Raw genomic sequence first — 288,358 nt, forward strand, 5'->3', positions numbered from 1 at the left:
GTAATGAGGATGGAACCAGGGGCATTCTACCTCCGAGCTACACTCTCAGCTTTATTTTTTATTCTTTGTTTTGAAACAGGGTCTCACTGATTTGCAAAGGGCCTCACTAAGGAGCTGAGGCTGTCCGTGAACCTCAATCTTCTTGTCCAACTTCCTAAATGCTGGAATTACAAGCTTGCGCCACCATGCACACGTAGAATAGTTTTTAAAATAATAGCTTTATACTTTATTAGTGCACTGTAATTATATATTATAGTGAGATTCAACATGATACACACGTGTGTGGAACAAAGCACTTGGCTGGTTGACAGAGAACACATATGTACAGAGTCAACTATAAATGAATCCTTGCTCTGTGTGCTTGCTCTGTAGGTATGGTCAGCAAAAATACTGTCATTGTATGCAAGACTAGCAGACTCTTGACTCAGTTTAGGATCACTAAATTAGAATTTACATTTTACCATGTTTCACAAATAACTCAAATACACATTAATTTTTAGAAAGCACTAGTTTAAAGAAGGAGGATGCATTAAAGCATAATTTTACTATCTCCTCCTGACCAAAACTCGGGGAACATATGTAATATTCTTTAATAGGAGAGCAAAAATTTAGTTTCCTTTTTAAATGGTTATTAAGTTTTTATTCTATAATATTTACGCATAATTGTGATTGATTGTCATAGTTTGGGGCATAAGAACAGAGATGCTCACATTTGTAATATTTGGCTATAGTCTTTATGTTTGTTCTAAATATATCATCTAGTTCAAATACTTTCTTGTTCTGTTATATCCCCTAAGACTTGAATTATAGAACACTTACAGCAATTGCAAATAATTTTATCAACCTTTTTAAAGTTAACCAGAGGATATATAAACTCTGGATGATGACTAAATGGTATGTAGATAATCTACAGAATTGAGCCTTATTGTAAAACTGTCTGTGGGAGAAAATTATAACCTTCAAATGATATAGAATATTATGCTTTCCAATGATAACTTATTTTTATTATGCTACTTAAATGTATGCAAATATAAAAGCAGATATAAGCTGGGCATGGTGGCGCATGCTTGTAATCCCTGCACTTGGGAGGCTGAGACAGGAGGATCACACAGGTTCACAGCCAGCCTCAGCTACTTAGTGAGGCTCGCAGCAACTTAGTGAGACCATTTCCAAATAAAGTATAAAAAAGGTCTGAGAGTATAGCCTGGAGGTAGAAAAGCCCTGGGTTCCACCCCCAGTACCATAAGCAAGCAAACAAACAAATAAATGAATAAAACCAGATATAAAATCCTTATAGCAAGCTGGGCATGGTGGCACAAGCTTGTAATCCCAGCATTTGGGAGGCTGAGACAAGAGGATCAAGGTTCTCGGATAGCCTCAGATACTTAGTGAGGGCCTTTGCAACTCATTGAGACCGTTTTAAATTAAAGAATCAGAAGTAGAATGCCCCTGGGTTCCATCCCCAGTACCCCCCCCCCCACAAATCCTTATAGCAGCTATACAACTATAAGACCAAAATAAATACAACAAAGCTACAAAACCAAAAAAATTCAAAATAATAACACTAAATAATATGAAGAAATCCTTTTGCTTTAAATCAATCATTGCTTGCTATATGAATCCTGTTCTGAGAGCTTCAAAACCCTGCTTTACTTTGTTCATGCTTGCACCACTACATGCAATCTCAGCCTTTTCTGTTTGAAAGAATCTTATCTATAACATTACCTGGTTGATGCTAGTGAGGCTTACTATGTGCAAATACAACATGTGTATAACAAAAGTGCCTCTATTATAATCAACAGACTGAAACAATTCAAGTTATACTATTTAACACCAAAGCTATGCTAGACATAGAGATACTAAAATTGATAGGCAGACGTTAAAAAGATCCAAAATGTTTTCACTAAATCCCTTTCAAATAAAAATTAACCCCCTCAAAACAATTACATTTTCATAGAACACTTAAAAACACCCAAAAGTATGTTCAGGCTAAGAACCACTATATGCCAAACTAAAGACAAGATTCAAAGACAGAAAATGCGTTGCCAAAGAAGCAGGACTGGGAATAGAAGGGGTGTGTGTTCTTCTGATCACACTATCACATCTTTCATTTAAACTGAATTTATACAATGTGTCCTTTACAAAACACCTTAATAGGAAGGAGCAAAATTTCACTGACTAGAAGAAACACAATTATTCTTTTTTTATCAAACAAAACAGAGGAACATTTTTTAAAAAGTGGCAATGAACATCAGTATGCATCATAGTTGAGAACAAGCCCACCCACAGACTCCTTCTGCATATGATTTATGCCAAGATATGCAAAAGTTTATCCCTCCCTTATTCCTCAGTCTTCCATCTCCAGGCATCCTCTTTTCTCTGGATATATATTTCCAAATACTGCCTAGTTATCTCTTTTTTGATGTCCCTATGAAAAAACTCAAGACCAAAAAGCCCTAAAGTCATTTTTCCCCTCTAAAACCTGGCTCTTTATTTTTTAGGTAACAGCTCCATCAAATAGCCAAGCTAGAAATAATGGAATCTTTTTTTGTCCTTCCAATCTTACCATACCTAATTTGTTAAATACATAATTTAGTCAGTTTGTTGAATTCTCAGTGGAACTTTTGACAAAAAACTATTAATATATGCCTTAATATTTAGAAAATACTGAAAAATAATCTTCTAAAATTTTTCTACAAATTTATATTCTTTATCTTCACAAACACCAAGAAAACAACTTTTTAATTATTGCATTAATCTGTAAGACATGCCATAATTTATTGAGCATTCCCCTAATGCAGGGCATTTTCCTCACTTTCAGATTTTACTATAATAAGTAAAAGTGGGATAAGCTTTCATTATATAAAAAAAATCTTTGATCAAGTTTCCGAATACTTTCTGAATATGAAAAACTCAGGGCCTTTGAAACATTTATTTACAAATTACATCCCACAAAATTATACAATTTTTCTTCTCACCGCACATGAAGATACTTCACTACTTTCTGCTCAGTATTTACTGCCAATGAGGCTCTGGACAGGTTAACTTCTCGGTGCCTCAATTCCCTCATTTTTACAACAAGGATAACACCACCACATACTTCAAGGGGTTTGATGGAAAGGTTAAAATGATTAGTATATGTATAGTTTTTAGAAAAGTCCCAGATACATAATAGATGTACAAAAAATACTATTATAACTGACAGCAACACTGAATGTTGGCGATACAGTTGGTGGCACGCTCATTTTAAAGTGAGAACAGTGTCTGGAGGGAAGATCAGGGAGCAAAGATCTCCAAAATCCGTATGTGTGGGATGTATGGATAAAAAAATCTCGTGTAATATCTTCTAGATACACAGATAGAGAGAGATGGTTTGGGGCCAACTTCTAGTTAAGACAAGGAGATGGAAGGTATAAAAGACTGAATAACTACATGTTTGAAAGTTTGCAGGTTAGAGAAGCAAAAGGTTTCTGGAGCAGAGTGGAAGGCTTTGAGAAAGTAGAAGAAATGAGTTGAATGAAATTTTTATAAATTCTGAACACAGAAAACAAAGAAAGCTTGTCCTTCTGCCAGCTGATTCAGATAAACGGTTTCTTGGTCTTTTGAAAGCATGTGGAGAGTCTTCTGTTTACGGTCTGGTCTGAGGGTGCACGGTATGGCACACGGAAATAAATATTCTTTTGAACTTTATGGCACATCAACAATACGGCTAATTACTGGAATTCCAGGGATGGTGATCTCAGCTGCAATTTCCAATTCAGTGTTTCCTTCATTGTAACACGCAGATGCTTTCTCCTAATCTTATTTTTAAATTTGCTAATTAATTACTTGGAATATGCAATCATTTAAGTATGGTTTTATCATTCCTTAATTTTATTCATTGATGCTAAAAAGAAGCTACTGTGTTATTTTCCTGCCCACTCATAGTCTTATGAGATCTTCATATAATATGTCATCTTGGCATTTCATTACACAGAAGAGTTTTTGTCATTTCAGTGTGTACTTTCTCTTCCTGAACTTTTCAAATCATAAAATAAGAGTAGTACCAACATTAATCTCAGTTAATTAATCCTCAACATTAATCCTGAAAATTAGTAATAATTTTCAATTCAGAAAAGCCTATCTTTTCTAGTACTGGAAGAGATACTAAAACTAAATAATCTCTTTTTGTAGATGAGCAAACTTACCTGAAAAAGTTAAAAATAAATTCTCTAAACCCACAAAAATAAGAGCTAAAACCAGATTTTAAGGCTCAGATTATGCATCTACTGCTTGCTCTATTCTTATCTCTTACTGTTTTTAAGTCCATTTTATTCTTGACAAATCAGCCTACCAAATTCCAAGGGCATTCTTTCCCCAAGACGTTCAAGGGCACTTTGAAGCTCCAAATAATATTCCCCATTTTCCAGATGATAATTTCCTTCTATAAGCATTGGCAGATTAGGTACTAGGATTAAATCAGATGGTGAAGAAGTAAAGTAAAGGAGTTGCACCATCCAGAAACTCCCTAAAATAGTAGGCAAAAATATACAACAGCCGGGCATGGTGGCTCAGGCTTGTACTCTCAGCATTTGAGAGGTGGAGATAAGAGGATCATGGTTCGCTGACAGGCTCAGCTACTTCCTGAGGCCCTTCGCAACTCAAGTAAGATCCTGTTTCAAAAATAAAAAGACTAAGAAATAGAACTCTTTTACATTATTGGTGGGAGTGCAAACTGGTTCGGCAGCTATGGATATCAGTGTGGAGATTCCTAAGTAAACTGGAAATGGATCCACCTTATGATCTGGCTATAGCACTCCTGGGTATTTTTCCAAAGGGGTTGAAATCAGAGAACTACAGTAACATATGCATACCCGTGTTCATAGCAGCACAATTCATAATAGCCAAAATATGGAACCAACCTAGGTCTCCATCAACAGATGAATGAATTGCAAAATTATGGGAAATACACATCATGGAATTCTACTCAGCAATAAAGAAGAATAAAATCATGTCATTCGCAAGATGGAAAGACCTGGAGAACACTGTTAAGTGAGATTAGCCAAGCACAGAAAGAGAAGGGACATGTGCTTTCTCTAATATGCTCAAACTAGGGAGTATTAGGGATACCAGAGGGACTCCAGATAATGAAGGGGAAAACTTAATGAAGCCAGAAAGGAGGGGTAGGGGAGGAAGAAAGCTGAGGCTAATGAATGGAAAAGCTACATTTGAATATGTGTATACATGTGCATATAATACAGCTAATCTGGACACTCAGTATTGGGAGGGAGAGAAAGGGGGAAGAAGGGGTGGGAAGGGCACCAAGACCAAGTACTATGTGAATATATGCCATTGTCAACGTGATCCACATTATGATGTGATACTATAGTGCACCAATAAAATGAAATTTAAAAATAAATAAAAAGACAAAAAATAGGGTTGGGGTATAGCTCAGAGGTACAATGCCCCTGTGTTCCATCCCCAGTACCTCAAATATATATATGTATGTATGTATGTATATATGTATATATGATGTTATATATTTGATACATATGTATTCCCAAAGTTTAAAAACAATAAAAATTAACATCTGATGGACATGGTGAGGCATGTTTATAATTCCAGCACTTGGGAGGCTGAAACAGAAGAATTGTAAGTTCACAGCCAGCCTCAGCAACTTGGTGAGGGTCCTCTGCAATTTAGTGTGACCCGGTTTCAAACTAAAATTAGGGCTGAGGGTATAGCTCAAAGGCAGAATGTCCCTGGGTTCAAGGTTAAAGAAGGCAATACTGATAAAGACCTGTGCAATCTAATATATTTAACTCCTAGCCAGGTGTGGCTAAATTAAAACTTAAAAATAATTTCAATATCAGTTCCTCATTCACACTACCACACTTCAAGTGCTCAATGCACATGTGGCTTGTGGCTGCCACTCTGGATAAAATGGCAAAAACTGAGGATATTTTAAGTCAAAACTAAGAGAGGAAAAATAATGGAATTTGCTTGAAAGGAACACAAGTAGAACTAAAACACAAATAAAAATGTAGCCAAACTGAAGATTGTGAACTTGGTATTCAATAAAAATCAAATAATTCTTCTTTAAAATTGATACTAGCTGAATTTAGAGTAGGGATATTATTTAAGTAAGCTTAACCTAACCTATTACATAAGCAATTTAAAAGCAGAGTTTTCAGCCAAGCATGATGGCGCAAGCCTGTATGTAATTCCAGTACTTGGGAGGCTGACACAGGAGGATTGCTGGTTCAAGGCCAGCCTCAGCAATGTAGGGAGACCTTGTTTCAAAAATAAAATATAAAACTGAAAAGTGCTGAGGGGATAGCTCAGAGTAGAATGCCCCTAGGTTCAATTTCCTGTACAAAAAAAGGGGGCAGTTTTCTCCAGCTAATAGTAGAAAAAGAAATCAAAGATTCAAAGCACGAGGGAGATGCAGCAGGCTTCCGCTGGCTTGATAAGGAAGAAGGGGATGCGCCTATTACGAACTTGAGAGCTCTCGAAGCTAAGAAGTTAGGAACATGAGCGCTACAAATGTAAGGAATTGGATTTTGTCAGTAACTACAGTAAGTCTATAGGCTGATTTCCTCTCAAAGCCTATGTAAAAGAATACAGGTCACCAAAAGCCAAGAGTTTGGACTTACGAGTCCCTCGGTAGAGAATCTAACCAAGCCCATTCAGACTCAGACCTACAGAACTGAAATAATTAACAGGAATGTTTTAAATTGTTGCTACATTTATTGTAATTCCTTAATCAATAATAGAAAACTAATATACTTCACATACAATTTGATCAATTTTAAAATTATTTGTTTTTGTTTTTTGGTGGTATTGGGGTTCCTGGAACCCTTCTACCTCTGGGCTACACTCCAAGACCTATATATTTTTTTTATTTGGAAACAAGAGTGTCTTAAGCCAGTGCAGCTGGCTTCGAACCAGCGGGATCCTCCTGTCTCCACCTCTCAAGCGCGGGGATTATAAGCGTGCGCCACCACGCCCGGCAGTTTTGAAGTTTTAATACAGTTTAATACTGTGAAATCACTACAATCACGCCCCAAATTTTCTCTGTGCCCCTGTGCAATCTCTCCCTCCACTCTCTACTTAATTTCCCAAGTACCATATGCTGACCTGCTTTCTCTAAGTACAGATTTCCTTGCTTATTGTAGAATTCTATACAAATGGACTTTATTAATTTTTGTCAGCCCTCTTTGGTTCAACCTAATGATTTCGAGACTAATCTTTGTTATATGTATCAACTGTATATTCGTTTTTATTGTTGAATCGTGGTATTTCATTGTATGAATGTACCACAATTTGTTTATGGACATAAGGTTCCTTTTCAGTTTTTGACTATTAACAAAATTACAAAGAACATTTTCTCTAAGTATCTGGATAAGGTTTTGTTTTTCTTAGGAGTAGACTGGGTTGGACTGTATATGTGTTTAACAGTTTTAAAGACTACCAAACTGTTTTCCAAAGCAATTTTATCATTTTACATTCCCACCAACAGAGTTTCAGTTGTTCCATATCCTCACTAAAACTTGATATAGTCAGTCACCTTAATTTTAGCCAATAAATGAGTGTATAGCAGTATCTCATTATAATTTTAATTTGCATTTTCTATCCTTGTTAATGCTAGTACTAAGAAAATTTGAGTTTTTCTTTTATGATAATTTAGTTTATGTTATAAGATTTATGAATACTCCTTTAGACATAACAGAATACTTAAATTTAAGTTTCTGATAAAATGAGTTCTGCTTATATTTAAGTATTTTCATATTTAAATTCATATTAAATATACATTAAGGGTGTCTGAGGGGGCAAGCACTGAGGATACCTTTGGAGCAAAAAAATTAAGAGGGATTCCTTTGAGCTCAAAAAGTAAATTTCAGGAGAAGCTGTTAATCTGTAACTGGAAAAATTATAAATGGAAATTTGGATTCTACAAACTATCTGAATGATGGCAAGGAAAACAGATGACGGGAAGAGAGTTATATCTCTTTTTTCTTAAGCCTACTTTTTTCCAATATATTTTCAATGCTTTGTTCTTATTGCTGTTGTTTATATATCTAATAAAATATAATATCAAACAAGCTACACAGACGTATACTCCATGCTTTAAGGCACTTAACGATATCTATATAGAGAAATGGAACATAAAAATAGCTTTTAATATCGAAGCAGAAGATAAAGCAAGTAATTTATTGATTTCCTTTAGGAAAGAATGCTGAAGACAATACTAAAAACATTAATAGTTTTAGTCAGTATAGTGCTGTGTATTATAAGAAAAATGACTTAAAGAGATAATTCTACCATTTTTTACTTGAATGAATTCTCATACAGAAACAATGAAGATAAGAAAGAATGCTTTGTCCCCAGTTATCCATTGTCATTAACCGGTTATTATCCAAATGATAAACTTTTGATTAACAAAAGTTAACTATTTAAACCATCATCTCTACCAAACGTCTAAGCAATGTGCTGTAAATGCAAACAATCAAACATCTTATAAGCTTAGAAATACTGCAGAGGATCCTCTTCCATTGTGAAGATGTTAACGACTTTTCAACCCTGGCATCTAATTTGGCGTTACTGTGCTAGGAAAAAACCTCCAATAATAAAAATTAAAATGAAAAACCAAAGAGATCCAAGTTAGGACTTTTGTAAAATTTTCCTTGATGAAAGTCAGGAACATACTAAAAATTCTGCTAAAAAATTCTAATGCCAAATAAGGAATGTAACATGCTGCAATTAAAAATGGGGTATGTAGTATTTATAAAATAGATAGTCCTCAGCCGGGCACGCTTGTAATCCCCGCGCTTTGGAGGCAGAGACAGGAGGATCGCGCGGGCTCGAAGCCAGCTGCGCGCGCTGGCTTAAGAGGCCCTGTTTCCAAATAAAAATATAAAAAATAGGTCTGGGAGTGTAGCCTGGAGGTAGAAGGGTTTCCAGGAACCCCAGTACCACCAAACAAACAAACAAACAAACAAACAAACAAAGTATAACTTCTAGCCAAGGATACTCAAAAGTTAATGTGCCTGGTACTCATACCATAAACTAAAGAGACACTATAAATTCCCAATTTTGTCTAATTCCCAATTTCATGTATAATGAAATCAACATAACTGATTCTATCTATGGCTCTTAAACATTAGAGATCTTATTAATCAGATCACTTTTAAGCATTCCTTTTAGATTCAATATATCCATATACTATAATTAATAAGCTAAAAAGATAATTTATTTGTTTTTGCGGTACTGGGTATGGAATCCAGGGGCATTCTCCCTCTGAGCTGAGGCTGTCCGAGAACCGCGACCCTCCAGGTCTCGGTGTCCCAAGTGCTGGGATTACACGTGTGCGCCACCACGCCCGGCAGAAAGGTAAATTTGGTTAAAGTCTTTCATCATTACAGTTCATAGCTTGGAATGAGGCGGAGACAGTTCTCGCAAAGCAATTCTGGGACCAATAAGTTAGAGTGACATCTAGGCTAGACATAAGAAAACATTTATTTTTTATTTTTTTATTTTTTTATTGGTGCACTGTATTCATACATCATAGTGGGATACAAACTTTTGTAGACATACATGCACACATCGCCCAGTCAGCCCCCACCCGATCCCCACCCCATTCTCTCCCTATCCCTCCCTCCCATGCTTGGCTTAGTGGTTGACATCTAGTATTATAGCAATTTATCAAAAATTAAAAATGATAATCTCACATAACACTTTCATTTGTCTGATACCAAGCTTTTGAGGACTTAAAGATAACATTTCAATATTTCTTTTTGCTTTCTTTCTTACCAGAGAATATTTTTTTCTATTTTTTTTAGGTGAAACTATCATATATTTATATATTTATTTTTCAGAAAAAAAATCTATCCTAATATGGAAAATGGACTCTAGATACCCAAAACAATCTTGAAAAAGAACAAAGCTAGAAGATATATATTTTCTGATTTCAAACCATATAAAGCTACAATAATTGAAACAGAGTAGTACTGTTCTAAAGGCAGATATATAAACCATTGGAGTTAAATAAAAGCCTAGAGCTAAATTCTTCCCTATATTGTCGTTATTTTTGATAAGGTTTCCACGAACATTTGGTGGTGGAAATAATAATCTTTTAACTAAATATTGTTGAAAAATAATAATTACATGGAAAAGAATAAAATTGGACCCTTACCTAATCCCATATGCAAATATTAACTCAAAATAGATAAGAGACCTAAATATAAATCTTAAGACTATAAACTTTTAGGAGAAAATCTGGGTCATTAAACCTCACAACATTGAAATTGGCAGTGATTTCTTGGATATGATTTCAATGGCGCAGGCAAGAGAAGAGTATACAAACTCCCTAAAAAATAAAAAAATATTGTATATCCAAAGACAATGTAAACAGAGTTAAAAGTTACTAATAGAATGGGATAAAATATTTCCAAATGCTATATCTGAAGGTATATTAATATTTCCAACTAGACATCCTAAAAATTAATGTCAATAAAGGCAAACAATACCCTTTAGAGATAGGTAAAAGACTAACATAAATAATGAATCTCCACAGATAACCAATCTTAGTTGTCTGTTGGATGGAAAATCTTGTTTCTCTAGTTCTGGAGTGTGTTACCTATTTCTTCTTTGTAGTTAATCTCTTTGAGTATTTTCTCTAGTGCTGGTTTTGAAGACATAAATTCCTTCAGTTTCTGTTTGTCATGGAAGCTTCTTATTTCTCCATCTAATTTGATAGAAAGTTTTTCTGGGGAGGAAATTTTTGGCTGGAAGTTGTTTTCTTTCAGAGTTTGGAATATGTTACGCCAAGCCCTTCTGGCTCTCATGACTTGGTTTGGGAAGTCTGGAGTGATTCTAATTGGTTTGCCTCTGAATTTCACTTGGCCCTTTGTTTTTGTTGCCTTTAAGATTCTCTGCTTGGCTTTTACATTGGTCAATTATGTGGCGTGGGGGAACCTCTCCTCTGATCCTGTCTAAAGGGAGTTCTATAAGTTTCCTGGACCTGTGTATCAACCTCTTGCTCTATGTTTGGAAAATTTTCTGCTATTACTTCCTTGAAGAGATTGTTGATCCCTTTGGTTTCACTTTCTTTTCCCTCCTCTATTCCAATTATTCTTAGGTTAGCTCCCTTAAAATGGGCCCATATTTCTTCAATGTCAGATTCCTGCTGCCGGATATTTTTTTCTAGATTAGAAACTATGCGTTTATTTTTGGAATGATCATCTTCTAAGAGCGAGATTCTGTTCTCCATGTGGTCTAATCGGTTGTTCATGCTTTGAATTGAGGCCTTTTCTTCATTAATTGCATCCTTTATCTCTTTTTGGCTCTCTCTGAATTCTTTTCGAAGCACCTCTATTATTTCTACAGTTATTTTCCTGATTTGATCTTCTAGAAATCTCTGAATTTCTGTTTTATCGGGTTCTGATGTTGTGGGGTTGTGGGCATTCATTGCTCCAGTGTTATTCCTCTTTCCCATGATTTCAGAAGTTTGTGTGCCTTCTCTGGGTTCTTCCCTTGGGTCACTATGACTTCACTTAAGGTGCTCTGGATCTCGAGTCTGTGGTATCTCAGACCCCCTACTCCTTTACTGGGTTTTATCACAGAGTCTCCGACCCAGGGAGTCGATAGAGGCTGCTTTAGACTATGGGGGGTGCCAGGTTGCACGTTCTCCTATGGTGTGATATCTCTGCCACCGCCACTCCCCCACTGGGTCAAGTCCCAGGGAGTACAGTACTGGGATTTCTCCTCTGTGGCCCGCAATTTGACTCACTGTTCTTGAGTACGCAGATGTAGCTGTACTGGACTCGGTGAATTCGCTGCTGCCGCCGCCGGTGGCAATATGGCGTCGCTGCTACGCCCTCGGCCGTGAGGCTGACGTATTTCTTCTTGGTTTTGAGTTCCATTCTGAGTCCCTGCAGCGTGTGCTGAGCTCAGCCACTGGGAGCTTTAGATGCTCCCTGTGCTGAAAAATCCCTCCTGGCTGTTCCGCAGCGGCTCACCTCGGCTTGCTGTGGCCATCCGGTGAATTTGCCACTGCCGCCGGCAGTATGGCACTGCTGCCGCGTCCTTGGGCGTGAGGCCGTTGTATCTCCTCTGTGGCTCTGAGCTCTGTTCTCAGTCCGCTTTCTCTCTGGAGCTTGGTGATTTTTTTGTTTCTCTGGTGATGGTGTTTTCTGGCTATGAAAGGCGCTGATTTTGTGGTAATGGAGATTGGCTCTTAAGCCCCCAAGAAAACATTTTAAACATACATATCCAATACAGATATAGGTTGCCTCTAGAAGGGATGCTTTTTATAGATAGAAGCATATTATCTTAAAATATGCTTTCTTGCAGCCGGGCGTGGAGGCGCATGCTTGTAATTCCAGCATTTGGGAGGCTGAGACTGGAGGATCATGGTTGGCAGACAGCCTCAGCTACTTAGTGAGGCCCTCTGCAACTCAGTGAGACCCTCTTTCAAAAAACTGGGCAGGGAGTGTAGATCAGAGGTCGAATGCCTCTGGATTCCATCCCCAGACCCGCAAAATAAATAAATAAATAAATAAATAAATAAATAAATAAATAAATAAAAAAAAATATACGCTTTGCCTAAAATCTCATATAATATAAAAGGGAAATTTTAAGGAGTGATTAGAGAAACCCTTTTGTGAGCTTTACTGATTTCCAAGATAAAATAAGCAAGTAATTCACTCAAGTGAGTTATCTGACCCTATTAGGCTCAGCAAATTTCTTAAAATGATATTATTCATGTTAGAGTCAATACTGACAATTTGAACCAGTTGTTTTATTAAAAGGATGTTCACTTTACTCCTCATAGTTCAAAACAATTCATTCTTCAATATCCTGAACAAATCCTTACTTTACCAAGGAAAGTTTCCCAATATACCAATTTATGATGAGTTATTATTATTTCCTCTGAATTCTATTCTCTATGCCACTTATTATTACTAACCAAATAACCATTTGTTGCCACAAACCCTTGTTAAAATTTTTTCACATTATTTTAATTTTCCATGCTTCCATCTCATCTACTCATTATATAACAAGCTCCCTGTAGACTGATAATATCTTAGTATTTCTTGGAATATCCCATAGCAACTAATAGTATTCTGTATTTTGACTGTTTGGAATTGGTTGAGTAAGAACAAGAAATTACATAGTACTTTAAAACTGGAAAAGAGCCGGGCGTGGTGGTGCACGCCTGTAATCCCCTCGCTTGGGAGGCTGAGACAGGAGGATCACACAGGTTCAAAGCCAGCCTCAGCTACTTAATGAGGCTCTCAGCAACTTAGTGAGACCCTGTTTCTAATAAAATATAAAAAAAGTCTGGGAGTATAGCCGGAGGTAGAAAGCCTCTGGGTTCCACCCCCAGTGCCACCAGAAAAAATTAAAAAATAAAAATAAAAATAAAAAAAAAAACTGGAAAAGAAAAAATCTGGCAGAAGCACAGATAAAGGCAAAAGAGCATATAGGTGAAATTGTGTGTGTGTGTGTTGGTTAGTAGCTAGGTAACGCTGCCTTTGAAGGGGGGAGGGGGAGATGTCTGTGGAGTTGAACAAAGCAGGATTCTAACCACACTCCATGTAATATCACCACATCATTTGACAAAGATGGTATAATAAAGTTGAAAACCATTGAAAGAGGATATGACCATGAGATACTGTCAAGTTCTGAAAAAAAAAAAAAAAAAGAAGAATGCCATCAGTGAATTAAGAGTGGCATTACAAGATTCTCTCCACATCTTGAATTCCATCTTTTGGCACTTGATAGGGGATTTCAAATATCAACTCCCACTGACACCAGATGGTATCTGGTAGAGTCTAATGTTGATTCAAGGCCATCAAACTGAGTAAGTAACATTACTTAGAAGACCACAGCAACTTTGCTAAACACCTGTCTTTAAATGGCTATAAAACAACCACGGCTTCAGCAAATTTTCAACTACAACTTAGTATTAAAATGATAACCTTCTGAATTCAAAAATAATCATACTGATAGATCTATTTAGAATACTAAGTCTAATTTTAAAACATACATTGTCGCGCCAGGCGTGGTGGCGCATGCTTGTAATCCCCGCGCTTAGGAAGCGGAGACAGGAGGATCGTGCAGGTTCGACAGGAGGATCATGCAGGTTCGACAGGAGGATCATGCAGGTTTGAAGCCAGCCTCGCTGGCTTAAGAGACCCTGTTTTCCAAATAAAAATACAAAAATAGGTCTGGGAGTGTAGCCCGGAGGTAAAAGGATTCCAGGAACCCCAGTACCACCAAAAATAAACAAAACATTGTCATCAAATATGAGAAAATTATAATTAAAACTAAAAATTATAAAAACTGGCTTCTAACAGTATAAAACAGCAATAACGCAAAAGATTAGCTGATTCATGATTAAGTGTCTAAGCTGGGCATGGTGGTGCATGCTTGTAATCCTAGTACTTGGGAGGCTGAGACAGGAGGATCATGGTTCACGGCTAGCCTCAGCTACTTAGTGAATCCCACTGCAATTTAGTGAGATTGTTTCAAAATAAAGAATAAAGAATAGGGCTAGGGGTGTAAACTTGGAGTTAGAATGCACCTATCTGGAGTTGCTACTGAGACTCAGTACTTCTTACTTTTATGTTTAAGATTTAAAAAAATTTCAGTCATAATTATATTGCAGATTTATTTCAGCAACCATCATCAGTAGCTGTTTTAACATGCTGATTTCCCCAAAACTGATTAAAAGAACAAAAATAGCATCTAACATTATTATTCCTTTTCACTTCATACTTGAAGAAGCTTTTTGCTCTGAATAATCAGAACAATGAAATATGAGGCCTGAGGAATAATTTTTTAAGCTTAACTAATTACTTTTAGTTATAATAGAAAAGTAGGTGATCAATATAGTAAAGTCCTAATTACACAATCTAACAATTATGAATTTAAAATCACCTAGAAGAGATAAATACAATTCATGCTTAACCAGAAGTCTAAAATATGTTTTGCTTCGAAAAACCTTTAGCTAAGGAAACATCTGACTGAAAAACTATTAGCTCTAAAAATCAAAGCTCAGGAAAAAAAAAAAACTTTCAACGAATCTAATTTCCAAGTTGAGAAGATAAAAAACATTCTAAATGCTTTACTTCAACAAATAGAGTGTCTTTCAATCCTTATCAGTAGTTTTTTATTTATGAAACAGTGTTTAATACAACTAAACAATGTATTATATTTTCTACCTACTGACCTCATTTTACTTAATGCTAACTTTATTTTTTTTTTAAGAAAAAACGTTATGTCCATAGGAGGAAGATTGTAGTTAATGTTTCAGTTAACTAGTAATGAAACTAACCTAGAAACCCCACCCACAGTTGGCTAATTATCTTTTCTACATTTGTTGGCCCTGAGTACACTCATCATGCTCATTTATGTAGTCTCTTAGCAGGGGATTGTTCGGAGTCAAGGGTACCTAAGCCTGCCTGCCTGCCTGCCTGCCTGCCTGCCTGCCTTTTGCAGTACTGGGGATTGAACCCAGGGTCATTCTACCTCCAAGCTATTTTTTATTCCTTATTTTGAAACAGGTCTCACTAAGTTGTGGAAGGCCTCACTCAGTAGCTGAGGCTGGCCACAAACCTGTGATCCTGTCTCAGCCTCCTAGTACTGTGATTACAAGCGTGTGCCATCACGCCCTGCTGCTTCTTTTCTTTTTTCCTCCCTTTCTTTATTTTAGCTTTTTAGATTACACTTTACCTGCCCAGATATTTTTACATGCTCGAGATATGTGAGACCTTACTTATTTTCAGAACTGCACTGCATTCTTCCTGAAGAAATACATATCTGCTTTCTAGAACTTCATTAATTTTATGTTTTATCAAAAAAAGCTTTTTTTTTTATGGTATTGGGGTTCCTGGAAGCCCTTCTACCTCCGGGCTATACACTCCCAGACCTATTTTTACATTTTTATTTGGAAACAGGGTGTCCTAAGCCAGCGCGCATGGCTGGCTTTGAACCTGCACAATCCTCCTGTCTCTGCCTCCAAAGCGCGGGGATTACAAGCGTGCGCCACCACGCCTGGCAAAAAAAAGCTTTTTAAAAGACTCAATAGAAATGTATCTCCCCGCAATTTAGTTAAAAAAATTAGGAAGCAATTATACTACTTTAGTGTATTATATTATATTGCTGCCTACATTCTAGATTTCTCATTCATTTTGAGCAATGGTATTTGTCCTTAAAAACAAGCTATGTGATAGGGGGAAATGTTATGTAACAGAACCATAGCTCCAACTTTACCTCTATGAAAGGACCACCTTTCAGTTAGAACTTAAAATATTGGAAGTCTTTAGTTATTATGCTTACACACATAAGCAAATAAAGAAATATGGGTCTAAAAGAAAACAAATCATACAGGGAAATGTTATCACCAACTAAGCTTAAAAGAATCTAAAGTTTATTATTAATTAATTTTCAAAAGAACCACAGTTAAGAGTGGTGAAATTCAGAATTCTTTCTAATTTACATATTGGCCACTTAAGTGAATATATTTAAGAAAATGTATTGAATGTATTTTAAAAAATAAAAACCTTTATGGATAAAGTTTCTGGTTTTTTTTTTTTTTTTTTTGAAAGATCTTAGTACATGAGGAAACAAATTCCACTTCCCTTCTCCTTTTTTTTTGGTAGACTCTTGTATGAAGGTTGACTCTGACCTAATCACAATTTAACTTCTTCATTGCTTAAAATTCTCAAAACAAGCAAGACAGAAACAAAATTTGTCCTGCACACATGTATATTTCTTATTTCGAAAGTTGTAGAAGACAGAAGCAGAGGAATGTCTCCTAACTCATTCTGTAAGGCCACCATTATCCTAATACCAAAACTAGTCAAAGATATGACAAAGAGATGAAAGCTGATGACCAATATCTCTCAGGAACACAGATGCAAAAATCCACAACAAAATATTGGTAAATTGATTCTAATAATGTACAAAATTATATACAAGGACCAAGTGGGAATTATTTCACGTATGTGAGCTGGTTCTACATTTGACAAAAATCAATATGCACTCAAACTCTCAGCAAACTAGGAATACAAGGTAATTTCCTCAACTTGATAAAGAGTATTTACAAAAAACCTACAGTAAATATATTTACTGGTGAAAAACTGAAACTTTTCCTGCTAAGACCAAGAACAAAGTAAGTATATCCCTTTTCACCATCTAATACTGAAAACCCTAATTAATACAATGAGACAAGAGAAGGAAGAAAAGGTATACAGATCAAGAAAGAAAAGTGAATTATTTTTGTTCACAGATAACCCGATTGTCTATGAAAGAATGGACAATATTCCCAGAATATGAAATTTCAGTAATGTTGTGGGATACAAGGCTAATATAAAAACGTTAACTGCTTTCCTATACTAGCAATTAAACAAGTAAAATTTAAAATTAAAAACACAATGCTATTTATATTGCATCCCCCCAAAAGAAATATTTAGGCTTAAATGTAAGCAAATATGTACAAAATTTATAGGAAAACTATAAAACTGATAAAATTTTAAAAACATTAAATAACTAGAAAGATATTCCATGTTCATGGATAGTGTCTTATTTTGGGTTACTATATCAAAGTACCTTGGACTAGGTATCTTGTAAAAAAAATTTATTCCTTACAGTTCTGAAGACTAGAAGCCTGAGATGAAGGTGCCACTGCGGTTAATTTCTAGAAAGGACCCAGTTCACAGAAACTGAAGGACCCTATTTTTTTTTTTTTCTAGTATGCACAAGCTAGGTAAGTAATTAGGATACAAGAGGGGCTCCAGAAAATTGAAGAGAAACCTCAGTGGAGCCAGGGAAAAGGTCTAAGGAAATGGGAGAAGGAAGACTGAAGTTCGTTAATGGAAATACTACCATCCACTATGTATATGTATGTGAATATACCAGGGTTAATCTCAGTACTGTGTATTGGGAAGGGGGAAAAGGGGAGGTGGGGGAGAGGCCACCAGGTGCTGTGTACATGTGTGTCACTGTCAACATTTATATGCATTATTAAAATAATACACTGCTGGGTGTGGTGGGCATGCTTGTAATCCCCATGCTTGGGAGGTGGAGACAGGATTGCGCAGGTTCGAAGCCAGCCTTGCTGGCTTAAGAGACCTTGTTTCCAAATTTTAAAAAAGTATAAAAATAGGTCTGGGAGTGTAGCCCAGAGGTAGAAGGGTTTCCAGGAACCCCAGTACCACAAAAATAAATAAATAAAAAATAAACAAACAAACAAACAAACAAATAAAATACACTAGACGAGTGTGGTGGCACACACCTGTAATCCCAGTACTTGGGAGGCTGAGACAGGAGGAACACAGGTTTAAAGCCAGTCTTAGCAACTTAGGCCCTCCGCAACTTAGACCTAATTTCAGAAAAATAAAACAGGGCTATAGCTCTCAGTTAGAATGCCCCTGTCTCAATCCCCAATACCAAATATGTAAATAAATAAGTAAACAAACTAATATTGCCACTTGATACTCTAAGAACAGACGAAAGCATTTTAATTAATTTTGTTTCTCAACAAAATATTGCTGGCTACATCTAATCTGTAAAATTTAAAAGGCAGTTTTGTGTAGTTAGGAGTTGAGTCTGAATACAAACAGGTGAGTTTAAATGCTAGTTCTGCCATTTATGGACCACATTAAGGACCTTAACCTCTGTCTCTGGAGCTAATCCTACTTACTTCACCTGGTCATTTGTGGGAATTAAATAAAGTAAAGTGGTTAGTATAAAGCCTGGCACATAGCATATACAAACTCAGAAACATTTATTTCCTCTGTGGAAAAAATGTTAAAAAGTATTTCTTATAGCAGAATTTTCCGTGGATTAAGGCCTGACCTATCTTAATAGATTTAAAGGACAATATTTGAACCAAAGTCTGGATTTCTGCCACCTTCCCTTTTATGACCTATTATTTTGCATGACCACGCAATCCATTATATATATGCTTGTAAAAAGTGTTTTGTTGAATCTTCAGACAGATTGTTCTGGTCTTTAACATAATCAATAACCAAATCTGAATGCCAGTTTTTTAAGACTCAGCAAAATAAAAGCAATTCCGGAACTAAAATATATATATACCTTAGTCATTTATCCTTGTATCTATATTCCTAATGGTCCAAAAGTATATTTAACTAAATTGCCTTAGAGGCTATAAAGTCAGGAGGTAGTGATACATTTTTACTTTCTTTTTCTAACAGCCAGATAAAGAAAGATGGGAGGAAAATCCAGTTCCGAGTTCTAAAAGTCCACTTGCATTCAGTCTGTCTTTTAAAACAGACAAAACAATGAGATTGCTATTTTGTGAGCATCCATTCCTTGCAAATAACATTTCTCTGGGATATTCGATGCTTGTCCCATTTAACCCATTTTGTCCCATCATCCCAGATGTGGAAAACCCATAACTTAAGCAACAAATATACCATTTTTGGTAACTCTGAAATAATATTTGAATATTTATTATGTTTGCAGAACTGGAGAGTTAATGTTAAGCCAAACCATCTCATCCCCTCACAAATTACTACAAGGATATGGCCCCCTTGTTTATTCTTCCAAGTAACTAAGCTAGTTTTGTGTGGTGGTTTGATGTAAGCGGGAGGTGATTAAAATTAGACAGATAGAGGTTTAGTTAAGCCAAGAGTACCCTGCAACCACCTGAGTAACATTGATGAGATTAGCAGATGAGCTGCTTAGCTCAAATTGCTGATCTACAGAATCACCAAAAAACAAATAAATGATTGTTTAATCGACTAAGCAATTTACAGCACATTCAGGGCTTAATACTTTAGGTGCTATAAAAATAGCAGTCAACAGCTAAAAAGTTACCTTGTTGGTGAACTCTCAAAGATTACTTGGTCCCTCTCTTCTTCTATGTCACATTATAGAGCCTCATCATGGGCCAACACATATTTCCTCTCCCTCATCAGCAGCTATTAATTAGATGTCCTACTATTTTATACCCTTCACAATATATACAGAAACTTAGTCAATTCAGTAATATTCTTTTATAACTATTACATGTGGATCATTGTTGTTAGGAGCACAGATGAATAGTAAGTTTCAGTGTCTTCCAGCAAGTAGTTTATAATCTTGTAGAGTGAAAGAGAAGTTATTTAGTGTAAGTGACTCAAGGCTGCAATCAGTAATAAAAACCAGTAAGTTGGTCACAGCCAGGCATGCCTGCCCCTGGGCCCCAGCTACCTGAGAGGCTAAACGCAGGAAAATCACTTGAGCCTACCAGCTCAAGACAAGCCTGGATAACATAGTGAGACCCCCATCTCAAAGGAACAACAAAGACCCAGTAAGTGAACAGGCAAAAGATTTAAATACTATGTCAAAGAAACTACATGAGAAGCATATAAAAAGATAGTCAAAATCAGTAGTCATTAGGGAAATGCAAATCAAAAGCACAATGAAATACCGTCACACAGCTATTAGAATAGCTAAAATGTGAAGAGTGAGGATGTGAAGTCACAAAACTCACACCTTGCTTGTAGGACTGTAACACGATACAACCACTTTAAAAAACATTTTGGCAATTTCTTGTAAAATTAAACACATATGTTTAAACACATATGACCCAGCCATTCTACTTCTAGGTGTTTACTCAGGAGACAAGAAAGTCTATGTCCAAAAAATGACTTGTAGTGAATGCTAAAAGCAGCTGTATTTGTAAAAGCCAAAACCCCAACAACGCAAATGTCCATCACCAAATGAATGGGTAACAAGCTGTTATCCACTAGAAAAGTATTTACAAAATAGAGTAGCGTAAACTGAACTAAAGATGGATTGATAAAAAGCAAATTAAAATCACTATGCTAAATGAAAGAAGCAGGGGCCAGGATGGAGCTCAGTGGCAAAGCGCCTGCCCTGGGTGCCATCCCCAGTTCCAAAAAGACAAATAAAAAGAACCTCTTTGAATGAAAGCAGCCCAACAAAAAAGTATAGATACTACATGTTCCATTCCTTTAAACAGTGCTAACTAGCTGGGCGTAGTGGTGCATGCTTGTAATACCCTCACTTGGGAGGCTGAGACAGGAGGATCAGATCTGCACAGTTTCGAAGCCAGCCTCAGCTACTTAATGAGACCCTGTTTCCAAATAAAGTATAAAATAGGTCTGGGAGTATAGCCCAGAGGTAGAAAGCCCCTGGGTTCCTCCCCCAGTACCCCCCCCACACACACACACACGAACCTTCATGCTTCACTGTCATCCTCAAGTCAATTACAGATATTTTTTAATTTAATATTTATTTTTTTATAAGTGGAACATATTGAGTGGTGTACATTTACATTATGCTTCATGCCCTTCCCCTTCTCTTCCCCCCCCAATAGAGTGTCCAGGTTAATCGTGTTGTATTTATGCTATGTATGTAGCTCCTCCATTGAACAACCTCAGCTTTCTTCCTCTCCTATCCTTCCGTTCAAGCTTTGCTGAGACAATTACAGATCTTTCTGTGTGTGTATGTGGGGTGGGGTGGGGGGGTTTGAACCCAAGGGCATTCTACCTCTAAGCTACATGCTCAGAGTCTCACTAAATTACTGAGGGCCTTGCCAAGTTCTGAGGCTGGCCATGAACCTGTAATCCTCCTGTCTATAGATAATTATAATTTGATGAAGCAGGTGCAAATGAAAAAGATTCAAATAAAAACAATAATAAAAATAAGTGACTTAATTTTTTTTCTTTTTTTAATTGGTGCATTGTGGTCATACATCTTAATAGAGTACAAGATGTTAGAGGCATATACGCACACATCACTTTAGCCCTTACCCAATTCCCACCCCATTCCTTCCCTCCTCCCCCCTTCTCATGTTTGGCTTAGGAATGACATTGATATGTCCGTGAATGTACATCATTACATTAGGGAATTTCCCTCTTCCCCCTCCAATCACCCCCAGTTAGGCCTCCTTATTTTGCTAATCAATGGTTTCTCCTCCTTCGTCTAGAGTCCTTCCCATGACCCTTTTCCTCCCTAGCTTCTGCATATTAGGGAGAGCGTCCACTTTTTGTGACTGACTAATATCACTTAGCATAATATTCTCCAGTTCCATACATTTCTCTGTAAATGACACAATTTTGTTCTTTATGAATAAGTAAAATTCCATTGTGTATATATCCCATAGTTTTGTAATCCATTCATCTGTTGATGATCTTGGTTGGTGCCATAGTGAATTGTGCATAAGCCATGGTGAATTGTGCAGTTATGAACATAGATATACATGTAATCGTTTGGTAGTTTGGTTTCCTTTCTTTTGGGTAGATACCCAGAAGTGGTATTGCTGGGTCATATGGTGAGTTCATTCCCATTCTGCTGAGGCTCCGCCACACTGCTTTTCAAAGTTTTTGTACTAATTTGCAATCCCACTAATAGTGTATTAGAGTTCCCACTTCTCCACATCCTTGCCAGCATTTGTTGTTGTTTATGTTTTTCATGATTGTCATTCTAGTTGTAGTTAGGTGAAATCACTGCCACCTTTCTTTTAAATTCAACATTACACGTGTAGAAAGTCACTTAAAGCTTCAATAAAGCTAAACTGATGAAAATCAAAACATTTATTATTTATTCTAATTATCAATTGTACCAGAAACATTTAAATACCACACTTTATGTCATAGAAAATGTGAATCATAGCCTTTTCTATGGCCCCAGTCCATGAGTTTAAAGTATACCAGCAGCACCCATGTTAACATATTTATTTGAAAAGCCCTTCTGTAATAATTATTTCATTTCCCCCAAAGACTTCCTATTAGAGTAAATACAATTTTAACCAACAGTTTTTGGTCCTAACTTGGCCCCTCAAAATAACAGACTTTTAATAAGTGAATTTAATTAACTTAAAATTAGTTAGAGAACTTGCCCAATGGCAAGTACTTATAGTCCTAGCTACTTGGGAGGCTGAGGTAGGAAGAAAATCTGAACCTAGGAGTCCAGGCATTCAGAGATACCTGGGCAACACAGAAAGACTCCTTTGATCATACTTTCAGCATCTTCTTCTGTCTCTCCAATTCTCTAAACATGTGCCAGGAACCAACAGTTTCATTATATTTTATGTCTTTCTATACTCTCCTTTTCATACATCTACTTCCAGATAATGAAATACCATCTTTTCATTATTGGCATAAATTTAAAGAAATAACACTGAAACCTCTGGAAATACTGTATCCTGTGCTATCAAGTCCGCCAGGCAGCTTCAAAGGAATATCTTACCCAAATTCAAAATGTCCCAAATCAAATCCATCATCTATGACTTCCCACTCTACCGAACAGGAAACTTGCTCATTATATTTAGTAACAGCAGCAAAGCACTTAAGATTTGAACCATCTTTAAAGTACTAGCTTCTCTACTAGCTAGTCAAACTTTTAATGGTGTACAAATCACTGCTAATATAGTTCTATTTTTATAAAAAACATATAATGCTGCTATTTTCATTTAACTCCTTTGATGATAGACTAATTTGGAACAATGCCCATGACTTGAACTCTGAAACCAATTCTCAATACTCATCTTTAATACTGTTACTAAACAAGTAAATCAAAATAATTGTTTTCTCTATATAGAAAGTCTGAGTCAGGAGTGGGCATAAGGCAGTTAAATTTTTAAAAGAATTTTTGACATGGTTTATAGTTAAGACTTGCTACTACTTGTCTCAAGAAAATGAGAAATATATCTTCTTGCAGGGTTGTTGTAGAATTATGTCACATACTTATAATGCCTAGCAAATAGAGGTGCTCAAAATATTTTCTAAAATTACAGAAACCAAACAACAAATTCATGAAGCTCAGATAACACCAAGCAGGATAAATACCAGAAAATCTATACTTAGACATATAATCTTGAAAGAAGAAAATTATTTTACCTATAGACAAAGGTAATAATTAATTCAACTTTTCAGCATTAACCATGCAAACAAAAAATAGAGTGAAATATTTAAAGTGCTAAAAGAAAAAAAACTACCAACCTAGAATTTGTTACCCAGTTTTCCTTCAAAAGTGAGTAAGAAATAAAAACTTCTTGTACAACTAAAAACCAAGAGAATTTGTCACCAGTGAATGTGACTGTAGAAAATGACATAAATTCTTCAGAAGGAAGGAAAATAATGCCACATAGGCCAGAAACTCAGCTCTATGAATATGAATAGTGTCAAAGAATGAATAAAGGTAAAATGAAACTTTCATATCTCTCAATCCTATCTGATTCTAATGGATATCTGTTCAAAATAATAATACAGCATCAACGTATAGAGTAAGGGATACGTGCAGTGTTGCAAAGGATGGAGAGAACAATTGGGCACATCGTTATAATGCACCTATACTACCTGTTAAATGGCATTAATATTTAAATGCTGACTTAGATTAGTTGTATCCTGAAAACTCTAGGGCAATCATTAAAAAATATTCTTTTTAAACAAGTATAATTGATATGCAAAAGGTAGACAGAAAATGCAGCCATATGAAGTGTTCCATTAAAGTAAAAAGAAAGGAAGATTGTTTAAAAGACAACAAAGAATGAGTATAATAAACATAGAATAGCTACAAATATGACAGATACTAGCCCAACCATATCAATAACAACTTTAAATATGAGTGGTCTAAATAAAAAAGACCCAATGATATACTGTCTACAAGAATCCCATTTTAATTACAAAGACAGGCAGATTAAAAGTAAAGGGACAGAGAAAGACATATTATGCTAACATGAGCCTAAAACAAGCTTAAGGCAGCTCTATCAATTTTAGACAAAGAAGACTGTACAAGTTGGTGCCAGGGATTAAACCCAGGGGCAGTCTACCTCTGAGCTATACTCCTAGCTTTATTTTATTTTTTATTTGGAAACAAGGTATCACTTAGCTGCAAAGGGCCTCACTAAACTGCTGAAGCTGGCAGCAAACCTGTGATCCTCCTGTTTCAGCCTTCCAAGTACTGGGATTACAGGCAAGCACCACCAAACCTAACTCAACGAAGATTTTATCACAGATTAAAAAAGTGTTATTCTATGATAAAGAGATACTTTCTCCTAGACAACATAACAATCTTTAATGTATACACTCTTAACAATAGAGTATCAATATATGTGAAGCCAAAGAAATCAATAAAATTGTAAGGAGAAATGGCTGAATCCACTCTATCAGTTGGAGGCTTCAACATCCCTCTATTAGTAATTGACAGATGCAATGGGCAGAAAATCAGTAAGGATATAGTTGAACTAAACAACACCATCAATCAACTGGATCTAATTGACATGTATATAGTACTTTACTCAGTAACAGCTGCTTGAGCTTCTTCTCAAGCTCACATGGACCATTTACCAAGATATACTACATTCTAGACCATAAAACACACCTGAAAAGAATGTTAAAGAATAAAAACCATACAGTGTATATTCTCAGACTACAGTGGAATTAAGCCAGAGAGCAACAGCAGAAAGATAGATGGGAAAAAAAAATCCCCAAGTTCTCAAATATTCTAAATCAAATGAAAATATATTTCGTCAAAATATGTGATTAATCAAAAGGAGTGATTAGAGACAAATGTACAGCATGAATGTTTTTAGCATCTGCATTCTTTTAATATGATTTTACATATCTTTACATTATTTAATACATGCATTTTTAACATAAACAATTTAAAATAAATTATCCAAGCCAGGCATGGTGCTACATGCTTGTAATCCCAGCATTTGGGAGGCTGAGACAGGAGGATCCAGGTTCGAGGACAGCCTTGGCTACTTAATGAGGCCCTTTACAACTCGGTGAGACCCTGTTTCAAAATACAGAATAAAAAATAGGGCTGGAGGTGCAGCTCAGAGTTAGAATGCCCCGGGTTCCACCCCCAGTACCATAAAAAAAAGAAAGGAAGAAGGAAAGAAAGAAAGAAGGAAAAAAAAAAAAGAAAGAATCCAAGCTTCTACTTTAGAAAATTAGAAAAAGAAGAGTAATAAGTCTTCATTCTCCACTAAAATACAAAATGCTTCACCTGTTTTCTCTTTTTGCTTCAACTTTTTTACAATTCTCTGGTGTGACCTCTAGTCCATATGTTATAAACTTACCAAAAAAAGGACAGTAGATGTCTGTAAAAGATAAATAATATAAGACTTAATTTTGGGTAGATAAACTAAATGAGTGAACTCACGTTCCAAAATAAGCTTCTCTTAAAATGACTCAGCCTACCAGAAACATTAACTTATTGAAGGCCTGGTCAACTGCTACCCAGGAGGAAAGAATGGCAAGAAGCTGGACTACTATCACACACACCAAAAAAGGCTTGGCTGCCATCATCATGGAACAGGTATCAGCACACCCCAAAGCTGCCACTGTGTAACTCCTTTAGGGTCATTAGTTTTAACATACAGTCCTTTTGCTGCACAGGAAAGTACAAATAAAATAGGATCCCAAATCATACATCTCTGTGTTCTAAGTACCCCTCTATTTTATTAGCCATGTGACCTTGTAAAAACAAATATGTGACAACATTCAGCTGATTGACAAGTACTAGAAACAGAATTCCAACTAGCTTCTGCAAAACCCAGAACTTAATACAAAGATATTTAGCTATCGCTTGAAATTCAATCTCAGGACCATGGACAAAGGCACTTAATACAGTAAGAACTGCATCTGCCTCTCTCTGTATTCTTTGTTTAGATGCTCTTGCTTATCTAGTTCAAATGGCAAGAAAAGGCTAAGAATCTCACAGTTTTATAGCTTATAAACTTCACTAACTAGAGAGAAAACAAATTTATTCTGCCCCTGGGCATCTAGAACCTGGGGGGGGGGTGAATTACCTGGGTCAGTGCAAGTGTCTAGAACAAGGCCAATAAATTAATATACTGAATTGTGATTGTTTCTCTAACCCCCTACAAGCCACAGTGATCTTTATAAAACATAGATATGATCTAGTCATTAATCTAATTTAGATCCTACATGAGTTTCTCCAATAGACTTAAGATAAAATCCCCAGTCCTTGTAAAACCAGGCTTTGAATGGTCCCTGTGCATTCCAATTCCTCTTCATCTCCACAAACTTCTATCAACTCATCATCCCCTGTAATAAGCATTATTTATTCTGGTCTTTTTTTTACTTCTCTGAACTGCCAAGCTTCCTTGACCCCCCCAAAAAAAAAAATTGTTTCACATGTGTTCTTTGTAGCCTCTTTCCACCTAGCTACTAATCTTGCCTCTAATAAGGCTTTTCCGATTCCCGATGTAAATTATGTCCCTTCTTTTCCTTTATAGCATTCACCAAGATTTCTAATTATAAGTGTGTATATTTGCTCAGTATCTAACTCTCTTACTTTACTGTTAACTCCAAGAGGATAGAGACCTATCCTTTTAGAACCTAATTGGCTCTTAATAATTCTTGCAATGAATAAGAAACTAGTTCAGCATGGTGCCAGTTGCTATTACCATTAGATCAAATAATCACAAACAAGAGGAGGTTAGCATGTAGGCATAACTGTTATTATCGAGTTATTAAAATAGCTACTTCAACAGTAACTTATTGGGGAATGGGGAGAGAAAGCAGTTCCCAGAGAACCTGAGTTTCTGCTGAGCAGAAAAACAACTTAATCAATTCAGCTGCCCTCCTTCCACAAACTCCTCATAGAGCTATGATCTCAATTAAGTAAATAGCACCTATAAAGTGACTGAATATACAGCAAGCATGCAATACTAATTTCTTTCCACTTAGGAGATCATGTTACACATTATTCTTGAATATCATTAATCTCCAAATAAGTTAATTAAAAACCTACAAAATACTCTGATGTATATGACAAACATAGGTATGTTCATGACCCTTTTTCTCACAGCACCCTTTCCACCTTCCTAAGAGAATGGCTGGCTTGCTATTCTGCAGTAATTGTGCTCACTTAAAATCCACTTAGCTTCAAAGATAGGCATTGAGAAAACAAAAAATGAAGCAGGGCATAAACCAACCAACCTACACAAACAAAGCTGCCAAAACTGTCCTTGTCTTTGAAAAGATCATAAACTCACTTTCTCAATCTGCCTCCAGACTCAAAGTCCCAAATAAAAACACCATGCCATCTTAATTCCTTTTCTTGATTGTACTGGAAGTTTATTAAAAAAAAAAAACCATTCAAATAAAAAAGAAACAACCATAAAACAACAACAAAACTATCACAAGCCTTGCCTTTAAGAATACACATGTGAGAAAAGATGAAAACTACATCTTTTCAGAGGTAGATGAGAATGGAGAAATCCCCTGAAAGTATTTGGGTGGTAATCTTAAAGAGGAGAAGGGAAAATGAACTCTCCGAAAAAAAGAAAGTTGAACAGATCTTCCAAGGGCTCTTGAATTTTATTTGTGGCTAAAAGGGACCTCAAAAGTTATCTTTTGAACTTTCCTATTTTACAACAAACAGAATCAAAGACCCTGGGAGGTAAGTCATGGAGAAGACCCTAGCTCCTCCCAATTTCTCCCATGCCTCACTTCCTGCCCCAGGTGATATGAGGCTGGACCACTCTGGACTGAGGCACATCCTTCTCTTCATTTGCAGTGGGTGAAAGAGGGCGAGTTCCTAATAATGTTGTCATGCCTGACTAGATAAAAAGACTGTCATACAGTGTAGTGAATATAGCACTTATCAGATATGAGTGCAATTTTAAAATACTCTAGTGTAATTAAGTTATCTTATGGGCTAAATACATAGGCCTTAGTGAGATGTCTGAGTCTAACCACTAAGCATACCATTTCTGAGGAAATAAGTTATATGTTCCAAACCATTTTACAACTTTTTTTTTGGTGGGGGGGGTACTGGGGGTGAAACCCAGGGGCTCTACCTCCGAGCTATACTCCCAGACCTATTTTTTAAATATTTTATTTGGAAACAGGGTCTCATTAAGTTGCTGAGAGCCTCACTAAGTAGCTGAGGCTGGCTTCGAACCTGTGAGATCCTCCTGTCTCAGCCTCCCAAGCTCTGGGATTACAAGTGTGCGCCACCACGCCCGGCCATTTTACAACTTTTAAGAATATAAAAATGCCATTCTAAGCTAGAACTAAGCTGAGTATGATAAACTAAAAACACAAGATTCTTCATTTTATAAAAAGTTCTACCTCAGGATCATTTACTTTAAAAATTACATACTTAGATATTTAGTACAAGATTTGATTTACATACATCTTGTTAACATTTCACTAAAAACAGTCAAAAGCAAAACATTTTTATACTCGTCTATATTTTCATGAAGTGAACTATATTATAATAAAGAACAAAATTGTTAATATCATTTAAGTTGATAAAACATACATTGTTCAGTATATAGTGCTAGTTATAATGTATGGATAAAAGGATTATGAAAGGAGGTAAAAGGTCTCAAGTAAATTTTTTTTCTCTTCTCTCAAGATAAACTATACCCACTAATTAAAATGTTTGCTAACTCTACCTTCTAATAACTTTCACTCTATATATTAATTTAATGGATTTCCCTCACTCATTCATTTTATTTGTTCAACAAAGAAAACTGAGCCCCTGCTATTTGCTAATCAGTACACTAGTACCTTTGGATTTATGACACTAAGCCACAGGTTAGCTTCTGTCCTCAAAGGGCTTAAGAAAAACCATGAGTCAACTGCATTTACACAAGTGATAATGACTATTAAATTTTAGCTCATCATTTAAAAAAATGATTAAGTGTGATCACATTAACTCTTAAATGGAAGTTCCCTCAGGAAGTAAGCAAAAACATTGTTTTGGTAAAAGTTTCAATAATATAATCTTTCAAGAGTAGTTTTGCTATGAAAATTTAATTATCCAATAAGGAAATCAAAAACTACTATTTAGATAATGAAAATCAAGAACTTGAGAAAAAAATCTTAAATGATTCCTAAAATTAAACAAAATGTATATTTAGATATAGTATAATACAATATTTACTCTTAATGTATAAATATTCACAAAAATAAATAATAAGAAAAGTAGCTCCATATCATACTCGGAATGTTCTGAACTCTGGGCTTCATGCATAGTAAGCAAATATACCACTAAGCTACACCCCCATCCCAGCACCTGAAAATTTTTTGATGAAAAAAGCCTTAACATTTTCTGGATGTTTTATCTTTTGCAAACTTAATTCAATATTCTACATATTTATTATCAAGTCACATAATTTTTTCAACAGATTAACTATGTATACCTATACTTATAACTAAACTTACCTCTTAATTACAGTATTAAGTCTGCAATTAAAAACCCTAATAGCTGAGAAATTCTTCAACTTAGAGCCATATTGTTCCAAACCAAACATCAAGATAAATCAGCCATTCTAATGTGCCAAGGAAAATCCTAAAGCCATTTTTCATTATATTTTACACTGAAATATTCTCATCACTCATTAGCTAAATATTTAAATTTTCTTTAAAAGCACTATGAAAAGATCTCTACTGAATGTATACACACTACATATCAGAGTTAACGAATATCATTCCCATTGCACATAAGGAAATCAAGGCACAATGGTGTCCATTTTGTAAATTGCAAGGTCATCTCCTAACCAAGCAGCCGATCCTACCCTATCAACTTATATGTGCACCGCTTTCAAGTGCCATTAAACAATTACTATGCCTAAAACTGCCTCTGCAATGCCTATGTGCAACTGCGTTTATCACAAGGTTAATACAAGCTTGAACGAGGGAAGAAAAAAAAGGGATTACAAAAATAAGAAAACATTTTTGCTAGTGAATCGTTTACTTTTAAACAATGAAATTTAAATGACTAACATAACAGTAACCAACAGTTTTTTATGTTTAAAAATATACTTCATTCTTCAGGTAGATCATACAAAGCTGATGCCTACTCATCCTTGTAGCTAAAAGTTCAAAATATAAGAAAAAAATCTGTAACAAATACTTGATAGTTGTAAAGAAATGAATAAAAATCTAAATTAGCGAATGATCATAGGGCAGTAAAAGCTGTACCTTAAATATGTCAATTCTTCATTTAAATGGAGACCATGATTAGTAATCAAATATTCTGCTGCTGAAAAATACAAAATTTCTTATTCAAAACTTGAGAAACCCTCTGTAGCCTTTAACTCAAATATTCAATATAAATAAAAACATTTTTTCTAATAGATCACATAGGGTAAACTGTTCTTGAGAGTTCAAACTGAGATTGCATGTGAAATGACAGTGTTATGTCAACAATTAGAAAAATGAAAGTTACCGACTATACGAATTAAATTTAAGAACATCGGATGGATTGAATAATCAATAAATCAATTACACAGATTACGGAACAGAAATAAGATTTAGCTAATACGCGAATCTAACACCCAAAGGGGAAAAAAAAATTGTAAATGCAACCTAAGGCAGATCGTACATAGAAAAGGACAGGATTAGAATGAGTCGTGTAAAAGTGCCTGCTCTAGCTGGGGATTAATTAATCGGCCACAGGACAGGTCGCGATTGTTCAGGTCGGACGCGCTTTCATCATTATTGTAGTTCACCATCCGCAAGTGCCAGAGGTGTCAGGGTACCGAAGCTAGGGGGCATGCTGTAGCAAGGGGAAAAGAAAAACGGGAAAGGTGCAATGGATGCTGCATAGTTGAATAATTATCTGGGTGGCACAATGGGCGAGTCCTGCCGACACCAGAGCTCCGCGAGCGGCCCCTAACTCTGCCCGAGGCACCTCCCCATCGCCGGCTTCTGAAGCGACGGCACCGCTTCGCCTGCTCTTACACGAAATTAAAAAAGGATGCCCGCACCGGCTGGGCGCCGTGCCTCCGGACACAGACCGCGGGCGCACGCACGGACGGCACGAGCGGGCTCCGCCGAGCCGCGGCTGCAGCCTCGGGCCGGCGCGGGGGCGGCCGGCGTGCGGGGGCCGCAGGTGAGCCCCGAGCCGCCCGGGAGCCGCGGGCGCGGGCGGCGGGAGCCCCGGGATGGGGGTGGGGGCGGCGCGGGGGCGGCGCGCCCATCCATCCCCGCAGCCTCCGCGGACCCCAGCCCCCGCGCGCCTCGCTCCGCTCGGGCCGGTGGCGGAGAGTTCCTTTCCCGGGCCCCCCTCCCCGAAAAGGAAATTCCGGAGAGACTCGCGCTCACCGTGAAATCGTGGGGGGCTCTAGCCTTACCCCTTCTTCATGCTTCGGCGACCCCGCCGGCCCCGGGACCCCCACCTACAGCCCCGGGAGCGCCGGGTCGGCGGCGGGACGCGCGGGGGCAGCGGCCGGAGCGCAGGCCGCCGGGGACGCAGCCTGGGCGCCCGCCGGCCGCCGGACCACAGTGTGCTCGGTGCGCGAGCGAACAACACCGGCCGCCGCCTCCGCCCGCCGCCTCCCCGCGCGGCGCTCCACAACCGGGCGCCGGGACCCGCGCCAGAAGCAGGGGGAGTCGCGGCACTCTGCCCGCCTAGCCCCCCATCCGCCCCCCAGGAGCTACGCGCGGCCACCTCGAGGTCTGCGGACCTAAGAGCCTCACTTTCCCCTTCAGCCCCCGGAGCCCAGGTGCAGCCGCAGGGGGACACCCAGCCTCCGCCCACTCACCCGGCAGAGGGGGCGAAGATGGCTCTTCCCCCTTCCCCGAGGCTCGGTGGTATTACCCAGTCCTCGGTTTGGGGGAGGGGGACGGAGAGAACTGTGCTTGGCTAGGGAATGAGGGAAGATGATAGCCAATTGAATGAACCATCCTCTAGAGGGCGGGGTCTAAGGAAAGACCGTCCCCTGGCCACGCCCTCTAGCCCTAAACTACATTTCCCATCGTGCCTCTTCGCACTTCCCGCCGCGCTGCACGCCGGGAGTGCGGAACCTCGCGGCCTCGTAGTCTTTAAGACAACTGACTAGGTCCTGAAAGCTATAAACTGTTATACGTCCCACTCCTTCTGTTGGGAAATGTTCCCAAATTATCAGTTCAATTGCAGTAATTCTAATAATAATCTTTTTATTGTCTGATGTTGTTATAAGTGATATATTAGCAAAGGAGGCAAATAATGTGTTTCGTGGCAATCTTTCAGGATCTGGGAGCCGCCGCTTCTTCCGCCCCGGCCTAGTCTCTGCGGAAGATCTGTCGCCGTCATGTCGGCTGCGATAGCAGCTCTAGCCGCTTGCTATGGCTCGGGCTCAGGGTCCGAATCGGACTCGGACAGTGAGGGCAGTCGGTGTCCGCTGCCCGCCGCCGACTCCCTCATGCACTTGACGAAGTCGCCTTCGGCCAAGCCCTCCCTGGCGGTGGCGGTGGACTCGGCTCCGGAGGTGGCGGTTAAGGTAAGTGTTGGGGCCACTGATGCGGGGCCGCAGCTGCCTCCAGCTCCAGACCCTCGGGGCGCCTGGTTACCGCTTAGTGCTGAGAGGTTAGTTGCTGCCCATAGGTCTCTTCTTCCCACATGCATCTGCCTCGGGAGAAGGCGAGAACTGAAGTTTAGGGCAGCCCGTCATGGCTCCCTGCCCACCACTCATGAACGAGTTTGGGGAAGAGGTTGGGGACATGGCTTGAAAAGAGCGGGTGTAATCCCAGGACATAAATAAAACTAGATCAGGACTTCCCGAGCAGAGTATTTGCCCTCCCTCACTCGAAATGAGCAGTGGTCTGGCTTGGTTTTGTTTTTGAAGAACTAGATTCTGATTCGTGTTTCACCACTTGTGTGAAATTGAGCAAGTTTCACAGCCACTTCTATTTCTTTATCTGTACAGTTGAGATCATTTTTAAAGCACTTACCAATATGAGAAGGTTATTGTAAATCTAAATTGAAATTATACAAATAGAGCTTCTAGTGTAAGCCCTGGTATCTTGCAAGAGAGCAATAAATGTTAGCTATTGTGATTATTCATGTAAATACAGTGAGAAAAGGGGTGTTGGGTTTAAGAAGCAGCATGCATGATCTCAACTGAAGAAGATGATAAAGGGATAAATGGGATTGTATAGTTCATTCAACAAATATTGACTAAGCAGCTCTTCATTGCTAGGAACTTTTTTAGGGGCTGAAGCCACAGAGCCCATGAGCCAGATATCCTTGCCATCGTGATAAAGATATTTTAGTGGAAGAGGCAGCCAATTAAACATGACCAAATAAAGTAGCTACAAATTGGATTGAGTACTACGAAGGAAAAAATAGAGTACCATGATAGAAAAGAAGGTAGAAGAATAATTTTGATACGTCGATCAAGGAAGTCCTCTTTGAAAAGATCACTTCAAAGACTGGGAAGTTAGCCCATCGAGTGAAGGCAAGTGTTTCCAGACATGGATGACTGGCAAACTGAGAATTAAGCACACTGTTTAGAGACTGAGAAAAGGCTGGTATTTCTAGAGCCAGGCCAGAGTGTACACCAGTTGTTAGTACAACCAATGTGGGTGAACCGAAGCTTAAATATGGAGGGGGATTTTTTGTAAGATCAAAAATTCTTTTGTAAAATGTTCCCAGGTCAAGTGTTGTGCTTAGGAAGTTTTCTCCAGGTTTTAAGTGAGCCTCTTAATGAATTTTACTTTTTATTAATGGACATCTGGCACGAAAGAATGCTTGGAATTTCATGTTAATAATGAAACAAAACTCTCCCAACTTATGGCCCTCCGGCAACCTCCTGAGTCTTTATATTTCTCTCAGTCAGTCTCTCTGTGTCTTCATCTTCATTTTCTTCCCAACCTTAAGGAAACCTTAACCTCTTGGAAAGCTAATCTCCAAGAGCGGTGTCCCAAACATTCTAGTTAATTTCTGCTATCTGACTTGAAGCTGCACCAAGCAATGCTATTATATCCACTTTCTCAAACTGTGCTGTTCCTTTGACTTCTGCTCTCCCCTTCTGCATTGATGTCTTCCAGGTATCCCCTCTTTATCTTCTTTGTACTTCATATATTCTCCTATATCTGCCCTCAGTCTGTGCTTCTGGTAGTTCACAGGTATCCACTGTGAAGTGCTTAGAACAGACCTGTGTCAAGACTCCAGAATCCAGATCCTGCTTCCAGCACAAGGTCACCCTTATGGTGACCTTGGAAAAATTACTTAAGTACTCTGTGCCAATTTTTTTCTCACCTTTAAAGAAGATTTAACACTAGCTTCCATCTCATGGAGTTATAGAATTCTCCTAAAGCAATTTTAACAGTGTCTGGCACACAATAAACACTTACTAAAGCCGGGCGTGGTGGTGCACGCTTGTAATCCCCGTGCTTGGGAGGCAGAGACAGGAGGATCGCGCAGGTTCGAAGCCAGCCGCGGGCGCTGGCTTAGGATACCCTGTTTCCAAATAAAAAAATGTAAAAATAGGTCTGGGAGTGTAGCCCGGAGGTAGAAGTGCTTCCAGGAACCCCAGTACCACCAAAAAAATAAAAATAAAAAAAATAAATAAACACTAAAATGTCAGCTATCCTTACTGTTTACAGTTCTAAACTCTTTGCTAGCTTAAGATGTTTGTTGGGTCTAATAAACATCTCTCCCAAAAAGGCTCTCGGGCACCTCTAATTCAGTGTGTTGAATACTTCAATAGTCTCTTTCCCTCAAAATCTACTTTTTTTTTTATTTGATGAATGACCCCACAACCTACTCATTAGTCCAAGCCAAGAACGAAGGGTCAAGCTTTTCTCTTTTTCCTCCACCCCTGAAGTTACTTAGCTAGTTCTAACATTTCTGCCTTATTAATTTTTCTTAAATGAATTCCTTCCTCTGTGTTTTCATTGGCACAGCCTTTATAGCTTTCTTATTTCTCCCAAGAATCATTCTTGACTTTTCTTTTTCTCTTAGCCTTTGCTTTTGGGCGGTGGGTCCAACCCATTATAACTCAGTGATATTTATCACATTTCTGTCCCCTTCTGCTGCTGTTTTAGTTCAGATTCTGACCATCCCCACGACATAGACTTCTAACTGGTCTTTCTACTTCTTCTTCATCTTCCAAACCCATATCCCATATTTTCTTCAACAGTGCACTTAGAATGTTCTCTTTAATTCTAGTGTCATCATGTCATTTCCTTGCCCAAAGATACCATTTTGCTTATTAGATATAATTTCTAAGTTCCTTATGTAGCATGTGAAGCTTGCCAATATTATACTCTTTATAAAGCCCTATAAGCCTAATTTTCTTTTTTCCTGTCAAGATTTTGCCAGTGCTAGACTCTCTGCCTGGAAATTCCTTGCCTAATACTTCCTTCCCACACCCCAAACTCTGCTGCCCTTTAGTCTCAGTGCATATGTTCCCTCCTGTGTCTACCTGAAACTCTTTTTCATATTTCAGCTGTAGCACTTACACATTGCTGGGATTTGTTAACTTTTTACTTTCCCATAGACTCCTTTCCCAGAGATTCCTTTATGCCTCCAATGTCTATTACACAAGAGTATGGGAACTGTATCTGGTAGAGAAAATGGGGAGGGGAGTCTTGGTAAAGTATGTACATGAGAATCTTGAGTTTTAGAGCTGGGCAGGCAGTGGCAGGGTTAGAGGTACAGGTCTAGAGCTTACTTGGTTTGGTCACTAAGAAATTAATTCAATAGGAAATCCAGGAGGAACAGGTGCAGAAGGTGCCAGAGGTTCATTAGAAGAAGAGCAGGGGTTTGTAGAACCCTAGCAGTATAGGTTCTGAGATGGGAGAGGAGCAGCATGCTCATCACTGATTTGAGAATTGACACCTGCTTATATGAAATTGGAGGGAGGTTACGCACAGTAAATGTAATGACTGAAAATGACTGAAGCATGCCAGTGCACTCATCTGTCTAATTGTATTGTGACTTATAATGGCAAGCATTTTGGCAGGAATGGTAGGGGTGTGGGTGTGTGTTTGTGTGTGTAAGGGGGGATTGCTGGAGATTGAACCTGGGGGCATTTTGCCTGTGAACTACACACCAGCCTTTTTTATTTTTTATTTTGAAACAATATCTCATTAAACAGCAAACCTGCAATCCTCCCATTTCAGCCTCCTCCTCAGTACTGGGATTATGTCAACATGCCACTACAGCAGATAGTCAGGAATAAATTTTTGCTGTGTTTTTAACCTATCTTTTCCTGAGCACCAATAAAATTTGAGTATCTCTTCATGTTTATTATCGGTGATTTGATTTTTTTCCCCTCTTCAAAGCAACTCCTGGGTGATTTTTTTTTATTTGTAAGGAACCTTTATGTATTCTAGATACTTGCTTTGTTAATTGTGTTTGTTGTGAAATCTTTTTCAGTTTGGTTTGTCTTTTCATTTTTTTTACTGCCTTTTGATAAACAAAATTGTTATTTAGTCTATTCTTATTAAATTATTCCTTTATGGATTATGATTTCTGTTTCTCATTTGAGAAATCCTTAACAAAGTCATGAAAATATTCTCCCATATTATCTTTTGAAAGTATTGGGTTGCGCCGGGCATGGTGGTGCATGCTTGTAATCCCAGTGCTTGAGAGGCTGAGACAGGAGGATCACAAAGGTTTGAAGCCAGCCTCAGCTACTTAGTGAGGTGCTCAGTTGCTCAGTAACTTAGTGAGACCCTGTTTCCAAGTAAAATATAAAATAGGTCTTGGAGTGTAGCCTGGAGGTAGAAAGCCTCTGGGTTCCAACCCCAGTACCACCAAAAAAAGAGAAAGTATTGGTTCTTTGCTTCTTGCATTATTGCTTTTAATTTTTAATTTCATACACATGAAATTAATTTTTGTGTACGGTATATTCTTTCTTTGTGTGTAAGAGAGGTGGAGAGAGAAAGAGAGAGGGGGTGTGTGTGTGTGTGTGTGTGTGTGTGTGTGTGTGTGTTGGGGATCACATATTCTAGACAAGCACTGAACAATACCTCCAACCCTTTATGAACATTTTTTTTGTGGTAAAATATAAAATATTTTATATTTTATTTGGAAACAAGGTCTCACTAAGTTGCTGAGAGCCTCACTAAGTAGCTGAGGTTGGCTTTGAACCTGTGTGATCCTCCTGTCTCAGCCTCCCAAGCGCAGGGATTACAAGTGTGTGCCACCACGCCCGGCATTATGAACATTCTTAATACCATAACTTGATATCTGGTAAGGCAGTTCCCCTTGACTCTTTTGTTGATGATGGTATTCAAGAATGTCATAGTGTTCTTGGACCTTGCAGTTCTATATATAGCTTATATTTAACTTGTAAAGTTCTCCTAATACCCAGATGGGATTTGTTTTGCGTTTGCGAGCCATAGATCATTTTGGAGACAATGTTCTATCTATTCATTAGATCTTTAGCTTTCCAATTTCTTCCCAAACTTTATAATTGTCTTCATCTTAAACAATTTTAGCCAGGTATGGTAGCACACAATTGTAATTCCAGTACTTGGGGGGCTGAAACAGGTGGTTTAGGACAGTCTTAGCAATGTAGTGAGCCTCTCAGCAACCTAGCATGACCCTGTTTTAAAAAAAAAATTAACAAAGGGCTGGAGTATAGTTCAGAGGTAGAATGACCCAGGTTCAATCTCTAGTGCCACACACATACACAAAAAGTCTTATACAATTTTGCTGAAAGAATTTCTAAGTGGCTCTTACTTCGATGGTATAATATTAATAAATAGCATTATTTTTCCAAGTATTTTACTTTCTTTCTCATCTTACTACTTATGTAATCATATCACCTGTAAATATAGCAGTATTTGTTTTTTCTTTCAATTCTTACTTTTTTTTTTTTTGCTTCCATGCTTGCTAAGACTTATACAAAGATCAAAAGGAAAAAGATGGAAAAATGATATACCAGGAAAATTCTAACCAAAAGAAAGTTGGCGATGGTTGTATTAAGAGTAATAAAATTGCAAAAGAGAAAGTATTCCTAGAGACAAAAAGGGGTATTTCATGAAAATAAAAGGCTCAGTTAACAAAGAGGTATTGTAAGCTCAAAATGCTTATGTAAAAATTGACAGACCTACAGGAGAAATTGACAAATGTTTAATTACAGTAACAAATGTAGAACCAAAGTGGGAGTTTTATTTGGTTTTTGTTTAGTTTGTTTTGTTTTCCCTTTTTATTTATTTATTATGAAACAAGGTCCTGCTAAGTCACTAAGGGTCTTGATAAGTTGCTAAGGCTGGCCTTAAACCTGTGATTCTCCTGTCTCAGCCTCCAAAGTACTTGGATTTCAGCACCTCAGCACCTGGCTACACTGGGAGATTTTAATAACTTTCTCAGTAATTGATAGAGCAAGCAAAAAGTATCTGCAATAATATATAAAATTTAAATAACAAAATTGGTGACCTGTATCTCAAGGTCATAGACTATTACACTTAATGTAGAATATTATTTTTAAGCACCAACATTTTTAAAGAACTGACCTGGAACCAGGGATTGGCAAACACTGGTAATGGACCAGATAGTAAATATTTTACACTACATTGACTACATAGAATCTTTTGTCACTTTTTTTTGCCCGTTTTTAAAACAATAATTTAATAATTTAATGTCATTCTTAGCTTGTTAATAGGAACTACAGAGTGTGCACTAGATTTGGCCCACAAATGAATTTTCCAGCCTGTTCTAGACCATAAGACTGAATAATTTTTCAGTCACATATTTTGACATCCTCTGACTGTGATACAACAGTGCTAGAAACCAGGAACAAAAGGATAACTATAAAATTTTCTACACAAGATGATGATGGATGATGTGTTATATTTTGCACATTAGAAATCATCCCTTTAGAAATGTGATGAGCCCGATTGGTTTGCAAGAGTTTTTTGTTAATGGAGTTTAGAGTTAAAAAATAATAATAAAAGCAGACCTGACTTCCTCTCATTTCAGTCAGTGACTATGCTACTTTCCTGCCTTAGCATAGCCAACTCAAGTAAAATGGAAATCATGCCTCTAAGTTTGAAGCATACATAGTTTTGCTTCTTCATGGGTAGTATTTCTTATATTTGTAAGCTTCAATTGAATCTTTTTTCTTTACATCTGCTAAGGGCCAAACTCTCAAAGGATATCTTTCTCCAGATTTCTATTCTTTTATCTTATCTGTCTAAACTTCTACTTTAGGCAGTTTAGATGTTTCCAGTTTCTGGGGGGAAATAACTATATGCCATAAATCAATAAGTACTTTATAATAATGATTAATATATGTTTTCTACTTTATATTTTACATAGTGTTTTCACTTCTGTTTCTTCTATGCAGGAAAAAATGTAGAAAAGACTAAAAAGTGAACATTGCTTAATTTTATTCTCAAATTACTTTGAATTAACAAAAGATAACTGTTTAAACTTACTTGACCCGTAGAGTGCCTTATGGGTACTTTAAAGTTACTGTACTTTAATTTTTGTAGATATTGAAACTGAGTAGAAATCCTTTGTAATTCTGTGGTAATTCCAATTGCATGCCTAATTGGTATTGAACTCCTCGTGGGTATTAAAACAAGGTTGTGGTATTGTCCAAGTTTTTCTAATTAAATGTAAAATTAACAACCCTTCATTTTCTGGAGAGTTGTTCAATTTGTTCAATAATTTTAGCAGGAGCCAGAGACTGGGACCTACTTATATTGCTTATTAGTTACTATTGTTGCTTATATAAAAGGTAATTTTTAAATTTTGCTTTGCATTTAAAAGTTGACGTCTCATGTTACTTTGTTCAAAATAATTCAGATTTAGAATATTTTAAATATCCTTAATTAAAAAGATCTGGTAACCCATATTGTAAAGTGGTTCTAGCAGCTATACTCTATAAAATCCATTGGGGCCAGGCGTGGTGGAGCACGCTTGTAATCCCCGCGCTTGGGAGGCAGAGACAGGAGGATCACGCAAGTTCGAAGCCAGCCTGACTGGCTTAAGAGACCCTGTTTCCAAATTTTTTAAAAAAAGTATAAAAGTGGGTCTGGGAGTGTAGCCCGGAGGTAGAAGGGTTTCCAGGAACTCCAGTACCACCAAAAAAAAAAAAAAAATTAATTGGGCAGGTATGAACGTGGCTAAGCTTCTCTTTTTGTTGTTGTTTTTAAGAGTTTGTATGTCAAGGGAAAATACTAAACAGTGAAAATTCCTAGTGAGCATTCTAGGCTAATTTAGGTGCCTAGCATTTGAACCAGCTTCCTTTAGAGTCTTAATATGAAGGATATCCTTCTTCGCCACCCTTTCAACTCTGATTCAGGGCTATCTGGGCTCAGCCAAATAGATGCACCCACTTATGCTTTTTAGTCTGAAACTAACCCACAGAGAAGCAAGGAAGAAGGAATTTAAGTGGCAATGGTGGCTGATATTTTCTAGTTTCTCAGGCCAGTAGTTTGAAGAGCCAGCATCCAGTGGCAGCAGTAACCGTTCAGCAAAGATTCTGAGTAATAGTAAACTGTTGTCTTCAGTAGATTGGCTCTGTGACGTGATTGAACTGTGACTCCGTCTGTATACCTACTCCTTATCTCTGTCTACTCCTTGAACCTGCTTTTCCTCCACCCTTCCTGGCAATTCTAAGAGAAACTTATAAGGATACAATACCATTTAATCAGGCTGTGAGGATTTCTATTGCTTGCAACTAAGAACCCTGGCCTATAACATCTAGTTACTATGCCTGCAATTTTTGTTTGTTGCTGGTTGGGTCTCTTTAATATTACTCATTGTGGTTCCTTTAAACTTTCTTCCCCTTATCATTAATTTTTTTAGTTTCTTGGGGCAAATGATTCGATCTTGCTAATACCTTACACGTCATTAATGTCTTTTTTTTTTTTTTGGTGGTACTGGGGGTGGAACCCAGAGGCTTTATACCTCTGGGCTATACTCCCAGACCTATTTTATATTTTATTTGGAAACAGGGTCTCACTAAGTTGCTGAGAGCCTCACTAAGTAGCTGAGGCTGGCTTCGAACCTATGTGATCCTCCTATCTCAGCCTCCCAAGGGTGGAGATTACAAGCATGTGCCACCACGCCCGGCCATTAAAGTTGTTTTTCATAGTACTTACCCTCTTTTAGCAAAATATGCAACTCTTTTACTTATTATATGAGTTACTGTCTATCTTCCCCCCCTTAGAATATAAGTTCTACAAAGGCAGGTATCTTCACCCATTTCTAAAAGTTGAGAACACATAATAGACACATGGCCAATATTTATGGAATAAAGAGATGCATCTGGCTGGGTGTGGTGGCGCACGCTTGTAATCCCAGCATTTGGGAGGCTGAGACTAGAGGATCACGGTTTGCGAACAGCCTCAGCTACTTAGTGAGGCCCTTTGCAACTCAGTGAGACCTGGTTTCAGAATAAAAAATAGGACAGGGGGTGTGTCTCGGAGGTCGAATGCCCCTGGGTTCCATCCCCAGACCCACACACAAAAGAAGAAAATGCATCTGAAGATGTATGCTTGCTTTATGAAGGTGCCAATGCCCTACCTACACAAAAATATTTTAAAGATCAATTATGACTCCTGCCATCTCCTAGCACCTCCAAACTTCTGTAACAACCACCCCCTTTGTCATCTATTTGATCTCATATAGAGTCCTCTTTCAAGGGGCTACCTCCCAACTACGTCCTGGACTCTGTCCTCTTCTAAGTCTTCCAGGATAGCCATATGGTTGATGATTCCCTTGTTCTGAGTTTCTCCCTGCTGTCTCCTTTTCTCTAAAAAAAAAAAAAAAAAAAAAAAAAAATCCAAGTCTTTTCTTAAGAACAAAGAAAAGCAAACTTTTATCTTGGAAATCTTCCATCTGATACCCTATCTCTTCTGTTTTTATTTTTTAACACCAAATGTCTTGAAAGAGTAAAAAATATTACTGTCCTTTTTATTTTCTTTAATTTTTAAATTTTTTTAGAATTTTTTTGGTGGTACTGGGGTTCCTGGAAGCCCTTCTACCTCTGGGCTACACTCCCAGACCTATTTTTACATTTTTATTTGGAAACAGGGTCTCCTAAGCCAGCGCGTGCAGCTGGCTTCGAAACTGCGCGATCCTCCTGTCTGTGCCTCCCAAGCGCGGGGATTACAAGTGTACACCACCACGCCCGGCATTACTGTCCTTTTTAAACTCTCATTTACACTAATATCCCTTGAAACCAACTTACCATGATCTACTTAAGTTCCCAGATCACCCTGGCAAAGGCTATTTAAATATAATTGCCAACTGATCTTTAGTCAACCTTATCTCACTTAATTTCTCTGTGGATTTCTTTTTTCTTTCTTCAGTTTAACAAGTATTTATTGAATATATGCTAAATGCTCTGCATTCTACATGTGCTAAACACCCTGATTTCTACATTTGAGAATTTAAAATCCTCAAATTTTAAGGGAAATCCATGTGCAACAAGTAATATATCAAAAGTGGCCAAGAAAACTACATTCTTTAGGACCATGGACGAAAAAGCAGTTTTCCTGAGTCAGGAGGATGGAACAGATCAGGGAAAACAGGAAGATGCAGGAAAACCAGGAAGGCAGTAGAATTGCCAGTGGCATAGAAAACATTGGAGTGCTTGCTATTGTAAAAAAAAAAAAAATTAGCGAGCTGTGTGTGGTGGCGCATGCCTGTAATCCCAGCATTTGGGAGGCTGAGACAGGAGGATTATAGTCCGTGGACAGCCTCAGCTACAACTCAATGAGACCCTGTTTCAAAATAAAGAATAAGAAATATAGGGCTGAGGGTGTATCTCGGAGTTAGAATGCCCCTGGGTTACATCCCCAGTGCAGCAAAAAATAGATAAATAAAATAAAATTAGCCATTAGTATAATGTGTAAAAGAAAAGGATATGTTAACCAGATATAGAGGTATTATAATAGACCAAGCAAGATATGCAGAAGCCTTCAACTAGGGCAGAAGTATCTGGAATGTGGAGGGGAGTTTGGAATGGGATTGCTGGGGGATATTCACAGGTAGAATGAGGAACCCAGTGCCTAGTTTGCTAGTGAAGATGAAGTCATGGAGGAATGATGTATTCTATATGGTGTTTGATGATATCACATCCATATATAATGAAATTCAGTGGTATTTGAACATGAAGATCTAGAAGCCAGACATAGTTGTCAGGATTGCCAAAAACCGAGCAAGGTATTAATTGAAGTCATTAAAAGGAAAAGATAAGGTAAAGAACTGGTCAGTTCTCCTAGAAATCAGACCAGAGATTGTGAAGCTAGTAGAGGAGGGCATAGGTTCAACAGTGTAACATAGAGGCACGGGTAGTAACTTCTTCAACAAGACCTCCAAAGTGCAGAAAATTAAAACAAGAATTAACAAGTGGTGTGGCATCAAACTAAAAATTTCCTGCTCATCAAAGGAAATCATCAAGAATCTAAAGAGAAAGCGTAGAGAATGGGAGAAGATCTTTACCAGCTACCCCACTGATAGAGGGCTAATATCCAGAATATACAGAGTGCAAAAGACTTTACACTAGCAAAACAAATAACCCAATCAAGAAATGGGCAACTGAATTGAATAGACACTTTACAAAAGAAGAGATACAAATGGCTAATAGATACATGAAAAATGTTCAACATCATTAGCAATCAAGGAAATTCAAATCAAAACTACACTGAGATTTCCTCTAACCCCAATCAAGTGGCAAGCATAAAGAAGTCAAATAACAACAAATGTTGGTGAGGATGTGGGGAAATAGGGACTCATCTACACTGTTGGTGAGAGTGCAAACTAGATCATCCACTATGGAGATCAGTGTAGAGATTCCTTAGAAAACGAGGAATGGATCCACCATATGATTCGGCTATACCACTACTGGGTATCTTTCCAAAGGGGTTGAAGTCAGAGAACTATAGTAATATATGCATACCCATGTTCATAGCAGCACAATTCGCAATAGCCAAAATATGGAGCCAATCTAGGTGTCCATCAACAGATGAATGGGTTACAAAATTATGGGAAACACACACCATGGAATTCTACTCAGCAATAAAAATAAAATTATGTCATTCATAAGAAGATGGAAAGACCTGGAGAACATTGAGTTTAGCCAAACACAGAAAGAGAAGGGACATATGTCTTCTCTAATATGCTCAAGCTAGGGATTATTTGGTATACCAGAGGTGCTCCAGATACTGGATGAGAAACCTCAGAGAAGCCAGGAAAGAAGGGTAGGGGAAGAAGAAGGCTGAGATTTATTAATGGAAATGCTACATGCAACTTTGCATACATGTGAATATAACATTAACCTGGACACTCCGTATTGGGATGGAGGGAAATGGGGAGGTGGGGTCGGGGGGGGGATGGAGGGCACCAAGTACTCTGTGAATGTATGCCATTGTCAACATAATCTACATTATGATGTGAAACTCTACTGCACCAATAATATGTATATAATAAAAATAAACTAAAAATTTTTTTTAAAGGACTGATTAGTTTTGTTTTTGTTTTATTTTGTTTTTGGTGGTACTGGGGATGGAACCCTTCTACCTTCGGGCTATACTCCCAGACCTATTTTATACTTTTTATTTGGAAACAGGATCTCAAGCCAGCATGGCTGGCTTTGAGCCTGCTTGATCCTCCTGTCTCTGCCTTCCAAGCTCCGGGATTACAAGTATGTGCCACCACGCGCCTGGCCTGATTAGTTTTGAAACTAGAGAGGAGGGAAGTTAAAGGAAGTTGTACCTGATAGACTGTGTCTTTGAGAAGTAGAGCAATAAGCAGTCTGCTTTGGTAAAGGGGCTGTTTAAGGTGTTTTAAGACTGATAAGATTTTAGAACACTAGCTATGTGCATGTGATGTTATTTTTATTATTGATTTTCTAGTCTTTGGTTATTGACTAGCCTAACTATCCAGCTCTTTATTTGTAATATTGCTTCTTTTCACTGTAAAACTGAAGATTTCTCACCTGTTTTGCAAAATGTACAGTTTTACTGGGCATTGCCTTGGTATTGTGTTGATGGGTGCGTCTTACCATCGGCAAGAGACCAGCAATAAAGATGATAATATGACTGAGGTCGTCCTATGGCTCAGTTTCACATTTATGTGATAAAATCCACATTTATGTGATAAAATGTGATGTGGTTAGTTTACATTTTAGTGGAGAGAGATAGACAATAAGTAAGGGTGTGTGTGTGTGTGTGTGTGTGTGTGTGTGTGTGTGTGTGTGTTTCAGGAAATGGTAAATATAACAGAAAAATAAAGCAAGGAAAGCAGAAAAAAATGAACAAGACACTTAAAAAGAAAGAGAATAACCTTGTGGATATCCAGGAGAAAAACATTCCAAAAAGAATAATCAATGCAGAGCCAGTAAGGCAGGATTGTCCTTTGGCATATTCCAAGAATAGCCAATAGGCAATGAGGCTGGGGTAAAGTGAGCGCAGGAATAGTGCTGTCTGAAGACAGGTTGCTGTGGGCAGAGCAGATCATGCAGGTAAATTCTCAACCTATCAGACTCAAGTCCCTTGTTTTGTAACAGCCACTTTATAATGCCATTGTTTTTGAAATATAATTCATAGATGATGTATAATCTTCTTAAAATTTTCAAAATATAATTTCAATATCTTAACTAATAGAAAATATCTATAAACAAATAACATATTTTGAATATGTGGATTCTCAGAACAGGACAAAACAGGATGACAAAAATGCCCTTTAAAACTACCCTAGCCACCATGTCCACTTTCTAAGAACATCTGTAATGGGCCTTGTAGATTTTTATTAGGCTTTTACTCTGCATAGGAAAACTTGGGGGTGTCAGGGGACTTAGAGCAAAGGGATAACATAATCTAGTATTTTGAAAGAATTGCACTGGCTCCTGTGTGGAGTAAGGCTGTCGGTAGGTATGGCTGACTAGTTAAGAAACTTAAAATAATCCAGATGCAAGATGGTCTAAGTTGAACTGTGGTGATGGAAAGATGAAACGAGAAGTGAGTATATTCTGGATGTATATGGAAGGTACATTTGTCTATGGATTGGATATAGATTGTGAAAAAAGTATAGTCGAGGATAACTCATATTTTCACATGAGCGACTGTAATTGTGTAATTATATAATTATGGTTAATTTAGATAGAGAAGGCTGGAAGGATTCATTGAAGAGGGAACCAAGAGTAGTTTAAGAAAAATTAATAAGATATCTATTAGATATCATGGGAGAAAAGATGCTAAATCAAAGGTTGAGCTCTGGAGTTCAAGTGAGAGGTCCAGGCTAGAAATACCAATTTGGAAATTAATATATTAATACATGGTAAGATTGAAAAGATAAACTTCCAGTGATTCTCCAGTCTCATGTCTCTTGGAACATTTGTGTTCCTAACCTGGGAAATGAATTTAAGAAGGTTAAAACACTGACATGAATTATAAGAAATTGGATTCAGAAGGTTCAGACCCTGCTACTTTTTTTCTTCTGCAGTACCCAACTGAGTGCCATCTGGTTACACATCTAATAGGTTTGCTGAATAAAAAAGGAGTGACTCTTGAATTTGGAGTGAGAGGATCAGTTCTTTGAGGAAAAAACTCATCATCTATGGCTTTTATTAGTGTTAACTTATTTAGAAAATTTTAAGGAAGTATTTTTTTTTAAGATTTAAAGAAGTTTATTAAAAAGATAGAAATACAAAAGACAGTTATAGACTCTGCTACAGCATCTCATGCAGATCTTGAGAAAGCTCGGTCAGGGGACCTGCAAAGGCGTAGATCCCCCATGAAGTATGTCTAGCATGCTCTTCTTTAAAAAATTATTTTAGGATTATTTGGATCAATATGTATAATTAGAATTTTATGTATAAGCATTATAACTAAAATTGATGGGCAGTGGCTTGTGAGAGACTCAGACAACAAAGATTTTTTTTTTCCCCAAGAATAAAGTTTGGGCCAAAGAGTAAGTTCAAACTGACCTTAGTTTGGGCCAATATATAAGATTAAGTTCAAGTTGGCCTTGTGAAGTGAGACAAAGCATACTTTCTATGATTATTTAAATGTCTGGTACCTTGCCCTGAAGTCTATAAAAAACTTTTCCTGTCCTTGAAGTTCTTGCTTGCATGGTTATGCCTTTGCCCTTTCCTGCCAAAAAAAAAAAAAGTATAAAGATTATAACAAATCCTAAATAAAGTTGGAGAAGCTTGCAGCTGGTCTCGTGTGAAAGCGTCTTCTCTCATTCGACCTCGACTCTCCTCTCACCAACACAGGAACCTCGACTCTTGCTAGGGCTGGACCCCAGCAAGCCTCAAAGGGTAACATGAGGGGGTGCTTTGAACGAATTCACCCAAGAAAGTATTTTGAAAAGAAAAGTTGTTACATATTTTCACCTCTTATTTTTTTTAAATAAAAAAAGAAGTAAAAAATAAAATAAAATAAATAAAATAAAGTAAAAAAATAAAAAGTAAAAAAAAAATTTTACTTATTCTTTGGTTATTAAAATTATTAATCATATGGTTCCACTGTAATAATCATAAAATTGGTGTTAAAATGCTAATATGACTTTGTTATAGCTTATAAAATGAAATTATCATATATCTAATCTTTAATGTTTATTTTTCTTTAGGAAGATTTGGAAACTGGAGTTCACCTTGACCCTGCTATCAAAGAAGTTCAATATAATCCTACCTATGAAACCATGTTTGCTCCCGAGGTAAGAAAACATATTCAAAGTTTGCCTTTTGCTAAAGTATTCAAATTAGGCATAGGTAGGTCAATAATTGGTGAGGTTTTTTTAAAGTTTTCTCACAAAAGTAAACAACTTAGAATTTTAGAAAATATATCTTTCTAATCTCCAAAAATTTAAATGTGCTTTTGTGACAGTAGTTTCAAAAATCCACTAATTGCTTTTTCACCTACATACAAATATCTGATAATATGGAACTGTCGTTTGCAAAAGAAATCTGATTCTTAGATGTGAACTTAGTTGACCTCTTCCTGTCAGATTGATAAGAGAATATTATAAGAATCATAAAAAGCTTTAGCTTGTTAGCTCAGTACATAGTATATTAGGAAAAATTTAGATACAAATGCTTTTGAAATGTCATTAGTGGTGATAGAAGCAGTAAGTTAAAATGAAGTATGATAAAAACAAATAATTCCTATTATTCATTTAAGAAACGCTTTGAATATTTTCTGTGTAGGAAAATTTGTCAAAATTACATTTTTAGATGTTAAAATGGAAACAAATACATGATGGACAAAAAGAAAGGCTAGAGAATTATATTAAAAAATGAACTGCAGTAAAGCAGGGCATGGTGGCGCATGCTTGTAATCCCAGTACTTGGGAGGCTGAGACAAGAGGATAATGCAAGTTCGAAGCCAGCCTCAGCTATTTGGTGAGGCTCTCAGCAACTTGGTGAGACCCTGTTTCCAAATAAAATATAAAAATAGGTCTGGGAGTGTACCCCAGAGGTAGAAGCCCCTGGGTTCCATCCCCAGTACCACCAAAAATAAATAAATAACTACAGTCACAGAATCTTTAAGAAGCACTTTTAAAGGTGGACGTGAGCTGTATATCATATTGCATCTTTTTTAAAAATGTACTTTTTAATAGTTTGGGTTTTTTGTAGCATATAGTCATTGTTATTTTGTGATACGTCAAAGTCCTGGAACTACTTCATATACTTTGCCTGCCTACTAGATTTCCGTGGTCACTTAAAAGATGACCGTTGAAATGTGTCAGCCAGAGATGCCCATGCTCCAGCTATTTTCTGGGCATGCAGTAAGCAAAAGTTTATAGTGCATTTTAAATTTTATTTCATATTTCTTAAATCCTTCTAACTTGTTGGACTGTAGTCTGTTTCATATCCCTTAGCACCATTCACCTGGCCCATTGAAGAGAAGTTGTATATTATTTTGTGCTCCATGATGCTTTTAATGATAAATACTTCAATAAGTATTTTTGCTATGGAACTTGGAAAATGAAAATATTGGGAAATAGTGTAGTATATGACATTGTGATGTCAGCGTATCTTCTGCTTTTCTTAAATTTTGAAATTTATACGTAACTAAATTAGAGTTTTCAAGACTTTCAAGAAAAATTTAAAAAATCAGTTGAAATTCTATGCTAATATTCACAAGGCAATAGGCCTAGCTATCATTCTCTGGGGTATTACCAATCCTTTAATGTTCTGTTCTTTTTTTTCCTTACCTTAAATATATAAACTAGTTTATGTTTGGAACAGTTCTATACTTGTTAAGAATTTAAGAAATGAGTAATGAGACTTAAAAGGAAGCAAAATTATAATTTTTCCTGGTTGCCTGATGAGTCAGTCATCTGTGATATAACAAATTATGATCTTTGGGCTTTTATGACTAGGATCTGAATCACTTGGCAAAGTCTAGAAAAATGTCACTGGAAACTTTGCTAGATTAAACTCAAGTTCCTGTAATTTGAGCATCTGCTATTAGAAATAAGATATAGCCAGGCGTGGTGGCACACGCTTGTAATCCCTGCGCTTGGGAGGCAGAGACAGGAGGATCGCGCAGGTTCAAAGCCAGCCGCGCAGCCGCGTGCCTTAGGAGACCCTGTTTCCAAATAAAAATGTAAAAATAGGTCTGGGAGTGTAGCCCGGAGGTAGAAGGGTTGCACCCCCAGTACCACCAAAAAAGAAAAAGAAATAAGGCATAATCCCTCACTTTGGCCCAGTATTTGCCAAGGAGGATGTGGTAAGTATATTTTTTAAAAGATAAGAGACCAGATGAAAATTTTAAAAATCCATGAAAGAAGTAGTATTTGAAATGGGCAATACAATCTAGGCTAAGAACGTGAGATTTTGAATTAAACAACACATTCTAGCTCTCTTGTGACCTTGGATGTTCTTAATTTTCTTAGAGGTGAAATGAAGATAATTTATTGCGTTATAAGGGTAAATGAGATAACGTATGATATAGTTAGGAAACTCTAGCACAGAGTAGGCATTTAATAAGTGGTAGTTTTGTATTTTTATTTATATTAATATTATTGATATTAATGTGTGGTAGGCTTTTATGAGGAAAGATTATCAGTAGAAGAGAATAGCTGGAATCAAATCATAAAAGATCTAGAGAAGAGGAATGCCTTAATCATAATCAGGAGGAAGGTAGGGAGAGAAGACTAGATTGGTGCTTTGTATGATACTGCACAGGGCTTTGGGAGCCAAGGTGAGAAGTCTTAATAAATGATAGATTTCTGAGGTTCTTAAATGAGGGAGCAGTATAATCAAATCTGAATTTTTAGGAAGATTTATTTGGTAAGGGTTTGCATGCTGGAAAAGAACAGAGAGACTAATGAGATCAAACTACCATTTATTACTATACCAAGTACCATTCTGAGGGATTAACATACCTTTACTCCTTTTGCCCTCCCTACGGTCCTATGAAGTAAATATACACTTACCCCTCTTATAGCAAAGAAACCAAGTGTCATCAAGTGACGCTTTGGGGAATTTAAGTCCAGATTCATTATCCTTCTAAACAGTAAGACCAATATGAAGGCTAGTGGAGTTTGCAGGGTACACCCTAGGCCTTTGACTTTGCTACTTTTGAAAATTAACCAAATGACTTTTTTTTTTTTTATAAAATACTGTTCCTCTTTCCCAATCAAAGATTTTTTTTCCTAACTAGTCTGTTTATCTAGATAATTTTTCTCAAAATATGGCTAGAACTTGAAGACAAAATAGCCATTGTTTTAGTCTAATAATTTTCTTCATTTCACTCAGTTTTTTTTTTAGTTTAGAGAAAAATATATTTACTAGCTTCTCCAAACTCATATGTAACCCATAAGTCTTGTAAAGATTTTAGATTCCTTCAAATAGCATTACTTTTAGGAAAAAGTATAAAAGTTAAGCGAGGGGGGGAAAAGGCCAGTTAACTGTTAAAAATCTGGCTGTAGGGACTGCTATAAATAGTTATGCTAGAAAGAACTTGGAAAATCTTATAACTTACATTTTTCATTTTATAAGGAAACTAAGGCCCAAGCTCATAGAACCAGCACTAATACAATTTCTTACACAAGTAATATTTAAGCTTTGCTTATGTCTTACAAGATTATTTTGCCAATAATTTGAATTGTGATATTTTCTAATTTGTAGAAAATAGTTCAGTTAATAGACTTTAAACATTAATGACTGCTATAAATACTAATAATACTTTTTAACAATAATCTATAATATCAGTTCAGTCATTGGGGCCTTTTTTATATATGCACTTATGACTGATGCTATATTGTCCACTTTTACTAATATAAATTTTTTTAGTTCTTTTGATAAAGTGATGTACTGCCAAGATATTGAACCTCCAGTACCCTGCCTACTAAATATTTTTGAGAACTACTTTCTTATAATATATTATAAATTAAAAATGTGTTTTTTTAAATTCAATGAGTAAATCACTACTTCTCCCAGTTGCTAGATGTAAGAATGTTTCCTTCCTTTGGGAACATTCTTTGGCTATAGTGGTCTGAGTTAGTACAAGGTGATGTTTCCAAGTATGTAGATACTGTAGAATGGCTAAGTCAAGCTAATTAACATATGCAAACCTTATATGCTTAGTATTTCTTGTGGTGAGAATACTTAAATCCTACTCTCTTAGCAATTCACCATGTTGTACAAAATTTCTTAAACTTACTCTCCTATTTAACTGAAATATATCCTCTAACAACTCCCACCACCCTCACCCCTCCGCCTTTGGTACCATCAGTCTGTTTTCAGCTTCCAGGCTCAACTTTTTCTTTGAATGAGATCATGCACAGTATTTTTCTTTCTCTACCTGGCTTATTTCATTTAATATAATGTCTTTCAGATTTATGGGTGTTGTCACAAATGACAGGATTTCATTCTGTTTTAAGGTAGTTGTGTGTGTGTGTGTGTAAAACATGTTTTCTATATTCATTTGTCAGCTGATGGACAGTTAGGTTGATTCCTTATTGTGATGCTGCAATGAATATGGGAGTAGCAATGTGTCTTTGACATACTAATTTCATTTCCTTTGGATAGATGCCCAAATAATATACCAAATAGTATACACCCAAATAGATTGCTGGATTATGCTGTAGTTCTGTTTTTAACTTTTTGAGGGCCATTCCCACTATGTTGCCTCAATTGGTAGTAATGAGCGTTCCCATCAATAGTGTGCGATGGTTCCCTTTCTCCACATCCTTGCTGGTGCTTGTTATCTTTGGTCTTTTGGATAATAGCCCTTCTAACAGGTGTGAGGTGACATATCATTGTGATTGTGGTGTTGAACATTTTTTCATATAGCTGTTGCATACATGTCTTTTGAGAAATGTCATTTTAGGTACTTTGCTGTTTTTAATCATTTGTTATCTTGCTACTGAGTTGTTCAAGTTTCTTATATATTTTGGATATTAACCCTTTATCAGCTATACAATTTGCAAGTGTTTTCTCTCTTATATGTGTATTTTTATAGGCATATTATAATTGTAATTGACTATAGTATACCTCATTATCATTTTAGCCAAAAACTGTTGAATACTCATACGTAATAGAGTTAAATATGGCATATATATGTAACATATATGTGAATATAGCAACATATATGTGAGTATATATAATATTCATGTGCAGGTGTTATATATCCATTTATATGTTGTTATAAATCACTTGAACACATAGTAAGTCTTAGATTAAATCAGTTAACTACTCAAATTTGAAATATTTAGGGAATCATTCCCATATGTTTTTTTATATACTTTGTTTTATTTTTTAATGGCATGGCCACCCCAGAATTAAGAGAGTCTTATATTCAACAGAACCCAGGAGCATATGGGGGCATTTTGAGTAACTGGGAAGCGCGGAGTGCTGCCTCCCTCTGTTATCACTGAATCTTTGCGGTCAGCGCCGTAGCTGCCAGTCACGTAGATGGGTCCTTCTCCCACCCAGCTTCCTCTAATCATTAGAGGATTTTTTTTTTGCTGTCTCTGCCCAGGTATCTATAAGACATAGCACATTTAAAATTTAAGATTGCTTTAGGAATAGCACCACATGTAAAATACACTTAGCTTTATTTATGGACCTATAATTGTATAGAAATCAAAGCAGTTTTGTTTTGTTTTGTTTTGTTTTTGTGGTACTGAGGGTGGAACCCAGGGGCTTTTCTACCTCTGGGCTATACTCCCAGACCTATTTTATTCTTTATTTTGAAACAAGGTCTCACTAAGTTGCAGAGGGCCTCATTCAGTAGCTGAGGCTGGCTTTGAACCTGTGCGATCCTCCTGTCTCAGCCTCCCAAGCACTGGGATTACAAGCTTGTGCCACCACGCCCGGCAAAATCACAGTTCTTTAAGTGAGGGTTTTTTTTTTTTTAAAGGGGAGCTAGTTTGATATGTATGGCCTATAGAAAAATTGTTATCTCTTATAAAATCTTAATAAAATAAGATGGTAGAAATTATAGTCTTCATTAAAATAGAAATTGCATAAAAAACAGTGATTGGTAATTTATTATATGTGAGAAGAGTAACAGTAAGGACAATAAGATTTTATCATTGACATGTCAGATACTGCTTTGTGACTGATATCTGATTGTAATAGGCACTGCATCTTGGAAACTTTTAAGCCATTTTGTTAGCTTTAATTTTATTACTGCTTCTGTTTCAGTCATAATTTTATGACTACCTGAAGTTGATACTAACTTCCAGCATTCAACAATCTAGATTTCTTTTTCTCCTGTTTTTTACCTATCAGCAGATGCAGGAAGAACTAACCGTGGGCTGCAAAGTCTTGTATTATAGTTTATAATTAGAGTGAACAGTAATAAAAGTCTTATATAAATCATATATTTTTAAAATTGAGTCATTTTAAACATAGAATTGAAAGCTTTAAATATATAGCCACCTTGTAATTTATTTTTTAAAGCAAAAATAAAATGTAAAGCAGCCGGGTGTGGTGGTACATGCTTGTAATCCCAGAGCTTGGGAGGCTGAGACAGGAGGATCGCACAGGTTCGAAGCCAGCCTCAGCTACTGAGTGAGGCTCTCAGCAACTTAGTGAGACCCTGTTTCCAAATAAAATATAAAATAGGTCTGGGAGTATAGCCCAGAAGTAGAAAAGCCTCTGGGTTCCATCCCCAGTACCACACACACACACACACAAAAAAAAAGTAATGCAAATGATCCATCGTTTAACTTTAGATTTTATGTGTAATATAATGTTGATATCTAGAGAAGACAGCATACTGGTTAAGGGATCAGTAATTTACATTTGTGGTTCTGGAAATGTATCATAGAAAAGATGATTTCTAATTATAGTGACCCAAGTTGTTCTAATGTCAAAATAGTTCATCAGAGAATCTTAAAGGCAACAAAAACAAAGGGCCAAGTGACATTCAGAGGCAAACCAATTAGAATCTCTCCAGACTTCCCAAACCAAGTTATGAGAGCCAGAAGGGCTTGGAGTAACATATTCCAAACTCTGAAAGAAAACAACTTCCAGCCAAAAATTTCCTACCCAGCAAAACTTTCTATCAAATTAGATGGAGAAATAAGAAGCTTCCATGACAAACAGAAACTGAAGGAATTTATGTCTTCAAAACCAGCACTAGAGAAAATACTCAAAGAGATTAACTACAAAGAAGAAATAGGTAACACACACCAGAACCAGAGAAACAAGATTTTCCATCCAACAGACAACTAAGATTGGTTATCTGTGGAGATTCATTATTTAGGTTAGTCTTTTACCTATCTCTAAAGGGTATTGTTTGCCTTTATTGTTGTTAATTTTTAGGATTTCTAGTTGGAATATTAATATACCTTTAGATATAGCATTTGGAAATATTTTATTCCATTCTATTAGTAACTGTTAACTCTGTTTACATTGTCTTTGGATATACAATATGTTTTTTTTATTTTTTAGGGAGTTTGTATACTCTTCTGTTGCCTGTGCCATTGAAATCATAACCAAGAAATCACTGCCAATTTCAATGTTGTGAGGTTTTATGACCCAGATTTTCTCCTAAAAGTTTATAGTCTTAAGATTTATATTTAGGTCTTTTATCTATTTTGAGTTAATATTTGTATATGGGATTAGGTAAGGGTCCAATTTTATTCTTTTCCATGTAATTATTATTTTTCAACAATATTTAGTTAAAATATTATTATTTCCACCACCAAATGTTCGTGGAAACCTTGTCAAAAATAACTTGACAATATAGGGAAGAATTTAGCTCTAGGCTTTTATTTAACTCCAATGGTTTATATATCTGCCTTTAGAATAGTACTACACTGTTTCAATTATTGTAGCTTTATATCGTTTGAAATCAGAAAATATATATCTTCTAGCTTTGTTCTTTTTCAAGATCATTGTGGGTACCTAGAGTCCATATTCCATATTAGGATAGATTTTTTTTTCTGAAAAACAAATATATAAATATATGATAGTTTCACCTAAAAAATAGAAAAAATAGGTTCTCTGGTAAGAAAGAAAGCAAAAAGAAATATTGAAATGTTATCTTTAAGTCATCAAAAGCTTGGTATCAGACAAATGAAACTGTTATGTGAGATTATCATTTTTAATTTTAGATAAATTGCTATAATACTAGATGTCAATCACTAAGCCAAGCATGGGAGGGAGGGATAGGGAGAGAATGGGGTGGGGATCGGGTGGGGGCTGACTGGGCAATGTGTGCATGTATGTCTACAAAAGTATGTATCCCACTATGATGTATGAATACAGGGCACCAATTAAAAATTAAAAATAAAAAATAAATTAAAAAAAAAGAAAAAAAATAGTTCATCAGGACAATGAGTCTTCCAGAGTTTAAGTAAAAAATATTCTGTTACTTTGATTCCTTCCAAGTGGGAAGTTCTTTCTTTTTTTTTTTTATTCTTCATTTAAAAACAGAAAAGAGGCTGGGTGTGGTGGTGGATGCTTGTAATCCCAGCATTTGGAAGGCTGAGACAGGATTGTGGTTCGTGGACAGCATCAGCTACTTATGGAGGCTCTTTGCAACTCAGTGAGACCCTGTTTCACAATAAAGAATAAAAAAATAGAAAAGAATTAGACTTTCCCTGCACCTTATATAATAGCATTAAATTAATAGCACTTGGCATAATATATTCTGGTACTTTTAACCTAATTTTTTTTACATGTTAGATGCTATGATTATGTATTTAAGGAATGTTGTGATGTAATAAGATGATTGACTAGTGCTTGGTCTAGTTTTGATCCTACCAACTAATAAAACTTGACCTTAGGGCAGGTAAAATACATCAGTTTGGGTTTTTTCCTTAATTTTTGTCATGAGGAGAATACCTCTCTAATTTTCCAGGACTTTTGTACAAATCAAATAATTTGGGAAATCATTCTGAAAATGAAAGCATTATAAACAAATAACAATAGCACTATTTTGTTTAAGACTTTCATAGTATAACTTCAGAGTAGAAAATTTTTACTTTATTATGATGCCTTTTCCTAGGAACTCTTTTAAGCACCTCATTTTTATTGTCTGTTTTCCTACCCTTGGCCTCCACTAGTATCTGATTAATCTTTTTTTTTTCTTTTTTTTTTTTTTTTTTTTTGTGGTGCTAGGATAGAACCCAGGGACTTTCTACCCCAGGATACACTCCCAGACCTATTTTATATTTTATTTAGAAACAGTCTCACTAAGTTGCTGAAAGTCTCACTAAGTAGCTGAGGCTGGCTTCGAACCTGCACAATCCTCCTGTCTCAGCCTCCCAAGTACTGGGATTACAGGCATGTGCCACCATGCCTGACTTAATTTTTCTTTCATTAATATTCTATATTCTATATATGCCAGACGTTGTGTTAAGTGTAAAGGATTCTAAGCCTATTCCTTTAGAGAAGAAATGGGGGGGGGGTACTGGGGTTCCTGGAAGCCCTTCTATCTCCGGGCTACACTCCCAGCCATATATATATATATATATATATATATATATATATATATATTTTTTTTTTTTTTTTTTTTAATTTGGAAACAGGGTCTCTTAAGCCTCTTAAGCCAGCGCGGCTGGCTTCGAACCTGTGTGATCCTCCTGTCTCCGCCTCCCAAGCATGGGGATTACAAGCGTAAGCCACCACACCTGGTGAAATGTGGGTTTTAAAAATTATACTGCATTATTGATAAAGGATCATCACAGATTTCCCCAAATTATTGTTGAGAAGAAGTACTTCTCAATTATCCATAGCAACGCTGTCACGTAGGACTTCCTAAAATGATGGAAATGTAGTAGCCAGTAACCACATTTAGCTCCTGAGTTCTTAAATAGCCACATGTAGATTCTAGTGAGCTGGTCTCTTCTGACCCAAATGGCTGATAAACAGTGCTACTGCCCAATGGCATATGTGAGGCTAGCCTGTTCCCATATAGGTTAATCAGCTTCTAATTTAGAATTGGAAATATATTATACAGTAATTTAGTATTTCTAGCTTTCATGTAGTCAGAACTAATATTTTCTTTTTTCCCTTTTTTTAAATTTTTTTTTTTTATAACATTGTAGTTTGGACCAGAAAATCCCTTTAGAACACAGCAAATGGCTGCTCCTAGAAATATGCTTTCTGGATATGCCGAACCAGCTCATATCAATGATTTCATGTTTGAACAGCAAAGAAGAACTTTTGCTACATACGGTAAGGCTATGATAAGACAAACAGTTTCAAGTTTGGCATTATTAGAAAGTAGTATAAGTTGTGTATCAAATAATCTATTATATCGTCCGGCTTTTAAAATATATTAATCTAGATTCCTTCAGAAGGAATAGTATAGCCAGGTAAGGTGGCACACACTTGTAAACCCAATAATAGGGAGGCTGAGACAGAGGGGTCACAAGTTTAAATCCAGCCTCAATCATTTAGTGAGACCCTCAGCAGCCTAGTGAACCCTGTTTCAAAATAAAATAACAATTAAAAAGTTGGGGGATATAGTTTGGAAGTAGAATGTCATGGGTTCAATTCCCAGTACCAAACAAAAACAACAAAAAGGGGATGGTATATTTTCTTATGCATATCTGTTAAGTATTTGTACAAATGAAAGGTCATGTTTTTAGCAGTCATTTTAAATCAACTATGATTTCTGTGCACTAGAAAGACTCCATGATCTTAAAAACACAATGTTCTTTGTTGCACTTGGTAATGAGCACTTGTTATTGAAGTTGATTATATGCATATTATTGCAGTATAATAGCAATTATATTGCTGTTAAGATTAAAGTGCTAAGAGGTTAGATTTTTATCTTTATACCCTCGTTAACTTTGCTCTGTTTTTCAGATCTTAATTTCCAAAATGTTTTCTCTTGTTCACCAAAGGGTATCAGAAAATAGAATACTCACAAATCCATTGTGTAAAATGATTGTGTCCTATCATTGGTGAGATTTTTTTAAAGTTAATATACATAAAAACTGGGAAAAGGTTTGTCTTCTATTAGATCATGTTTTACCATGGCAAGGTTGTAATTGACATACTGTGGCCAAAAGTCACAGTTAAGACTGTATACCACTAAAATCACCCAAAAGATTTTAGTGACATTTCCAGTCTAAAAAAATAGTTATAATGCATTGTACCTATTGTTTATATAAGGGGTCCTATGTAAATCTAATGTAATACGCAACACGTAAAAATCAATTCTTTTTTTATGATGAATTTATCTTGTTTTACCTGACAGTAAAACAGACTTTAAAGTACTTGATTCTTAGACTTTAGAAGGGACTTAAGCAGGCAGTAATTTGGATAGCTTAAACCTCCTTAGAACACAAACAGGGAAAAGGCCTAATTAAATTTATACTGATACCTTAATATCTACTTTTCTTCTTAAGTTAACTTATAGCAAGAATAAGTATGGAAAACTATTCAGATGGCCTTGGACTTGGGTTCAGAAATGGGCTTATTTTAAAAAAAAAATAGCCAAGGCCGGGCATGGTGGCGCACGCTTGTAATCCCCGCGCTTGGGAGGCGGAGACAGGAGGTTCGAAGCCAGCCTCGCTGGCTTAAGAGACTCTGTTTCCACATAAAAATGTTAAAAAATAGGTCTGGGAGTGTAGCCCGTGGGAGTGTATCCCGAGGTAGAAGGGCTTCCAGGAACCCCAGTACCACCAAAAAAAAATAGCCGATGTTTTTGCCTCTCCACCTAGAAGGCTGCGGACTAGGACAGAGCTTGAACTAGTGAGTTATTGTACATTAGGCAGCCTAGAATAAAAGGAGTGGCCAGTTGGGAAGCTAAGAAAATCATAGTCTGTCTCCCTTATGATAGAGCTGAAAACTGAGAGCAGTTTGTTTCAACCTAGTAAGTGAACCAACCTCAAGTTTAACATGTTCTTTATACTCAAGTACTGAGCAAGGAAAGCTTCTGTTAGTTTAAGTCTTTTATTTTCTCACAGAAAATTCTTGTCTGACTTTAAATGGTGATTCATAGGCCAGCTTTCTATTTGTCTTTTCACTCATACCCCAGGAATAAAAGGCTTTCTGTTACTGTCCCTGGTTTACAGTATGAGGGAACATAACTTCCTTATATCTTATATTAGAGGTATCTACAAGATGGCACATGGATTTAGTTTTTACCTAAGTCTCATATTTATGACTCTGAGATACCACTGCTGGGATATAGAAAAAACATGGATCCTACTCTTTTTCCCATTTAAAACTATTGTAACATGTTATAATCTCCGTAAATAACATCTGGAAGTTTTATATCCTACAGTACATTTGGTTTATCAAGGAGACAACCTGTAGAGCCCTTATCAGTGAAGAAAGCCTCATTTAACCCATCACCTCACCTGCTCACTATAGTTGGGCCTCTAGCTCCTATTTATGGTATTTCCCCTGATATCTCTGTCACTCGGTAATGTGTATGGATTCATTTTCTTGTTTTTCTACCTTCTCTCATGAATAGGTATAGAATTCATCTATAAATGAATTATAGATGGCAAAATGGAGTCCATAATTTGTAGTTTTTTCTTTCAGGTTATGCATTGGACCCTTCATTAGATAATCATCAAGTATCTGCTAAGTATATTGGTTCTGTAGAAGAAGCTGAAAAAAATCAAGGTAACTTATTTGAAATAGTTAATGTCATATATTAACTGATATTTAGTGCCTTAAAATAGACATTAGGAATAAACTAGTATTTTATTTTTATTTTTCCATTTAAGTTGAGAATAAAATGATTCAATTTAAAGCAATACTGTTTAGAACTATTATAGTTCAGAGCTTGTTTTTCCCACTTCTAGCTGTGAAACCTTATGAGGAAGAGAGTAGTGCATATATTTTTGGGTTCTATACAGTTCTGTGTACATAATTAATATAGTCCTACATAGTTAGTAGAGAACTTTTTTCTTCAGTTTAGACTTCTGCAAGCCACAAGTATATATAGCCAGATTCTTTGTTAACTTGTGGCCATGACTTTCATATTTCCAATTTAATGGCTATACACACTATTCCATACCACCTTCTACTATTCAAATCAAAATCTCAAAAATATATTTCTTACTCGTTTTTTGTTTTTTTTGTTGTTTTTTTTTTTTTTTACTAAGGTTGATGGTATTAGAGGTCAAGTTTAGACTAAGATCACATGGAAGAAATACCAGCTTCTTGTGAAATCTTAAACGTTTATATTGTTGGGTTTATATGTAAAATAAAAGTGTTATGAAGTACTTACTGTAGTTTAGTTTAATTCTACTTTAAAATGATAAATTATAGTTTATTCTTACTTTCAAAGGTGGCTCTCTCATTATTTGACAATATTGAGTTGCTGGCTTTCTTTAGAAATTGATAGTTCACTGAGGTAGGTTTTTGATTTATTAAGTAGGCTGTGTGCTGTTGTCAGATTACATTTATTTTTAAAAAATAATTTAGAATTTACAAAATAAGCAGTACTAGCAGCTTTTCCCCCCATAAGGTTGAAACTCTTCATGTAGCATGAATTGGCACATATTCACATAGCTTTAATTTTTGTTTACTTGAATCATTACCTTTAACCATGTAAAATTAAACATGATATTTCTGTAGAAATTATATGTATTTGTAATCTCTTTTTGTTGCTGTTAATGTAGGTTTAACTGTATTTGAAACTGGTCAGAGGAAAACAGAAAAGAGGAAAAAGTTCAAAGAAAATGACGCATCTAATATTGATGGTTTCTTGGGTCCATGGGCAAAATATGTGGATGAAAAAGATGTAGCCAAGCCTTCAGAAGTAAGCTTTGATGTTTTCTATTTCCAGTTCAGGTATATGCTGTCTCTGTGCAGCATATCTATATTAATAAACTTGGAATTTCCTTAGAGAACCAAATGACTCATCAGAATTTTGCTCTCCTGGTTAATTGAAAAAATACAATAAAATTTCTTTGTTTTTCTTTGCACTGTTTTTATTTACCTTTCTTCTGCTTTATTTTTTCTTTATTTTTTTCTACTAAAATGAATATTAAACCATTTTTAACAAAAATCGCCTTTCAAACTAGAATTAGTAGTGGGTTTTATTTATTAAATACTTAAAAATCTTAAATTGTATTTATATTGATTAAAAAATATTATCTTGAAGTAATAAGTAAAACTATAGCACTTAACCCTTCCCTTTCCCACCTTCATTATCCCACTGTCTATGTGAACCAGGCACCATTCTAGGTCCTGGGTTATAGCAATGGACAAGGTCAAGAAAATTCTAAAATTCTATCCTCATGTAGCTTATTTGCTACCTGTTCCTTATGTCCAGATAGCTTAATAATGCTGCTTATTTATTTTAGAGGTAGTAGTGCTATTTACTTTATTTTACTTATTTTAGATATCATCTCTTACCTTGTTATTATAGATCCTTGTTATTTTAGATACTGCTCCTCTATCTTCCTTCCTAGCTCGTCCCAAAACAGTTGGTCACAAATCTATAGTTATTGCTTATAGCCTTATGACTATAAAAGGTATTTACTGAAGAACAACATTGTGTACTAAAACTCATTTTTCTTTTAGATGTCAGATTTTCTAACTGCCTTTTCTTTTCAGTTATATAATTATTGTTAATATGTTAAATTTATTTATTTATTTATTTATTTACTTACTTATTTATGTACTGAGGGTGGAACCCAGGGGCTTTTCTACCTCCGGGCTATACTCTCAGACCTCTTATATTTTATTTGGAAACAGGGTCTCACTAAGTTGCTGAGAACCTCACTAAGTAGCTGAGGCTGGCCTCGAACCTGTGAGATCCTCCTGTCTCAGCCTCCCAAGCACTGGGATTACAAGTGTGTACCACCATGCTTGGCTCCTAAATATATTTCTAAAGTGTTCCAGGAAGATGAGTTTTATATAAAATTGTTTGAAAATATTATCTGGTATCTATTATATGCTTATTGTCATTTAGTAATCTGTGGAATAAGTAATCAATCTCTGCTTTTTTAAGAGCTGAGGTTATTCTCCTGACAGACACACTTAGAGATATTGCTTCACAAAAATGCAAACCTCATTATAACCAACTTTGGACATAATGAGGTTCGTGTTTCTCTCTCTCTCTCTCTCTCTCTCTCTCTCTCTCTCTCTCTTTCACTCTTTCTCGGTGATACTGGGGATTGATCCAAGAGACATTCTACCTCTGAGCTGCACTACCAGACTTTTTATTTTTTATTTGGAAACAGGGTCTTACTACATTGCAGAGGCCCTCACTAACTTGCTGAGGCTGGCCAAGAACATCCTCCCATCTGAGCCTTCTATATACTGGAATTACAGGCATAGGCCACTTCGCCTGGCAATGATGAGGTTCTCAAACATTCATTTTCAAATTTACTCCTTCATTTCCTTAGGAAGAACAAAAAGAATTGGATGAAATTACAGCAAAGAGACAAAAGAAAGGCAAACAGGAAGAAGAGAAACCTGGAGAGGAGAAGACAATCTTACATGGTAACATATTTTTCATACTTCTTCATTTTTATGAAAAACTTTCATATTTACTCTGTTCTGTTCATATAGTACCAATTGCCCTTCCTGTAAGCTGTATAAAATCGTAATTTTAAGAATGACTATGAGCCAGGCGTGATGGTGCACGCTTATAATCCCTGTGCTTGGGAGGCAGAGACAGGAGGATCGCACAGGTTCGAAGCCAGCCGTGCTGGCTTAAGAGACCCTGTTTCCAAATAAAAACATTAAAAAAAATAGGTCTGGGAGTGTAGCCCAGTGGTAGAAGGGCTTCCAGGAACCCCAGTACCACCAAAAAAAAAAAAAAAAAATGACTATGTTGAACAATTTTATGCTGTAGAAATCTCAAACTCTATACTGTGAAAGAAAAAAATATAGCATGAGTAATGATACCCACAGGTAATTTTTGAAGACATGTTAGTGAATTTCAAAAAAGTAAACAGAGAGCCGGGCGTGGTAGCGCATGGTTATAATCCCAGTACTTGGAAGGCTGCGACAGGAGAATCTCAGTTCACAGCCGCTACTTAGTGAGGCCCTCCATAGCTTAGTGGGTCCTTGTTTCAAAATAAAGAATAAAAGGGCTGAGGGTGTAGCTTGGAGGTAGAATGCCCCTGGGTTCAATCCCTGGTACCACAAAAAAAAAAAAAAAAAAAACAGTAAGCAGAGAAATTTGAATGGTACATAATCTATCCTTTCCTAAAATATAATTAATTCTTCTGGTATATTAACGGTGCCTCTTTCATTTAACTCCATTTTTTTACACAAACCAAATATTCAAGTGTCTTCATAGTTTATAACTGTTACTGAATTAAACTTTAAAGGAATAAACTTTGTTTCTCATATGAATAGATTAGAGACTAAACTCTCATACTCATTTTGACTATGGAAGAAAATGTGTATTCACCAAAATAAATTAGAAGTGTTTTAGAACATACCTATTCATTAATAATTATTTTTAAAGAATTACATAGTGATTATCTGCAAATATAAAGAATGTTGAACACGAGTAATGTTGCTTATTCTGATGTTCTGTCACATCACGTTTAGGTTTGTTGAGGCCATATACTCTCTCAGGCTCCAGTTTTATGTTCAAGGAGTCTGTTCAGTTTTACAGTCCTTACAATCATAATAGCAGTAATAACCCTGAGCACCCACTCTGTGCCAGACATGCTGCTAAGTGCTTTAAAAATCACCGATACCTTTACTGTAAAATTTGTGGAAAAGTTGAAATAGAAATGAAAAGGAACCAGAAAAGCCTAGAAGCAGAAAACAGGAGAAAAGGATAATTGATATTTCTCATTTTATTTTAGCTCCCTTCTGACCCTGTCTTGCTTCTAATTCTTTATCAGTGACTCACAAGACCCAACCATTATCTTTTCTTCCCTAGTTGTAATTATGCTGCAGAGAAGTCTTTATTATAGATCACTAAAATATGTAACTGGGTGAAAGAAGTATTTAAAGGTCTAATCCTATCTGTGCATCTAGGAATTCCAAAATACCACTTCCAATTGTAAATGACAGTAAGAATTCCAGGCAGCTAGATCTTAGCAAACTCATGAGCATAATAATGTAAGCCTTCATGTGGTCAATAGATCTATGAAAACGTGCTGTTTTAAGACTGTAGATTTCCATGATGATGGCTTACATTTGTTTATTGCTTTCTTTTGCTTTCTTGTTTCAGTTAAAGAAATGTATGATTATCAAGGGAGATCCTATCTTCACATTCCTCAGGATGTTGGTGTTAATCTACGGTCATCTATACCACCTGAAAAGTGTTACCTTCCCAAAAAACAAATTCATGTGTGGTCTGGACATACAAAGGTAAGCAAATTGGCCATTTCTCTTTGCTGTAATGCTTTAATAGCGAAGCCAGTGTAAACTTTGAGCTATTGATATGAAATATTCAGTATTTCCAGTAAGGAGATAGGAAAATCAAGGTAAAGCGGGGAGGTCAAATTGAAAATAAAACTGAGTTAAGCTTCAGAGATAACCACACATTCCAGTCATAAAGGACTAATCAATCAGTTTTAAAGGCTATGTGGCTTGGCCTTGATGTAATCATTCATGGTTTCTTGTCCTTGCCCCTTACAGTTCCCTGGTTCTTTCCCCACAAGTTTCTGCCACAGTCTCCTTCTTCTGGGGCACAAAATCAGTGAGTACTGGTCTAGTACTAGCACCATGTCTCCTGCTTAGCTTCAGTAATGTTGCCTTGATTCTAGGGTTATCACACTTCAGATAGGTGTTCTCCCTGGTTTGTGATCCAAACAAATGCAGAAAGAAGGAACATGAAAACTTTTTTGATGTTGATGGTTTTTGTCATCTGTACAATTCCAATTGTTAATTTCCAGCTCTTTGCAAAGAGCAAAGGGCCTACTTGAAAGAAGGAAAAGAAGTGGGGGTATTAGCAATTTGATTGACTCAAGAATTCCCTTGGGTGAAGAAGTCAATATGAAAGGTTAAAAAAAATCTTCAAAAGCTTAGTGTCAATAAGGCCTGCTCTTGGAATATTAATGAGGGTTATTCTAGGGCATGATGTTTGGAATCAAGAAAAATAGCAAATTGGGTTGCTTAAAATATACTTTGTCTTATGTTCAGTTCTGGCCTATATTTAGAATGCTTCTGGTTGATAACTGTGATACCTTTTTACAGGGTGTCAGTGCAGTCAGATTGTTTCCTCTTTCTGGCCATTTATTGCTGTCTTGTTCCATGGACTGTAAAATTAAGGTGAGTTTTCAGTAACAGAACGAGAATTCTACAAAACTAGTGCTTGGGTTAAATCTGTTTGGTTAATTATAAATAAATTTGGATTTGTTAGGCAATTAGAGGCTAATTATTTTCTCTTAGGCTCTGAATGCAGCTATTTATGAATTGCTTCCAAACTTGTAGATTCAAATGTGGCTCTGTGGTCCAATTGGCGATGCGCTTTTTAAAGCCTAGGCAACTGATAAGAATGTAATCCAGTCATTTGTCATTAGCTGCATAAATACTTAATCACTAATAATGCATTTTTTATAGAGGCTTTGTATAAGTAACTGAGTTCATTTGTTCTTCAGAAACCATATGAGGTAGAGATGACACATGATAGGAATCCCGTTTTAGAGAGTAGACAATGAAATTCATTCTTTTTTTCTGTGTATTAGTAGATACCAAGCAGCAGAAATGCTCCCAGCCCCTCCTCCCACCTTTTGTAGTCTTAGGAAACCACCTTTACCTTCTGTTCAGCTATAGAGTGTGTGATAGAAAAACTCAGTTGCCAGTGCATGTCAGCTTAGATACGAGGAAAGCCTTAAAGAAACATCTTAAATCTAAAAGAGTAGTTCTTACACTTTTAGGTCTTCACTGTGTCCATGTCTTTAAGATGGCTCAATAAATATCAACCCTACAGTGCTCTTGTGGTTCAGAAAGTTGAATCATTAAAATTTTATTCTTTTTAAATAACTTATTAACAATATATAAAGGCAGCTTCTTTTGATGAGAGCACCCACTTAGGCATTTTTCTCTAATAGAGATAATTGTCTCAAATTGAGACAGTTTAAAGTAAAATCCCTTATTTCCTTTAACCTTCACTTTATACAAACTATGTTCATTGAGATTGTGATCTTCTCTTTGACCAACTAAAAAATCATAGAATTAAATTTAGTCCACTTCTATAAACATTTATTAGGTACCTATTGCATTCAAAGAGCTGAGGATTAAAAGGTATTAAGACACTGTCTCTGCCCATAGGCTAATCAAGTCTTTATGATGTAAATAGTCATTCCAGAAGTGGCAGGAGATGCAAGTATTCTGATTTCAAATAAGAAGGACCCTTGGTAGGAAGGTTAAATAAATATAGTGTGTATGAGAAGTGAAAACAAAATGAATCCACGTGGTATGTACTGAAAACTACCAACAGTTCTGTGGTTGCTGGAACATGAAATCTAAATGGCAAAGAATGATTATAGGCATAGGCAAGGGACCAGGTGCTTGCCTGGCATGTTAGGAGAACTAAGACTGTCCTGTTGGCACTGGGTGGCCAGGAAGTGCTTTTTAATTTAGAGCACTAACAATATTGTAAAAGATTGCATTGTGGCAGGCAACAATAGAGCTACTTTTGAAGCTTTGTATTCATCCACTTTAGATATGATGTTATGAGTGTGTTATTTTAGTCTAGGTCATTATTTTCATATAGCTCCTATGATACTTGTTACTTCAGAAAAATATAAAGAAAAGCCTTTCAATATCAAATGTTATATACATAGCAGTTGTAATAACATTTAATTCCTTTGAAAGTAGTTTGTGGTATTACAAAAGTAGAGACTTTTTGCCATTGAAAATACAGTACAGAAAAAACAATAAGAAAACAAAACCACCTGAATTGACCCTATCTATAATTCCCTTCATATTTTGATGTATGTTTTATATCACTTTCGATGTAGAACTTTAGTTATAAAGAATGTTTATGCATATATATATATATATATATATATATATATATATTTTTTTTTTTTTTTTGGTGGTACTGGGGTTCCTGGAATCCCTTCTTTCTCCGGGCCACACTCCCAGACCCATTTTATACTTTTTATTTGGAAACAGGGTCTCCTAAGCCAGAGAGGCTGGCTTCGAACCAGTGCGATTCCTCTGTCTCCACCTCCCAAGCGCGGGAATTACAAGCATGCGCCACCACGCCCGGCGCAGAATGTTTATGCATGTAGGTGTGTGTTCTGAGTCAGATAATATAAACCGACAGTGCTAAGCAATATTTAATAATTAAATCCCATGCACATACACAGATGACATGAATGTTGTTATTGATTAAAAACTTATTAAATTTAATACCTCCAGGGCTGAGGGTGTAGCTTAGTGATGGAGCACATGCTTTGCATACACAAAGCCCTGGATTCAATCTGCAGTATCCTCCCACCCAAAAAAACTAATATTTCTGTATTTTTTTTCTCCAGCTGTGGGAGGTTTATGGAGACCGGCGCTGTCTACGAACATTTATTGGTAATACTTCTTTTCTACCTGGCTATAAATCTGTTTGGCTATAAAAGACTTTAAAGTAGGATAACATTGATAGTAATGGTACTACACTGATGTAAAGGAAAGTGTTCATAGACTTGAACTGGTCTGGAAGGAGTAATTCTCCCAGTAGACAAAGAAAACTAGGAAATAAGAGTAGCAGAAGCAGTAGTAGTATGAGAAGGCATGCTTCTTTGCGGGAACCATGCAGATTTGCCAGGATTTAATAGTCAAAAGGAAACTATAGTATGGAAGACTGTGTGTGTCATTAGTAGAGTTTAAACTCTATCCCAGGAGAATTGGGGAGCCATTAACAGCTCTTGCAAGAAAGTAGCTTGATTAGAAGTTTATAAAAATCACCTAGCAATTAATCTAGAGGAAGTTTTGATACAGCAAGCCCAGAAGAAAGGAAATGAATTATAGTGTTATTTCACTGGTCTGCACTAGAGATGGTGAGAGTCCTCACCAAAGCAACAGAGATAGAGAAGAAAGGAGCTGTTAAGAGTGGAAATCCGGCCGGACGTGTTGGCATGCGCTTGTAATCCCAGCATTTGGGAGGCTGAGACACGAGGATCTTGGTTCAAGGACAGCCTCAGCTACTTAGTGATGCCCTTTGCAACTCACCCTGTTTCAAAGAACAAAAAATAGGGCTAGGGTTGGAGATTGGAGGTACAGTGCCTCTGGGTTCCATCCCCAGTACTGCAAAAGAAAGAAACAAAGGAAAGAGAAGGGAAGGGAGGAAGGGAGGGAGGGAAGGCAGAAGGAAGGAAGGAAGGAAGTAAATGGGATTTAGTAATGGGATCTGAGTGATGAGAGGCAGGAATCTAGGGTGACTCCCAGGTGGCTGGATGAATAATGGTGGTACCAGTCACCAAAGGAGGGAACATGAAAGACTAACAAGGTTTCACACTCATGGAATCTGCACTGCATGTGGGATATTGAGGTGAAAACATCCAGTAAGTAATAGCCAAATATCGAGCTTTGAAGAGAGGTTGGGCGTTGGCAACTAAGGCATAAGAAGGGTAGGACTGAGAGAGCTTGAAGAGAAGAGGGCCAGAGGGAGAACAGCTGTGTGACAGGCTAGCCTTCCTGGGAGAGAGGTTTATTTTCTTTGTCATTTCATGTGAAAGCTCTTTAGTCTTTCCAAATTTAACTGAACCACATTGAAACTGTTTGTATAAGTCATAGTGCCTCTGTTTTTAGATTGAAGTGGGAGTCTGTTCTGCTGTGCTCTGTTAAGATTTTAGGGCCTCAATGTGAATAAAAACTGTCCAAGATGCCACGCAGTCTAAAGGAAAACTTATGGAATATCACTGTCCAGGGGAACAAAATGTCTCTGTCAGATACAGTGATTGTGGTCTCTGCCTCCTGCACTGGCTGACCATTTTTCAATGTAAAACTGAACTTCTCCTATGTAAGAATAGAGAAGCCCTGGGTAGGATGCCTGCTGTAGAAGGAATGCCTTAGTGCTGTGGAGCAGTTTGCCTGACTGGAGTTCAGTGGTAGTCTGGGTTTAGGGATGCTGCATGTGGTCCACAATTTGTGCCATACAACTTCTACACTGGAAGTGTCTTGGTCATGGTGGAGGTGGTAGAAATAGGAAAGTATCTGCTTTTGTTTAGCTCATTTTGTTTGTGCCTGTTAACTTTGAAAAGAGTTGATGAATCTGACAAGATTGATTTCTAAGCAAAGTATAATCAGCGCCTTGAAGTTAATGTATTGTCAAAATGCCTTCTTAAAACAAAATGAGAGCTCATTTGAGTCTCAAGATGCTGAATCATTTTCTATGAAAATCGGTAATGGGATTACAATTATTGAAATGTGCAGTTATCAAACAAGGGCTACAGTTTCCTGAGCTTCAGGTTTACAGCACTTTGCTTTCACTTCCAACCTAGTGAGCAGTCTGAGAGTGAACCTCCAAAATCTTACGTTTTCATAAATTCTTGGCTGATTAGTCATCAGTTATCTATATCTATACTGCATAGTAATAGATTGCTATGACACATTTTAAAAAAGAAAAGTTGGGCCTTTTCTCTTAATTCTTATGGAAACATTATGCATCAGAATCACCTCCTCAGCCCACATAGAGGATGCAAGTCAGTAAGTCAGGAGCGGGGTCCAGGGATTTTGGCCTGCAGCTTTCCTTGTGAACCAGTGATGCTGTTTCTCCGTATGATGTTGCTCTCACTGCCATTTCTGTTGGCTCTGCTTTTAGGTCACAGTAAAGCTGTTAGAGACATCTGCTTCAATACTGCAGGGACACAGTTCCTCAGTGCCGCCTATGACAGGTATCTTAAACTCTGGGACACTGAGACAGGTAAGAGTGTGCTGATCACGCGAACATCTTGATCTACTAAGTTAGCGTTTATATATAAAACAGTATGAGTGGTCTCTGGCAAAATGGTACCTCCTCTAACAACTGGTTCTCACACCATTGACTCAGCTAATATCACACAATGTGTTTGTAGAGTTAAAATCAGCTATCTAAACAACTCTTTCATTATGAAACTTTGTTCCCACCACATGCAATTTGTAAAGCAAGCATACTGATGGACAAGCAAATCTGAAATATTCCATAGACTACTGATGTTTTCATTCCACTCTGTCACCTTCCACAGTGCATTACACACAATAGGAGGTCAACAAATGTCCAATGAGCAGAATTTAATTTAATTTCTCAAATTGTTTAAAATGCAGATCTAAACTTCCACGGACTGTTGGCTTTATATATCCACAGCCATATTGACTGCATTGATATTTTGTGACTAGTATAAATTAATCATATTAGAAAAATCATCTGAGTTTTAAGAGTGATATTAATAGCAAATATTTACTAAGCATTATGCTCAGCATTTATATGCAGTATACCGTGTAACCTTAATATATCCCTGTGAGGTATGTTTTAGTATTACATTATAGATGAGGAAACTGAGGCTTATAGGTAACTCCCGGGGTCACATGGCTAGGAAGTGGCAGAGTTGGGTGCTAGTAAACCAAGGTTTCTCTCCTGCTGAAGCCCATATTCTTCATCTCTCTGGCAGTGCCTCTCAATCTTGGCCTCACATTGTAATCATCTGAAGAGCTTCAGAATTACTGATGCCTGGGCCCAACCCTCAGAGATCTGTTCGCTTGGTCCAGGTTGCATAGTAGATAATTCTACTGTGTTGCCAAGGCTGAGAGGCTCCACTATACATGCTCTTTTGAAAACCAAAGTAGCCAGGCATGGTGGAGCACGTTTGTAATCCCAGCACTTGGGAGGCTGAGACAGGAGGATCGCACAGGTTCGAAGCCAGCCTCAGCTACTTAATTAGGCTCTCAGCAACTTAGTGAGACCCTGTTTCCAAATAAAATATAAAATAGGTGTGGGAATATAGCCTGGAGGTAGAAACTCCTGGGTTCCAACCCCAGTACCACAAAAATAAATAAATAAATACAAACAAAAGTATAAAGTGCATAAATATTGAGTGATTTTCTTTCTCCTTTTTACAAACATATCTATGAACTTGATTTAACTACCATCAATATCAAGATAGAACATTTCTAGCATTCAGTATAGATTTCATACCATATTTTCTCTTTTGTATCTACCTTCTTTCATTCTGTGTAATATCTAAGTCTCACCCATGAGGCTTGCAGCAGTGATTTGTTCTTTTTTATTGCTCAAAATATTCTATTATTATGAATGAAATCATAACTTTTTCAATAATTGGTGGTACCTAAATCACAGTGTAGTTTAAAAGCAAACAAGCTGCCCTTCCTCAAGATTTATTAAGCAAATGAGCCACAGATCTTAATGCTTCTGTGTGATCCTTAAGTGGTCAAATTTATCTTTTTTACTTAATATGAGTCTTTGGTTTTAGGACAATGTGTATCAAGATTTACAAACCGAAAAGTACCCTATTGTGTCAAATTCAATCCTGATGAAGATAAGCAAAATCTCTTTGTGGCTGGGATGTCTGATAAAAAGATTGTGCAAGTAAGTTTATTTGCAGATTTTGTTGTTGTTGTTGTTGTTGGTGTGTGTGTGTGTGTGTGTGTGTGTGTGTGTGTGTGTGTGTGTTACTGGTGGTGGAACTCAGGGGCTTTTCTACCTCCAGGTTACACTCCCAGACCTATCTTATAGTTTATTTGGAAACAGGGTGTCACATAGTTGCTGAGAGCCTCACTAAGTAGCTGAGGCTGGCTTCGAACCTGTGTGATCCTCCTGTCTCAGCCTCTCAAGTGCGAGGATTACAAGCGTGTACCACCACTCCCGGCTTATTTGCAATATTTTTATTAAGCTTTTGAGCTTTATGTTGTATCAGGGAATGGAATATAGAATTACAGAATGTTGAGGGAGACTGCTAGTACTCTATTCTTAGTAGAAAAGAGTCATTTCATAAAAATATACTACAGCCAGGCATGGTGGCACACGCTTGTAATCCCAGCATTTGGGAGGCTGAGACCAGAAAATCACAGTTCGTGGACAGCCTCAGCTACCTAGTGAGGCCCTCCACAACTCAGTGAGACCGTTTAAAAATAAAGAGTAAAAAATTGGGCAGGAGGTGTATCTCAGAGGTCAAATGCCTCTGGGTTCCATCCCCAGACCTGCACACACACAAAAAAAATTATACACACACACACACACACACACACACACACACACACACACTAGAGAGCTTTACCTCTGCTTTCAGAATTGTGTCTGTTGATTTTCATAAATCTACTTCATTTCTATCTTTACCCTTTTTTGCTGTACAGTGGGATATTCGAAGTGGAGAAATTGTGCAGGAATATGACCGGCATTTGGGAGCTGTCAACACCATTGTTTTTGTTGATGAGAATAGGAGATTTGTGAGCACATCTGATGATAAGAGCCTAAGAGTGTGGGAATGGTGAGTTTCTATCACTAGAAATCTGATTTATATAAAACAAGCAATTAAAAATTTTGTAGCCAAGCCAGGCACAGTGGCACATTCCTGTAAGACCAGTACTTGGGAGGTTGAGACAGGAGGATCACAGGTTTGAGGCTAGCATGGGCACTTAATAAAGACCCTGTTTCAAAATTCAAAAGGGGTCGGAGATGTAGCTCAGTGGTACAACACACCTGGTTCAGTTCTTAGTAACACACACACACACACACACACACACACACACGGAGTAGGGAGGTTAAAAAATTGGTAGCAAAAGACAAATTCTAGTAATATGTAAACATTGAATATTTTTGCAACTCTGATCCTGGCTTGCAAATCAAACTGATTGAACTATTTAAATACCTACAATTAGCTGGGCGTGGTGGCACATGCTTGTAATCTCAGCACTTGGGAGGCTGAGACAGGAAGATCGCACAGGTTCGAAGCCAGCCTCAGCTACTTAGTGAGGCTCTCAGCAAATTAGTGAGACCCTGTTTCCAAATAAAGTATAAAATAGGTCTGGGAGGATAGCCCAGAGGTAGAAAAGCCCCTGGGTTCCACCCCCTGTACCACAAAATAAATAAATTAATTAGTAAATAACCACAATTTAGAAATAAAAATCTAAGCAGATTAGATTCAGACTTTGGATAATCTTTTCAAGGGATATTTATTTTACTTGCTTTTCTTATAGTGGTGACAGAAACTGTATTATGCTATCTTATATTCTTTATTATATGCCTTATTCATCTTTGCAGAATAACTGACAAGCAGTAGGGGCCACAGATGTATAGGCTACATTGTTTATGTGAGAATTGGAAATAAGATGCTGGCCTTAGAACAAACCCAAAGAAAATACTGATGTGTCTCTCAATTTTATAAATGCCTGCTTTATGATTATTTAATCCTGAAAGTTGCTCCATGTCACCATCACACAAATATTTTGCTTATTAAATATAGTCAGGATATATTAGTTAATTTCCTTTCCTCGAGAAAAAATCATTTTTCTAAAGTCAAGAAGTACTAAAGCTAGTTTCATTAAGCACTATAGATCATGTTTTATAATTTAGTTACAAAGAAATACATGATAATCTTTTTGTTAAAATGAATGTTTGCCTGGAACTCAGCTTGTTTTTATAGCCATTATGAAGCACAGCTTAGCCATGATTACAGCCTTGCAAGGACTAGAAAGTGTATCTTCCCACCCTCAAAGTTATTTTGCTTTAAGAAAAAGCCTTGAACCACAGCCAGTGCTTTCCTCCTCAGACTGAATCCCTTGGGGGTGCTGAGCCAGCCCTAAGCATTGTTGGGACAATCTGTGAAACTGAAGATTTAATATGATGTAATGTAACTTCATCACTACACATCTGCACATTACTCACAACTATAGTTCACTAAACGTGATACGTGCCATAGCATCACCCTTAATCCACAGTTTAAGACTACCTTCTAAGAAGATCTCTCTTACTTTAGAAATGTTTCTTACAGAGACTCTGATAGGGATGCCAAGTTTTCTATAAGCCATCCTAGATCATTTGCACAATATTCTTTCTTAAACATGCATATACATAGTTTGTTTTATATTTGTTAACAGTTTAATTATACTTAAACATTCAGATATGTCTGCCTTGAGATGATTTTTCAGCTCCATGTGTAAAAGTAGAGTGATATAAAAGAAGTGGGTAGATATTTAAATGATGTAACCGGTTACAGGGCTTAAGAACCCTTGTGTGTTTTCTAAAGTAGAATGCTGGCTCAGCAAAGTGCTTCAATAAAATTAAAGAGTGATGTTAGCTTTGTTCCCACCACCTCAGATCTTAAGAAATACTCCCGAATAGTCATGCTACTTTTTGGTATAAATGATGGCATCCTTTAGATTTCCATTTAACTGTTACTGTTAGAAGTCATCACTATTTGTAGTAATTAAGGTTACATTTATGAACCCTCTCTACCTGCCAGCTACTGTCCTAAGCATTTTACATGAATTCTTGGATTTAATGTGAAAGCAATCTTATGAGATAGTTTTCTTACATAGAAAATTGGATAATAAATATAACTAAGACAGTTAAAGTGCTTTGCCAAAAGTTATAATAGAACAGGAAAAGGCCAGAATTCAAACTCTGGTCAAAGTGAATTCCAAAACCTGAGTGTTTGATTATATGACTGGATGGTTAAAAGAAGGAAGGGAATGGAAGGGAGAGAATATAATTTGTGTCCAGTTTCATTGGTGAGAAAGTAATAGACAGGAGGCCCAGCCTTTCTACAAAGGCAAGTAGGGAGCACAACCAGCTCAGGCTCCTCAGAGTGCTTCCTTAGAGTAATCATTAGTGATACTTGCAGCTTGTATTGCAGAAGGGGTCCTCGCCTCCTCAGTGAAGATGCAGGCACTAGAGCCTCAGACAAGTGGTGTTGACCAAACGCACATCCCTAACCTACAGAGTACACCTTTAGAATAGCATACTGATATAAGAAAGCCAAACAGAGTGAACTTGCCTTTTTAAACAGTACTATCCAAACCGAGACTGCTGGGTAGTTCTGAAGGAGAATTGGAGGTTATATTAGGTATTCAGCAGCTGTGGTATTTTAATCAGCTAAATGCATGAAATGTCATAGACATGATTTCTCACCAAGGTATTTATTTTGGTAAAATATTTTAAAAGGAAATTTTACAGAGGTTGAAAAACACTACTTTTTTTAATCTCTAAAATTTCAAACAAAAATTTAGATTTTTGTTCTTTTTTATGAATTCATTTCCAAACTGAAAATTATTTGAAGATAAGTTACTATTACTGAATTATGATATTTAATTAGAAAGTTGTGTTCTGTTTATTAAATTTAACTATGCCTACCAGGCATTTTTACTAAAAATAATGAAGTCCACAGAAGATTTTAAGTGCAATTCTTGCTTTATCCTTCAGTCTGCCAAGAATCCTTGAAATAAGGATTCATTTGAATTTTTTTGTTTAGTAAAACATTGATTAATAACAATCTGAATTATGGTCAATTTAATTTAGAAAATGCTTTTAATGTTTTATAAGAGCATTTTCGTAGCATAAAATTACTGAAGAACAAGAATATTTTTTAAATCGGAGCTCCTTTTTAATAGATTTGGGTCATCACAGTAATTTTTTTTCCTCTTATTTTCTATCTTTGCGGTACTGGGGATAAATTTGGGTCATTCTGGATGTCAGTTGTCCTCCTAGCATTAGGATATGAGGGCTGAAGATTTAGCAAATGTTATTATTCCCCTGGTTATACCTGAATTTTTTTTTTTCTTTTACCAAGACCCTGATAGAAGTTTTCTCTAACCATCCTCCCTTCTTCTGAGTGGTTGGATAAACTGACAGAGAAAGTTTTTACATGAAATAAATCATTGTTACTGTTATCCAGTAATCAAGAGTATTGGAACTTGAGCCATACTTTGAAATTGAAATTGCTGCTTCATAGTCTATTATTGATCAGATTAAGTTTCCCACATATTACTCCATAAGAAACATTTCTAGTCTCATGAGAAGCAACAAGATCAAAATTCCTTTTAGAATTACTAAATAACTCATTGTGGAGAATATAAAAAATAAAAAGAGGCCGGGCGTGGCGGCGCACGCTTGTAATCCCCACGCTTGGGAGGCTGAGACAGGAGGATCGCACCGGTTCGAAGCCAGCCTCAGCTACTTAGTGAGGCTCTCAGCAACTTAGTGAGACCCTATTTCCAAATAAAATATAAAATACTTCTGGGAGTATAGCCCGGAGGTAGAAATCCTCTGGGTTCCACCCCCAGCACCACCAAAAAAAAAAATTTTTTTTTCATGAAAACATTTATAAAGCAACAGCTTTAGTTAGCAACTCAGTATCATGATTTTTCTTTTTTTAATAAGGTTAGTGAAAGTGTTTGATAAATATATAATTTTAGGAATTTTTTTATTTGAATACTGTTCCTTTATTTCAGAGAGAATTCTTCTAAAGGTTTTGTTTGTTTGTTTGTTTGTTTGTTTGTTGCAGTACTGGGGATGTAACCCAGGGGCATTCTACCTCCAAGCTACACCCCCAGCCCTGTTTTTTATTCTTTATTTTGAAAAAGGCTTTCTCTGAGTTTCAAAGGGCCTCACTAAGTAGCTGAGGCTGTCCACGAACCGCCTCCCAAATTCTGGGATTACAGGTGTGCACCAATACACCCGCCGTGAAGGTACTTTTTTAAATGACTAGTTCTGATATGCTATTTTAAATTTTTAGGGATATCCCTGTGGATTTCAAGTATATAGCAGAACCCAGTATGCACTCAATGCCTGCTGTGACTTTGTCTCCAAATGGTGAGTTGTTACACAGAATGTATTCTTGATTGAGCTTCCAAGACACAAAGTAATTGCTGTATTTATAAAAACTGTGACCATTCCCTCCAAGGGAAGTTTGTCACAGTGTCATAGTTGTATAAGGAATTCTTTTCTATAGTACAAATACTGGTTTTCATATTTGAATCACTTTACCCACTCTTACTTTGAAAGAAAAATGAAGCAATTTGCAGCTCATGTTTACTGAGAATCTAAGAATTTCTATCCAACTATGATTAGGGGGTTGTTTTTGTTGTTGTTTTTTAATGATTCTTCTAATAGGATCAGGGTTAGTAAGTGTGTGTGTGTGTGTGTGTGTGTGTGTGTGTGTGTGTGTGTGTGTGTTACTGGGGATGGAACCCAGGGGCCTTCTACCTCTGGGCTATACTTCCAAACCTATTTTATACTTTATTTGGAAAAAGGGTCTCACTAAGTTGCTGAGAGTCTCACTAAGTAGCTGAGGCTGGCTTCGAACCTGTGTGATCCTCCTGTCTCATCCTCCCAAGTGCTGGGATTACAAGTGTGCATCACCACGCCTAGTAAATCGTTTTATAAGCTCTTTTCTTTAAAGGTAATAGAAAATTTTGGTCTGATGCTCTGTAGTGAGAATACCTTAGCAATTTACTACATAATATTTTCACAAGCAAAAATATAAAAATAAATTTATTTAATACTGTTTCCTAGTCAGTATCCCATTTCTTTTTAAGTACAAGATAATTTGTGCTCGAATAATTACAGCATAGATGAGGCAGTCCAAGGGAGCACTGTCTTTGCAGTTGCTATTTCCTTTCATAACTACTGTAAGTATAGAACAAGGACAAAGAGGCAGAGAAGAGTCTGCTCCTCCACCTGGGCGTCTGCCGCAGGCGGCGGTGACAGTTGTCAAGCCCCTTGTCGTTCCTATAACGACAACAGCCCAACTGGGTCCTGCTTTGGTAATCACTGTATTATGTCACTGTTCATCATCGTTTCATGTCATGTGTCTTTAAACTTCCTATTACAAGTACTGTGCCCGCCTTGAGCAAGGCCAGTGTTGGGACCATTCCCTTTGTTAGTTATGTTCACAAGTGTATAGTATGCAGGTATATACTACAGCTTAGGATCTAGGGGCTGTAGATCATCCTAGGACGATAAAAGCAATATGCTCTTTCAAAAATAATTGCTATAATTGTGTTAATCTTATCTTCCTTTTTTGGTGTAGTTTTATTTGGTCATCCTAGATTTTCTCGCCATAGTTGATCTTTCTTTATTTCATAGTTACCACAGAAAGATCTCTTTCTTTCCATAGCTCTGTTGTCTGTTACTACAAATTAATTTTAGTTTGTAAATTTTAATTTAGTTCTGTTAACACGAAGCATTGAATTTTTGTATTTCCTTATTTTTTGAAAAAACTTATTTGAAGAGTATGCAATGATACTAAGACTATAGAAGTAGAGCACATTACTGTATACATAAATACTTCTTGCCGGCAACACTTAACACTTTACTGATGGCGTGGTAAGTTTGTTTTCTAGTATTATAAAGCAATTGGGAGCAAAAGAATAATAGTAACAGCTAATGTATTTAAAGATTTTTTAAATTTTTTAAATTTTCTTTCTCTCAAATGTCTTATTTATTGAATTTACAGGGAAATGGCTGGCATGTCAATCAATGGATAACCAAATCTTAATTTTTGGAGCACAGAACAGATTCAGATTGAATAAGAAAAAAATTTTTAAGGGCCATATGGTAGCAGGCTATGCTTGTCAAGTGGACTTTTCACCAGATATGAGGTAAGGTTAAATCTTATCTATTCTCATATTCAGATATGATGATAAAACAAACTATTGTGGTACAGATAACGCTACACAAATCACTTTCACATATGTAATGGTATGAGAACTTTAAAATGTGTTAAAATGTCAGGGGAGAGTGGTGACTTGGCCTGGGCCACCCTCCTCCCTCATGCCATTTTGGCATGGGGCTATAACTATTTTCTGTATTTCTATCTTTTTAATAAACTTCTTTAAATCTTCAAAAAAAATGTGTTAAAATGTCAGATGAAAAAGAACAAGTTAAGAAAATTATACTTTTTTTCTTTAGGTTTTACTCCAGTATATCTCCTTATGTTTCTTGGGCCTGTGCCCTTTAACCACCTAATAAGTCCCTGTCTCTATCACCAGTGCCTTCTCTTTGCTTTTCTAAGCAAGACTAGGAGTGCTGTAATCACCACATTGTTATGATTGAAAGAACACCAGAGTAAGTCTGTATCACACTGTTGAGGATAACAGCTGTACTATAGCTTGTCTGTTCTGAAAACTGAAATCCAGCTTTTGAATATTTCAAGATCACACTGGATTTGTAAAACCTAGAGTCTTGCTAACAGTGAGATTTCACATTTCTTCCCCCATTCTTAGTTAAAATATCTAAGTAGAAAGCTTTGTATATTCAGACTGGTAATTGGGCCTTAGATTCCTACCTCTGGTTTAGTCGTCAGTGTTTTCAAAGGTTAGTGAAGCCAAGAAAATTAGGAAGGTGGTAGAGATTCCTATGCTAGAGTGTGTTTCATGCATTCACTGGCTATATGCAAGGTTGGTTCCTCTACCCTATTTCTGACTGTCCAGGACTGGTTGTGATATTTCAGTTGTGGGCCCTAGAACTCCCAGTGTTCCCAATTAAAAATAATATTTTACTCTTAGGTTGGTAGCTCCATGTGGAGGTTTTTTTGTAGAAGTTCAAATTATAGACTGTCATGTTCTACCTTATTATTCTGAGTATTATATATTTGTATTGATTATTTTCATGTTAATGTGAAAAGATGTATCTCTGTTCTTTATCCACTTTATTAGTTTAAGGTGTGTGAATAATTTGAATTTGTTTTCTTCCTGTTGCAGTTATGTGATTTCAGGAGATGGAAACGGAAAATTAAACATTTGGGACTGGAAGACCACAAAACTCTACAGTCGGTTTAAAGCTCATGATAAAGTGTGTATAGGTGCAGTGTGGCATCCTCATGAAACATCTAAGGTCATCACATGCGGTTGGGATGGTCTCATTAAATTGTGGGATTAATGAGATTAGTCCTTAAGCTATCTAGGATCATTTTTGATCCAACGTCATATTTAACTCTATTTAATTATTAAATGTGTTGGATGACAACTTGATTTATAAATGTTTTCTTTACATGATCTTATCAAGTTGACCTGTTGTTTAAAAAAAAGAACTTTGTAAATTTGCCTCATATAATTTCATTGACAACTTCACTTTGTTTTTTTATAGATGTTATTTATACAAGGAATGACTGTTGACTTTCTATTTGATGAGTATTATTGGCAGGGCAAGTGGTTTGGGTTTATCCCAGTGTTTGGCATTACTGAAAAGATCTTTGAGGTCAAGATAGAATCCCTAGTGGATTTGGGGGTCCTAGAGGAAATAATGTAATTAACAACCCAGAGAGGTACCATCTACATAACCTTTTCAACCAAAGGAGCAGTAAAGACCAGGGATGATATAATTTAAGATATATATCTGAAAAAAGAGTGAAACCACCCACAGTTCCCATTCCCATTATTTTCAGTGTGTCAAGCTCTAATCTTTGGGGTTCAGTAGTTTCACTTTTTTATAACATATGTTGTATATTTTTAGTTGTAAATCAATAAACTTCTTTGACTGCAGCATTCTTCTAATTATTAAACAGTGTAAAATAAAAATTAGTCCAGAGTTCTTGCCTTGACTTTCTACCTGATCAGGATTGGGCTATATGTAGGCAGAGATTACATTATTTCTGAAGGACGGAACTCAAGAGAATGTGCCAAGGCTTTGAATGGTACACTGTCATTAAGGACCTGGGTACACTTAGGAAATCAGGATTACCTAAGGTATTGCTTCACCAGTGTTACTACTGAAATTCTCCTCCTAGAAGATAGGATCTGATATGTCAACTTGTATTTTTTTGATGTGGTATCTTTTGTCTTTTAATTTTTTTTTCTGATTTTGTCTAGTAAATACAGACAATATAACTTTTTAAGATTAGAAAAAAAACTAAATTTCTAAGTCTTTGGGGGAAAAAATTTACACTACTGGAAGATGGTGAGAGTTTTCCCAGTTTGAGAAGTAGTCACCATGGGGCAAAAAAAGAAGGAGAAGGAAAGAAAAGGAAAAGCTTAAAAATTTCAGATGATGAAATCAAGATAGCTTCCTAAATATAGTGCTAATAGCACTGTAGTTGGACAAGCCATTTCTCCTGTGTTATTATAAGTCTATATTAGATGTTTGAATGTGGTTTGAAATACTTCAGTACCATGCTAGAAACGATTGCTTGATGGCTGCTCAGAGTGCTGACCTAGCAAAATCATGTTGCGTGTTGGACCTGATAGCATTAAGCTCTGAGTCTTGTGCTATCATAGCAGTTCCTGTTCCTTGCCTTTCAAGGGCTTCCCTAAAAACCAGGCCCTATAGCCATATATAAATAAATTTCAAAGAAGAAAATAAAGAATAAAAGTGAAGGAGATATATTTTTCACAAAAGCACACTGCCTATCTGCTGCCATTTCTGCATCTTCCAGGAAGGGTGGCAAATAAGAGGAAAGAATTCAGACAAGATCTTTCTATAGTCCTGACCACTGGTTTGACAAATGTGAATTTTTGAAATGTGATGAGACAAAAAGAATCACATAAAGTATTGTCCAGCACCAATATTGTATATATTACAAATCATAATTTCTAAATCTGGATTTATTTTATTGTGTTTTGACTGTTTCTAAACTAAGTAACTGTACATAAACATTTTCTGTTTTTTGGAAAGATCCTATTTTTGAATAAAACATTTTTTGTAGAAAGTGTTGTTGAAATGTTTATTGTTTACTTCCTTTTGTCTTACATGGCTGTTGAGACACCAAATTAAACCATCTGCGCATATAAATGGGTCATCTAGAAAGTAACGATGCTTTAGAAGTAGGTGTATTAACGTGATATATTGATGGGTTTATTTGAGTTAGATGATAAGGGAGAGCATTTAGTGATACACTTAAATCATGGTCACACCCAGTGTTAGAATGCACAGCGAGTGGGGCTCCTTTCCAATCTAAAAAGAGTCTCAAGGTCATAATGTTACTTGATATGAGCGTTGGCTTCTCTTCCACACTGAAACCTTTTTGTCACACCCAGGACAGATTTTCTTTCTACAAGTTAGAATAAAAAGTAATGGTCTAGCTGCGTATGGTAGTGTACACTTCTAATCCCAGTACTTGGGAGCCTGAGACAGGAGGATTACAAATTAGAGGCCAGCTTCTGCAATTTAGGCTCCATTTCATACTAAAAAATAAAAAGGGCCAGGCGTGGTGGCGCACGCTTGTAATCCCAGCGCTTGGGAGACTGAGACAGGAGGATCACACAGGTTCGAAGCCAGCTTCAGCTACTGAGTGAGGCTCTCAACAACTTAGTGAGACCCTGTTTCCAAATAATGTATAAAATAGGTCTGGGAGTATAGCCTGGAGGTAGAAAAGCCCCTGGGTTCCACCCTCAGTTACCACAAAAATAAATTAATTAATTAATTAAAAGGGCTGGCAGTACAACTCAGTACTAGAGGGTTCATGGGTTCCACCCCGAGTACCACCACCTTTATTTAAAAAAAAGTTAATAGTTTAGTGAAAGATTTAGATTAGTGAGTGAATATTCAAATACCAAAGCATAAGCTGAGAATATTTTGTCTCAAGTAAGGAGCCAGTTTTAAGATAAAGAACAGGGAGTAGCATCAAAGAAGCTCATTTTAAAAAACATACAGCTTAAAGACACATTATGGAGCTGGCTGGTATCCTTAACAAGTTTATGATAAGGTTTAAGAAAAATCAGCAGTGAAATATCAAACCCTTGGGTGATAGTCATAAAGATCACAACACCAGCAGCAGCCAGGGAGGCTGCCCTTGAAGATCAACATGGACTGAGCCATCTGTGTCAGAATCACCTGGGATGTAGAATTCAGAAGGAAGAAGTGGATGGTTGGGGGAGCCAGAATCAGTTCAGGTACAGGGGAGGGTGGAGTGGCCTTCAGGTCACGGTATCCATCAGCAGCCATGAAAGTGCATCTCAGCATGAGACCTGGTAGTACTGATGCCATTTCATCCGAGGTGTGTATTTTTTTACATTTTGACATCTCTCATAGGACTATGGTTAAAATCAATGATGTATTAAATTTTAATGGCAGCATTTATTCTTAGTGGAACATAAAGTTGACTAAATATATAAACAAGGCAAGAACTCGGGCTAGAGAATATCCAGTGGTAGGAAGCAGTCTATCACAGCACCTGGTTCAAAATTCATGTTATGGAATGTTTATGTGGTCAGTGGGTAAACTGAATGAACTAACAGGACTGCAATTAAAACTAATCAGTAGAGACGACTGATACATGTACACACACACACACACACACACACACACACACACACACACACACGAAATCCCTGGGAAGCTTTTTAAAAATGCACAATTCTTGTTTCCAATTCAGACCTCCCAAATTAAAGTTAAAACTTTGGCAAGATCCTCCAAATGATCATTTAGCAAGATTATACTAAAGATCAGAACCACTGAAGCAGAGTTTCAAATTTATCTTGAGCATTTAAAAATCTAGACTAGCCGGGCGTGGTGGCGCATGCTTGTAAACCCCGCACTTGGGAGGTGGAGACAGGAGGATTGTGCTGGTTTGAAGCCAGCCTTAAGAGACCCTGTTTCCAAAAATAAAAAGTATAAAATAGGTCTGGGAGTGTAGCCCTGAGGTAGAAGGGCTTTCAGGAACCCCAGCTACTTAGGCCCTCCACAACTCAGTGAGACCCTGTTTCCAAATAAAGTATAAAATGGGTCTGGGAGTATAGCCCGGAGGTAGAAAAGCCTTGGGTTCCACCCCTAGTACCACATAAAAAAAATAAACAAAAATAAAAACCTAGACTATTTGGAATACATAAACATTAAAAAAATTTAGCTAGTAAAGAATACACGTGTGTGTGTGCGCACACGTGTGCATATATGCACCTTCTATATGCATAGCAATTCAGTAATTGTGGAAACTTTCTCAATCTAAGCACTACAATTGTATCTAAAACTTAGGCAAAAAGAAGTCAAACTTGCAGCCAGAATCCAGAAGGGTTTCATGTTTATCGATAGTAAATTAAAGATAACTCCTTTGAGTCTAAAGCTTGCTCTAACTGCAGGAGCTATCTTCAGATGAGTTTTTAAATAGTATTTTAGTTTTTTAATAGTATTTTAGGAACTATCTGAGAACTCATTTGAAAATTTATGTTCTAGTACAGTGCTGGCCAAGAGAAATACTTGGGACGTATATGTAATTTTAACTTATAATCAGTTAAAAAAATAGTGAATTTATATTATTGGTATATTTTATTTAACATATTTAAGTTTTTATTTCAGTTCAATGCGTTTAAAAAGTAATAATTTACTTTTTTCATGCTGTCTTTGAAATCTAGTATATATTTTACACTGACCATCTTAATTCAAACAGTAAATTTTCATAAAAATATTATCTTTCATACCAAAGTAGATTTACCTCCTAAGTTGTTCCAAACAAAATTTTTCCAATAACAGAATCAAATATAAAATTTTAAATTAATCGAAAGTAAATAGCATTTGAAATGGGCAGAGCTCAGCAGTAGAGCACATGCTTAGCATGGCGGAGACCCTGAGTTTAATCCTCAGCACCAAAAATAAAAGATTCCCCATTTTAAATGCTTAATAGCCATGTATCTAGTGGCTACCATTTTTGTCCCAGTACTTTTTTCTTTTTAATAAAGAATGACTCAGGTATTCAGTTTTACTGCCTCATTTTCTGAAACATTCTAAGGTTGAAACCACTCATGAAGTAGCTCTTAGAAGGGTATACATGTTCGTGATTTTCTGTGCTGTTTTTATAGTTTCTTCGGATCTGTCTTCTGGGCCACAGTTCTTCAGCTGCGTCTTATCTGCCACTTAATCAGAAACGGTTTTCTTTTTCTCACATCAGGAACTATTTCCCTTTCTGGAAGGTCTACTTGTACTTGTTTATATCTCCCTGTTCTTTTTCACAGTGTCACGTTTTCTTAAGGTTTCTTTTAGGCCTAGGATTGCGTTACACATTGTCCTTCTTTAAGATTGTTAGGCAGTTATCTCAGGAACTATCTCAGCACTTGGGCTGAAAATACAAGCGTTTTTTGTCTGTTAACTACCTCATGATGGATCATGTATTTCCCTACCAGGTTTAATTTTTCTTATGAGCTGCTCATCTTAGGTGCCTCTCCTGTTTTCCTGAGGAAATCCCTCATAGCCTGGGCTGTTTTGAGTTCTCTCAGCGCGGTTTTGCTTCTGCATTTGCCCCATACCCACCGAGGGCTCACCCCTAGAGCCAGGGGTTCATCATAATTTCTTAGCTTATGGTTGGTAACCATGATTCAGATAAATTTAACCATTGAACTTGGACAAGCTTTTCTTTCTCAAGAGAAACTTACACTCAGAGATACAGCAGAGAATGAGTTTCCTTGTGCTGATGGGTTGAAAGTTTAAAGTCCCTTTTTTATTGAGGTTGTAGCCTTCCAAGGGTCCCAGTTCTCCCAGCTCCCCATACACACGCCAGGCCTTATCTCTAGTGCAGTAGTAGACTCTAGCCATAATGTTACACTAAAATCCCAGAGCAGCTGCAGTGCTTAAGTTCCTGTTCTACCGTTTGTCCTAGTTCCCCTGGGCTTTTTGTGTCTGAAGATTTTTCTTTCTTGAACATTCAGCCACACACATACACACATACGTACACACATATACAAACATGTGTGCATGCATGTACCTAAATACATGTGCACATATGGAAGGAGCTTTGGGGATATATATATAGTTTAGTATCTCTAGATGCTGTCCTTTTGTTGGGACAGTCTAAAAACAATAATATAAATTAGTACAGTCTGTGAAGCCTACTTTCCTGGTTTTAGAACCATGATTTTAAATAGCTGATCCAAAAAGGTACTCTTCCCAAGGGTGCTTCAACTGATGGCTGAAGGACTACTATGGATTGCTTTATCTTTTATCTGGGCTGCTTCTTATGCATAAGCACATTGTTTGGATTCCTCGAAGTTTTTCCTAAGACTTCCCTTTATGGCAAGTCTTGGTCCATTCTGGCCACTATAACAAGACACCGAAGCTGGGCGTGGTGGCGCATGCTTGTAATCCCATCATTTGGGAGGCTGAGACAGGAGATTCCGGGTTCACGGACAGCCTCAGCTACTACTTAGTGAGGCCCTCTGCAACTCAGTAAGAACCTGTTTCAAAATAAAGACTAAAAATAGGGCTAGGCGTGTATCTTGGAGGTAGAATGCTTCTGGATTCCATCCCCAGTACCACACACACACCAAAAAAAAAAAAAAAAAAAAAAAAAAAACGAAGACAGTAATTTATAAACAAGGAATTTATTGTTTTATAGTTCTGGAGGCTGGGATGTCCAAGATCAGGGTACCAGCAGATTCAGTGTCTGATGAGGGATCACTCTCTGCTTCAAAGATGGAAAGGGAAGCAAGTCCCTCAGGCCTCTTTTAGAAGGGTTCTAATCCTAACCCTGAAGGTTCCAACGTCATGACCCAAAGGCCTCACCTCTTAATACCAACACATTGGGGATACAATTTTAAAATACCAATTTAGAAGGACAGCATTCAGACCCTGGCAGTACACAAATCAAAAATTTATCCTATCATTATCCAAGCCTAATCTAAGTACAAAATTCAAAATAATTAGATTTTTCAAACTAGAAGAAACTTTAGAAGTTACATAGTCTAAATTGAGAAAAAAAAAATTGGCCCAAAAGGGTGAAGACTTGCTGGACATGATGAAGCCAGGTGGCATCACTGTCAAGGTCTCCCTTCTTCCCGTCCTCCGGTCTGCCTCTAAACAAAGCCGCTTAATTGTGTATTCTTAAAACTCAACTTTGGGTCATAATCTTCATGGCTTTTAGCTTGCCATCTCTGAGTTAGGTGGTTTAAAAGGAACAGCTGTTCAGCCGGGCGTGGTGACACACGCTCGTAATCCCCACGCTTGGGAGGCGGAGACAGGAGGATCACAGATTTGAAGCCAGCCTCACTGGCTTAAGAGGCCCTGTTTCCAAATTTTAAAAAACGTAAAAATAGGTCTGGGAGTATAGCCCGAAGGTAGAAGGGTTCTAGCCCGGAGATAGAAGGGTTCCATCCCCAGTACCACCAAAAAAAAAAAAAAAAAAAAAGGAACAGCTATTCAGATGTTTCTTTTGTTCTCTAGTGAAGCAGAGCCCATAGCTGAAGACATTCTCATGGCCGCTGACATGACAGTAGGTTCTCCCATCACTTTCTCTGGGCTCCCAGGGAAATTGCCTTGGCTTGTAACTCAGTCTTGAGAATATACAATCTCTTCTCACCCTGATTTTATTATTGCAACTACTGGCTTTATTATCCATGTTGTCCTATGAAAACAGCATGGCTTGAATCATTGTTATAAAAATATCAGCCCTTAGCCTTGGTAGAAATAGCCTCACATCATCACACTGTTCTTGTTTCATAAAATAAAAAATATTCTCTGTGCTGCCACGAATTGTATATACTGTACTATATTTTACCCAGAGACTCTTAAAAAAAGATTGTTTGCTGGGAATTGGTATAAAGAAACGACAGTAAGGTATAAGAAAGGAGCATTGAACTTTAATATGATAGAACTAACCATCTATCTGCTAATAATAATTGAGCCTTCAACTACCATTCAATTCAGATGAAACTGGGTCTGTTCATGGTGGTGTGGCAATTAGTTATTATTTAATTCCATCGTTATGCAACTCTCAATTCCCCAGAGTCAGGAGGATCTCCAAGTTAGCATCTTTTAATAGATAATAGGGACTACCCCTGCAGTATAATAAGAGACTATGTGAAGTAAAGAACAAGCTGTATCCAGATTTGACAAAGTGGGAGTCAGTGGTCCATCTAATTGCCAAAGATAAGTTTAATGACAGAGAAAATACCAACAGAAAATGATAATAAAATAGTTTTATAGGAAAATTCTATTGACGGAGCTTTTAAAATTTATTTTCTGTAGTTCTCTGATTTCGCTCCCTTTGCAAAGATACCCAGGAGTGGTACAGTGAGATTAGCCAGTCACAGAAAGTGAAGACTCAGAGCCGGGTGTGGTGGCGCACATCTGTATCGGGAGGCTGATACAGTAGGATCACGGTTCGCGGACAGCCTCAGCTACTTAGTGAGGCTCTTTGCAACTCAGTGAGACCTGTTTCAAAATAAAGAATAAAAAAAAAAAATTGGGCTGGGGGTATAGCTTGGAGATACAATGCCCCTGGGTTCCATCCCTAGTACCACACACACACAAAAAAAAGGTCATATGTTTTCCCTAATACGCACAAGCTATGGAGTAATTGGGATCCAGAGGGACTCCAGAAAATGGAGGAGAAACCTCAGTGGAGCCAGAGAGGTGCTCTAAGAGAAGAGTAAGGTTCATTAATGAAAATATGCCCATCAACATAAATAAATACACCAATGTCAGTACTCTGTATTGGGAAAGGGGGAAGCAGGAAGGTCGGGGGCACCACGTGCTGTGTGCATGTATATCACTGTCAACATGCTTTACATTATGAGACTATAATGCACCAATAAAGTACATTATAAAAATTCATTTTCAACAAATATTTATTCAACACCTTTTAACTAGCAGGATCCATAGGAGCCCACAGACATGTCCCTTATCCTCATGGAATCTACAGTCTGGTAGGAAAGACATAGAAGCAGATACAGTAAGATACAGGGAGAGTGAAGACAGGGAGAACAGAGGTCATTTGGAACATGCAGCTGGAGGCTGAAGTCGAGTCCCTGAGTAAATGATGCTTGATCTGACATCAATCCTTAAGAAATAATATTTTCTTATACAGATAATTAATAGCTTTTTTTTTACTAATGCACAATTGTGACTTCTCAATAATGTTGTAGAACCTACTTGAACCTTTGTTTCTTATTTATTCCCACCCAGGAATGGATGGACGTTGATATGCCCAGTGTCCAGTTACCGTAGAGCAGAAGACAAACCGGTTGGCAGAGAGGTTAGCCACAGTGTGGGGCAGCGTCCTGGGGGCCACCTGTTTATTGTACATTAACCTCTAATTGCCCCATCAGCTATGCGTTCTTTTTTTTTTTTTTTTTTTTTTTTTCAGTACTGAGGATGAAACCCAGGGCATTCTACCTCCGAGCAACCCTCCAGCCCTACTTTCCATTCTTTATTTTAAAACAGCGTCTCACTGAGTTGCAGAGGGCCTCAGTAAGTAGCTGAGGCTGTTCGCAAACCGTGATCCTCCAGTCTCGGCCTCCCAGATGCGGGGTTACAGGTGTGCGCCACCACGCCCGGCTGCGCCACCACGCCCAGCTGCCTGGTTTTTAAAATGCTCTGTCATGGGGAGGTCTCCAGCATCCTGTGACATCCTGTGAGAGGGGCTACAGTGGAGGAGGACCACTGCAACTCAGGACCACAGCCATTTAACAACCACGATCACTCCACTGGCAGTTGTCTTTTCTTTTGTATAAACATGTCCAAAGTATTTTATGGGGCATACTTTTTTAATTAACAAGAAAAAGGATATATACCTGTAGTGCACAAGATACTGTTGTATATGTAAGAACTGAAGAATGGCTAAACCAATCACGTTAACATCCATTAACTCACGTACTTATCATTTAGGGAGGTGAGAACATTCTAATCTTCAAGTACACAATACATTGTTATTAACTATAGTCACCTGCTTACAACAGATACCACTTACTGGTAACAGTCACTGGATACTTGACTATGTATAGAGTTCAAAGTTTGTCCCTAAAAAGTCCCTTATTTCAATCATAGTATATAAAACCAATCACTTGGTTTTAAATATTTTTATATTTAATTTTTATATTTAATATTTTTATTTAAAACCAATAAAATATTTTTTAAAATATTTTATATGAGGTGAATATGAAATTGCTGGCTTTAGAAAGTACTGATCTCAATACTTTGAGAACTAGCATTTTTCCATGTAGTTCTAAACATAAGTATGATGAGATTATGCCTGTTTTATTTTTCTTAAGAACAGAAATACAACAAAATTATTCAAAAACATTTAATAATCTAAATTTAGGCAGTTTAAAAAAATATTGAATTTTTGAGTTGTCATTTCATATAAGTAAAGTTCAAATACTTCTTTCAATGTAAGCAAAAGGAAGATTTTTTAGCATATGGTGAAATGTATTATTGAATTTACAAAGTACCAGCAACTGGCTAATATAAAAAGAATAATGTTATTGCTTCAAAAGCAAACATAAACCGGGCATGGTGGCGCAGGCTTGTAATCCCAGTGTTTGAGAGGCTGAGGCCGGAGGATCGCGGTTCATGGACAGCCTCAGCTACTTAGTGAGGCCCTCTGCCACTCAGTGAGACCGTTTTCAAAATAAAGAATAAAAAATAGGGCAGAGGGTATAGCTCGGAGGTCGAATGCCCCTGGGTTCCATTCCCAGACCCCCCCCCCCAAAAAAAAACCATAAACTTACTGCCAAGAGAAAAAAACAATTATGTTAACTGAACTTGGAGGTACTGTTGTTTTGTCAAGTAGAATCATCTGTTTAAGTGAGGCCTTTGTTTTTAAACTGGTAAAATATTATGAGCCTGACTTCCTGATTTAATACAAACTTTGCAAAATCCAAACATTTAATACTTAAGAAGTTTAAATCTTAGACTGTATTTACTAAAAGATCTTAATAGCCAAGGTGAAAATGCTTACATGAATAACAGATGTGGACTAAACACTGTAAATTCATGAATGTGTTTTTGTTTTACCCTGATGTAAATATTAGTGGACTTTCACTTTTCCCTGGCTCTCTACATGTGCACATGTCAAATGGTTACAAATATTTATATGGTAACCTAGTATAACTACATTGAATATAATTATACTAGTATTGGGAAGAGGTTTTAAAATGTATTAATGTATCAGTATTGGGAAAGATTTCCAATTTTAAAAATACATCTTTTATACTAAGAAAGCCAGGGCTAGCAGAAAGAGGGACTTGAAATTTACATTTCTAAAGAAAAGGAAAGAAAGCTGGAGCCAGGGATGAAAGGAAATCCCAGATCCTGGAGAAACAATTTCACACATCTTGGGGGATGGAACAAAAGGTGTTCCAGAGCCGGGGCTGCCCCCCCCACCCCCCTCCCCGGGCAGGCAGGGGGGGGGGCAAATCTGCCTGGAGACAGCAGAGACTGGGCTAGAGATAGGGCTAGCATATCTACAGATCAAAGTACCTGCCTCGGACTTGGGCGGGATAAAAACACTCAGTAAACTGGAGTTCTTTGGCATTTTCATTCGAATTGCCCCCTGGCCCACTTTTGGGCACAGGGCTATAACTATGTCTTGTATTTCTATCTTTTTAATAAACTTCTTTAAATCTTCAGCAACTGTCCAAGCTATGCATATTTAGTCTTAGCTTAGGACAAGAATCCACGGTCTTTTTCTGTTTTTGGTCGTTTGGGGTTTGTTATGGGTTGGGGGTAAGTGTGTCCGGGACCATAGCAGGGGTTCCCGGGGAACACTTTCCCCACAACCATATTCTCCCAATCTGTAACAACAGTCACACTAAGAAAAGAGAAAAGGGAAATTTTTTTCTTCTACTTTCACCCCAAATTATAACACAGATTTTGTGTTAAAGGGCAACATCCGAATCTATTACATCCTCACATGTCTTTCTCCTAAAAGAGTACTGTTTTTTAATCCTTTGATAAGAGCATTATGAAATTTGTATGTTCAGAATCATTTATGAAACACTACTCTGGTAAGGTTAATTAAAAAGAGGTGTGTCACAGATATTCACATCTTAGCTCATTTATCTGCAGGTCAAAGACAAGCTTTAAGCAAAGAAAATTCACGCTGTACTTCACACTGCCCTTTCTAAAGCCCAGGAGGAAAGAATCAAGTATTAGGACAGGCCTGGACAAGAGCCTCTCCCAGGCCTGGCAAAAGCTTCTCTGGCAGCCTAACTATATTGACAGAAAAGTTGTTGGCTCTCCATATTCTTCAGTAAGCCTCCATTTGATGGGCTTATTTTAATTAAGTAGATAGTTCAAGTGAAAGAGAAAAAAAATCTATATGCTACAAAACTATCCCAACTCTTAACAAATTTGCTCGTCTGGTTTATGTATATTTATAGAACATGCTACACACACACACACACACACACACACACACACACACACACCACCACCACCACCTTTACTAACAGGCAAAAAAGTATCCTTCCAGTGAAGCATCTTACATTTGGTAATGACTGTGGAGGCCATGATGGGAACCGCGCATGGTCTTTGTGGGGATCTGATCAGCCAAAAAATAGATTCTTGTTCCACCATCTACTAACTGAATGATCTGGATAAGCTTTATAACCTCTCAGAGTGTCTTTTGTGTGTGTGTGTGTGGTGGTGGTACTGGGGTTCCTGGAAACCCTTCTACCTCTGGGCTACGCTCCCAGACCTATTTTATATTTTTTATTTGGAAACAGGGTCTCTTAAGCCAGCGAGGCTGGCATCGAACCAGCGCGATCCTCCTGTCTCCGCCTCCCAAGTGCGGGGATTACAACTGTGCGCCACCACGCCGGCTCTCAGAGTGTCTTTACCTGTACAATTGAGTACACTTCCTCACTGAGTTGTTGAGAAAATTAGAAATAACCTATGCCAAGTGCCTGCCTCATTGTAAGATCTCAATAAATAATAATTTGATATTGTTTGTTGTATTTTACTTGTGTTGCTCTCATGGTGATTCTGGTGGTGGTGATAGTTACTGTCTATTTCTTCCAAGAGAATCTTGTGTTTCTCCTTCTTTACAAGCAAACACCAGTGCTGTGGTCTCCTGGCCCCCTGCTGTTATCCCACTTCAGTACTTCTCCACAGTGGGCGATTTCCCCCCTGGGAGACATTCAGGATTGTCTTCAGACACATTCGATTGTCACGGCATGGGGAAAGCGGAGACCATCTAGTGGGTACAGGCCAGGGATGCCAGACTAGCCTTCCCACTCCATCAAGAACTATCCAGCCCAAGCTGGGCGTGGTGGTGCACACTTGTAATCCCAGCATTTGGGAGGCTGAGCATAGGAGGATTGCGGTTCTTACACAGCCTTAGCTACTACGTAGTGAGGCCCTTTGCAACTCAGCAAGACCCTTTTTCAAAATAGAGAATAAAAAAATAGGGCTGGGGGTGTAGCTTGGAAATAGAATGCCCCTGGGTTCTAGCTACACTCTCAGCTCTATTTTATTTTTTATTTTCAAATAAAGTCTTGCTACGTTGCTGAGGGCCTTGCTAAATTGCTGAAGCTAGATCTGAACCTGCAATCCTCCTGTCTCAGCCTCCCAAATACTGGGATCATAGATGTGTGCCACTATTCCTGGCATGGATACTATTAAACAGGCTTCCCAATTGGGAGGGTATGAATGAGTGTATTTGTAGTTGTGGGTTTTTTTAACAGTACATTCATTCTTGTTTCAGATATATACACTGTGGTGAAGTCAATGTTTTGTACCACCAGTTTTGATTAAATGGTTAAGTTACTTTATGTAAAGTAGCTTTCAGTAATGCTGTGTCTTCGGTCCCATTACAATTCTTGATATGAGTGTGTATACATATGCAAGTTGATCAGTTGGATATGTTAGATTAGTATACTCCACACTTTAGTATACAAGAATATTTACTCTGGGCATGATGGTGCATGCCTGTAGTCCCAGTACTTGGTAGGCTGAGACAGGAGAATAACATGTTCAAGGATAGATTCAGCAATGTAGTAAGACTCCCAGGAGCCTAGTGAGAACCTGTCTCAAAACAAAAAATCAGAAGACTAAAAAATAGGAATGGGGGTATATCTCAGAGGTAGAATGCCCCTGGTCTCCATTCCTAGTACTGCAAAAAAAAATAATAATAATAATAATAAAAAATAAAAATAAAAACCTCATTTATATTTCAAAAATTAACACAACTAATTCAGAAATTCTGTTCTCTGCTGAACTCAAGTGAGTGGGATCATCCTATTCTATGTTGGCTTCTCATTTCAGGAATGATATTTTCAAACAATTGCAAGAAACATAATGCCAATCCAGGAGATATCTGCGGATAGAAGCAAGTAAAACCTGGGAGACAGGAAAAAATAAGGCAATATTCACTGTTCTCTTCCCTCCCAAAGTACATACAGTTTTCACACTCTTTCAATGTTTAAAAAATGCTAAAATATACTTAATTTACCATAAGGTAATATTTTTGTTTACTTTTATACTAATTAATTTATTCAAAATGGTGTTTTTGAAAATCATTGGAGAGTCTATTCCTGTTGATAGGAATGAATGATTGAGATCATACAAGCTATTGAGAACCCACATGTCCTACTTGATTTTTGAAAATCTAAGAAGGATTGAAACCACTGAACCACTATATAACTGTCCTGGGAAAAAGAAACAATGGCCCTGAGGACACAATCCTATGAATGTTACCAGCTAGCAGGAAAGAAAAATGTACATTCCAGATAGTGTATTCAAAGAGATTGGACAGCATAGGCAGGAATGGCCAATGCTGGGGGTGTCGTGTCTGAAGGCAGAAGAGGCAACAGGATTCTCTCTGTGTTTTGTTTCATAAACAGTGAAGGGCGTTTAAGGCTGAGTATGAAAATCTTTAATTGAAGCTCTCCATAGTCTAGTTTTTTATACTCAGTGACAGAGTTTGGTATGTCTGAGTTCCTAGAAACCAGAATCAGTAGTTCTTATAGAACCACAGCATACCTTAGAAAAGGCTGAGAAAGCGTGATTGAAATCCACAAGACTGTAAAGAATATTATTCACTAGGTGGACAAGCAAAACCTTCAAAGAGGTAAGTTAAAGCCAAATAAAAGGGCCAGCAAGGTCGGGATTGGAGCATGCCACGAGGCAAGACCGGTGCTGGGACCTACGAGGCTGGGGTTGCACTCTGCAAGGGGTAAGGCCGGTGCCAGGGCCAGCAAGGCCAGGATCGGGGCCTTCCATGAGGCAAGGCCGGTGCTGGAGCCAGCGAGGTCGGGATCAGAGTCCTCCAGGTGGCCAGGCCACTACTAGGGGGCCGTCAAGAGTGGGATCAGAACTTGCAGTGCGGCATGCACAGAGAAATAGCACAGAAAATAAAATCCAGATGCTTCCCCTAATTAGCAAGAACTAGGAGGAAAGAGGTAACAGGAGGAGGTCGAGTAGTAGAAAGGGCCCTATTGAGAAGCAATTAAGGTGACCAATCAGAGGGGAGGGGAGGGGATGGGGGAGGATGGAATCTCTTTAAAACTCATGAGGTGCGTAAACAATTATATCAAAGATAATCACCAATTAAGCATGGGATCGAGGGAGGGGGAGGGAATGGGATGGGGATTGGATGAGGGCTTATTGGATGATATGTGCTTGTATATCCTCTCAAGTCTTCTATTCCAAAGTGATGTATGATTACAAAAAAAATAATAATAAATAATTGCCACAAAAAAGGGCCCAGATTTTTTTTTTTTTTTTGTGGTAATGGGGTTCCTGGAAACCCTTCTACTTCCGGGCAACACTCCCAGACCTATTTTTTTTTTTTGTACTTTTTTATTTGGAAACGGGGTCTCTTAAGCCAGTGCGGCTGGCTTCACACCTGCGTAATCCTCCTGTCTCCATCTCCCAAGCGTGGGGATTACAAGCTTGCACCACCACAGCCGGCAAAAGGCCCAGCTTTAAACAGCAGATAAAGAACTTAAGAATCTCCACTACTAAAAATGGAAAATCTAAATGATTGCATTGTAATGTTGGTGAATTCACAGACTATAGATACATAATGAATTTCAGGGAAAAACTGGTTTGAAGCTGGACATGGTGGCGCATACTTGTAATCCCAGCATTTGGGAAGCCAAGACCAGAGGATCGCAGTTCATGGACAGCCTCAGCTACTTAGTGAGGCCCTCCGCAACTTAGTAAGACCCTGTTTCAAAATAAAGAATAGAAAAAAGGGCAGGAGGTGTAGGTTGGAGGTCGAATGCTCTGGGTTCCATCCCCAGACTCGAAAAAAAAAAAAAAAAAACTGGTTTGAGTAGGGGATTACCCTCTAAGTGAAAATGAAGACACAAACAGCTTCACTCTATCAAAGGCAAAAAGGCAAGGGCTTTGAGTCTGGGCAGGTGGGGTGATTCATCGCTTCAACAAGTATTAACTGTGCCTCCATCACATACCAAGCACCAGGCTACAAGCACCACAGAGACTATCACATGCCTGCCTCGAGCAGGTAGTTGGCCAGTGGGAGGCTAGATGAGTAGACCCTTAGTAGAAGCTCAGACAACACTCCCTTCTGCAAACATTCCCTTGCATTGTTGATGAGGCCCCCACATCCTATTTCCATCTTGTATTCACCCAACTCAGAGTATAACAGCTACTAGCATTGAAAATGTCTTTCTTCAGGAATAGCTGAGGCTTAGATAAATCTTTATAACTGTGAAAAAGCCTGAAATCCTTCAGTTCTAACTCCTTGAGGAGGCTGTACCAGAACCGCACGACGCTGCTGTCGCTGCCGCTGACCTCAAAGCCGGGCCAGTGGAGATGGATCTCAAAGACAAGCTGTCCAATCTGTCCCAGGACATCTTCCAGAATAAGATTCTCCAAAACTTTCCATTCTGCACTTTCCAGGTCTGCCTTGAGAACATCAATCTGCAGTAAAGCAATGAAATGAAATTAGAAGATTTGATAAATCAATGTTAAATATACCAGTTTTCTAACAGGAGTCACATTATAACTACCACCCTGGGCAGCAGGATGGTTTAAATTTTAGAGTTGGAGGTCGTTTGCAAATGTCCATGGTGACATGAATTACCAACCTTACTTCATACCAAATATTAATAACATACAAATAATAAGATGCTAAATAGAAGTCATAACGGACCCTCTTGTTTTCTGTCCAGTGCCAATGGAGGTTCAAGAAGAACCTAGTGCACAGCTATCATGGAGCTCCATCCTACAGCCTCCCTCCCAAAAAAACTGTATGCCACTCCAAGAAACCTAGCCAAGTCCTGACAGAATGGCGGCCACAGGGAAGGACTGACAGAGGCCGCTGTCTGAAGGGGCCATCTCAAGTCTCAGCCCTCTTCAGCTTCAGCAAGACTGAAAGCCAAGAAAAGAAGTCTCAGGGGTCTGAAGAGTGGACTTGTAAAAAAAAATATTGTTTCATGATTTTTTAAAGAAGTAAATACCAGCATAACATTCTTTTACAAAAATAAAGCAACATTATCCTCTTCTCATTTAATGAATATAAATTTTTATCCCAGGAGAGGTAGAATAAAGAAAGAAGATAGGATGGCAGAGAAATATTTTGAAATTAATCAATTTATGAAAATTGGTTTCTTTTTTCTGGCATTGGGAAAAAAAATAAATCTGTTAGAATAATGGAAATCTAGCCAGACATGGTGGCTAAATTATGCTTGTAATCCCAGTACTTGGGAGGCTGAGACAGGAGGATCTGGGTTCATGGACAGCCTCAGCTGTTTAGTGAGGCTCTCCACAATTTAGTGAGACCATGTTTTAAAATAAAGAATAAAAAATATGACTGGAGGTGTATCTCAGAGGTAGAATGCCCCTGGGTTCAATCCCCAGCACCACAAGAGAAAGAGAAAAGAAAGAAAGAAAGAAAGAAAGAAAGAAAGAAAGAAAGAAAGAAAGAAAGAAAGAAAGAAAGAAAGAAAGGAAAGCAGGGGTGAAGGGGTGAAGCTCAGTGGTAGAGCACTTGTCTAACACATACATGAAACCCTGGGTACAATCTCTAGTGTAGGGAGCCATTAAGGTCTTCCCCTTATCTTTACTAAAAGAGTATTTCTGACTGTCCTTCTGCCCATAGTCAACAAGGTTTGGGGTCATGGAGGTTTCAAAGTAATTAAGACTCTCTCAGAACTAATGATGCTATTGTTCTGTGTGAGCTAAGACTAGGTTTGTGTTGTTTGTGTTGCACCAGGGTATTGTTTGACCTGCCCGGACTTTGGACTTGTCTTTCTCGTATTCCGGGGTAACCTGAAGCAAAAAACTATAAATACCACAAGAGAATAAACCCAATCATCGGCCAGTAGAGATACCGATCCAGGAGTGGACTGGCGATCCTTCCATACTAGAATTAAATATTCTTTGAATTAAATTCTTAGAGTTATATTCTTTCAACCTCACTCCTCTCTTCGGAACCCGTACTTTTGCCAGCTGGCTCAAGCACTCTAGCACTACAAAATTTAAAAATAAATAAATACAAAGCAATAGAAGCTAATCCTTATTTATATGTGCCTGACACCAGTCTAACTGCTTCCCTTTGCAATAGGATGTACATTTTAATACTGCTGCAGGAGTGAGAGTGATCATGTTAGGATCCAAACTCACGTTTGGGAAACCGGACTAGGGAGTCATTCATCGCACACACACAACTGAAGAGGCGGCAGTGCGATTTGAACAGGGCCGGTCTACAGCAGCCTGTGTTCTTAACCACTACACCACGTTGCCTCCACATACACCTCACGATGAAAAACTTGTAACTCAGAGTCCCAGGGAGGGTTTGGGTTTGGAAAGTGAGATGCTATTTGGAGAGTGAATGTGGGCCAGTGAGTAGGCTATTGTTATCAGTATCTCTTCTTTATGTTTGCAGAACACTATTCAAGGGGGATAATTTTACCACACAAAGGAAAGCTGACAGCATTTGGACACGAGGTAGAATAGTTGGAACATAGGGAATCATACAAAGGAGTAAAGGGTGTAGACCCAAGAGGTGACGGCAGAACCTTAAAGAGCCCGTCAGGAAGCTGCCATTTGAAGTCAGTAGTATCCTGCCCTAGAGAAATAAAAATATCTTTGCTGGTTTAGAAGGATGGATAAATGCCAAGACTGATCCTGCCCAGCCTCCTCTCTCTCCATGTCTGTCTGAATTTCTCATATAAGACTGAAATGTGAATCTCCTAATGCTGTGAAAACATTCCTTGTGTGATTTCGGAGTTGAATAAAGGGGAGATGCATAGAATTTACATACAATTGCCCCCAAGAAAATGAATTTTGCTTAAAGTCCCAAGACCCTACAGAAGATGTACCTCCTGGGACACCGAGGAAAGAGTAATAGTAACAATCACAGACCTCAGACAATCTAGGATCTCTGTAAACCATCTTGGGGGCTAACAGTTCCACAATCAAACAGAAAAAGTAAAATAGAAAAACTTCCTTCACGAAAGTAACTAAGCAAAGGCAGGCTCCGTGGGGACATACACAGGCTAAATTAATTTTCGTGAATTAGACACAAGGGAATTAATTCATTCATTTTCCCATCTCTGGTGCCCTGGCACTTACATGGCTTTGTTTAATTTTTACAATTTTAAGCAGAATATTCCTGGATTAAGGGTAATTAAGCTTCCAAAAAATATTTCATCAAAATTTCGCAAAATGTCCTAATTGGTACAGAATATGTCCAAAATTCAAAATCAGCATTTGTTACATGAGTTCACTTAGCCAAGAATTTCTACAGTTCCTTGCAGATTTATTTTCACCATGTTTCTGAGAGTTTGCATATGATAAATATCATCAATAAATCAGTGTATTAAAGCCACAAGCTAAAGTTAATCAGCTCAAAATTCACCTAAAAACTACACTCATGATACAGAGGGGAATATGCTTTATATGTTTTTCCAAACATAGTTTTAAATAAACAATCAGCAGTTATGAGCAACTAGAAGAAAAACACATTATTAGGATAAATTATAGAAAATAAGTAAATAAGTGCTTTCTTTAAAAATCCAATCTGTATTTACAAAATGCAAATCTATTCTAAAGAGCAAACAGTATTTTCAAACATGACAACATCTCAAAGCTATTTGATTCCTGTGACCTAAAATCCTTCACGTCAATGAGAATGCACAGGTTGAGCTGCACTGCTCAGCCTCGGGTGATGCGGTCCTGCGGCCCATACACTCTCTTCCCTGCCTTCTGATCTGAACGCAGACGGCCAAATGCAGTGAATAAAACATTTTTCTCTCCCACTGTGCTTTTTCTATTTCTTGCATTTTAGAACATCCCATTACCAATACTATTTTGCAAATATGATTTTTATTATTACTGCATAATGCATCCAATATTGTTGTTATTGTAAAGCACTAAACATTTCTGAATAAGCTATGTCACTTTTAAGATTCTAATATTTGCTTTCAACAATTATGGCACTAAAAAAAATCATGCAAATGATTATATTGGAATAATCAAGTGCCAATTCTACTACAGATTAAATCAGGTTTCTAGGGAAAAACAACTAACTGCTGACTCATAAAATCTGGAAAAAGTAGAGATATTTTTGGTAGAAGGGGCTCAAAGATGGTAGATGGAACAACCTATTTGGTATAATTTCAAAGGTACTACAGGGGTCCTCCTATCAAATATTATCTCCTTTTCTTTGAACCTGAAATAGCCAATAAGTTGCCTTTCACAAAATTTTTTGAAGAAATGAAATTTTTAATTTTAGCAAGATTAAGATGATCAGCAGCTTTCTCTTCGTGGCTACAAGTTTATCCCTGTGATCATCCACCCAGGTCTGTATGAAAGGGGAGAGGGATGGGTGTTTGAGTGAGTGCTTAAACAAACAGAAATGGATTATCTCACAGCTGTGAAGACTAGAAGTCCAAGGTCAAACGTCAGCAGGGCTGGTTCATTTCCCAAGTCGCGGAGGAGAACTATTCCTGCCTCTCCCTAGCGTTGGGAGGCTTGCTGACAATCTGTAGCCCTGGCTTCTGCATCGTCTGGTCCCTGCCTGATAGCTTCACGTAGTTCTCTGTGTGTCTGCATCTGTGTCCAAATTCCCCTTTTCATAAGGACACCAACCACGTTGGAGCAGGGCCCATGCTGCTCCATTATGGCTTTGTAATTAATTACATCTGTAACTACCTTATTTCCAAAAAAGGTCACATTCTGAGGTTTGGGGAGTTTGGACTTCACCGTATTAGTTTTGGAGGGACCCTGTTCAATCCTATCAGTGTTCAAGGCAGCTATCACAATAGGGCTTTTGCAAAGCAGTATGTGTTCAACAGCCAATTCCCAGAGCCAGAGCTTAGACAAAGTGCCCTGGTAAAGAAATCAAGGGCTGACAACTCTCCGAGGCAATTATGAATATCACCCTGCCAGTTCCTACATCAGCCAATGCTGAAAGCTCTGACTTTGCTAAATGCCAAAGCCAGGGCAAATCTCCAAGGCCAAATGAAACTACTGTCATAAGCCCTGTGCTTCCTCCTCCGCGTCCTCTTCAGCCACACAACCAGGAGCAGCAGGCGCAGCCTGTCTCGGGCACGTTCCCTTTCTCTGTGCATCCCTCCCTGTCACTCCGGAACTCCTCACACATTTGACATCCTCCCCTCCACAGCTCCTCACCCAGGCTTTCTCCTCTTCAGCACGGCTCTCCAGCAGGACAGGGGGATTTATTATGTGCTGGCTGGCTCTCAAGAAAGCAAAAATGAAAGCTGCAACACCTTTCTTTTAAAGGAAAAAATGTATTGGTGCATTATAATGATATGCAGTAGTGAGATATATTAACATATAGATGCAATAGTGAGCTTCATTGTGATATATTTGTATGCACATAATTCGGTCAGTTGAGTTCCCCAGTACTTCTTTCCTTTTCCTCCCCTTCTTGATCCTCATCTTCTGCTCTACTGCTCTCCCTTCTACCTTCACGAGATCGATTTTTTATCCTGTTTTTCTCCCTACCTTCTACATATGCAAGAAAATATATAACGCTTGACTAATAAAGATTGAACCCAAGGGTGCTCTACCATGGAGCAATGATCCAATTCTTTTTATTTTTTATTTTGAAGCAGAGTCTAAGTTTCCAGGCTAGCCTCGAACTTGCAATCCTCCTGTCTCAGCCTCCCAAACACTGGGATTACAGGTATATGTCACCATAGCCAGCTTGGTCCTCGTGGATCTTGATGCAGTTTTATCACTGATTGAGTAATAGAGTCTGGTAGAAATGACTTTGGGGGATGCTCAAGCCTACGCCATAAAGATACAGCTTCCACTTTGCTCAGGGATAAGCTTACTCTTGGGAATATTTGCGACCATGCAAGGTGTCTGACGGCCCTCAAGACTGCCATGCTCTGAGCAAGTCTAAACTGGCCCTTGCAGAGAGAGGCCCCCTGAAGAGGCCCAAGTCAACATGAAGAGTGAGGAATGCTTAGCCAACCCAGCCAAGGGGAGGCCTCGAATCCATGAGAGCCTTCCCCAAACTCTGATCCATGTAAACTAAGACAATAAAATCAACTATCTTTCTGACAGAGTTTAGCCTTGTTGCCTATGCTGGCCTTGAATTTATAATCCTACTGTCTCAGCCTCTTAAGTAGCTGAGATTACAGATTTGTGACACTATGTCTAGCTTGTTGTTGTTTTAATTAATTAATTAATTAATTAATTAAATTTTTTATTGGTGCACTGTATTCATACATCATAATGGGATAAAAACTTGTGTAGACATATATGCACACATTGCCCAGTTAGCCCCTACCCGATCCCCACCTCATTCCCTCCCCATCTCTCCTTCCTATGCTTGGCTTAGTGGTTGACATCTAATATTATAGCATTTTATCCAAAATTAACAATGGTAATCTCACATAACAGATTCATTTGTTTGATATCAAACCTTTGATCACTTAGAGATAACATTTCAGTATTTCTTTTTGCTCTCTTTCTTACCAGAGGATATTTTTTTTTTCTTTTTTTTTGTAAGGTAAAACTATTGTACATTAATTTTTTTTTCAGAAAAAATCTATCCTAACAGGAAATATGAACTCTAATTACCCAAAACAATCTCGAAAAAGAACAAAGCTAGAAGATGTACATTTTCTGATTTCGAACCTTATAGAGCTACAATAATTGAAACAGTGTAGTACTGCTATAAAGGCAGATATATAAACCAGTGGAGTAAAATAAAAAGGCTAGAAATAAATTCTTCCATATATGGTCAAGTTATTTTTTTTATTTTTTATTTTTAGTGGAACTGGGGTTCCTGGAAGCCCTTCTACTGCCGGGCTACACTCCCAGACCTATTTTATATTTTTGAAACAGGGTATCTTACGCCAGCGCGGCTGGCTTCGAACCTGCGCGATCCTCCTGTCTCCGCCTCCCAAGCGCAAGGATTACAAGCGTGCGCCACCACGCCTGTCTTGGTCAAGTTATTTTTGACAAAGTTTCCAAGAACATTTGGTGAAGGAAATAATAATCTTTTCACTAAATATTGTTGAAAATAATAATTACATGAAAAAGAATAAAATTGGAATCTTACCTAACACCATATACAAATATTAATTCAAAATAGATAAAAGACCTAAATGCAAATCTTAAGACTATAAACTTTTAGAAGAAAACCTAGGTCATAATACTTCATAGCACTGAAATTGACAGTGATTTCTTGGATATGATTTCAAAGGCACAGGCAACAAAAGAATAAACAAGCTTCCTAAAAAAAAAAATTATACATCCAAAGACAATCTAAACAGAGTTAAAAGTTACTGATAGAATGGGATAAAATATTTCCAAATGCTATATCTGAAGGTATATTAATATTCCAAATAGAGATCCTAAAACTAAGCAACAATAAAAGCGAACAATACAATTTAGAAATACAATTTAGAAATAGGTAAAAGACTGAAATAACTAATGAATCTACAAAGATTTTAACCTATAAACACATGAATATATTCTTCTTTGCTTAGTTTCTGCTGGATGAAAAATCTTGTTTCTCTGGTTCTGGTGTGTATTACCTATTTCTTCTTTGTAGTTAATCTCTTTGAGTATTTTCTCTAGCGCTAGTTTTGAAGACATAAATTCCTTGAGTTTCTGTTTGTCATGGAAGCTTCTTGTTTCCCCATTTAATCTGATAGATAGTTTTGCTGGGTAGGAAATTTTTGGCTGGACGTTTTTTTCTTTCAGAGTTTGGAATATGTTACTCCAAGCCCTTCTGGCTTTCATGACTTGGTTTGGGAATACTGGAGTGATTATAATTGATTTGCCTCTAAATATCACTTGGCCTTTTGTTTTTGTTGCCTTTATGATTCTCTGCTTGAGCGACTTCCGGGAAGATGGCGACCGAGAAAAGCGGGGCTTAAGAGCCCCGCTAACAACCAATCTCCATTACCACAAAATCAGCGCCTTTCATAGCCAGAAAACACCATCACCAGAAAAACAAAAAAATCACCAGGCTCCAGAGAGGAGGAGGGACTCAGAACGTAGCTCAGAGCCACAGAGGAGATACGCTGGCCTCACGCCCAAGGACGCGGCAGCAGCGCCTTACTGCCGGTGGCAGCGGTGAGTTCACTGGACGGCTACGGCGACAGACCAATGCACTCAACAGCCCACTAGGCTCCAGAGAGAAGCGCGGACAGCGAGCCAAGGGACTCAGAGCGGAGCTCAAAACCAGAGAAGAAATACACCAGCCTCACGACTGAGGGCGTGGCAGCAGCGCCATATTCCCACCAGTGGCAGCAGCAGCGAATTCACCGAGTCCACTACAGCTCCATCTGCGTACTCAACAACAGTGAGTCAAATTGCGGGCCACAGAGGGGAAATCCCAGTACTGCACTCCCAGGGACTTGACCCAGTGGGGGAGTGGCGGTGGCAGAGATATCACACCATAGGAGAATGTGCAACCTGGCACCCCCCCATAGTCTAAAGCAGCCTCTATCGACTCCCTGGGTCTGAGACTCTGATACAACCCAGTAAAGGAGTAGTGGGGTCTAAGATACCACAGACTTGAGATCCAGAGCACCTTAAGTGAAGTCATAGTGACCCAAGGGAAGAACCCAGAGAAGGCACAAACTTCTGAAATCATGGGAAAGAGGAATAACAATGGAGCAATGAATGCCCACAACCCCACAACATCAGAACCCGATAAAACAGAAATTCAGAGATTTCTAGAAGATCAAATCAGGAAAATAACTGTAGAAATAATAGAGGTGTTTCGAAAAGAATTCAGAGAGAGCTAAAAAGAGATAAAGGATGCAATTAATGAAGTAAAGGCCTCAATTCAACGTACAAACAATTGATTAGACCACATGGAGAATAGAATCTCGCTCTTAGAAGATGATCAATCCAAAAACGAACGCATTTTTCTAATCTAGAAAAAAATATCCAACAGCAGGAATCTGACATTGAAGAAATATGGGTCCATTTTAAGAGAGCTAACCTAAGAATAATCGGAATAGAAGAGGGAAAGAAAGATGAAACCAAAGGGATCAATAATATCTTCAACGAAGTAATAGCAGAGAATTTTCCAAACATAGAGCAAGAGGTCGAAACACGGGTCCAGGAAACTTATAGAACTCCTTTAGACAGGATCGGAGGAGAGGATCCCCATGCCACATAATTGTCAAAATGACCAATGTGGAAGCCAAGCAGAGAATCTTAAAGGCAACAAAAACAAAGGGCCAAGTGACATTCAGAGGCAAACCAAGTGATATTCAGGTTTGCCTCTGAATGTCATTTGGCCCTTTTTTTTGTTTCCTTTAAGATTCTCTGTTTGGCTTCCACATTGGTCATTTTGACAATTATGTGGCGTGGGGATCCTCTTCTCCAATCCTGTCTAAAGGGAGTTCTATAAGTTTCCTGGACCCGTGTATCGACCTCTTGTTCTATGTTTGGAAAATTTTCTGTTATTACTTCGTTGAAGATATTATTGATCCCTTTGGTTTCACCTTCTTTTCCCTCCTCTATTCCGATTATTCTTAGGTTAGCTCTCTTAAAATGGGCCCATATTTCTTCAATGTCAGATTCCTGCTGTCGGATTTTTTTTTTCTAAGTTAGAAATTATGCATTTGTTTTTGGAGTGATCATCTTCTAGGACCGAGATTCTATTCTCCATGTGGTCTAATCGATTGTTTATACTTTGAATTGAGGCCTTTACCTCAATGATTGCTTCCTTCATTTCTTTTAGACTCTCTCTAAATTCTTTTCGAAAGTCCTGTATTATTTCTACAGTTAAATTCCTGATTTGATCTTCTGGAGATCTCTGAATTTCTGTGTTATCAGGTTCTGATAATATGGGGTTGTGGGCATTCATTGCTCTATTGTTGTTCCTCTTTCCCATGATTTCAGAATTTTGTGCCTTCCCTGGGTCACTACAACTTCACTTAGGGTACTCTGTATCTCGAGTCTGTTGTAATATCAGCTGCCACTACTCCTTTACTGGTTTGGGTTGTATCGCAAAGTCTCATACCTAGCAAGTTAATTGAGGTTGTGCGAGACCATGGGGGTGCCAGGCTGGGCGTTTTCCCACAGGGAGCTGCAGCTAGGGTGTGGTATCTCTGCCACTGCTACTCCTTCACTGGGTTGTACTGCAAAATATCCGACCCAAGGATATTATAAAAGCTACGCAAGTCCCTGGGAGTGCAGTACAGAGCTTTCTCCTTTAGCCACAATTACACTCACGGTTATTGTATGAGCATTTCTGGAGCTGTGGCGGGGCGCGGTGAACTCGCTGTTGCTGCTGGCAATATGGTGCCGCTGTCACACCCTCGGCCATGAGGCTAGCGTATTCTTTTCTGGTTTTGAGCTCCATTCTGAGTCCCTGGAAGGCGTGATGAGCTTGGCCACTGGGCGTTTTAGGTGTTCATTGCACTGAAAGAACTGCTGAATTACACACTCGAATGGTCCTCAGCTGCTCACTTCAGCTCCTTGTTTACCTTTCCTCTCTGGAGCCTGGTGCTGTGAGGGAAGATGGTGCAGGCACAGCTCCGCTGCTGCATTGTAGGCTTGATTTCTTTTCTGGTTTCTGGTTATTCTTCTATTCTTTTGTTTCTCTGTCCCTTGTGTTTACATTTTTTATTTCTCTGTTGCTAGTATTTTCTAGCTATGAAAAGCACTGATTTTGTGGCAACAGAGATCGAGTTTTAGCAGGACTCGTAAACACTGCTTTTCTTGGTCGCCATCTTCCCAGAAGTCTTGTTGTTTTAAAAGTTAAAGTATAAGCCAGGCATGGTGGCTCATGCTTGTAATCCCAGCATTCCAGAGGCTGAGACAGGAGGATTGCAGTTGTGGCCAGCCTCAGCTACTTAGTGAGGCTCTTTGCAACTCAGTGAGACCCTGTTTCAAAATAAAGAATAAAAATTAGGTTTGGAGGTGTAGCTAGGAGGGAGAATGCCCCTGGGTTCTATTCCCAGAACCACACACACACAAAAAAAAAAGTTAAAATATAGCCAGGAGTGGTAGCGCATGCTTGTAATTCCTGTACTTAGGAGGCTGAGACAAGAGGAGTGCAGATTTGTGGCCAGCCTTAGCTACTGAGGGAGGCCCTCTGCAACTTAATGAGACCCTGTTTCAAAATAAAGAATTTTAAAAAAGGGGCTGGGGGTATAACTTGAAGGTAGAATGCCCCTGGGTTCCATCCCCAATACAGCATAAATAAACAAATAAATAAATAAATAAATAAATATTAAACATTATTTTTATTGCATCAAATACTATAAACTATATACCCTAAAGCTTTGATTTCTAGAAATTAACATAGTTAATAAAAATATTAACAAATTATAACTATCTTAAAGTTAAATTTTTAAGTAAGAAGAAAAATTTTTAAATGTATGAGTTTTTAAAACATATTAGTTTTTTCAGGGGTTGGTTTGTTTGGGGCAGTACTAGGTATTGAACCCAGAGGCATTCTACCACTGAGGTACAGCCCTAGCCCTATTTTATTATTTTATTTTGAAACAGGGTCTCACTAAGTTCTGAAGGGCCTCACTAAGTAGCTGGGGCTGGCCACAAACCCGCAATTTTCCTGTCTCAGCCTCTCAAGTACTGGGATTACAAGCATACTCTACCACAAGCAACTAATCCAGAGTTTAAAAAGTCTACACCTGAGCTTCTAAGCATTCTTTTGGCCATAAACATATATACAATATAGACTATAACATACACAAGCATATCTGGAACACAGGTTTTTTTTTTATAAAATTGGTATTATATTATTTTCAAATCTGATTTTTTTGGTAGTGTCTCAGTCATACTAGGCAAAGGCTCTACCCCTGAGCTATATCCCCATTCTCAAATCTGCTTTTAATATTACAGACCATGAATATTTCTCCATGTCAGTAAATTTCCAACTGAAATGTTCTCTCAAACAGGATCCCCAAGAGTTTTCACAGAATGTAATAGAGGTTAAGAGGGGTCCCCCAAGGGGGCCAGATGTCAAGGTTACAATCCCTTACCCCAATTCATCAAAGAGGCTTCCCATGAGCCCGGTGTGGGGGCACAGACTTGTAATCCTAGCGCTTGGGAGGCTGAGACAAGAGGATTGCACAGGTTCGAAGCCAGCCTCAGCTACTAAGTGAGGATCTCAGCAACTTAGTGAGACCCTGTTTCCAAATAAAGTAGAAAATAGGTCTGGGAGGATAGGCCAGAGGTAGAAAGCCCCTGGGTTCCACCCCCTGTACCACACACACACACACACACACACACACACACACACACACAGAGTCTTCTCATTTATTTCTTCTCTATGTTTGAAACCTTCAAAAATTTTTATTTGGGAAAAGGGCTCTCTTGTTTTATATTTGTTAAGTTTAAAAACTTCTATGACAGGCCATTTATTTTTTTAACATCTTTTATAATAGTTAACTTCTTTAACCAGTTCTCCTACTGACAGACATTTAGTTTTTTCCCCGAATGGATGATGCTATAAACTGATATGATCAACAAACTTGCAGCTAAGTGTTTTGTTTTAGAACAAGATCTCACCAAGTCGCTGAGACTGGCCTCAAACCTGTGATTCTCCTGTCTCAGCCTTCCAAGAACTGGGATTACAGGCTTGTGCCACCATGCCCAACTCTATTTTTTAATTTTGAAACATGGACTCACTAAGTTGCTAAGTCTGCCTGCAAACCTGTGGTCCTCCTGTTTTGGTCTCCCAAGTAGTAGGATTACAAGTGTGCACCACCATGCCCTGTATAGCTAAGTCTTTGAATGAGTCCTATTCTTTTCTTAGAATAAACAAATCTCAAAAGTAGAATATCAGATTCAAAGGATAGACATAGTGTTCAACTTTAAACAATTTTTTGTGTGTGTGGTCCTGGGTGTGGAACCCAGGGGCTTTTCTACCTCCAGGCTATACTCCCAGACCTATTTTTATACTTTATTTGAAAACAGGGTCTCATTAAGCTGCTAAGAGCTTCACTCAGTAGCTGAGGCTGGGTTCGAACCTATGTGATCCAACTGTCTCAGCCTCTCAAGCGCTGGGATTACAAGCATGCACCACCACGTCCAGCATCAAATTTAAACAATTTTGCAATCTGTATGTAGCCCCTTCCTGTCCCTACACTTGAGACACTGAGGACCAACCAGGGTGCACTAAGGCTGGGAGCCCTGTGCAAACAAACCACACAATACTCCTCTACCCACAGCAGCCAGGACAACACTCCACTAGTTTCCTAATCCTGAAACAGTGTTACAGTCTGGAAAATCCTAAACCTAAACCCACCTGTGCCTTTATGTCTGACTGAAAGACCCAGTTACACAAAGCCCTGAGTGTTCTTTAAAGGAAGTGCAAATAAAACAACAAATTGTTTTTTGTTGTTGTTGTTGTTTTTTTTTTTTGTGGGTCTGGGGATGGAACCCAGGGGCATTCGACCTCCAAGCTATACCCCCTGCCCTATTTTTCTTCTTTATTTTGAAATAGGGTCTCACTAAGTTGCAGAGGGCCTTACTACGTAATGGCTGAGGCTGTATGTGAACCGGGATCCTCTGGTCTCAGCCTCCTGAATGCTGGGATTATAAGCGTGAGCCACCACGCCCGGCTAACAAATTGATTTTAACTAAATACATGTAAATCATCTTTATAGAATTTGTTATTTAAATCATTTTAATACAATTTTTTTTTTTTTGGTAGAGGGGATGAAACCTAAGGGCATTCTACCTCCGAGCTACACCCCCGCCCTGTTTTTTATTCTTTATTTTGAAACAGGCTCTCATGGAATTCCAAAGGGCCTTACTAAGTAGCTGAGGCTGTCTGCGAACCACGATCCTCTTGTCTCAGCCTCCCAAGTACTGGGATTACAAGCCTGTGTGCCACCACGCCCGGCTTAATAAAAATGTTTTAACCTATTCTGTGGTAAATATTTTAACCTGTTCTATAGTAAATCTTTAGAAGAATATAGATTTTTTTTTCCACCTGGAAGATGCATATTATGGCTAAAAACCTGCTATTGACATCAATTATTAAGGTAATTAATCATCGTATTAATTGAAGTCTCTAAGAGCCAAGGCTACATAAGTAATATCAATAATCAATAGGAACCATCCAGTTTATCAGTCACCTCGCTGAGAAGAGGGAATTTTCCACTCAAGCCTGACTAGACCTGCAAACACTATTGCTTTCTTCCATACCAACTGTTTATATTTCAGGCCAGAATTATAGACTGTGAAGAATTTTCAGATGCACTTCACACTTTATAAAAGATTGACTCATAAAAAAAAGTGTAGAAATTGAATTTGTGGTTGAGCTCATCTTTTTTAAATTGTTATTTAAAATATTTAACTCATCATCTTGTATTTATTCATACTTTTTGAAAATTGAAATACCATCAGTTACCTATCATCTCAACAAATCAAGTTATATTCATTCTCTATAATTCATTACAGCTTGAGTCAATATTCAATCACAATTCAAAAACTAATTGTATCGATGGTTCTTCCTGCTTTTTAGTTTAATCAAGAAAAGTTGCTATTTAATGATAGGGTAAGGTAAATCTAAGCTTTTATATTTCGAGTCGAGTTAAAGAAAGATATATCTGCATATACAAAACTGGATGCTAAATGCATTAGAAAGGGGATCTTGTTGCAGAAAAATAGAGCAAATTAATCCATCTTAAGTGAGCAAGAGGATTAAAAGTCTCCTTGAGAGCCTTAGACTCTAAACACACTAAATCAGGCTCAATTATCACTGTCAACTCGAAGAAATGTAACATTACAAAAGTTCTGCTACCAGTAGGGAAAGAGAGATGAGGTTTGCCCTGCACATTATGAGAAGCACAACAGGTCACTCTAAGCTCATGCAAGACCAATTCTGAACTAATAATGAAAGAAAATATATTTCATGTAGTAATCAGTTCACAGAAATTACCTCTGCAGGGAGTACACTCTGCACATGAATTTTAAAAGAAAATGAGGGAAATATTTACAAAGATTTTTTTTTTCTTGCCAGATATCCAGCTTGACCAAATTGCTGAACCTGTGGCTGCTGAGTGAGAATCTTCTGGAGCCAGTAACATGACATAAAGAGCAGCTCCAGAAACCCAGGTCAGGGGCAAGCAGTAGGTGAGCTGGGGGGAAGCCAGAAGTTAAGCGCTGGGCTACTGGAGACAGGCATTAGGCCTCAGCAAGAACCAAGCGGCACAAACTGAGGCAGGATTGCTGTTTTAACGAGAGACCTGGTTGGCAGGAGGCAAAGTCAGTCAGAAAGGCAGGGCCAAGACAAGGGGCTGCGCCAGGCAGCTGCTTTCAGGCTTTTTACCCCACCCACCCCCTCAGACCTTAGGATCAGAACCCAGTGCCTTACAGCTACTTTGCCTACTTAATTTATTTTCCTGGCCTATCATAATTGATGCAAACATTGTAAAGTATTTCTGGAAAGAGATGAAACAAAAACATACACATCTACAGAAATGAATTTAGAGACTTTAAGAGGAAATGAGGCAAAACAAATTACAAAGACTTTTCTTAGATACCCAGCTTAGCCAAGCAATCTAATGTGAAGCTAAATGAATTGAATAGATGTTTTGAACAACACACAATCATGTAAGCACCCAAATAACACTTCCTGAGAGAGATGTCCTTGAGATTCAATGGGAGATGCTTCACCTCTGGACGGTGCCTGAGTTAGGCCAGCGAAGGGAACTAGGGCAAAGACAGGGCAAAAGCCAAGCACTAATTTAGAGGGACACGCGCTTCCAAATCAGAGTGTGGCGACGCTGTGAAAACAGTTTCTGATTCGGTAAATCTGGAGGAGACCTGAGGAACCGTATCTCTTCTTTTCTTAATTTTTTTATTTTTATACTTTTTATTGGTGCATTATAGTCTCACATCATGATGTAGTTCAGAGTGATAGTGACACACACGCACACAGCACTGGGTGGACTCCTCCCCCATAAAAGATCTTGAGATTAGCAATGGTACTGTCACATCTGTATATGATGTTGATGGAAGTAATTTCTTCATTGACTCCCCCTCTCCCACCGCCCTTCCCCTAGACCTCCTCTTTCACTCCCCTGGAGTTTCTCTATTACCTGAAGTCCCTCTTGTATCCTGATTACCTTCAGCATATGACAGAAAACATAACCCTTCACTTTCGGTGACTGGCTGACCTCACTAACTGTTCTCTAGGTCCGGCCATTTTCCTGCAAATGCTGTGATCTTGTTCTACTTTATTGCTGAGTAGAATTTTACTGTGTGCATATGCCATAATTTCACAATCCATTCATCTGTTGATAGATGGTTGGTTCCATAATTTAGCTATTGTGAACTGTGCTGCTTTACTGTATTTCTAATAGGAGCCCAGCTGATGCTGCTGGCCCAAAGACCACATTTTGAGAACCACTGGATTTGGCTGATGACACTGGCTGAGCTTCCCCAGTGCCTGTGCTCAGGACGCTCAGGCTCAGCACAGGCTGGATCCTCCTCCATGGATCCAGAAAGTATCTACCTTGGAAGGTCTGGGGATTTTCTTTTTCTTTTTCCTTTTTTTTTTTTTTGTGGTACTGGGGGTGGAACCCAGGGCTTTCTACCTCCGGGCTATACTCCCAGACCTATTTTTTATATTTTATTTGGAAACAGGGTCTCACTAAGTTGCTGAGAGCCTCACTCAGTCGCTGAGGCTTCAAACTTGTGCGATCCTCCTGTCTCAGCCTCCCAAGCGCGGGGATTATAAGCATGCGCCACCAAGCCCGCCTCTAGGTCTGGTGATTTTCTAACCAGCTGCTTCCTTCATTTGATTCCATCAGGTAAGAGTTTTCTAAACACATGGCCAGAGTTTAAATAGGGCTTGTATTCCCTGGAACCTGTACAAACCTGCTTCAAAATGTATTTGGGTATATGAGCACTTTGCTGATAACAGTGTGGTGGCTGAAGGCCCTGGCTCTGGGGAAGGCCGCCCCACCAAAGGGCAGGTTGTTTAGCCTTTCAGTGAATCAGAAGAAAACAACAGAAAATCTATCATGGAGTCATTTTGAGCTAACAATACATTTATGTGCAGCACCCCCACATGTGCATGTAAAGTACCTGGCACAGTGAAAGCTCTACCAGCCATAGCTGTTGCTAAGCTTCTCTATGAGGCCTATAATAAAAAAAATTAAAAGTGTCTGACTTAAGATAATATCAAAATGTGCCTTCTGTGTATCACAGCAGCTACATTTTTGGGAGATAGATCAGATGCAAAATTAAAAGTTGGCACAGGAAATATACAGACATATTCAAACATGATAGCCAAGAGTCGTCTATATATAGCACATTGGCAGGTGACATTGAAAACAAGCGTCTTCAACTGCAAATTCATCTGACAAGAGGCAGAAGGGGTACATTGCCTGAACCTTAGATGGACTACAAGCTTCATGAATATGAATTATAAGCTTCATGAAGACTGGTAACTTATTTTTGAATCCCCAGACTCTAATGCGCTGCCAGGCACTTGGTAGGATTAAAAAATATTTGATAGATGGATAGGTAGGTAGGTGGGTAGGTGAATAGACAAGGAGACAGAGAGGTAGATGGAGGATGGGTGATGGGTAAATAGGTGGACGTGTTGCATTCTGGGTTATGGAAGATTAGAACCAGTAAAGACTTCATGAACATCTGGTCCAAAATCTTCATTTTGTGGCTAAGACCAAATAAAATACTCAAGACCACAAAGTAAAGTACTTGCTAAATGATAGAAATTCTATATCTCAAACATCACTCCTCTATTCTGAGGGGCTCTCTCTCTCTCTCTCTCTCTCTCTCTCTCTCTCTCTCTGTCACACACACACACACACACACACACACACACACACACACACACACCCACCAAAAAAATCAATATGGCTTTGAAACAATTCTACAACTATAAGCCTCATTCTCTTTGGGATTTAAGGTAGCCAGGTAGTTGTGTTAAGGATAGTTATAAAACTTTAGAAAGAAGCACATTCCTTTTCTTTTCTATATTCCTCTCTGCCAAGAGTCTCTTTGCACCAGAAGCATGCAGAAAAGCACAATCTGGTGTTTTCCAAATTTATTTCTGATCAATATCAGTTTGTACATTAATACATATTCAGTTTATAAAATGCACTGAAAATACATTTTATAAAATGGGAAAAATTAGCCGGGCATAGTGGCGCATGCTTGTAATCCCTGTACCTGGGAGAATGAGATAGGAGGATTATAGATTCGTGGCCAGTCTCAGCTACTTAGTGAAGACCTCTGCAATTTAGGGAGAACCTGTTTCAAAATAAAGAACAAAAGAAATAGGACTGGGCGTATAGCTCAGATGTAGAATACCCCTTGGTCCCATCCCCAGCCCCCAAATAAATAAGTGTAAACAAACAAACAAGGGGGAATAAGCTGAGCATGGTGGTGCATGCTTATAATCCTAGTACTTGAGAGGCCGAGACAGGAGGATTGCAGACTCAAAGCCAACCTCAACAACTTAGCAAGATCCTGTTTCTGAGTAAGAAAGAAAATTATGCTGGGAGTATAACTTGGAGGTGAATGCCTCTGGGTCCAATCCCTAGGACTACAATAAAATAAAATAAAATAAAATAAAATAAAATAAAATAGGAAAAATAGCAACATACACTAGTTTAAAGGCAAATACAGCATAGCAGAGCTGTTGCTTGCTCATGCATTCATATTCTTCCTTCTTCCTCGATAACAAAACCCTAACTAACCATAATGCTGTCCATGAAAAAGATGATAGGTTTTAGTCTCTCTATGGCTGTGTGGTCATCTGACTAAAATTGGACCAATAAGATATAAGTATCATGAGGGATTCCCAGGAAATTTCCTTAAAGGAAAAGGCTGTATTTAGTGCTTCTTCCAACTCTTTGGCTGGAGTAAGGGTGCCATGACTAGAGCTCCAGCTGCAACACTGGAAAAGAGGAGGAGTAACCTTAGAGTGAAGGAGGGGAGACTAGGTAGTGCTTGGGTCCCTGATGGCAGTGGCGTCTCCTTATAAGATGTGCACCAATTACCTCTAGACTTCTTTCATGTAAGAGGAAGACAAATTTTCTATTCATTAAGCCACTGTTAATTTTCACATGCGACTCAATCTAATCTTATATTCCACACATTCTAGTATTCTTGGCTACTTGTATTTTTGGTTTTCTTTTTTTGTTTTTTGTTTTTTGTTTGTTTGTTTTTTAGGCACCAGGGATAGAACCCAGGGGCATTCTACCTCCGAGCTACATCTCCAGCCCTATTTTTTTATTCTTTATTTTGAAACAGGGTCTCACTAAGTTGCGGAGAACCTCACTAAGTAGCTGAGGCTGTCCGCAAACCGCGATCCTCCTGTCTCAGCATCGCAAATGCTGGGATTACAGCTGTGTGCCATCATGCCCGGCTATTCTTGGCTACTTATGAAGAGTGGTGTCCTTAATGGAAAAGTTACTGAGTTGAAAACTTCTGAGAGGCTGTGCTGAGTGGTAGAGCAATAGTCCCCAAATCCATGTATTTTGAAGGTTACTGCTCCCCACTTGGAAGCTCACTATTCTCATTCAGCACTTCTGAGTTACTAACTTTCTGCTTCTAGGGTTCCACTTGTTGTTGTTGTTGTTGTTGTTGTTGTTGTTGTTGTTGTCTTTTTTTGGTATTGGGGATTGAAGCCAGAGACATTCTACCTCCAAGCTAGACCCCCAACCCTGTGTATTTGTGTGTGTGTGTGTGTGTGTGTGTGTGTGTGTGTGTTTGTGTTTTGCTGGGGATTGGTCCTAGAGACTTTCTACCTCTGATCTATACCCCCAGCGCTATTTTATTTTAAATTTTGAAACTGGGTCTCAAGCCGGGTGTGGTGGCGCACACTTGTAATCCCAGCATTTGGGAGGCTGAGACAGAAGGATCACAGTTCTAGGACAGCCTCAGCGACTTAGTGAGGCCCTTTGCAACTCAGTGAGAACTTGTTTCAAAATAAAGAATAAAAAAAATAGGGCTGGGGGGTGTAGCTTGGAGGTAGAATGCCCCTGGGTTCTATCCCCAGAACAGAAAAAAAAATTGAAACAGGGTCTCACTAAGTTGCTGAGGCTGGCCTTGCTGGGTCTACTCTGTGTGCATGCTTCCTTTTTGCCTCCTCCCCCTTTGCTCCAGAACCACAGCGAATCTCCTTGCAGAGTTCCCATGACCACTGCTCTACTACACTCTCCCTCCTCTCCTAGCCTACAGATCTACTATTTATATTATGTAACACAACTGGGATGCAAAATCACATTTGATCAGTTCCTTTATTGTGAAGACTCTTAAGTTTGAAGCATCATGATAATGAAGTCAACTCTCTTCTTTATTATTTTTTTTGTAGCTCTAACAAATCTTTATTACAAAATCAGTAGGAAACAGAAAGAGAAGAAAAACGCAGCATGTTGGCACATACACTGGAGAACCCGAAAATGGAACCTTTTTCTTTATCTATTCTATATATTTGAAATTCTAGAATATACTTAAGAAGCCAGACACTGACTTACTGTGACCAGCTGATAGATTCTGAATGTCTGTATATTTTTAATAAAAGAACAGTTGCTTTGTTTTTTGAAGCAACCAAACTTTTATCAGAAATTCAACTGAAACAAGAAAATAAGTATATACTTAGTTCCATTATGCTCTCGTAATAATCACTTGAGATACTTTTAAGTTGAAAATGTCAAATCCTTCACTTGAAAAACAAATATAACTTGTAAATTGGGAAGCTTTAGATTTTGTGAAACTTGAATTTTTATAATTTGAAGGATCCTGATTTTTTTAATAATACAAAAATCACAATTTCACCTTATATAAAATTAGGTGCAGACCTAGAAAGGACCTATAGCCCATGCAAGTGAGAGGCTCTAAAGCTTGAGTTTCGTTGGCTTTATGGTAAAGCCAGCTCTGTATTATCAAGACATAAACTCAAGGCTCAGCTCAAGAGGAAAGAAAGGATTAAAAGAAAACTATAAACAGATGTCTGGCTAAGTGCCAGAAAGTAAGAAAAAAAATCCTGCAAGAAAAAATTCAGACAGTAGGAGTTTTGAACTTCCTATTAAGTTTATGTGGCAATTGGAATGGGGGGAGAGACTTTATACACAAAAAGATCAGTACCCGACTATCACATACCCATATTTTCCATAAAAACAAATATGCTAGAGACTTGGATATGAATTAGACCTAAAGACCACATCTTAGTAAACATGTTTAGACAATTACTTGCAGAAATAGCCATTCGTTGGCTCTCACTAAATATTGTTTAAAAGTTTTGATGCACCAATGCTCAGAACATGTGCTTATCTTCCTATCTTGTATCTACTGGTAATAATAGAGCTAACTTTAGTTAAAGTTGCTGGATGCTCAGCCAAGCAGCATGTCAAACACTTCACACAGAATGTCTCAATATTCAAGCAAATGAAATTGGTACTTTTATATTCCCCATGTTCTAGATGGGGAAACTGAGGCCTAGAAAAGACACGCCATTTGTGAGAGATGAAACCAAGAGTGACTGCAAGCATTTTCCAGAGAAACACGAGATTCAAAGAGACTAGACAACCAACGAATGTCACAAAGCCTTAGGTGGCAGGGTCAGGATTTTTAATGGGGTCTGACGTCAAAGCAAGTGTTCTTATACCCCTCACAATATTAGAGGACTCAAGCACAAGGTACATTGTTGCTAAGGATTTCTAACTTTTCAGTTCCTTTTGCAAAGATGACAAGACAGGAGAAAAGCAATTATGAAGGATTTATTAATTTAATAAAGGCTTGTTGCTCTTCTGACATGTGCATGGTCAACGTGGGGTGACAGGCGGTAGTCAGGTCTGGCTTCAGATAATGTACAAACTTTTTTTTTTTGTATTGGGGATTGAGCCCAGGGACATTCTGCCTCCATGTTATACCCCCAGTTTTATTTATTTATTTATTTATTTATTTATCTATTTATTTATTTATTTATTATGATGGTACTGGGGTTCCTGGAAACCCTTCCACCTCCGGGCTATACTCACACACACACACACACACACACACACACACACACACACATATATATTTTTTAATTTTTATTATTATTTTTTAAACAGGGTCTCTTAAGCCAGCGAGGCTGGCTTTGAACCTGCGCGATCCCCTTGTCTCCGCCTCCCAAGCGCAGGGATTACAAGCGTGCCCCACCACGCCTAGCATACCTTCAGTTTTATTTTTAAACAGGGTCTCGCTAAGTTGCTGAGGCTGGTCTGGAACCTGTGAATCTTCCTGTCTCAGCTTCCCAAGTACTGGATTTACAGGTGTTTGATACCATATCCAGCAAGGCACATGCATTTTAGTACATATCTTGTAGCTTATTCTATCTTTGGAACCAATGTCACCTGATGACCTTGTTCTATATACTCTTTCTAAATTAGTGACATTGTCACTCATATTAATTTCAGTCTTCTTGTGACCAAAGGATACAATTTTGGGGCTGGGATATTTTTGTTATTCCTGCCACTTTATATTTTATGAAGTGCCATATAAATTTGTATAATTGCATAAGAAGAAACAAGCTACCACTTTCATCTATAGATGTTAGAATCATTGCCATAAAGCCCCTGTTCCTGCTACAGAATATTTCCTCCCAAGATTTATTCCTCTCTAACCAAAAAGGGGGGGTTGTTCGAGGGAAGGGTACCTAGCATAGGAAGAAACCCTCATATGCTATCCTAACCCTGCCTCAGGCCTACCCATTCTATAGAAAGAGACACCAATTTGGGAAGCTGTGTGTTTGTCTCCATTGGTAATAATAAGATATGGTCATTATTAAAAAAAATTAGCAAAGTACAAAAAGGAATAGGGAAAAAGAAGAAAATGGTTCAAAATCCCTGTCCCAAGAAGAAATGAACTTTTAACAATTTGGTTCTATTTCTTATTGCATTTTATCTACTCTAGAAAATAATTAAAAATGTATCTACTTTAGAAAATAATTGATATCTGTGTAATATAGCAAAATATATTTTTGGTGAGTTTTGTTGTTGTTGTTTTACTTTAAAAGGTCATTTATTGCCGGGCATGGTAGTGCACGCTTGAAATGCCCGCGCTTGGGAGGCAAAGACAGGAGGATCGCGTAGGTGCGAAGCCAGCCTTGCTGGCTTAAGAGACCCTGTTTCCAAAAAAATATATAAAACAGGTTTGGTAGTGTAACCCAGAGGTAGAAGGGTTTCCAGGAACCCCAGTAGCACCAAAAAAAAAAAAAAAGGTCATTTATTTAATACTCATGAACAACTCGCTTATATTCCAGGTGAATATCATCTTAACTTGTGCATTCTAAAAACACCTGCAAAGAGCCAGAGCTTCTTGTAAGTGCAGTTTAGGAAGCTGCCTTGGGACTTTCCGATACACATTTTAGCCTACATACAGCCTCATGACAACATAACAGCTGACCTTTCTTGAAAATACAATTGTATTTTCAGGGTAATCTGAAATTAGCTAGATAGTTTGATTTTTTTTTCATGTTTCACAACATCCACAGCTTTACACTTGCCATTCTTTGAATTTTTCAAGCAGAAAAGATTGCAAATTCAAGAGAAAGAAAAGGATGTAGTACATGTGGAGGAGGAGAGGTGTCATCTAAACATCCCTATGATGCTAAGAGCCTCTTCATTCCTTTGACAGAGGGAGGTGGAAGAGCATGTGCAGAAGGAAAGAGTGTTGTGTAGACTTTCGATGGCAATTTCTCCTTTCTGTCTCCAAATGCTTCTTACTCCTCAGTCCCATAACAAGAAAAATAGAAGACTGCCTAACAGTTAAAGCGAAAAGATAATTTTACTGCTTTGTTTGATATGAATTGACACGTGGGGGTTTTGGCAAATGATTACTCTTTTGAAAATGATCCAAAAATATACTCTTCTAACTGAATCAAAGAGATCAATACATAGAATGGGTTTTTTTTAAAAAGCGTGCGTGCTGGCTCAGAACACAGATGGAAGGCAATCGTTGAAGTTTTACAAGGTTTTCAGCCAAGGACTTCATCATCTTGCTTGGTGAGGTGGTGGTAGTTCTATAATTTTTAATTGATGTTCCTAGGGTTCTCTAGCCTCTTACTCATCCCCCCTTGTCAGAAGAATTGCTGATGCCTGGAGTTTTCAGCCGTGAGGCAGTGCAGTGTTAAAAGAGCTGGAGGAGCTTTCCAAATGGCATCTATCAACAAAAACAGGGTAGGAAGCAGCTTCCCCAAAGTGCAGACATCACTTGGGAAGCCTGGCAGCCAGTCAGTGTTACCCCGTAGCCATGAACACCATTCCTAAATGAAATGTATGTTCTCTATTTCAGGAATGGGTGGTTTCAGACAGATATTTTTCAGGCACCAAGGTTATCTCTGAATCAGGCCTAAAGAGAATGAGAAATGTTACAGGGCAACCTAGTAGCTTCTTTCCTGGGTAACATAATCGGAGAGCCAAAGCTCTCATAAGACATTATATGTACAAGTTCAAATTACTTTAAGTTCAAGTTACCAGTGATCTTCATTCCAGTGTTTTCCAACAATACCTTAAAGGAGACAAATGTCCACTAATTGTGTTGCCTTACAGGTAGAGAGGAAAAACAGTACCATGTTGGTTCCCCTGGGGTGCAGCTCCCAAGTTTGGTCACTTAACCTCAGTAATTGGATGTTTAACCAATTGAATTCATGCTGAAGACAGTTTCCAACATTCTCATAAGAGAAAACATCTTCAGGGTGTTGATTCCAAAAAATGAGTGTGATGAATTAGCTGTCTCAATTGTAATCTTCTCGATCTATGTGCTGGAAAATTGTGCTGAGATACAACTTGAGCTTTAAAAATATTCACAGGGAAGGATCAACAAACTGTCTATGGTCCATATAAAAACCAATAGAGTCTACATTTTAAAGAAAAAATCAATTCTCAGTCATTTATGGAGTGATTTTTAAACCCACATTCAAAGTAGTTGTGAGTGCTCCGTTCACAGCTAAATATCAAATATTTATTTGGCATCATCTGCAATTTGTATCAATAGGATCCCTGGAGGAAAATAATAAATTGCTGATTGTGCAAAAACATTTCTGTTATTTTAATAGATAAAAAACAGTTTAAATTTGATTATAGCAAGCCCCAAAGGAATTTCTAAATGTTTTAAGAATGAATATTTCTTCTAAAATGAATTATTAAATAGAAGTCTTAGATGCTTTGTGCTATGGCTTTAATTTTATGGTGGTGGGATTTGATTTTTCTCTTTTTCAAAAATAAATTTTTTACTATAAAAGTAAATTGTTAAAGTATAACTGAGAAAAATATCCTGGCTACCCACATTTTAAATTTAGGTGCCTCCTGATAGACGTGATAGCTACTGCTAAAATGACAAACCTAATACCACCTTCCCCAACACTGGCTGCAATCGTGTGTGTGTGTGTGTGTGTGTGTGTGTGTGTGTGTGTGTGTGTCCGCCCACACGTGTGCGTGCCTGTTAGTGAAGACTGAAACCAGAGGCATTCTACTTCTGAGACACAGCCTCCCACCAACACACACCAACCCTGTTTTAGAGTTTGAAATGGGGTCTCACTACATTGATGAGGCCATCCTTGAACCTGCAATCATCCTGTCTTAGCTTCCCCAGTACTGGATTATAGGTGTGCACCATCTCTTCCAGCTGCTATCAATCTTTTTAATGTTCACTCACTCTATATTTTTAATGAACTATGTCTATTTCAAGAGATCTTAGTCTTGAATTGTCCACCTTCCATGATGGTTCCAGAATTATCTGTCTAAATTTAAGTCGATTTATCTAAGTCCCTTGCTCTGGAAACCTCTGCTGGCTCCCTGAGGCTGCAGAATGAATCCAAACTCCTTTCTAGTGCTCACAGCCCCACCTCCCTTTTTGGCCTCATGCCCTTGCTCCCTCTACAAATCACCCTTTGTGTCGATTTTTTACTTCTCTCAGAATTCACCATTCTCTCTCTTACCTCTATGCTCTGGCACTTACTGTGTTCCCTCTCTCCTGCTGTTACTCCCTTCCACCACCTTTGATGAATGTCTGTTCAACTTCTAAGAGCCACCTGAAATATCTCCTCCTCCATGCCCTCCCTGACTCCCCAGGAGAAATAAGCTACTCTTATTCTGTTCTCTGTGGGGGCACTGAACACACTGCTGTATGATTTTTGTGCAAATGCTCATCTTCCCCTGTAGACCATGATGTCTTGAAGACAAGGACAGTTGTCCCTGACTTCCTCTTCTTGACCATTTCCTGATTTACAAGAGGCTTCAAATAGCAATGACAGAATACTAGTTTTCAATATTACCAAGAAAAATCAAGTTATAACCCAAATCCAGTCTCTCTTCTTCTTCTATATTTCTCTGAGAAATATTTGATAGCAGTCGGTACATACAAGCAGTTCCAACCTCCAAGCACCTCCTCAGCACAGGGGAAGCACGCGGACGCTGCAGTAGGCACAGCCACAGCTTTGGCCATAATGCAAAGGCAGACTAGCTAGGCATTGTGTTGTGTGCCTATAAGCCCAGTACTCAGGAGGTTGAGACAGGAGAATGGCAGGTTCAAGGCCAGCCTTGGCAACTTAGCGAGGCCCTTAGCAACTCAGTGAGATCATGTTTCCAAATAAAAATAAAATAGGGCTGGGGGTGTGGCTCAAAGGTAGAATGTCCCTGGGTTCAATCCCCAGAACCAAAAAAAGAGAAAGAAGGCAAATTATGCCCAAGTGTCTCCTTTCTACCTCCCTCCTACATTTCTCTCCCACCTCCTGTGACTTCACACTTACAGCATTCCCCTTTAGAAACTCTCTGGTTGACTGGTGTTTCTTATTATAGCACATACACCCAGCCATACACAAAAATGTCTCCCTTCTCTGCCTTGGCCAATATCCATTGCCTGAGCTAAATATCTAAAGACACGTATGAGCCGGGCGTGGTGGTACACACTTGTAATCCCCGAGGCGGAGACAGGAGGATCACGCAGGTTCAAAGCCAGCCTTGCTGGCTTAAGAGACCTGTTTCCAAATAAAAATATAAAAAATAGGTCTGGGAGTGTAACCCGGAGGTAGAAGGATTTCCAGGAACCCAGTACCATCATAAATAAATAAATAAATAAATAAATAAATAAATAAATAAATAAATAAGACATGTATGTAGGAGCTCAGTAAAATTCCATGATCTGTCTGGCATGGTGGCACACGCTTGTAATCCCAGCATTCAGGAGGCGGAGACCGGAGAATCGCAGTTCTCAGGCAGCCTCAGCTAATCAGTGAGGCCCTTCGCAACTCAGTGAGACCCTGCTTCAAAAATAAAAGACTAAAAAACAGGACTTGGGGTGTAGCTCGGAGGTAGAATGTCCCTGGGTTCCATACCCGGTATCACACAAAAAAAATGTAAAACATGATTACATGATTTAAGTACATGACATATGAGCAGAAATAAGCCCAGCCTGCCTGAGAGGGAAGTCTTTTTCAAGTATTACTAAAAAGGCCAAGTGAGTCTAACCAATAGAATGTACTGAAGAGATATTCTTTTTTATTATTGAATTAGCGCATTGCAATGATACATCATAGTAGGATTCAACATGATAAAAACACACCTGCACAAAGCTCCTGGTGTAGTTCCTTCCACATTCTACCATTTCCCCCACATGTTAGTGAGTTGGCAGTAATGCCTTCACATATTGAGAGAGTACTATTTGAGCTGTTTCTTTCCTCAATCCTCCTTCTTCCTCTCTCTCAGTGGGAGAACTTCCAGAAGTCCCTTTGACTTTCTGGGGCACAAGATACCACCAGCCCCAGTGCATTGAGGTAGTGTTAACAACCAGAGCCTTCATTTCCGGAAAGTTGCCAGCACCTGGCCCACTTCAAGGATTTCCCAGCATGCCCTCCTGAGGAATTGGTTCTCTAAAGACCGAAATCACGTCTTTTATCCATCATGATTGGATATATGCTATGGTAGACACACTGTCCACGGTGCATATACCACTGAACTACTAGAAGACATCACTAAAAGACAAATAGGGCCAGGAAAACAAGGAGGAAAAAAGGTTGGGAACAGGGTGGCAAACGAGAAAGGATCGCAATATTGCAAGAACCACATAGACGATTCCATGCCAAAATAAATGGTACTTGGCACTCACACAAAAGGCCTACTAAAAGAAATAGAAATGCACCTATTCCAGCATTCTTTTTATTAAAGTGTTTTTCATCGAAAGCTGAGTACCTATACCATATCAGCTAAGCCAGGTGGGGTGAGGGCTTCCCAAAAGATTGAGTGGGTCGGAAAACTCCAAGCACTTTTCTTTGTGAAATTACAAAAGCCTAGCCAATGGCTGGAAATGTCTCTGCTCTGCCCTCATTTCTCTTGAGGTTAGTTTCTATCCTCAATTTGATCTTATTTCCAGGGCGGCCATTCCTCTAATAGCCACACACGCTGAGATCAAAGGACGGAGAGGCTGATACGTACAAGACGAACATACTGACAGAGAGTTAGAAAGGGCTCAGACTCCATTATAGAAAAGAATAATTTCAAGACATAAAAACCATTTTCAGGGGAAGCTGAAAGCAAAAATAGTTTCAACCTTAAACTTCATTTCAGGAGCTTGAGGGATGTTACACCTCCATGAGGTTGCCTAGGAAACAGGATTCATTTATCTTTTGCTGTCCAATAATTTCTTGGAAATTGCTATCCTATATTATATCTATGGTTGTTAAATTCATTCTAAATGGAAAAACTCTCAAAAGTGCAGTTTAAGTTATAGTAAAGAAATTTTTGTCAGGAAAATGTTATAGAAAGCTAAAGCTCCTTTAATATCTTTTGCTGTCCCAATAAGTTAACATTATTCTGCGTGGATAGGAGATTTTCTTATTAATAATACCTTATTCCTCATTTTTATTTCTGAATTTGGAGTACTCTTATAAATAAGTGAATTTGTCTTGATTAAAAGCACGAAACTTAGTATGTTAAAAATATAAAAAGTAGCTGGGTGTGGTGGCACATGCTTGTAATCCCAGTACTTGAGAGGATCACAGGTTCCTGGCTGGCCCCAGCAACTTAGTGAGGCTCTCTGCAACTTAGTGAAACCCTGTTTCAAAATAAAATAATAAAATAGGGCTGGGGGATGTATCTCAGAGGTAGAATGCCCCTGGGTTCCATCCCCACTATCACAAATATACAAATATATTCTGGTCTAACTTTAACTATACAAAATTACTCTGCTGCTGGGCATGGTGGCGCATGCTTGTAAGCCCCGCGCTTGGGAGAGAGAGACAGAAGGAACGCGCAGGTTCGAAGCCAGTTGTGCTGGCTTAAGAGACCCTGTTTCCAAATAAAAAAAATATAAAAAATAGGTCTGGGAGTGTAGCCCAGAGGTAGAAGGGCTTCCAGAAACCCCAGTACCACCAAACCAAAAACAAAAACAAAAAACAAAATTACTCTGCTTTTCCTCCAAATATATATAAAAAAGGATGTTGTTGATAACAGAATGTATAAGAAGTAAAAAGAATGATGTTTGGCTTTTGTCACATGATAAAATTTCTTCAATTTTTGCCTGCTATAAGCCAGCCATGAGAGAGAAAAGTTAACTTCCATGAGACTTACTAGAAGTGCCATCAACAATATTAGTGTGTGTGTGTGTGTGTGTGTGTGTATGTGTGTGTGTGTGTGTGTTGTCTAAAAATGACACTGCTGGCAAGATTCCTATCCTTTCTACTTCCTGCAATCCATGCAGGCCCAGGTGGTTATTGCCCAGGCACTCGGCATCTCTGTTTCTGGTTCTCTGTGTTCACTGGATGGTGGGCAGTCAGAGAGCGAGCGCTCCAGCAGCTGAGATGTTCCTTCTGTTCATTTCCTGTTCATACTTTTGGCTTCTCTAGGCCTTGTCACATTTTTACAAGGAAGCTAGAAGATGTTAAATTTTATCTTTGCACCTTCCTCTGATATAGCTTGTATTAAAAATGTAGATTGGGGAAAGAAACTGAGGCTAGAAGGAGGACTAGGTGCTTTGGTGAGTTTAATTTTCTGTGAAATTTTTATTTTCTCTCTCTTTTTTTTCTTTTTGTACTGGGGATTAAAGCCAATGGGATTCTCACCCTGAGCTCTACCCCTATTCCTATTACTTATTTACTTTTTTATTTATTTACTTATAAATAGAGTCTTGTTAAGTTGATGAGGGTCTTGATACATTTCTGAGGCTAACTTGAACCTACGATCCTTCTATTTCAGCTTCCCAAGTACTGACTGGGGCTACAGGTATATACCAACACACCTGGCTTTTCATGAAATTTTAAGAGCCTAGCTGTACTATGTCTGAGATTAGACACTTCATGCCTCAAACACATGTCCTCTAGTAGGACATCTCTAAGTCTCAATGAACCAGAGTTGAACAATAAGAGTAAAATTCTTACTTGTCATAAAACACTGACTTGGGTACGATGGGAATTAAAAATATGCCAAAATAATTTTTTCCGCAAGTCAGCTTTAAGGGAGTTGAATTATAAGAGAACATATTCACATAAGATACCTGTCTTAAATAATGAGAACAGTTTCCTGGGAAGGTCCTCAGATGAATGCGTATCCAGTTCTATCCTCCAAACTTATTGCTGCACCATGAACTTGAAGCACAGAGAAACTCTACAGGATTGTCAAATGCCCCCCGCTGTCAAATGCCTCCGTTGCTCACTCTATTTTATTCATGAGGGCCCATTATGTCTACTGTAGGTTCCATAAATGTTGTATCAAGGTACTTGAACACAGAACTGAATTGCTGGTAAAAATAATCAACACAGTCTTATCCATTTCAAGTTCTAAACAGGCAATGTGTTTTTGTCGTATTTGAGAATATTCACATTTTTCTACAGAAGATGAAAGATCCCCTGGGATGTGTGAAATTTGTAGCATGTATTAAGGATAGATGAGTTATGAGACAATTAAAATACACACTACATATGTGTGCTAAGCATAGAAAGGGATAGAAATGCTGATTGGACACTGAAGTGGCTACTCAACACTAAACACACAGGAGGCACATGAGTCATTCAGTATTCAGGAGGCCATCAATTGGCCACCTACTGGTGACATCATCCCAGACCCACAGATAGGCTAACAGATAAAATCCATAGATGTTCATAGGCAAATTGGTGAGCTCACAGTGGTGACCAGCAGCACTTGTCCCTGGCTCTCTCTGATCCAGCCTCCTTGCTCTACCTTCAGTTCTGGTCCTCCTCCCCACACCATCAGCAGGAGGGCTGATGAGAGAAGGAGAGGGCAGGGAGAGGAGGAAGCAGAGGGTGAGAGTGAGGGCCAGGGAAACTGGCCGGCTGATCAGGATTCATGCAGCATCTTTCTTTCATTAGCTTGCCCCACCTCCCCTCCCTGACTTTCCACTGTGTGTTTTTAATTGAGTCAATAAACCACGTGGTTCAAACATCTTAATTGGTGATCCATAACCTCTGGGGCAGCTTACCTAGTATTAGATGTGAGGCTATATTGCATCAAGGTAATTTCCCATATGACAAAACTCATCATTGTCTCTTAGGCCTTCACACAGACTGCCTAATTGCCACCAAGCGCCAATAAAAGAAATATAAATGACAAGTGGCAACCAATTACTGATGAGGAAACTTACAGTAGTCAGTACTGCCCAGTTCTGTGGCTTGATTACATGAACTTTATGTTACATACATATAAACATTCATATTTCCTTCTGGTGAAATTATCCCATCTCAAATTGTTAAATTACAGACACTGGTATTTCATGATATTCCACAAAGAAAGAGTGGTTTACAAAGAGGGTCGTGATCTCAGGGAGCTCAGCCAGCTGAACAAGTTTACTACCAATATCTTAGAAGATGTTCACTAACAGTGTAGCATTTATTTATTTATTTATTTATTTAGCGGGTCTGGGGATGTAACCCAGGGGCATTCGACCTACGAGCTACCCACCCCCAGCCTTACTTTTTATTCTTTATTTTGAAACAGGGTCCCACTAAGTTTCAGAGAGCCTCACTAAGTAGCTGAGGCTGTCCGTGAACCGCAATCCTCCTGTCTTAGCCTCCCAAATGCTGGGATTACAAGCGTGCGCCACCATCCCTGGCTTCACTCATTCATTTTAATGCATGCACAGTATTTATTTACTGTGCATTTCACATAAGCCAGGCACTGTGCAATGTACTGCCGTAGGAGAAAAGGTAAACATGACAGAATCACTGTCTGCAATTCAAAGTGTGTGATACAGATACACACATACTGTACCACCTAGATGAATACCTGGTGTACCATAGAGATCTCTATGATGATGTAGGAAGCTAGCTAACTTTAGTTAAAAAAATGCAAACAAAGTTTTATGAAAATTCAAAGAAGTAAGCAATCATATCCATTGGAAGAATCCCAGTAAAGTAAAATGGTGCAAAGTGTCTGGAGGGTCATTTAACAATGCATATAAAAGGCCCTAATACTGTACAATTTGTGGCAGTTGAAACTTGAAATACTCCATATGTACAACAATTGGTGAATGGTTAAATAAACCATAATGTATCCATTCACTAGAATATATGCAGCCATTAAAATCACATTGTCAATAAATATTTCATAAGATTCTTGTGGGGAAAATGTATAAAATAACATGGTTTAAAAAATGTTCAAACCCTTCAAAAGGATAACAAAGTATCCCCCCCCCCTCGTTGCAGAATCCCCAGTACCTTTACCCAAAGACATCCTTTACCTTAAGACCCAAAAATACCCCAAGTACTTTTCCCTAAAAGTCTCCAATATTTTTATCCAGAGATTTATGTTTTTAAGTTCATTTATAAAGAAATGTTTGTATGCACTTGCTTCTCTATTTTTATTCAAATCATGAGTGCCACAGTATATCTACTGTTTGGCACTCTGCTTTGGGTTCTTAATTTGTTTTGGATATTTTTCCATATTAAAAAAATTTAGATATGTAGAATGTACTTTAGTAGTCACCGAAGATTTAATTTTATGGGTTTTACTATATTTTGTTTCAGTCCCCTATAAAAGAATTTTGCTACTACAAACATTGCTTCAATACATATAGAAAAAATGCTTACTAATATGTAAAAATGTTTGTGATATTTTAAGTTTAAAAATCCCAGGTTAGCTGGGCATGTGGTGGCGCACACTTGTAATCCCCACGCTTGGGAGGCGGAGACAGGAGGAACGCACGGGGATATAAAACGTGGAATACAATACAATAAAATGTTATTCAGCCTTGAGAAGGAAGGAAATTCTGACACGTGCTATTGCATAGAGGAACCTTGAGAAGATTATGCTAAGTGAGTGAGCTAGACATTATGGACACACAGTAGCTCTATTTTCATTTTTTGAGGAACCACCATACTGTTTTGCATAGTGGATACATCACTTTAGGTTCCCAGAAACATCAAGCCTTTTGAGAATAATATATAGCTGCAAAGACTGAAATGTGATCCTGGAGTGAGTGCTACAAAGGAAAGGTACATTGCGTTATGAGAATGTTTAATAGAGAAATCCAATCCAATCTGTTTTTTATATTTTGCATTACTGATGCTTAGTCAATAGTAGGGCTTGGTAAGTGTTTGGTAGGTAGGTGAATGAGCCATTCAGACCCTTGGTGACTAGGACAAAATATATGATTTTACTTATAAGAGGTACCTAGAAGAGGCAAATTCACAGAGACAGAAAATAGATGAGAGACCACCATGGGCTCAGGGGAGGGGGGAAAGAGGACTTATTGTTTATTGGATATATACTTTCTATTTTGCAAGATGAAGAAGTTCTGGAGATTGGATAAATAATAATGTGAATATGCTAATATTAATCCTAATTAATACTAATAATGCTATTCAGCCATTTAAAAATGGCTAAGATAGTAAGCTTTTTGTTATATGTATTTTACCACAATTATAATATATGTATATATAAATATAATATATATTATATGTATATGTAAATATATATATAAATATGTATATATAAATATAATACATATATACATATATAATATAGTATGTTTTTGTTATATGTATTTTACCACAATTATATATAAAAAACTAAAAGGAAATTTGTTTGTCATAGTATTTTATTATTTAAACATAGAATCTTGTATATAAAATATGCTTAATAAAACCAAGCATGGTGGCACACACCTGTAATCCCAGTACTTGGGAGGCTAAGCCAGGAGGATCATAGGTTAGAGGCCAGAGTCAGCAGTTTTGAACAAGGCCCTCAGCAACTTAGTGAGATTCTGTCTGAAAATAAAAAGTAAAATAGGGCTAAAAGTGTAGCTCAGAGGTAGAATGCCCCGGTTTCAATCCCCAGTACCACACACACACACACACACACACACACTATATATATATATATATATATATATATATATATATATATATATATATATATATATGAATATGCTGCTAGGCGTGGTGGCACACGCTTGTATTCCTAGCACTTGGGAAGCTGAGACAGGAGGATCGCACAGGTTCCAACCCAGCCTCAGCCACTTAGTGAGGCTCTCAGCAAATTAGTGAAACCCTGTTTCCAAATAAAGTATAAAATAGGTCTGGGAGTATATCCCGGAGGTAGAAAGCCCCTGAGTTCCACCCCCAATACCACAAAAAAAAAAGAATATGCCTTATAAACATTTATTAGATGAACAGAGAGAAGGATAGGATGTGAATAGAAGTGCAACATATAAACCCATAACGACTACAGCACGTGAATATAGGGAAATGGGCTCTGTACCTAGGAAGATTTCTTGTTATGGTTACATTTGACATTCTATTTATCACCTAGAGTTACTTTGTTTTACTCACCAACACCATAAAAACTTTATATAGATTTAATATAGTTCTGTCTCATTAAATAATTTTTATCTTATTCTTCTTTTATCTCTTATACTGCAGCATAGTCATTTCTCTAGATGACATTAAAACAGAGGAAACCCATTTCCTGCCACCTTTGATCTTTCCAGCACCTCTCTTAATCCCAAAAGGGAGCACGAAATAAAGCTCACTCTTAACACTGGGGAAGATGAAGCAGGCAAGTTGCTTGCCCGCAGGTCATTAATCAGCTTTCCCCTGGGGCGCAGCGCTATGAAGCTGTGGTGTGTAATAAACAGCAGGCAAAAAGAATCATCTTCATTTTCCAGCTCTGAAGTGCAGGCATGTGCTATAAAACTAAATTGACATCTGTTAGGAGGCTTGTCACATGGACGGTTTTTTCCTGCAGAATCTGGCATAAATTAAACCTTAAAATAAAACTTGGAACAGAGAGGCTGCTTTACATAATTCCCTCTAATGGTGTGTTGTGAACCCATCACACTGATTTTAAAAAGAAGTTCTTGTAAGAAATGTTTCATTATAATTTTAATTGCAAAACTGTTGAATGCCACTCTGTGCTAAGAAAATTGTGTTTTTTTTTTTAAAAGAACCTTATGTTTTCATCTAAAAAATGACTAACAAAAACCTTCCTTCCCTTGTGTTTTCACTGGCTGAAAAATAAATCTGGTTTTACCTTGAAATGAAACTTAGACCACCTTTCCCTAAGCCTTGGAGCCTGGTTCCTCGGCATGTCTGTTAGGCTCAGGCACCTAGCCCCAGCTTGTGCGTTTGAGCTCCTGAGGCAGAAATGGCCAGCGTGGGGGTGGGGGGATCCTGGAAGATTTTGCTCAGTATTACACTCCCTCCGAGGATTCTCTGATGTGATAGTGAGTTCTCAGGGCTCTTACTGTCAAAAGGCATTAAGCTTTTCTTAAACATGCATTAAAGAAACTGCAGAGCTTCATGACCCTGCAAATCTGAGCTGTACAGCAGGATATGACATTCTTCTAGGGCCCCAGAGTTTCCTTTAGGGAAGTCACATCAAGGGAAACCCAGGAACTTTGTGGGCACCTGGAGCTTACAGCTCTCTCCTCTCTCTGGATTCACTTGGCGCTCCCCCAAACTGTCAAAATCAGACAAATCCACCCCCTCCTGGTCCATAGCAACAGAAAAGAACAAGGGTAGAGCTTCCTGAAGGCTAATTTCCTCCCTATGCAAAATCTTCCTCTTTTGTAATAATTCTGGGCACCTTCAAAAATCCCAAAGAAGCAACAGTCAGGCGTAATTCTCCAGTACATAAAGTCACAACGCTGGTCTTGTGAAAACCCCTTGCTCCTTCAAGCTCTCCTTCTCATGAATTCGTTGGATGGCACAACATTCTCCAGTGGCAGGGGTTCATGTCACACACCTTATGATGTGGGAAACTGAGGCACGGGGGACTCAGAGACTTGCTGAGGAGGCAGAGAAGATGCTGCAGAAACCAAGCCAGGCTTTCCCTGCTTGCTTCTTGTTTACATACGAGGTTTCATGCACAGCAGGAGGTGGGAATTTATGAACAGAAGGTTGAGCCCCTAGCTTCTTCCTAATCACTGAGTTTCTTCAAAGGGTGGTTGGTGTGTTAGCCTTCTGTCACTGGGACAAAATATCTGAGAAAGCTTAAAAGAAGGCAAGGTTTATTTTGGCTCCCAGTTTCAGAGATTTCAGTCCATGGTCAGATGGCTCTGTTTTTTTGGGGCTTGTGGTGAACATCATGATGGGGTGCACATGACAGAAAAGAGCTGCTCACTGGCTGGCAGCTGGGAAGCCGAGAGAGAGAGAGAGAGAGAGAGAGAGAGAGAGAGAGAGAGAGAGAGAGAGAGACAGAGATTGTGTCCAACATTCCCTTTGGTGACATAATCCCAAAGACCTAGCTTTCTTCCACTACGTCCCACCTCCTAAAGGCTCCCCCACCTTCCAATAGCACCACAGATGGTATCCAAATCTTTAGCACATGAGCCTTTGAAGGACAGTGTATAAGGGTGTATAAGGGGTCGTCTTCACATCGCCTGGGTTAGAGAGGGGTGGGGCTGGTTAAAAATGCAAGTTCCCAGGCTCCGTGCCAGACCAACTACTTCAGAATCTCTGGGGTTGGTCCTGGGTTTGACATTATGATCAAGCCCCCTTTGTAGTCGGAGCTCTTTGCTTGTGTCTGTTACTGCAATGATTTTGGTTTATTGTCCAGCGTTTCCAATGTTAACATTAGAATCTGAAGACCACTTGATCATACAGGTGGGAATGGATCTCCAGATTCCAGAACCTTATTTACACACAAGTTTGTCAGTTACAGCTTCTGCCCAAGAATCATGGGTAGAACACATCCAAGGAAACACCAGGCACAGCTAAATCCAGATGTGCTTGCCTCTCTCTTCAGTTGGCTTTCTAATCTTGTGGAGCTTCATGCTAGTTGAATACTAAATGGAGTAAAAGCCATTAAGAAGGGCCAAGTCATCTTGCTCCATGATAAATCTCACTATTATAGATGAGCAAGCAGAAAGAATAAAAAAATCAAACTCATTTCCTAAGTGTTGAGTTGGAGACTTCCGGACTTGTGTTCCCAGGATGACTTGTCCTTTGGGTCCACTGCAGATTGATGGGGATAGAAAGATATTTCTGCATTTCAAATTGCAATTCAGCACCACAAATGACTCATAACTAAGAAATTGCCACTGGCTTGTTTCACAGAAACACAGTACCTTTGTGATTAAGTTGCAATTGCACAAGATGAAGTTGTCTTCAAATACACTAAACAATATACAACTCCCTTTTTAAAAAAAGAATATACACCTCCCTTTTATAAATGAACTTAAATAGAATATTGCACTGAGACCCAAAAGAATCCACTGGATTTCTGCCTTTTCTACAGTGTATCTGGTTTTCTGTAAGGTTTCTCCCACAAATGTTCTTCTGAAATATCAGTAACTTCTGGTAAGATCTCTGAATGCTCAAGGCTGCTACTTATTTGGTCTGGGCTAGGTTGTATCTTAAAAAGAAGGTATTCAAACCCCAGTGCCCTAGACATTTTAATTAAGAAAGTGCTGGAGAGAAAGTCAGGGTGACAAGAACCCTATGTTTCCAGAGCATGTTGCTAGATAAGTGGAATGGGATCTCCTAGGATAAGGGGCTCTACTCCTGAGACACAAGCTCAGGTAGGAACTCAGAAGTGAGGCTTCTGCTCAGGAACAAATCACTATTCACCTAGAACTCAGGTGTGCCTCCCTGATGTGGGAGGCCAGCAAGGGGACATTTATATAATGGATCTTCTTCCTACAAAGGAATTGGTCCCAGGATGGCATCTAGTACAGAGATCCTGTTCAAGAGACTTCAGATGGGAAGGGACCTTGCACATGGCACAGTGGCTGTCCCTCACACCACTTTGGGCTGAGCCAGGAGAAGACACCAACAAGACACAAAGTGGCCAAGTGCTGAGGCCCTGGGGGCAACATCACCCAGGGTCAGGTCCCAGCACTGATGATTACTACGAAGTATCTTCTGGTCCTATGTTTTTCCAAGTGTTGTACAAGCCTAAATATAGTTTCCCAGCCAGCAACTACCTTCACCTGGGACCTTACTAGAAATATGGAATCCCAGCCCTACCCCAGGCCTCCTTCATCACCACATGCATTTTAATTAGATTCCCCAGATGGTTCACATACACATTGCATTTGAGAAATAAGGGTGTCAGATATGATTTAAAGGCAATCTGAGTAAACCCTTCAAAATTATTCACTTGTCAGCTATTTGCAATTTGTATTAGCAACTATAACTAGGATAGCTGACCTATGAGACCATGGGCAATATTTCTCCAGATACTTCTAATTAAGTAAGTTGAATACACATAAAGTTTATTTAAATGAGAGTATGAAGGAAAGAGGTGCCCTTATTCCACACCAAAAAGAAATAAATTATAATTATTTCAAAGAAACAAAAAGGGAAAGGGGACAAAGCAGGGCTTAGAAAAAGCCCAATATCTCATTGGATCAGAATACAGTGTGGTGAACAGGACTAATGCCAAGATGTGCTGGGCTTCCCTCTTAAAGCAGGTGCCAGTGATACTGAGAGTGGGTACCCACAGCCACACTCGATGACCAGTGCCAGAGGCTCCCTAGCTTCAGAAAGGAGCCTGAAATAAACTAATAATCACTGGCTGGAGCTCTGGCTTAAAGCCAGCCACTGGCCTAAGGAGATGAGAAAAGAAAGACACACCCTAGAAAATAGCAAATGAGCCAGCTCCCAGATGGTTCAGTGATAGAATATTCTCAATATGATAGTGGGAGTAGCAGCCCCCAAATGCTTATATAAGACCAGATCCTAAAGCTAGAATAAAACCACAAAGTAGAAAAGGTGAGCCAAAAAGAGAAATGCAAAATCAAAACAACAATAATTTTTTTAAAAACCCTTCCACTGAAAGTGAGTCAGCAAACCAAAATTTCAAAATACACACAGAAATCAAAGAGAAACAGACAACCAAGGCCATAATTGAAATGTTATTTCATTCCAAGATTGAAATTTTGTCGAACAGTCTGGATTTATTATTAAGTATGTTTAGAATGCTCACAACTATTAAGAATAATATCTATTTTCCTAAGCATAAAAGTGTGACAATACATTTTAAAATAAAACATGCAAAACTAGAAAAGAACATATGGACAGGAAAAACACATATTGAAAATCTTGGAAGTGAAAGTATATAGTCTTTTTGGTAAAAATATCAATAAATGATATAAACTCTAGACTGGACATAATTTTTTAAAAAACTAAAGATTCAAAAGCTATTATTGAGAAGTTCATCCTAAAGTAGGACAGTGACTGATATTTTGAAACGTGAAAAATAATTAAAAGAGGGAAAGGATAGACTGAAGAGCTACAAAATGTATCAAAAAGAACTCTATAAGTAGAAAATAATAGAAATGGAGAAGTGTGTTGATCACCTTTCCATCATTGTGACAAAATGCCAGAAACAAACAACCTGTAAGGAGGAAAGGTTTATTTGGGTTCACAGTTTCAAAGCTTCCAGTCTGTGGTCAGCTGGGCCCATGGCTTTATACATCGTGTCAAGAGCATGTGGCACAGGGAGCTGTTTCCTCATAGTAGCTGAGAAGCAAACGAGATTGACAAGAAAAGCATGGGGTCCCCATATCCCCATCAAGGACGCACGCCCAATGACAACTTCCAACCACTAGGCCTCACCTCTTAGAAGTTCCATCACCTCCCAATAGCACCAAGTTGAGGATCAAATCTTTAATGCATGGGATTTGGGGGGCATTCCAGATACAAACTCTAGCCAAAAAAAAAAAAAACCACCTGAAAATATTTTAATTTCTTGAGCATTCACAGCTACAGAGTCTCTTCCTCAGCCACCCAATTTTTCTCATGGAGGACATCATCATCATCATCATCATCTACTTCTCATGTGTATGTTCAGAGGGATTCTGTTTATACAAACACAATTGGATGGTGTAATGGTAGAAATCTACACACACTCTTCTGCAATTTGCTTTTAACCTTTGATGCATGTACACTCCTTGCAATCACTGACACACTCAAAATATAGGACATTTCCACATCCTCTGAATTCCCCCTCGTGATCCTTTAGTAAATTTCCTAACTCCTCATCCTCATGGCCTATCCCAGGCAACCACTGATCTTATTTCTATCACTATATAATGGTTTCCCTTTTCTAGTATCCATATAAGTTCAGAATTGTAAAATATGCAGTCTTTCATGCTTTTATTACTAAGCTTATACATTTTTATTGCTGAAAAATATTCCACCCCATATGGATAATATGGTACATTGTATTTGATATATTCATATCATAACTTCCCTGCATTCACCTGTTATGGACATTTGGATTGTTTCTGCTTGGGGCTGTTATGAATACAAATTCATAATATAAATCTTTGTGTGGACATATGTTTTCAGTTTTCTGAGATAAATATATAGGAGTGGGTTTTAGTTCTATCAGTAAATATATGTTTAACTGTCTTAGTCAACTTTTCATTGCCATAAGAAACACCTCAGATAATCAATGCATAAAGAAAAAAGGTTTAGGAGTTACGGGAAGATGGCAACGGAGAAAAGCGTGGCTTACGAGTCATGCTAACAATTGATCTCGATTACCACAAAATCAGCACCTTTCATAGCCAGAAAACACCATCAGCAGAGAAACAAAAACTGTAAATACAAGGGACAGAGAAAAAGAGGGCTGGAAAAACAAGACACCAGAAAGAAACCAGCCCGCAGTGCTGCGGCCAGAGCCATGGCGCGGAGCCACGTGGACGCCATCTTTCCTCACAGCACCAGGCTCCAGAGAAGGGAGGGGACTCAGAAAGCAGCTCAGAACCTGACAGGAGCTACGCCGGCCTCACGGCCGAGGATGCAGCAGAAGCACCTTACTGCCGGCAGCAGTGGCGAATTCACCGGATGGCTCCAGACCAACGCACTCAACAACTCACCAGGCTCCAGAGAGGAGGGGAGGACAATGAGCTGAGCACATCCTGCAGGGACTCAAAGTGGAGCTCAAAACCAGAGAAGAAATACTCCAGCCTCACGGCCGAGGTTGTAACAGCAATGTCATATTGACAGCAGCGGCAGCAGTGAATTCACGGAGTCCACTACAGCTCCATCAGCGCACTCAACAAATATGAGTCAAATTGCGGCCCCTAGAGGAGAAATCCCAGTACTGCATTCCCAAGGACTTGTGCAGATAGTCTTCCTGGGTCTGAGAGTTTTGCAGTCTAACCCAGTGAGGGAGTGGTGGTGGCAGAGGTATCACACCATAGTCACAACTCCCTGCGGGAGAACGCCAAGTCTGGCACCCACCCCCATGATGTCAAGCAGCCTCCATTGACACCCTGGGTGTGAGACTTTGCAATAAAACCCAGTAAAGGAGTAGTGGTGACTGAGATACCACAGACTCAAGATCCAGAGCACTCTAAGTGAAGTCATAGTGACCCAAGGAAGAAACCAGAGAAGGCACAAACTTCCAAAACCATGGGAAAGAGGAACAAAAATGGAGCAATGAATGCCCACAACCCCACAACATCAGAACCTGATAACACAGAAATTCAGAGATCTCTAGAAGATCAAATCAGGAAAATAACTGTAGAAATAAAAATTCAGAGAGAGTCAAAAAGAGATAAAGGATGCAATCATTGAAATAAAGGCCTCAATTCAAAGTATAAACAACAGATTAGACCACATGGAGAATAGACTCTCACTTAGAAGATGATCACTCCAAAAATGAATGCATAGTCCCTAATTTAGAAAAAACAATCCGATAGCAGGAATCTGACATTGAAGAAATATGGGCCCATTTTAAGAGAGCTAACCTAAGAATAACTGGAATAGAAGAGGGAAAAGAAGGTGAAACCAAAGGAATCAATAACATCTTCAATGAAGTAATAGCAGAAAATTTTCCAAACATAGAGCAAGAGGTCAATACACAGGTCCAGGAAACTTATAGAACTCCCTTTAGACAGGATCAGAGAAAAGGTTCCCCACGCCACATAATTGTCAAAATGATCAATGTGGAAGCCAAGGAGAGAATCTTAAAGGCAACAAAAACAAAAGGCCAAGTGACATTCAGAGGCAAACCAATTAGAATCACTCCAGGCTTCCCAAACCAAGTCATGAAAGCCAGAAGGCCATGGAGTAACATATTCCAAACTCTGAAAGAAAACAACTTCCAGCCAAAAAATTTCCTACCCAGCAACACTAGCTATCAAATTAGATGGGGAAATAAGAAGCTTCCATGACAAACAGAAACTGAAGGAATTTATGTCTTCAAAACCAGCGCTAGAGAAAATACTCAACAAGATTAACTGCAAAGAAGAAATAGGTAATACACGCCAGAACCAAAGAAACAAGATTTCCCATCCATCAGACAACTAAGCAAAGAAGAATAAACAGTATCTCAAACAGAAATAAAATCTTTTAACATGTTAGGACATGTTAGGAATTTTAAATTATCTCTCTATAATCACACTGAATGTAAACGGCCTCAACTCCCCAATAAAAGACATAAAGTGGCAAGATGGATTAAAAACCAGAATCCATCCATCTGCTGCTTACAAGAAACACACCTTACAAGTAAAGATAGGAACAAACTCAAGGTAAAGGGCTGGAGGACGGTAATCCATGCCAATGGAACTCGAAGACAAGCAGGAGTAGCAACTATGATACCAGACAAGTTAGACTTCAAACCCAAACTTATTAGAAGAGACAAAGAAGGTCATATTTTACTAGTAAAAGGAATAATCCAGCAAGAGGAAATAACAATAATCAACATCTATGCCCCAAACATAGGTGCAGCTACTTTCATAAATCAAACTCTGTGACATGAAGTCACACATAAATCCCAATACAATAATACTGGGAAACTTCAACACACCTCTCACAACACTAGACCGATCTTCCAGACAAAGGGTCAGTAAAGATGCCTCAGAACTAAAGAACACCATTAACCAAATGGATCTGTTAGACACATATATAATATTTCACCCAACTACAGCGGAGTTTACATTTTTTTTCAGCTGCTCATGAAACCTTCTCCAAAATAGATCACATCCTGGGACACAAAATGAGCAGTAGCAAATTTAAAAAATGTTACATACTTCCCTGTGTCATTTCAGACCATAATGGAATGAAACTAGAAATCAACTATAAGAAGACCCAGAGAAACAACATAAACATGTGGAGACTGAACACCACATTTCTGAATGAAGAATGGGTCATAGAAGATGTAAGAGGTGAAATCAAGAAATTTCTAGAAACAACATATCAAAACCTCTGGGACACTTTGAAGGCAGTATTAAGAGGAAAATTTATAGCACTGAGTGCTCACATAAGAAAAACAGAAAATCTTCAAATAAATAACCTAATGACACACCTCAAAGCCCTTGAAAAGCAGGAACAATTGAACCCCAAAGCCAGAAGAAGACAGGAAATTATTAAAATTAGAGCAGAAATTAATGAAGTAGAGAATAAAAAAACAATCCAGAAAATCAACAAAACCAAAAGCTGGTTTCTTGAAAAAATTAACAAGATAGATAAACCACTAGCCAACCTAACTAAAAAAAGGAGAGAATCAAATTATGAAGATAAGGGATGAAAAAGGAGAAATTACTACTGACATTGTAGAAATCCAGAGGATTATCAGAAACTACTTTGAAAAACTATACTCCAACAAAATGAAAATCTGGAGGAAATCGACAACTTCCCAGATAAACACAACCTTCCTAAACTGAGTCAAGAAGATATGGAACACTTAAACCAACCAATAACAATCAAAGAGATTGAAACAGCAATAAAGAGCTTACCATCAAAGAAAAGCCCAGGACCAAATGGGTTAACCCCTACCCCTACCCAGTTCCCACCCCATTCCCTCCCCATCCCTCCTTCCCTTGCTCGGCTTAGTGGTTGACTTCGATATGTTTAAGTACATTGTGTGTTTTAGAGATTTTCCTCTTCCCCCCTCCTTTCTCCTCCTTTAGGTTGCCTTGTTTTCTCCTCTATAGGATTTCCTTTTTCATCTAGAGTTCCTCTTATGACCCATTTCTCCCTAACTCTCACATATTAGGAAAAGCATCTGATTTCTTATTTTTTGTGACTGACTAATCTCACTTAGCATAATGTCCTCCAGTTCCATCCATTCCCCTGAAAATGATGTAATTGAGTTTTTTTTTATGGCTGAGTAAAAATCCATTGTGTACATATCCCACAGTTTTGTAATCCATTCATCTGTTGATGGACATCTTGGCTGGTTCTATAGTTTGGCTGTGGTGAATTGTGCAGCTATGAACATAGATACACATGCATTCGTTTGGTAGTTTGGTTTCCTATCTTTTGGGTAGATATCCAGAAGTGGTATTGCTGGATCAAATGGTAGATTTGCTCCCATTCTTCTGAGGATTCTCCATACTGTTTTCCAAAGTGGTTGCACTAATTTGCAATCCCACCAACAATGTCTTAGAGTTCCCACTTCTCCACATCCTTGCCAGCATCTGTTGTTGTTTGTGTTTTGAATGATTGCCATTCTAGTTGGAGTTAGGTGAAATCTCAGGGTAGTTTTGATTTGCATCTCTCTGATTGCCAGTGATGTTGAGCATTTTTTCATGCATTTATTGGCCATTTGAATTTCTTCTTTTGTGAAGTGTCTAGTTAGTTCATTTGCCCATTTTGTTATTGGATGCTTTGTTTTCTTAGTGTTGAGTTTCTTGAGTTCTATGTATATTCTAGATATTAGTCCTCTATCGGAGGGGTGTTGTTGCTTTTCTTGTATGTCTGTGTATGTGTGGCGCTGGGGATTGAACCCAGGACCTCACACATGGTAGACAAATATTCTACTACTGAACTATACCCTCAGACCCTCATCAACTATTTCTTGATCCAATTTTCTATCAAGTTGTGGGTCTTGTCCTTATTGATTTGTTGTAGCTTATTTATTTATTTATTTATTTATTTATTTATTTATTTATTTATTTATTTTTGAGGTAATGGGGATGGAACCCAGGGGCATTCTACCTCTGAGCTACACTCTCAGCCCTATTTTTTAGTCTTTATTTTGAAACAGGGTCTCACTGAGTTGCAAAGGGCCTCAGTAAGTACCTGAGGCTGTCTGTGAACCTCAATCCTCCTTTCTCAGCCTCTCAAATTTCTGGGATTACAAGCATGCACCACCACACCTGGCTTGTTGAAGCTTTTGTATATCAACAAAATTAGCCTTCTGCCTATGAAAAGACTGGCCAATATTTTCCAAGTTTGTTATTTGTCTTTTAATTTCATTTGGTCATTTTACCATGTAAAACATTTATATGTAATGAAATAAATTATTTTTATTACTTCCTAAATCTTAGATTATAGAAAAAATCTTCATAGTTTTTTTTCCTAGTATTTTTATGATGTTAGTTTTAAAAAATTCTTATTTTTGATGGGTCTGCATTTTCTTGACAAAAGGTATCAAACATAGATCAAAATATTTTTTATAAATGCCTACCTAGTTGTCCACATATTTTTACTGAAATATCCATCTTTTTCCATTGATTTGAGATGCCACTTCCATATCAAATCTGCATGTATTTGGATTTATTTTTGGATTTACATATTTTGCCCATTAATATGCTTATACATGCAATGGTACCATTTTGCCTATATTATTATAGTTTTATAAGACATTTTATTACCACATAGGACCAGTTAATGTCCTTTATTACTCTATTGTCAGAATTTGGCTATTTCTGCTTGTTAGTTCAACACAAACACAAGATTTAGCTTGTCCAGGCTTACCAGTAAAATTCTGTTGGAAATTATTGTGATTATGTTAAATGAATATATTAACAGAATGCTTAAATAATTATAATAGTGTTTCTATCAAAGAGTGGGCCGTATCTTTATGTCTATTGAAGTCTTCTTTTAAATTCTTTTTTTTTTTTTTGCAGTTCTAGGGATGGAGCCCAGGGGCATTTGACTTCTGAGTTACACCCCCTGCCCAATTTTTTATTCTTTATTTTGAAACAGGGTCTCACTGAGTTGCAGAGGGCCTCGCTAAGTAGCTGAGACTGTCCACGAACTGCAATTCTCCGATCTCAGCCTCCCAATGCTGGGATTACAAGCTGAGTCACCATGCCTGGCTCTTCTTTTAAATTCTCGACATCAGATTTTGGTTTAATATCTGATTGGGACAATATATAGAGACATTTATACCCGTGACTTCCTACCTAAAATATAAGAAAGAAGAGATGGACAAAGATGGCAGAGATGGCAGCAGTGACCAGTATTTAGGAGAGGTAGATATAACCAATCCAACCCGCCTTGAACTGTTGGAGAAATCTTCCCAAAAATAGACTGCTCCTGCCCCAAAGGCTCAGAAATTCTGGACAACATACTATGTAAGAAAAATGCTCGGGAGGAGGGCCAAGATGGCAGCGGCAGCAGTGGCCAGTATCAGGGAGAGGCAGGTGGATTCATTCTAATCCACCCTGAACTTTTGAGGAAATCTCCCCAAAAGTAGACTGCACCCACCCCACATGCTCACTGCGCATATGTGCAGCTCTGGGGCTGGGTGCGCTTGGAGCAGCAGAACCCACTCTCAATGGTGAAGCTGTGAGCCTCCACTCTTGGCAGGGAGTTAAAACACATTGCTACTAAGTACTTGGGCCCCCAACTCCTGCAAAAGACACGTACTGTTTTCTTTTTTTAAAAAAATATTGAAGAGGGAGGAAGATGGTGGTGGCTGCAGTTGCAGCTGCAGCAGCGACCAGGGCCGCAGCGGTGATGGTTAGCAGTGGCCGAATAGGATAGCATCCCCCTGAGAAACCCTGGACAACAGATTTTGATTTAAGAGCTGATTGTGACAACACACAGAAACATTTCCAGTCATGACTTCCTATCTGAAATAGAGGAGAGAGAGTGGAAAATAGCGGAATTAGAGGCAAGACTGCAGCACAGCGCCCACCACTACAAGAAAAGTGACTTTTGGAGGGACATCCCAGAAGAGATCAGAAAGCAGACTGCTCTTGCCACACATGCACAGGAATACTTAACAACAACATACTCTAGGAGAGATCAAGAAGGCGGCAGTGGCAGCCGGTATTCAGGAGAGGCAGACAGATCCAACCAAATCCACCTTGAATTACTGAAGAAATCTCTACAAAAGTAGACTGTCTCGGGAGACCTCAGCTCATGGCTGCTATGCTCCTCTGTGCTGCACTGGGGGTCAGGGTGTGCTTGGAGCAGCAGATTTCACTCTCCATGGTGAGGCTGTGAGCCTCCACTTTCAATGGGGAGATAAAAATCCATTGCTGCTAGGGAATTGGGCTCTCAGCTTCTGCAAATGACACATGCTATTTTCTCCTAATAAAATATATGTGTGTATATTTCCTGAATACTGGCCGCTGCTACCCTCTTCTTGGTCTCTCCTAGAGTATGTTGTTGCTAAGTATTCCTGTGCATGTGTGGCAGGAGCAGTCTGCTTTCTGATCTTTTCTGGGATATCCCTCCAAAAATCACTTTTCTTGCAGTGGTGGGCTCCACGCTGTAGTCTTGCCTCTAATTTGCCATTTTCCACTCTCTCTCCTATATTTCAGATAGGAAGTCATGACTGGAAATGTTTCTGTGTGTTGTCCCAATGGAGGGAAAAATGGGAACCTCTGTAAACGTCATACCTACAGTGACAGGAACCAGAGCCTGCCGGGCAGTGAGGCTAGGTCTGGAGCCAGTGAGGCCCGGCCTGGAGCCTGCCCCACGGAGAAGCTGGGTCTGGAGCCAGAGGGCTGGGCCCAGAGCCCGCCACGGGATGAGGCCGGGCCCAGAGACTGTTGCGTGCCAGGCCTGGGGCTTGGAACTGGGGCCTGCTTCACAGCAAAGGGCCAGCGGGTTTCTTCAACTGTGTGGCCAGGAAGCACTAGAAGCTGCCAGTGCCTCACCTAATCTCTCAGCAAATTTCCAGATCCAAGTGAACTCTATTAAAAAAAGAAATTGGTTGTGAGTGGATCATCCTGTCACCTCTGGCTTTCAGGTTTTCACTAATGGGAATAAGTGTGGAGAAATAGAAGCTCTAATACATTGTTGGTGGGATTGCAAGTTGGTACAACCACTTTGGAGAACAGTATAGAAGATCCTCAGAAGAAGGGAAACGAACTTACCATAGGATCCAGCAATACCACCTCTGGGTATCTACCAGAAAGAATGAAAACCAAAATACCAAACTAATGCATGAACAACCATGTTCATAGCTGCACAGTTCACCATTGCCAAACTGTTGAACCATCCAAGATGTCCTTCAATGAATGAGTATATTTCAAAACTATGTGATATGTACACAATAGAATTTTGCCCAGCCATATGGGAGAACAAAATTATGGCATTTACAGTGAAATGTCACAAAAATATAAGAAATCAGATGCTTTTCCTAATGTGCAAAAACTAGGGAGAAATGGGTAACAGGAGGAACTCTAGATGAAGAAGAGATTGTATAGAGGAGCAATTAAGGTGACCTGTCTGAGGGGATGGGAGGGAGAAGAGGGAAACTCTTTAAAGCACATGATGGCTGGGCGTGGTGGCACACGCTTGTAATCCCCGTGCTTGGGAGGCAGAGACAGGAGGATCTCGCAGGTTCAAAGCCAGCCACGTGCACTGGCTTAGGAGACACTGTTTCCAAATAAAAATGTAAAAATAGGTCTGGGAGTGTAGCCCGGAGGTAGAAGGGCTTCCAGGAACCCCAGTACCACCAAAAGTAAAAAAATAAAAATAAAGCACATGATGTACTTAAACATATCAAAGTCAATCAGGAAGCCAAGCATGAGTAGAAGGAAGGGAGAGGGAAGGAATTGGAGCTTGGGTAGGGGCTGATTGGGTGATGTGTGCATGTATGTCCACAAGTTTTTTTTATCTCATTGAGATGTATGACTACAATGCACCAACAAAAATTTATTTAAAAAAAAACCACAATCCAGACTTACATCAAATTTGTTGCCCCTATAAGCTACCTATAAACTCTTTCAAAAGAATGAAAATAAAGGAATCTCAAATTGTTTTTGTATAAATACTTATCAAAAGAAAGCTGTTCTCATAGAACTAATAAAAGATAAAATAGAATTTAAGGCAAAGATTTCTAGAGATAAAAAAATGACATATGTATTTGGACATGTTTCCTTCCTGAAAAAGTGTATCATTTTCTATTTCCAGCAGCAAAGGCTGAGTATTATTCCCAACAAGCATTTCAATACAGGGCATTATCAATAACTTGTCTATATTGGCCAATTTGATAAGCAAAGAGAAAAAAGGTGTCTTTTTATAGTTTTATTTCAAAGCCTATATTCTTTTAAACACAGCAGAGATCACATAATAAAACTGATGGGTTAGAAAAAATGGTGAGCTCTGTCCTGGGAAGCATAAACTGTGGTCCATTCAGGGCCCAAGGGCCACTAAGCCACCAGCAGGTAGTGATGGAGGGACAGCAGAGAGGAGACCTGGAGCTGACAGGCAGGAAGCCAGCCCCTCCAGGTGCTATAACTACTTAGCCCCTGCCCGGAGGTCTACATCTGCTCATGTGGAACAGATTCCAATTAATTTTCAGCAGCTTATTTAATTCCTCTACAGCAAAGTATTTACTTTCTATACAATCACCAGTAAAGCTGCTCAGAGCCCCGAGGCAGTAAACACTAACAATTCTCTTATAACTCTGTCTGAAGGACCAATTGCCCTTTGGTTTCACACAAAGCTTTCATTAAAAACTTTTGGCTGGAATTCAGTGCAGTTAGCAATTTCCAGAGAAATCGCTGATATAGTTTCCCTGAAAACAAATGAAAAAAAAAAAAAAAGATGAAATTTTCTGTGAAATTTAGCAAAAGTTTATTCAAATTGTTGATAACAATTCTTTGAATTTACTGAAAGCAACTGATTTATCCATGTGGGGCTTCCTACTAGAGATTTTCACACTGTGCTCTCAGATCTAATTCTTAAAACAAGCCACCATTTGGACAGGATCATTATCCTCATTTTACTGACAATCAAACAAAATGCCAGCAAGGTTAAATGACTTGCCCGGTGCCAAACACTAATAAGCAGACTCACGCTTCAAATCCAGACAGAAGAGATCACCAAGATGGACTCTCAGGCAGCCCTGCCATTTATGTTATCAGCAGTGTGATTAAGACGGAAAATAACAGTAATAGTCATAATTTTTTTGCTTTAACATGCCTGGGTCATTTAGGAAACTCTGAGTATGCAATAAAGAGTTTGGGGGTGGCAAGAGGCATACAGGATGATTAGTAAGAGTAGAAACCAGATCCAAACTTTCTGTTACATTCTAGAAAAATTTATATGCTTAGCTAGCAGCAACAACCACTTTAGCAAAGAGTAGGCAGGCAGTTAATCATTCCCAATAACACTGGATCCAGGGGATATGAGTCCATAACAGACTGGGCTTCTGGGCTACGTGGTTTTGCCAATACAGCTGTTCCTGCTTGGTGCTCTAAAAAGGTTTCTTAAACTTATAGTTTGAAGTTAAAATTAGCAGTTTTTAATTTTAATAATAATAATAATAATAATAATAATAATATTTTTTGTGGTACTGGGGTTCCTGGAAGCCCTTCTACCTCTGGGCTATACTCCCAGACCTATTTTTTTATACTTTTTATTTGGAAACAGGGTCTCTTAAGCCACCGTGGCTGGCTTTGAACCTGCGCAACCCTCCTGTCTCCGCCTCCCAAGCGCAGGGACTAAAAGCGTGTGCCACCACACCAGGCAATATCAGCAGTTTTAAAAGCAGTACAAAAGCCATATGCATCTTTCTGTCCCTTTTGCCTTCCCTCTTTTCCACATTTTGCCTCACTTTTGCTTGAGTGGCTGAAATCGAGGTTTAGATTCAGAGAAGACAAATAGCCCAACATGGAAATGATTACAAAACTATATATTTCAAAGGCATGCAGATTAAAAGCTTAAAAAATCAAGTACCTTCAAACCGGACATGAGCCGGGCGTGTTGGCGCACGCTTGTAATCCCAGCATTTGGGAGACTGAGACAGGAGGATCGCGGTTCAAGGACAGCCTCAGCTACTTAGTGAGGCCCTCTGCAACTCAGTTGAGACCCTGTTTCAAAATAAAGAATAAAAATTAGGGCTGAGGATGTAGCTTGGAGGTAGAATGCCACTGGGTTCCATTCCTCGTACCACACACACACACACACACACACACACACACACACACACAGGGCATGGTAGCACATGTTTGTAATTCCAGTACTTATGAGGCTGAGACAGGATAATCAGTGGTTCATGGACAGCCTCAGGTACTTAATGAGATTCTGTATCAAAATAAAATAATAAATAGGACTAGAGATACATATAGCTCAGAGGTAGAATGTGCCTAGGTTCAATTCCCAGTAACACACACACACACACACACACACACACACACACACACACACACTTTTACTGGTGCACTGTAATGATTCATCACATTTAGATTGTGACAGAAACACACATTCCACAGCACTGGATGCATTTCCCTCCAGATCCCATGACTCCCTCCAGAAAAAACAAACAAACAAAGCTTTAAAATATCACTTTGGTTTCTACAGTAACTTTCAGAATCAATGAGTAAAGAAGGCTAGGCAACAACACTGACATTTTTTAGTGTTCTATTTGCCCCTTTGCCACAGCCACATCCTATTAACTGATGTCTGTACACCGACAGAAAACAGACCGAGCTGGCTATAAGCCACAAACAAGGTTTCCTTTTACCTGGTACCATATAGCTCCGCGAAACATGTTCCTAATGGAAGCAATCACTCACGATGGGTTTGGCTTTCCTTTGAAGCATTCACCCCCCAAAAAAAATCTCCATAAAAGAGCATCAGTATCTCTTAAATTCTTCAACAAGGGACATTTTTAAAATTTTATTTTTATGGTACTGAGGATGAAATCCAGGGGCCTTCTACCTCCAGGCTACACTCCCAGACCTATTTTATACTTTATTTGGAAATATGGTCTCACTAAGTTGCTGAGAGCTTCACTAAGTAGCTGAGGCTGGCTTCAAACCTGTGCAATCCTCCTGTCTCAGCCTCACAAGCGCTGGGAATACAAGTGTGTGCCACCATGCCCAGCTCAACAAGGGACATTTTTAAAGAGGCAAAAGCATAGCTGACAATTCTGAGCCAGACCATTTCCATTGTTCTTAATATTTTTTGATAAAAATAAGTAACCTTAGGAATATAAGCAATTCTTTCCCTTGTAGGTATCATTGCAAATATATCTGCTATCTCAGGGGCAGCATTGCAAAAGGCTTTGTGCTTTCTTCTTAGCATAAAGGTTTGCTCAATGCAGGTCCCAGAAAGCTAAACAAACACAGTTCAGGTATGTACTTTGTTATCCCAAAACACATTCTCCATGGGAAATGTGGTGAGATAGATGGTATGCACAGCTCGCTTTTTAAAAGCCTCATTTTATCCTCATCTTCAGCAAATCATTTGCTAATACACTATTGAAAAATGAAAAGTGGCATTGTTTTTCACCTCTTTTCCTTATATCTTTTCTTGGAAGAGCAAGGGTGAAGAGGGCTGGGAGCTGAAGCACATGAAGAGGAGCAGCATGACTCCCAAAGGAACAGAAAGAGTAAGTATCGGCTCTCTGAATAATCTACAGCTGACATATTGGAGAACCGGGCTTGGAATTTTCAGCTGCAAAAGCAGGCCTAGAATGGTAACAAGTGGCAATAAATAAAGAAATGAATGAATAAATAAAATTCTGAAAAATGCACCTGCTTCTTTCCATCCTTATTAAAAAATTGACAGCACATGAAATAGAATTTTGTTCAGAAATTTTACCAAAAATATTGTGTCTGTTTCATTAAAGTTCCTGACTATTAAATGCTAGTTACTCCCAGTGGCAAAGCAAAATACAAATCAATAGTTAATTGCATGTTAAAAGAACAGTAAATTCTTTGAAGTTGTTCTTGAAGAAGCCTGGCTGTCTAATTAAAGGGAATTTTAAGAAAGAAGAAAAAGAAGAGAGGGAAGAGAAAGAACAATGTAGTGGAAAGGCCCTTTTATTAAAGATCAAGGAGTCAGCTCAAGTTTAAAGCTAAGTCCCACATACTCTGTTTCATAGATGTACCATCTTGACATGTTCTAAATTACATTGCATTTCTGGCTGCAAACCATAGGTCAAGATAGGCCAACTCCAAGAAAGGGCGGAGATCAAACACAAGCAAACTATACTCGGAAATTCTCTAAATCAGCCTGCAAAATGCAATTGGCTCAAGTATATCATGCTAGAAATTGCTTTCAAGGAACACAGTTCAAAGATTTTCTTTTTTGCTGTCATTCATAATCAAATATTTGCAGAAATTTGACAGCATTGTATAAATAGCAAATATCGAATGTTCATTCAATTTTATAAAGTCAATTTTAATCAATAGCTACACATATTTCCTAAACTTTAAGAGCCTAAAGGTTCAAAATAGTAAGAAAAATTAGAAATATGTTACAACAGTAATAAATATTAAACACTAGCAATCTCTTATCAGACATAAGCATGACTCTGATTATTTTTTGTATTTGAGGCTGATGTAAGTAGATTGCTCTTTCTGGACATTTTTAATAAATTCCTAAATGGCAGTTATGCTTCCAGTGCCAGAAGTAGATTTCTTAGTAATCTTGCCCAGTCTTGGCCAAGATCTTAGCATTACTTAGCATTACTAAAATCTTCAAATCAATTTAAACATTTCTATTCTTGACAGAACTTTATGCCTCCAAAGTTAACTCTATAAATAATGATGGGCCATCTGAATGATTAATACTGGACCTCCAGCTTTCTAATATCCATGTTATTCTTGGTTTGTATTTTCTTTAAAAAAATTAATGTATGGGTTTGTTCATCAAATTATGAAATCAAATGAAAAGTCTCACCTTGTGATGTCCAAATTCATCTAAAATGCTTCCCAGTTTTCTAGTGTTGCTATGTGGTTTTTGGGCGGCAACTGCTGGATGGGGATCCCGCCAGTCGATGGATAAGCGGTGATACCAAAGGCGCTGACTCTCCAGAACATGAGCCGATCTGACACTAGGGTCAAAACGATGCACTTCACAGCCATCATTGGCCATGCTCACCTCGAAATGGGTATCCTCACTTCCCAGCCTGGAGAGAGAAAGAACGGAAATCAGCAACCACAGAAAGGACTGAGGGGAAGTGTTGGACTGACAGAAGGACATCCCAAGGCCAGGCTTCTTAGCCATGGCCAGCTTTCGTCTGTCTTAACACATGTCTAATGTACACATTCAATAAACTTTTTCATAAAAAAGCACAATAGTTCAAATCCTCTGGATAAAAAGGAAATCATCTGCTAAACACGGACCAGAAAATCATATTCTCAAACATGTAGAAGCATATCAAAATGATTTCATTTAAAAAGATGTAAATCATAGTAGCAAGGAGATGAATAAGAATATTGGCTAGTCTTAAGAGAATTTTTTTCAGAATGTGCCAAAAATATAAGCCCCGGGATTACTTCCTTAAAAGGAGTTGCATTCCACAAATGAGGCAATTTATCTCCATTCTAATGACCACAATACCAGGTGTGCAATTTGACTTATAGACAGCAGCTGTTTTCTTAAAAATAGTGTGTATTTGTTTTGTTTTGCTTTCTTTTCTTTTAAAGTTCTGGAGATTAAACCCAAGGGTGTTCTACCTCCAGGCTGTACTCCTAACCCTATTTTTTTTAAACAGGGTTTCATTTAGTTGTTGAGGGCCTTGCTAAATTGATGAAGCTGTCCTTGAACCTATAATCCTCCTGTCTCAGCCTCCCAAGAACTGGGATTACAGGTGTGTGCCATCAGGCCCAGCAGAAATAGTACATATTTTAAAATGTTATAATTAAAGGAAAAAGGCAAATGTACATGGTTCTACTGGATCCAGGATACAAGAAACAGAAGAGGTTTCTCACCTAATTCACATCCATAAGGGTAAGAAATGAATTCATCTTACCTAAGTAACCAGTTGGTAACATTTCATGGAGAAAATATTTTATATACTTAAAAATACTGAATTTACACAGAAATATTTGTTATTTAGGGGGGAAGAATCATCACTTTGATGAAAGCACGGATTTAAATTAAAAGAATAAAATCAATCAAGAAAGAATGAGTTTGGCTTTTCTACCCAAAATACTATAATTATGTGTGATTTAGGATATGAAAATCCCATGGAATACTTAAATACATTGGCCAAACCTGACCAGTGCAGAAACACTTTATTCTCTTAGACTCTGTCTCAGATATTACATATACAAATTCACTGGATAACAATGATCAGATTTTAGTTAACTATAATAAGTCTTCAAGCTGGGTGTGGTGGTCCACGCTTGTAATCCCAGTACTTAGGAAGCTGAGAAAGGAGAATTCAGGCTTGCAGCGAGCCTGGGCAACTTATAGACCCTCTGCAACTTAGTAAGATCCTGTTTCAAAATAAAATCATAAAATAGGGTTGAAAGTATAGCTCAGAGGTAGAATGCCTCTGGGTTCTATCCCCACTACCACAAAGAATCATCATCATCATCATCAGCAGCAGCAGCAGCAGCAGCATCTTTCAATATAAATATCCTCTACCTAGACTCTGTGTGTGTGTGTGTGTGTGCACGCACGTGCAAATGTAGTACTAAAGATTGCACCCAGGGGCATCCTACTTTGAGCTACAACCCCATCCCTATTTAATTTTTTATTTTTTAACATGGTCTTGCTAAATTGCAGAGGGCCTCACCAAGTTGCAGAGGCTGACCTCAAACCTGCTATCCTCCTGTCTGGGCTTCCCAAGTACTAGGATTACAGGTATGCGCCACCATGCCCAGCCCCTAGACCTTCTTAACACCTTTGTTTGCTTGTTTCCTCTCTCTCTCTGCCCCACGGCACTGTTCTTTTCCTAACTGGTTTCTATAACATGTCAGTCAAAATTTAGAGGGCTCTCTGATGTCCCTCAACTATAACTTTTTTGACCCTCTTAACTAGAAAAAGAGAGTCTGCACTCCTCTCAAACACTTTCATTTCTTCTACCTAAGAGGTCCTGCTCCCTCTTTTCTATGTCTATTGAATCCACACAGTTCAGACCATTGTAATCACTACTTGTTTCCTCTCCCATTTGTCATCACCTAATTTACTGTGGCAGATTGACTTGTTGGCCCTAACTAGTCATCCCTCCTTCATCTACACCACTGTATACTCATCATGAGAAAATGTCTTTCCTGTCCCTCAATATTTTTTTTTTTTTTTGGCTTGGCCATGCAACTTCCTTTAGGGTAGTAAGTGACATACACTAGTTCTGATCCTAGACCTTGAGTGTTTCTGTTCACTCTTTTATGCCATCATAATAATACAAATGTATCCTGCACAGGTTTGCTGGTCTCAGAAAAATAAAAGATATTAAGAGCAGATGGAACCCCAGACTTCCATAAAATACATTTTTTTAGCCATCTTATCATGAAATAAATCCTCCCAGCTGAGCCCAGACTGGATCAGCCGAAGTCTGGCTAACCTGCAGACATATACACAATAATAATAATTTAAAAAAACAATAGTTGTAGCTGGGCGTGGTGGCACACGCTTGTAATCCCCGCGCTTGGGAGGCTGAGACAGGAGGATCGCGCAGGTTCGAAGCCAGCCTCAGCTACTTAGTGAAGCTCTCAGCAACTTAGTGAGACCCTGTTTCCAAATAAGATATAAAAATAGGTCTGGGAGAATAGCCTGGAGGTAGAAAGCCTCTGGGTTCCACCCTAAGTACCACCAAAAAAACAAAAAACAAAAAACACAATAGTTGTAAACCACTGAGTTTTAGAGTAATTTGTTGCACAGCAAATAGCTAACTGATCTATCTAGCATTTAATATAAATCTAGTTTCAGTTTAAAGTACAAAGCATATTTTAGTAGACAGATTTGTTTATAATATTGGGTCAGAATGTTATAGAAACAAAGTTGTTGTAAAACACGACCCAAAGTCCTACACCACGAGTCAAAGCCAGTCTTGATTGTTCTAAGGCAGATTCTTTATCTGCTACCTCACTGCAAGGGAGCATAGGGCTTAGCAGCATGGAGGGATTTATGATCTCATGGGTCTGGGAAATCATCATTTTCTAGACAGGAAAGATCTATAAAGAAAAGGACTGTGTCAGCCTTGCTCAGTTCTGGATCTCTAGCACTGAGTGGACAAATGATGACAGAGAGACCTGCAGTTTGCCGCCTTAAGTGACAGAAAACTCTTAGGTAGGCTCTGAAATTCCCAGAATATACAGCACAATATCCAAGAGTAGATGTGGTAAACTACATTTCACTGATTTATTAAGGTAAATAAGCAAATATTTCTAAAATATATGTGTGAAGCGTTACACTGGACATGGGACAAATAGATGAATTAGTAATGAAGAAAGATTTTTTGATAAATAACTATAATAAGATGACATTATTTATAGCAAAAATGTAGTTTGTAAAAAAAAACATTTTCTGCTTTTATTTAACTGGAAAGAGAATTCACTGTAGAAAATTTTACTTGATAGAAATACTTATTCCATGAAGCAAGAAGTATAGATTATTTGGTTTCCTCTCAAAGACTAAGATGACTGTTCTATGCTCAGCCATCCAATCTGTGTTCCAGTCACCTGGAGAGTTAAAGGGGGAAGCAATTATTGCATTCTTTTCTTTGGAAGCCACAGCCTAAACGTTGCCACGCCACATCTCATAGCTCACATCTAGTGAGGAAGGACCAGGAATAAGCTATCAGTAGGTAGCTAAGCACCCTACCAACTTCTGGAGTTCTTTACCAAAGGAAGAATGTGAGAGTGGATATGGGGCCAATGAGCACATCCTACTTGAACCCATTTCTGGGACAGTTAAACAGTTAAGATGTATATTCAAAAGTTTAAGCCTTCAATTAAAACTGTAACCTCTCCCTCATTATGGGAGAGATAAAATTTTTTAACCCATACTGATAAATATTTATGGTCTTGATGATGCTTTAAAAAATATTCTTGGGAGTCTGAGACAAAAGAATCACAAGTTTAAGGACAGCCTCAGCAAGTATTGGGACTCTCAACCTAGTGAGACCCTGTTTCAACATAAAAATAAAGCAGGGATAGGGGCATACCTTAGAGCCAGAATGTGCTTGGTTCAATTCCCAGTTTAGGTTTGAATCCCCAGTACTACAAAATAATAATAATAATAATAATAATAATAATAATAATAATAATAATAATAAAAATGTTCCTGAAAGTATTCAGTTGAATGGCTTTTATATCCCTATAAAATAAAAAAAAACTCAGAGCATGAGCCCATGAAAAGATACTCAAGATCATTAGCCAGTAGGGAAATATAAATCAAAGCCACAATGAGAGCTGGGTATAATAGTGCACAACTGTAATTCCAGTACTAAGGTGGCTAAGACAGGAAGGTCACAGATCTGAAGACAGCAAGTAGTGAGGTTCCTAACAACCTAGTGAGACCTTGTCTCAAAACAGAAAATAAAGTTGGGCTGGGGGCGCAGCTCAGAGGTAGAATGCCCCTGGGTTCAATCCCCAGTACAACACACACACACACACACACACACACACACACACACACACACACTCTGCAATGAGATATCACTTCACATCCACTAGGATGACTATAATTGAAAAGACCAAAATAGTAAGTCTTATCAAAGATGCGGAGAAATTAGAACCAGCATAGATCACTAATGAGAATGTAATATAGTAGATACCCAAGATAAATGTAAACATGTTCAGTCAAAAACTTATAAATGAATGTTCATCTCAGTATTCACAATAACCAAAAAAGAAACAACCCAAATGTTCATGGACTGTTGAGCAGATAAATAGACTTGATATAGCCACGCAGTCAGTACATCCAGACATAAAAAGGAATGAAGTAGCTGGGCATGGGTGGTGCATGCCTGGAATCCCTCTTTGGAGAGGGTGAGACAGGAGCCCAGCCTCTGCAACGTAGTGAGACCCTGCTTCAAACTAAAAAATAAAATAGGGCTGTTGGCGTAGCTGAGATGTAGAACACCTCTGGGTTCGATTCTCAGTAACCAAAACAAAAACAAAAATCAGAGAAGGAGTAGCGTACTGATACAGGCTACAATGTGGATGAACCTTGAAACATGCTAAGTGAGAGAGTCAAAGAAGACCACGTAGCATAGGATTCTACTTACATAAAGTGCTCAGAGTATGTGAATCCACAGAGGCAGAAAGTAAAATAGTGGTTACTTAAGGAAGGTGGCTGAGGGAGGCAGGAAGACAGGAAAAATTGGGAGTGACTGCTGCCAGGTAGAGGGTTTCTTTATGGGGGGAATGAAAAAGTTCTAAAATTGACTGTAGTGACTAAAAAAAAAGATAAAATTGTGTATTTAAAACATATGAGTTATATCTCAATAAAACTCTCTAGAAAACTAAACGACATGAAAGAACTACAGGGAAAGCTTTTAACCCTTCTCATTGGAGGAAGAGGGGTTGGAAGAGGGAAGACAGTGTTCCCGGGGGGGGGGGGGGGGTTCAGTCCTCCATTCTTCATCCCAGCAGGAGCCAGAGAACCTGGCCAGAGGATCACAAAGATCTATCACTGCCAACTACTGTGGGGAGGAAACAGGGTTTGCAAAGCATGACACTTAATAGTGTATAAAATATTTTATAATTATTGATTTTTATTAAAGTAACATTACAGGACAAGCCAGTATTTTATCTAAAATGTGGGTTCTCAAACAAGGGACAATACTGCTCAGAAATGAATTCCGGGGAACAAACAAAACAAAGGAAAACAAGTTCCTTTCTTTACATACACAGCAAAGATTTTTATTCATTCCATAAACAGATATCTATGGTATTTCAAGCTCATGGAGAGGGCGATTAGAGGACCAAAAGGGACATTGGGATCCACAGATTTCTGATCCCTCATGAATATGCACTATCTAACACCTTCTTATATCTTAACTACTATAAGATGAAAATGTTTGGCGCTGAAGCACGTTTATCCTTGAAGTGCTCACGGTACCCACAAGACCCAGATTTTCTGCATAAAATGTTGGCTCTTGTTGCTTTTACCATGTGTCACATATGAAATCTTCTGCCTCATATCGAGAATTTGACTTGAAACCAAATACTACAACTTACCACGGCACTAAAGAAAAGACAAAGAATGCTTTCCTATGTGTCATCTCAAGTTCTCCCTTCCACACCCTCTCAAACACAGTCTTTAACATCAGAGTGAAACAGAGGCGATTCCCTTTACACTTTGTCTACCTCTGCCCCCGCCCTCCCCTCCACTGTCCACAGACCTTCAGGAAGAGCTGCTGTGGGTTGGTGGATGATGTTACCCTCTGAACCACAGCCTTGCCTTGTTTCTTTCCCCTTATCCACAATATTTACCTTTCTTTTCAGTGCTGTTCCCCACCTTCACTCATCTATTCTACCCCATTTCCAAACTGAAAAGGATCTGATTTTAGTTGTCAACAGAATATCACACAGAGTGCTCTGAACCAAATACCTTTTGCATTAACTATGGAATAAAGAGCTTTGACTCCCAGTAAAGAAATAGCAGCCATCAGAGAGACAGCAGAGGAGATACCTACTTTACTTTGATGTCAAAGATCGTATTTGAGGGGGTGTGGAAGGGAGAACTTGAGATGACACGTAGGTAAGCATTCTTTGCCTTTTATTGGGGTAGAGAAAAGCAGTGGGGTGAACCAGACCTCTGGGTCAAAGACAAAGGCCACTGGCCTTTGTCTTTGACTCCTCTGTCCTCGTTCTGAGAAGGTTATCCCCTAGATGCAGCTGCATCTTCAATTTGCCTAAGAATTACTGAGCACAGCAGCAGCAGGACTCTATTGCTGCCACAGCCCTGGGGCTTGGAGCACCTGTCACCTGTGTATATTACCAAAGGACTTACCATCTGCCCTCCCCATGTCATGCAACTGCCCAACACTCCCTACACTTATCACTGCCAACTATTAGAGTCCCAATGATGGGGATGATTGTGCCTCTTTGTTTCAGGACCACCTTTTCTAGGCTGGGTCTTTGTGTCTGCTGAGATGTTGTCAGTCAGCTATCTACTTGTGCCCCCAGCAGGCAACTCACCTGAGCAGGTCCTATTTCCTAAGTCACAGTGCAACCCACATTATCATCCACAATCCACAATCCATTCTTTTTTTAGCCATCAGAAACATTTTCTTTCATTTTCAATTTTCAATTAAGTGTTTTCGTGTTTTTCATCAAATATTGACCTTTCTAATCTATTCACTTCTTTTCTCAGTGGAATTCAGATGTTTTTATCTGCTCTTTACAAAGCTGATTTTGAATGGTAAACATTGAAACGAAAGTAAGAAACTACCTTTTTATATGTAATAATCTGAAATCTTTCTGTGGAACCATCTTATCTAACAGCTCTGATGTATAACGGAAGGAAAAAGGAATTTAAAAATTTCCCCCACAACAACTTTCCAAGTTTTCTTTTACTCAGTTATATGCCTTAAATGAAATTATTCCACAGTGTAAAATATTAGGTAAAACATAAAGGTAGTTTGGAAAAAGAAAACAGGGCCAATCTGAGATCACCAATTTGCATGTGGTACTGTGCAATTATTTTTTTTTACCTACTTTCATATATTTTTAAGACGACATTAAAATAAACTCTGCTGTCACAACTTCCCATTCTCCCTACAATTTTGAGGCTCAGCTGGTAGACCCCCAGGAAACGAGCTCTGTCCTAACCATGGGCTGAGCAGCTCATCTTATAACCCAATTCTCCACATTGAACCATCTTCCCTCCCGAGCTTTCTCGCCTCAAGCCATCATTTACTGGTACATTCTCATTCAACTCATTTGTTTCTACTCTCTATAAACTCATATTTGAATCTCTCTTTTCCCCAATCCACAATGACTATCAGATCTTGTCTGTTATAGTTTGACAGCAGTGGTGATCCTCTCTACCACCTCCCATCAGCACCTCTGGGGAGCTCTCCCCTTGCCTAGATGTCTCCCCCTAACCTTGACCTCCTAGTCATTCTGAATGTAGACCATTAAAGTAGACAATCGAAACTGTAGGTGAGGAATAGATGTGTGGCATTTGTCTGGGTCCCATGTACTATTTCAAAAGGCATTCAGTGGTCTAGCTTTGTGGTGACCTCTCAAGGGGGTCGGGACTGAGGAACAGAGAGCAAGGAAAAAGAAGACAGTAAAGAAGGGCACGGGGGACCCGAGGCTTGGAAGCACAACAGGTTTATCATATTTTTATTGGATTTTTTACAGAAGAAATTAGAGCAGTGGCACTTACCCCAAATGGGAAGGTACAACAATCTTGGCTTTTTATTGTTGTAAAAGGTATTTGCCCCATAAGGTATCTGGCACCAGCAACACACAAGGCATTAGAGTAGCAAATTGTTGTTTGGGCCCAATATAAGGAAGATTAAACAAACTTTGATGTATTTTAACTATTTTTTATTAGATACTCCAAATATGGAACATGATACTTCTTAATAGGCCAGCTTTAGGCCAATGTTGAGCTGCAATTATAGTTATATCAGAGCCGTATCAATTAATCCTAAAATTTTTTTTCCATTAATAGAGACAGATATTTGAGGCCATTTGTTTTCTGATATTTTGTTACCCCAGGCTACCAGAGTAGGTTCTGTGCTACCAAATCCGCCAATGTTTATATGATCAGAGGTATATACAACCAAATATGGTAGCAAAATCAATTGAGCACTATGACTGCCTTTAGTAACATGATAAGGAACAGTGGATTGCATTAGTACTAGAATTTCTCTGGTAAAATCAGAATCTATAACCCGGGGGAGGGTTAGGGTCCATAGCCTGAGAACCACACAGCTCCTACAAAGAGTATTTTGGAACAGGGTGTTCCAAACAGAAATAATTCCTTCCTGCCTTTCCTTTTGAAAACTCAAGACTGTTTATAAAAGCACTGATAGATTTGGTAAAATAGTCTCATTAGTTTATATTCATCCTTTAACAAAAAGCCCTCTAAATCCATTTGTATAGCTAGGTCACTTTCAACCTGAATATCAAGTTGTCTCAGTTTTGACAAAATCATATGATCCCCTTCACATAAACGGAACTCTTCACATAAAAGTTCCCAACACGTTTCCTTTTATATAAAATAATAGATTGGCCATTTGGTTGTTTTGCTTGAATATAAAGATCAATGTGTTGAAGGCTCAACGTAGGACTTTTAGGAGATGATTAGATCATGTGGCTTTAACCTCAGCAGTGGAGTAATCCATTTGATTAATTGATGTTTTTATTTATTGGTTTATTATAATCATGCATCTTGATGAGGTACAGGATGGTAGAGGCATACACACACACACACACACACACACACACACACACACACACATCACTCATTTAGGATTGATACTTTGCCTGGATTATTGGGAGGTGGTGGCGGTACTGAGGCATGGTTGGAGGAAGTAAGTCACTGGGTATATGCCCTGGAATGGTATTGCTTGTTCCTAACCCTTCTCCCCCACCCCCAGTCTCGCTCTTCCTCCCTCTCTTTCTCCTTATTGGCTGCCATGAGCTGAGTTGCTTTCCTTGGACACACCCTTCTGCCATGTATTTTGCCTCACTCAGGCCCAAAGCAATGGGGCCAGCTGACCACAGATGACACCATGAGTCAAAACAAACTTTTGCTCCTTGAAGTTGTTTATCTCAGGTATTTTGGTCACAGCAATGATGAGCTGACTAACACACTGGTACAAAATGTAAAAATCAAACAGTGGCCATTATTTGCCGTGGGTCACTCGTCAGAACTGTGTATAAAATTTCTAATATGCTCTCTTTCTCAATATCCATTGCCATTCTTTCTCTTAATAATAAGAGCACACAAATTCTAGCTGGAGATCATTCATTTCAGCAAGAGGATCATCCTCATGCTGAGAACCGAAGCCGCCAACTTAGCACTGGCCGAAGGGGAGAAAAAGTGGCTCCGGCCAAGGTGACCCCAGTGAGCTGCCTGTGCCTTGCAGCTGCTAGTGGATTGTCTGGAAGGACGGCCCAAGGCAAAGCTAGTCATTATTCTGGGAGGGTAAGAAGGCGATAGCTGCCTGTAGTAGTGTTTGTGTTTACTTCTACTGGAAAAAAAAAATTACTCACCCTAAAGAATAGAGGCGGCACTGCTTGTTGCGGATGTGATGAGCTAAGCCAAACCTCTCGTCAAGACACACCAACCAGGGCTTCTTGGCAGGGCCAGAATCAGCAGCCAGGCTGTCTGTACTCATGTGATCACATGCAATCTGCAAGGATTGGAAATCAATATGAATAATTTAAAAACGTTGGATGATAAATGGCAGGTAGAGACTTACTGCTTCCCCAGTGCCTGGAATCCTTAATAGGAGACTTATGTCCTCCACTGCTAACAATCTCCCTCCCCAGGGAACCACACCACTGCTGTAAAAGGTACAGAGGAATTTCAATTACATACCAGATAATAAGTAACCTCATGGAGACTCGATGCTGGTTTGAAGGGAAGTTAAGAGCTGCTCTAGCCATTTGCCCAGGGAGCTAATCAGGAGCACAGGTGGGAGGGAAGAGGGGTCAGGAGGCCTTGCAGAGGTTAGTTAAGACAGGATGGACGGAAGAAGACAGAAAGGCTCAGGCCAAGAAGGCCATTCCAGGCACAGAGAACAGGGCAGCGTCCTTCCGCCAGATGTGCAATATATCTATAGACCTCAGAAGGATACTCACAAAGTTATCTGTTCTTTATCTGTTCTTGTTTCAGGCAGATAAGGTATGGCCACTCAGGTCAGAACAGTGGGATGTGTTATCCAAGGTAGGGCTGATCATGGGTCAAGTGAAATTAATAGGCAGTCCCCACTGATAAGATGCTCTGGCTTTGTGATAAGCTGCTCTAATGAGCTTCCTCCTGGGAGACAAGGGCAAGAGCTCCAGGCAGCTAACCAAAGCACTCCTCTTAACTCATCCATCAAAATTAGATAAGAAAACCAAAGGGAATGTGCATCTAAGTCAAGCAGAAAAAGGTCCCGGATTCCAAGTTCACATTAAGCAAAAATGCCTCACTTGTATTTGAGGCCAATACACTTTGCGTGGCTGAGACTGTCGGAATGGAAGAGAACAAGTCCTGTGACCAAGGTGGTTACCTTACTGAGCAGCGGTATCTCCCACCTCCCAGAATTCTCATAGTCACCATGATGCTCCATGACACAGCTGTTCTTACATCATAGACGACAGACCACTCCAGAGGAAAAGGATATTTTCAGATGTGTTGCTTTAATTCATTGGAAAACATAACAGCAAGTGATTTTCTTCTCAAGCTGATATTCTAGGCTTGCTCGATTCTTTTATTTGATTGATTTTCCAATGTTTTAACCTCTGAAGAGCACATCGTGTGGAGCCTATTCAATGGTAAGTTCTGCATTATTCTCACCATCACCCAGGGCTGGCCTAGCAAAACCATGCTAGCCTTATTCATCAGCCACTGTGCGACAGTCTCCTGCTAAGACTGAACATCTTACGGGAAAGCCGAGAAGAGTGAAAATGCTAACAGGAGCTCTTCCTCCAACCCAGCATCTTTCTACTTTCCTGTCTTCAGCAACTGGTTCAAGGGAAAAAATACTAAAGCAAACTGGAATTGAATCTTCTCTCATGGAATGATTACAGAATACATCTATTAACTGAGTGCATCAACACATTAATTTGTGTCCTTCATCTTCCACTATTCTCCCATTCAGCGGGGGAAATGATACCTCTGCCTGCCCATCTCCTCTTCCCCACCCGCCCAACCAAGGGCAGGGGAGTTTTCTAATCTAATTAGTCAGAGCTCAATGTGTTACTGGTCCTGGTTCACTAGTGGATAGATGACTGTGCTTTAAACACAAGCACCTTTGTTAGCACTCTGTCCCATGACCTGGAGCATAGGCCGGACCTCCAGTGGAAAGGTAGTTGGTCCAGGGAAGTTCTGTGGCCCCCAAGATCCCTGGAATCTCCTAAGCCTGAGCCCCTTGTTCCAGGGCAGTCCTTGTGGTGCTTTACCTACAGTGATAAGATGATTCCCATTCTATGCTTTGGAGGTGCTTCTCTTGACGGATCTTCATACTGCAGATGGAATGGGGATGTGTTCCAAACTGGTCTCATCTGTGCCCTAGTGAAACTTTAACCGCCAGGCACTAGGGTTTTATGGTGGCAGAGATAATACTTTGTCTAATTAGGAATTTCTTCTTATTTCTTTTTTTTTTTTTTTCACAGGCTCGTGTTGGTATTTCCCCTCTAATTCCAACAAAAATCAAAATCTAACTCTAGCCTCTTGCATGGTGTTTCTTAAGATGTAGTCAGCTTGCATCAGAACTAACTGGGTGGTGCTTTAAAAAGCAGGTTTTTAGAGCCCACTCTTTTGTGTGTGTGTGTGTGTAGTAGGGATGGAACCCAGAGGCATTCTACCTCCAAGCCTGATTTTATACCCCTGGCCTGATTTTATACCCCTGGCTAGCTTTAAACCTGTGATCCTCCTGTCTCAGCCCCCCAACTACTGGAATTACAAGTGTGAGCCACCATGCCACACTAAGCCCACTTCTTTGAAAACAACTAGGAGTCCCACAAAATCAGAATCTTTGAGACTGACACTTGGAAACATGCATTCTAATAAATTCCCCCCACCCATTTTATAATTGTATGTATGTATGTATGTATGTATGTATGTATGTATGTATTTTGCAGTACTGGGGATGGAACCCAGGGGCATTCTATTTCTGAGCTACACCTCCAGCCCTAATTTTTTATTCTTTATTTTGAAACAGGGTCTCACTGAGTTGCAAAGGTCCTCACTAATAGCTGAGGCTGTCTGCAAAACTGTGAACTGCGATTCTCCTATCTCATCCTCCCGAATGCTGGGATTACAAGTGTGTGCCACTACGCTCAGCTTTTATTTATTTATTCTTTATTTTGATCTGGGAATTAAACCCAAGGGCACTCTTCCTCCAAGCTACACCCTCAGCCCTATTTTTTTTTTTATTACTTTAAAACAGGGTTTCACTAAGTTGCTGCAGCTCATCTTGAGCCTGTGATGCTCCCATCTTAGCCTCCCAAGTACTAGAATTATAGGTGTGCACCATCATGCTAGGTTCCGTGCTGTGATTCTTAGGTGGTTCTGAGAGGTTACTGGAGGATTTGGCCTTCTGTAAAGCCTGGGGAAATGTTCCAAACTGGTCTCATCTGTGCCCTAGTGAAACTTTAACCGCCAGGCACTAGGGTTTTATGGTGGCAGAGATAATACTTTGTCTAATTAGGAATTTCTTCTTATTTCTTTTTTTTTTTCAGTACTGGAAATAGAACCCAGAGGCATTCTACCTCTGAGCTACACAACCAGCCCTTTTTTTGTTTGTTCTTTCTTTTGAAAGAGGGTCTCACTGAGTTGTAAAGGGCCTCACTAAATAGTAGCTGAGGCTGTCCTCAAATCATGATCCTCCTGTCTCAGCCTCCCAAATGTTGGGATTATAAGCGTGCACCACCACACCCAGCTCTTCTTATTCTAAGATTTGATCTTGCACAAACATATCCCTATTTAGAGACATTCTTTTCCATTTAATCTCTCTGATAATGCTCCCCTTTCCTTTTACCTCAAAAATAAGACATAGGAGTGATACAATTTTAACCATTTATTAACCATATTATTGACAGACATTAGCTTTTGAAAACAACTAAGAGTCCATAAATTCAGCTCCTAAAAATTAATTATTGATTTTTTTCTTCAAACTTTCTAGTTAAGATTTATGATGAAGGCTGCAATAAACACTCTCGCAAGCAAAGTAAGTGAGGGCAGCAGCTTTGCGCCAATCCCCACCTCAAGTAATTACGTCATCTGTCTGCCTAATTTCCCTTCTAATTCTAGTCATACAAAGTGAATTAGGCCTGCAAGAAGGAAAATAGACTTCAGGGGGAAATTTTTGAAATAATTTTAGTTATTTAACTTAAAGGGATCTGATTTCTTTTCATTTCATCTTTGCATTTCAAAAGCTTGACTAACATTTCTGCCGACCCATAAGTAGAATGTGGCAAAGGAAGCCCTTAAAATTTAGGGACTTTTGGCAAGAAGCACTTCAGTGATCGACTGTATGTTCATACGCTCCCATTATTTTGAAAGGCTCAAGGGCAGAATTCTATTTTTGCTGGTTTTATGTGCATGTGTGTAGAAGTAAATACAATAGATACTGTTGTTATCATGTAAAGTTATAGTCTAAATCTCGAGGGCCTGGGTTCTTAGGTTATTCTTACAAATAGGTAGATAACTGTATAACAGAAAAACAGGTCCACTTTAAAGCATGTTTTTTTTAATTTAAAACAGTCACTGTTGCTTAGATTAATTTTGTACTGCAGGCTGGCTTCCTGGAGGCATATGGTTTGGGGGTTGCCATAAAAAGCTGGAAATGGAGCCTTCTCTCAGAACAGAGCACTGTGTGTATGATTTAACCATTTCTTGTTAGCAGCAGTGTTATTGACTGTAGAACACTATCATATAATCATGGTCTTTTGCATTTAAAAAATAATTAAGCTGAGCTTGACATTCTGAACACTCTACCCAAATACCATATTCTCTGGTGTTTCAATAAAACCTGCAATGCTCCAAGCATGCTACCAAGGTCACTGCAATAAAGAGCTCCAAGGTCACCATGCCATGACTGTGCAATGCCAGGCTGTCCTATGCCCTGCACCTCTGTTCAAGAGCTCCCTGTCTAGAACGCTTCTCCACTGTTTCCATCACCATGCTCACTGCTGTGACTCCAAATACTTAATGATCATAACTTAGAGGAAGGAAGATTTATTTGCTCACAGTCCTGGATATTTCAGAAGTTACAGTCCATGTTAGGCTGGGTGACACCTGTGGAGCTTAGAGTGTGGTGATGGAAAAGTGCAGAGAGACCGAAGGGAAAAGGGTGACAGATATACACCATCCCCAAGGCCACACCCCCAGTGACACATCTCCTCCAGCCACACACCTACATGCCTATCTTACCACCCAATAAATCCATTAATCCATCAATGGGATTATCCACTGATCAAATTAGAGCCTCACAATTCAATTATTTCAAACATTTTGCATTGTTAATATATGAGCTCTTCCAGGGGACATTCTACATCCGAACAATAGCATCTACCCATTTATCACCCTGTTTAGAGGACACATATCTTTCTTGTACTCTAGCTGTTTATGTGTGTGTGTGTGTGTGTGTGTGTGTGTGTGTGTGTGTGTGTGTGATTCAAGTTTGATGCCCTAGAGCCCAGCACAGTTCAGCCACAAAGCAGGTGTTCAACAAACATCTACTAGCAGTGATGCGTGAAGAAACCAATCGGTAACACATCGAATGCTAGGGCCTGGGTAGTAGCTGTAGCAATTTGAACACAGATTTAGATTTGAAGGAAATTTTTTTTTTTTAATTTTGAAAAGCACCATAAGAGGATGGGGGTGGAATTTACTTTAAGTACTTTCAGAGGTTTTATTTTTTTTCCCAGCCCATTATGACTCACCACTGCTAACTGTGAAAATTTTAGGTAACAGTGACTCTAATATTCTGCCAGCTTTACAGGATTTCATTGTCAAGAGAGTTCTAAATGAAGCATAAGCCACAAAAGCAGCCCAAAGCTCTACATTACATAGAGGGAGGGAGAAAGGGTTAGCAGCTCTGATGGTGCCCACCTGCTAACCTTCTGCCAACCCAGAAATCCACCAAAGCACAGGACTTTACCTGCATTATGGAACCACTGTGAGGTCGGGAACTTTATCTCATTCTTCCTGGAAGATAAAAATCCTTCTACTGAGTTTTTTTTTTCTTTTTGCGGTGCTGAGGATGGAACCCAGGGGCCTTCTATCTCTGGGTTACACTCCCAAACCTATTCTATATTTTATTTGGAAACAGGGTCTCACTAAGTTGCTGAGAGCCTCACTAAGTAGCTGAGGCTGGGTTGGAACCTGTGCGATTCTCCTGTCTCAGCCTCCCAAGTGCTGGGATTACAAGTGTGCACCACCACACCCAGCTCTCTACTGAGCTTTGAAGGAGTTCAAGACATACCATCAAAATATACCCAATAAATATACTGATTATTTCAAGCTGCAATCAACTTGAAGAACTATAACTTGAGTTAAGGGCCATTTGACTTGTCTTTTCCTACATGAAGTAAGCCTTTCGGGGGAGGGATAGTTTTTTCCCATACCAAGGCCAGAAAGTAACCTTGGTCACCAGAGATGGGGAACTGGAGCTGCAGTGAACCGGAATAAATAAAGCCTTTAACTCTTATCTCTACAACTCTTGCGTCCCCCATCACTACCTTATATCTCTTGGTAGCATCCTTAAAGTGTACTGCCTGAGTGCAAAGAGCTATTTTCCCCATCATCCCTTCACAAGTTTATTATTCTCTGCCTAAAAAGTATAAATGCATCATGCTTTGGTCATTTCTTTGGTCTTTCCTCTCTTGTGAAGATCCCCATATACATATAAAATTTAATAAAATTTTTATACTTGTCCCTTTTTCATGAGCTCTTGTATTAATTGGGATCCTAGTACCAGCCAAAGAGCCTACGTGAGAACAAAAGGGGTAAAGGGATTTCTTTTTCTCTTATAGTCTCAACAACAAACTCTCTATTACTGTACTCATCAAGCTGAATAATAATTATACATCCATTTATCTGCCTTTACAATTCCTCTGTTAGCTCCTTCAGGGCAAGGATTATATCCCCAGGGCCTAGCATGCTGTAAGTGTTCAGAAATGCTTGGTTAATAACAATCTTATCCTACCTGCACAGGACAAGATCACACAACTGGAAGAGATATTAGAACCAATTTGATCTAATCTCTTCCTTTTCAAGCCAGAGAAGCAACGTAAATTGTCAAGGATCATAACATCAGACTACATCATATCAGAGGATGGTTCAATTTTTTTTTTTTTTAGAATTTTTCTCCTTTCAGACTATAGCTATGGGAAAGATCCACGAAGAGTCTCAAATGGCCATTGCATACCTCAAGATCATCTCTTCAAAGTAAATGTGCCTTGTATAATTACAGAATATTTACTTAAAATACATATCAAATAAGCTGGCCATGGTGGCAAATGTCTGTAATCACAGTGCTTGGGAGGCTGAGACAGGAGGTTCAGGAGGAGCACAGGTTCAAGGACAGCCTCAACAATGCAGTGAGACGCTCGGCAACCTAGTGAGACCCTCAAAACAAAAAATAAAATAGGGCTGGGGGCGTAAGTCAAAGGTAGAATGTCACCTGAGTTCCATCCCCATTACCACGCACACACATACACCACACACACATTAGAAGTTAGAGTCTTGCACTCAGTAAATTAATTTTGGAGGGTAAAGCCCATGGGTCTCAAATTCAATTTATAAATTTAACACCTCTCATTTATCTCTGGGGCCTTTGAGAGATTTTTAAAGCCATGGTTAAAAGGTCTAGCTTCCTATCCTTCATATAAAGCCAAAGTATAAAATTAAAATCTCAGTATTTTAATTAAGTCTGCCTAAGTCCCCCAAATTAACTTGCAGCAGCAAAATAAGATGGAATTATGTAAAGCACAGGGACTGATTTATCTTTCCATCATCCATGATTAAGTCCACCAGTTTTTAATTCCATGTTTAGGTGACAAATATTAAAATCTCTGATTGTTCAACTGCATCATTTGAGAAACAGGACTTTTTTTCTTTTACCCCTAATCTAGCATCCTAAAGATACGAAAATCTGTCCTCTCCCATGGATGAAAATAAATGGGCTTTGCGCCAGGAAGGTTCAGGAGGAGGAGAAGGAGGCCGAGAGCCAGTGGGATGAAGGAAATAAAAAGAATACAGGACCCTCCACCTCCAGGTCACACCGGCTGCACAGGGCAGTTTCCCGAGTGGGCCTGTGCTCAGCTTCCAGGCAGTCAGAGTTCTTAATTTACTAACACTTCCCAGTTCAGGGCTAAGTGTCCCTTGGGCTTAGATCTCCTCTTATGTCTGCCTTTTCCCCAGGATCAGACAACTTGAGAATGGAAACCTCCTGATTAACGTGTCAAGAGCCATAGACTCTCCCTAATGGACGGTCTCTCTCCCTGCTGGGGGCACTGACTCAGCCTCCAGCCGGGCAGGAGCTGCCACTACGTGTTAAGTCACTAATAAAGGCTGCTGCTCAGTAATGATTTAAAGTGCTTCAAGGAGAGAGCAAGCCTTTGGATTCATTAACTTCTCATCCTTCTGCCGCAGAGTCTCTGCTCTTGCCTAGCGCGCCCCCCGGCAGCCAAGTGTCTACGGCAGGAGAATGAGGTGAGCATCCCCCAACACAAAACGGAGCTGGAGCCTCCAGATGACACTTTTGTTTTGTGACACACTCGACTGCCTACACACGGGGATGAATCTGTCGCTTCAAATGGTTTTCCAAAGTAATTTTCTAAAGTGGGTCTTTAAAACACTTCGGGATGAATCATTGCAACATTTCAGGTGGATGAGACTCAGGAAGAAGATGCCTGAGCATCTTAAGGATAAGGTGGGAAGCATCTTATCCTCCACCGAGGGAGGAGAGAAGCTTAAAGAGCAATGCCCAGAAGCCAGGTCCCTGTCGTGTCTCCGTCAAGAGTCACTCAGAACCTGCCTGCCCCTCGGGAACTAATTTCTTTCAAAGGGGCAATTGGCACCTTTTACATTATTTTCAAACCTATTTGATCCGCAAGCACAACCTGGGTGGTGCTGATGTATCTCAGGAACCGCAAGGCTTCTTCATCCAGAGACTGAGCAGGCCCTGCCCATGGCTGGAGGTCTATGTGCCACCGGGGACCCTGTGAGAGACAGAACAGAGGCGGGTGTCAGGAACGAGGAGCACCCGGGGCAGGACGGCTGCACCAGCTGTCACCGAGCAGGCACGAGTGCAGAGGCAGCGGGGAGCTCCTTTGGAGCTGTCATTGAGGCCACACGGGTCACAGGGAGACAAGCGAAGCCCCAGCGAGTTCAGCAGGAACTGAACGACTGCAAAAGCTCTGGGCACTACCTAACTCCTGCTTCCTATTAAAGGCAGACTCCACTTGGCCCCACCGGGGCTGTCCCTCAACTGCGGCTTTGTATTGCATGATGCCACTCCGGGGCAGAAGGCAAAGCCCTTAATCTACTATGTTTGCCTAAGCTCCTGGCTCCCTGAGGGCCAGTTAGGGTGTGAGTAACACCATGAAGCTGGAGTCTCATCTTCATGGGGGAAAAAGACTCTGGTTCTTGGTCGACTTCTTCATTGCAGGGAGACTGGGAAACGCCACCTAGCGGCTGAGCTTAAGTGCATAGGGCAAGGATCCCGGAGCCTTGGCCATCAGACCCGAGAGGGTGGCTTCCTAGAACTGTGGGCCAGCGCAGGTCTTTGAGCAGAGGACACCAAGGTGCTCCCAGGAGCAAGGCGTTTAGGGATGAGCTCCTGAGCTCCCTTTTACAGCAAGGACAGGTAGATGAAGGGCTGCGGGAAGGCAGTGGTCTGGGTGAGGCTAAAAACGGGAAACCTCCTGTCCAAAGGAGTCCTGCACAGTGGCTCCTGCCTGTAATCCAGTACTTGGGAGGCTGAGACAGGAGCACATAGAGACCCTCAGAAATTTAGCAAGACCTTGTTTCAAAATAAAATATAAAATAAAACATAAAAACAGAATAACTAAAAGTGTAAAATTAAAATAAAAGTATTTAAAAGGGGGTTGAGGATATAGTTCCTAAGTAGAATGCCCCTGAGTACAATCCCCAGAACCCCTCCAAAAAAAAAAAAAGTAGGAGCCATAAAGTTTTGCTAGAGCTCAGAGGTCCTTGCCTATATTTCTCATCACCTAGAGCCTCCAGAAGGCTTTGAGATTCCAAGGGGAGGGAGGGCTCGACCTGCAGGGCAGGGAAGGGTTGGGGTCAGGAAAGCTCCACCACAGGCAGGGAAAATATCTGGCATCAGGAAAAACTCCTGGGATCATGGTATGGGGGTTTCTGCAAGTGATCTGAATAAGTTTCTTGACTCCCTTTCATGGTGAAAGGAGGCAAAGGAGGGTTCTGGTGACAGGATAAGGGGACCACTCATGTATTCACATTGTCCTCCATCGAGAAGGAGAAGGAGAAGGAGGAGGAGAAGAATTCACAAAAGCCTGTCATGAGACACCTTAGTACAAATGTGGTCAGTGGCCCTGAGGCGGGCAGTCTACGTGACTTGGGCTTGAATGACAACAAGAATTGGGGAAGAGCAAGCAGGTTAGAATAAACCGCTTGAAGCCAGGTGTCTGAGCTTAGAGAAGAGAATTCTTCCCCCCTGTGATGGTCTGAGATGCATGCAAATACTCTGGAACTAATAAAGTACCCCCAGTTTAGGCAATATTAAACACATGTCATTGCAGAGCCCAGAGTCTTAGCACCACACCAGCCTATCCTGCCCTTGTGGTGAATGGACACCATGCCGCCCCTCTGGATGGACAGAAATGACCTCCTTTTCTCAGGATCCCTAGCCAGGTATGCATAGGTGTGCACCTACCTACACAGGCTTAGAAGACCACGCTTACTTTATCTCCTTGCTGACACTACCTTAAAATTTTACAGTGGACCCTGCAAATTATGTAGCCAGTCTGCCTCAAGGTCAAAGGACCCCTTTAATGGGAGGGCAGCTTTGCCTCCTGTCTTTCCCTGCCCTGTGAAGGCTGAGCAGGCAGAGACTTGAGCTAGAGAGAGCCAGAGAACACCAGCTAGTGTGTCCTCTTAGGCAGGTCTTCCAGCCCCTTATTTCTTCTTTCCTTCTTGGAACCAGCTGTTGATTACCTTATGTTCAAACAATAGTTATTGAGCATCAGCTACTCCATGCCAGGCACTGGTAAATACAGGTGTGAATAAAACCTGGACTCTCCCAGGAGCCATCACAATCATGTAGGGGAGTAAAAAATGTACCAAAAAAAACTTTGATAAAGAAACTTAGAAATATCCAAGAGTCATTCATTTCAGGAAATTATTTCATTCTGAAATCATGAATTAGAAGCACATTTAAACACAAATGCCAACTCCCCCCTCCTTTTGCTTGGTCACTTTATATTTGGAGTCAGATAGACAGGGAACCTTCTCAGGAAGCAGACACAACCTGTGAGGAGCAGGGTCTAAACCTCCCATCCATTCTCATAGGCCCCTCGCAGGCCCCAGCAACTGGCCCAGGAGCCTCTCAGTGAAGAGGATGACGTTCACGTGACCACTTTCCTCTAAACCAGGAGTCAGAAACTTTTGTATCATGGGTCAACTAGCAAAGTTTTTTAGACTTTTCAGGCTATATGGATTCTGTTGCAACCCCCACAGCTCCTGCCTTAGCTCAAAATCAGCCACAGACAGTAAGTAAACAAATGGTCGTGGCTGTGTTCCAATAGAGCTCCATTTACAAAAACAGGCCACAGGCTGGATGTGGCCTGCAAGCTGTAGTTTACTGACCCCTGCTCCAGTTGGTTCTAATTTGGAGGTCAGCTGGCCTAGAAGAGAGAGTGTGTTTACTTGAAACAATGCAAGGGAGACAGACTGTGATATCTAGATAAAACTGATTTTCTCATCTGGGTGATTTGGGCAAATATCAGTTCAGAGTTTCAACAGGATACCCGAGACCTTCAAACTGGCTAATTGGAAAAGATTTCACAAAATACACTATTTACAATAGTTTGGGCAGAGCTTAAGGAAACCACTAAGGAATGATGCAGTACCTCTGGCTTGTCCTGCCAGAGAGGTCTTACAAGCCCGGGGGCAACATTAGGGAGAGGCTTTTTCTAAATGAACACAGGCAATCCTATTACAGCCTCAGCCCTAACTGTCTGTCCCACCCACCAGTCTCCTGCCTTCTGTTGGCCAAACCAAGCTTGGAAGGCAGAGAAGAGGGAAGCTGTCTTTGGTCCATGCAGCCAGCCTCCCAGGGAGAGAGCAGGGCAGAGACTGGACCTGCCCAGAGTCTCCTGGGCATCATTCTTTAGGAAGAGGTAGTGAGTTTTGACTGAGGAGTCACCATTCATTCATTCATTTGTTCAGTGAGCATTAGTCCCTGATGCCAGGTGCTGTGTTACAATTTAATATAAGTTCACCATGCCCGCGACAGCTCCAGATCAGTGCACACAATAACCATAAGTGAAATTGTGGACCCTAACAGAGAAATCCCAGCACTGTACCCCCAGGGACTTGCACAGCTTTGATAATCTCCCTGGGTCTGAGATTTTGCAGTCTGACCCAATGAAGAAGTAGTAGTGGCAAAGATACCACACCCTAGTTGCAGCTCCCTGTGGTAAAACACCCAGCTCGGCACCCCCATGGTCTCGCGCAACCTTGATTAACTCCCTGGGTCTGAGACTTTGTGATACAACCCAGTAAAGGAGTAGTGGCAACTGAGATTACCAATAACTCGAGATCCAGAGCACCCTAAGTGAAGTCATGGTGACCTGGGGAAGAACCCAGAGAAGGCACAAACTTCTGAAATCATGGGAAAGAGGAACAACAATAGAGCAATGAACACCCATAACCCCACAATATCAGAACCTGATAACACAGAAATTGAGAGATCTCTGGAAGATCAAATCAGGAATATAACTGTAGAAATAATACAGGACCTTTGAAAAGAATTTAGAGAGAGTCTAAAAGAAATAAAGGATGCAATCATTGAAGTAAAGGCATCAATTCAAACTATAAACACGCGATTAGACCACATAGAGAATAGAATCTTGCTCCCAGAAGATAATCACTCCAAAAATGAATGCATAATTTATAACTTAGAAAAAAAACCTCAGACAACAGGAATTTTACATTGAAGAAATATGGGCCCATTTAAGAGAGTTAACCTAAGAATAATTGGAATAGAAGAGGGAAAGGAAGGTGAAACCAAAGGGATCAATAACATCTTCAACGAAGTAATAGCAGAAAATTTTCCAAACATAGAGCAAGAGGTCAATACACAGGTCCAGGAAACTTATAGAACTCCCTTTAGACAGGATCAGAGAAAAGGTTCCCCACACCACATAATTGTCAAAATGACCAATGTGGAAGCCAAGGAGAGAATCTTAAAGGCAACAAAAACAAAAGGCCAAGTGACATTCAGAGGCAAACCAATTAGAATCACTCCAGACTTCCCAAACCAAGTCATGAAAGCCAGAAGGGCTTGGAGTAACATATTCCAAACTCTGAAAGAAAACAACTTCCAGCCAAAATTTTCCTACCCAGCAAAACTATCTATGAAATTAGATGAGGAAATAAGAAGCTTCCATGACAAACAGAAACTGAAGGAATTTATGTCTTAAAAACCAGTGCTAGATAAAATACTCAAAGAGATTACCTACAAAGAAGAAATAGGTAATACACACCAGAACCAGAGAAACAAGATTTTCCATCCAGCAGACAACTAAGCAAAGAAGAATACACAGTGTTTCAAAAGAAATAAAATCTTAACATTTTAGGAATTAAAAGTTATCTCTCAATAATCACACTGAATGTAAATGGCCTCAATTCCCCTATAAAAAGACATAAAGTGGCAAAATGGATTAAAAACCAGAATCCATCCATCTGCTGCTTACAAGAAACACACTTTACAAGTAAAGAGAGTAACAAACTCAAGGTAAAGGGCTGGAGCAAGGTAATTCATGTTAAGTAGCCATCCTAACAAATGTGAAGTAGTATTTCACTATAGTTTTTATTTGTATTTCCTTAATGATTAGTTATATTATGATAATGATAAGTGATATTCATGTAGTTATTGGTCATATAAAAATATTTGGAGATTCATTTTAAAAAAAGACATGGCTGTGTCAACTAATAAATGCAATGAGCTGTTTAGGGACTCCAATAGAAATCTCTATAGGGCATAAAGGGGGCACAAAGAGATGGACACTTGAGTACTACTCCATAATAAATGGCAAAAATAAAAATACACAAATAGATGATGGGAAATAGTCTCTACTACCAGGAGCTCAAAAGCACATCAAAGGTCTTTCTAGCATCATTTAAAAAAACACGTTAAACACAGTAGCAGCATTTAACCTGGACTACAACACAAAAGCAACTTTGCAGATCAGTAATTGTGAATCCATATGGTGAGTCAATATGGTGTAACTAGAATTATCTTAAGGATCCACAAATAGTATCTTTCTTGCAACCTAATATTTCTCATTTCCAACTAGGGGTTGACCACAAAGAAGCTAAACACAGCAGCTTGGCCAGTGAATAATAGAAGCTGAGGAGACTCCAATGGGGCTAGAACAGAAACACGCAGCAAAGCAATGCCCTCCAAAGTGCTGGCTTAATGATTTGGTTGAGCTGTTTAAAAAACATTTCACATAAAGCAATGTTCTTATTGGAATCCGTCTGACAGCAATTTGTGATTATTTCCCCATGGAAACCACTAGCTTTTATCATCTCTTTCAATTATCATTTGTCTTAATTCTCTAGTGCACACATCAACATTTGTCCTTTCCAAATTCCCACAAACAGAATCCTCTGAGCGCCTTCAAACGCCAATGGCAGGTTTAATAGAAAAGGGCAAAAACCCATCTTTAAAAAAAATTATTATGATTTTACTCCAAACAGCTTCCTAAATGCCAGGGTGTACTAAATGTCTATTATTAGCAAGCTTCAAATATCAAGTGACTATAACAATGCCATCATCATCACTCCCAGGAGGTGGGATATGAGATACAGCTCCCCTCTCCTGTTTGTCCATCAAACTTCCTCTTGAGACAGGTAAAACAGCAGCTTAGCAGAGAAAGTATTTGATGGAACTTTTTTTTCTGACACTAGAGATTGAATCCAGGGGTATTCTACCTCTGAGCTACACCCCTAGTCCTATTTTATTTTCATTTGGAAACAGGGTCTCACTAAGTTACTGAGGCTAGTTTGGAACATGTGATACTCTGTCTCAGCCTCCCAAGGACTGGGTTTACAGGTGTGCACTAGCACCTGGCAGGAGCCATCTTTTGGATTGCTGTGTCTGTCCTAGGCAGGCTTGCCCTGAAGCATCAAAGGAAGCTCACTATAATGGCTTGCCATAAGGAAGGGCCTTGCTCTTGAGCCCCTGTAGGAATGGGAGTCCTTTGAAATCCAGGGTCCTGTTCCCTAAACCACCTAAACTTATGTGAGCAAAAAGTCCTCCCCTATCTCAAGACAAATTTCTCAGGGCAGGCAGGGTCCTGGACTTCCAAGGAATAGAAGTAGCTCCCATTCTGTTTTGCAAACCCTTATCTAGCACTATCTTCAGGGAAGGTGCCTCACAGAGCTAGCTGGCTTTTTCTAATCAGACCCAAAAATCTTCCTTATATAGGGAAAAAAAATCTAAAACCTAAGATTTAGGACAGCAGAAGGTTCTAGACCCAACCAGCTCGTGCTTTATGGTGGCTATTTTGTAGACATCTGAGACTCTACTTCCCAAAGGGCAAAAAAAGTGACCACTGAGTCATTCATTAGGACTCAAAGGGACTTTGAGGAGCACAGCCATGAGGCTTTGGTATATTTTTATCATTTGTGATCTCAGCATTACATTTTGCTTCTTAAAAAAAGAAATTGATTCTCTCTCAAGCCATGAAGCTGAATTCCAAGATTTTATTCCTAAAAGATAATGCAAAATATAGCACTCTTTTAAAATACTTCTCTGCCTGCCGGCCTATATTTATTAATTCAAGACCACAGCCCCAAGCAAAACTGGTGGCATTAATAAAAAAAAATTAAAGAAAAAAGGCAGGCCCACTCATGACCTAGAAAAGAGAGCCATCTCTGCCTTGTGCAAAAGCTTTCTTTGTCTCGAAATTTGGAAGAACAGCTTCCTTCTTCACAAACACTTCCGCAAGCCCATGAATGACCTCACGCAGCCTATGAAGAACTTGTCAAACTAAGAACAGTGCCATCCTTGGCTTTACAAGCAATTTTTGTACAAGCATTTCTCTTTTTTGAATTTTGTGTACAGGATATAAAAATTAAAGATATAAAAATTAAAGATAAAATAAGTCAAGAGGAAACTTCTAGTGGCCCATTCCTCTCTCTTTCAGCTGTAGAGTTCTTTGGAGGACGCAACTGTAATGATAAGTAATTTAAGTGACCAGTGAGGGAGAACTGATAAAATAAAACTGAGAAAACTTTTTATAAAATTTCCTACTCTCAAATGCACATTCTCACTATTACCAAACTCCTGAAAGGCTTTAGAACCAGCAGTTCTCTGCAGGGAAAGACGCTTAACAACTGATCCTCTGCCGTTGTGATTTTGCCTGTGAAGAACAAGGTTGTGAGTCTTTGACTCAAACTAAACAAGACACTGAGCAGTGTGTTGATGTGTTGGTGTTGGGGAAGCCAAGACTTTCTGGGAGAAACAAACCCCAAACAAGCAAAATAGATGTATTTAGCAATTTTGCGCTAATTAAGAGCATCTGTTAGTGGGCAGGGAACAATGACTGGAGGAAATTGTTTATTCCTCTTTAGAAAGAGAAAGCTGCATGGGGGAGGGTGGTCACAGGAGTTGGAGAAGGAGGCACAAAATGGTATCTGGACACAGCTGAGAGTTGGTGAGCATCCATGATGCCCTTAGATAGAGCTGTCAGGCCTCCTCCTAAGTGTGGCCAGGAGCTCTGAGAGTGAAGGCGGGGAGTGCAGCTCACATCCCTTCCCCTCATCTCGTCTCTCAGACTCAGCCCTGCTTCCAAGAGAAGAGGGGTCAGTTACATATTTTGTGATGTTTCTTAAAATATAGGTACCTCATCAAAATCTCATTAAAAATAAAAAAGCCTCCAGTTTCAGTTAGTTGGGGATCAAATGGGCAAGATCACTCCCACCCCAAGTCTCCCACTGAATGCAGCAATAAACCTGGACAGATGCACGGGCAATCATTTGAGGAATCTAAAAAGTAAACATTTGGAGGCAGATGGGGAAGGAGACCAGAATCCAAAGGACCATGGAATGGGTAGGGAGTCCGCCACTGCTTTTCCTGCTGGTGTTCCTCCCAGCCAACTTGGGGCTGCCAGGCACAGGCAGGGGGCTTTGGCACAGAAAGCCCCAGGCAGGCCTCTAGTTCAGGCCCAGGAAGGACTCCTAATGTTCAGAAAGACTGTGAATGTCCCCATTTCCCCTCCCCTCCCATTTCTCCCTTGTCTCTCAAGCTCCAGTACAGTGGCAGAAAACACAGTGGAGACCCAAAGTCACCCCAAACCCTAAGAAAAAGACAGCTTCATGCCTGATCTGAGGCTGTCTCCCCTAAAGAGTGGTGTGAACCCCATTGACTACTTTCTGTCTCTCTCCTCTCTCAGGTTGGCTTTGGACTCAGTGACAGTCAGGGGAAGCTTGGGGCAGCACATGGGCAGGGCAGGGAGACCTGAAGCCCAAACCTCTGCACAGAGGTTCAGAAACTGCAGGCAACTCAATAATGCTGGAGAAATCGCAGGAGCGCAGCTTAGGGAAGTGACCCCATAAAATGGTTTATGAAGAGCTGGGCTTATCCTAGAACTGCACATGCATGGGCCTGATTCTGTTTAATAGTGTATCAAAGTCTTTGAGACCTGAGCTAACAGACAGACCCCTGACCAGCGGGAAGCATGCATACACACGGACTCAAAATACACTGTAAAGCCTTTGAAAACAGAACTAACACAGAAATCACAACCCACAGAACTTGGTTGGAACTTGATGCTTGGACCTACCCAGGCCAACTGCCTGTTAAAATGAATATGTTGATATTATTCACAACATTTAAACAGAACTCAGAGTCTCCTACCATAATATTGAAAATGTCCAGGAAACAATCTAAAACTGCCAAGCGTAGGAAGAATCAGAAAAATCCCAGCCAGCATGAGGAAAAGATGATGAGTAGATACCAATGAAGACATGGCCCAGATGATGACATTTTTTAATACAATTTTTTTATTGAAAATAAATGGCATACATTTAAACTATACTTGGTGCCCTCTCCCCCCTACCCCCATTTTCCCTTTCCCCTCCCACCAATGACTGTCCAGGGTAACTATGCCATATTCATACTTTTACACATATTTGGATGTAGACCCTCATTAATCAACTTCAGCCTTCCTCATCTCCTATCTTTCCATTCAAACTTTGCTGGTATTTCCCCTCCATTATCTGGGGTCCCACTTGGTATCCTCTGTGTTTCCTAGTTTGGGCATATTAGAGGAAACATATGTGCTTGGCTGATCTCATTTAACATAATGCTCTCCAGGACTTTCCATCTTCTTGCAAATGACATGATTTTGTTCTTCTTTATAGCTGAATAGAATTCCATTGTGTGTATTTCCCATAATTTTGCAATCCATTGATGATGAAATTTTTTAACAAGACTTAAAAACAATTATTATGTCGGGTGTGGTGGCGCACGCTTGTAATGCCAGCATTTCGGAGGCTGAGACTGGGAGATCACAGTTCGCAGACAACCTCAGCTACTTGGTGAGGCCCTCCACAACTTAGTGAGACCCTGTTTCAAATAAAGAATAAAAATTGGGGCAGGGGGAGTAGCTCGGAGGTAGAATACCCCTGGTTCCATCCCCAGACCCACACAAAAAATTATTATAAAAAATACTTTAGATGAAATAAAGGTGTCTACTTCCTAAAGCAATGGAAAAATAGAAAGTCTCAGCAAGGACATAAGTATAAAGAATGTGTACATGTATGTACACACAAGTTTTTTACCCCAATATGATGTATGAATATAATGCACCAATAAAAAATTAAAAAATAAAATAAAAAATAATAAAAATAATTTAAAAAAGAAGTATAAAGAGCAAAGTGGAAGCCAGGTTTGGTGGCACACACCTGAAATTCCAGCACTCAGGAGGCTGAGACAGGAGCGTCTCAGGTTCGAGGTGTTCTTTAGCAACTTAAGAGGCTCTCTGCAATTTAGTGAGACTTTATTTCAAAATAAAACTAAAATAGGACTGGGGCTGTAACTTGGAGGTAGAATGTCCTTGGGTTCAATCCCTAGCAACACACACACACACAAACACACACACACACACACGCACACACACACACACACATACACACACACAGTAGAAATTTTAGAACAGAATAATATAACACAAAACTCAACAGAATGAATTTGACACTAGAAAGATGCAGTGAACTTGGAGATAGAGTAGAGAGTGTTTAACCTGAACAACAGACAGAAAAATTGAGGGAAAAGTGAAAATAACCTCAGAGGCCTATGCACAATACCAAGAAGTCTAACAGCCAGAGTTCTGATGTCCCAGAGGAAAAGGAGGAAGAATGCAGCCATAAAAACCATACTTAAAGAAATAATAAGCTTGGCGTGGTGGTCCATGCCTTGAATCCCTGACTTGGGAGGCCAAGACAGGAGGATTGCAGGTTCGAGGACAACTTCAGCAATCTAGCCAGCCCCTGCCCCTATTTCAAAATAAAAAAAGGGATGCCAGGCATGGTGGTACATGCTTGTAATCCCCGCGCTTGGGAGGCGGAGACAGGAGGATTGTGCAGGTTCGAAGCCAGCCTCTCTGGCTTAAGAGACCCTGTTTCCAAATAAAAATATTAAAAAATAGGTCTGGGAGTGTAGCCCAGAGGCAGAAGGGTTTCCAGGAATAATTTATTTATTAAATAAATAATAAAAAAGGGCTGGGATGTAGCTCAAAGGTAGAATGCCCTGATTTCAATTCCCTGTACCATACTCAAAAGGAAGAAAGGAGGGGAGGGAGGGAGGAAGGAAGGAAGGAAGGAAGAAAGAGGGGAGAAAAAGAAAATAGAAATAAAGAAGGAAAGAAAGAGAAGGAGGAAGGAAGGAAGGAGAGAAAGAAAGAAAGAAAGAAAGAAAGAAAGAAAGAAAGAAAGAAAGAAAGAAGGAAAGGAAGGAAGGAAGGAAGGAAGGAAGGAAGGAAGGAAGGAAAAAGGAAGAAAGCTAACTAGGTATGGGTCATGGCACACAGCTGCAATCCCAGTACTTGGGAGGCTGAGACAGGAACACTGCAGGTTCAAGGCCAGTGCACAGTAACTTATTGAGACCCTGTTTTAAAAAAAAAAAATTTTTTAAAGCTCAGAGACAGAACACTCCTGGGTTCAACCCACAGTACCACAAAGGGGGGAGGGAAAATTGCTAGAAGACCTCCAAGTCTGATGAAATACACAAAACTAATATTTAAGAAGCTCAGCATTTCCCTAAGAGAAACACTCACAGGGTTCCACATCCATTCCTTGAGAACCAAGGACAACAGCAACAACACCACCAAAACTGGTCTTAACTAACGATTCAACAAACAGGACATGGGCCAGATTCAAGGTGGGCAGGTGAGAAAGGGCAGAGCCAGCCCATCCCCAGCGCCTTTCCCCCAGGCCCCACCTCCAAGTCCATCTGCCAACCGTCTCTGGCAGCAGACAGCTCGCCTGCTGGAATCCACATCCACAGCGGCATCTTGAAGCCTTTCCCATCAATCTGCCATCCCTGCATCATTCCACAGTGTAGGCTGGGAGGCGAGGGAGCCAGAAATCAAATCAACTCTGACAAGAAAAAATGCACCATAATTCAAGCAGGCCCTGATAACTTTTAGAAAGGGAAGGAACAAGGAGAAATAAACACTCACCTCTAGATTTATTCTCTAAGTTACCCTGGTAAGTCAGAAAGAGAGGGCGAGCGACTTAGAGCAGTGTTTTTGTTCTTAGGCAGGCATCTTTAAATTTACCACATTATCTGTGCGTGTGTCAAAATGGTCCAAATCTGCGTAAGACTGAAACCCCCCAGGGGAGGCTGAGAGAACGAAACATCATGTAATTTTGGTTTTTATCATAGGCAGCAAAAACAGAAGCCAAGTGCCTAGTGTAGATGTAGTATGAGCCAGAGGCTGTCATTAGTTTTCATGGTGTACACACTTACACAGTGTCCGCATACATAGTAGGGATTCAAAAGTCAATCAGTAAAAAGAGGTTTTACTGAGGTGGCTCATCATCCAGGGAGGAAAAGGAGAGTCTCATCTGCTTAATGAAAATAAGTTTATATAAGAATGTTTGCCTAGAAAAGCAAATAGAAATTTAGAAAAGCATTAATCACATCTTTAAGGATTCTCTCTCTGACTCTGTCTCTCTTCCTCTCTCTGTCTCTTTCTGTACACATGTGTGTGCACTTGTACACACACACACACACACACACACACACACACACACACACACATCTCCCTATTTTATGCCAACCTCTTCAAAATATAGACTACCTGGCCTTTCTGTGACCCAGCGCCCTAGCAACTTAATATCATCAGCATCAGTCTGCTATGCTTATAGACTTACTTGGCTCAGAAAACTCTGGTCATCTAACATGCCCCCCTAAATATCACTGGTTCCTGAAATATCCAGCCCTGGGGATGTAACGTCTGCAGCACCCCGATCAGCCCATTTCAAGGTTGCCTGGAATCCCAGGTAGCTGCCACAGCCAAAAGAAAACTGGAGCTGGCAGAAGGTGGGGAGGGACAGAAAAGCCACCGGGAGGGAGGGAGGGAAGGAGGGAGGAAGGGAGGAGAGGAAGGAGAGAGGGAAGGAGGGAAGGAGGGAGGGAGGAGGGAGGGAAAGGGATGGAGAAGGGAATAGGGGGAAAGGAGCATGAAGGAGGAGGGGTTCCCCTCAGTACTTCCTCACAAGATCACCTAGGACCCAGACTGGTCCACAGCAGGGATCCTGGGGCTCTGTGGAGGCTCTGGACCCACATTAGTCCAGGAAAGTGTTCCAGATCTAGACTCTAAACAAGAAGTCATTTTTATCACCAAAAAGAATGCCTCTGCCCTAGTCACCAAGTGTAGGGGAACAGAGATTACAGCACAAAGAATGTGTCCCGAAGGTTGCACAGAAAGCCCAAAACAGTTGCGGCGTCATCCTGGGGCCACCCAGCGGCTCACAACTGGGGTGGCAGCCACATGTGGCACCATACGCTGTAGGGAAGCAAAGGATTCCTTGGAAGTCGCTGTAGACACCGCATGATGCAGGAATAATCTCCCGTGAGAAAGGGCACGAGCAAGCAAGACACCAGGTCACAAGGGGGACTGTCATGGAGAGGACAGCCCAGCCCCGAGGGGGGCGGGGAGGAAAAGAGGAAAAGGGGACCCAGCACCCAGACACGCCCGCAGCACTGACCAGCTGGCTAAAGAGCAGCCCGGGCTCCCAATGAGCCTGTCACATCCCACTGGGCCCATCACTGACTGCATATAACTGTGTATGCACGTGTGTTATGCACACGTATCTGTATTTCTCAGTCTTAAGCATGCACCCCTCCATATTAACTAACATTTTCAATTTCATACTGTCCATATTTCATATTGCCCATACTGTCACTCTGGCCCTTAAACAGTGGTATGGTATGTGGTCACCTCAATAAATCCTGCCTGACAATTAGAGATAAGACTCTGGTTCTGGGACATTCCTTGCATGATTCTATATTTATAGAACATCTTTTTTTCTGTCTGAATGCACTGAAAGTTATACTGCCTGACAAGTTAGAAGAAGGCCAATAAATGTTTCTTTTTCATCGTCGGGAAACTGCCAGCTCTGTAAAGCAGACAGGCAGCGCTGGCTGGACTCCTCTGGAACCAAAAGCACTTCAGCCTTGTACCTAAACGGAAGGAAAAAGCCACCATCTCTATCACTAAGTGGCCCTCCCAGGACCTTGAGGGACTGCTGAAGGAAGCAGACCTCTGGGAGGTCAGTTGTTATTGGGGTTGCTGCTGTGTTGACTCTGGGCTCAGGGTTCTTTGCTGACTGGGAGTGAGGATCTCCAGGGTTGGAGGCAGAGCTGCCAGAGTGGCCGCGGACCTTGGCCAAGTCACCTGTCCACATTACTGACTGAAAATAACAAGTGTAAAGGCGACAAATTGTGCAAAAACACATAGCAGATCTCAACTGATGAAATTCTGAACGCATTTTTAATGGTATGAGAAAGGATTAATGTTCCTTGCATTAAAGAAAAACAAACCAACTTCCTCCCACAAGGGAGAACTTTAAAAAAAAAAAAACACTACAAAAAAAGTTACAGAATCCAGAAGATACAAACTATTTCTAGCTTCAATTTTTGCTTACGTCATTCTTGTGGAAAATCACTGCATTGAAAGAGAGATCTTAAGAGCTGGGCATGGTGGCACACACCTGGAATTTCAGTACTCGAGAGGCTGAGACGAGAGGATTGCAGGTTCGAGGACAGCCCCCTCAGCAACTGAGCAAGACTCTGTTTCAAAGTAAAAAATAAGCCAGGTGGTACATGACTATAATCCTAGTACCTGGAAGGCTTAGACAGGAAGATTGCAGGTTTGCAACCAGCCTCAACAACTTAGAGAGGACCTCCAGAACTTATGAGACCCCTTTTCAAAATAAAAGAATAAAATACAAGAAATATAATGCCCCTGGGTTCAATCCTCAGTACAAAGACAGAGAGAGAGCTAGACCTTAAAGGATTATCTAAACCAACCCCTTCATATTCTAACAAGAAAATAAAGTTTAGAGAAAGTGAAAAGACATACCAAAGTCACATGTGGTTCAGATAGATATAACATGCCAATAGCAATTTCAGAAAAGACTCCTAGGTAAACACACGTGGCTTTCTGTATTAACAGACTCACTGATGCAATTGGTAACAAATTTACAAAATTCTTTATCAATAAAATGTGGAACACACTAAGGAATTCGCCAATGGGTCTGAAAATGTCGTGGATGATGAATCCTCAAGGAGTTACAAAGAAGGATTAGACTATTAGGCAAGGATTCAGAGCTTTCTGATGCATGGCAATGGTTTAGGTAAGGAGCAGCAGGGATCAGCAATAAACTAAGACCTTGATTTTCAACACTAAACATGTTGCATAGACAAGAAATAAAAGTTTATTATAATTTGCTGAAATATATTTAATCCACTTGAAGTCCTAACATCCAAGTGCATGTTTGTTACTGTAGCATAACATAGTCTATACTGACTATATAAGAACCTAAAAGTCACTCAGTAAAAGAGGGTTATCAGCTGGGCATGGTGGCGCATGCTTGTAATGCCAGCATTCGGGAGGCTGAGACAAGAGGACTGTAGTTCGCAGACAGCCTCAGCTACTTAGTGAGGTCCTCTGCAACTCAGTGAGACCCTGTTTCAAAATAAAGAATTAAAAATAGGGCAGGGGGTGGAGCTCAGAGGTCAAATTCCCCTGGGTTCCATTCCCAGACCCCAAAATAAAAAAAATAAAAAGCCGGTCATCGTGGTGCACACTTGTAATCTCAGCACTTGGGAGGCTGAGACAGGAGGATCGCACAGGTTCAAAGTCAACCTCAGCTACTTAGTGAGGCTTTCAGCAACTTAGTGAGACCCTGTTTCCAAATAATGTATAAAATAGGTCTGGGAGTATAGCCTGGAGGTAGGAAACCTCCTGGGTTCAACCCCCAGTACTCCTCCCCTAAAAAAAGATGGTCATCATTATTACGACTGCATTCCCACAGCATCTTCCCAATGTCACACCAGCAGAGATTAAAATGAAAGCTAAAACAGATCATTGTCTTATGGAGAGTCTTGGATAGTGGAAGAAAAAAAATGTAACAAAATAAAATTCAGTGTCAAGAAGCTAGGAAGTGCTCAGATAAAGATCATAAGGAAACCCTAGTTACAAACAAATCTGGTCCGTTTTCTAAATGCATCTGTCCTCTAACATAATGTGTGGGGCCTTTTCCCTCCTACCCAGAATTCTCTTGCCTTCTCACTAGTTAATTCAAATTCCACTTGTCCTTCAAGGTCCAGCTTTAATGCTACATTTTGCCCTCAAATGTCCTAAAATATCCTCTACGTGCAGAATACACTACTCCAAGGAGGTGCTTTGGCAATTATTGATTTTACTTCTCACTTTATACTTAATCAAATTTTTGGTATAATGTGATTCAAGTGTGTGGCTCTAAACCACAAGCCTTATGAAGATACCACATGTTTTGCTTCTTTTACAATCCCCCACAGAACTGGTTCCAAGGGACATTTTTACATTGCTTTAAATGCCAAGGGAGAAAGAACATGATATACCTCTTGGAGCTGAGGATGATTTTTTATTACTTTGGGGAAAAGCAGGGGAATTTACAAAGTGAGCTTTATAGTAATACCTTAATCTAGCTAAATATAGAATCTCTTTATTTAGGAATAAATAAATTATTATAAATCCTGTTATGCTTTGAATCCGGAGCATCCCCCAACGGCCTGTGTGTTGAAAGCTTGGTCCCTGGCGTGGCAATATTCAGAATGGGGCTTTGGGAAGTGATCGGATCATGAGGGCTCTGACCACATCTATAGACTAACCCAATGATGAGATAACAATTTGAGAGCATTATTGGGAGATGGTGGAAACTACAGGATGTGGGACCTCATCGGAGGAAGCAGGCCACTGGGTGTGTGCCCCAGAAGGGTACATCTTGTCCCCAGCCTCTTCTGCTCTCTCTGGCAGTCTCTGCTACATTGCTGGCCACCATGAAGTGAGCTTTATTCTACCACTTCCTTCCGCCACGATTTTCTGCCTCTCCGCAGGACCAGAAACCATGGAGCCAGTCAACCATGGTGGGGTGGGGGGGGGGACCTCGGGCACTGTGAGCCCAAAGACATGGCCCTTCAAGCTGTTTTTCTCCAGTGTTTTGTTAAAGAGACAAAAGCTGACTAACACACCGTCTTTGATTTAGCCTTGTTCAAATTAAAATAAAAACTAAAGATGACATGCAGCTTAGTAGAAACTGCAAAGAAGCATTTCTGGAAAATTAAAACACCTCATTAAAAATTAGCATTTGTTTTGATAGACTTTAAAAAGTTAAATATTTACATGCCAATTATTATAAATATTAAGCTAAATTTGCACACACTCAACACCTTGAAATTGTAAAGTGAGGTTTTACCCAAATCTATCTAAAAGGAGCACAAAACTTTTCTATAATAATGAAAATTAGTTTTCATAATTCCAAAGACAATTAACACGTGACCTTGAAACTATAATATTTGTTGCTATAAATTTCACTTGTTAAGTCAATAAAAAGAGCCAGACACGGTGGTGTGCCCCTGTAATCCCGGTACTTGGCAGGCTGTGACAGGAGGATCTCAGGTTTGTGACCAGCAGCAGCAACTTGGTGAGGCCCTCTTTCAATATAAAAATTTTAAACAGCCCCCAATAGCACAGGGGGTAAAATATCCCTGAGTTTAATTCCCAGCATCACACACATCCTTAAAAAAATAGATGTTCAGGCAAAAGTTAAATAAATAATGCCTGTCATGGTGGGTGGGTGTTTGGTGGGGTGGGGGGAGACAGAGTTGGTCCACGAAGCATCATAAAGATAACCTTCTCGTCCTGACTTCTCTGGTCTAGTTCTTATTATTCATCCTCTGCAACAATGTTGTGCAGATTCTCTTGTAGTTCAGTAAGTACAATCTTCCTTGTAGGAATTTACTTTACAGGCAAAATAAAGCAGCACCAATGTATTTTAAAACATGGTACACACTGGTCTGGGAGTGTAGCCCGGAGGTAGAAGGGCTTCCAGGAACCCCAGTACCACCAAAAAAAATAAAAATTAAAAAAAAATAAAACATGGTACACAATTTTAGAACATTTTTACAAAATTTTTATTTTTTTAACATACATTACAGTAGAACACATATAACCTGTCTCTACAAGACCAACTTCGGTTAATTGACACTCAGAATTTCTCTCCCTGTGCTAATGGGTCACCAGGAGTTACTTGGTTTGTTTCCAAATCAATTCGTATCAACTGTACAAGTTATCAAAATGACATAATTTAATTGGAAATTAGGTAAATCCATGAAGTGTGTGCACAGAAGAAAACTGGCCCTCATTTCTATAAAAACCAGGTCAATAAAAGGTAGATGCTATTTTACAATACTGTGGTAATTGGCATGGGTAAAGTAAGCATAAAAGAGAAAGAGAATAACAAAAAATCACTAAAATCTCAAAGTGTGCAGACTCCTTCAGAAGTGTCAAACTCTGGCTCCATTCTGAAGAAACCAAAACTGAAAAGGATGGGTGATACCGTTTACTTAGATGGGTTTTCCAAGAAAGACCAGAACTCCGGCCAGAGTGTACACACACACACACATACACACATACACACACACACACACACACACACACACACACACACAGTCTTTCTCTCTCTCTCTCTGTCTCTCTCTCTCTCTTCTCAGCAACTGAACAGGCATGTGTGTGTTTTCAGTTAAATTTGACTGTGCATGTGAACATTTTTGTGATTTACTGTTCTAACCACCTTTTATATAACTGACCCAATTACTGCACATGGGTGACTTTGGTATGAGGTTTCTACTCAACTTGTTAATTAAACAGTTGTAGAGAGTACACAATTGTGTAGTCAGAGAAAGTGCAATGTTATTTTGAGCCACTTTAAACAATGCTAGGCTAATCTCACCGTGTGGCTGGAGGAACATGAATGAAAGTCGGGATGTAGATAAGATGCAAGAGGTGATCTGTAAGCCCCTTTGGATTTGTTTTCTCAAGAAGCTATGAATTTTTCCACCTTCAAACTTTTTTTAGCATTGGCCAGTTCTACAGCATAAAGCAAGCACTTGTTTATAAATGAAACAACACGAAAATCAATAGCAGGTAGGAGCTGTGGACTACTCTTCTGAAAAGGAAGCACAACTCTTCTTCCAGGTGTAGCTTAAGAAGGCCAGAGCAAGCAGGCCTGGTCATCTGTAGGATGCACACGGCAACACCAGGGGAAGGGAGCTAGTCCAGGCCTGGGGCCAATGGTCTCTACAGGCTGCTGTCTACAACACCTTTTCCACCTTCCTGAGGCTTAACTCAGCCCGGGCCAGAGTGAGGCGATTCCAGCAGAGAGTCCAGCTGTCCATCATACTGAGGCAGCTCTCCGTAAAAGGTGAACACTCATTATTCAACCACTTAACCCAAGTTTAAGATTTGACCATCCCAGCCGTAATTAGCCATTTTGTGACTGGACCCTTGCCTTCTTGAGGGAGTGGCCCTTCACAGGAAGCCTGGGTCAGGTGAGGTGTAGTCTGAAAGCACCTAATAGTGATTCTTATTCACTCTACATAAAAAGTTTAGGGCTCCCCAAGGGCCACAAGCCCCTGAAATCAACTGCCAATGAATGTGTGTGTGCAGACGTTCAGTATCCTGCAATAGCTTCCATAACTTCCATCAAATAATTTTCATCAAATTTTTGTAACTCATAAAATGTAAAGAACCATTGTTGTGAACTCAATTCAAGTCTTAAATGCCTGGTTATCTGCACAATCCTGAGGAAATCTGAGAAGAGCTGAACAGAAGTGGTCCCTGAACACAGCCTCCCTGTTGTATCTCTGTCTCTCTCTGTCTCTCTCTGTCTCTCTCTGTCTCTCTCTGTCTCTCTCTCTCTCTCTCTCTCTCTCTCTGCTTTTTTCCCCTCCACACTCCAATCTGTTCCTATTTCTTCACTTCTATTTTTAAATTGAAAAAATTTTTGGTTTCAAAATAACTATAACCTAAGAATCGCTTGTCCAAAAGACAGAAAATTGAATTTCCAATTTCCTTTACTCTGTTTCTCTAATTCCTGTGTGGTTTTATTATTGAAACATTTTAAAACATCCCTTAAGGGCACTTTCTGGTTTTCTATTAAGTTACCGACTTAACCAAATATGCATGTCTTTATTTTAATTATCAGCACTACAGCTTATCCTATATTTTTAAATAAGAAATTATGCATATCTATAGGACTTCTTCCTGTTTCTTGTCTCAACACATCACCATAATAAGAAAAGATTTGATGTTGTATGTGTTAAACAGGCTGCAATCTGTGCTGGTGGTTTGGTTTTTTATAAATAAGAACATTCCTTGTCCAGGCATAAGGCCCAGGCATTCAGATTTTCCAAAACAGTTCTCTGTATCCAGGGTACCCGAATAAATTCAAGCATTTCAGTTTCATAACGGATGTAGTTTTTTCCTCCTGATTGAGGCTCCTCTAAGTGCACATTAGTTAAATAAGCTGTATTTTACTATTTCTGTGCAAAATGAATATTCACTATTCAAAAGAACATTCCCTATCACAATTATATAATCAGTTCAAATTTGTTTTTGAAGCAATGTAAGGCATACTTGAAATTCCAACTTAACAAAAATAGCTAAAACTAAACTCAAATATATTAGTTGGTTTGGAAAATATCTAAGGATCCTTAATAGCAAATGTAAATCCATAGTAACCAACATATTTTTCTGAGATCTAGGTTTTGGCATAGAGTAGTTATAATGTAAAGTAGGAATAACATGATGACCTGGGTTATAATCTCAATGAATGTAATACGTGTGTGTGTGTGTGTGTGTGTGTGTGTGTGTGAGAGAGAGAGAGAGAGAGAGAGAGAGAGAGAGAGAGAGAGAGAGAGAGAGAGAGACTGACTGACTAGGAATTGAACCCAGGAGCATTCCATCTCCAAGCTCACCTCCAGCCCAATTTTTTATTTTTGAAACAGGGTCTCACTAAATTGCTGTGTCTGACCTCAAACCTGCGATACTCCTGTCTTAGCCTCCTAAGTACTGGGATTACAGGCATGTACCACCATGAAGATAAACTGGCTTCTCAGTTTATCTTCAACCAGTAATGTAACCAGATTCCCTATTGATGGAAAGGAAACAATGTCCAATGCTCCTAAGACTATTATAAGAACCCTTGAAATAACAACAGAGCAAGCCTTTGTAAAGTAGGAAGAGCTGTCTAAAACTAGGGTACTGATATAACTGCTGTTCCCTTTAATATAAATACCCTTGGGGGTATAGAATGCTCTCTGCACAAGTCATTGCAAATGAGGTGACTACGGTCATTTGGGTGAGAATGAAAATGAGAAAGAAGAGCCGAGTACCTGATATTCTAAGCACAATAAGAACCCACTCATTTAAGAGATGCAGGAGACTGAGCGGTGCTTGGCTGCATCTTTGGACAAGGCCCTAGTGCCCTGGGTCAGTGCTTCGTACAGAAAGCTGGTGCACCAGGAGGCCAGCATGCTCACAGGGACGGCAGCTTGAGGTTTTCCTTCATCTGCAAACAGCAAGCTGCCGGGCTGTATGTGCATGCTTCTACAGTGTGCCTGCCAAGCCTGGAGCTGTTGAGAGAGAGAGCACCAGGAAGCTCACCAGGAGCCAGGTGGCCACTCCTGAGAGACCGCACTGGGCGCTTCCTAGACAAGCCGACACGTGGGCTTCACAGTGCTGCTGAACACACCTGTGTCCGTCCATGGGCACCAGGCTGGGGACCCAGAGCCCTCTCACAGTTCATTCATTTTTACCTGAGCAGAGCAAAGCAGGGAGCTCCACACCTGTCACTCATTTCCTAGGCTCCTGAGAATGTTTAAAATTCTCATAGCACAAAACTTGCCATTTTACAGTGTACATTTCAGTGCCTTTTTGTATACACACAGGTTGCGCAACAATCGCCACTATCTAATTCCAGAGTGTTTCATCTCCTAAAAAAGAAACTGTTCCCAGGAGCAGTCACTCCCTATTCTTCTCTATGCCTAGCCTCTGGCAACACTAATCCACTTTCTGTCTCTACAGATTCGCTTATTCTGGACATTTTGTTAAAACTGAATTAGTTCAATATGTGGCCTTTCTGACTATTTTCTTTCACTTAGCATAATGTTTTCAAGGTTCCTCCACATTCTAGCATGTCTCAGAACTTCATTCCTTTTTATGGCTGAATAAGATTCCATTACATGGCTATATTACATTTTGTGTATCCATTCATCAGCTCCTGGATATTTGAGTGGCTTCCATTCTGCAAATTGTAAGTAATGTTGCTATAAACATTCATGTACAAATTTTGTGTAAACATATGTCTTTACTAGGGGGGCAATTGCTGGGTCATCTCAGTACTTGCTTGTGAAACCATTTCCACAGCAGACTGAAGAAATATAGTTCACCAGGAACCCCAAAAGCTAAAAAAGAAAATGAAGACTATATATATAAAACTACTCCTCCCAAAGTACCACTAACACTATCTTTTGCCCATACCATAGAACAGCAGTGGCCATACCTGGGGCGAGGGAACTAGCACTGGACCTTCAGTGGTAGTCTTTTTTCTGTGTGTGGTACTGGGGATTGAACCAAAGGGCATTCTGCCTCCAACTTTCGGCCCCTTATTATCATTATTATTATTATTATTATTATTATTAGTAGTAGTAGTAGTAGTAGTAGTAGTAGTAGCAGCGGCGGCGGTGGTGGTGGTGGTGGTGGTGGTATTTTTAAAATAAGGCTGGGCATGGTGGCACATGCTTGTAATCCCAGCATTTGGGGAACCAAGACAGGAGGATTGTGGTTCACAGACAGCCTCAGCTACTTAGTGAGGCCCTTTGCAACTCAGTGAGACCCTGTTTCAAAATAAAGAATAAAAAATAGGGCTGGGGGCATAGCTCAGAGGTAGAATGCCCCTGGTTCCATCCCCAGTACTACAAGAGAGAAAAGAAAAGAAGAGGAAATAAAAGAAAAGAAAATAGGGTCTTGCTAGGTTACTGAGAATCTTGGTATGTTGCTAGTCTTGAACCTGCAATCCTCCCATCTCAGCTTCCTAAGTACTTGGGACTACAGGTGTGGGCCACTATACCTAGCAGAATCTTTTTATTAGTAATGACCCAAACGTAGTGAGTTCTTGCTATGTTGTATAGTAGATTGCCTAAGAGTAGAGAGGCTGGGGAAACATGATTATTGAAAACATATTCGGATTGCAGCCAATTTTGCCTTCTATTGGAATAGCATAACCCAGTAGGCCAGACATGGAGGGAGAGGGGGAAACTTGGCCAAGCCAAAGGAGGTGGGGGGAGGAAGGAAGACATATTTGGGATTTGTTTGTTGGAAGCTCAAGAGAATAGGGTGAGAAGTGGGGGATTGCAGGCTTGACAATGGAAGAAAGAGATTGACATGTGCATAGGAGAAGGCAAAAACAATGAAAGACAACCGTAAGAAATCTCGATGGTCGAGAAAACAACGGAATCGATGTTAGGCTGGCATTTATTTTGAACCACACTAATACCTCCCTCTTTCTCTGAGACCTTTGGTAAGACCGGTGTTGGTGTCACTCTGAAGGATTAAGGAAGCGGGCAGTGCAGGCCAGAGGTGAAGCACTGAGCTTACAGCAGGGATCCAGAAGCAACTGAGCAGGAAATGTGAGCCCCAGAAATGTAGGAATACTGATCGCAGGGAAGGTGGGAACACCTTCTAGTATATGGCTCAAGCCATTTTAATGTTGAGCATTAAGGGAAGGGGTGAGTGCTGCAGTCGGGAGAGATGGGTTCCTCTGACTTTCACAATATAATCTGCCCAGCAACCCTGCAGTTGTGTTGGAAAAGGCAGGTAGCGGGTCACAGGAGGCTAAACCAAGGTTGAAAACGGTTTTTATGTTCACCACACACGTCGGCCAAATAATAAAGACCTTCCAGACTTTGTGGTGGCATTAGCACCAAGGAGCAGAGAGCCCAGGAACATTCTCAGCGCCCGCTCGAAGCCTAGGATCCTTCTTCTCATGTTGCAGATAGGAAAACTCCAGCAGGAGAATCTCCTGGGCTTGAGTGAGTCCATTAAAGTTTTTTCATCTCTACCTGAAACACAGTTAGGTTGGCCTAAGGTTCCTTCTACAGTAGAAAGTGGCAAACATTTTCTGGAAAGAGCCAGATAGTAAACACGTTAGGCTGTGTGAGTCAGGAGACAAGATCAAGGAAACTAGGTAGGCACTTACAGAACAAAAGAGAAGACATGTTTCCACAATAGTTTTTTTCAATTCTATACTAGGATTGAATCCAGGGGCAATCTACTTCCAAGCTACAACCTCAGCCCTATTTTTTAGTCTTTATTTTGAAACAGAGTCTCACTAAGTTGCAGAGGGTCTTATTAATTAGCTGAGGCTGTCCCCAAACTTGTAATCATCCTGTGTCAGCCTCCCAAGTACTGAGATTACAAGCGTGCACCAATACACCCAGCTTTCACAATAGTTTTAGTGGTGAAATTCAAAACATAATAATGATTCCATATCATTTTTGTTAGTAAAAACCTAATAATGAGGACGGAATTTTTATTGTTAGCATTTTGTTTCATTTGGGGTTCAGTTTCCTTCCTTCCTTCCATTTGGTAATAAGGATTGAAGCCAAGAGCATTCTACCTTTGAGCTACACTTCAAGCCTAATTTTATCTTTTATTTTGAAACAGGGTCTCACAAAGTTGCTGAGGCTGGCCTTGAACCTGTGATGCTTCTGTCTCAAACTTCCAAGTACTAGGATTACAGGCATGTGCTCCTAACCCTGGCCAAAGATAGTGTTCCTAACATTAAACTGATTGCAAATGTTCAACTGTAAAAGTCATTCTTAGCTCATGAGCCATACAAAAACAGGTTTAGGCTGGACTAGGCTCTCCCAACCTCTGTTCTATAGTAACCACTGTTTGAAACCAAGTGAACACTGGGTGTTCTGTGCCAAGAGACTGGTGTAATACACTTATTTGGAAATTCGAGAACTTGAAGGGATTTAGGTAGAGTACTTGAAAGATTCTAATTCTCCCCAAGCCCACTAGTCTGGTACCCCAGTGACAGAAACATTCTTTCAGCCAGTATTTACTGAGCACCTACTATTTGCCAGTGCGATATAGTGGTGAGCAAGACCTGCATGGGAGATGAAAATGGGAGACTACAACAAGAACTAAATAAAGAAAAAAAATGGTCAGAGAGTGGTAGTGCTATGGAGAAAATAAAGGAATATACAACAAGAGTGGAGATAGGGAGCTACTTTGGATAAAGCAATGTAATAAATTTCTTTGTATCTACAAGATTATCAGTCCTTGTTTATCAAACATACTGTATTTTCCCATAGGACAGAGGTGAAACAGAATCTCATTGTGGTTTGATCACTTCCCCTGCTTATTAATAGAGCTGATCATCTTTATATATGTGTATACATTTTTGGCATTTTAGTTTTCCTCTTCTGTTATTTCCTATTGATTCCCTGATTGTTCTTCTATTCATTTGTTTGTCTTTTTTTGCTTTAGTTGATGTTTAAATGGGAGGCATTAATCTTTTATTAGTGATATGCATTGCAAATATCCTCCCCGAGACTGTGATCTGTCTTTTAAGTTTGTGGTATCTTCTGAAAATCTGCAAGATTTTCATTTTTCTCTGGTAAATAACCTGTTTTACTTGACAATGCATCAACTGCCTATCTGAGCAGGCAAATAAAAAAAAAAAAGGAGTGAATTATGAATTTAAACCTTCATTTCATCTCTAGCCATATTTTGCCCAAATTTACTAATGACCCTGAGCCTTGACTTCCTTGTCTGCAAAAAGAGCACAATTCCTCTCTCGTGAGTTCATTTTGAGAATTAAAGAATATATGGAACTCCCCAGTATAACATTCTCCTCTACCTCTACTTAAATTATAAGCTTCTTAAAGGAATTTTGTTTCCCACAGTACCAGGTACAGCATTGATACTTACATTTTGTTTATTGTGTTGATTAAGTTGAGCTAATGTTTAAAGGCATATAAAGTACCAAACACAATAACATTCATCTTAAAATGACTAAAATGTGAAAGACAGGACAAGAAAAACAATTTTAATTGTTTTTAAAACAATTAATTAGCTCTTTAATCTACAATTATTCCAACTGACCTCCCTTGAACTAAAGAAGTAAGAGAATGATAGTGGGTCAACCTAGTTAACAGAAGATTTGTAAACATTCTTTTGAGGGAAAATTGTATTTGAAGATCTAAGAATCACATTTATACAGTCAACCCAATACATATCAAAATCATTTAATAGGAGTTCATACAAAATACTTGTAATTAGATTTAAGGAAAAAATCATAAAATGATGAAAACAGATAAGCTTTAACAATTTCATCAATGAATTATATGTGTATAAGTATATAATATAAACACTAGCAAAAACTGTACTAGTTGCTGCTACCTTTATTTCCAATAAAGGTTCTTCTGATCCCTGAGCATATTATCTGTACTTTAGGTTTCAAAAATAACAATATAAATATTAAAAAATTACAATGAATACTGGGCTTTTATACATCACAGAAACACATGCCGGTAACTTTCTGATGCTCACAGACCAAGTGTCCCAGCTGGGACACAAAGTCCCGCCCAGATAGTCTTCATTTGCTGAACTACTTCATGTGTCAGGACAGCTGCTGGGTGCTTTCACCTCATGCACTCAATTAATCTTCACGACAACCCTGAGAGTTATGTACTACTAATTCTTTTACAAAGGAAGAAACCAAAGTTCAGAGAAGGTCTGCAACTTGTCTGCATTTAGTAAGTAGGGGAGCAGAATTAAACTTCTGACTTCCATTAGAAAACTGGGGCTGGAGGTGTAGCTCCGTGGTAGAGTACTTGCCTGGCATATATGAGACCTTGGGTTCAATCTCAGCAGCAGATGGAAGGGAGGGAGGGGAGGAAAAGAGAAAAACAGAAGCCCATTGTACAGGCGAGGTGGTAAGGCTTCGAGATGTTGAAATACTTATTTTCTTGACATTTATAAATTCATATAAACAGGTGTTCCAGCATCCCATGTATTACCTTTGCTGACTTCCATATTCTACTCCCAAAACTGCTGACAGAAGCTGCCTTCTCCAGCCTAATCACTCTGAGCTCAATGAGCATGTATTTTTCTAATTAGGATATTTAAGTGATTTGTTGTGCTCTACTCAAAGTAGATGAAATATAAACTAAAATTGCTTGCTGTCATATTGTGCATATGAGTAAATGCTATTCAGCACAAGTATTGCCTCTGATTTGTGCTTAGATTCTGAAAATACATTTGGAAGTCTTTCAACAAGCTCCAAGTAAAAATGAGTAAGTGATCGCCATGAAGATGGATTTAGACTCGGAGCCTGACTCCTCTCATCAGAGGACTTCAGCTTATTTACACTCATGGCTTTATTTATTCAGATAACTTGCTTCCCCTTCTACCTCCAGGAAGAAAAGAAAAAAAAAAAAAAAAGACTGGCCTGAGGCCATCCTCCCATCACAGCCCTGTGCAAAGAATCTAACATAAACAATGTCAACAAGAATCATTGTGTTTAACAAACTCAGGGATGCGCCACAGCACTGTTTGTAAGATGTAAATCAAGTCTGGATTTATTTTAGTGTGCTGCTAAATTCAGATGCTTGCTTCATTTTAGATCTGAGCCCCCTGAAAAGAACCAACCATGCTTCATCCAATACTGTCAAATGCACAGATTCAGCGAGGCATCAAGACATGACTGTGGAGCATGCCCTGGATGATGTCTGTTTAAACACAAATGATGGAAGAGTCCCCAAACCTTGTGGGCTGTAAGGGCTGCTCGTCGAACATGCCCAGCTCTGACTCCTGGCACAGAGAGTGACACCTCTGGCCTTGAGCGGGACCAAGCACCTGGCTCCGACCACTGGATCTAGGGCAGGTGTGGTATGTGTCACCTCCCAGCTGGGATGTTTAGTAAAATCATACAAGACCCTCCAGAGCCCTCTGCCAAGGTGACCAGTAATGATACAGATGATGGCTGTGCTGCCAGCCTGGGGTCCAGAGAGAGAGGCCAATGATAGCACAGAGCAGCCAACCCCACCCCATCTAGCCACAATGGATACAACATCAGCAAGAAATAAACCGATGTTCGTAGGACACACAAGATGGAGCATTGTTTACAACCGCAGCATAAAATGGCCTCTTCCTGCTGAGACCTCAGACAAAAGATACCATGAAAAAGGGCTTGGTGACTCCAGAGATAAGTTAGCAGATTTGTGTAATTTAGTATCTAAAGCTAAATGTTATTATCATGTCAGGGAAAGGTCCCTCAGCCCATAGTTTACACAGACCCCAGTCGTCATGTTCCAAAATCTGAATTAAATAGAGCTATTTAAAATTGAAAAGGGAAAGGTGCAGTTATAGCCTTCTGAACTGCAAGTTCTAATTTATTGGTCTGTCAAGGTTCTTGGTTGTAAACAATAGAAACCACTCTGGCTAGTTAAGCAGAAAAGAAATTGATTACGGATATATTAGTTTACAGAATCTCAAGGGCAGAAATACCACCTCCAGACACAGGTGTAGCGGTGCTGCCTCCTCACTGGGTACAGACCCCACACACAGATCATTTTGCCACCTATGAAACCCATGCCACCCAGCCCTGCCCTCCTCATGCCACCTGCTCCTTTGCATCTGTGAGGTGCCAGGTGCATCTGAATTGTGATGGCTTGATCCCATGACTGTACTTTAGGGCAAGAAAAAGTGTGTGTGCTGGAGGAGAGGGTGAATTGGATTTCTTCTTGGAAAGGCAGATAATTGCTCAAACACAGGAAGAATTTTCAAAGGTGTGACCAGAAATAAAAATGACGCTACATCTGCGCTAATGGGTAATATGTGTAACTTATATCGAGTTCCCAGAACCCTCGTAGTTTCTCCAGATCTTCTTTTTCTTCCCAATATTATTCCAATCAATCTCTTGTTTTTACTAGTTCCAGTTGGGTCTGTCACAACCTGGAGAGTCCTAACAGAAACAAAAGTAACCTAAAGAGTCCCAAACTAGCTAGTGCAAAGGAGCTGCAAATATGCAGATGTCTGAAAGATTATTTGGATTCTTTTCTTAAAAAGTAACTCTGGCCTGGTGTGGTGGTATATGTTTATAATCCAGTACTTGGGAGGCTGAGACAGGAGGATTTCAGGTTCAAAGCCAGCCTCAGCTACTTAGTGAGGCCCTTTGCAACTTAGTGAGACCCTGTTTCAATTTTTTTTTTAAACTAAAAAAATAGGGCTGGGGGTGTAGTTCAGAGGTACAATGCCCCTGGGTTCTATCCCCAGTACCACAAAAAAAAAAAAAAAAAAAAAAAAAAGGAAATAAAATAGGGCTGGAGTGTAGAGCTTGGAAGTAGAATACCCCTAGGCCTAGGTTCAATTCACAGTACCTTAAAAAAAAAAAAAAAAAAAAAAGTAACTGCATTGACAGAAGAAAGCAAATTAAAGAATATAGACTGTAATTTTGGTTTGAGAATTCTAGTTAGAATGACGAGCTGAATACAAGTATTTACTTTCTTTACTAAAAGTCTTCACAAATAACTTTTTAAAGAATATTACTTGTAATTTACTTTTTTTTTTGTTTTTGGTAGTACTGGGGTTCCTGGAAGCCCTTCTACCTCTGGGCTAACGCCCAGACCTATTTTATATATATTTTTTAGAAACAGGATTTCTTAAGCCAGCGCAGCTGGCTTTGAACCTGCGGGATCCTCCTGTGTTCCCCTCCCAAGCTCTGGGATTACAAGCGTGCGCCACCACGCCCGGCTGTTAAAGAATATTACATATACATAGATCTTAAAGGCATATACTCACCGAATAAAAAATTACCTATACACAGATCCTGTAGGAATATGCTCACTGTATATATAAGGTGACAATTTATTACCAAATATTATTTGCCCAAAATCCCTCATCCCATAGGGACTAAGAATATATATATATATATATATATATATATATATATATATATATATTTCCCTGACATATATATATATATACATATATATACATACGTGCATATATAAACTCAAACATACATAAACACTAGAGTCTAAAATTATTTTTAAAATAAAACTACTATAGCCGGGCATGGTGGCGCACACTTGTAATCCCAGTGAGGAGATAGAAAGGAAATAGGCAGATAGGGGAAAGGCCTCAGTAGAAAAAAGTTAATTTCCTGAATTTCCTGAGTTTCCTGAGGGGCGACAAATACCTGAAATTCCAAAGGCTCAGAGATAAGAAGGCCAGAGCTTCACAAAGCCATCTGTTTACTAATCAACAAACCCACTGAGCAAGTCTGGCATTCCTGAAAGGAGACCCTTCAAAGGACTTGCAAATACCCTATGCAAATCCTGAGAGCTGCTTCCCAGAATTCCCAAAGTCACCCTAACCAAAAGTGGACTTGCAAGCGGTGGGCAATGACCCTTGGGGATCAGCAATTGGGGCTTTCCCTCTTGGGACCCCCTCCCCTTTTGGAGAGCTGTTCTGTCTCTCTTGCAGGTCGTGTTGTCCCTGAGAGAAGGCAGAGTGCATCTGAGGGCACGTGGCTTGGGTGACTCTCGAGTAGTGACCTGAAGGCCTCTGCTAGACATCAAGGATGACCAGGCCCCTAGAGGTGACCTGCACCTCTTTTCTGGCAGATTGTGTGGACTCTGGGAGAAAGTAGTTTGCAACTTACGGCCACTTGGCTCGGGCGACACTCGGGTAGTGTCCCTGAAGGCAGCTACTGGACCCCAGAGTTCCGACTGCCCCTTTGGGGTGTTCGGCCACTTTTCTCTATTCCCTTCTAGCAGATTACGTGGACTCTGGAAGAAAATAGCCTGCACCTGAAGACAATTCAGCTTGGGCTACTCTCAAGTATTGTCCTGAAGGCAGCTGCTGGACCCAGAGTTCCAGCCCCTTTGGGGGTGTTCAGCCACCCTTCCCCCATTCCCTGCTGCTTCCAATAAATCTTTTACTCCCCTTCCTGAGGTCTGCGGGTGTCATTCTTCGCTCACCGTAAACAAGAACCCGGTAAGGAAACGTCAAGTTCCTTCTTAGGAAACTGCGTTTCATCTCGAAGAAATGCCGGGTTTCCTCTCAAGAAACCCCCGTTTCACCAGCAGTAGTTTTATAGCCGGACATGGTGGCGCACACTTGTAATCCCAGCATTCAGGAGGCTGAGACAGGAGGATCGCGGTTTGCAGACAGCCTCAGCTACTTAGTGAGGCCCTCTGCAACTCAGTGAGACCCTGTTTCAAAATAAGGAATAAAAAATAGGCAAAGGGTATAGCTCATAGCTCAAATGCCCCTGGGTTCCATCCCCAGACCCACAAAAACAAAAGTAAGAATAAAAAAATAAAACTACTATAATATATTTCTAGGTGCTCATGTCCAAGTTTTTCACAACAGGCTAGTTGAAATAACAGAATAAAATGTTAAAAAAAAAAAAAAAGCCTAAGAACAAACTGCAAAAACACTACTGAATAGTTAGGGCCTGTCAAAGGCTTGACTTCTTTTTGTAACTTAGAGGGAGTGTCCTTTTCTCCAAGAATGGTTTCCTTCCAGGACAGGGAGAGGGGCCATTGTGCTGTTTAGGGCAAGTGGCCAGAGCCGGCAGATCCAAGGTGACCTTAGAGACCTGGCCCTGCAGCAGAGTGAGGTGAGCCAGGCCCAGAAGAGACCAGGACAAGAAGCCCAGAAGCTGGGATTCCAAGGCAGTCCTACTCCTCCCCTCCCCCTCATGATGGTGACTGAATTCTTCCTCCAACATTGAGTTTCCTAATTCTTTAATCTCCTCTTTCTTCTTCTTCTTTTAAACTATGGCAGAGTCCATTTTTCTACTGTCCTTTTTAGGAAAAATAACTGCTAACTTTGAAAACATGGGGCTCAGGGTTTTAACTTCAAATGCCATCAGCCAGGACAGGTAATAGAAACAGAAGCTGGGGTCGGGGTTGTAGTTCAGTGTAGAGCACTTACTTGCACACCACACACAAAGCTCTGGATTCAATCCTCAGCACCACAAAAACAAATATTTTTGTTCAAATACAGAAAACACCATGTGGTTCCAACAAAATTCATAAGCCAAATTTACCTCCTGAGCGCTCAACGGCAACCCGGCTTGCCATTAGTTTAAATTGCCTATGGCCCTAGACCCTAATGTTCCTAAAACTCAGTTTTCTCTTGACCCTTCAGCAGGATAAAAATGCTTCTTGAACAGCAAATTTTCCCACCCTCTTTTAGCAGAAAACCCACAGGATGCTAATGGGACCAATGTAGGATATCGAGAGGACCTGAGTGCTGCTTTTAAAAGAAGCTTATCAACCCTGGTAGATTTCTGCCTTGTGTGACTCATGGTAAATGAAGCAGGCTCCTGTTACTTTTCATGAATCACAGAACAAAGAGCCAAGCTCCTTATAAACACAAGAACTCCAAAGGTATCATGGCACAGATGGAAAAACACAAATGCCTACCGGCCTCCACAAGTCTCGGGTTTAACTGTGAGACCCTGATTCTCTTTACTGACTAAAAAGGAAATCCAATTCTATTCGAGAGAATTGACAAAACATTCTTTTCCTTCGAGAAAATGGAATGGGCAAATTACACCCCAAAATCTAACATCACCACCAGTTGTTGAAAAACAATCACACCTCCATTAACAGTTCCTTGCCCACAGAATGCTCTCTGAGGAAGGAACCGCAGGAGTGTCGAGCCCTATTCCCCATCGAAGGCACATCAACATTGTCATAAAAACCTGCTTCTCTTTATGAAACTAAGCAACTGCTGTTTCACACCCACATATTGCTGGAGCTCATTCAATTACCCTCAGAGACTTTGTTTAAAATGAAAATACTTCACCTCCTGAGTACAGCGTGAGAGAACCGATTCATGCTGTCCCTGAAGGACAGTGTAGGTGCGGGTGGGCACAAAACCCAAGGGGCTACAAACTCCTGCTGAGCCACGTCCATGAGGAATCCAAACCCACCTCCCAGCGTGGCACGTGAGGGAACACGCTATGCTACCCTGCCTGGCTCTTGCCGACAATCACAGAATTAGAAAACTAAGAGGAGGATGACAAGAAGTGAGAAAGACCAAATTTTGCCATATGGTTTTTCAGAAGAAGAGGAAACAGTTTTTTCCTCCACTGACACATTGTTCCAAAGGATCTGTAACTAACCAAAAAAAAAAAAAAAAAAAAAAAAGCCAGCTCGTGGCTGGGTTCTGTAGCTCAGTGACTCAGATGCCACATTCCTAGCCAACATATTAAATGTCAAGTAGCCTGTCTCTGATAGGAGAGAAGACATTTCTTCAGGAAGCCTGGCCCCTGGGTGCACATCTCCAGCACAGGGGAGCCCTGTATCCTGTACGCGGCTGTATTTAGGCCGAACTGTAAGAGATAGAGCATGCACCCAAGAACTGAACAAAGAAGCCTAAGTCATGTAGACCATATCTAGTCCTATATAAAGCCTCCCCGAAGAAATGGGAATCGTGGCAAATTATGTTTAATTCCAAAAAGAAAAAAGGGAGGGAGAGAAAGAAACACACTGAGATAAGAAACAGAAAGAAAGGGGGAATGCACCACAGTGATATTTCTATGAATATGTAGTATGCAAATGTTGGAGATTAAAGCTTTGATGGAATGCTTAAAGAGTCTGCAATATACAAGAACGCATAGGTCCCAGGGTAATCACAATGAAAAGGGCCAGTATTTACCCATCATCTGTCATTTGTCCTCATTTCTGAATGCTCTAAGATTAGAACTCCAGAGGTGCAAGAGCACTTAATATTTAGAGCTAGTTTTTTACATGGGGTGGTGAAAGAAGAGGATGGAAGGAGAGGGGAAGAACTATATGAGGGTTACACTTCACTCTTCCTTTTTATAACAGATTGTTTTCTTTAAGAGTAGCATAAGCTATGATTAAAGTGGCAATATAATTGCTGAATTTCTGTGCCTCTCACACCTGCAAAGGAAGCACAGTGACAAGAAACACTCTGCAACCCAATTATTTCATGCAGGTTTTCATCCACCCAGCAAGCTGTCCTCAAAATAGAATGGAACCTGCTCGCTCTCCTTTACCAATTCTGCAAGTGCCTGGGGCAGAGTAACCAAGAACCTCATGATGTTGTTGATCGGTACCCTCAACACACAAAATTAAAATAAAACGATATCCAAGGAGCTTAACAAATAACTTCGAGCATTATTTCAATTACTTAATGGGATGTTCAGCTTATATTACATCACGTCTTGGTGCGAGGCTCAGAAGGGAAAAAATTTGTCCCCAGAGAGCTAGAGAATATTGAGCTCGGTTCCCAGGAGTGGAAAGACAAATCAGATAGCTGGTTTTTCCAGTTTAATTTGACTGTGAAAATGAAACGAATTCAAGATCATCACTATCTAGGAACTTGAGAAGGTTAGTTATATCCTGAAAATAAGTAGATAATTAAAAGAAAATCCAGGTACCTTTTTTTTTCTTAGGAGGCTAAGAACTTAATATTTTTATAATAATAATAAGCTCACTTCTTTATTTTGCAAACCAAAGATACTTGTTGTCACCTGTGACGGGCTAAAATAATAAGATTGATATTATTATTATAGCCGGGCATGGTGGCGCACGCCCAACCCTTGGGAGGCTGAGAAAGGAGGATTGCACGGGTTCAAAGCCAGCCTCAGCTATTGAGTGAGGCTCTCAGAAACTTAGTGAGACCCTGTTTCCAAAAAAAGTATAAAATAGGTCTGGAATTATAGCCTGGAGGTAGAAAAGCCCCTGGGTTCCACCCCCAGTACCACACAAAAATAAATAAATAAATACATAAATTATTATTATTATTATTATTATTATTATTATTATTATTATTATACACATTCTTGTATCTGGAAGAAGCATTTACTCGAGGTCACCAAACATGATCCTTCCCTTGGAGAACAACTGTGGAAGCAAGACACCCCATCCAAATGGACTGTCAGGTCTCCACAGGGGCAGAACGGCTCTCAATCACAGAAGACATCACTGTTGTCTTCCCCAGCTGGGGAGAGATAAGCATGGAGGTGGGACTGATAAGGGAAGGCTTCTAGGTGGTGAACTTTAACCTGAACATTCAAGGATGGAAAGCACAGGAGGATGGAGAAGAAGAAAACAGGGGCCTCGCAGGTACAGGAATCAGCATAAGTCAGAGGAATAGAAAATAGGTTTGCCGAGCGTGGTGGCACATGCTTGTAATCCCAGCAGCATTCGGGAGGCTGAGAAGGGAGGATCATGGTTCGTGGACAGCCTCCGCTACTTAGTGAGGCCTTCCACAACTTAGTGAGACCCTGTTCCAAAAAATAAAGAATAAAAATAGGGTAGGGGGTATAGCTCGGAAGTTGAATTCCCCTGGGTTCCATCCCCAGACCCACAAAAAAAAAAAAAAGTTATAGTAAGTTACATTCATGGAATGGCTACAACGAGCTTTAATTCATGAAAATTAAAGCTACCAGTATAGCCGGGTGTGGTGGCACACGCTTGTAATCCCTGCGCTTGGGAGGCTGAGACAGGAGGATCCCGCAGGTTTGAAGCCAGCCGCGCTGGCTTAAGAGACCCTGTTTCCAAATAAAAAAGTATAAAAATAGGTCTGGGAGTGTGACCCAGAGGTAGAAGGGTTTCCAGGAACCCCAGTACCAAAAAAACAAAAACAAAAACATAAAGCTACCAGTATTGAGTGTTGGTAGGTAATGCGGCAGGCACTATGCTCAATGTGTTGCCTTTTTATTTTCTTCCTGGTTTAATTTTAATAAAACTGAGCCTCATGGCTCAGACTTGGGTCTCTTGCCCTTGTTAGCCACACACACTTCCTGGTTGAACTTGTCGAGTTTTGTGTCTTCTGTGCTACTGGCACACGGTTGACTTCCCAATCACTGCTTAACCTGGACATTTCCTCCAAGACTCAGATTCATACAGCCAACTGCCTATTTGACATTTTCACCAGACTTCCTAAAAGGTATCTCAAATTCAACATGTCTGGAGCCAGACATGTTTGTGCATGCCTGTAATTCTAGTACTTGGAAGGCTGAGACAAGAGAATTGCAGGCCCACCTCCAGCCTCAGCAACTTAGCAAGGCCCTCCACAACTTAGTGCGACCCTGTTACCAAATAAAAATAGGGCTGGAGGTGTAGTTCAGGCAGAATGCCCCTGGGTCTAATCTCCAATACCACAAAAACAAAACATGTCTGAAACCGAACCCTCCTTTCCTCCATCCACCAAGACAAAATGAACAGAAGCTAGATGCTCTTCTGTGCATCTTCTAAATCCAAGCAGTATCCTAGCCTTTCTCAGCACTCTACATCCATCTCCCTAAGTCGCCGCTACCTCCAGCCTGACTCTCACAGTGACAGCCTCCTAGAAGGGACTTTGTGAACTTGTTTCCTAGAGACCTTCCAAGTCTAAGCATTCCAAACCTCACCATTGTTAGGAGAGGTTCCAGTGATCACTTCTGTTGCCTGAAGTGAAGACAAAGACTTAAGAGTAATTCTTGGACAGGTAACAGCAGGAATAACAGAAGCTGACAGTGAATCTGAAAAGGACAGGGTGGGGCAAAAGGTATTGAGGACAGAACACTTGAGGACATCACAGAGAAACAAGAAAATCCAAACTCCTGAGAAATATCAAGTCCTTGCTCCAATGTCCCCTCCCCAGTCTGTTTTTACTTCCTTCTGTAGGTCCCAGACCTGAATTCCAACTATCGCACGGGTCCCACACCTGGATGCCTCTGCTGACTTTAAGCTCATCTTGTGCCCCCAGCACCTGACCCAGAGTCCAGGTAGTCTAGGAAGCTCTTGGCGAAAGAGTGCTGAATGCCTAGCACGGTGCCCTGGAAAGTGTCTGAGGAGCCTGAGCCGGAAGTGGCCACTTTCTTCTGGAAGAGCTAAGACTTAACATAGGATGTGTGGTTTCAGAAATAGAAAAAAGTACTGAGATTACCCAGGAAGATAACAGGGATGGCTTGGAAAGAACCCGCAGTGGCTGGAAAGACCGAGGGTAAGGCCTGAAGAGGAAGTGGGTGAAGGAAAGCAACAGAAGAGGGAGCTGAGGGCACTGGAGAGCCGGGCAGAGCTGGGCGCCCGCACTCGCCGAGGGGAGGGGCAGGCCTAGGGATGCCACGCAGCAGGAGACTTGAGAGGATGCCATGGGGTTGGAAACTGAAGTGATGTGCTGGGACCAGACAAGCTCACACCTGCAATCTTTCCACTCCTAAGGACCATGTAAATTGCAGGCTCCAAAAGGAGGGGGGAAGCCCAGAGGCTTAGCAAGCAGAGGTTAAAACCGGACTACTCAATGAGGTGTGGAGCGAAGTTAATGAGGCAGTAAGAGCAACCCTCTCCCCGACCCACGTCATTGCTGCGGTCCTGGAGGGTCTAATTTACTTGCCATTAGGCGGTGCTGAGGCTCAAGGTCTCACCCTGCCCCGGCCCCCTCACCAGCGCCCGGGGCAGGAGTCCGGGGAACCTCTGGCGGCAGGCTTCATCACCGGCTCAGTGAATGCTCACCCAGCTGTGCCCAGGCCTCCAAGGGGGAACTGGGAGCCTCCTTTCTCTTCCTTTCCCTGCCTATCACGCCAAGCCCTCCCTCAGTAAATTGAGCAGGGCCTCGTCCTTCACCGCGGGGTGCCCAGAGCCCAGAAAGGGGGCTGGGCACGGGGGTCGGTCAGCAAATATTGGCGGGAAATGGGATGCGCTCGGCTCAGTCCCACTTGGCTCCCTCGGTGCGTTGAAGGATGCGCCCAGGGAAGTGGCGCTGGAGAACTGAGGAGTTGAAAGAAGGGAGGTGGCGGTCAGGGCGCGGCCTGGGAGCGGAGGGCCGCCCCAGGCCCGGAGCTGCACGCGAGGCGACTGACCTTGGGGCGGGGGACGCAGCAGCTCGGCTCCGGGGTCCCGCCGCCCGCGCCCCCCGGCGGCCCGCGCCGCCCGCTGCGCACGTAGGTCACCTGCCTCCTGCGGGCGGCGCGGGGCGCGGGCGGCAGGTGCGGCGGGGGCGGCTGCGGGGCCGGGCGGCGCGGGGCGCTGCGGGCCGGGGGTCCCGAGCCGGCGCGCCGCAGCTCCAGGCAGAGCCGCAGGCCCAGCAGCAGCGCGGCGCCGAGCAGGCACCGGGGCAGGGCGCCGCAGCCCCTCCCGGGCGGCCGCTCGCGGGCCATGGCGGGGCCGGCGCTGCGCTCCGGCCGCCCGCAGCTCTGCAGGACGCGAGGTGCCCGCTCGGGGCTCCCCCGCCGGCCCGCCTCCCTGGCCCCGGGCTGTGAAGCCCCGGAGTAACCTTATCCTGCCCAGCCCTGCGCCGGCCCAGGCGGGTCCCGGGCTGGGCGCCCCAGCCGAGCCCGGGCCCCAGGGGGCGCCCTCCACCCGGGCCTCCAGAGCCTGGCCCAGGGGCCAGACACAGGCGGGGAAAAGTGCACTCCTGGGGGGCTCCCGGGCTGCACCTTCATTTTCTAGCATTAGCATCATTGCAGACACACGGGAGCCTAGGTGAGCTGCCAGGTTTGGCTAAAGGAAACAAGTTCTGATTGTCAAGCAGTTTGTGCCATTCAGCACGATATAAAAATAAATCCTACTTATGTTCTGGTTTACAATTCCTCTTTCTCAAGAGGGGCGGAGGGGGAGTTGCTGGGGGGATACAGTGCAGAATAATCATTTCTAAATTCTGCCCGGAGCCAATCCGTGCTTTCTCCAATGTTATGAAATGTGTGGGGGTGAAGAAGGAGAGGGAAAACGCCAGCTAAGACATCTGACAGCAGGCAGAGAGAACAGAAGTTACCATGGCATGATGTAAATCAAATTAATTTAGCTCCAAACACACACCTCCCTGCTGTCTTGCAGAGATACAGAGGGACAGATTTATCTTTGGGCAAAATGCTCCCCAGCTGGTATTTCCATCATCACCTTGACCTTAATTAATCAGACTGAAGCGCTCACAGCCTGAAGTCCAGCATTGCATGTCCCATTTTCAATTGCTGGTAGAATTCTTTCCCACTGCCAGCTTGGTGTGGGTTTGATTTTTAGGTTTAGGTTTGGAGTTTGGGTCACTGATCCCCACCCCCCGCCCCTCCAGGATGAAACCCAGGGGCAGTCTACTTCCAAGCCACACCTCCAGCCCTATTTTATTTGGAAACAGGGTCTCACTAGATTGATAAGAGTCTCACTACTTGCTGAGGCTGTCCTGGAAACTAATCCTCCTGTCTCCGCCACCTGAGTACTGGGTTTACAAGCATGCACCACCATGCCCAGCTGGGTTTTGTTTTGTTTTGCTTTGTTTTACCATGGCCAGTTCCCTACCCCTTTCTTTATGCTTGTATTTTTTATGCTTCTAAGTGAGGCTGCCTCTGATGACCCTCTTAGGTCCCCTTTGACCATAGCAGGGACAAGAAACCAAATATGGAGCCCCACCCCCTCACCATTCAAATTTTAGGAATTTTTTTAAAATTTTTTAATTGGTGTATTATATTCATACATCATATTGTGGTAAAAAAAAAACTTGTGTGTACATACATGTACACATCACTGATTTAACCCCTACCCAATTCCCACCCCATGCATCTGTCCTTCCCTTGCTTGGCTTAGTGGTTGACTTCGATATGTTTAAATACATTGTGTGTTTTAGAGATTTTCCTCTTCCCCCCTCCTTTCTCCTCCTAAAGGTTGCCTTGTTTGCTCCTCTATAGGATTTCCTTTTTCATCTAGAGTTCCTCCTATGACCCATTTCTCCCTAACTCTCACATATTAGGGAAAGCATCTGATTTCTTATTTTTTGTGACTGACTAATCTCACTTAGCATAATGTCCTCCAGTTCCATCCACTTCCCTGAAAATTATGTAATTGAGATTTTTTTTTTTTGATGGCTGAGTAAAATTCCATTGTGTACATATCCCACAGTTTTGTAATCCATTCATCTGTTGATGGACATCTTGGCTGGTTCCATAGTTTGGCTGTGGTGAATTGTGCAGCTATGAACATAGATACACATGCATTCGTTTGGTAGTTTGGTTTCCTATCTTTTGGGTAGATACCCAGAAGTGGTATTGCTAGATCAAATGGTAGATATGTTCCCATTCTTCTGAGGATTCTCCATACTGTTTTCCAAAGTGGTTGCACTAATTTGCAATCCCACCAACAATGTCTTAGAGTTCCCACTTCTCCACATCCTCTCCAGCATCTGTTGTTGTTTGTGTTTTGAATGATGGCCATTCTAGTTGGAGTTAGGTGAAATCTCAGGGTAGTTTTGATTTGCATCTCTCTGATTGCCAGTGATGTTGAGCATTTTTTCATGCATTTATTGGCCATTTGAATTTCTTCTTTTGTGAAGTGTCTATTTAGTTCATTTGCCCATTTTGTTATTGGATGCTTTGTTTTCTTAGTGTTGAGTTTCTTGAGTTCTCTGTATATTCTAGATATTAGTCCTCTATCAGAGGTGTAGGTGGAAAAATCTTCTCCCATTCTGTTGGCTCTCCATTGAGGTTCTTGACAGTTTCCTTTGCTGAACAGAAGCTCTTCAATTTCATGCAATCCCACATATTGATTCACCTTTTAATTTGTTGTGTCTTTGGGGTCTCGTTGAGAAAGTGTTTATCTGTGCCTATGTGTTGCAGTGTTGGACCTATGCCCTCTTCAAGGAGCTTCAAGATCTCTGGTTTGATTTCTAAGTCTTTGGTCCATCATGAGTTGACTTTTTTTCAGGGTGAAAAAGTGGGATTAATATCCAGTTTTCTTCATATGGTTAACCAGTTTTGCCAACACCATTCGTTGAACAGGCTATCTTTTCTCCAGTGTAGGTTTTTGGCCCCTTTGTCAAAAATCAATTGGCTGAAAGTGTGTGGACTTGTTTCTGGGTCTTCTATTCTGCTCCATTGGTCTATGTATCTGTTTTTTTGCCAATACCATGCTGGTTTTATTACAATGGCTTTGTAGTATAGTTTAAAGTCAGATATTGTGATTCCTCCTTCACGGTTTTTGTTGCTGAGAACTACCTTGGCTATTCTGGGCTTTTTGTTATTCTAGATAAATTTAAAGACTGATTTTTCTATGTCTGTGAGAAATGATCTTGGTAGTTTAATGGGCATTGCGTTAAATCTGCAGATCACTTTTGGAAGAATGGCCATTTTAATGATATTTATTCTGCCAATCCATGAACATGGAAGATCCTTCCATCTTCTAAGAACTTCTTCGATTTCTTTTTTCAGTGTTTTATAATTTTCTTTGTAGAAATCTTTTACCTCCTTGGTCAAGTTTATTCCTAAGTATTTTATTTTTTTGTGGGAGATCCTGAGTGGAAGTGTTTTCTGAATTTCTTTTTCAGTGGATTTATGGTTGGTGTACAGGAAAGCTTCTGATTTTTTAAGATTGATTTTGTATCCAGATACTTTGCTGAATTTATTTATCAGTTCTATAAGCTTTTGGTTGAGTTTGTTGGGTTTTCTAAATATAGCATCATGTCGTCTGCAAATAGTGAAAGTTTGAGTTCTTCTTTTCCTATGTGTACTCCTCTGATTTCCTTTTCTTGCCTTATTGCTCTGGCTAGAGTCTCTAGTACTATATTGAAGAAAAGTGGTGATAATGGACATCCTTGTCACATTCCTGTTTTTAGGGGGAATTCTTGAAGTTTTTCCCCATTTAATATGATGTTGGCAGTGGGTTTATTGTAGATTGCCTTAATAATGTTGAGATATGTTCCTTCTATTCCAATTCTCTGCAGTGTTTTTATCATAAATGGATATTGAATTTTGTCAAATGCTTTTTCAGCATCTATTGAAATGATCATGTGATTTTTGTGCTTGGTTATGTTTATATGGTGAATTACATGGATTGATTTTCGTATGTTGAACCAGCCTTGCATCCCTGGGATGAACCCTACCTGGTCATGGTGTATGATATTCTTGATGTGGTTTTGAATGCGTATTGCTAGTATTTTGCTTAATAGTTTTGCATCCAAGTTCATCACAGATATAGGCCTGTAGTTTTTCTTCCTTGAATTGTCTTTATTTGGTTTGGCTATTAGTGTGATGTTGGCTTCATAGAATGTATTTGGGAGAGTCCCGGTTTTTTCTATTTCGCAAAATAGTTTGAGGAGTATTGGGGTTAGCTCTTCTATAAAGGTTTTATAGAATTCACTTGGGAAACCATCTGGTCCTGGGCTTTTCTTGGATGGTAAGCTCTTTATTGCTGTTTCAATCTCTTTGATTGTTATTGGTTGGTTTAAGTGTTCTATATCTTTTTGACTCAGTTTAGGAAGGTTGTATTTATCTAGGATGATGTCGATTTCCTCCAGATTTTCCATTTTGTTGGAGTATAGTTTTTCAAAGTAGTTTCTGATAATCCTCTGGATTTCTACACTGTCAGTAGTAATATCTCCTTTTTCATCCCTTATCTTCATAATTTGGGTTGATTCTCTCTTTTTTTTAGTTAGGTTGGCTAGTGGTTTATCTATCTTGTTAATTTTTTCAAGAAACTGGCTTTTGGTTTTGTTGATTTTCTGGATTTTTTTTATTCTCTACTTCACTAATTTCTGCTCTAATTTTAATAATTTCCCGTCTTCTACTGGCTTTGGGGTTCAATTGTTCCTGCTTTTTAAGGGCTTTGAGGTGTGTCATTAGGATATTTATTTGAAGATTTTCTGTTTTTCTTATGTGAGCACTCAGTGCTATAAATTTTCCTCTTAATACTGCCTTCAGAGTGTCCCAGAGGTTTTGATATGTTGTATCTTTATTTTCATTTGTTTCTAGAAATTTCTTGATTTCACCTCTTACATCTTCTATGACCCATTCTTCATTCAGAAGTGTGGTGTTCAGTCTCCACATGTTTATGTTGTTTCTCTGGGTCTTCTTATAGTTGATTTCTAGTTTCATTCCATTATGGTCTGAAATGACACAGGGAAGTATGTAACATTTTTTAAATTTGCTAGTGCTTATTTTGTGTCCCAGGATGTGATCTATTTTGGAAAAGGTTCCATGAGCAGCTGAAAAAAATGTAAACTCTACTGTAGTTGGGTGAAATATTCTATATGTGTCCAACAGATCCATTTGGTTAATGGTGTTCTTTAGTTCTGAGGCATCTTTACTGACCCTTTGTCTGGAAGATCAGTCTAGTGTTGTGAGAGGTGTGTTGAAGTCTCCCAGTATTATTGTATTGGGATTTATGTGTGACTTCATGTCACAAAGAGTTTGATTTATGAAAGTAGCTGCACCTATGTTTGGGGCATAGATGTTGATTTTTCTTATTTCCTCTTGCTGGATTGTTCCTTTTACCAGTAAAATATGACCTTCTTTGTCTCTTCTAATAAGTTTGGGTTTGAAATCTAACTTGTCTGATATCATAGTTGCTACTCCTGCTTGTCTTTGAGTTCCATTAGCATGGATTACCTTGCTCCAGCCCTTTACCTTGAGTTTGTTCCTATCTTTACTTGTAAGGTGTGTTTCTTGTAAGCAGCAGATGGATGGATTCTGGCTTTTAATCCATTTTGCCACTTTATGTCTTTTTATTGGGGAGTTGAGGCCATTTACATTCAGTGTGATTATAGAGAGATAATTTTTAATTCCTAACATGTTAAGATCTTATTTCTATTTGAGATACTTTTTATTCTTCTTTGCTTAGTTGTCTGATGAATGGGAATTCTTGTTTCTTTGGTTCTGGCATGTATTACCTATTTCTTCTTTGCAGTTAATCTCCTTGAATATTTTCTCTAGCGCTGATTTTGAAGACATACATTCCTTCAGTTTCTGTTTGTCAAGGAAGCTTGTTTACCCATCAAATTTAGTAGACAGTTCTGCTGGGTAGGAAATTTTTGGCTGGAAGTTGTTTTCTTTCAGAGTTTGGAATATGTTACTCCATGCCCTTCTGGCTTTCATGACTTGGTTTGGGAAGTCTGGAGTGATTCTAATTGGTTTGCCTCTGGATGTCACTTGGCCTTTTGTTTTTGTTCCCTTTAAGATTCTCTCCTTGGCTTCCACATTAGTCATTTTGACAATTATGTGGCGTGGGGATCCTCTTCTATGATCCTGTCCAAAGGGAGTTCTATAAGTTTCCTGGACCTGTGTATCAACCTCTTGCTCTGTTTGGAAAATTTTCTGCTATCATTTCCTTGAAGAGAATATTGATCCCTTTGGTTTTACCTTCCTTTCCCTCTTCTATTTCAATTATTCTTAGGTTAGCTCTCTTAAAATAGGCCCATATTTCTTCAACGTCAAATTCCTGCTGCCGGATTTTTTTTTCTAAATTAGAGACTATGCATTCATTTTTGGAGTGATCATCTTCTAGGATTGAGATTCTATTCTCTATGTAGTTTAATCTGTTATTTATACTTTGAATTGAGGCCTTTACCTCAATGATTGCATCCTTTATCTCTTTTTGACTCTCTCTGAATTCTTTTCGAAAGTCCTCTATTATTTCTACAGTTATTTTCCTGATTTGATCTTCTAGAGATCTCTGAATTTCTGTGTTATCAGGTTCTGATGTTGTGGGGTTGTGGGCATTCATTGCTCCATTGTTATTCCTCTTTCCCATGATTTCGGGAGTTTGTGCCTTCTCTGGGTTCTTCCCTGGGTCACTATGACTTCACTTAAGGTGCTCTGGATCTTAAGCCTGTGGTTTCTCAGTCACCACTACTCCTTTACTTGGTTGTATCGCAAAGTCTCAGACCCAGGGAGTCAATTGAGGCTGCTTTAGACCATGGGAGTGCCAGGCTGGTCGTTCTCCCACGAGGAGCTGCGACTATGGTGTGATATCTCTGCCACCACCACACCCCCCACTGGGTTGGACTGCAAAAATCTCCAACCCAGGGAGAGTATCTGCTCAAGTCCCTGGGAGTGCAGTACTGGGATTTCTTCTCTAAGGGCCGCAATTTGACTCACGGTCATTGAGTGCACTGATGAAGCTGTAGTGGACTTGGTGAACTCGCTGCTGCCGCCACTGGCAATATGGCACCGCTGCCATGCCCTCGGCCATGAGGCTGGAGTATTTCTTCTCTGGTTTTGGCTCTGCTCTGAGTCCCTGCATGGTGTGCTGAGCCCGGCCCCTGGGAGCTTTAGACACTGCTTGCGCTGAAAAAACTGCTGAATTCCACCTTGCTGTTCCGCAGCTGCTCACCTCAGCTTGCTATCTGCTCTCCTTTCTGGAGCCTGGTGGCTTGTTGAGTGCGCTGATCTGGAGCCGTCCAGTGAACTCGCCGCTGTGCCGGCAGTATGGTGCTGCTACTGCATCCTCGGCCGTGAGGCCAGCGTATCTCCTCTCTGGTTTTGATCTCAGTTCTGAGTCCCCCTCCTCTCTGGAGCCTGGTGCTGCAAGGGAAGATGGTGCCACCGCGGCTTCGCGCCGAAGCTCCGGCTGTGACACTGCAGGCTGGTTTCTTTTCTGGTGTCTGGTTGTTCTTCTGGCCCTCTTTTTCTCTGTTCCTTGTATTTACAGTTTTTATTTCTCTACTGATGATGTTTTCTGGCTATAAAAGGCACTGATTTTGTGGTAATAGAGATCGATTGTTAGCGGGAGTCGCAAACACCACTTTTCTCCACCGCCATCTTTCCGGATGTCTCCAGGAATTTTCTATATGGAGTTCTCCTCCCTAAAATCCTTTCTCTACCTTGCTTAAGAAAGACCAACCAGATTAATTCTTTCTTACTGAACAAAGCACTTAGGCTATTTCTTTATATGTGAAAACAATCTAGTCCATTCCTTGATCATGTTAGATCCTCAGGCTCCTAAACATTGCATTATGATTTAATTTTTCCTTTTCTTTTTCCTTTTTTGTAGATGCAGTCTCCAGGAAACTACAGATGAGCTCTATTTTAAAAAATCCAAGCAAGTGTATTTTTCTTCACACAAACTATAAGAGACAGTCACACATCCTGTGGCTATTTACTTGAACCATTTGAATTAGAACCCTGCTATTCAGCAATGTGAGACTTTAGACAAAGTTTTTAACCTCTCTGAGCTTCAATTTCCCAGTGAATAAATAGACCTACATAAGTGGTAGGATTACAAATATTGCATAACTATTATATGTTTAGTACCTATGTAATGTATGGCCCACAAAACATATTCAATGAATAGTAACTTTTTAATACCATTAAAGAAAATCCCAGATGTCATGAAAAACAGAAAGTAAGCATTTTTTTAAGTTGGAAAACAGGAATTATAAGATTTATAAGTATCTGACACAGTTTTCTGTGGAATTAGGAGTACTCAACAATATGAAGAAAACTACTAACACTCAGGATCCCACCAATATAATCTATTCAATTGTATAATTGTGTGATACTTTTTGAGGAACAATTTGTACAGTGCCTGATATACTCGGACCAGCCATGTATGATGTAAACTCAGCTATAAGTTTTATTTTCCTATGTAGTAATGGCACTAACTAATCTTTGGAAGATCGTGATGCCACTAATGTCTAGTGTCTGCTCATCTGTTGAATTTCTCTCCAGAGAGAGAGACTTAAAGAATATCCCAACTCATCAAAATGGGGATAGTTCATAAGATTCTGGGCTGGTCGGAGGAGGGGAGGACAGGGTGGTGGGATAGGGGATCCATACAGAACAGTGTTGCTCTGGAAAAGAATGGGCAAGATGACCTCATATTTTCCCTCATCTCATTTCTCTGGTTCTCTAATGAAATGTTTCCATTATGGGGAAAAATTCCAAATTAAATCAAATGCATAAATACCCTTTTCCCTTATCTTTTGCAACTATGTCCTTGTACTTATTACTAACCCAGAAGAGCTGTTTATATGTTCGCACCATCATTCGTTTCCTAAGAAGAAATCTCCTATTTCTAACAACACAATATTTCCCCTGTGGCCTGGGTGATAATGAATAGTGAAATGGGCCCTTTGGTGATCACTGTCACAGCTGACAAGCCGTCCCTCATTCATGGCCTTTGCTTTCCTCATCCAGTTGAACTTGTATTGGTCGTTTCTGGATGTGTTTCAAAAATGCAGATAATCATTCACTGCTGTGTTGTAGATTGGTTAATTAAATGTCCAGGTCAGCAAACCACAATAGCAGCTTTCATCAGAGCACAAATTACATTCTTCTTGAGGTTTCAGCCAGAGGAATTAGTGAAACAGAACATTTTTACTGCTAACCTCCTAGATACCATGTATTTCAACTTACACGCATGCTGTCATGTGGTGGTTCCCATCCAGGGGGACATTTGTCAATGTCTGAGGCATTTTTTATTGTTACCGTCAACAGGGAAGGAAGGTGCTACTGGTACCTGGAGGTTAGAGACCAGGAATGCTAATAAACATTGTCCCATGCAAAGGATAGCCTTCCACAATAAAGAATTATTGTGCCCCAAACAACAGTAGAGCTGAAGCTGAGAAGCCACGCTGCAATGATGATAGATGCTAATGTGTGTGTGTGTGTGTGTGTGTGTGTGTGTGTGTAACTGGGGATTGAACCCAGGGGCATTCTACTTCTGAGCTACGCCCCTAGTCCCATTTTATTTTATTTTATTTTATGTTATTTTAAACAGAGTCTTACTAAGTTACTGAGGCTAGCCACAAACGTACAATCTTCCTGTCTCAGCCTCCCAAGTACTAGGATTACAAGTATGCAACACCATGCCCAGCTGAATGTGGCATTTTTAAGTTACAGCAGCTAATGAAAAGGATCTTTACCTCTACTGAGTGACCATTTCAGTTTCACAATCTAAAATACCCAGCCTGAATTAAAAGTAATCAAACATACAAGAGAAATAGAGCTGGAGTGTCGGCATTGACATTTCCCCCCATCCCATCATCTCTTCTCACATGTTCACTGTGGGAAATATACACAAGTAGAAGAAGATATCAACAATCACTCATAATATCATAATACGGAGGTAGCTATCCTGTCAGGCGTTTTCCTATGGGTGTATAGTTTGCCAAAATAAAATCATATTATGCATATTTCTTATTGATCTGCTTTTGTAACATAATCTTATCTAATTGACAGGTTAAATATTACAATGACTGTAATTTTCTTTAAAATAATCCTGTGGGGAGATGGGAGATAAACGGGAGTATAAGTGAAGCAAGAATGGCTATAAGCTGATCATCGACGTAGCTAGGTTAATGGGATTGTGCAGTTCTCTATTACTGAGCATGATTGAAGTTATCTGTAGAGCCATGTGCGTGCTGGTAATATAGTGATTTGGGGAGGCTAAGGCAAGAGGATCAAAAGTTTGAGGGCAGCATGAAAAACTTAGTGAGAGCCTGTCTCAAAATAAAAAGGGCTAGGGATGTTGCTCAGTGGTAGAGCACCACTGGATTCAATCCCCAATACCAGGTGGAAAAAATAAAGGAATTGGAAGAGAAGGAAAAAAAGGGAAGAAAAAGAAGAGAAAGAAAGGAAGAAAATTATCTCTAATAAAAATGTCCTTAAACAGCAACCTATTACTGTGACATTATTTTTTAAAATAAATTTTGTTGTGTGCATTAGGAGTTTACAGTATGATGTTATGAGATATTGATAGTAAAGTGGCTACTATCTTGAAGAAGATTAGCACTTTTTTTTGTCTTTTTGGAACTGGGGATAGAATCCAGAGCACCACATCTGCAAGGCACTGAGCTACATCCCAGCCCCAGATTAGTGTATCTATAATCTCACATAGAAACTACGATTGGGGGACAAGACTAGCCAAAATCTCAGTGGTCTCCTCTTATCCACAAGGAATACATTCAAGACCCCTACTGGGTGCCTGAAATTGTAGATAGTATAGAACCATATATACAAGCACTACAACATCATGGCAATCTATTTGCTAATGGAGACTAACAGGTGGGTAGCATATACAGCATGGATACACTGCCAAAGGGATGATTCATGGCCCAAGTGGGATGACCCAAGATTTCGTCATACTACAAAATAGCATGCAATTTAAAACTTACAAACTGTTTATTTCTGGGATTTTCCTGGAATATTTCTATTTAATATTTTTGGACCATAGTTGGGCTCAGGTAACTCGAACCTTGGAAATCAAAACACAAGTAAGAAAGGAGCTCTTTACTTATTTAATAAGAATACCTAATGCAATACAATTTTATTGACTGTAGCCCTTATGTTAGACACTAGATCTCTAAACTTGTTCATTCCACATGTCTGCTATTTGCTATCTTTTGGCTTATGTCTCTCTATTTCCTTTCTCTCTCCTCCTCCACTAGGGGTAATTACTGTTTCATTCTCTATCTCTCTATGAGCTATTTTATAATAAATGAGCTCATGTAATGTTTTTTGTGCCTGGCTTATTTCACTTAATATGATGTCCTCCATGTTGGGGGGAACGACAGAATTTCCTCCTTTTTATGGCTGATAACATTCTCTTGTGTGCATATACCACATCTTCTTTATCCATTCATTTTTAGACAGACATTTCCATTTCTTGGCTTTTGTGAATAAAGCTACAGTGAACACAGGAATACAAGTATTTTTCAAGGTGGCAATTTCATCTTCTTTGGGTATACCCAGAAGACGGATTTCTGAATCATATGGCTGTCCTATTTTTAATTTCTTTAGGAGTCTCTATCCTATTTTTCAAAATGAATATATTTTCACTAATATGTATTCAGGTTCCTACACCCTACCAACAGTTGTTATCAAGGGTGAAGGTGGTAACCATTGTCTTTTTATAATAGTAGTTATGACAGATAAGAGTTGATATCTCATGGTGGTTTTATTTATTTATTTTTTGGTGGTACTGGGGTTCCTGGAAGCCCTTCTACCTCCGGGATACATTCCCACAGGCTACACTCCCAGACCTATTTTTTAACTTTTTTTTTTTTTTTTTTTTAATGTGGAAACAGGGTCTCTTAAGCCAGTGCGGCTGGCTCCAAACCAGCGCGATCCTCCTGTCTCCGCCTCCCAAGCGCTGGGATTACAAGCGTGCGCCACCACGCCCGGCTCTCATGGTAGTTTTAATTTGTCATTCTCTAATGATTAGTGATTACTACAACTTTTTTTTTTTTTGGTAATACTGGGGATGGAACCCAGGGGCATTCTACCTCTGAGCTATACTCCCAGCCCTATTTTTTATTCTTACAGAGTCTCACTGAGTTGCAAGGGCCTCACTAAGTAGCTGAGGCTGTTCATGAACCGCAATCCTCCTGTCTCGGCCTCTCTAATGCTGGGATTCCAAGCGTGGGCCACCATACCTGATTTCAACAACATCATTTTTAATGACTGCATATACCATAATTTAACCATTCTTTCCCTGTTGAACAATTAGATCATTTTCTAAACAATACTATGATGGACATCTTCATAGCTAAACCTGATAGATCAGGTGTGGTATATGAGAGAAAGAAAGAAGTCAAGGATGAGTCCAAGGCTTTCCCTGAGCAATTAGAAGAAAGAAGTTTCCCATTTTCTGAGAAGAAAAAGATTCAAGGAAGAGTAGTTTGGGGAAGAAAATCAAGATTTTGGTGATTGTGCTAAGTTTGAGAAGCCTATTCCACATCCCAGTGGAGATTTAAAAGACTGGGATTCGTGGGACTGGTAAGGGCTGGAAATACAAATTTAGATCATTGGCATATAGATGTGAAGGAAACAAGAAATGTTTGGAGGCTTAGCTCTGGCACTCACAATTTAAAGTCAAGAAGATGAAGAGGTTCTAACAAAGGGCACTGAAACAGATACACAAAGAGAATGTGGTATCCTGGAAACCAAGTGAAAAGGCATTTCTAGAAGAAAGAGATTGAGGAGATTCATATATATGGACTAAAAACTGCCCAGGAGATTTGATGACCTGCCACATTGTTTATTATCTTTCTTCCCCAGCTAGAATGTAAGTTCTGTAAAGTCAAGGACTTTTTTTTTTTTTTTGCTTTGATTATTGCTATAATCCTGGTGCTTAGAATAGTAGCTGGCATGTAGTGTGTGCTGAATAAATGTTGAATTAAAGAGTAAAGAATAAATCAACTCTGTGCATTTATAATTATTCTTTAGAGTGCTAAGTTAAAGCAAAATTGGAAGTCTTTTGATGAGAAATGTTATTAGTAATTTTTAAGTCCACCCAAAAAAGGCTGCATTAATCCCAATTAAAGAGCATCAACTATTTCTCCGTTATCATTGGGAAACATCAAAGGATAGCCTTGAGCCAGCTGCTAACAGAAGAGTGAACCCAGCAGAGTTTGTGCTCAGTTTACTCCTACTTCTCCTATCGCTGCATTAAACCCGTTTTCGAACTCCCTCAAACACCTCTCCCAAGCCACAATCCCAAGTGCGATTTGTGTTCACAAGATTGTCATGTAGTTCCTTCTCCCCACCCAGACATGGAGCTAATATTAAATTCTGGCTCAACATGACTTATGACTCCATCAGAAGGTAAAGGAAGAACTCACCAAGATGAAAGCTTTCAAACCTAAAGGAACAAAGACCTAACAGGATGACAGACACTGGATCTGCTATTCGAGGCTGGGAGCTCTGCCTAAAAGGACACCACAGCCTGCTCTACAGCCCAGTGGAGCTGGACTCATCCTAAGGAGAATGCCTGAGGAGTATGTGTTAATGTCCCGGGCTGCATGGGGGAGTCAGCAAGAACCTTCCTGCCTCCTTTGCTCCCCCTCACACTGGACTCTCCCATTCCCGGTGTTGATCTACGCTTTGTGGACTCACTTTATCCTTCCTCCACCTGGGATAGAGATGGAGGCCTTACTCATCTTATAGGCCCAACTGTGCCTTTATGGGATGGACCTCAATCACGTCTCAGGACTTGTTGACAAAATGAAAACATCACAGCCCAATCCTGTTGGGATCCGATGCAAGTTACCATATTTCATCCAGCAGATCATGTTGCTCATCTTCCTCAATCAAAAAAGAATCACAGTGAAACCTATCCTGCTGGCTCACAGATACCATCTGCCTGCAGGACCCAGGGAAGAACTGAGGAATGTTTCACCCAAGCCCTTGGAGGGAGGAGATCAGAGGTCAAATATGCGGGAGTAGGGATAACAGTGCCCAGACATGGTGAAAATAGTGGTGGCCATTAACTCTGAGGCCTTGGCAGGAAGTTTCTCTGACAAAAGATGCAACACACACACACACACACACACACACACACACACACACACCACTTTCTTAGATGTGTTCTGAAAACACACCTCAGAAAGGTTTATTTACAGACATTCGCTCTCACAATGAGACCCCAGATTTTATGACAATAAAAGGGCTTAGGCAGAGAACGATCCAAACATTGTCTATTTCCTAGGACCACCTAGAGAGCATTTCCCCTCCCAGACCCACGACTCCTCATTATGATACATGCCAGAAATAATCCCCCAGCTACCGACCAGACCACTTTGAAGTTGAAAACATTCCTGATTTAAACTTTCCCAAAGTCAAGGGCTTAAAATCCCTTTTAAGGTCAAAAAAGATCACCAGGGAATCAACAGGATAAAGTGCTGCTCAGCGGGGCCAAAGGCAGACATCTCAGGGCTCTGTCATTTCAACTCAGCTTGTGAATATATTAAAAATCCTAAGGTCAAAAGCCGTTTTCCTTTCTCATCACATTACTGCCATAGCCCTAGGGAAAGCATAAGAACTATATTATTTTCAGATCAGAATACAGAGGTTCTCCACCTAAGTATGTATGAGAATCACCCTAGGGAGTTGTTCAACTGCGGCTTCAAAAGCCCCGCCTCCAGAGACGAGTCCCCCAAATCATCATTCTAACAAGCTTCAAGTGGTCCATGATCAAACTCACAGAAGCCTTGGGGGAGTGGTTCCCCACGGTGGTGATGGGGATGGGGTGATGTGGGAAGTGGTTATTACAAAACATATGTGTGGATGCAAATGTTCTCCCTTAATCCTCTAAGGACAGTTGCTAACAAAGTTTCAGGCCTTAACAAGGGCTGTTCAGAGGCTCAGGACCACCCTTGGCAGCCTTTACTTCTTTTCTAATAATATCTCATGGGGAGGTGAAGGGAGTATAAAAGGAGCGTTTCTTTCCTTCCCTTCCCTCCCCTTTCCCCCTTCCCTCCCACCCTTCCTTCCTTTCTTCCTTTGCTTCTTCTCTTCTTTCCTTCTTCCTTCCCCAGTTTGCTCTGGGGATTCCCCAGAGTTGTGAAATGAAAGGAAAGAGCGTGGTCACCCATACACACCTGGTGCAAGGGCCTGCTCCTGGATTCTGCCAGATGAGACAGTAGCCCAGGACATCTGCAGTACCTGGCTGGGACGCAGTGCCCTCCGGCTTGCAATTACCTAACCTTCTGTGCCTCAGTGCCCTGTCTGTAAAATGGGTACAACAATAGTAACTTCCTCATGGGGGTGCCCTGGCGATTAAATGAGTTAATCTATTTGCAGTTGTGTGCCCGGCATGCAGTCCTATCATGTGCAATTTTCCATGTCTAGTATACATCGGGGAGAGCACTGTGTTCTTTGTGCAGCGGGTTGCCTTCTTCTTTCCCTTGACTTCAGGCTGCCTCGTTTGGGGTTCAGGCTCACAGAATCTGGACTGGACTAAAGGAAGGAAAAAGGCTAGGCAGCCCTGGGCAGGTGGTGCAGCTAGAGCCCGGGGGCTTTCACTTGGCAGTCTTACGTGCCAAGGAAAATGTCTGCCTAAGGTCCCTATTACTTCTGGGAAAACATATTGATCCAATTTAACTAGGCAATCCTTCCCATCCCCCGCCCCTGCGCTGCTGTAAAACCATTTTTTTTCCTTCCCTCTATTTCTGACTTCTGTGCGCCATATAGCCAACACCATTTTCCTCTCCTTTACTCTTCCCAGCCCGTTTCTGCACTCACATCACACTTTCTTTTTAAAGCAGCCCTCTCTACTCTTCCAGCACCACCACCTCCAAGTCTGTTAGAATAGCCTCAGCCCTGATATTTCCAGTATCTGATGCAAACCCAGTCCTGGAGCACAGCGTGCATCCCCCAGTCCCTCCCTCTGGAATTTTCCCAGTGTTGGAGCCTGCCACCTCCTCTCAGAGGGATCAGGAGGCCAGAACTCCCTGCTCCCTCCTGGCCCGTCCTCCTCCACCTCCCCAGTGACTTAGAGGGTTGCTTAGAGAGCCAGTCTCAAAGAATGCTGCTGTTGCTAGGAGAGAAAGAAGGGGAAACTGTTCCCTATCACAAAAGGGTGGCCAGGAAAAAAAGCCTCCCCAGGCTGGACAACAAACAGGGCGACATCTTGCTGATATCGCCACCAGTGTGTGTGCAGGAGCTGCTTCAGCTGATTAGAATGAGATCACTGGCTAGGTTTTTAATAGCAGAAGATCTTATTTTAATGTCTCTGTGGCTTTTTAATTCTGCCTTAATGCGGGGAAACTGTATGTAAAGACCAGGAAACAGATTCCCATTATTGCCCTAACTGAGGACCAGGCAGGTATCAAAGCAGTTAACTGCCTCTGCTGTGATTGTTTACCAGCCCTGAATTGCACAGCAGATGCAGGGCTGGGGATGTGGACGGTGAATTATTCATTTTTGCCTTCCTGCTGATAGCCAGCCTCTGGCACGAGAGGAGCTCAGTAAAACATGTGCAGCAGAGGATTCCGAGAAAACTGCAAGACTAGTCTTCAGGTGTCCTCTCTCTCAGGGTATCCCAAGTCCTTGCTGTGTTTCTTGCCTGGAGAACCTTGCTTCTATGATCCCCCCCCCAAAAAAAAGAAAAAGAATATTAGAGCCCTGGCATGTAGATGCGATGTCCCAGGTCGGGCTGGGAGAGAGCAGACCAGCAAGTTTGGAGTTTATGAAATGGACATTGGGGAGTTGTGGATGGTTTTTGAGCAGAAGATGGCGGCGTGATTTGAAACAGGACCTAAGATCTTCATAAACCCCAAGAATGCAGTACTCCCAAAGCTCCACCTTATATACTTCAAAGTAAAAACAGTACCAAACCGTAAAACACAAAACACGAAGTAGGTTAACACTGAAAAAGCTTGTTTCTAGATTTTCTGAATGTAAAATTATGAATGCAAAAAAAAAAAATCCTTTTTCAGAACTCTGCTTCTTCTTATCCCAAGACTGAAATGGTTCCTTTTCTTTACTGTAGAACATTCTCCCTCCACCCCTTTTTCTGTTGTTGTCCGGTTTTTTGTACCGGGGGTCAAAACCAGGGGTGTTCTACCTCCAAGCTCTACCCCTGGCCCTTTTCATTTTTTATTTTGAAGCAGGGTCTCACTAAGTAGCTGAGGGTCTCACTAAATTGCTAAAGCCGGCCTTGGATCTGTGATCCTCCTATTTCCGCCACACAAGTCCTGGGATATCAAGCATGCGCCACCACACTTGGCTTCTCCACAGAATTTATGAGGTTTGGACACAGCAGTTTCGAATAGAGTGGACATTGCCCAACTGTTCATAACAAAATTAGATAATGTTGTAGCATAATTATTCAGGATAAATCCTCTCACTTTTGCTGTAACTGCAGAGAATGTTCCAAGAATAACTTCCTAGCAATGCTACGGTGCATCCAAAGTGTCCTTTTTGAAGCCATTAAAAGCTACACTGATGAAATTTTAAGGAAATTTTGATTTTGTATATATAGTACATTAGATTAGAGCTTGCTAAGTTTGGTGGATGATAATGAAAATTGCTCACAAGCCACGTCATCATTTCCAGCATTCCATTTCAGGATAAGTGGGAATTTGGCAAGTATTCTGCGCTATATCTGACCAACTAAATCCTTCGTGTTCCCTAATTCTAGTTTAAAAGCAAAAAGGTATTGGCTTCACAGGGGGCCTCTAGCCATAAGCTGATTGTAACAATTAAATATGAAAATGAGATGCCTTAAGCACTTGTTTATATGAAAGAAAAGTCAAAACCAAATCCATAACCTGTCACAATCAGAGCCCTTTAAAACAGAGAACCTGACCTTCACACAAAGGTCTTTATCTCGTTGATGACCATGATTTAATAAAATACAACTCTTTCTATGTAGTCTGTTTCAAATTCCATGTTAAACAAAGGGGAGAAGTTCTGTTATCTTTCAGGCTTGACAATCCAAGACTAATTGAACGTGTTTGTCTATTATTCGTTGCTATCCTTAGCAATCGAGCCTTTGTTACTGACAGGATAAAACTTAGCTGGGCAGATCAATAGGATTATTTCCATTCTGAGACAATAGGAGGTATTAAGATAATGACTAGCACTGAATTAAAAAAAAAAAAAAACTCCTTTGATTAGCAACTCATGTTCCAGGAAAGCCCCTTTGAGTGGCCCAAAAAAGACCACTCCACAATTTCATGCAGCAGAGAGATTGTCAGCAACTTTGAAACCTCTCTAAATGCCTTGCCAAAAAAAGCATACTCTCTGCACAGTCCACCGTCGAAGCCACAGAGCTTCATAATTAATGCTCTTCTGAATCCGTTACCGGTCATGGCTGAGCCTTGTGTTACTACATTAAAGGCCATCAATAGCCATTGGGTCAGAATAAAAAGAAGAAAGTACAGACTGAACAAATCTCCAGCAACGGGAGCAACAACTTTGCCCCAAGAAGACAGGCTTCTCTGGCTGGCTTCACACTTTGGCCCCCAAGTGCTTTCTGTGGAAAATACTTGTGAAGTTTTATGATCTGTTAAAAAAAAAAGTGTGAAAATACTTTTTCTTACCTACCTCATAAGGATGTTGGAAAGATTAAAATCAGATCATTGTGAAATTGTTTCTCAATCTCCTAGGAGAGACTGGAGAAGGCCTTGTTGAGTAAATTGTTCGTTGCAAACTTAAAATAATGGTAATAATCCCATCTCAGCTGTGTCCCATTAAAAGCCCAGGATTCTGCTGACCGAGTAGTTATTTTCTATCTTCAAATAGCACTTTATATGTGTGTTGGGAGGGGGGCGTTTACTGGGGATTGAATCTAGGAGTTTTCTACCTCTGAGCTACACCTCCAGCCCTTTTTATTTTTTATTTTGAAACAGGGTCTTGTTAAGTTGCGGAGGCTGGCCTTGAACATGCAATGCTCCTGTCTCAGTCTCCCAAATACTACAATTACTCAAATGTGCCACTATGGCCAGCTCCAAATAGTTATTTTTTTCTTTCTTTCTCTATTTTTTCCTTCTTTCTTTCTTTCTTTCTTTCTTTTTTTGTTGTTATTTGTTTGCGGTACTGGAGATATTGAACCCAAGGGCATTCTACATGCAAGCTACACTCCCAGCTTTATTTTCTATTTTTTATTTTGAAACAGGGTCTCACTGAGTTGCAAAGGGCCTTACTAAGTAGTAACTGAGGCTGTCTGCAAACAGTATTCCTCCTGTCTCAGCCTCTCAAATGCTAAGATTACAAGTGTGTGCCACCATGGCTGGCTCAAATAGCTCTTTAAAAGCATTCCCCCTATAGCCCAAAAGTATTTAATACATGACTGACAAAAAGAAAAAAAATCACATCATCCCTCTAAACTCTTCCTGGACTAGTCAGAGGAAAAAGTCCAGCAGTTCTACCTTGGCGAGGAATGGTGTTAATCCCCTGTGCCCCCCCCCTCTTCCTATCCTTTAAAGATATTTCTTTTATCTCCTTCCAAACACATGAACTAACAAATGTGTTGCCCACGGTGCACAAGTTGTCTTCGCATCTGCACATGTCAATGATTCTACTGGGTCCCGTGAGCTCTCAGGAGGAAAGGCAGAGCCGGCCTTCTTAAACACATCTTCACAGGCCTCCCATCTCAGCACACTTGGCACCAAACACCATGGGCCCCCATGGAGACCCAGTGTATGCAGAGTTCCCAAACATTTGCACCTTTTACTCCACCGCCCTCCCCACTTTCAATTCTACATCATCAAATACAGCTCTCAACAGAGGCTGACAACACAGTCACATTAAGTTGTAAGTTGCTGTTTCAAGAGCTACACCTTCCCAAATAGTTTTACTTCCTATATGTCTCCTTTGGACTCCAATATACTTTCTTCACCTCCCCCCCCCCATCCTCTGCAAGCATTTTCTTTCCAAGAACCTACCCCCAGTGAGCAGAACAGAGAGGAAATTCTCTTCTGGTTAATGTTCCTATATATAAGAAATGGTCCATTTGGGTGTCGTGGCACACATCTGGAATTGCAATACTTGGAGGCTGAGACAGGAAGATTGCAGGTTCACAGCCAGCCTCAGCTACTTTAGTGAGGCCCTCTGCAACTTAGGGAAACTCTGTTTCAAAATAAAATAAAATAGGGCTGGGGGTGTAGCTCAGAGGTAGAATACTACTAAGTTCGACCCCCAGTACCACAATATAAATTAATTAATTAATGCAGAACTGGAGGTATAGCCTGGAGATTGAACCCTCTGGGTTCAATCCCCAGTGAGAGAGAGAGAGAGAGAGAGAGAGAGAGAGAGAGAGAGAGGAGACAAACCTCCTTCAGGGATATATCACACTTAGGAATTTGAGGGAAAGAACAAAAGGTCTTAAAGAAATGAAATCAGAGGAGTGGAATTTCAGAAGTTCGGAATAGTAAATGAAGGAGCAGAAGGTGTTTCCAGCACCCTCGACATCACTGACCTTGGGTGCTATCTAGTCACCTACGGGCTCACCTAGCCCTGATAGCAGGGATCCACAGTGCCAGGACCTGAGAACTGACAGTAGAGGTGAGGACGACAGCTTCTCAGGCAGCTGGTGTGGATGGCACAAGACATTCAATAACAAACAACAGAAGCTGCGTTCCAGTCAGTTAAGCACATGGTATTTATTGTCAAGCATCCCCTGGCTTCCTAGATCCTGTAGAGCTGGGGCACGGGGCTACCAAGGCTGCTGGGACCATTCCCACCTACTGCTGAGAAACCCCTTCCATAGCCATTAGATGTGGCAGAAGCAGGAAGTGCCAACGTTGAACAGTGACGCCTCTGCCACCTTCTGCACCAAGCCCAGTGGGAGCCTCCAGCCCCACCCCTCCCACACCTTGCTCAGTTCCAAACCCAAGTCCCATGCATATGTATCAGCCAGTCCAAAGCCACCTAAACAGCACACGGACGCCAGCCAGAAGGGAGCCTAGGAAAGGTAGTTTTAGCTTGCGAGACTCTACAATTGAACAGTGAAATATTTTCTCAAGTGCTTTCTACTTTCCCCAGACTCAGTCAAAAACAAGACTATATGTAATTTATTTTCCTCTAAAATTCAAAATCATACTCATACACATCCATTATTTTATTGTGCTGCAAAATAGCAATGCCCTCAGTAAGTCCTGGGCTGTGTAGGGATGGTTTCCCCTGAGCCAAACGCCCTCAAAGTGCTGAATTGCACTGCTCTCTCTCCCTCCTAGCTGTCTTAGTCCTCCGCTGTTTCTCTGAAGACTGTGGGCCAGCTGTGCGTTAAGCTTTCCTCATTAAAAAGAAAATGAAAGCACTCCTAAATTTAGTGAACCCTACGTGAAGACTCTTCAGAAGGAAAGGATGGCTGTGCCAGGGGATTGCATCTCTGTCCCCTCGTCTCCCCACCTCTTGGATCCCCTCCTGTGGTTTCCCAGGGCACCTGTTATTTTTCTGTCTTTCTTTGGATCTTCTAGGTACAGCTTTAATAAGATGTTATTTCCAAAATCACTCATAAGAAGCTGAGTGAGCCGGGCGTGGTGGTGTATGCTTGTAATCCAAGCATTTGGGAGGCTGAGACAGGAGGATCACAGTGGACAGCCTCAGCTACTTGGTGAGACTCTTTGCAACTCAGTGAGACCCTGTTTCCATATAAAGAATAAAAAAATAGGGCTGGGGGATATAGCTCGGAGGCAGAATGTCCCTGGGTTCCATCCCCAGTACTGAAAAACAAAACAACAAAAAAAAAGCTGAGTGAAACCTAAAAGTAGAAATAGTACAAAAGTTGCCACCTTGCCAAATTATAGGAATCTGGGCCTAAAATATAGTAAAGGTAATAAAGATGTTTTCTAAAAGTTTTCAATTTTTCTTAACCCAAGACAATTACTCTTTGCCCCCAGGAGATACAGCATCGTGGTCATTTCCACTTTCCTCCTCTTCCAGCTCAATATTTCCTCCTCATCCCAAAAGCTCATGACAACTAGTTGACTTCTGAATTCCCAAAAATGGGTATCCAATACATTAGAAAACACAAAAGACTTTCTTTGAAAATATCAAATAATTTTCTCAATCCAAATTCTAACACAGAATTCCTAATTTTTTTCTATTTTCCTTCCTTTTTTTATATATATATGTATTGGGGATTGAACCCAGGGGTGTTCTACCTCTGAACTACACCCCCAGTTCTTTTTTAATTTTTTACTTTAAAAGGGTCTCACTAAGTTACCACATGCTGGCCTCAAAACTGTGACCCTTCTATCTCAGCCTCTCAAGTGCTGGGTTTGCAGGCGTGTACCTCCACAACCCCAGTTGTTTGTGCCTATATCAGAAAGTCGGTGGGAAGACCATTGGCTAAGGTGTCAGCCTTCCCAGCTCAGGGGGGCAGTCCCACCCCCAATAGCTGTATCTACCATGGTCCTCTGAGATGTGCGTCCTCCTTCCACATAGTGAGAATTAGTACTGCAAATGTTCACCTTTGGAAGAACCATAGGGAAACAGTTTCTGAATCACACTGCAGTGCAGTTCAGACACTGTAAGAGGGACATTGTTTTCTCTTTTAATAAAAACTTTATGACAAAAATAAGTTACACTCGCCTCTAGCTTACAGTATAAAACAATTTTATTTGCAGGAATGCAAAATGATTGTTTGCCATGAGCATTTTGAACATATGACATGTCTAATTTTCTTGTTAAATTTGCATTTACTGGGGAAATGGTGTGTAGAAAACCTTAAGTATAAGCTCTGATCGTCTTCGTGGTGCCTATTGGGCATGTGATATAACTGCCGTATCCCTTTGGGAAAGAGGGGAAGGGAATTTTTTTACACCGAGTCCCAGTTGAACTATAATTTTAACTTTTGACTTTACACTACCAACTTGGAACTTGGCAAAAAAAAAATTTTTTAAGTGATTCAATAGAGGATGCTTCACCACTAAACACTCACTGTCATCAAGGTGCTTTAGAAAATTAAAAACATAGCACAAATGATTGTACTCTATTCTACAAGTTGTCATGACCTACATAAAAAATGGAAAGCTGACTCATATTTTTTACAGTGATCAGCAGTAAGAAATGCACTAATGAAACATACCTTTTACCTAAAAAGCTAAAATAAAGCCCTATACTAATTTCTATGATTGATGAAAAAACTTCAAAATATCCAAATGTCAGGCTCTGCTGTACATCCAGTTTTAGTCTGACTTTTTACAAAGGGATACTGCAGTATTTAGTACAAGTTTGGACACAGTAAGAAGAAAGTCACTCTTACGTTCCTTCATGTATTTGTTGCTCTTTCTCTTTCTGCTCAAGTATTTCCCACTTTTATTCTATTTTATTCATTCCCTGTGCATAGGCCATGGTAGATTATGGTGGCCAAAAGCTCCTCCTCCAACAACTAGAAAGAAAAGCTGGATAATTGCAAAAGTCATCTTCCTAAACACAGCAGATGAGATCGCTAGAAGCAGTGAAGACCGGATGAATCAGATTCCAGAGAAGTTTGGATTTCTGTGGGCTTTTTCCTCTTGGAAGCATTTTTCTATTTGGTGCCTGGGTTAAAGCAGAAGGACATTAATATGGGGAAATAAATAGGTGAAGTCTGGGCCAGTCCTATAAGGCTGATGTGACTAATTGATGTAAGCCTCAAATGCTGGTGGGTTTTCCCACAAGACATCTGCTGATTGCTAGAGCCATGCACAGAAAGCCAGAAAGCTACACTGAGAGCTTTGAAAAAAATAATGTGAAGTCTCTTGCAACCTTGTGATGCTTAGAAGTCAAAGTCCTAGGAGAAAATGGTGTGTCCTCAAGTACACATTCTCTCCTTCAATATAGTTCCCAGATTTCTTAACTGTCTGAGCATGAGGATGAACAAATGAGCTAAAAACTTTGAAAGCCTCCTCACCCAGTAGCGCCAAAGAGCAGAATCTCCCAGAATCTCTTGTCTGAAGATGAGAACCATCAGGCTGTCATTGAAAAGCCCAGGATGACCACACCCAAGGAACAACCACAGACCAGCGGTAAACTGAATTTTGCTAAAATTTAAATACAATCCCAGTTTATTGCCATCCCTGATTATATTGAGGTAAGCAGCCTTTCACCTTGTATTTCCTCTATTGAAGAAAAAAGAAAACCTTTTTTAGTGGAAGGTATCATTTGGGGATTCTGTGATTCTTTATACTCACTGTTAGGGATGTGATGACATGTTCCCTGACATGAGAAGAGGCGGGGAAATGAGCCAGCAGTTGAAAGAAAAAGACAAAATAACAGGTCTACAGATAATCTAGACGTGGGAGACAGATAGGTATTTTAAAGAAATTATAATAAGCATGTTAAAGAAAATAAAGGAAACGAACAAAATGGATGGATACATGAAGAATTTCAACAGAAATTAGAACCTACAAAAATAATTCAATGGATACTCTAGAACTAAAAAAAAAAATGTAACTCAAAAAAGTAAGGACCTCATTGGACACTTTAACATCATATAAACACAGAAAAAAACAGGATTGGCAAGCTTAAAGACAATCCAACCCCGATGTCCTCCTAAATATCAAAAACAGTAAATACTTTCCTTTTTATTGGTATAGTATTCTTTTTGGAGAATCATACAATTAATGTATGGCTATAATACAAAAAACTGTAAGTTTGTATATAATAGGAAATAAACACCCGCCACAATTCTTCCCTAAAACAATTCTAGTTAATATTTTGTGCTTTATATTTCCAGGAGATAATAGAAAGAGTGAAAAAGAAAACATTTTTGAGTAAGTAATAGCTGAAAAGTTCCTAGACTAACAAACGCATAAAACCTTAGACTGAAGAAGCAGGATAGAAAAAAGATGAATCACATGGACACACATTATTAAAAAGTAAACTGCAGGACAAACATCAAAGACAAAGAGAAAATATTTTAAAACCAACCAGAGAAGGAAAGCTTGTTTCCTACAAAAAGACAACAAACTTCTCCACAGTGACAATGGGAGCCAGAACGTGAGGGAACCAGAGCCTCAGGATGCTAAGGGGAAGAACTTTCCGCCTGGAATTTACTACACTAGGAATCTACCACTAGAAATCGGGTCACAGCAAAGACATTTTTAATGGTCAAGAGAGTTTAACAGTCATGTATTTTTAATGAAAGAAGAACACACTTCAAGAAGGACATTGAGCCAGGTGTGGTGGTGAACACTTGTAATCCCAGGATTTGGGAGGCTGAGACAGGAGGATCATGATTCCCCGCCAGTCTCAGCTACTTAGTGAGACCCTTTGCAACTTAGTGAGACCCTGTTTCAAAATAAAGAATAAAAAATATAGGGCTCAGAGGTAGAATGCTCCTGGGTTCCATCCCCAGGACAGCAAAAAGAGAAAGAAAAGAAAAGAAGGACATTGAATCATAGGCAAAAGTTGGATATAAGAGGCAATGAATATCATATATATATATATATATATATATATATATATATATATATGTGTGTGTGTGTGTGTGTGTGTATATATATATATATACACATATATATAGTCACATATAGTACATATTTTAAACATATATATGATTATACATAAGCAAATATATTATTACACCTGAAACCTGAATAGTTACTGATTCTTAAAGTTAATTACAACGGAGGCCGGGTGTGGTGGCGCACTCTTGTAATCCCCATGCTTGGGAGGCTGAGACAGGAGGATCGCACAGGTTCCAAGCCAGGCTCAGCTACTTAGTGAGGCTCTCAGCAATTTAGTGAGACCCTGTTTCCAAATAAAGTATAAAATAGGTCTGGGAGTGTAGCCTGGAGGTAGAAAGCCTCTGGGTTCCACCCCCAGTACCACAAAAAAAAAAAAAAAGTTAATTACAATTGAAATTTTTGAGGACCTTAAAAACAAAGTGGAAACAAAATAGAAGTTAGTAGCTTATAATATGGGAGACATGCCACTTGAGAGTACGGTGTGTGTGTGTGTGTGTATGTGCATGTGCGTGTGCGTATGTGTGTGTTACTGGAGATAGAACCCAGGGGCATTCTACCTTCAGGTTACTCTCCCAGCCCTATTTCTCATTCTTTATTTTGAAACAGGGTCTCACTGAGTTGTAAAGGGCCTCACTAAGTAGCTGAGGCTGTCCTTGAACCAGGATCCTCCTGTCTCAGCCTCCCAAATGCTGGGATTACAAGCGTGCGTCACCACGCCCAGCTGAGATTACAGTAGTCTAAGAATCATATATTGATTGGGAGAAAAACAATGAGGTCATTTTTATACTTTTTAAGTCAAGAATGCATGCAAAATATTTTAGGCTCACTCCTGAAGAAGACAAACAGGAAGAAAGAAAGGAATCAAGGAAGGAGAAAGGGAGGAAAGTATAAACTCTTTTTTTTTTTTTTTTTTTTTTTGCGGGTCTGGGGATGGAACCCAGGGGCATTCGACCTCCAAGCTACACCCCCTGCCCAATTTTATTTATTTATTTATTTATTTATTTATTTATTTATTTATTTATTTATTTGTGGTACTGGGGTTCCTGGAAACCCTTCTAGCTCCGGGCTACACTCCCAGGCCTATTTTTTATACTTTTATTTGGAAACAGGGTCTCTTAAGCCAGCGAGGCTAGCATCGAAACTGCATGATTCTCCTGTCTCTGCCTCCCAAGTGCAGGGATTTCAAGCGTGCGCCACCACACCCGGCCCCTGCCCAATATTTTATTCTTTATTTCGAAACAAAATCTCACTAAGTTGCATAGGGCCTCACTAAGTAGTAGCTGAGGCTGTCCGCAAACCACGATCCTCCTGTCTCAGCCTCCCAAATGCTGGGATTATAAGCATGCACCACCACGCCCAGCTATAAACTCTTAAACAGTAGAGGAGTAAGACAGAAGATAGACTAAAATAAAATTTGATCAACCTAAGGAATGATTAAGAGGGAAGTACATATATACATGCATACATACATACGTGCATACATACATCCTGTGGACTCACACCTAGGATACTGGGCAAACCGCAATGAGAAAGAGTATGGTTAATTCAGAGTGGATCTCTTATGGACTATTGAGCCAAGCAGTCTGATTGGTGGTCATAAGGCAAAGGGGTTCCTGGTGTTTCGAGGAGGAAGGAGAGTCTGGAAGAGAAGACTAGATCCAAATGGGTCGAGGCAAGATCTCCATACCCAGTCCCTTTCTTTCTCTCATCAAAATCACTTCAGGAGCTTTTTCAAAGTACTAACTCAAAGCCCTGCTCCAGACCTAATAAATCTGAAATTACAGGTGCAGGGGCCTAGGATATATATTTCTAAAATCTCCTCTGGTGCTTCCTTGGTACAAAAAACAAGTCTGAGTTGGCAGGGCCTAAGGAACTCAAGTTGCACAAGGAAGCAAGCTGAGCTTCACCACAGGCTCCTGAGTTCTGGTACAGAAACCAGCAATATACAAAGCACCTCAGGCGGAGGAGGAGCCACGTCTGCAGAGCTCGCCTGGGCCCTGCTGTCTGGCAAGGGATCATTTCCCCAGATGCCAGCCTCAGTGCATCGATGAGCTCAGTGTCCCAGGCATGGGCTGGGTGGACCTCTCCCACTCCATCAGGTTTTACCCTAAGGGGGTAAAGCTAAGGCTCCAGGTCAGAGGTCTTGGGGACCGAGCTGAGAGGCTGGATTCCCATGGGCAGGCCAGAGTTCACTATCCACTTTTGCCCTACTTCATGTTTTCTCCCCTCCCTGTGGGCTATTGTGCCTGAGGTTTCAGCATGCCCATGCCCAAGTCCAAATTATTACAGTACAAGCTGGGCATGGCCAAGAGCCTGGTTGTCCAGCCCTGGCCGTTCATCAGAAAGCTCCCAGAAAAACAACAACAAACAAACAAAAAACACAGGCATCTCTGTATCTCACAGTGCTAGAGTTTGGATTTAGAATGTCCCCCAGACTTCATGAGGTAGACAAGGCAGCCATGTTGGAGGTAGGATTTAGTTGCTGGGGCGGGGTTCCTCGGGGTGTGGCCTTGCGGACCATATATGCCCCTCACCCCTCCCTTGCTCTTTCTGCTCCACTCCAGGATGCCCTGGGCCCCGAGGAAGTGCGACTGGCACAGAAGCCAGCCCCAAGATGGACTACAAGCTCCAGCCTCTCCAGATCCAAGAGCAAATCAAAGCCTTCTCCCTCTGGGATGCCAGATGTCTACAGTACCACAGCGAGAACACCGGCTGAGGGTCACACCCGTGAGAGTTTGACTTAAGAGATCTGGAATAGGGTTTGAGCATCGATATTGAAAAAACAAACTAAAAACTCCCCACATGACTCAGCCAAGGATAGAAATCCAGATCTGTGGTTCTCCACCCTGGATACACATTAGAATCACCAAGGAAGGCAGGCAGAGATTTTAAAAACACTGATGCCTGACACCCCCATCCAAAAGAGTCTAGTTCTATTTATCAGGGAGGGAGGCCTGAATATTCGTTTTTCTTTTTCTTGTTTGTTTGTTTTTGTTTTTGCAGTTAGCTCCCCAGGTAATTCTAACACACAGCCAAGAGAAGACCAGACACAAGAAAAATACCTTCGGTGGGCCAGGGGTCAGCATGGGAAGGTCTGAGCTCAGACAGATTGTCAGCCTCACAGGGAGGTTTTCTGGCCAAAACAGGTTTCTGGCCCAGGTCTGATATTTTCATCTTTTTTCTTTTTCCTCTGCTAGTAGGAACCAAATCCCAGGCACAACAGACCCAAGGTCTACAGAGAACACAAAAGCAGGAAGGAGCTGTGGCTTTTTCAAGCTACTCCTGGGCCAGAAGGCACCTTATACTCCATGATCTCGCTTTGAAGAAATCCCCATGCCATGAGCAGCCCTGGGTTGAACACAATGGCTTTGCTTCCAAGGAAGTCATCTCTGGCCTGTTCTTTCCAGCTAGCTAGCTATTCAGCTGCCTGAGAATCCAGACCATGGAGGTATTATTCTCCATGGAGGTATATTCAGTCTGTGAGAATTTACTAGTAGATAGATTTTTATATAGTATTTAAGGAAAATCAATCAGAAGTCCAATGAGAGATCTTGTTGGGTGAAGTGTATGACCTTTTCAAATTTAAGCTGGGATAAGTTGCCCGTTGATATTACACTAACAGTTTGCTCACCCATTGTTAACCAAATGTTAGCAAAAGCCAGGCTTGGTGCCTTCTGCTGTGTGTGATGTTAAACAAATTAGACATGCCCCTGCCCATATGCAACTTAGAGTATAAACTGGGCAAACTACAGCCCTCCGGTCAATTGTGGCCCTCTGCATGTTTTTGTAAATAAAGTTTTATTGGAACAAAACTGTGACTATTTGTTTACACATTATCTATGACTGCTCACAGGCTACAATGGCAGAGCTGAGGAGTTTAGTGAAGGCAAACAGAAACCGTATGACCCACAAAGCCTGAGCTTATTTACTCTCAGGCTTTTTATAGAAGCAGTTCACCAACCCCAGGTCTAGTGGATACTTGAACTCTTTTGTCCATCACTTCAGCCCACTTGTATTTTTACAAACTGACTTGAACACAGGTTTTTTTTATTGAAAGGACAGAATCCACTTAAATAGACTGAAGGAAAAGGGTCAATAGTGATAAAATATTTCCCCATAAAATCCACTGACAGAAAATTAAATATAGGCATTACTCCTAAATTATGTTTTGGCCACAACTCAATTTTATGAAGGAACAAAATCTGCATGACTAAGCTTGCCGTTAGTTATGACAAGATCTCAACCAGGAATGAAGAATGTGCTCGGGAGCTGGCACCACGTAAGTCAGCCGCCGAAGCAAACGCTTGCCTGAGCCACACAGAGGATTTATTTGGGTAGATGTGACTTGGTTTATCCTAACAAGGGGTGGCAACAATCACAAAGAGGATAAGGATAAATAAAACATCCCTCTTTGGTGATAGGAAAAGAAGGAATAAGATTTTTAAGCCACTGCCAGAAGTCACCAATTGCTCTGTGATGTTTTGATTTTACACTTTAGTTACTGTCAAAGGACAAAATTGCAATTTAGCTTCATGATCTTAATTAGCGTTGTTTTTCAATTCTAGAATTGGGTAATACATAATTCCATGAAATAGAATAAGCATTCCTGTGGGCTAATCATAAAAGGTTGGTTTTTATAGACAGAGGAAACCTGGAGAGTAGAAACAAAAGAACTAGAAGCAGATTTGTCATTTCAAAGTTACTTTCCTTTAATAGCAATAAAAAAATAACTGATTGGTTAACATTAGCTTACTCGAGGGTTCTTGTTCTGTGTGAGGATTATTGAAACTGGCCTGTTTGGGAAATGTGGCTGTTGTTTCTCGAATCCTTACTTCTCTCAGATCAACAACTTCACTTCAGGTTGGAGACCTGGAACTTCAGCGTGAATGATTCCATTTTGATTTTTAGGCCAGTGCCGGAGCTTAGTCCAAAACAATGGCTTCCTGTTAACTTTTATTTAACAATTGAAATTATCCGTATTGTCAAAATGATCTCAGGGAAAATAACTTCTTTCGGGGGGAGTCTAAAATTGCCTAACTCTCATTCCTCTGCCTTCACAAAACAACATTTTCTTTCTTTTTTAATGTGAAGTTGCTGAGGAATGCAGAATCCACTGTCCAATCAGAGCTCACAAGAGGTGGGACTGGGTCAGGACCTGAGGCCATCCTCGATACCTCTCCACGTCACCAGACAGGGATACACAGAGGTCCCTCCAAGGGGGCAATGAGACCTCAACTTGGCCTGGGAGAGTTCTTGACCTAACCACTGAAAAGAACTCCAGGACGCATCAAAAGCAAGGTTCAAACAAAGGTATTAAAAGAGGACGAGGAAGAGAAGTGAGGCACCCAGGGTGGAGCTCTCTGAGTACATAGGTATGATTTTCCTGAGGAGAACATGCAGATTCTCAAGGATGCTTCTTTGAAAATTAAATCCTATGACAATCATCTAATATTTGGGGACCAGAATGTTTTTTCTTGGTCAAGCAGCCTAACCATGAACCAGTTGTGGACATGTTATGTAAGTCTTTGAAATTGTGATGTTTAAATTGCTTATGGTTTTGTGATAGTTGATCACATACAAGCCTATGCTAGGAGTTTTGTTCATCTCACTAAAGGGAGGCATGCCTGGTCCTGCCTGGAGATTCAGGTCACCATTTACCAAGGATCCTTTTTCTCTCTCCTCAGGTCTCCCTGCATCTCACCCAGAATTACGGACCCTCAACAGGCTTCCCTCTTTGCTTTTCTCTGCTTCCTAAAAATTACCTGGACTGTAACTATACTCTATGTGTCTCTAGCACCTGCCACCATCAGGAAATCATTAAGAATTCCTTAGTACAGGTTCTTAGTCATTGACTGGCTTAAGTCAATTTATAGTTGATACTTTTAGCAGAGCTTAAAGCTTGACCTTTACATTGCCAACAAGCCAAAAGACTATATTCCCAGCTTCTCTTGAATTTCAGTGTAACCCTGAGGCTAAATCCCTTGCAATGACATTATGCAAAAATAGAATGTGAGTTTTCTGGGACGTTTGCTGAGCGGTGGGGTGAATGCTGCGATGTGATGGCTGGAGCTATTGCCATATGGGCCATAAGCACAAAGGCCACACCCTTGAGAGAGCAGAGTATGAGCAGGAAGGAGCCTGGGGCACTCACAAGGATACAGTCCCCCTACCAGCCCTAAGCGGCCTATATCCAGCCTTCTTTTATGGGAGAGAGAGACACATGCAGTCTTAATTAAACAACTATTTAAAGGTTTGTATTTCTTGCAATGGAACCTCAACCAAACCAGTGGTTGTCTCTGACCAGAAAGACCAGCACAGGGGATACTGCACATATAGTGAACCCCCAGGTCTGAGCAGGCCTGGGCAGGGGGCTTGGGCAGAGCAGGAGACCATTTGGAGTATCCATCCCAATGGCTGAACTCCATTGCTGATGACCTGGCCCTGTGTGCAAGGGAAATGCTGAGATCCATGAAAAGTCTGAGGTGGGCTGATCTCATACAACAAGCTCCATGACAAAAATTGTAATACAAGGGAAACAGGCCTGGGAGGCAGGACTGTGAGCAACAGGGCTGCCGGCCAGGTCTGGAGGTGCCGGAGAGGATGGGAGCCAATTTTTCTGCTAATAATTGAGAAATGTTGGTCATTATTTTAAGAGATCTGGTTAACTCAATCCTTTGGTTACTTAGGGCTGTGATTTATAGACAGCAAAGTCTTAGGATAATAAAGCCCTTGGGCATGGTTGCAAACTGCTGAGATTTTTCAAGAAGACACTCTTTTATACACCCCAATCAGCTTTTCTTGAGTGAGTGATAACCTGAGGAAACAGGTTTCCAATGTATCTACATCCTTCACACCCTTGGAAAGAAAGATAAGAGGAATCAAGAAAAAAATACCATAAGGGTTCCACTCATTTCAAATGTTTGACAAATTATGAGAGTCCTGGAATGGGTTTCCAAGAACTACAGCTCCCCTCAGACATGGGTCCTCCATCCTTCCCTTCCTTCTCTCTAAAAGCTCTTCATTGATGGAGAGAAATCGGTTCAAATATCAATTGACTTGAATGCATCTATTCTATTAAAGGAAGAATATGTGCCTGCTTTAAAAATAGCTTTTCTTCTACACGACCATGTCCAACTGGGCTATGACCTTTCTGTTCTACTTCTTTTCTTCCCAAGTGAATAAAAGCCTAAAAGTTTGTGCATAACTTTTGTCTGTAGAAGCAGCATCATGCTGGGAGTGACGGTGCCTCAAAGCAGCCCTGCTCCCCAGCGCAGCAAGCACAAACTCCACCACAAAGGCCACGCTCTTGGAAGCAAGAATGTAAGGAGGAAATCAGTTCTTCGTTATGTTTGGAAAAAAGAAAAGGTGTTCTGAAATAGAAATCAAGCAAGAAAAAAAAGTAATCCATTTTTAAGCAGTAGCACAGATCCCCAAGGAAGACCTTGGCTTAAATAAACATGAAATCTTTTGTTGCAAAAAAACAAGGATCAGATGCTGATGATTAATTTTATGTGCTAACTTGACTGGCTAAGGAGTGCCAGATAGCATATTATTTGGGGCGTGCCTGTGAGGATGTCAAGAGATAAGTGTCTACTTTAGTAGACCAGGTACAGAAGGTTGCCCTCACAATGTGGGTGGACATCAGCTCATCTGTGGGGGCCCGAGTGGAACAAAAAGGTGAGCAAGGGGAAATGTGCTCCCTGCTTAATCTGGGACATCTATCTTCTCTTGACTTTCACACTCAGACTGGGACTTACCCTATTGGCTTCCCTGGTTCTCCGGCCTTGGGCCTTGGACTGGAACCATACCGCCAGCTTTCCTGGGCTCCATCTTGCCCACAGCAGTTCACGGCACTTCTCAGCCTTCATCATCACGTAAGCCAGCCCCTCATGACCAATCTCATCCCGTAGAGCTCTCTCATCCTATGGGGTTTGTCTCTTTGGAGAAGCCTGAATGACACATCTGCCAAATAAGAAAAGCAAAGGCGATTTCTTCATAGCCTGATAGCAGGGGCAGTAGCCATAATTGCTGGCATTTGTCAGCAACTCAATGGCAGTCCAATGAGTGTGACAGCATTATAGGAGAAAAGAGGGAAGGCTTCAGAGATGCCCTGACTGGAGACCTCTCGTCAGGAAGCTGTCAGCAGGGTATCCCAGTTGGGGATACATATTTTGCTTTCTCTGATTTATCCTAAGTTAGAGGGGAAAGGAATGATAAAAAAAAAAATCAAAAATAAAATAAATAAAAATAAAAATAAAAGCCATTGCTTATGAATCATGTCTTGGCCATTTGTGGCAATAAGATTATGTAAGTTGTTGTTTAGCATTCTGTATTGTTTCTAGAGACAGAAACCTAGCCTCCTGCAAGTCTGACATACAGCAGGCTGACTTCCTTTGTGGTCTATAGATGAGGGGACTGGCATTGTTTTGTTCAGTATTGTCCCTGCTTTGACCCAAAACATCTGATGACCACAGCTTAGAGGAAAGATTTCTTTGTTCATGGATTTACAGATTTTGGGCCAGGTGTGTGTTTGTGTGTGTGTGTGTGTGTGTGTGTGTGTGTGTAGTCCATTTTGCACCGGCTGCCATACAGGAACTGAGGCTATAGGTCTTTAGGGTATGATGGTAAGGGGGAGAGAGAGAGGAGGGAGAAAGAGAGAGAGAGAGAGAGAGAGAGGAAAATCAAAAGGTCAGGGGTGGGTGTCAAAGCCAGACACTGCTGCTGAGTAGAACTAGGACACACACACACACACACACACACAGAACCCGGCCATACCCCCAGGGACCCACTCCCAAACACGGCTACCTCTAGAGCGTGAAGTCCAGGGGACAGTTACATCCAGGCTATAACAGGTGTCCTGAGCAGGATGCTGCAGCTGGGGGTCAAAGCTTTGTTTTTATACCCAATCTGGCACTGTCATTTTGTATAGTCCGTCTCTCATCTTTCAGGCAGACAGGCATCTGTCTCTGGGCAGCGGATCTACAGCCAGCAAGGTGATCCCCAACATTTCTAGAGAGCCACTTTGGGAGACAGCTAATTCCTATAGGCCACCGTGCGCAGGGTGCCTAAGCACAGACACCTCTCAAGTGAGCGTATGCCTCTTTGCTTGAGGCACCAAGATGATGAGAAAGGAAGGAAGCAGGAAGTCATGGTAGCATCGGAGCTCTGCGAGAGTTGTCCAGGCTGTCAGAGCCCTCTAAACACTGAGGCTGCAGCTCCTCCCACCCCAAAGGTTCTAATGAATAAAGTAAGGCTGCGCGTCAGTATTTCTTCAGACTTCCCAGGTGATTCTTAGGTGCAGCACAATTGGCAGCTAATGCGCAAAATGCATCGAGAGACACTTGGAGCGAATATTTAGCAATTAGTGAGAATGAAATCAGGGCGTGCAGCCAGGAAGCCTCAATATTTCAGTCCTATGATGTTGAGCTTTAGAAATATAAAATGCAGCCGGGCGTGATGGCGCACGCTTGTAATCCCTGTGCTTGGGAGGCGAGACAGGAGGATCGCGCGGGTTCGAAGTCAGCCTCGTTGGCTTAAGAGACCCTGTTTCCAAATAAAAATACAAAAAATAGGTGTCTGGGAGTGTAGCCCAGAGATAGAAAGGTTTCCAGGAACCCCAGGACCACCAGAAAGAAGAAAGAAAGAAAGAAAGAAAGAAAGAAAGAAAGAAAGAAAGAAAGAAAGAAAAGAGAATGCAGAGCAAAGCTAAACAAGTAGCAAATTTACAGAGGTCATAGTGTGCGACCCTGGTTGCGCAAAAGGAGAAGGCAGCAGCAACTAAGCGAAGGCATAAGGAGCAAAGAGCATGCTTAAAACAGCTGCGCAACCACCAGGATGCTGCCCAAACGGAGAAGCACTCTTCATACTTATTATTTTTATTTATTTGTTAGGTACTGGGGATTGAACCAAAGAAAGTGCTTTCTACTTCTGAGCCACACCCCTGGCTCTTTTTATTTTTTATTTTGAAGCATGGTTTTGCTAAGTTGCTGAGGCTGCTGGACTCAAAACTGTGACCCTCCCGTCGCAGCCTCCTGTGTATTGGAATTGATGGAACGTGCAACCAGGCCCAGCTCATTTTTATTTTGAACCATTAAAAAAGGTATCCACATCTTTTGAATTTTTATTTTATGGTAACATATTATTTCTCAAAAGTTGTATGTGATTCATACATTTCTTCTTTTTCTTTTTTCTTTTTTTATATCTTTTTGATACTGGGAACTGAACCCAGGGACAGTCTACCTCTGAGCACCTTTTTATTTTTTATTTTGAAACGGGATCTCACTAAGTTGCTGAGGGTTTTGCTATGTTGCTGGGGCTGGCCTTGAACCTGTGATCCTTCTGTCTCAGTTAACCAAGTACTGGGATTACAGGCATGCACCATTTCACCTGGCTGTTTTGTCTATGGAAACTTAAACAGAATATTTGATTTTGACCAGCTAAAACTAAAATCTCAAAAAAAAAAAAAAATCACACATAGACTCCACACTTGTTTGTATCATTTTTTTTACTTCCAGTCATTTTCTAAATTCCCATAGGTACCAGTTTATCTGAATTTTATACAACACCACCCCCTGGTGGACATTTATAGAAAAGATCCCACACTTGATTTAACTTGAGAATATAACAGATCTAACACATGAGCGCCTGGGCGCCCCCGGCATAGGCAAAAGCTATAGGAACAAAGAAGCCAAGACGGGGCTGCTGCGCGGGGAGCTTTTTCTCCCACATTATCATGGCCAGCCCCACATCTCCCCCAGGATGCCCAAAACAAAATTTATTACCAAACATAAGACATCTCCTCCCAAATTCAAAATCAAATTTAAACTCGTTTCTTCTCAAGCTTCCTTACCTTGATGAGCAGCACCTTCCTTCCCACCCACTCAAGCCAAAAGCCCTGCCGAGGGCCCCCAGACACCCGACAGTGAAGACGGAGCCCACCCGCGTCAGGAAGCCAGGGCAAGTCCCTTTAACAATTCCCAAACTCATTTTTTTGTGAGACACATTCCCTTCCTCCTCGGTACCTAATCATAGCATGAAGAATACTTTTTGGTTATATTTCATTTGGGATGATTGCTCCCCTTTAATTAGCAAATTAGCTCTTTGGCTGCATATACTATGCGATCTTCAAAAATACTTAGGTGAAGTCAACCATACATCAAGCCAGCTCTCGATCATGTGTGGTCATGAAGTGCACGGCGCTTAGACGGTGGTCTCCAGGCAGATGCTGAATTGATTCCACATCCAAAGGCAGCTTCGTCTCTCTTGCCTATCATCATTGCCAGCTGCAGGGAGGAGGCTGTCTACAGTACCAGATGTGATCATGCTTTATCTTTAATTAAGTGAACAAAATCTGCTTCACCTGATCACCAGGTAATTTTTTAGTTTCTTTTGGTGGTACTTGGACTTGAACCCAGTGGCATTCTACCTCTAAGCTACATCCCGAGCCATTGTTGTTGTTGTTGTTGTTGTTAGTAGTAGTAGTAGTAGTAGTAGTAGTAGTAGTAGTAGTAGTAGTGGGGGTTCCTGGAAACCCTCTACTTCTGGGCTACACTCCCAGACCTATTTTTATATTTTTATTTGGAAACAGGGTTTCTTACGCCAATGCGGCTGGCTTCGAACCTGCTCGAACCTGCGCGATCCTCCTGTCTCTGCCTCCCAAGCGCGGGGATTACAAGCATGCGCCACCACGCCCGGCTTATTATTACTGTTTTGAAATAAGGTCTCACTAAGTTGCTGAGGACCTTGCTACATTTCTGGAGTTGGCCTCGATCCTATGATCTTCTAGTCTCAGCCTGTCAAGTACTGGGATTACAGGAGTACGCCACCACACTGCACTTCCAGGTAGTTTTATTTAGAGGGATCCTAATGCTCACGTGGCCGTATCCTAAGAGGATCATGTGCAGTTCTGCAGTTCACGGTGCCTGTTTTCTGTACATCATCTCAAGACGATATCAAGATTCCTACAGCTTCTAGCATTCTACCATTTGTGTATGTTAGCATAGATCCTTGGACATCAGATCCAAAAGAAATCTTACTACATATAACAAGTGTTTTTTAATGAAAATAGAGCTTTGTGTCCCACATCATTAGTGTTAGATTTCCTAAGTCTCCCAATACATGCTACACCATTTCTAATTTTGAAAATAATAAATGAATAATTAAACCTTCATGCAATGGAAAAGTTATTTGAACCTGTTCTGGAGCTGACATTGTGCTTTGATCAATGATCTCTGGAGCAATTTGTTATTATTCTGTGTCATCTACAGCTTCGATGTAGCTGCCGGGGTCCTGAGGGCCTGGACACCCTCGCTCACCAGTCTGGCGGCCTCCAGAGCAGAGCCCCAGTGCACCGAGATGCCCCCGCTCCCGTGCCCGTAGTGGTGGACCACAGGCAGCCTCCGTCCACCCTGGACAAGGAGCTCTTTCTGCAGCCGCACGGCTGGCCTGACAGGCCGCAAGCCCACGTGCTCCTTTATGTTGCAGGCTCGGTGGAGGGAGGGCTCCAGAACGTAACACCGGGATAAAATCTCTCTACTAATTTCTGCATCTGGAGACAGATTCCAGTCTCCTTGCTGCCTAGTTCCACCCAGGGTCACGTAGGATGCACCTGGGTAAATATAGGTCTGCCCACTGCCCTCTCGAATAAAATGCTTCAGCCAGGGCGCCTGGACCCTGAGCACCTGGCCCCTCACAGGGGTCATCGTCGAGTCTCCCGCAAGCTGTCGGCTTCCCAGGCCTGAACAGTTGACCACAATGTCAAAGGACGGCTGGAGCTCCCACAGGCTGTCCAGCCGCCTGGTGATGAGCCGGCCTCCGCTTCCCTTTAGCCTGGGGAAGAGAGAGCATGGAGTGAGCCTTAGCAGCTACCCACTGGACCACTTCCAGCCAGTGAAGGACAGGAACACAGGAACAGAAAGGAAAAGACCATCCATGAGCAGCACCTTGAGAGCGTCCAGGGCCTGAGCAGCCACGAGCTGGTCACCAACTGCCTTAGGACCTTGGCAACTGGGGCTTCCTGCAGTTACTGTTCAATGAACACCCATTGTGAAAATCTGAAACAAAGGAAATTATATGTCTTGCTCCTTTATGTTTTGTAGTTTCTTAGGGTGTGTGTGTGTGTGTGTGTGTGTGTGTGTGTGTGTGTGGTACTGGGGATAGAATAGAACCCAGGGGCATACGACATCCAAGCTACACCTCCAGAACTATTTTATATTTTATTTGGAAACAGAGTCTCCCTAAATTGCTGACAGCTGAGGCTGGCTTTGAACCTGCGATCCTTCTGTCTCAGCCTCCCAAGTAAGCCACCACGCCCAGCTCTGTTTTGTAGAGTTTCTATGTTATTCTAGATGCAAAGTAAATACCAAGTTGATTTAGCACTTGAAGTACCCGAGAATTTTTCTATTTATACTACTTATTTAACATCTAAATTGACTACCTTAGACATTTTGTCTCATACTGTTAACTTTCTCATTTTGGAGGAGGGGGCACTGGGGATTAAATCCAGGCACATTCCACCTCTGAGCTATACCCCCAGCTCTATTTTATTTTTCATTTGAAAACAGTGTCTCACTAACTTGCTGAGGCTGGCCACAAACCTGTGATCCTTCTGTCTCAATCTCCCAAGTAATGGGATTATAGTTGCCCAGCTCATGTTAACTCTTGTCTGTTTCTTGATATTAGTCTGCTCTTCTGAATTAGATGATTTCTACTAGTGCAGCTCCCCCTTTATATCCACGGGGTTGTTAGCACAAGAGGAACACAAAATATTTGTAATTGCTGGGCTTAATGACAGTTGTAGTTGATAATTTTCTTTTTGGACCAAGTACATCAATAAGGAAAAGAAATAGCTTATTCAGGTCATATGATCACTTTTAAATTGTGGCAATACACCTATTACATAAAAGTTGCCAATTCTGACCATTTTTCAGCGTTTAGCTCGGCAGTATTAAGCACATTCACATTGTTGTGCAACAATCACCACCATCCACCCACAGAACTCTTTTCATTTTGCAGAATGGAAACTCTGTAGCCATTAAACAATAACCCCTAGTAATCTTGTCATCTTAATCCTAATCCCTCATAATCCTATAATCTTATTCCCAGGTCGTTTATAGAATATAGAAGATTTGATATAAGACTCTCAGTAGTTCTGTTCAACAGATGCAGGTTGAATGTTTAGATACAAGGTACCCAGAGGTACAAAAATGGTGTGGGGCTCGGTGCCCTTCCTTGAAGGCTGACAAAGGAACTGGGAGATGCATAAATAACTGCAGAATGAAATTCTAAATACCTATCTATAGAATAAATAAATATCTATAAAACAAGAGAGAGATGTTTGTATACACACACACACACACACACACACACACACACACAACCTCCATGGGTCCTGTTTCTCTGGAGCCCCCTGGTGACATCACCGGGGCATCTTCTCCCTATAACAGCTACAGGTCGAGCACCTTCCAAGGAGAACCTGAGAAGGGCTGACACCAGAAATGGAGGCGGATGTGTGTACCCTACCTACTCCCGAGAGAGCAGAGGTGATCGCGCTGGCCGTTCTGAACACCGCCTGCCTTCAAGGCCAGATAAACAGAGGTCTCAGGAGAAGAAAAACATGAGAAAAGGCAGAAATTTCCAGAGCATATGTTATGGTTTGGATATGGAATATCTCCCAAAAGCTCCTATGTTGAAAGCATGATCTCGATGCAGCAAGATTTAGAGGTGGGGCTTTTGGGCAATGACTGAATCATGAAAACCCAACCTCATCATCCATCCGATGAACTGATTTGAAAAATTAAGCCACTAATAGCTGGATGGTCTATTGGAAGGTGTGACCTAGTTAAAAGAAGTAGGCAGAGGAGGCATGCTCTAAAAGGGTTGTTTATACTTACTCACTCTCTCCTCTCTCTCTCTCTCTCTCTCTCTCTCTCTCTCTCTCTCTATCTATCTCCCCCTCCCTCCCTCCCCCCATCTATCCAGCCTCCATGAACTGAGCATCTCTTCTCTGCTACGTCCTTTTGCCATGATGTTCTGCCCCTCAGACCCAGAGCCATGGAGCTGGCCAACCATGGACACCATCTCTGAAGCGGCGAGCCTAAGTAAACTTTACCCCTCCATGTTGTTCTTGTCAGGTATTTTGGTCACGGTGATAAATAAGACAAGGCTGAGAAGGTGAGGAGGCACTGTTTGACCACTGATTTTAATTTAGCAAGAAGGGACTCTTTTAAAGTGATTCTAATGTTCTATTTCCACTTCCTGGTTGGAAAGTTCAAATGAAACTTGTGCTGAGATCTGCAGGAAACTGGGCTTCTGACACTGGTTCCCATTTCTAGAAAATGCCACAGGTAAATGCGTGTGGAACGTTGCTGCTCAGCTGCGTCACAGCCCTGACCCCAACGGCTCGGCTTGCTTGTCTGTAAAACCGCAGCTGAAATCAGTGGATTGCAACTTCTCTGCAGCTGACTTCAGGGCGAGCTGCCAACCAGGTCCCCAGCCCCTCAGCCGCCACGCTACCTCCCTTGCAGGCACCTCTGAAGTATCTCCATGGAGCAGTGTGAAGAACAGCTTGAAACCTCTGGGTTAGATTTGTTTATCACTCGACAAATATTTGCAGAGGACCTTGCCATGCCACACACTGCTTGTGGCTAAAAGGAGGGGCTAAAAGGCTACCTCTTGCTCTCAGATGATTCAAGCCTGCAGGGCACTTACCATGAAACACAAGCAGGAATTTCCAGCATCAGTGCCCCAAACAATAGAACTAAGTTCTAGGTGCTGGTACCTTTACGCTAGGCATCCTTGCTTGTTATTCTGAAACTTCGTGGAAAACAGTGTGCTGTTTACCTAACATGAGAAAAACAAAAGAATCTAGCCAACACCCACACTTTAGAGCCACAGAGAGCCACTAAAAGTGGTTAAACGAGGCCAGAGACTTTTAGACAGTAAGACAGCTCATAAATCAAACTATTTAATACAGAGGGATTTTATGGGCACAAGTTTTCAGTTTTCAGCTCTCAACGTGGAGCAAACATTTTGGAAGCTTAGATGATGTGTTTTTAGGAACTCAAGAATAGATGAGTATTTTTAAAATAAATGAACTCTGGAAAGCTGTTTTGTTTTGTTTTGTTTTTGGTCTTCTAGCATACTGGCACAGAGAGAATAAATTGAGATTTTTGGTGATACTGACCAACACATTGCAGGACGTTTTTAATCTTTAGAAAGTGAACACCAAGCCAGGCATGGTGGCGCACGCTTGTAATCCCCGCGCTTGGGAGGCTTGAGATAGGAGGATCGCACAGGATCGAAGCCAGCCTCAGCTACTAAGTGAGGCTCTCAGCAACTTAGTGAGACCCTGTTTCCAAATAAAGTATAAAATAGGTCTGGGAATATAACCTGGAGGTAGAAAGCTGCTGGGTTTCACCCCTAGTACCACTAAAAGAAAAAAAAAAGAAAAAAAAAGAAAAAGAAAAAAAGAAAGTGAACACCAAGAAAAAGGAAGGGTTTAGAGGGGCTCTGCCTTTTGTGTGTGTGTGTGTGTGGTACTGGGGGTGGAACCCAGAGGCTTTCTACCTCCGGGCTATACTCCCAGACCTATTTTATACTTATTTGGAAACAGGGTCTCACTAAGTTGCTGAGAGCCTCACTAAGTAGCTGAGGCTGGCTTCAAACCTGTGTGATCCTCCTATCTCAGCCTCCCAAGTGCGGGGATTACAAGCGTGCGCCACCATGCCCGGCTGGGCTCTGCCTTTTGCTGTGTTAAGGTATTCAATTTCTCTAAACTTTAATTCTTCCTCCATAATATGGGGATAATAAAGCTGGGCGTAGTGGTACATGCTTGTAATCCCAGCATTTGGGAGGCTGAGACAGGAGGATCACGGTTTGCGGACAGCCTCAGCTACTTAGTGAGGCCCTGTTTCAAAATAAAGAATAAAAAATAGGGCTGAGGGTGTAGCTTGGAGATCCAGTGCCCCTGGGTTCCATCCCCAGACCCGCAAAAAAACAACAAAAAAAATGGGAATAATAATACTGATTTCATAGGCTTATTGAATAAGTAAAATTGTCTGGAAAAGGTCTGACACAATGCATAACACATTACAGTTGCTCAATAAAAGCTTTTTATGAGAAAAATCAAGGGCTTAGAGGTTGGATATGCTATTGTCAAATATACTGTGGAAGTGATACCCTTGTATCACTTAGGTCTAATTAAGTATGACATTTAGATTTTAAAACCTTTCAAATTAATCTTTATTCGGATATTATCTTGTTTTTTTAAAAAATAGATATGGATTCCATGTGCTAATATTTGAGCATTACGTTCTGTGCATCAGCCATTCTAATTAGAACTCAGAATTATTGTTCTAATTCAGGAAATAAGAGAGCTTGCCAGCCTTGAGATTTAAGCAAATTTCTTAAATTCACTGAACTGTTTTCTTAACTACAACCTAGGGATAAGAGTGCCCGGCTCACAGAGTTGTTATGATGATTATGTAAGAATTCAATAAATGTGAATGTCTTTCTTTTCTATTTCAGTGGTCCCCTGCTGAAAGCTGCTGATAAAAGACCAACCTCCCACTGGAGACTGCTTCAACCATCACAGGGCTCTAGGAGGCCCTGTCAGGCTCAGTGTGCTGGGCCCCTCCCAGGCCTCAGATCCCAAGAAACCCACCCACTCCCCAGGCCTGGCCACCTTTACGCTGTTGCAATGCAGCTGCCTGGCAAGGATGAGTTGTTATCACGCACCCCAGGGTGATGCCATAAGATGGCACCGACGCATAGGAGAGAACTTTCCAGAAGCCAGATGTTAAGTGAAGCAACCAGGTACCTGAAAGTGTTTTTCACTACCAGACGAGGCAGCTATTATGCAAGTTTTGTGTAATGTGGTCGGGGTGAATAAGAAGCATGGTGCCTTTCTTCTTGGGGCTGCCTGAGGCTGAACCTCACCCTAGAGAAAGAGAATACCATCGCCCATCCTCCCATAAGGAAATGGAGCCCACTAACTAGCCCCAGCCATATGTCCTCTGAGCATCACCCTGAAACATGAAAGTGCCCATTTTGCCGAGCATCGCTTAGCCCTCTGCTGACTGCCCACCCTGATCACCAGCATGAGAACTGAAGATCCTCGGGACCCTTCCCTCTACTCCGGGAGTTGCAGCAAGGAGGGCGGCTGAGCTGGCTGCAGCCTTCAGGAGGATGGGCTCAATAAGTGCTTCTTTTGTGGGGTACTGGGGATTGAACCCAGGGGCATCCCACTTCTGAGCTATATCCCCAGCCCTTTTTAATTTTTATTTTGAAACAAGGTCTTGCTGAGGGCCTCACTTGCTGAAACTGGCATCAACCTTGTGATCCTCCTGTCCCAGCCTCCCAAGCATCTGATTTCAGGTGTGTACCACTGTGCCCAGCCTAATATCACTTTACACACACACACACACACACACACACACACACACACACACGTTTCACTACAGACAATTTTCACCTCCCATCTCTCATTTCCTGCCCTTGTGGCCCTGGGCAGGGAGGTGGGCTGTGCGGTGGGGATGCCCTCAAGGCAACCCTGGGCAGTGGGCAGCATGTGGCTTTCAAGTGGGCAGGAAGGGGGGTGCAGCCCAGCACAGATGCAGAAGAGCCCAACCCAGGCACGACTAAACCCGCAGAGCTGGCCCAGAAACTTAGACTCTAATTGTTTGGAGGAACTTAATGAGTAGAAACTGGAAAAATAGTTTATTTAGTCACTTAACATTTCTGAGCGGCTTCTAATTTGATCAAAGGTAGACATTTTAACTCTCCTTTGAGGCAGATTGAACCATATTTTGAGAATATTATCCACATTGTGCAAATGTAAAGGGCAAGCTCCCTCCTAAGATGTAAGCCCACACCCGGGTGAGAAAGTGGGGAACTCTGAGCCGATCCTCTGCACACCAGAGGCTTTGGAAACCCTGCTCTGTGGCTCAGCCCAGGGGGAGGCGAGGTGGCACCGGGTCCTGCCCAGCTGGCCCCCCAGCCCAGCTCAGCATGCTCCCTTGGACAGGGAGGGCCCAGGTTGAGGGCACAGATTGTGAGAGAACCACTGAGATGCAAGGCCGGAGCCAAGGTACCTCCGAGCTGGGAGGGACAGTCCCCTCACCCTGCACCGAGTCCACTCCAGCCTGGCCTCAAGGACTGGCCACTCCCAAGGTGGGTCTATGTCCTTAAATCAGTTAGAATGAGGAAAACAGCGTGAGGTTCGAGTCCCTGTGAGAAGACAGACTGGAGATGAGAGGTGAAAGCCAGTGAAAGGATGTGAACCCATAGCTGAAGACGTAGAAAGATGTGAGGATGTCCCGACTGGGATCAAGGACCTGGTCCAAGCGTGGGAAGGGTGGTGCTGATGTATTTCATGGAAAGACTGTGTTAGATGTAACAGTGTCAGGATGTGCTCTGGATGTATTATTAGACGTAGTCAATTTTTAAATTGCTCCTTTTTCAACCTGAAGAATGACACCTTAAGATAACAACCATAAAATTAACTGTGTTTGGTCTATTGGTCCAAAAACAAGAAAACTAACTTAAAATCTCAGCTGGAATGCCAGACATGGTAGCACGTGCCTGTAATTCCAGTACTTGGGAGGCTGAGACAGGAGAATCCCAGGTTCAAGGCCAGCCTCAGCTACTTAGTTAGACTCTCAACAACCTAGTGAGCCCCTGTTTCAAAACAAGAAGGCATGGAAGCTCACCTCCCAAGAACTTTAAAAGTCACAGTTGCTTTATTTCAGGGCCCCCTCGCCCTGTGTGTGGGGAGCAGTTTTTGTTTTCTCTCATCCTTTGACTTTTAACAAACTTGTTTCTATACCCTTCACTGGTGCTTGGACGTCATTTGTTGAAATTCACTGGACAAGAACCCAATAAGAAGGGATACCCAGTATTATTTTGGAAACCCAGATGGGACCAGAAGGGAAGAAAGAATTTGGCTACAGTACTATGCACATGGATTGGGGTGGGGGCTGTTTTTTTCCAGGCAACACAGTGTAGCTATATGTAGCACAACATTTCACAGTTAAGATTTAAAGGTGTATTTTAGGTTTACAGTGCAACTAAATGCATATGGCATGATTTGGACCTGACAGGATTATCTCCTCTGCTGCCCATACACCTCGTTCATTCCCTTACCATACAAATTCCAATAAAACAAACTGCATTCTATTTTACACTTCTCTGACCATCCATCCTGGCCCGTCTACTCCATGAACTCAGATTAAACACTCCAATGGAGAAGCCTCTATTCCTATAAGGAGAGGGGTGTGGATGAGGCTCAGGGCTTTCTGAAAGAGAACAATCATGACCCTCAGTCCATCTGGTAGGCTGTAGAAATGCACCTGTGCACTAGTGAAGCCTTGAGGGAAGCCCTCCAAGGCTGTTGCACCCCACACAGCGACCCCCTGTCCCCTAGGAACCTTAATGCCATCACCAGGAAAGACACTGACATTCCCCCACCTTCTTGGACAACGCCCTTACCTCACCCTTCCCTAGCCAGGGGTATCCTCATGCCGAGCTATGTCTACAGCCTTCAGCCTCCTGTTCCTCTGTCTGGGGGGTGGGGAGACAGAGGCTTTCCCAGAGAAAGTGCCGGGGAGGCTTGGCCAGAGAGCAAGAGCGGGAAGGGAGAGGGCAGAGCTCAGCGCCCTCAGGGGCATGAGTCCCTGTGACCTCCAGGGAAGAGAGAGAGAGGACCACCAGCTTTCTGGATGTCATCACAGGCGGGTAGATTCCGGCCCCTGCAGGATGATTTATTTAGGCGAGCTGCCCTGCGGAAGACTTGTCCCCTCTGCGATTCATTTTCTAGAAGGGGCAAGTGACGACGCGGCAGGATGGGAGTCCTCTGTCAGGAGACGTGAATCACGGCCTGCGCGGTGAGGAGGCCTCTGAGGGGTTTTCATCAGTTGGTTCGTTCTAGAGACTACAGGGCATCGTTTAAGAAGGAACTGATCTGTTCTGTTCTTTGATAATACTAAAGATGTAAGCTGTAATAAATTAATGTCTTTTTCCTGGGAGTCGACATAATTTCAGAAGGCTAGGGCCAGGCCGAAGCCCTCACTGTGTGGTTTGCCAAATGAAATGCTCTTTCTTGAGCATGAGCCTGGAGGCTGGTGGCTCTCATTGTGTGGAAGAGGCCAGGAGGCAGCAGAAGCAGGCCTGGGGGTGAGGACAGGCGGGTCCTGTGGCTGCCCAGCTGGCCTGCGGGGCAGGCCCTGGATGGCAGCTGGCAGAGGGCACCTCGAGTGTCCTGCCCACCTCCTCTCCGCCCCCTGCAGGCCTGAAAGCCTCACCCCTGGTCTTGGGCTGAGAGGAGCCCCAGTCTTGCAAAGCTTCCCCCGGGACCAAAGGGGACTAACAGCCCTCTTCCTCCACCATCTTGGCTACATGCAAATATTACCAAAAAAAAAAAAAAAATCTAGAGCCAGGTGTGGTGGTGCATGCTTGTAATCTCAGCATTCAAGAGGCTGAGACAGGACGATTGTGGTTCGCAGATAGCCTCAGCTACTTAGTGAGGCCCTTTGCAATTCAGTGAGACCCTGTTTCAAAATAAAGAATAAATAAAATTTAAAAAAAACAGGGCTGTGGGTATAGCTCAGAGATAGAATGCCCCTGGGTTTCATCCCAAGTACCAAAAAAGAAAAATCTAAAATTCGAAACACTTATGGTTCCAAGCATTTCAGATAAGGAACATTCAACCTGTTTACAGATTTGGGAATCGAAGGGGCATGTGTTCCACAGCACTCCACCTGCCTACAACGTGCAAGCTCAACTGAAGAGAGATTTATTGATGTGTCTAAAAAAATAATAATAATAATAATTCACAGTGTGTTTCCCAACTAACTAGAAACAGGAAGTCTTGAAAATGGAGTCAAAATGCAAGTTCAGTGCCATGCATGGTGGTGTACGCTTGTAATCCCAGTACTTGGGAGGCTGAGACAGGAGAATCACAGGTTCTAAGCCAGCCTCAGATGTTTAGTAAGGCCCTCTACAACTTAGTGAGACCCTGTTTCAAAATAAGGAATAAAATAGGGCTGAGAGTGTAGCTCAGATAGAGTATGCCTCTGGGTTCCATCCCCAGTACCACACACACACACACACACACACACACACACACACACACACACAAGTTCGAGATACTACGGGATGAACTTAGTAAGGAAGCAGTTGCATAATTTGGATAAGCTCTCAGATTTGGAGTTTTTATTCAGAATAAAGGAAATGAGTGAAGCTATTTTTTACTATTTTTACTGCAAGTAAAAAAAATTCAAAGCTAATTTATAAAAAGCATACTTTTTTTATCCAAAGAACCAAAATCAATTTTGCCAATTTATAGCTGGAAGTATATTCTCCACACTTTCCCATTTTATAGCTAAAGAAACTAAGATACTATTTCAATTATTATTTTTTTTTTTTGCTTTTGTTCTTGTGTGTAGTAGTGGGGATTCAACCCAGGGGCATTCTACCTCCAAGATACCCTCCCGCCCCAGGACTTTTTATTGTGAAACAGAGCCTCACCAAGTCACTGAGAGTCTCACTAAAGTGCCAAGGCTAGTCTGGAACCTAAAATCCTCCTGTCTCAGCTTCCCAAATACTGGGATTACAGGCATCTGCCACCATGCCTGGCTCAATAAGGAGGGTTTACAGGGGACCAGTCAGGCGTGGATATCACAGTGTGGACTAAAAACAGACATAAAACATGTTTTACCATGTGCCTAGCGTGGACATAATCCTTGTGACTGGAACACTGTCTTCAGATTGTTTTACAGAATCTTGGCCATTTGTGAGCAGAAGCAAAACAGCGCTGGAGGAGTTTTTCACAGGGAATTTTCAGACTCTGCTGAATATTTATGAATTTATACAGGGCTGTGAGAGATAAAGAAAGCATCCCGGAGCCTTTCAACCCACCTCTTCTCCAACCACGGGAGGTAGACAGAGCCTTCGCATTTCAGGGTTGTGAAGGCATGGCCAAACACGTGCTCAGGAAACTTCCTCAGCTCAGCCTCCGTCATCTTCCGAAATCCCAGGACCACGTCAGCCCAGAACGGTACTTCTTCAGTAGGGACGCTCCGAAATATCTGCCAACTCAAACACAGTAAATGGGACATTTTCCCGAAATTTTGTGAAATGGTAGATCCCCAGTAAACTCCATTGACATTCTCTAACATATTTTTTATTTTTTTTATTTTTATTTTTTTGGTGGTACTGGGGTTCCTGGAAGCCCTTCTACCTCCGGGCTACACTCCCAGACCTATTTTTACATTTTTATTTGGAAACAGGGTCTCCTAAGCCAGCGCGCGCGGCTGGCTTCGAGCCTGCGCGATCCTCCTGTCTCTGCCTGCCAAGCGCAGGGATTACAAGCGTGTGCCACCACGCCCGGGTCTCTAAAGTATTTTTTGAAATTCATTTCCTCTAAACACTAAAAGAAATTCGGGCTCAGATAACTTAGTAGCTGAATTTCAAATGTTCATGACTGGAAGAATAAGACATTTTAGAAGCAACATACCAGGCTGGGGTTTAACTCACTGGCAGAGGTCCTGGGTTCAATTCCCAGCACCATAGATCAGTAGATAAATAAAAGTAAGGTGTCTTTTTTTTTTTTTTTGCGGGTTTTTGGGGATGGAACCCAGGGACACTTGACCTCCGAGCTACACCCCCTGCCCTATTTTTTATTATTTATTTTGAAACCAGGTCTCACTGAGTTGCAGAAGACCTCACTAAGTAGCTGAGGCTGTCCGCAAACCACGATACTCCAGGTCTCAGCCTCCTGAATGTTGGGATTACAAGTGTGTGCCACCACGCCCGGCAAAAGTAAGGTGTCTTTTAAAAGACTGAATTTAATTCACTTTCTCTAAAAAGTTTTTGTTGCCAGGCATGGTGACACATGCCTGTAATCCCAGGACTAGGGAGCCTGAGACAGGAGTCTCACAAACCAGCCTCAGCAACTTAGCAAGACTGTTTCAAAATAAAATAGAGCTGGAGGTGTAGCTCAGAGGTAGAATGCTCCTGATTTAAACTTCTAATAACACACACACACACACACACACACACACACACACACACACACACATGCTTTTGCCCATATCTTACTTCCTTATACCTATGCATTTTTGAAGAAAGGTGTTCATATTTTACACAATGCTTTACATAAATTGTAAGCAAAACATCTTAAGTTTAAAGGTTAGCCTTAATCTTAAACAAGATATCTAAGTTGGAATAATTTATACCCATTTCATGTGCACTCCGAGTGCATGAGCAAATTATGAATTAAGTTATAAGTCATCATGTTTAGCTCCAGAGAAAAAACAAAGAGCTGTGCAAAGGATATCTGATCGGTCACAGCATGGTTGGGGTGGATGAGTCTGGAATGATATTGGTTGTGTAACAAGAAGCCTATAATAGTGCTACCAATAGCTGCTACACGTATGATCGGATTTATAAGCATTGGGCTGTTTCTACCAGTAAATGCAACCATCGCTGCTCTGAAATTGTAAGAAGCATAATTTAAGTGCTAATGATGTGGTCACTAACCTACTAGAATTTCTCTCTCTTAATAATTCATTTACAATAATCTCTGGGAAGTTGAACTAATTCATTCAAAACAGTCCCAAAAAGGTATAAATGGTGCTTACTGTGTGGCCTTTCTCTTTCTAGCTTCAAAAACAGATGCAGAACCATGTTCATGTCACCTATTCCAAACTAAGTGACTCTACTTAGATCTCTCCTCTCCTCTCCTTTCCTCTCCTCTCTTCTTTTCTCTCTTCTCCTCTCCTCTCCTCTTTTAATCCTCTCCTCCTCCTCCTCCTCCTCCTCCTCCTCCTCCTCCTCCTCCTCCTCCTCCTCCTTCTTCTTCTTCTTCTTCTTCTTCTTCTTCTTCTTCTTCTTCTTCTTCTTCTTCTTCTTTTCTCTCTCTCCCTAATCAGGAAGTGAAATCTATCCAACCAGATGCTTACCAAAAACCCAAAAATTGTCCTTGACAACTTTCTCTCTCCCACCTCTTGCCATCAACTATTAAATCCCCCCAGATCTCTTCAAGCATTTATCAAATCCATCTATTCTCCATTCCTACTATCAATACTGAATCAGTTCTACCTTTGTCACTCTTCCCCAAAAATCGCCTTTTCACATTACAGATACCATATTTTTGAAATGCAAAAATGATCAGTTACTTTGCTGTGTAAAATCCCTCAGCCGCTCCCCATTACCCTGGACTTTGTTCAGTCCTTCCAACACACCAGTTGCCTGAGACTCAGATCTGTGTATGCCTGTGGGGCATGACTGTGTCACTGTGCAGGATAACACAATGTAAGTCTTATGGCATATGATTGCACTGAGACATAAATTAAAAGTGATAGAATTCCTAGTCATTTTTGTTTAAGAAAATATAGAGAAGTTGGCGTGGTGGCGCATGCCAGTCATCCCAGTACAAATGGCAGATTTGATGTCAACCTCAGCAACTTAGTGAGACCCTCAGCAATTTAAGAAGATGCTAGCCAGGCGTGGTGGCGCACGCTTGTAATCCCAGCCTTTGGGAGGCTGAGACAAGAGAATTGCGGTTCGCGGACAGCCTCAGCTACGTAGTGAGGCCCTTTGCAACTCAGTGAGACCCTGTTTCAAAATAAAGAATAAAAATAAGGCTGGAGGTGTAGCCTGGAGGTAGAATGCCCCTGGGTTCCATCCCCAGTACCGGAATAAGAATAAGAATAAGAATAAGAATGAGAATGAGAATGAGAATGAGGAGGAAGAGGAGGAAAGAAGGGAGAGGAGGAGGAGGAGGAAGAAGAGGAGGAGGAATATCCTACTTCAAAATAAAAAATAAAAGGGGTTGGAGGTTTAGGTCTGATGTAGAATGCCCCTGGATTCAAATTAACACACACACACACACACACACACACACACACACACACACACAAGAAGATATAGAAAGACATTGATCATACTTTAAGTGCTAAGTTTGTGGTAGGAATGTTAAATGAGATTTATTTTCAAACTTTCATTTGATTTTGCATGTCTCCTAAAATCAGATATTAAAATCAAATAGAAGCATGCTAACCATTTCAGAAATATCTTTTTCCAAATAGCACTTCAAAAGGCAATTGCAGTGAAATAAAAATGGTAAAATAATCCGTCAACATTTTTTTAAAGGCAATTTCAGTGGCCCACAAAACTTACATCTTTAGAACCTCTTCTTCTCCAAGGACTTAAAATAAATAAGCCGTCCCCCTACCTTAGGTGTCAACACCTATCCCGGTGTCACACCTGCTTGCTTTCCCTCAGCTGCGCCATCCCCACAGAACCCAAGCTTAGTGTTTACCTGCTATGTGGGTTTTTTGTTTTCTTTCTGGGTGGAGGGTTTAGGACCCTTTTTCAAATCACTGCACATTCCCTAAAAAAAAAACTCAAAAAAGCATTCCTGATGAAAACTACACTGGCTACTTATTGTTAAAAAAAAAAAAAAACTGCTACTATACTTTGTCTTTCTCAAGTTCCTTGGAATAAAGCCTAGATTGTTCTTCCTAAATCCTTTCACCCCTAATTTAGCACTCTGCCCACAGCAGACACTCAATATTTTATGTCAAACTCCAACATCTATCCAGATTACTCTAAATTTTAAGGTAACTTCAGAATCCATCTCTTACCCCGACACCAGATGAACACCAGCATCTGCAGCTTCCGCAGAACTGGCAATGGTAGACAAGTGCTCGAAGGTCTCTCGAAACCACCGCTTCTGTGTGTGCCTGGGTGTGCCTGCAGTCACAGAGAAAAGCCAAGTGGAACAGAAAAGAAACTGAGGTTGATCACTGTGCTTCCAAAAAGCTCCTCCCTAGAACTGGGGAAAAGAAGGAGGCCAGGAGGCGTATTCAGGTAAAATGTCCTTTGGTGGTGCGGGGGGGAGGATGCGTCAGGGAGCAGTTGGGGATGCTGACACATACTGTCTGAGCCACTCACGGAACGATTACTAATTGGAGGAGGAACATGGGAGCCAGCTGGAAGGTGGTCTTTGGCACAAGGCATACTCCCAAGGTCCGTGAAGGTCCACAGACAGCCTGAGCAGAAATGAGCCCACAGCTGAGAGATCCAGCTGTCCACATAGTTGAAATGATAGGAGAAAGGACTGACCATCCCTTTTCTGGGGACTCGAAATATGATGGGTGGCAAGGGGAGCAGGTATCTGTGGGACTTAGATCAATTAGGACAGAAAGCAGACTATGGAAAGGAGGGTCCCCTGCTGATCCAAGGAAATGATAGGCAAACAATGGCCTGCATTGTGGAGATGAACTCCGCAGGCCAGACTTCCCCACCAGAGCTGCAGATACTGCAGCCCATGGGGTCACGGACCAGCTCAGGAGAGCGTTCCCAAGGTCAGCTGGGTGCGAGGGGACCTGGGGAGCTTCTGTAATGGTGCCAGACCTGTCAGGGAGGAAACAAGAAGCCTGATTTGAGCCCCCAAATAATAGTGTTCAGTGTACGCACAGAGAGCAGGCACACACCAGAGCCACCAACAACTCCAACTGTGGTGAAGAGCCTGGGCATCTGACCCTGTGGATGGTCATGAGGGAGTGTCCAGGCTCAGGCCAAGGGCTAGGGAATGGTGATTCTGAGGGGCCATCACCAGGAGCCACACACAACACGAGGGAACTGAGGCACGGTGGATGGTGGGCAGGCCCCACTTGAGGAGGTGGCCCTGAACTTCACAGAAGCCCCCAGGTCAAGGAGGCACTCCAGCAGCAGGGTCTTAAAACGGTGCACCCGTTAGGGAGCCAGTAACTATTTTATCTAACAGAGGATCTACACTGTGATCACTAAACGTGCACTTGTGTGAACTCAACACCATATTCCAGAATTGTAGATGGGGCTGCTGATTTATAAATAACAAGGAAATAAATGATAAGCTGCAGAGCAAACTATGGCAGAGCGCATTATGACTTGGATCTTAAATGTCCCCCAAAGCTCATGCACTGAAGTCCCAATGCATTGAAGTCCCACTGAATACTGTTGTACCAAGGTCCCCGATGCAGCAGTGCTCAGAGGCGGGGTCTGTGGGAGGTGATTGAATCATGAGGGCTCTGGCCTCATAAATGGATTAATCGATGTGTAAGTTAATGGATTCATAGCTTAATGGGTTTGGAAGGAGACACTTTTTTTTTTAAATAAAAGCAAACACACTCTATCTCTCCCTCTCTTTCTGCTTCCCAGCCTCCAAAAAGTGAGCAGCTTTGCCTCAACCACACACCCAATCAGGGTGATTTTGCCTTGTCATGGGCCCAAAGTGACGGGGCCAAGGGGCCATGGACTGAAACATCAAAATCCATGAGCCGAAATAAACCTTTTCTTCTCGAAGTTGATTACCTCAGGTATTTTGTCACAGTGACAGAAAGCTGACTAACAGAATTCAAATGAATTCTACCTAATGATCTATGCCAGTGTAGAGGACTGCACCCAGTTTTACAAAGATTGGGTGAACCTGGTGACCTGACTCATGTTCAAGTGCTGGCAAAAACAAAAACAAAAAATAAACTGTACCTGGAATAATTGCAAATCCCAATGCAGCACTGACTATATGCCAGGCACGGTTCTAAATGCTTTGCTAGATTAACTCCTTTAATCTGCATGACAACCTATGGGATAGGCATGGTCCCTATATGGTATAGACATCTGTGGGCACTAGAGATATTTACACTGTAGCTGATCTGAATCGTTTCTAAGGAAGATTCCCAAAGAAGAGACCAAAGACTTTATGTAGCAGTACTAAAGATAGAAAGGCCACGATCCCAGAGACCCAGTCACCCATCCAAAGAAAGAGCTCAGGCCTCAGTGGTCTGGAGAATCACTCAGATGGGCCTTCTCCTTTGAAGATGATCCCACGACGACCAAGCAGCCTTCTGACCACTCACCCAGGCCGGATGCAAGCTGGGCCTCTGGAAAATGCTCACAAGGGCTCCAGTCACAAGAAAGGCACTTAGTGTGAACCAGCACCGGCCACCTCAGCCTTCCGCCTCAGGAGACCGGAAGCTTCTCTAGGGAATATGACCCAGCCAAGAACAAAACACAATGATGTCAGCCTGCCATCTACCCCAGGGAGGCTCACAGGCAGCGAGCCCGAGGTAAGCCCTGAGAAACCCCCACCTGCTGTTTTGGGTCCCACTCATAAATATCAACAGACAGGTAGGATTCCCACGCAGCCAAGGAAAACTTCTATCCTGAAAAATGAGAATGTCCAACAGAAAAATATGGCCTGAAGACAGCAGAAACAATGCAGGGAGAGAAGCTTTCAAAGCTACTGTTAGCATCTTCAGAAAGAGAAGATACCGCAACCATATAACACAAACAGGATGCTATAACAGGAAAATTCAGAGAACAAAGGGAGCTCTGGAGTACTGAAAATGTTACAGTAGAAATAAAAATTCAATCGTAAGGTAACAGATAAAATTGAGAAGACCTCCCAAAAGACAAGTAAAGTAACAAGAGAGAAATAAGAGTGCAGGGGAACACAACTTAAAAAAATGGAGGCCCAGTCCAGGGGGCTCCAAATAATAGCAATTCCAGAAAGAGAGGCAGAGAGACATCGAGGGGAGGAAGTTAACAACTGAGTAGCCCAAAGGCTGCTTCTTGCACTCAAAGACATGAGCTTCCAGATTAAAAGGACAGGAATTTTTATATTCTAAATTGCTGGAGATTGTAATCAATCTTATAAACTACTTGACTATTTAAACTATGTGCGTGTATTAACTTTGATTTCAAAATTTCTTAAAACTAAAAGGCAAAAAGAGAATAGAAATAAGGAGGAGGAGACAGTGTGTGAACCTCGTTTGCTGCAGTGATTTGGGTTACTACCTAATGATAATTCCCTCCTCGTCCCACTTCACATGAAGAATACAGAGTGCGAAAGATGTATGGGCATGTGAACAAATTAGTGCATCTGCAGGCCTGAGTACTTATTGACTGGTTGTTTTTATACTGGCTTAGAGACTAGGAGAGCTTTAGTCCCATTGCAAATAGGTTCTGAGCCGATGGTCATTCCTGGTATCAGTGTTAAGATGTGGTATAACCAATTACAGTTGTTGGTGCTGTTCACTAAACACCTCTGCAATCCATCTTCTACAAGATGTAGAATCGCACCTCCCAGCCTTCTCCTGAGGGGTGGGAGCACGTGACCATCTCTACCAAAGAGCTGTCAACACAGCGTTTAATGGCAGAGGACTCTCCTGCCCCCAAACACGGCTACCGAGGACAACCAGGGTGCTGCCTGCGCCTTCTGCCTGGGACCTTGCCTGGTGACTTGCACCCTTGTGAGGCCTGATGGACATGCACGTGAGCGTTTTAAGCTGCTGCTCTTTAGAGGTTGTTTTTGTCCCATTGGCACATCTGAGCCTTTCCTAACAGGTCAGCTGCACATGACACAAACACAGCCAGACAATATGGTGGACAGAATTCCACTAACTTCCGACTTGGAAGCTGAGACCCCTCTCTCACCTGGATAAGCGTGAGGAATAAGCATGCCAGCTGCCACATCACTGGTGGTATCCGGAGTAAACTTGTCTGCGATGACAGTGATGGAGCACCGGGGGACCAGTTCGGAAATGCACACGGCAGTGGAGAGCCCTATCACACCTGCTCCGACCACAGCAACCCGCGCCGCGTCCATGGGCCTGTGAGGAGGGAAACATGGGCTGTATGCCTCGTTTGGGGGATCATGACACCCAGACAAAGCTTAGCCCCCACAGTTCTTTCCTTACGTCAGCAGACCTTTCCTACAGTATTTTTTTGTAGGAAAGAGTGAATATCCCTGTAAACTCTTTTTCCATTAAATAATGGGAGAGGGGCAGCTGGGCATGGTGGTACATGCCTGTACTTGGGAGGCTGAGACAGGAGGACCACAGGTTTGCAGCAAGCCTCAGCTACTTAGTGATATTCTTAGCGACCTAGTGAGACACAGGACTCTAGGGACATTAGAAATTAGCGCAAAATTAGCGTAGATGTGATCTTCAGCACACACCACCAGTGAGGAGGAAGGCTCTGCTGCTCATTCCGTCGTTTCCTGAACCATGGCCCCATGGGAACGCCCAGGGAAGGCTGGCGACGTTAGCAAGGCAGGGTGCACAGTAGAGCTGTGGCCTCTGCTCACACCACTCAAGCGAGAGGGCCTGGCCCCGAAGTGGTCTAGAACGCAGCTCTTGCTATTTGCACACTTGTTCTGAGTAACAACAGCATTGCAGAGAGCTTGGCGACTGAGCTCATGGTCTCCTCTCCACTCTTCACTCTTCCCGGAAGCCCACTCTCCTCTCACCTTCTAGCCTCTGTCGCTGCCCACTCCCTTGCTCCCAGAAGACCTGGGTCCTGTCTGAACTCGGCCATGGGCTGGTTCTGTAACCTGGGCTTCAATCCCTTGTCTGTAAAAACAGATCAGATAAGTTCTTTTTTTTTTTTTTTTTTAACCCAAGGGCATTCTATCTCCGAGCCATACCTCCAGCCATTTTTATATTGAAAGACTCTCACTAAGTTGCTAAGGCTGGCTTCAAACCTGTGATCCTCCTATCTCAGCCTCCTAAGTACTGTCTATAAATCATATGAATTCTTATCAGCTCCTTTCATGGGTGGTAAATAAGAGAGCCCCACCAGGCTGTCTTCTAAAGGGGCTCTTATGAGAGTGTCCATGGCAATGCAGGAGGCGGATATCCCACAGCCGGGGCTGGATTCTGTGGGAGCTGGAGAGTGGCCGAGGGTCCAGCATCCTCCTGCCCCTTGCCCTGGCAGGGCAACCAGGGTCCTGCTAGCCTCCCTGCCTGCTTCAGTTTCCCTGATCATCCTGTCATATCTGCTCCTGCTCCATCTAACACTCTCTCTCTCTCTCTCTCTCTCTCTCTCTCTCTCTCTCTCTCTCCCTCCCCCCCCCTCTCTCTGATTCAAACTCCAAAAAGAGAACATACAACTTTTCCAACTGGTCACTGCCACCTCTGTTGAGCAAAGCCCTGGCATCAAGCCACCAAGCCCAGGCCAAGTCAGCCTACAAATCTGTCCTTGGCATAATCACCTCCTCAGTCCAAAGAGAAACAGCCAGGGAATGGGGTCACATGGTACTAACCATGGCCATCGCAATACACTCGCTTCTGCCGAGGAGGAGCCGGGGGCAGAGCAAACACTGCAGGGCCTGGCTGTCCCTCTGGGCTCTGAAGCTCTCACTCTGAAGCCTTTAGAGGCCGCAGCGGGGCTGCAGCGTTCTTTCTATTCCTCGAGCAGTCTATATTTCCAAGGCATTCAGTTAATCTGATGGTGGGTAGCTGAGAAGGAGCAGGACTGCCAGCAGAGGGGAGACAAGGGAAGGGTCTGGAGCTTGGAGGTCTGGTAGGAGAAGCCGGAGGTTGTGTGCCACCTGCAGGTCAAAGGCAGACACCTGTGCCCTTTACTATCTTTGCTATTTCACGCCAGCAACTTTCTTAAAATAGCAAATTAACTTAAGAGGGGAAGTAATTTATGGCTAAGGATAATATCAGCTGCTAGTGAGGAGCAGAGAGACCCAGCAAGATAGGGTGTGCCCTGGCACAGGAAGCTGTGGCTCCCTGCCCCCAGAACCCCCAAGGACATACCCCAAACTCCCTGAGTCTGGAGAGAATGACCCAAGCCTGGAGCAGCAGGATTCGAGTACCTTTCTCTGCAAAGTAGCCTTGCAACCCACGGAAGGTTCTGGCACCAAAACTTGTTTTTCAGTGACTGATTGGTCTGGTGCCTTGAGAGACAGAGGGAAAGCAAAACTGCTTCCCATTGGGAAATTTGTTAAGGACCGTCCTCCTAACCTTACTCTCCATTGGCCCACGCAACTGCGTCTCTGTCTCTGATTCCCCAGGAGGAAGGAGCAGGTGACCTCATAGTGATCTCGCAGAGCTGCGTCTCTGCCAAGCCCCGGGAGCTGGTCCACCCTCAGCAGCACTGTTCTGTCTGGTTCTCGAGCCCTCCAGCTCCCCGCCAGCCTGAGGTTTCTCTGGCTGATTGATGTGCATGGTAAGTAACAGGTGGCCTGTCCAGCTTCCAGCAAGTTCTGGCCAGAAGCAAAAGCCCGTTATCTCATGGGCTGCCCAGAGGTAGCTGCCCTCTCCCACTGGTCAGCCGTGGAGGGTGGGGCGAGCGGGGGCTGAAGGCAGTATGATGCTGTTGATCTCCAAGATGTCAAACAGCCAGAAATCTTATTTCAGAGATAGAACGAACCCCAACAGTTGAAGAAGGGAGCCAGTTTTTACTGAGTGTCTACTGTGTGGTAGGTGCTGGGCACTTCCCAGTCTACTTTGATTCCAAGGTATTAGAATAGTAGTAGTAGTCAGACGTGGCAGCACAGGCCTATAATCCCAGCACTTGGGAGGCTGAGACAGGAGGATTTCAGGTTCAAGTGCAGCTTCAGTAACTTAGTAAGACCCTCAGCAACTTAGTGAGACCCTGTTTTAAACTAAAAAGAAAGGGTTACCCTGGGGTGTAGCTCAGTGGTAGAACACCCTGGGTTCAATCCCCAGTGCCATACACACGCAAAATGCGATAGTAACATTTTAACCAATATTGAATATTTAGCATTAACCTTGTGCTGAACACCATATAACAAAACCACCCTATGAGGCAGGTATTATTATTATTATTATCATTCCCATTTTTCATATTAGTAAGTTGAGGCTCCAAGGCAATAAGGAGCCTCATAAGTAGCAAAGTCTATTCTGAATGTCAGATTCTGAGGCTCCCATTCTTATCTGAAGCACACAATTTGATGTCAGAAGTCCTGCCTGTCTTACCCTGAGCAAGTCACCTAATTTATGAGTTTGTTTCCTTGTCTGAAAATTAGAAATGAGCCAAGATTTCTCGTAGTTGTTGAGCTGCTGTGAGTGACTGGTGAGTCGACTATGCAAAATCCTTGTAAGGTGGTCCCAGAGACAGAGGCTGAGGAGGGGGAGCGGGGCCTTTCTCCTTCTACGCGCACTCTTCTCACAGTTACCGAGTGCAGCAACACGCAATCAGCTCTGCAGATTCTCCAGCGGACACCAGCTGGGTGTGCTCTGATCACTGTTGTTCTCCAATGCAATTCAATTCAACCCCGACACTTCCTACCTGGAGATAGCATGGGATTCCACAGCTGAGGGCTCAGTTCCCAAGATGACCCCTCCACACTTCAGACACCAATTGCAAACCCTAGGCTATGCCCTGTGACCTACTGACTATGTTCTGGGGCTCCTATGACGCCCTCCTCCAGTTCAGTTAATTTTCTAGAGTGGCTCACAGAAGTCAGAGAAACACTCTATTTATGTTTACTGGCTTATTTTAAAGGTAGCCTATGAACAGCCAGATAGGAGAGATGCCTAGGGCAGGGTACAGAGAAAGCCACATGGAGTTTTGCTGCCTTTCTGAGCATGTGGCCCTCCAGGAAATGTACATGCTCAACTATCTATAAACTTCCCAAACCTGCCCTTTTGGATTTATGGAGGTTTCCTTACAGAGAGATGACTGATTACCATGGATTGATTTCTACTGGTGATCAGCCCAACCTTCAGCCCCTCTCCCCTCCCTGGAGGTTGAGGGTAGAGACGAAAGTATCTATCCTCTAATAATGGCCAGAAGTACAAAGTGAGCTGAGAAAAGAGTGGGAGGCTGCCAGGACAGGTGTGTGGGGAGCAGCGTGTGGAATGCTGGGACTCCAGGCAGAAGATGGAGGCCTAGATTTGAAAAATAATGGGAGCCACTAGAGGGCTCCTCATCCTCCTGCCCAGATCATTGGCTCTACCTGCCTCCTAAAAGCAAGAGGAGAGGACAAGACAGTTAGAAATGAAACCCAGAAGACAGTTGTATAAGACTAATAGGTCCTATATTTCCTTCATACAGAGCAGTAGCCATGTAACTTGAATAATAGGTCGTTCCATAAACTGCTGGGGAAACCAGTGTAGGTATGATTGAAGGTGAGTGGCTGAGGTCCAAAGAGCTGAAATGCTTTGCCTGAGGCTACAGGTGAACTCAGCCTCATATTCTTCCCCAGCCCTTCTTCAGGGACGCAGAGGCCCCCAGAGCCTCACCACTGCAATGTTTTTAGGGCCTCTCTTCCCACCCAGACTCTCCTGTTCTGCTCTCCACAGGTGTTAACGGCGGCTTCTGCAGGCTTTCTAGCCTGTCAGTTGCCAGTAAAGAAAAGGCTTCAAGCTCTTTATGGAAGGCTCATTCTTTAGAAGGTTATTGAAGAAGCAGGTCTCAGGGGGCCTTGCATACAGAAATAGGTTGGGCAGGGAGACAGGGAGGGAGAGAGCTGAAGGTACCTCAGGTCTGATATGTTGGCTACGAACCTTCATTCCAGACTCAGATGTAGGGCAGAGTCTATGTATTAGTCTATGTCTAAGTACTGAAAGATAAGACTTTCAATACTTACTTACTGGGACATCCATGAAAATCTCCAAGGGGGGGGGGGTGTGAGAAATAATTATATCTTTTCTGTCAACGAAATAGCTTGACTTGAGCTCCTTTTGGTAAGACCGCCACTGTGTAGCTTTATGTGTGCTTGTATTTTTATAAAGATAGCATTTCCTGGAAATGGTGATGCCAACCCCTCCCCGGCATCCCCTTCAGCCAATGGCATAGAGATTGTAAGGCTATGTTCCCACCAATAGGAGCATAGTACGGAACCCTGCTGAAAATAAAATGCCCAGCAGGTTTCCTCCATGTCGTTCTTGCACACCTGACTTTACTGATGTCAGGATTCCTTTTTGCAAAACGTAAAATTCACCTTGCTGATTTGCTTTCAAGTACATGTCATTTTTATTATGATGCCATAAAAATTTACTTCTGACAGTGGTACCCGACAGGGTGTGAGGGCCCAGATAGTGCAGGGGATGAGTGACAAAACTAACTTACTCAAAAAATTAGACGTAGCACGCTGGGCGTGGTGGCGCACACTTGCAATCCCAGCATTCAGGAGGCTGAGACAGGAGGATCGCGGTGCATGGGCAGCCTCAGCTACTTAGTGAGGGTTTTTGTAAGTCATTGAGACCCTGTTTCAAAATAAAGAATAAAAAATAGGGCTGAGAGTGTAGCTCGGAGGTAGAATGCCCCTGGGTTCTATCCCCAGTACCACACACACACACACACACACACACACACACACACACACACACACACAATTAGCCTGTAAAATAGTGTACTGTGGACTTTTTAGAGATTAACAATAACAGCCATTACTGACTTACTGACTTCTGGCAAATTCAAGTAAGACAATGAGTACCTACAACTCCCAGATACTCTATTGGGAGAAGTTTCCAAAGACTGGCTTCCAAAGTCAGCTTTTACAATCTTAAAAAAAAATAATCGGCCGGGCGTGGTGGCGCACACTTGTAATCCCTGCGCTTGGGAGGCAGAGACCAGAGGATCACGCAGGTTCAAAGCCAGCCGCACTGGCTTAAGAGACCCTGTTTCCAAATAAAAAAGTATAAAAATAGGTCTGGGAATGTAGCCTGGAGGTAGAAGGGCTTCCAGGAACCCCAGTACCACCAAAAAAATATATATATATACTCCTCACCATACAAGAATTAAGTACCTCTTCACATGCATCCCTTTACAAAATGAACCTTTGTGTTTAGTATGTTACTTGATAGGAAAGAGAGCAATCAGGTAACCGCCCTCTGAATCAATCACTCAATTGAATATATTCTGAATTTTTCTAACAGCATACCTTTTAACAGTTATTCAGTGGAGCAAAGTTAGCTTTGTCAGGGTCTGACATTTATAGTTTCAAATGCCCTTTTTAGAAGAAAACAAATATATCGAAATGTGAAAGAAAAAAATGCCTGTGATGAGAGAGAGAGAGAGAGAGAGAGAGAGAGAGAGAGAGAGAGAGGATAAAATACAGGTGGGAAAAGATGGTGGTCCTAACAGATTGCAGGGCTATGTCTTACTTTTGCAAAATTTTATAAAAACTTATGACCAAACAAACCCATTACTAAGTTTGCTTTTAAGAGCCTGTGCAAGAGAGGGGCCTAGAGTTTATGCTTCATTAGTTTCACAGTTAATCTTCCCCACAGCTCTGATGGACCAAAACTAACCACCAGTGCTCATATAAATTGCAGAGGGAAGAACTACTGAATGTTACAAGACAGTGACAGCATGGTGGGAACCAGGCAGAATGGATCCCAAATACCCATAGACTGAGACCAAGCCTGGACAGGACACCCATCATACCACTCTCATGGTTCAGGTGGTAGAATAGTACTCAGAGCTTGCAGGGTATCAGCTCTGTGCAGGGGCATTAAATGACTAGATATGTTATTTCACATAATCCTCACATTCATGTGACGGACAATTTCTTAACCTCCTGAATTTTCAAATAAAAAGACAGTGGTTAGCCAGGAGTGGTGGCACACGCTTGTAATCCCAGTACTGGGAAGGCTAAGGCAGGAGGATCACAGGTTTGAGGGCAGCCTCAGCAAGAAGTGAGACTCTCATCAACCTAGAGAGACCCTATTTCAAAATAAAAATAAAGAGGTAGGACTGGGGTGTAGCTCAGAGGTAGAATGTCCCTGGTTCAATCCCCAGTACCACAAAGAAAGAAAGAAAGAAAGAAAGAAAGAAAGAAAGAAAGAAAGAAAGAAAGAAAGAAAGAAAGAAAGAAAGAAAGAAAGAGAGAGAAAGAAAGAAAAGAAAGAAGAAAAAGAAAGAAAGAAAGAAAGAAAGAAAGAAAGAAAGAAAGAAAGAAAGAAAGAAAGAAAGAAAACAGAGATGAACAGAAGTTGATTTGCTTAACAGGGAGGGCTCATAGCTAGGCTTTTCATTCGTGGCCCTTCACTGCCTCACACTTGACCTTGCTTGCTGTGGTCAAGTTAATGCAAGGACCTCAGTTAAATAGTTGCATAACAAGATCTTGAGCCTGAAGCTTCCTTAATCTGCATTTGGTTTGTTCTCTGGACTTTCTAATGCTGTTGTAAAGTGCTTATAATCAGAGATAGATCTCCTGTGTTATGACCAGGTTCCAACTGTTAGCATCACTATTTTCCAAGTATAAAATAAAAATGAAGCACATATTAAGAAATGCTCAAGGAACAAAGTATGTTTGGCTTCCTCCATGATGAAATTTGTGAATTGTGACAATAAAAAGCATAATTTTCTTCACTTTAAAAATATTTTGGCCGAGAGTGATGGCGCACGCTTGTAATCCCCGCACTTGGGAGGCAGAGACAGGAGGATCGTGCAGGTTCGAAGCCAGCCACACACGCTGGCTTCGGAGACCCTGTTTCCAAATAAAAATGTAAAAATAGGTCTGGGAGGGTAGCCCGGAGGTAGAAGGGCTTCCAGGAACCCCAGTACCACACACAAAAAAATTGCCTTTTAATTAAATATACCTTTACCAAGGTTTCTGAATATAAGATTAACATACAAAACTCAAATAAATTATCTTATGTCAGCCATCTACAGTTTTAAAATGTCATTACTAGAAACTTGGCATTTCAAATTATCAAGGAAGTTTATATCTAGGGATAAACACAACCAAAAACATGTATGACCTTTATTAAAATATATTCACAATGACCCAAGTGAATGGAGATAGCCCATAATTATGAATAAAAGAGTTGATACCAGAATAAAGGGTACATTTTTTTCTAATTTAATCTAAAAATTCAACTCAATTCAAACTGAAAGTATGACTACAGTTTCAGTAGCATTGGTGGGAGTGTGGGCTCCTCAGTTTCTGGTCAGCAGCAAAAATGTGGTTTCCCCGAGACTGTTGCAGAAATCCTCTGATATAATTGATCCAATGCCAGTTAGGGTGGAAAAGAGAAAGTTTATTAGGTAATATATATATATATATATATATATATATTTTTTTTTTTTTTTTGCATTACTGGGGATGAAATCCAGGGGCATTCTACCTCTGAGCTACACTCTATTTTTTATTCTTTATTTTGAAACAGGGTCTCACTAAGTTGCAGAAGGCCTCACTGAGTAGCTGAGGCTGGCCGTGGATGGCTATCCTCCTGTCTCAGCCTCCCAAGTACTGGGGATTACGAGTGGGTGCCACCACGCCCGGCTCATTTTATAGATCTGAGACAAAGGACAGAAGCAGGCAGGTGGGCTTACAGAAGTTGGAACATGACAGATAGTGATTACAGGGTCTCTGGAGGAAGTTGGATAAGGGGAGGGCACAAAGGGGAAATTCCTGAGTGACCTTGTACAGGGCCAGAGGTGACTCCTTAAGGACATCTTATCTACAGATGGTTGCCTGGATACAGGGCCCTCTGCAGGCCAGTTATCTGTAGTTACATTCTTTTGCAAGTGTGTGGGGAGGTAATTCTTGGCCTTCATTACAGTAACTCTTCTCATTCCAGCACATGAGCAGTGGAAGTAAAAGGAGCAGGCTCCAGGGCTCCCCGCCAGGGGGCTGCAGCTTCCTGATCTCTAGGCAACTTCTGATCCTTTTGTTTCACCAATCCTCTCTCCACCTTTAATTCCTCCATTAAGTTTCTCTCTAAAATGTCTCAGATGGTTTGTTGTTTTTTTTCTGATTGGACATTGACTGATACAAAGATGCACAGATGGATAATATGATCTGAGTGTTTGTTCTCTCAAAATACATATGTTAAAGTCCTAACCCCCAACTTGCTGGTATTTGGAGGTGGGTCCTGTGGGAGGTAATGAGGGCTCCATATACCTCATGATAGGATGGGTGCCCTTATAATAGGAAACACCAAAGAACTTGCTCCCTGGCTCCTCTTTCCCTCCCTCCTTCCCTCCCTCCCTCCCTCCCTCCTTCCCTTCTCCTTTTCCTTCCTCATGTATGTGCACAAAGCAAAAGCCACGTGGACACAATCTGAGATGGCAGCCACTTACAAGATGAGAGAAGAGGCCCCATAATGAAACCTCCTTTACCAGCACCCTGACCTTCGACTTCCAAACTCCAGAGAGTGAGAAACACATTTCTGCTGTTCAAGCCACCCAGTTTATGATATTTTGCTGTAGCCCAAGCTACAACAATGGGCAACAAAGATGTAAAGCAATGACCCTAAGTCCATATACTGAAATCCCAATTCCCAGAATGTAACTGTATTTGGAGATGAGATCTTCAAAGAGGTGATTACATCAAAATAATTAGGGTGGGCCCCTGATCCAGTATAACTGGTGTCTTTGTAAGAAGAGCAAAACACCCTGGGGTGTGCATGCACAGAGGGCAACCCTGAGCCCAGGCAGCAATGGGGCGGCCATTTATAGGTCAGAGAAAGGCCTCGAGGAGCCAACCCTACAGGCACCCCGGCCTTGGGCTTGTATCCCCCAGAATGGCATGAATAAATTTCTGGTTAAGCCATCCAGACTGTAGCATTTTGCTATGGTAACCCTGGAAGTTGAATACAGAATGTGAAAAGAAAGTCAAGAAAAGAACAAATATTAACTAAGAGGAAAAAATTTTTTATTTTAGAAAAATAGGTTGAGGGAGAAGGAAAAAGATTAAAATGAGAGACTAAAGAAGCTAAAGAAATGTCTTACACTTCTCTTCCCATATGTTCCTATTTGTTTTGTTCTACAAAAGGAAAAAAGCTTTTTGTTTTTTGTTTTTTATTTTACAAGTGGGAAGGCCAAGTGCAGAACTGGAGCAATCACCCAGGGAACTGAATTATTATAAAAAGTCTAAATAATTCAGGTCAAATGCCTCCTTTATTTCCCTTAGTAATGCTTTTTAAATTCACAACATCTATGTGCTTGCTTTCTTATGCAAGCCTCTGCAGATAATCCTGATACTTCATTGGTTTTAATGTACTAAACACAAGACAATATCCAAAAGCAAAATTTCAAGAGCAAAGAAAAAAAAAATAAACTCATGATGAAACAATATTAAAACCCAAAAATCTATACTTCCTATAAGTCTGAAATATTCTTCTAACAAGTAAGATTATGACATAATTTGTTACGCCCAGTTCGAGGAGTCCCCAAAGACCACCAGGAGACTGACACCGTATGCAAAAAGCAAAAAGCCTTTATTCAGGCTTAAGCTCGGACTCTCAGACTTTACCGACACAGCGACTCCGTACTGATAGTCCCTTCAGCAGTAGAGACGAAGCTTTTATGATGGTTAGGGAAGGGGTGGGGGAACTAGTAGCTACATAATTGGGTGAATTCTGAACAAGATTGATCTGGCGCAAGGGGACTGGTTTATACTGACCACATCAGCTTAAACTTTTCAAGCGCAGGTTTTGGGGTTTTAACAGTCAGCATTCAGCTGGGCTAACAGCCAATTCTTAGCTGACCAAAGTCACCTGGCTGCAGCTCTTTGGCTGATAGCTTTGGAGACAGAAGGATTCTGTTCTGCCTAAGTCTTAACATTTCAGGGGTCTTCATAATTAACAGTTGAAAAGCCAGGATATTAAAACTTTTTTGGAATACTGGTGTTTTTGTTTGGTTTGGTGTGGTTTGGTACTAGTGATTGAACCCAGGGGCTTTCTTCTTTGAGCTACACCCCCAGCCCTATTTTATTTTTATTTTGAAACAGAGTCTCACTACTTTGTGGAAGGCCTCCTTAAATTTTTGTGTCTGGCTGCAAATCTGTGCTTCTCCTATCTCAGCCTCTTAGGTACAGGGATTATAAACATGCACTACCACGCTCAGCTAGAAGACTGGCTTTAAGTGAAGTTAGGGAAACAAAATTTAATTTAAAAAGAGTAAAATATCCATGAAAATTATCACATTATTTGTACTATTAGGAATTGAATCCAGGGGATCAGAGTGGGGTTCTACCTCTGAGCTACACTACAGATCTTTTTTTTTAGTTTTGAAACAAGGTCTGACTAAGTTACTGAAGGTTTTGCTCAGTTGCTGACGCTACCTAGAACCTACAATCCTCCTGCCTCAGACTCCCAAGTACTGAGATTACAGGTGCATTCTACTGTGCCCAGCTTCCTGTAAATTATTTTTAAAAAGCAAGAATGCTGCCAGGCATGGTTGCGCACACTTGTAATCCCTGCGCTAGGGAGGCGGAGACAGAAGGATCACACAGGTTCAAAGCCAGCCGCACTGGCTTAAGAGACCCTGTTTCCAAATAAAAATATAAAATAGGCCTGGGAAGTGTAGCCCGGAGATAGAAGGGTTTCCAGGAACCCCAGTACTACAAAAAATAAAGTAAAAAGGCAAGAATGATTACAAAATTTTACATTGGCAACAGATCCAGATGGAACTTAAAAGTCAGTTTCCTGGATGATCTGCTGATTGAAAAGGTTTGTAATACATTAAAATGTCACAGCTTTTCTGTACTGTGAAGATAGAGAAAGAAGTTAGAAGATTAAAAAAAAAATAAGGCTATCAGACTAAAAAACCCATTCCTAGCCCCTGGCAAGTGTGTGTCCATTAAACAGAACTAAACATGAGCACCCTGGAATGCACGTTGAAGCCTCTTGGCTCAGGGTGCTGGAAAGCAAGATATCTTTTCTGTAGCTCCGGGTTCTAGGCTTTAATTATGAAGACAAGCATCTTATGACCAGGCTTTTCTGAACTAGGCTTGCATTTAGAGCTAGGATTTTCATAAGAAAGGAAAAGAGTTTCGGAAATAGAATCTTCAAGGGAGTTGGCAAAGAAACACTGCTACACCCCCTTCCCAGCTGACAGTCCTGGGAGCAACGGTTGGTACCAATGAGAATCTGTGGTATCCGGCTGGCCTGAGGGTCAATGACACGGAAGAACAGATGTGAAAAAATATTTTGCAGCAGTAAGAACACAGTTTAAGAAAATTCTCATCTTGGTTTTTTATTTCATTTAGTTTACAAAACAACTGTTTAAATCTTACAATTTTCTTTAGAAAGACAAATAAGTAGCATCCAGGAGATGAGAATAACATTTCTCTAATACAAAGGCATTAACAGAAACATTTCAGGTGCTAGACAGCACATATGGCGCTTTTACGTGGCTTTGCCAGAATCCTTGGAGGCGATCACTTCTGTATTTTCCAACCCAGTATTATTTGTCGTCGGGAGTAATTTGCTGGAACTGCTAGTGTTTTGTGGCACCGTTTGTTTAGTGTCTTCCCAATCTAAGAGCAGTGGCTTCCCAAGGGTTTCTGGAAGTTTTATTAATAGTAGTCCACTCAGCAAGGTCATGATCCCAACTAACACCTAAAAGGAATTAAAAATAACAATAGCAAGCGAAACATCAGGAAAGAATGTACCCTTCAGAAAATAATAACTTTTGAGAGGCCATGGAGTTGAATTGGACATAAAGCCGTTGTTTTCATCTGATGAGACCTTGGGTTACTAGCTCTGGCCTAGGAGTCCTGTAACTCATCAACTAAGCTTAATCTAGTCACTCACTGATCTATTCACAATAAACCGCCGTGAAGCATCTACTCAATAAACACCAGCTACTGCCTGCATTATTCTTCTGGAAGTCCTGGGAGCTGTGGTCGCAGAAGGAAAAGACCCCGTGTCAGCTTTCCAAACTCCAGAATCTTTGGAGGAGCTACAGAGCTGAGCTCTGAGCTGGGATTTCACCACCAGGAACCTCGTCAACTCTGAGCCTGCCCCAGTAATTGGTGAGCTATCAGCATTCAGTAGATGGTGGATAATGCACCAGCACATGCATGAATGAATGAATGAGCGAGTGAATGAATGTTTCTGTCAACTACAACCTACAAAATTTGAGGGGAAATAAAGGCAATGAAAACCAACAGCTACTTGGTTCTAAGGATGGTGGTGGTGGTGGTGGTGTTCATCTGATTTCCTATAAACTTCAGCATGATTTCCTTACTTAGTAGATTTTGACAGATGAAAGGAAACCTTTCAGCCTAGTGCCAAGATACTCACTTTTTAACAATGCAAATCACATTAAAAGTTGAAGTCTGTATAACTACACTGTCAATTATTACAAAGATGTTGGGCAGTTATTGGAACCAATTTTTTATACAGTCTGTACAAAATACTGTCCATTCTAACATAATGTAAATTTATTTAAAATTTATTAAATATATATGTATATATAAATATATGTATATATAAATATATGTATATATATATATATTTGTTTGTTGGAAAGACCCCATGAAAATAAATTAAGGCATGGCTCTTCTTATAAATCTATATAAGGTGATACTTTTACAGCTCTGAGAACAAGAATCACAAGCTGCATGGTGCAGCTGTGGCGTGGTGAGAGACCTCATCCGTAACAGATGAGACCTGGGAAAGCAGTTTCGTATTTTGCTTTGCAGAGCAAAATGACCTAGTTCTCAGAAATATACACCGAGGCTTCACCTGGAAGCAAGAACAGAATTTAAAGTGACATTCCAAAGGATTTTTAAAGGTGTTTTCTGGTGTCTCAAAACATAGCAGGTATATCCAGTGTTCTAGAAACACTGAAAGAGCCCTCTGACAGAGTCTGAAAACCACTGGATACATCTAAATGCAAAATAGAGTCACAGGGAAGAACCAAAACTAGACTGAATTTTTTTTTTCTTAGCTTGGTAATAAGAAGGCTAGCCAAGCAGTCAACAAACCCAAGATCTCCCAACTCCTGCTCACGCCTTCTCTCCTGGCAGGCTCTTCCCACCCCACAAACCCCAAAAGGAACATCCCAACAAGCCCCCCGCCCCACGCCTCATCCTCCCAGCCAGCCCGGCCCTTTCACTCTGGCCAGACCCGTGGCCCTCTCAGATCCTCCTCAGAGCTCTCCCTCCTCCACCAACGCGCCCCTGCTCTTCTCACAGATTGCAGGTCTTTTCCTTTCTGCTTTTTTTTCCTCCCAGGGGAAAAAAAAAAAAAAAAAAACAGATCATCTCCGTAGCCACTCTGCCTGGGGAACTTGCCACTTTGCTATGTGTGTGACTTTGGGCAAGTTCCTTACCTCCTCTGCTGCTCAGTTTCCTCATCTGTAAAATGGGAGTAAGTTTGGCATCTGCCGCCAAGGACTGGAGAGAGGCAGAACTTACTTCAGTAATTTCAGGCTTAGAATAGTGCCTGGCCCACGGTACGCAGCCAATAGACACTAGCCATCATTATTGCTAGAGTCTCTTGAAAAACAAGATGGTTTTAATGTTTCATCGTTACTGTTGTGTTCTCTTTTAAAACCAGGCATCACCGGAGCCCCCTCCCTCACCCACCCTGTCTCCAGCCCTCTCTGTTGGCAGTGCCCTCCTATGCCCCACAGCCCAGGCTCTTTTCTTTGGGGCTTGTGCCTTGCTCGGGTCCTGGCTCTCCTCGGCATACCCCTCTGCAGCCTGACGCCCTCCCACCTCCACAGAGGCAGCTACTCCCAGCTATAGACCCCGCTGCCCCCTCCCTCACCTTTCCTGGCCACTGTCTCCTCCCTCCCTCTCCTCCTTTCCTCCTTTGGGAGTCCCAGTCACCCCCTGGCTCCTCCTCAGTGTCTGTCCACCGCAGAGCTTTCCTCCCACACCTGAATGCCATTGATCCCAGGGTCCTGGTCCTCAGGCTCCCAGAGCTGTCCCCTCCTGTCCTGCCTGTCCTGCAGGCACCTCCCACTCGTCCCTACCTCCAGCCAGTTCTTCCTCCTAGGATCCCTCCAGCCCCAGAACAGCTCGTCTTCTAACCAGTTGCCAGGGACTGTGGATAAGACTGTCCCACTCGGTCCTCTTCACCCCCCTGTAGTTTGAGTGTTCTTCCATCCTGACCTCCTCTGGGATCTTACCTGTCTCTCCAGACTCCTCACCATGGGTGTTAGCCGGGAGGCCTGCATCAAACCCCAATCATCGCGCTCCTTTTCATTCGGAGCCTTTGCTTTTTCTTGCTTTTTCGTTCCCTTCTCTCCTTCCCCCTACCTGATTATTACTGGTCTCCAGATACGGAAGGAGGCCCCTCCCCCAGGAAGCTGCTGTCTCTCCTTCCCCGGGGTTGGTAGCCCTCTCCTGTGTCCCACACCCTGGCTCTTATCTTTGGGACGTGTGACTTGTCACCAGAGTCGATGTCTCTCAAAACAGAGGCTGTTTCTTTTATCTCTGTTCCTAAGGCCAAGCAGGGCAGTTAGTTCAAACTCAACAAACAGTAAAAAAAAAAAAAAAAAAAAAAAAAAAAAATCTTTTGTAGGGCTGAGGGGTAGCTCAGGGTTTGAGTACGCACCTAGCATGCAAGAGGCCCTGGGCTCAATCCTGAGCACCAGAGAAGAGAGCAAAAAAGAAAGAAACACAGAGAACCGAAATCTCTGCTAAATGAGTTTATGGCAAATAAATTTGTTGTCTGCCTTTTTTTCCTCTAGATGACAATAATGGTTGATAATGAAAGCCTCAGAATGAGTGACTTTTATGGGATTCATTTCGAAAGAGAAAATATACACTTCCAGATTAATGTTCCCATCCCTCAAAATGAAAACACTGGCTCCTGGGGCAGTTTGACATCCGCAAACAACCCGAAACAGAAACGTCATCTTTTTTTTTTTAACTCATTAAAAATGATAGGGAACATCTGTTACATCCATCAAAGTGCATTCACAGAATATTTCTGCAAATATGCACAAGAGGTTGTCTTGGAGAAGGGGCCTGGGGCAGGGGCCCGTGGGAGCGAGGGAAAGCAGACTGCTCTGCACGCCCCACAGCCCTGTTCTTTTTCTGCCTGCTTCACGTTATGTAAAGGGATCTGGGACTTGGCTGGAGTACCAACCAGCACTGTCACCTTTAAGGTGTGAGGTCTTGGGCTAATAATTACTTTCTGTACATCAGTCTCCTCACCTGTAAATGGGGAAAGAAATAGTATCTTCATTATGTGAAAACTAACTTCTGCAAAATAATTAAAATAGAACCTGTTTAAGTATCTATTAAATAAAATAAATTAGAGCTAGGCATGGTGGCGCACGCTTGTAATCCCAGGACTTGGGAGGCTGAGACAGGAGGATTTTTCAGGTTCAAAGGCAGCCTTGACAACTTAGCAAGGCCCTCCGCAGCCTAGTGAGACCCTGTTTCCAAATAGGAAATAAAAATTGGGCTGGGGGTTTAGCTTAAAGGTAGAATGCCTCTGGATTCAATCCCCAGTGCCACAAAATAAATAGATAGATTAAAAAATAATAAATAAATTAATAAAATTATTACTTCATAGTCTTTACTGGGCCAAGCATGTTAGCAAATATCCATAATCCCAGCTACTCAGGAGGCTGATGCAGGAGGATCACAAGTTCTAGGCCAGCCTGCACCACTTAGCGAGACCCTGTCTTAAAATACAAAATAAAAGGGGCTGGAGACATAGTTCAGTGTTTAAGGCCCTGAGTTCAATCTCTAGTACCAGAAAGAAACAAAACATAACATAGCAACATAGTTCTTAAAAGATCCTTACAGATAGTCTTAAGCTTATTTTTATTTGGTTTAATCCCATTTTTAGCAGTTTGTTTCTAAAGATTAATCTAATTTCTTTTTGTGAGTTTGAACTTCTTGATTTAAAGAACATCTTTCCATTTTTATCTTTTTTTAAAAAATAAGGAACACAAATACTAAAGCACAAAAGAGATGTTTCTAGAAAATTTCATACCCTAAAAAGGGTGCTGGACTTGCCCAAAACACCTCCTTGTATGGGCCAGACAGCCCACATTATTCTGCCTTCTCTCCTTTTTTTTTTTTTTTTTTTTTTTTTTTTTTTTTTTTTTTTAAACAAGTCCTGCCAACTCTGATTCAAGAAAGCAGTTTGCATAGCTAACTTTTCTTGGGTGTGTTCTGGCCTGCTTCTAATGATATCCGAATCACGGGGATCATGGACGGCCACCACCTGGGTCATTTGCTTCAGCTCTGCCCCGTTCAGTATTAATGTAGTGACAGACACCAGCTTTGCTAAACATGGCATCATACCCTATTCCAGATTTCCTCAAGGCTGGACAGTGTGGGTGAGGAGGAGCAGTTTCGCTTTACCTTGTCTGATCCTCTGCAATGTTTACTTTTTTTTTAAGGAAAGTTTTATGGGGGGGGGGTGAAAGTGACATTTTTTTACTTGACTCTTTAGTAATTAATGAACAAATCTTTAGAGTCTGTTTTGAGTTCTAGCATGTATTTTTCATATCAAGTTGTGAGGTAGGATAGAAAGACATGTCAAACAAGAAGGGTGTCTGTGCTTCAGCTTTGTCTTTGCTCAATAATACAGTCAAGCACGTTTGTTTCCAAATAAAGCTGTGTATACATTTTTGGGTTTTTTCTTCCCAAGTGAAATATATTTATATTATTTGTCATTCATGGTATCCATCCCTACCACACCATCTTCTGTATGGGGTAGTTCACTATAGAAGTATATGTTTTGGTCTAGATAGGAAGGAAGGAAGGAAGGAGGGAGGGAGGGAGGGAAGGAAGGAAAGAAGGAAGGAAGGAAGGAGGGAAGGAAAAGAAAGGAGACAGAAAGAAGACATAAAAAATAAAAAATATAACTTTAGCTGGGAGTGGTGGCGCACGCTTGTAATCCCCGCGCTTGGGAGGCGGAGACAGGAGGATCGCGCAGGTTCATAGTCAGCCTCGCTGGCTTAAGAGACCCTGTTTCCAAATAAATAAAAAAAGGTCTGGGAGTGTAGCCCAGGGGGAGAAGGGCTTCCAGGAACCCCAGTACCACCAAAAAAAATATATATATATATATATATAACTTTCATATAAAAACCTGGGGCTAAAATTTCTTGTACTTTTACTCACCAAAGCTGTTCCCTCTCCTAGGCCTATCTGTCCTAAATTCCTGTAAAAATCCATAAATCTTAAAGTAAAAAAAAAAAAAAAAAAAAAACAGCCGGGCATGGTGGCACATGCTTGTAATCCCAGTACTTGGGAGGCTGAGACAGGAGAATATCGGGTTTAAAGCCAGCCTCAGTAACTTTGTAAGGCTGTCAACAACTTAGCGAGACCCTGTTTCTAAAAATAATAATAAAATAAAAAGTAAGGCTGGGGGTGTAACTTGGAGGTAGAATACTCCTGGGTTCAATCCCCAGCACCACACACACACACACACACACACACACACACACACACACACAAAAGGTAACTAAAAACAGTCATTACCCTGGGTACTGTTAACAAGGCAAATGCAATGTCTTGAGAAACCTATTATTGAGGGGACTTTCTAGTTTAGCTGTTGGTCAGATGATGGAGACCAGGATTGGCCTAGAGATCTGGTAGATTGGTTTTCCTAAGGATTGGGTCAATAACTAGACACCATAAGTCAGCTTGTGATCTCTAGACTGAGGAGAGCCCCGGCAGCCTCTAACAGGGGAGACAAAGACACACACCCACATAATCGAGCCAGGCGGCACTGTGGACCATGAAAGGGACAGCGCCAAGTGCTGGGCAGGCAGGCACGGGGGAAAAGAGACGTGGGGTCTTCAGGTCTGCTTGGATGGAGGATACTGGCGGGATGCGGGGCAGTTTGGCAGGGAAGGTGAGAGAAAGGCACTTTGTTCAGGGGGCTGTTCGGCAGGGGCGTGAGGGGTGATGGGAGGAGCCTGGAGGTGTGGTGAGGGCGAGTGGGAGGAGGGGAGGCCGGTCAGGGGCAGCCTGGAAGGGCCCTGCAGACGCTGAGGACGCTGTGCTGGGATTTCATTCTGAAGATGGCGGGGTGGTTGCGAGTGATGGCTGTGGTACCTTCCAAGCTATTCTGATGGAGTAGGGGGATGGAGAGTCCGGACGGAATGTGGCCAGAGGTGATGAGGACATAAACTGGGGCCCTAGAAGCAGGCCAGCAGGGCAGTTTTAGGGTGAATGTGAGAGGGATTGGTGGTTAATTGGTTGTGAGGAAGAGAAAAGAAGGACGGGACCAGCGGAAAGCCAGTGTTCCAGTGGCATGCTGGAGGCAACTAACTTATCCTCCATCAAAAGTGGGAGACAGCAGGCATGATGGCCCACACTTGTAATCCCAGCATTCGGGAGGCTGAGACAGGAGGATCACGGTTCACGCAAAGCCTCAACTACTACTTAGTGAGGCCCTTTGCAACCCAGTGAGACCCTGTCCCAAAATAAAGAAGAAAAACTAGGGCTGGGGGTGTAACTTGGAGGTGGAATGCCCCTGGGTTCCATCCCCAGTACCGAAAAAAATAAAGAAAAGAAAAAAAGAAAAAAGTGGGAGACAGCAGGAGGAGGGAATTTAAGTCCTAATCTGGGAAACTGATGGTAAGACATCTGGGTGAATGACAATGAGTCTTGGGAGAGAGGCATGGACCTTGGAGGGGCCCGCCATGCAGGGAGAGCAGAGGAGAGTTGGAGGGAACCTTGGAGCCGGGGTCTATTTAAGGGGCAATCAGAAAAAGAGGAGGTACTGAAGGAGACCACATGGGCGCTGCCTTTAGGGAGCAACTACAAAGAAACTTGGGTGAGGGAGCTTGGAGGACCAGGGCCAGGCCAGCCATCCAAGGATTCCCCCGAGTTGCTGCTAGGAATGGCGACCCTGCACACCACCAGCACCATCCCCCCGCCCTCCCTGGCTCCCAGCTTCCTCCTGCCCAGAGGCTCAGGCTAAACTCAAGTGCAACCATCTCCAAACACCTCTCAGCCCCTACTAAGCCTGCCCATTTTCCCCTTACCAACCCAGGCAAGCGGCCCACACCACCAGAGCCAGACGGAAGCCTCACCCACCAAGAGCTCAGTGAAGGCCACAGACCCCTCAACCTCCCCGTCAGGCACCATGAAATCATGGAATCATGGGGAGAGCAGACAACCTCCAGTCCCTGGGCAACGTGGGCCAGGAGGAGAGCCCTCCTCCTGCAGTGCTGGCTCCCTGCCGAGGGCTGGGAGTGGCTCTATTCAGGCAGGGGGGGCGGGGGCAAAATGAACAATAGCTCATCGGTGATGCCAGGCAATGAGCAGACAGTAAAACAGGTACCACCACCCTACTTACCAGCTGGTGTCTCCACAAACCTCCATTATTATTAAGTGATAATTGGCTTCCGATAAATAAAAATATAGAAGGCAACTTGGCTACTCTGCCCCTCTGCTATCTCAGTATGGTTCTATAAACTGATGAAGACCTGCGGTAGGAAGATCCAAAATCTGGTGAACTGCGTGAAGAACGGGAGTGTGATGCTTGCCAACCGGCTGACCATGCTGCTGCTGCCCAAGGCCGTCGCCCTGCAAACACCAGGAGGGTTAGTGCAGCAGCAAGGGCCGAGGACAGCGACACCCCATAGTCCCTTTCCACCCTCCCCGGACGAGGAGAAACAAGAAAACTGGAGTTTGGAAATAACTTTTAGTTTTCAAGAATTACCGACGATGTATGTCTGCGTTGTATGAAACGGCGGTGTATACAGCATGTAGGTGATTCGAGACAAAATATGTAAATACGGCCCATCTGTATACTAAGTCAACTTAATACTGAGGATAAGATGGGTGTTCTAGAGTAGAAATTTGTTTAGGGTGGGGAGCAGGACTGTGAATGATCAAAATATTTGTATGTTGGTGTGCTATTTTATTTCAATTTTTAAGTCAAGCAATTTATTTCTTCTTTCTTTCTTTCTTTCTTTCTTTCTTTCTTTCTTTTTCTTTCTTTTATGTACTAAGGATTGAACCCAGAGGCATTCTAACCTTCAAGCTACACCTCCAGTCCTTTTTCTATTTTTGTTTTGCTACAGACTCTTTACTAGACCTGAGGTCTTACTGAGAGTCTCCCTAAATTGCTGAGGCTGGCCTCAAACCTGTGATCCTCCTGTCTCAGCCTCTGATGTACTGGTATTACAGGCATGCGCTACCATGCCTGGCAATAATATCATACTTATAAATGTAACTAACCTAGTAAAAGATGAAGTACCATTCATTAATGTATAGAGATATATATTCAAAGCAATCTTTTCTTACTCACAGGCATATTAGAAGTTTTCTTCAAATAACCTTTGAAGGAAAACACATTAAGATATTGCTTAGCTGGGTGTGGCGGTGCACGCTTGTAATCCCAGCATTCGGGAGGCTGAGACAGGAGGATCGGAGTTCGTGGACAGCCTCAGCTACTTAGTGAGGACCTTTCCAACTCAGTGAGACCCTGTTTCAAAATAAAGCATAATAAATAAATAAATCAGCATCAAATAAATAAAAATAAATAAAAAGATACTCTTCTGAGAAAGAGGTCACACATAAGCGAAGTTTTGCATGCAATGTTGGGACACTTCAGAAGCCCCACAGAATTTGCTAAAGGTCACTTACATTTAAATATTCATATATTGGACTTTTTTTTAGGTCATGTACCTATGATTGTAAACCAACAACCAAACAAACAAACAAAAATGGTCTTTAAAAATACCATCATATCTATGATTATAATGCACATTGACAGTATTTGGTTGGGTTGTCACATTTTTACATATACTATATATTCACTCAAGGCATGTTGATTCGTCGTTCTGTTTGTTTGCTACTGCACATCTGCACAAAGATGCCGCTTTCATGTTACGATCTGAGACCAAAAAGTCCTTCCCTGGAACACCTTCTTCTGCCCCACTCCTGATGCTCTACTGCTAGCAACTCTCCCCCTGCTAACGTGAAGCGCTGTCTCCTGTGGAAACGCATATGTTTCACTGAATGACAGAAAACCCCAAGGCAACTGAGGATGTAGCTCAGTGGTAGAACACTTGCCCGGCATGTGCAAGACCCACAGTTTATTCCCCACACTGAAAAGGAAGGAAGGAAGGAAGGAAGGAAGGAAGGAAGGAAGGAAGGAAGGGAGGGAGGGAGGGAAGGAAGAAAGGAAAAGAGGGAGGGAAGGAAGGAAGGGAGAAAGGAAGGAAAGGAAGGAGGGAAGGAAGGAAGGATGGATCTGAGTTCTAATCAAGCCACTTGGCTGGCCATATGCCTTTGGCCAAGATCCTAATCCTGCCAGATTCTCACCTCTACAATCTGAAAAATAAAGATTGTGATTCCAACCCAACAGAACTGTTTTGAGGATTAAGGAAGATAAACTTATTATTAGAGTGCGCTCCTGTCCATGCTCTATGGGTGACCTGAGGGAAAACAGGATGAAGAAAAAACTCTCTTCTGCCTCAGACAGCTGAACTAACTGACCACTGCATGGGGCACTATCCTGCTAGTCTATACGTTAGTCATGTAGTGATTTGAAATCTTTTTCTTAGGTTTCTGTCTATTCACATCTCCTTATAGATGGCTGTGCAGCCAGGCCTCTATGTAGCTTCAGCCAGCACAACAATATTTATCCATCCTGGCATGAACAGGGCTATTCTGCCCAGGTAGGTGTGTCTGTATCAATAACTCCTAGCAAAGGACTTAAGCTTTCTCTTCACTAATGGATTTTCCAGGCTCTAAATCCCTACTGCTTCTGAGACAAAGAGAAACACCCAGTGAGTCCGGGGTAGGGAGCCCAGGACTGGTACACTGGTACCGGTATGCCTCAGGGATTCTGATGAGCTGCCAGCTTTGGGATCTTGCAAATGAGAGAATCCCAGGGAGCCAAAGACAACTGATGTCACGGGCTGGATCTATTCCCTCAAAATGCAGGGGTTGACGTCCCTATCCCCAGTATCTTCTAATGGAACTGCAGGGGTTGACGTCCCTATCCCCAGTATCTTCTAATGGAACTGCATTTTGAGATAAAGTCTTTAAAGAGGTAATTAAGTTAGAGGTGGCCATTAGGGTGGGGCTGTAATCCAATGGTGTTCTCAAAGGAAGAAGAGAAAGCAGGGATGCCCACCCAGGTCAGACCAGGAGAGGATGCAACAAGAAGACTCCATCTCCAGGCCAAGGGGAGAGGCCTCCAGAGAAACCAAACGGGCTGGCACTTTGATCTGGAACTTTTAGCCTCCAGAACTGCAAGAAAACACATTTCTATTGTTTAAGCCGCCCAGTCTGCAGGATTTTCTTCTGGCAGCTCGACCAGGTGCGGGTAACTGACATCAGACCCCTGAGAGAAACAGCGTGAGAAAATTCGATCTGGAGTTCTATAAAGAAACAGTGGAAGTCTACTCTATTTGAGATTTTAAAAGGTATTGGGATATCATGGGCCTGGTGATGCACGCTAATAATCTCAGTACTAAGGAGGCTGAGACAGAAGGATCACAGGTTCAAGGACAGCCTCAGCAAGCAGTGAGATTCTCATCAACCTAACAAGACTTTATTTTTTAAATAAACTTTATTTATTAAACAAGACTCTGTTTCAAAATAAGAGATAAAATTGGGCTAGGGGTATAACTCGAAAGTAGAATGCCTCTGGGTTCAATCCCCAATACCACACACAAAAATATTAAATAAAACAAAAGATATTAGGATAATAGGGTGTTGTTTCAAAAATAATTTCTTTATATCCTTGCTAATAAAGCGCACACAAACCCTCAGATTCAAAGTTGGCACCATCACATAATTTCCCCACATCCCAAGGGTTCCAGGTAACTTCTGTGGGAAAGCATTTGTATTTAAAGGTCAAACATAATCAAATGATATGAAATTGAAAAGTAATGGGAAAACAAAAGGAAAATATTAACCCTTACCTTATAACGGTTGGATACATCTCTCCTGTATAAAGGTAAACAAGGCCAAACGCCGACCCTATGGCAAACCTGACGATCATAAGCGCCACTAACAGCCCAACATTGGAATCCTGGAAAAGAATTAGCAAACTAGACCATCATAAGTAATACTTCCTAAAAGGAAAAATATAAAGCCGTTAAAATGATTCCTTGAAACTTTCTAATTCTTTCAGTATTTTTCAGGACAATGAAGAATTATATTTTTCTGTTTTGACTTATTTTGTTAATAAAAAAAGACTCGGGTCTTTTCAGCTTCCCATTTTATAAAATCTAAGGGAAAGTTTTATTGTGCCCTTCCCCCAGCCCTGGAGGGTTTGAACTGGGAAGCACGGAAAGCCCGCTGTAAGATGAGAAGACAGCTTGCCAAGGCACTCGCCCTGACAGCGCAGCTCGCACCAGCATCTGACCCGGCAGGGGCAGGAGCAACTGAGGTCCCGGCAAGACAAACTGCGGCCTTAGCGGCAGTCATCCCTGGCTTATAAATTATCTTCAGAAAATAACTTGAAAATAATAACTAAACTACTGAGGGGACTGATACATTCCCCCAAATCTCTCAGTCGGTGTCTCCAACTCAGTTTCTGTTGCCCCCGATGTGCTCCACTTTCAGTAATGGCTAACAAAGGCCTTCCAGGTCCCCAGATCTTCTCTCTCCTCCCACATCTGACAACTGGACGTTGGGACACTGACCTTGGGGTTCATGTGTTAAGAACGGTAGCACTCAGCCAGCCTGCAGCCCCACTGACTGCACGGAGCTGGACACCCTGCACACACTCCCTCTGCAGCCAACCAGGTACCCCACACAAAATTTCTGT

At 40.7% G+C, this 288,358-nt stretch overlaps 3 protein-coding genes across 3 annotated transcripts; 1 reads left to right on the forward strand and 2 right to left on the reverse strand.

Annotated features, from left to right (window-relative positions):
- Positions 1 to 33,031: 33,031 nt before the first annotated feature.
- CDC40 (cell division cycle 40) lies at positions 33,032 to 80,810 on the forward strand (the record flags this gene model as incomplete). The annotated part of the gene is made up of 15 exons (XM_080700613.1): positions 33,032 to 33,220; positions 48,268 to 48,354; positions 58,156 to 58,285; positions 60,611 to 60,694; positions 61,699 to 61,838; positions 63,433 to 63,529; positions 65,226 to 65,365; positions 66,194 to 66,268; positions 68,485 to 68,530; positions 70,761 to 70,862; positions 72,406 to 72,521; positions 73,286 to 73,419; positions 77,665 to 77,741; positions 79,387 to 79,531; positions 80,633 to 80,810. The coding sequence occupies 15 exons, from the start codon at positions 33,032 to 33,034 to the stop codon at positions 80,808 to 80,810; spliced, it is 1,740 nt and encodes a 579-aa protein (XP_080556739.1).
- Positions 80,811 to 97,145: 16,335 nt separating this feature from the next.
- METTL24 (methyltransferase like 24) lies at positions 97,146 to 207,927 on the reverse strand (the record flags this gene model as incomplete). The annotated part of the gene is made up of 5 exons (XM_080700208.1): positions 97,146 to 97,460; positions 151,216 to 151,444; positions 161,451 to 161,590; positions 170,016 to 170,114; positions 207,631 to 207,927. 5 exons carry the CDS (start codon positions 207,925 to 207,927, stop codon positions 97,146 to 97,148), a joined length of 1,080 nt encoding a protein of 359 aa, XP_080556334.1.
- Positions 207,928 to 245,410: 37,483 nt separating this feature from the next.
- DDO (D-aspartate oxidase) lies at positions 245,411 to 265,914 on the reverse strand (the record flags this gene model as incomplete). Its single annotated transcript, XM_080699745.1, has 5 exons — positions 265,801 to 265,914; positions 263,631 to 263,806; positions 259,796 to 259,904; positions 256,065 to 256,241; positions 245,411 to 245,978 (listed from the first exon to the last, which is right to left on the reverse strand). Exons 2-5 carry the CDS (start codon positions 263,800 to 263,802, stop codon positions 245,411 to 245,413), a joined length of 1,026 nt encoding a protein of 341 aa, XP_080555871.1. The 5' UTR covers positions 263,803 to 263,806; positions 265,801 to 265,914.
- Between the last annotated feature and the right edge of the window lie 22,444 nt (positions 265,915 to 288,358).

This window comes from Muscardinus avellanarius (genome assembly GCF_963383645.1).
Source record: "Muscardinus avellanarius genome assembly, chromosome: 8".
In the NCBI taxonomy this organism is placed as follows: domain Eukaryota; kingdom Metazoa; phylum Chordata; class Mammalia; order Rodentia; family Gliridae; genus Muscardinus; species Muscardinus avellanarius.